This window comes from Rana temporaria, chromosome 1 (genome assembly GCF_905171775.1).
Source record: "Rana temporaria chromosome 1, aRanTem1.1, whole genome shotgun sequence".
NCBI lineage: Eukaryota > Metazoa > Chordata > Amphibia > Anura > Ranidae > Rana > Rana temporaria.
The window spans coordinates 661716242-662004599 of NC_053489.1; positions in this window are offsets into that span (position 1 = coordinate 661716242).

Sequence of the window (288358 nt, forward strand, 5' to 3'; positions counted from 1 at the left end):
GTGAAAGGTACCCCTTAAGGCTTCCAGCTACATGAACCAGTCACAGGTGCCTTGTCCGTAAAAAAGATTTGTCTCTTCTCAATGGCATATAATAAAGGGCTGAATTATAGAGGTCTATGTCCCTGCAGGAGACTGAGACTTGTCATAGGAGTAACTAGTACTAGCTATACTTTAATCTGGATAAAGCTTCAAATAAAATGAAGGACTGAAATACTTCCTGGAGAAAATGCTACTTTAGTTGCTGCTCAAACATTTAAGCAGTTGGCTCAAATGCAGAAGTGCTACCTCGGAAAGCGCTGGAAAGGGTATGGGAGAGGTCAGTCATCAAATGAAGCACCAATGGATGGATGAGATGTTCCTCATGGAAATTATGTTAGAAGCGTATCTTTAACCAAGTAAATATTTATTTTGAGGATCTTACACTATGCAAGTGCACACTCTTTTTCATTTACAGTTCTATAAAAATGTAAAAGCCTGGGGATTTGGTTGTGTAGCCTTTATTAAAAGGGAGCATCAGAGCTTCGACTGGTTGAGTCTCCTATTCAGTAGTGATCATGTGAATATGCCTAGACTGAGGTTGAATGTCTAAATTTTTTTGTCATGTGATCAGCAATGGGGAATCGGGCAGTGTTATTAAAAGTCAGCAGCTACAATGTTTGTAGCTGCTGACTTTTAATTTGTTTATTTTTTTAAGCCGGACCTCCGCTTTAAGAGCCGGTTCACACTGGGGCGACTTGCGATCCGACTTCATGTCGCCTCAAGTCGTCCCAAGTCGCGCTGTAGAGAAAAACAATGGAAGTGAATGGGAGCGGTGTTAATACACACGACTCAAGGCGATCCGACTTCAGAAAAGGTTCCTGTACTACTTCAATCCGACTTGTAGGCGATTTGTACCCATTGATTTCAATGGAAGTCGCCTCAGAAGTCGGATCACTGTCTTAACTGAAGCGACTTTCCAGGAAGATAACATGCATTTCTCAGGCAAACCTCTCCTGCCCCCTTCCCTCCCCCTCCCTCTCCCAGAGCTGATTGTTGTTTTATTGGCCACTGGAAAGTCTCCTGTACTGGAGACGACTTCAAGTTGTGTTGTAAATCGCCCCAGATCGCCCTGTGGTTCATGTTCAAGTCGTGTCGGAGTCGCCTCTGAAAGTCGCGCTGGAAGTCGTGTCGCCCCAGTGTGAACCGACTCTAACTCTGGCTATGTTTTGTCTATGTTTACTCTGTTTATCTTTTATTATTATTAAACAAGTGTGATTTAACTGGACTTCTGTCTCGGTCTGATTCATGGTTTCTGACACACTGCTTACAATTTGTTTGGACTTATTTGCAATGTGGAAGACGTTTCGCCACCTATCCAAGTGGCATTCGCTGATAAGTAATGAGCAATGAAACATTTTCAACAAGTCCAATTGATTATGACTAACTACCACTAGCATTTTCAGCCCTTCCCTCATTCTTTTTATGGATGTAAAGGAAACGAGGCGCCAAAGATGCAATGGCAAAATTGAGTAAATTATTATTTTCATGCCACTTCTTTCTAACTGGAGGACCACGAGTAGTAGCTGTGGATGTAACAATTGAGCTAGCTATAAATTCAAGACAAGGCTGACCAGGTTCATTGTTTACTCCTCAGATGTACAGGAAATTGTGTGATCCCTCTTCAAGAAAATTGTACATGTGCAAAATACATACAGGGAGTGCAGAATTATTAAGCAAATGAGTATTTTGACCACATCATCCTCTTTATGCATGTTGTCTTACTCCAAGCTGTATAGGCTCGAAAGTCTACTACCAATTAAGCATATTAGGTGATGTGCATCTCTGTAATGAGAAGGGGTGTGGTCTAATGACATCAACACCCTATATCAGGTGTGCATAATTATTAGTCAACTTCCTTTCCTTTGGCAAAATGGGTCAAAAGAAGGACTTGACAGGCTCAGAAAAGTCAAAAATAGTGAGATATCTTGCAGAGGGATGCAGCACTCTTAAAATTGCAAAGCTTCTGAAGCGTGATCATCGAACAATCAAGCGTTTCATTCAAAATAGTCAACAGGGTCGCAAGAAGCGTGTGGAAAAACATAGGCGCAAAATTACTGCCCATGAACTGAGAAAAGTCAAGCGTGCAGCTGCCAAGATGCCACTTGCCACCAGTTTGGCCATATTTCAGAGCTGCAACATCACTGGAGTGCCCAAAAGCACAAGGTGTGCAATACTCAGAGACATGGCCAAGGTAAGAAAGGCTGAAAGACGACCACCACTGAACAAGACACACAAGCTGAAACGTCAAGACTGGGTCAAGAAATATCTCAAGACTAATTTTTCTAAGGTTTTATGGACTGATGAAATGAGAGTGAGTCTTGATGGGCCAGATGGATGGGCCCGTGGCTGGATTGGTAAAGGGCAGAGAGCTCCAGTCCGACTCAGACGCCAGCAAGGTGGAGGTGGAGTACTGGTTTGGGCTGGTATCATCAAAGATGAGCTTGTGGGGCCTTTTCGGGTTGAGGATGGAGTCAAGCTCAACTCCCAGTCCTACTGCCAGTTTCTGGAAGACACCTTCTTCAAGCAGTGGTACAGGAAGAAGTCTGCATCCTTCAAGAAAAACATGATTTTCATGCAGGACAATGCTCCATCACACGCGTCCAAGTACTCCACAGCGTGGCTGGCAAGAAAGGGTATAAAAGAAGAAAAACTAATGACATGGCCTCCTTGTTCACCTGATCTGAACCCCATTGAGAACCTGTGGTCCATCATCAAATGTGAGATTTACAAGGAGGGAAAACAGTACACCTCTCTGAACAGTGTCTGGGAGGCTGTGGTTGCTGCTGCACGCAATGTTGATGGTGAACAGATCAAAACACTGACAGAATCCATGGATGGCAGGCTTTTGAGTGTCCTTGCAAAGAAAGGTGGCTATATTGGTCACTGATTTGTTTTTGTTTTGTTTTTGAATGTCAGAAATGTATATTTGTGAATGTTGAGATGTTATATTGGTTTCACTGGTAAAAATAAATAATTGAAATGGGTATATATTTTTTTTTTTGTTAAGTTGCCTAATAATTATGCACAGTAATAGTCACCTGCACACACAGATATCCCCCTAAAATAGCTAAAACTAAAAACAAACTAAAAACTACTTCCAAAAATATTCAGCTTTGATATTAATGAGTTTTTTGGGGTTCATTGAGAACATGGTTGTTGTTCAATAATAAAATTAATCCTCAAAATACAACTTGCCTAATAATTCTGCACTCCCTGTACGTATCAATGACAGACAATTTCTGAGTGGACACATAACAATGCTAGAAATGCACAGTTGTATTGTGTACTGAAGTTCAGTTATCTTCAAGCTGAACTCCAGACATATAAATTAGGAAACACCCCAAAAACATAATTTGAGTACCTAAATCTGTCTTTCCCCTCTACCCTTCCAGACTGTTACCAATCTACACTTTTCTAGTGCCTGCCCCTCTTTGTCTCCACCCGCCTCTGTGCTGGACCCTACCGGCACCTTCCGGGTATGTTCCCAGCTATCCTTTAGTATGGAGGGTCTTCTAAGTGCTGACAGTTGCTTCCCTAGATTTAGAACCTGGGCTTCCAGGGAAACAACATGCTTACATTTTGCACAGCAGTTTTCGCCCCTGATCAAGGAACGCATACATGCCGAAAGATGTACACCGAGTCGCCTCTCCACACCCCCGTTTCATCGTATGTACTAATTTAATGAGGATTGGGGATTAAACTGTGTCCAATTAACTAACCAATTAACTAACAACTAGCTTCCTTAGAATAAAGGCTTGTTCGTACACACGATCCAACTGGCTGAATTAACAACAACAAAAGTTGGCTCTTCATGCTCACCAATTGTTGGGCAATACATCTGTTACGTCGGATTATCCGATCGTGTGCACGCAAGTTGGTCCAACTAAAATCCGATGTACAAACACGCATGCTTAGAACCAGTGTTAAACATCAGCCAACAATAGCTGAAAAACCACATGTTTTGGTGAATGTTGACTGAAAATGTTGTGCTGTGTGTATGCAGAACAAGTTCACGGCCAATGCCCTTCGGACCAAAATCCACAGAAAAGTTGGTTGGAAGTCCGATCGTGTGTACGAGGCTTAATATTCAACAATTAAGCCCAACATACACTTGCAGCACTCGTGTACTCACAGTCCACGTGCACTCGGAGCACTCGTGTACTCACAGCCCACGTGCACTCTCAGCACTCGTGTGTGTTTATTAAAAGACTTTTAATAAACACAAAAATGACTGGAACTCTGCTTTAATGTCTCCAATATTCCTAAGCCATTGCTAACAAGATGGCTACCTCTTCGCCAAGCCCCACTCCCACTTTTTACCAGCAGCAACAGCTCCCAGGCTGCCTTTGTGGGATATTTTCTCATTGGCAAAGCTACATTTTTCCAATTATTTCTCTCACATCTAAAGTACTTGTTTCAGTTCACACCTTTTTTTCTGCTTCTTTTCATTTATTGCCTTTTCTAACAGAAGCTTCCAAGAAATAAGTAAATGGGCTGAAACTGTGGAAAAAGTATTAAGTCGCAATTGTGAACATGTCTGCTGGGATGTGTTTACAACCCATTTTGGTTTAAAATGATTTGTCTACTAAATATACATATAGGTGGATATATATGTACAGTGTTACTTGGTGAGTAGTAAAAAATAAAGTAAAAAATTAAATAAGTATATATAATGCTCTGGCTGCCTCCAGCAGCCTCTCTGAGTCCTGGAGACCTCCGGTCTCTCTTGGGTGGAGATGTCTCCAACTGGGAGCTCCATCCAGGAATACCAAAACCTCCACTCCACCTCTACGCTCTGTAGTCCTGCACTGAGCCAATGTGCCACCCTCTGTGCCTTTCAAATTAACAATTTCACAGTGACAGCGTCTCGTCCTGTCACACTATATATACTGTATATACACAGTATTGTGCAAAACCTTTAGGCATGTGTGCAGAGATGCTGTAAAGTAAGAGTTCTTTCAAAAATATATATTTTGATTGTTTATTTTCATCAATTCACAAAATGCAAAGTGAGCGCACAGAAGAAAAACCTAAATCAAATCAATATTTACATAGTTACATAGTGGGTAAGGCTGAAAAAAGACAATAGTCAATCCAGTTCAACCTGTGGTGTAGGTGTACGTGTGTCAGTTTCTATAATAGTTTCTCATATCCCTGTATGTTGTGTTTTTAAAGATGTACATCCAAGAGTCTTTTAAAAATATCCATACTCCCTGCTGCCACCACCAATTGTGGAAGAGAGTTCCACATGCTTATTTCCCTGACAGTGAAGAACCCCTTGGTTAAACCACTTCTCCTCCAATCTCGATGTGTGGTCCCGTGTCCTTATACACTCCCTGGGACTGAATCGTTTTTTTCCTATGCTGGGATACCCATTGAGGTATTTGTAGATCACTATCATGTCCCCTCTCAAGCGTCACTTCTCCAGCGGGAATACATTTAATGTTTGCAGATGGTCCCCATAATTGAGGTCCTCCAGCCTGCTTATTTTTTTTTATTCCGATAAGTTTTTATTGAGGAAAATAAAATCAGGTTACAATGTCATCATGTAAACCAGGGGTCTCCAAACTTTTCAAACAAAGGGCCAGTTTTCTGTCCTTCAGACTTTAAGGGGCCAGATTGTGGCCATTGGGGGTAGAAAATGTCCTTGGCCCAACATCAGTAAGGGTAAACGTGGCCTTGATATTAGTGATCAATAGGAGAAGGAGTAGTGCCCCATCAATAGTATCAGTGAAAGGAATAGTGCCCTATTGTTGGTGTCAGTGGGAAGAATAGTACCTCATATCATATGGCAGAATAGTGCCCCAAGGGCCTGATAAAGGCTAGCAAAGGGCCACATTTGGCCCTCGGGCTGCAGTTTGGAGACCTCTGATGTAAACAATACTTGTATATAAAACAGTATTTGGAGTAGAACTGTAGTATAGAATTTATGCATGTATAACAAAATCAAACACGCATTTTCAATATTAACCCCCCTGACGGTAAACCCGAGCGTGACTCGGGGTTGGTTTTCAATGCTAAAATCGGTATCCCCGAGTCACGCTCGGGGTGGACGTGCAGCGGCGCGGCTTACCTTTCGCTGGATCCACAGGCAAATTACTCACCTTGTCCCTGGATCCAGCGATGCCACCCCGCTGTGTGAGCGAGCGGGACTTCCTCGCTCGATTCAAAGTCCCCGTGTGCCGCCGATCTCCGTTCCCTGCGACGTTACGACGCACGGGGACGGAGAACGGCGCCAAATTCAAAAAAGTAAACAAACACTTTACATACAGTATACTGTAATCTTATAGATTACAGTACTGTATGTAAAAAATACACACCCCCCTTGTCCCTAGTGGTCTGCCCAGTGTCCTACATGTTCTTTTATAAAAATAAAAAATGTCATTTCTGCCTAAAAACTGTAGATTGTCCAAAAGTGTCCCTTTATGTCAAAAATGGTTTTAGATCAGCTAGAAAACAGCGATAATAAATTATAATCACTTGCAGAAATGTGCGATAGCGATTTGTGGGGAAATTCGTCATAAAAAAAAAAAAATAATGACAGCGACAATTCTGCAACTGAGCAAATTTCAGTGATTTTGAGTTAATTACAATATTGAATAATTTTTATTATAATTATATTATTATTTGTTATAATTATTTATAATTATTTATTATATTATAATTTATAATTTTGTTTTAAAAAAAAAATAATACCCGGGATGCCTACAAGACTCTTGCTTGGTCAGATTTAAGTGAGTTATTTCTAAAAATTACAGGCCTACAGTATAAAACGCCAAATTTCCTTGCAAAATAAATGTACCGCTTTTGGTACGTAATTCCAGACAGAATCATACCGCCAGGGAGGTTAAAATGAATCATGAAAGAAGCAAAAAAAAAAAAAGGAGGAAAAAAAAAGCTCCTCTACCATTGGGTTCCTAACAGGTGACACTTTATGTAGTTGGGGTCCCCTTTCCAATTATGGTGTCGATTAGAATGGAGATAGGTTCTTATGTTTGGTTAGTATAGGTGGTGTTAGATATTAGGACTTACTCTGGAGAATTAAGCTAAGGTATTGCATGGATGTGAGGGTCGGGGGGGATAAGGAAGGGGGAAGGACGGGCAAGGGATTTGACTCCTCGTACACCACCAAAAGCCGTATTGTATGTGGAGGGATGGAGGTGGCGCTCATGCTGTTTGTATGCTCGTGGTATGGGTCTTCCACTTATGTCCCCCCGTACTCGTCCCTTGGTTAGGGGTGGGGGGCTCTGTGTCTATTTGAGAGGTATGGCTTGGTTTCCAGTCCTCTTATTAATTTCATTGCTCTTCTTTGGACTCTCTCCAGCTCCAGAACATCCCTTCTGAGGACCGGTGATCAAAACTGGACATAATACTCCAGATGCACATTTGGTATGACTACACTTTGCCAAACTAGCATCCATTCTTACACTTGAACACTTTGTACACTTGCACAAATTTAGGAATTTTTGTAGGATTAGAGTCAGGTGTATGACTTGCCAATTATATCAGGCAGGTGTTAATGATCATCAAATTCATATGTAGGTTGAAAAACAGTCAATACCCAAAACAGAAAAAGCTGTGTAGGAGACTTAAAACTGTGCGCAGCAACAAGACACAAGGTATCGTATTTATCGGTGTATAACACACACCCTAACTTTAAAAGGGAAGTTTCAGGAAAACAACTTTCCACAACCCCTGCGTAAAGTGAGTAAATGAACGAGCGCCCCGTCTCATAACTTGCTTCTAAGTATGCACAGTTTTTTCAGTCGTTAAAGCCCACACACGACCATTTTTTACGACGTTAAAAACGATAACGTTAAAAATGACGTGAAAATTTAAAGCATGTTCTAAATTTTGAATGCCCATTTTTTACGTCGTGAAAAATGCTCTGGAGCCCACACACGATAGTTTTTAATGACATAAAAAATAAACATTTTTTACATCCCGGTCGTGTGTACGCGGCATTAGGCTGAAAGTGCAATTGACACAACATGGTGGAGTTGCTCCTAAAGGCAGGTAGATGTATATCCTATCCTGAGAAAGAAGCAGGACAGGACCTGGGTCAGCTTGGCTAGAACCGCTGTCCAATTGAGGTCCCTTAGTCCTGCCATAGCTGGATAGGAAGAAGAGGGACCCTGACTTTTTCCACGTGTAGTTCCCTGCTCCCAATGACCAGGCGCTATGTCAAATTTAAAGGGTGTCTGAGCTGTTAATTGGGGCTAAATCAACGCATGTCTGTGGTTATGGCTGTGCCTGGAGGGATTTCCCTTTATTTGCCTGTAGGTGGTGGTGCCGCCACAGGCCAATGTTGGAACTAAGGCATGGTGTATTGGGTTTCTTTCCTCGGGAACAGCCCAGTGGGAGTGGTCTCCCCGCTGGGCATGCTGGGGGAGGATTCTTAAGGGGCAGACGCCATTTTATGGGGCCCTTTTTCACCTCGTGGCCCTCCTGGCGCAAGGTATGTGTTGTGTGATTTTTCAGCCTCGGGATCATGCTGGCCCGAGGCTGCATTTTGGCCTGGTAGGCCAGGTTACCCTGACTGGGGCCTACGCCATGGATGTGAACCTTTGCTGTCTGTCCTGCGGGAGGAAGCCACTCAATGGAGGAAGCCAGGGGAGGACCTGTCCCTGAAAGGACCGAGAAGAAGGCTGGTACTTTGGGAGAGGCCTGGTAACTTATTGAAGGATGCACCGTAGCCTACAATACCTTACAGTGTGCCGGGTTGGCTTAAAAGCTCTAGAACTGTAAGGCTGGATCTCCGGGTATCAAATCTTGTGGCAGAGGATTCCGGAATCCCTCATCTGAACTTGCAACCAGTCTGTGGCAGAGACAAAGATTATCCTTGTCCGTGCATCATCCCGGCTGCTAGGCCAGGTGAGAGGGGCCTATCCGGGTGAGCAATACCCACTTATGAGATCCCCAGTGATCTGTTTTGTGCGCCTGAACCTTCCCCTGATCCTTCACCCCTCTACTTCTACAAGTTGTTTGAAAATAAAAGCAAAAGAAAAAGAACCATAACTTGTGGACATTGAACTTTTTGCTGACTCTCAACCCCTAGACTTCGAGGAACGAGGTAACGTGCAAGGCCCAAAACTAACCAGCAGCTCCTATGGGGGTAGTACTACACATGACTGCATTGAAGACATCAGGAATTAAGGTATGCTTGAAAACATTTTAAATGAAACCTGGAGTTGGGTTTTAGCAAACTGTAGAACTCTCTAATGAAATATCCAATATCTTTTTGTTTTATGGCTACAGAAGACTCTCTGGGTAAGTGGGCGGTGGAGAGACCCTCTATAATAATGCCACCATTACATGGACACCTTTTTTCCCTTGAATGTTTTCATTTTCGTGTCACCAGAGGGGGACTTGTGAAATGTAATTTATGATAATGCCACACTGAAAACAATGTCTGTTCGCGGTGTTCATTTAAGGGGCGAATGGCTGACTGAGGCCAGAAATCCAATAAGCCTCTCATAGAATTTCTCCATGAGGTCAGTGTGATGGAATTCTGTGGATTACTAAAATAGACATTATTATTTCATGAATCTGCTTCAACCTCTCTCAGTGCAGAAATGTAGAATTACTGCCTGGTGGAATTGCTGCCGAGTTTTATATAGACTATTATTTCGGTTAGCTAAATAAATGAGAAATTACATTTAGCCTCAATGATTTGAGCTGACAGGTTTGAGGGGGGGGAGGGGGGTGTTTCTATAATGGAAATATTTGGAGCTCCAAGGCAGTTCCAATGTTCATCGGTAGAGGCAGATTGACCATTCCCTGAAAAGGGATTTTTTTAAATGCAAAATATAATAAAATTACGAAGGAGAAACAATAATAAGCAATCTGATGGTACAAGTACCAATGGAACCGAAATAATATCAGATTTTGAAGATATTACTATGTTTAGTCTCAAAGCATGGAAGAATAATGTACTAAGGTAATGCACTCAGGGCCGATCTGCCCTATAGGCTCGCTATGCAAGCCGCTTAGGGCCCCGCAAAGCTGCGGAGGGCCCCCAAATTACTAGAGGCCCCGCCTGGTGAGAAGTCATTTTCGGCCCCTTACCCCGCTTCTCAACTCGCTGGCTGCATGAGAGAGAAGAGGAGGTAAGTAGTCAACCCCCCCGCTTCTCAGTATGTAAGATGTCATTTTCGACAACAGAAAACCCCCTCCCCCGCTTCTCAACTTTAATGTGACATGTCATTTTGCTTAGGGCCCCAGGGAGGTCAGGATCAGCACTGAATGCACTATAGTATTAGGATTGCTTTAGTAAGGCATTAAGGCTGCATTCACACCTGAGAGTAGGTCGTCCGGTCGTTTTTTCCGGCGTTTTTCTTCTGGCAATTTGTCGTGCGTATTCATGCTTATTTGCGCGTTTGACGTCCGACGTTTTTGTACTTCGACGTTTTTTATTTTAGCCAATAGGAAAAATGATCATCTTTTCATCACTTGTTGCTATGTTGGTAGATTTTTTTTTATCTTCTGCCTGGGTGAAATGTTCTATTGATTAAAGCGACAAAACGCCCGTAGCAAACGCTCGTTGTCGCGCTAGTCGCTTGAATCAAGCGTTTCCATTACTTTCTATGGGAAATAGAAATGCTCAAAAACGCCCAAACTGCCCGATTCGTGCGACAAAAAAGGGTCCGGAACTTGTTTGAGCTTCAGGCGTTCGGCATCAGGCATTTTGGAGCGGAGATGTAAAACCATCTCCATAGGGAATAATGTATTTTTTCTAGTGCTGTCAAACGATTAAAATTTTTAATCGCGATTAATCGCATTAATGTCATAGTTAACTCACGATTAATCTATCTAATTTATGACGAATTTCCCCACAAATATCGCACAATTCTGCAAGTGATTATAATTTATGATCGCTGTTTTCTAGCTGATCTAAAACCATTTTTGACATAAAGGGACACTTTTGGACAATCTACAGTTTTCAGGCAGAAAGAATAGTTTTTATTTTATAAAAGTACATGTAGGACACTGGGCAGACCACTAGGAACAAGGGGGGTGTGTATTTTTTACATACAGTACTGTAATCTATAAGATTACAGTATACTGTGTGTATTGTGTTTGTTTACTTTTTTGAATTTGGCGCCGTTCTCCGCTCCCGTGCGTCGTAACGTCGCAGGGAACGGAGATCGGCGGCACACAGACACTGTGAATCGAGCGAGGAGGACCCGCCGAGCGAGGAGGACCCGCCAAGCGAGGAGGACCCGCCAAGCAAGGAGGACCCGCTCGATCACACAGCTGGGTGGCATCGCCGATCACACAGCGGGGTGGCATCGCTGGATCCAGGGACAAGGTGAGTAACTTGCCTGTGAATCCAGCGAGAAGGTAAGCCGCGCCGCACCGCTGCACACTCTGCACGTCCACCCCGAGCCCCCCCGCGTTAATCACGCGACAAAAATATTGACGGCGTTAACATGGGTTTGCGTTAACGCCATTAATATCGCGTCTAACGCACAGCCCTAATTTTTTCCCCTCTAGCGTTTTTGAGCATCGCGCTTCAGGCGACAAAATGCTCAGGTGTGAATGCAGCCTTAAAGCAGGATGCCACACAAAAACAGTCTGTAACTTTATGTTATTAAATGTAATTGTTTCTAAATTAAAAGAGGGGGGGGGGAGAATATGTGAAGTTTCAATCTGTCCAAAGAGTTCATGAGGGTTGCTTTGTGTTGTGGTGCCAGTACCTCTACTGTAGGTAGGTGCTAGAGTAGGATTTTTGCTAGGGAAACTGTCAGTGCAGGTAAATTTAGTCAGGCCTATACTTTAGGCTAGGCCTGCTTGTTTTGATCTGGGGGCAAGGAGTGATTAGTGGGTGTGACCACCTGTGCTCTAGTTCTGGGGCGCCTCCCCTGCTTCCAGGGAGAAGGATATGGAAGAGGGGAATGACACAGGACTAGAGTGACAGGGAGCTCAGCTCATGTGAGGAGCCCTGACCAATCCCCAATTGGAATTGGCAGGGGCCAGGCCTCCCATATAAGCTCAGGTCTCAGCCCACTGGGGAGGAGTTGTCGGCTGGGAGACATGGAGAATGGAGCATTAGGCAGCAGCAGGAGACTGGGAGGGAGCTACATCCTTACACGGTCATGGATGGAGTATCCTGGAACAGAGGGGCTGGTGAAGCTGTCGGAACATGTATCCAGTTAAAGTTTTCCATCATGGACTTGGGGCAGGAAAAGGTTGGTGAGTGGATCACAGTGGATTTCTGGATGAGGTATGTGGGGAAAGTGTCAAATCAATGCAGCCTGGGGGCGCAAAATTTGCAGACCGGACTAGCTGGGAACAGTAGTCCACCAAGCTATACATTGCTACTAAATTGCTAGGCTGCCAGGGAGAGGTACTGCAGACCTCTGGCCTAGTAACAGCACATTTCATATCCAGCCATTGAGACTGTTCAGAGCGCCCTCTTTTGCTCATAGAGGAGAATGTGACACGAAAGATAAGGATCTACAGTAAAGTTTGTGCAGGAGGAGAGAAGTCCTGGGAGCAACAGTCTGCAGGAGATACGCAGAGGAGGAGAAATAGTCTTCATGGTGATGCAGGGGGAAGTGACTGTAGATATTATCTGTGCATCAGTACTTCAAGGCTCAATCAAATTTCAAGTTCTTTAATATGATAGCAAAGCAACATGTTCTATGGGCATCCCATAGCCCCTTTCCCCCAACCAAGTTATATACCCCCAATAAACAAAACAACGCAAATGACTGTTCATTGTCTCTGAGGTGATAGATGGAGGTCTGGCAGCAGGGTGATATGGTGGATGTTAGTTACTAGTAGCAACCAAGCGCTACAGCTCTATAAAAACGTTCCATCTTGTAAAGAAACGACTGGTTGGGTCAAAAGATTGGACTATCGTGTTTAACCTTTCGACATACAATAGAGCCTTTAGATCATTTGTGACTGTGGTCTTCGTTGGTGGAGTATATGACGTCCAGGTTTTTAGTATCGCTTTACAAGCTGCGAAAAGGCATAACAAAGCCCACTAGGGGATGTAGGAATTGCCAGATGTTTCGGATATGTCAGATTTTTCGATGTAGCCAAATAGGCAAGTTGTCGTGTTTTTGGGAATATATACTGATGTAATTCAAAAAATGTATCTCAGTATTTGGTTCCAAGAGATTGAGATTTTCGAACATTCCCAAAACCATTGTAGTAAGGTTGGATGGAATGAACAACACCAGGAACAGGTGGAGATAGACGGATCCGGTTTAATTATTAGGAATGGGATAAATGCCTGTGATTCTCTCTAGTTTTCACTAATGATTAGGGGCCAGATCCACATACATTTCGATTGGCGCAGCGTATCACAGATACACTACGCCGCCGTACCTTACCTGGCGTATATTCGAATCCTTAGCGAGTTTGCGCCGTAAGTTACGGCGGCGTAGTGTATTTCTGGCAGCGGATTTCAAATTGGGCGGGTTGGGGGCGGGTTTCATTTAAATGAAGCACGTCCCCGCGCCGAATGAACTGAGCATGCGTCGTCCCGAAATTTCACGCCGTGCATTGCGCTAAATGAAGTCGCTAGGACGTCATTTTTTTAACTTAGACGTGAGTTACGTCCATCCCTATTCACGGACGACTTACGCAAAAAAAAAAAAATCTAATTTCGACGCAGGAACGATGGCCATACTTAACATGGCAAGTCTATCTATACGCCGCAAAATACCAGCTTTAACTATACGCCGGAAAAAGCCGACTACAGACGACGTTAGAAAATGCGACGGCCGCACGTACATTCGTGGATCGTCGTAAATCGCTAATTTGCATACCCGACGCGGAAAACGGCGCAAACTCCACCCAGCGGGCGCCAAAGTTTTGCATCTACGATCCAAAGGCGTACGAAGCCGTACGCCTGTCGGATCGAACCCAGAAGCCGTCGTATCTTGGTTTGAGGATTCAAACTAAAGATACGACGCGGGTAATTTGAAAGTAAGCCGGCGTATCAGTAGATACGCCGGCGTACTACCTATGTGGATCTGGCCCTAGATGTCTAGTTTTGAGATACACCTCCAAAAAATTTTCCGATAACTCTTCCTCCATAGAACTCTTTTGCCAGTTTTTTAGAAGAGTATTTCTCTGTCAATGTAAAAAATTGAAGTTAAAGGGGAGTTCCAGCCTTTTTTAAAGTTTATTAAAAGTCAGCAGCTACAAAAAGTGTAGCTGCTGGCTTTTAATAAACAAACACTTACCTGCTCCACGGCTCCAGCGACGCGCCGGCCGGGGCTCCGCTCCTCGCCCCCCCTCGCCGGCCGACATCTTCATTCCTAGTGTGGGCACCCGGCAGTGACAGCTTTCGGCTTCACGGCCGGGCACCCACTGCGCATGCGCGAGCGGCGCCGTCCGATTGGACAGGCGCTCGCCTACAGGGAGGGGCTGCAAGAAGGCGATTAAGCTAATCGCCTTTCCAGCCCCTCGGTGGAAGGAGGAAGTGGGACAGGAAGTCCCCTTCTCCTGAAGCCCCCACTCCCCCCCCCAAAAAAATTACAAATGTGGCATGTAAGGGGGCGAGGAGTGGGTTAAGCGGAAGTTCCATTTTTAGGTGGAACTCCGCTTTAAGGGGTGAGTATAATTCTGATCTAGTATAAGAGCGACGCTCTTTTGCTTGGTCAATCAATGATTGTTGAAAATGTTTTTTTCTTGGGGTTGAAACACCTTTTAAGGTAGTTCACTAGACTTTTCATAGAGACTCGTGTGGTGGGGAGGCAGATGAAATTCCTGAAATAATTTGTCAAAAGATTTTAACTGAGTAGAGTTTGGCTTATAGAATATTCCATATGAAGACCATTGGAGCTCCAGATTGCAAATTCCTCATAAATTACATTGGTGAGTAACATGGGATTTCCTTGTAGAGGTGAACAGGGAAATTAATGCTGGAGTTTAATCTGCTCAAATTTTGTCTCCACTGGTTCCTCATTTTGCCCTTATCAACATTACAATGGCATTTTAAATTAAAAACCTTTCCGTTTTCATTACATACCTTTTGTCAATCATCGCCAGGTCTCTCTGTGCTTCTGTGTGCAGTACATATTATTGTTCTTATTGTGTCCTAAAAAATTGCAGCACCCTATCTCAATACTCCTCTCAATAACCCTTATACAAGAAGTGGACTCTGAGGCCTCGTACACACGACGGGACCTGTCCGATAAAAACGGTCCGCGGCCCGTTTTCATCGGACATGTCCGCTGGGATCATTTGGTCTGATGGCTGTACACACCATCAGACCAAATTCCCCGCGGACGATGACGCGGCGACGTGCGCGACCCTGGAAGGTCAATGCTTCCACGCATGCGTCGAATCACTTTGACACATGCGACGGCTTTCGGCCGAGCGGACATGTCCGGTGAGTCATACAGACGACCGAACATGTCCGACGGACAGGGTTCCAGCGGACATGTTTCTTAGCATGCTAAGAAACATTTGTCTGCTGGAAACCTGTCCACTCGGCCGGGAATCCGGTCCGGTCGGACCGTTTTCAGCGGACATGTCCGCTCGGAGATTTCTGTCTGATGGTTGTACACACCATCAAACAGAAATCCCCTCGGACAGGATACGCAGTGACGTGCCGCGCCGCGACGATGACGCGGCGACGTGCGCGGCACTGGAAGGTCAATGCTTCCACGCATGCGTCGAATCACTTCGACGCATGCGAGGGCTTTGGGCCGAGCGGACATGTCCGGTGAGTCTGTACAGACGACCGAACATGTCCGACGGACAGGCTTCCAGCGGACATGTTTCTTAGCATGCTAAGAAACATTTGTCCGCTGGAAACTGTCCAATCCGCCGGACAATTGTCTGGTCGGCCGTACACACGACCGAACATGTCTGCTGAAACTGGTCCGTCGGACCAGTTTCAGCAGACATGTTCGGTCGTGTGTACGGGGCCTTAAACAAATATCAAAATGCCTTGATGGTTGGCTGTCAGTATGTAGGAGTTGGCATTTCTAAGCAGGATGTATTTGGATGCAGACCACCCTAGGTAACACCTATAAGTAATGCTGCTATCTTGTCTAAGTCCATATTTGGTGACAAGAGTCACCAATGACAAGACGATGGTGTCTCCACCGTAAAAATTCTGTAGCCTTATGTGGATGTTGGACAGCCTGCACCCCTGCTTCATCAAGATCTCAATGAAAACACGTTGCTTCTGGAAGAAGAAGAAGAAGAAGAAGAAGAAGAAGAAGAAGAAGAAGAAGAAGAAGAAGAAGAAGAAGAAGAAGAAGAAGAAGAAGAAGAAGAAGAAGAAGAAGAAGAAGAAGAAGAAGAAGAAGAAGAAGAAGAAGAAGAAGAAGAAGAAGAAGAAGAAGAAGAAGAAGAAGAAGAAGAAGAAGAAGAAGAAGAAGAAGAAGAAGAAGAAGAAGAAGAAGAAGAAGAAGAAGAAGAAGAAGAAGAAGAAGAAGAAGAAGAAGAAGAAGAAGAAGAAGAAGAAGAAGAAGAAGAAGAAGAAGAAGAAGAAGAAGAAGAAGAAGTCACTATAGAGCAGTGGTCTCCAAACTGCAGCCCAGGGGCCAGATGTGGCCCTTTGCTTGCTGCTATCTGACCCTTGGGGTGCTATTTTATTCACTGACACCAATGAAGGCTACAATTCCTCCCAAAGACTCCAGCGATGGGACACAATTTCTCCCAATGACACTAACAATGGGTCCCAATGACACCAATGATGGGGCACAATTCCTCCCAATAGCACTAACAATGGGGCTCAGTTGTACCATGATGGGGCACAATTCCTCCCTTTGACACCAATGATGGGGGATTGTTTACTCCCGCTGACGCTGAGACATTTTGTATTCCCGATGGCCACAGCCTGGTCCCCCTAAGTCTGAAGGACAGTACTCCGGCACTTTATTTAGAAAGTTTGGAGACTCCGGCTATAGAGAAAGAGTTACTGTTAATACAAAAAGTTATGCCTACTTTTACAATAATTTTGCATTCATTTTGGTACAGTTCTCATATAGAGAATATGAAAAGATTAGTAGATCCAGAGATATTCAGTTGAAGTCGCAATATGTACACTTTGTAAAGCTTGTAAAGCTGACCATAGAATATGCAATTTTCTTTCCTACAGCCACAGATTTCAGGAAACAAAATCACTCGATTCCTCCATTGACACAGTCAATATTAATGGAGGGATCCTTCCCGTGGAACTATTATGTTCTCCCGATGGAGAGGCATTGAGGGGGGGGGGAAGTCATCCCTGTCAGGAGAACACAATTATTATTGCTAGCGGCTATAGATGCTGGGAAAAAACATAAAACATCCAACAGGCTGGTTGTACCCAAGCTGTACAACAGTCGAATTGGGTACAATCAACCTGCCCATAGATGGTTCAAATCTCAGCCCGTCCTTGCAGAAATGGATGGTTCGAATCTCTATGGTCGGCTTAAAAGCTGAGCTGAGCACCACCCGTCCTTACATTGACTAATGACATTGACTAAAAGGGCACATGTCCATAGAAGGGCACTGATGTCACCAGGATCCCCTAAGGGGCAGGGAAAGACCCGGCCTGCAGCTCATTGATTTAGAAAATAGTGCAAAGCCCAGGTTTGAGTTCCGATGTTCCGAGGATGCCCAAACTCATCTCTACTGACCAGGGATGCAGTAGAGAGTGACCAAGCTCAACTGGAATAGTAAATTTCACGTAATTTCAGCTGAAGAAAATTTGATAAACAGTTTTCACAGAATGTAAAGTCTGCCTATACAGCTTTTTCATCTACTAGGTTTATTTGGGCTTGATACATGTACATTTTTATAATCTTCAACGGGCCGTTTGCTGAAAGTTCAATCTTCAAAATAAAATTGGAAAAACAACTACATATCCTTCCATTGTTGAGTCTCCTCCCTACTATGGCATGACGTTCTCTCCCATTATAATGGGTAGATTGGATAATGCACCTAGGGAATCAAAATAACCAGAACTGCCTGTGATTTTTACTGCAAGAAATATTTCACCATTATTAGGGTCTATTAAACACAAAACACACACTTGGAACAGACGTACGCTGAAAATAATGATCAGAATCAGGCATATAAAAATTATTACACAGCCCAAAATATAGTTTATATACTTTGGCAGTCTCTATATCTTCTTCCTTTAGCAATTTTCTGCAGTATAGCTAGACTGCTCTCATCTTTCTTACAATGTACAAAACACTACAGGCTGAAGTGGTGTAACCATTAAGATCTATCGATTTTACGTGGAGTATCAATACCAAATATCAAGCTATATCATTATACCTCCTACTGTAACTGTGCCATCTCCATGGATGTCTTAGGCCTCCGCGGACCAGTTTCAGCAGACATGTTCGGTCGTGTGTACGGGGCCTTATAGATAAGAAGCAAAGAGTGCCTTGGTGATTATCTTTACTGAATACATTTTCTTGAAAAGGTTGCTAAGAGAGCTAGGAAAATGTAGTTCTTTTTTACTCCACTGTAACTAGTAGAGTACTATGTGATTTCTTTGGACTGTTCTGGGCTTTTCAGGCTACAGGTCTAATTGTTCTTACCTGTCTTCTGGAGGATTCCAGAATATAGGAGGATACAAACCAGCAGTCTGGATATTTAATGTGGTCTTCCTCTTCCTGTGGGAGGTTACCCAGTAGGTGGCTGCAAAGTACATAAATAGTCTAGGGCTGGAGGCATCCCTGTTCTTGTCCAGGAGGAGAAGTTTTCAACTTGAAGGGCTTCTGCCCTTCTGGGTGGTGAAAGGACAACAGCATGTAATGTAAAGTACTGTGAACTATATACTGTATGCATTATAGTTATCTATGCAGTAGATGGCACTGCAGTGTTATAATATGTATTCTATGGTATTGTAATAAGAGCAAGCGTTTGCTTCCCTTACTATGTACTTATTTGTATCCTATTCCTATTTCATGTTTCTCATGATGAAAAGGCATGTTCTGATACAGTATTTCTCGATAAAAGCAAAGCTATTGCTGCAACCAAGAAGCTTCCAGCGCATGATTTCAATACTCTGACAACAGATTTTGGGTCCCAGGCACCCCGGTTCACCCAATGCACTCAGAGGCATTGGGGAGGATACTACAAGCCCAGGCACTGCAAAGTATTTTACAATGAATCAGTGAGTACTGTATACAAGCTAAGGGTACAAGCTACTGAAAGATGGCAAGTGGTTCAGATGTGAAGTTTGCCATAGCAAAGCTGAACAATGCCAATTACCAGCTGTAGAAGTTCAAGCTAGAAATGTTACTTGGCAAGGATGACTTGTGGCAAGTGCTGAATGCAGACAATCCCACACATGGAGAAAGGGGGAGGAATCAGACAGGAAGGATAGACAGGCAAAAGCAACTATAAGCTTGTTAGTGGAAGATGACCAGCTTATCCATTACAAAAATTGCATGAGCGTTCAAGCCTCAAAAGGAGACAGTTTCTACTAAGAAAGTTGTATAAGATGAGACTAGAAGAAGGCCAGAAAATGTGTGACCACATAAAAGCTATCCGAGTGAATGGGTTGGCGAATGTTTTAACATATTTTTAGGATAAAGAAGCTTATAAATATTAAACAAGGTTCTATATTTTTTCAAGATGCAACAATTGTACAATGTGCTGAATCTTGTATAGATGAAACAAATTTTGTATAAGGAAAAAACGATCAATAAAGAGAAATTGAAAACACATAAAAGCTATCCTAGAGATCCTAGAGCAGTTGCACACCATCGGAGAGGACATCAAAGATAACCATATTGTTGCCCTGCTCCTCTGCAGCCTTCCAGAGGCATATACTGCTTGTATTAACGCTTTAGAAACGAGACCCAAAAAGGAACTGACACTGGAATATGTCAAAGGCAAATTAATCGATGAATATGATTAGAAAGAAAAAAAATATGCACCGTGATGACAAAGCTCTTAAAGATGTAAAAAGGCACAAAGCACAACAAAGAAAGCAGAGCCTGTGTTTGCTGTAAAAGGACCAGTCACTTAAAAAAGGACAGTTCTAACTTAAAAGCCGAGCAGCGAAAGCTATCCACAAAAGAAAGAGCCAAAGCAGCCACAAAGGAAACTGCAGACACATCATGGAGTGACACAGAGTGACAAGCCACGTGGCTGCTGCATAGTCTTAGGTGCGACAAGCCACATGAGTTTTCCTAGCAAACAGGAAAAGCAACACCTCAGAAGGTAAAGGCCAGGGCTTCCTGAACTGCATTACACCACAAGGCAAGCAGAGTATCCTTGTAAAGAAAGTGCTGTATGTTCCAGAACTAGAAGGCAGCCTTCTATCAGTGAAAAGTCTTGCAAACAACGGTCTCACGGTTAAGATTCAGGGTGATAAATGCACAATTCACAATAATAAGCATTTCCTCGCAAAAGGAAAACTGGATGATCACCTATACAGGCTCATCACCACAGACCAGCAAGCCAATGTGGTCTCTAATGACATACACAACAAATGTATTCACTTATGGCACATGCGGCTGGTGCACAAAAGTCCAGAAGCTATACAGGACATTATAAAGAGAGGGGTTATCATAGCCTTGCAAAGTTCTCATGAAATGCAAGTGCTGTATTGAAGCAAAAGTCACACGTGCTCCCCTTCCACAGGCATCTCAAAGAAAAGCCACCCACCCCCTACATACACAGGGACGTATGCGGTCAAATGAAAACTTCCACATCAGGCAGGAACAGATATCTACTGGCTTTCATTGATGAGTCTTCAAGGTGCACAACTACTTATCTGATGAAACACAAGAATGAAACATCAGAGAAACTTCAAGAGTTCGTTGTCATGTCTAGCAACACATTCCAACGGAAACCAGGAATAATACGCACCTACAATGGAGAAGAATGCATAGGCAAAGATGTGGCTTCATACCTGAAGAGACAAGGAAGCAGCCACCAGGGTTGGAGCAAGGAGACAACCCTGTGTGTAAACTTCAGAAGAGCATCTACCAGTACTTACCATAGAGGGATTCTCAAGAGGTAAACCAGACCCCTGTCTCTACTCCAGGAATCAAGAAGACAGATGGATATACATCCTTATCTATGTTAATGACCAGTGGTGGCTGGTGCTCAAAATTTTTGGGGGGGCGCAAACGGAAAAAATTGCAGCCTCACTGTGCCCATCAAATGCAGCCACTGTGCCATCAATTGTCACCACTGTGCCATGCCATCAAACGCAGCCACTGTGCCATTAATTGTCACCACTGTGCCATGCCAAACGCAGCCACTGTGCCATCAATTGTCACCACTGTGCTATGCCATCAAACGCAGCCACTGTGCCATCAATTGTCATCACTGTGCCATGCCATCAAACGCAGCCACTGTGCCATTAATTGTCACCACTGTGCCATGCCATCAAACGCAGCCACTGTGCCATCAATTGTCACCACTGTGCCATGCCATCAAACGCAGCCACTGTGCCATCAATTTGCACCACTGTGCCATGCCATTAAACGCAACCACTGTGCCATGCCATCAAAAACGCAGCCACTGAAACCAGTCTATCAAAAGAGCAATGAAGCAGAAAACTTGCTACCCAACAATGACATGTATCGCAGAGCAATCGGTAAGCTGCTTTATGTTGCCACTGTGACAAGACCAAACATACCTACAGCAGTGGGCATACTATGCAGGAAAGTTTCAGCACCCTTTCAGGGTGACTGGAACGCAGTAAAATAAGTGATGCAATACCTCAAAGGAACAATTCAGATGAAGTTACAGTTACCAGCAACATCCGATTCAAAACTGCTTGGGTATGTGGATGCTGATTGGGCAGGGGATTCCACAGACCGCAATTCCACAAGTGGATTCACCTTCCAGTACGGGGAACAAACCATAAGTTGGTCTAGTCGAAAGCAAGCAACTGTCACCGTATCTTCAACTGAAGCAGAGTACATTGCAGCAGCATATGCATGTCAAGAAGCGATATGGATTCGTCAACTTTTTGAGGACATTGGGGTAGACATGTCAAAACCAATTGCCATTTTTGAAGACAACCAGGGATGTATAAAGCTTACACAATCAGAAAGGGTCAACCCTAGGACCAAACACATCGATGTGAAGTATCACCCACTGAGGCCTCGTACACACGACAGAGTTTCTCGGCAGAATTCAGCGAGAAACTCGGTCAGAGACGGATTCTGCCGAGAAACTCTGTCGTCTGTACACTTTTGGCCCGATGGAGACGCCGAGGAACTCGTCGAGAAAATAGAGAACATGTTCTCTATTTTCTCGTTGTTCTATGGGAGAAGGCGGCCCGCCGAGCTCCTCGGCGGCTTCATCCCTGAACTCGACGAGGAACTTGATGTGTTTAGCACGTCGAGTTCCTCTGTCGTGTGTACGAGGCCTGAGGGACAATCAAGAGCAAGTTGTTATTGGCATTGAATACTGCCCGTCAAAGGAGATGAAAGAAGAAGCTGAATATAAATTTGACAAAGCACATGTTGTTGAGAAGGGGTGTTGAAAGGACAACAGAATGTAATGTGAAGTACTGTGAACTATATACTGTATGCATTATACTTATCTATACAGTAGGTGAAACTGCAGTGTTATAATATGTATTCTATGATAATTTAATGAGGGGAAGTGTTTGCTTTCCTTACTATGTACTTGTTTGTATCTTGTTCCATGTTTCTCATGATGAAAAAATACATGTTCTGATATTTCTCCATAAAAGCAAAGCTATTGCTGCACGCAAGAAGCTTCCAGTGCATTATTTCAATACTCTAACAACACTGGGCAGATTTTGACAAGTCTTATATTAAAAAATGTCCCCTGAAGGAAATCCACCAAACTGAAAAAACAATACAAAAGAAAAACATGTCCGCATGCGTCGCTTGTCTTCCAGTATCTGACATGCACCCCATATTCATTCACATGGGGGTTTTAGGATTCCGATAAACCCTCCTGCCCACAGACCCCCATTTCTATCACCCTGGGTTATGGGGAAGAGACCCTTGTCCCCATCAACATGGGAACAAGGTGCTTTGGGGAAGCCTCCTTGCCCCAAAGCACCCCCCATGATGAGGGAGTGTGGTTTGGTATGGTTAAGGGGGGCACTAGCTCTTCCCTTCTCCTTTCCTGAACTGCCAGGCCGCATGTCCAGATAAGGATCTAATATAGATTTTGGGGGCATTCCCCACGCCATTTAAAAATAAAGAAACATAGGGTTCCCCTCAAAATCCATAGCAGGCCCTTCAAGTCTGGTATGGATTGAAGGGGAACCCCCACGTTGCGACAGGGCACACTGCCCAGCGATTAGTGGAACCATTTTTTTTTAAAGAGGATGTATACAGGGAAACTAACTAATACCGTGAGCAGCGGGGACATACAATGGTTTCCCCCAGTACTAGACTAGAGGCACAACTGGGCCTGAAGATAGGGCCTTTCATCTCACTGCAACACAAACTGACTCATTCAACAAAGTGCCGTGTAAATTATTGACGCTATAAAAATACTTGCAATAAATAAAAAATGTATTGAATGCAAATCCTTAAACACATTAATCAACAGCAACTACCATATATACTCAAGTATAAGCCGACTCGAATATAAGCCAAGGCACCTAATTTTACCACAAAAAACTGGGAAAACGTATTGACTCTAGTATAATGTAAGCCTAGGATGGGAAATGTAGCAGCTACTGTAAGTGGAAAAGAGGGTCAACAATGCCCATCTATAGCCTCACTGTGCCTATTTGCAGCATCACTGTGCCCATTTGTAACCTCACTGTGCCCATCTGCAGCCTCACTGTGCCCATCTGCAGCCTCACTGTGCCTATTTGCAGCATCACTGTGTCCATTTGTAACCTCACTGTGCCCATTTGCAACCTCACTGTGCCCATCTGCAGCCTCACTGTGTCCATTTGCATGCCTCACTGTGCCCACCTGCAGCCTGATGTACCTGATCTCCCGCTGTGACATGCAGTCTTAACTGCAGTCAGCAGCCATCCATTGTAGCAAACTCCCGCCCCCTCCTCGTCCATAACGGAACACTGATTTAGTTTCCCAGCAGTCAGTCAGTGTTCCGTCTATCACAGATGAGGAAGAGATGAAAGGAGAGGAGAAGGAGGTGAGGCTGTGTTACAATGGACGGCCGCCGACTGCAGTTAAGACTGCATGTCACAGTGGGGGATCAGTTACATGAGGCTGCAGATGGGCACAGTGAGGCAGGGAGACTCGAGTATAAGCCGGGTGGGTTTTTTCAGCACAATAAAATTTGCTGAAAAACTTGAGTATATACAGTAACCAGAATTTACTATACTAAACTATACAAAGTCAAAGAAGCAAAGATTAGTTGCCTATTTAAGGTCCTGAAGTATGTTTTTGTTTTGTCGGTACATGCAAAATTAAAGCTTCACATGTTGTGTTTCCAGCAACCTCCGCTCTTATATTGTGTCATTTTTGTCATGTGCATTTTTTGTGTAATAAAGTTTTTTTTAATTTATATTTTACTTAAATTTTGCACCTGATAAATCATTGCACAAATATTTTGTGAGATAAAAAAAAATGGGAACTACCACTACTTTATATTCTAGTGTGTCCATTTTCAGAATATATACTGTAAAACGTTAGGGGGTTTGAACTAAACTTCAGGCCTCAAATGATTTTTTAAACGTGTGCAAAAAACACAAAAGCAGCTTTGGCAGTGAAAGGATTAAAGTGCTGAAAAACGAAATATGCCTGTCTGACCGTTTTACCCTTTGGCACTACCAAGTGTTCATTTTTTATTGCGACAAAGATTGGATGGCGGTGTAGACATAGGTGTACGCAGCCTATTGCATTTGGGTGTGCACCCCAAAGCTCAAACACACACTACTGATCACTCACCATGTTCATTCAGAAAGGCAAGGGGCTGATGAATACATATTTACTGGCCCCTTCCCTCGCTCATCCTAAAACATCTCTGCAGCAACAGCCGGCAGGCGAGGAGAGGAGAGGAGAAAAGGCAAGCCGGAGGTGCTAAAGAGGGAAGGAGTGGGGAGCCAGGGCAGTACGGGGAATCTGTGCTGCACAGGGTGATTAGGGTGCGCCTGGGCACATCCGACACACCCTTCTGCGCACGCCTTTGGGTGTAGAAGTTGGATGCCGCTCAAGCAGACCCAGTGCTCTAGAAATGTTTATGATGGTATGTGGTCTCAGGAAGCGCTGTGTAGGTTGCGCCTCCTGACGCTTTTCGTCCCACTCACCTGGGCTTGGTCACAGAGGAGCTCCACCTCTATGACCAAGCCTTGGTGGCTGGGGCAAAACATGTCAGGGATGCGTGGTCGGAACAGCACTGGATGAAGCCACATAACATCATAAACATTTCTAGAACACTGGGTCGGCTTAGTGGCATCTTACTTCTACAAGCCTTACACCTCATCAGCAACCTCTCCCTACACTGACAAAAAGCAGAATGTATCACACCATTTATAAAACTTTTTTCCAGTATCGTTTGCCACAGTGTGTAGAAAGAGGTAAATCAGCAAAACAAAAAAAATAATAAAAAATTCTGCAGTAACCAAATACACCAGTCACAATGCTGCACGGTGCACAATACAAATCCACTATAATATGCTTTCTATGTTAGAAAGTATATTATAAGTGTATTACACCCCTATATACTCCACACCAAACAATAGTACACCTACAGAGGCGGCTCTCTAATTAGGCAAATTAGGCGGCCGCCTAAAGCCTCACACTCCCAGGGGCCTCGTGGCTGCCTAATTTTCCTAACGTGTGTGTGTGGGTGTCCCCATCTTGCGCCTGGGGCCACAACTAGTTTTCCCCACCCAGGGGCGGTGTGTCGCTGACCACTGCCTGAGGTCCCAGAGTCAGTGGGTGGCACCATGTACTCCCCGTCTCCTCCCCTCCTGTCGTGCACCATGGATCTCCAGCCATGTGCAGAGCTTTTAGAGGCTGAGCAAGCTCCCTTATCTCCTCTGCAGGATGGACGATCTGTAATGGAGGACCTGCCACGTCTAAGATTTGCCTAAGGCCTCGCAAAGCCTAGAGCCGCCCCTGTACACCTATACCAGTCCTTAAAAGGACTTTTGTGGATCTGTTAGCTAACGATTTGTGTCACTAGTACTACAGCCTGTCCCTGCTCCACACAGCACAGCAACTTCTCCCTACACTGACAAAAAGCAGAATGTAAAATGGCCACCAGATCAGGTCTATTTATAAGGTAGGGGGTATGTCCATGTGCTGATATGTCTCAATTGGCTGTCCTGTACCACCTGATGGAAGTGTCATGGGTCAAAGTTCTTCTCAATGTAAAATGGCGGACCACTGCGAATATCGCCAGATGTCCGCCTGTTCGGCGAATCGCGAACGAGCAAAGTTTGCCGCGAAACGACCGCCGGGCGAACCGCCAGGCCATCTCTAACTTTCATCCACCAGCTTTGTGTGGTGCTACAAGCCCTATATAACCACGAAAAATTGGATAGGCCATTAGATAAGCAGAGTTAGTAGATGCTACTTACTCTGCCTTGGATGGAAATGAAAGGATAAGCATATATTGTGCCATCTGTCAGGGCTGGGCTCACCCCTTTATTCTCTGAGCTGGCCGCTCAGCTGTCAGCAAATTGCCAGCTCCTTTCTCTCCACAGTGACTCACCTGTTGATGATATCCTGCTCATTAGTCCTGCCTACTTAAGCTCAGATGATCTCTGCCTTCACCTTGGTCAACATCACAGAGACTCTCCCGCGTTCCTGTTAAAGACTTGCTTGACTGACTTTCCTTCTGGCTCCAGATCCTGCTTGCTGTTCTACTACGTTCATCTCTGGCTCCCTGATGTTTGGCTTGTCTGACTATTCGATCCGGTTCCTGAACTCTGGCTATGTTTTACTATGTTTATATTTTATTATTATTATTAAACAAGTGTGATTTAACTGTACTTCTGTCTTGGTCTGATTCATGGTTCCTGACACCATCAAAATAAAGAGATCCTTACACCAGGCTTCCAAAGAAATGTAAGAATATGTAAGGTGATTTCATGCTCCAGCATTCTCCCAAAATATAAATATCAGTTTTGGATGGACTGATCCTTTATCTAGCGATCCTCACCAACTCATCTGTTTTTGGGAACCATCTATGCCAACCTTACCCACTGGTATGACATTGCCTATTGCCAGCGAACCAGTTCAGAATTAGAGTATGTATGTTCAGATACACCCAGCAGCCAGGCCCTGACATCCAGTACGCTCCAGATTGGCCTGTTCTCCATCTCTGGTCCTTCATGTGGCTTTCTCGCCCGAGGTCGGGAGTTCAGGCAGAAAGCCTCAAGTAATGGTGAGAAGCTCCGTGGATGTAAAATTGTCATTGAAGCAGCTGTAGGTATGCCAGAACGAGTCTGGGGGTGTCATTAACTTTGCATCGCTGACCACACAGAGACAGAATTTTATATACCAGACGGCTTGGACGGGTCACAAAATCTGCGTTTCAGCTGGCAACCTTTGGGTTCTTGGCCTCCTGTGCTGTAAATTAAATATTATGGGATAATAATTATTTGGCCCGGCTACAACTCCCTGCATAGAAAATGTGTGGAAAGGAAACGGCGTAATTATTACAATGTTACTCACTAATAACTCATTGATTTTCTGAGTAATGGGCATTTTTCACCGGCTCTCTTCGGCATTTTCATTGGGCATTTCCCAGAGTAAGAATTAACGCAGCGTGTAAAATTTGCACACCAACATAGCTTTAAATTAAATAAACAGAGAGACATGTGTAGTGCACATATTTTACACAGGGTATGTATAGCCAAAACATTTATTCCCTGCCCCCTCCGCCCCCCCGGTTTTGGATAGAGCAAGGAAAAGATTAGGAGTTTGTATTGCTGTGTCCCCGCTAAGGAGCTTCACCCTATTTGTCCTGGTGACTCTTATCATTGGCACAGAAAGTAAAAGGAGATCTAAAATGTTGCCGTTGTCACCAGAACAAGAAGTGAGGGTAAATGCTCCAATGAGGACACCTGTTCTGATGACAAATAAAATCTAATAGGTAGATTCAGGTACGGCCGTGCAATGTTAAGACGGCGTAGCCTAGCGTGTTTACACTACGCCGCCTTAAGTTAGAGAGGCAAGTACATGATTCTCAAAGCATTTACCTTTTTACTTAGAGCGGCGTAGTGTAATCGCGGTGGGCGTAAGGGCGCCTAATTCAAATTGGTTGGAGGGGGGCGTGTTGTATGGTAATGAGGCTTGACCTCACGTTTTTTTAAGTCTTTTGCTACTGCGCATGCGCCGGGCGCCTACATTTCCCAGTGCGCATTGCGGCTAAGTACGCCGTACGGGCCTATTGATTTCAACGTGGACGTAAACGACGTAACTTACGCAAACGACGTAAAAAATTCGAACCTCACGGCGGGAACGGCGGCCATACTTTAACATTGTTATTCCACCTAATAGGTGGAATAACTTTAGGCCGCCTAAGGCCTTACGGAAACGACGTAATTCGACTGCGGCGGCCGGGCGTACGTTCGTGAATCGGCGTACAAGCTCATTTACATAATCTACGCCAGCCGCAATGGAAGCGCCACCTAGCGGCCATCCGAAAAATTGCAAACTAAGATAGGACGGCGCAAGCCGGCCTATCTTAGATATGTTTAAGCGTATCTCTGTTTGAGCATACACTTAAACATACGGCGGCGTAGATTCGGAGTTAGGTCGGCTTATCTACTGATAAGCCGGCCTAACTCTTTCTGAATCTACCTATAAAAGTGGAACCCTTCATACTTTTTTGGGGATTTCCTTTCAAATATAAACTGTCTGTGGTAAGCCTTCCTTATCCAATCCAAAACTAGTTTGTTTTACATAAAATTAGCTGGGCATTGTGAAGGTGAGCATAAGTTGGGTAGTGGACTTAAAATGATTGCAAAGGTTAAAAAAAAATTTAAAATAAAAAAACATGTCATACTTACCTGTTCTGTGCAATAGTTTTGCACAGAGAGGCCCCGATCCTCTTATTCTCAGGTCCCCCACCGCTCAGTGGCGGTGCATTCATAAAGGGCACATGGGACCCGGCCCCCTCTCTCCTGCCATCTGTCTAACACCACTGCATGCCGCTGTCACCCCCTTTTCAGGTGCCCGTCCTCTTTTTTGGGCACGGGCACCTGAATTACAGCGGCAGGGTATTTTTTGGAAGCACCTGAATGGATCCATAGGCTCTAATTGGTGTCCAATAAGGTGAACAGCGGGCACTCGCAGTTTACTCAGCGTTGTGTTAGGGAAGCAAATAAATATTCACTTTCCTAACACTGAACCGCCTCTCAGCCAGGTGTCTGTTACCTGTCACCTGATTGGCTGAAAAGACAGGCGCTGTGATTGGACACCTATCAGGCATCCAATCATAACAGAGGACGGGAAAAGATATCAAGGAGCATGGAGGACTTCGCCGCCTTGACCCACTGCCCCCCCAAAACACTGGCAGCATTTGATGGGCACAGTAGTGGCAAGTGATGGGCGCACTGGCAGAAATTGATGGTCACAGTATCGGCAATTGATGAGCACACGAGAAAGGAGTGCGGCAGCCGCGTCATTCGCTGCCTGACCACTCAGAAAGGCGTTGCATGCCCAGTGACATCATCACCCCTCGCCTACCAGTCCATCCGCGCCTCAAGTGCCTGACGAGATCCCTCCATCGCAGTCGGCTCTAACAACCAGCGGTGAGAAGACAACGATCTCCCCTCACTCCCCAGCAAGGACCAGGGATACGATGGACCGGATGACATCCACCTTCTCCCTTTTGGGATTTCGTTACATGCCTACATTACACCACTAAAATGTGAGTGTCTTTTTATCTATTGTGTTAAACTATTCTTTTTAATAAATTGTGTTAAACTATTGCACCCAGAAGCGCCTCTTCCTTTGTTGTTGACAGTGGCAGCAATTGATGGGCACAGTAGCGGCAATTGATGGGCACAGTGGCATCAATTGATGAGCACAGTAGCGGCAATTGATGGGCACAGTGGCAGAAATTGATGGGCACAGTGGCAGAAATTGATGGGCACAGTGGCAGCAATTATTGGGTACAGTGGTTGCATTTAATGGGCACGGTGGCTGCATTTGATGGGCATAGTGGCTTTGTTTGATGGGCACAGTGGCTGCGTTTGATGGGACAGTGGCTGCAATTAATGTTTTTTTTTTTCTGTTTGATTGCGCCCCCCCAAAAAAATTTGATGCACTTCTCTGTCTGCCTCCAAAGCAAACTGCTTGCTAAGGAGGCAGAAGTGCGAGCTTCATAGACACACATAGCATGGCTCAGCTCTGCCCCCCATTTTCTTAGAGGATTTGACTGACAGCAGCAGAAGCCAATGGCTCTCTACTGCTCTCAGCCAAGGTTGTGAGAGTGAAGAGAGGGGAGGAGAGCTGCTGCAGACAGGACAGTGCTGCATAGAGAATGGACTCAAGTGTTTAAGGGGGGATGGGGAGCTGCTTTTGAAAGGTTTTTCTTATCTTAATGCAAAGAATGCATTAAGCTAAAAAAAAAAATATATAAGCTTTTAGAACCACTTTAAAGGTGTTGTAAAACTTTGTGTTTTTCCACCTTAAAGCGGTGGTTCCCCCTAAAACACATTTCTAACAATAGATTCGTAAGACCCGTTACACTGCGGGTAGGCTGGCTTTTTTTTTTTTTTTTTCGTACATACCGAGATCTCGGCGTCTCGTCCCTTGGCGGTGGGCGTTCCTATTTGATTGACGTTCCTCGGACGGGCGAATACGTGACGTCGCGACTTTCCGACAGAAGCCGAACGTCATTGCGCATGCGCCGTATAGAGTCGGCTCTATACGGCGCATGCGCAGCGACGTTCGGCTTCTTTCGGAAAGTCGTGACGTCACATACGCGCCCGTCAGAGGAACGTCAATCAACTAGGAACGCCCACCGAAAAGGAACGAGACGGGGAGATCTCGGTATGTACGAAAAAAAAAAAAAAAAAAAGCCAGCCTACCCGCAGTGTAACGGGTCTTACGAATCTATTGTTAGCAATGTGTTTTAGGGGGAACCACCCCTTTAATGTCTTAAAAACTAAAAACTAAAAATAGCTTCCTTTACCTCAGTGCAGTCCTCCTTCACTTACCTCATCCTTCCATTTTGCTTTTAAATGTCCTTATTTCTTCTGAGAAATCCTCACTTCCTGTTCTTCTGTCTGTAACTCCACACAGTAATGCAATGCTTTCTCCCTGGTGTGGAGTGTCATGCTCACCCCTTCCCTTGGACTACAGGAGAGTCAGGACACTCTCTACAGATAGAGAAATGAGCTGTGTGCTAGTGGGTGTCCTGACTCTCCTGTTGTGCAAAACGAACTGCACGGTGGAGGTAAGTATGACATGTTTGTTATTTAATTGAACCTTTAGTGTTACTTTAAAGAGACCCTATCACTTTACCCGTCTGTTACCGGTCACCTGATTGTTTGAAACGTCAGGCGCTGTGATTGGATGCCTGAGAGAGGACAGAAGAAGACATGGAGGACGTGCAGGACACCGCCACTGAGCCGCTGCGAGGCAGGTAAGTGCCGGGCAGCATCTGATGGGGCACAGTAGCGGCAATTGATGGGCACATTGGCAGCATCTGATGGGGCACAGTAGCCGCAATTGATGGGCGCACTGGTAAACTTTGATGGGGCACAGTAGCGGCAATTGATGGGTACACTGGAAAACTTTGATGGGGCACAGTCACGCCAATTGATCGGCACACTGGCAGCATTTGATGGGGCACAGTAGCAACAATTGATGGGCACACTGGTAGCTTCTGATGGGGCACAGTAGCTGCAATTGATGGGCACACTGGCAACCTTTGATGGGGCACAGTAGCGGGAATTGAATGGCACACTGGCAGCATTTGATGGGGCACAGTAGCAACAATTGATGGGCACACTGGCAGCATCTGATGGGGCACATTAGCCACAATTGATCGGCACACTGGCTGCATCTGATGGGGCACAGTAGTGCCAATTGATGGGCACACTGGCAGCATCTGATGAGGCACAGTAGCGACAATTGATGGGCACACTGGCGGCATCTGATGGGGCACAGTAGCAACAATTGATGGGCACACTGGCAGCATCTGAGGGGGCACAGTAGCGACACTTGATGGACATACTGGCAGCATCTGATGGGGCACAGTAGCGACAGTTGATTGGCACACTGGCGGCATCTGATGGGGCACAGTAGCAGCAATTGATGGGCACACTGGCAGCATCTGATGGGGCACAGTAGCGGCAATTGATGGGCACACTGGCAGCATCTAATGGGGCACAGTAGCGGACATTGATGGGTACAGTGTCAGCAATTGATGGGTACAGTGGATGCTTTTGATGGCACAGTGTCAGCAATTGATATGTACAGTGGCTGCTTTTGATGGCACAGTGTCAGCAATTGATATGTACAGTGGCTGCTTTTGATGGCACAGTGGCAGAAATTTATAGGCACAGTGGCTGCATTTGATGGGGCACAGTAGTGACAATTGATGGGCACACTGGCAGCATCTGGTGGGGCACAGTAGTGGCAAATGATCGGCACAGTGTCAGCAATTGATGGGTACAGTGGCTGTGTTTGATGGCACAGTAGCTATGTTTGATGGGCACAGTGGCTGCAATTGATGTTTTTTTTTTTAGTTTGTTTCCGTCATTCTCCGAGGCTCCGTCTGGCCGCGCATGCACAGAACAGCAGATGGTCCGCGCAGAGCGGCAGAGGGTCCCCACAGCGGCCCGTTCGTAAGTAGGAGTAGTTCGTAAGTCGGGCGTTCTTAAGTCGGGAACCCCCTGTATGCATGCTTATGCCGCGTACACACGATCTGTCTTTTGCCCGGCCAAATCACATTGGAATTCCGACAGAATTCCATTGGAAAAATATAGAACATGTTCTATATCTAAAGTCCGATGAAATTCATCGGAATTTCCGATGAAAAAACTCAGATGGTGCTACACATGATAGGAATATCCGATGGAAAAAGTCCATCTGACTTTTCCATCGGAAATTCCGATCGTGTATACAGGGCATTACATTGGTTCCTAGCTGAAACAGTGTCCCGCTTGGCATGCAATTAATTCCATAAGCAACAGACAATAAAGTTCTGCTTTAAAACGTAAAAATCGTGCAGTTGGGCTTTAGATGACCACTTTAGATTAGGGTGACCAGACATCCCCAGTTTCAGGGGACAGTCCCCTGATTGAGGTCCCCGGACCAAGTCTGTCCCTGGTTTTGTCCCCGGATTGGATTTAATAAGGGGCAGGGGCAATTTCAAAGACAGTGGACTAGATTCACATAGATTAGCGGATCTTTAGATCCGCGTAATCTATGTGATTTACGATCCGCCGGTGCAATTTTGCGAGGCTAGTGCATGATTCACAAAGCACTTACCTCCAAACTTGTGCCGGCGGATAGTAACTCCCCCGGCGGAATTCAAATTCTGCGGCTAGGGGGAGTGTACAATTTAAATCAGGCGCGTTCCCGCGCCGATTTAACTGCGCATGCGCCGCCGGCGAAATTTCCCTGTGCGCATGCTCCAAATGACGTCGCTAGGACGTCATTGTTTTCGGCGGCAACGTAAATTCCGGCCATCCGTATTCCAGACCGACTTACGCAAACGACGTAAAAATTTGAAACTCGGCGCGAGAACGACGGCCATACTTAACATTAGCTACCCCTCATATAGCAGGGGTAACTATCCGCCGGAAAAAGCCGAACGCAAACGGCGTAAAAAAAAAGCGACGGGCGGGCATTCGTTTCTGAATTGGCGGAAATCGGAATTTGCATATTCCTCGCGTAAAAAACCGAAGCGACACTTAGCGGCCGGCGGGATATTGCAGCCTAAGATCCGACGGTGTAAGTCACTTACACCAGTCGGATCTAAGGGAGATCTATGCGTAACATTGATCCGACCGTCGGATCTCAGAGATACGACGGCGGATCAGGAGATACGCCGTCATATCTCTTGATGAATCTGGCCCAATCAGTGCAGAATTAAAATAAAAAAATTAGAATTACACCCCCCCCCCTCGCTCCGCCGTGCCTACTAGCATAGGGGTGTTGTATTTTTCCCCATTATCTGTGCCCCTTTCTGATGATCATGTGCTGGTCGGAGCGGAGGGAATATTTCTTCAGTTTTGGGCGCATGCCTAATCAGCTTTGCTCGCATGTTCTTCTGCCTTGGCTCAAATCCTGGCCAGCCACCTGCCTATCTCCTCGCCTTCCCTGGCGGAGTGATCTTCCTCCGCTCCCCATCCAGTAGTAGCCGGGGGCCGAAGAGTAAGTCTTGAGAGGCTGTGAGGCGGGCAGTGACGGGCAGAGAGTCGCTGATTGTTGCCATTACTAGTAAAGGAAAAAAATGTCCCCCGGATTTCATTTTAAATATCTGGTCACCTTACTTTAGATGCCATTTAGTATTTCCATTACAACTGTGATCTCCAAACTTTCTAAACAAAGGGCTTGTTTATTGTCCTTCAGACTTTAGGGGGGCCGGACTGTGGCCAGCAGGAGTGGAAATTTTCCTGGCATCAGCGGGAGTAAACATCGCCACATTTGGTATAGGGTAGAGGAATAGTGCCCCATCATTTGGAGGCCTAATGTTGGTGTCAATGAGAGAAATGGTGCCCCATTGTTGTCAGTTGGCAGAATAGTGTCTTGTATCAGTGGGAGAATAGTGCCTCAAGGGCCGAATAATGGCAAGCAAAGGGCCGCATTCGGGAATTGGGCCGCAGTTTGGAGACCACTGCATTACAACATTGAGTGTTGGAGAAACTGAAGTTAGAAGAGTAGTAGAACTACAACAACTGAGGACTAGACAAGTACAAACTCCATGGCCCGGATTCACGTAGCACTTACGCCGACGTATCTCGAGATACGCCGCGTAAGTGCACAGATGCGCCGTCGTATCTATGCGCCTGACTCTGAAAGCAAGATACGCCTGAAATTAGGCTTCATCCGACCGACGTAAGTTTCCTACGCCGTCGTATCGTGGGCGCATATTTACGCTGGCCGCAAGGGGCGCTCCCATTGATTTACGCTTCGAATATGCAAATGACTGAGATACGCCGATTCACGAACGTACTTGCGCCCGTCGCAGTATATCCGGCATAAAGTTATGCCTCATAAAGTAGGTGTAAGTCAGCAGCATCAATGCAAATGGCTGCACCAGGGAACAGCCGTCGTATTTTACGTCGTTTACGTAGTGCGTGAATAGGGCTGGGCGTAGGTTACGTTCACGTCATAGGCAGTGATTCGACGTATCTTAGGCGTTCGTTCCGACGTGATTCTGAGCATGCGCATTGGGAAGCGTCCACGGGACGGCGCATGCACCGTTCGTTCGGCCCATCATTTGCATGGGGTCACGCTTCATTTAAATGGATCACGCCCACTTTCACCTACTTTGAATTAGGCCGGCTTACGCCTACGAATTTACGTTACACCGGCACAACGTTGGGAGCATTTCCTTTGTGAATACTGTGCTCGCCGCTCTGCGCAGCGTCGGCATAGCGTATATTCGATACGCTACGTCCGCATAAAGTTGCGCCGGGTTATGTGAATCCGGGCCCATGTGTTTACCGGCTTCCCGCACTACGGAGGTATCTCATGTACACCAGGAACACATATGACTCCTTGGTTTATTTTGTTACCTTGCTCTACATATGGGGACAATTACACCTTCCAGGGATATCAATCTTTAATAATGTATCTCTCTCTCTCTTCCCTTCACCCTCATCATCTGCAAACTGTTTGCTAATGAATCAAGCCCTGATTAGGAAAGAATTTCAATTAATGTCAAGCAGTAAACAGTTTATATACAAGAGATGGCAAGCTTTTTCACAAATAAACAGTTTTTTTCATGTCTTGTTTTTTTTTTTTTCACAAGAAAATGTCTTGTTTTTAAAGTCGATTAGTAGAGTGTTCTGGTCACAGGTGGCCTTTAGAGAGATTTTCTTGTCTTCAGACTCCATAAAATGAAGCCAAATGATAATTGGAAAGGGTGGCTATAAAATCCTCCGGGACTCTGGGTGCAAACGCTGTGGGGGGGGGTCTCTGCAGCAACATCTGAATGCATGAGAGAGGGAAGTAGTTTTTCTAAACATGTCTATACTAACCTGCTAACCTCCTCTTCTCGGGTCCCCCATCGGTGCTCCTGGCCCCTCCTCTCTGTCCAGTCCCCCCATGGGGAAGCGGCTTGAGTTTGCTGGCCCCAGTGGTGTATTTAGGTTTTGTGCTGCCCTAGGCCTGACTAAACACGTGCAACCCCTAATTTAAATATAACCCTCCCCTTCCTGTTTAAGACCTGCCCTGAAATTTTCCAGTGAGGACACAAGTTCTGAGGTCCTTGGGGGTGAGGGATTCCCTTAACCACTTAACCACTTGAGCCCCGGGTCATTGTAAAATGACGGCTTCACGGTGACTCTGGAAATCCAACAGGACGTCATATGACATCCTGGATTCCTCCGGCCACTGGGCGGCGCGCGCGCGCCCGGCGTGTCCCCGAGATGCCGATGCGCGTGCCTGGCGGTCGCTATGTCCGCCAGGTACCCGCGATCGGTAATGACAGAGCAGGGACGTGGAGCTCTGTGTGTAAACACAGAGCTCCACGTCCTGTCAGGGAGAGAGGAGACCGATCTGTGTCCCTTTTACATAGGGACACAGATCGGTCACCTCCCCCAGTCACCCCCCTCCCTCCACCTACAGTTAGAACACAATGCAGGGAATACATTTAACCCCTTCCTCACCCCCTAGTGTTAACCCCTTCAATACCAGTCACATTTATACAGTAATTAGTGCATATTTATAGCACTGATCGCTGTATAAATGTGAATGGCGCCAAAAATGTGTCAAAAGTGTCAGATGTGTCCGCCATAATGTCACAGTCCCAATAAAAAAGATCGCCGCCATTACTAGTAAAAAATAAATAAAAAATAATAATAATAATTCTGTCCCATATTTTGTAAGCGCTTATTGCGTTTTTTTATTTTATTTATTTTTACCAAAAATATGTAGAAGAATACGTATCGATCTAAACTGAAAAAAAATTTTTTTGGAAAAAAAAATTGGGCTATTTATTATAGCAACAAGTAAAAAATATTGAATTTTTTTTCAAAATTGTTGAATTTTTTTGTTTATAGCGCAAAAAAATAAAAAACGCAGAGGTGATCAAATACCACAAAAAGAAAGCTCTATTTGTGGGGAAAAAAAGGGCGTAAATTTTGTTTGGGAGCCACGTCGCATGACCGCGCAATTGTCAGTTAAAGCGACGCAGTGCCGGAAGCTGAAATTTCACCTGGGCAGGAGGGGGGTATATGTGCCCGGTAAGCAAGTGGTTAAGGACAGAAGGTGTTTTTCAGATTTGGTGTTTACAAGACTAAAACTGTTTTTTTTGTTAGAAAATTACTTAAAACCCCCAAACACTATATATTTTTTTTCTAACACCCTAGAGAATAAAATGGCGGTCATTGCAATACTTTTTGTCACACCGTATTTGCGCAGCGGTCTTACAAGCGCACCTTTTTTTGGGAAAAAAAATCACTTTTTTTAATAAGAAAAAAAAAAACAAATTTGGCCCAATTTTTTTATATATTGTGAAAGATAATGTTACACCGAGTAAAATGATACCCAACATGTCACACTTAAAAATTGCGCCCGCTCGTGGAATGGTGTCAAACTTTTACCCTTAAAAATCTCCATAGGCGACGTTTAAAAAATTCTATAGGTTTCATTTTTTGAGCTACAGAGGAGGTCTAGGGCTAGAATTATTGCTCTCGCTCTAACGATCGTGGCGATACCTCGCTTGTGTGGTTTGAACACCGTTTTCATATGCGGGCGCTACTCGCGTATGCGTTCGCTTCTGTGCGCGAGCTCGTCGGGACGGGGCGCTTCAAAAAACATTTTTTGGTTTTCTTATTTATTTTTATTTATTTTATCATTTTTTACACTGAAAAAAAAAAATTATCACTTTTTATCCTATTACAAGGAATGTAAACAATAGAAAAAAGCATGACAGGTCCTCTTAAATATGAGATCTGGGGTCAAAAAGACCTCACATCTCATATTTAGACTTAAATGCAAAAAAAAAAAAAAAAAAATGGAAATTTTGTCATTTGAAAAAATGACAACAAAAAAATGTCTCTTTAAGACGCTGGGCGAGACTAACAGCAATGCTATGGGGACGGGTGGGGGCCATCTTGCCCTCACTCGCATCCCCACACAGCAGCGGAAAGGACCCGATCGCCTCCGCCGCTACCGACGGCTCCGGTAAGCGGCGGAGGGCGCAGGAGAGCGGCGGGAGGCCCCTCTCCCACCACCGATAACGGCGATCTCGCGGCGAATACGCCGCGGAGACCACCGTTATCGTTGACAGGACCGCCCATCTTTAAAAACAGGACGTACATATACAGTGGGCGGTTGTTTACCGGTTAATCTGCAGAGATTTCCTCTCACTTCCTGTTTGGCTATGGGGCAGGAAATGAACGGATGACAAAAAAATATATATTAACGGGCTAGAACCATCTCTTAAGGCCCGTACACACGGTCTGACTTTTTGCCAACAAACTTCAAAATCTGCAAGTTTTCAAATTTGTCCGATCGTGTGTACGCTCCATCGGACCAACTTTTTCGGGTTTCATCGGACAAAAAGTTTGGTCTGCAAACGGACAGACTTTACGTCAACAAAAGTCTGATGGTGCCTAGTCCGACCGTGTGTACAGCAAGCAATCGGACTTTTGTACAAAGTACAAATGCGCATGCTCAGAAGCAAAGACCAGCCGGAAGCGTTCTGTCTGGTAAAACTAGCGTTCGTATTTGAAAGAGCACATTCGTGACGTGGCAAGTTCTGAAATCAAGAAAAGCAGCGCACATTCTCTTCTTCTTTATAACGTGATAATACTAAAAGCTGCTTTGCTGGTGATACTGACAGTGTAAACAAATGTCTTTACTTTGGATTCGTGTATTTTGGTTATATGAATCAAACATATTTTTTTTTGGGGGGGGGGGGGGGTCAAGTTAGCACAACCTCATTGCGCAATATGTCTGCTTGATAAATGGACGCTCAGAAACGAACAAAATTGCACGAAACTGAAAATCGCGAATGCACACAGACGAAACCTCTACTAACTCTCAATTAACCACTTAAGCCCCGGACCATTTTGTTGCTAAATGCCCAGGCCAGGTGTTGCGATTCGGCACTGCGTAGCTTTAACAGACAATTGCGCGGTCGTGCGACGTGGCTCCCAAACAAAATTGGCGTCCTTTTTTCCCCACAAATAGAGCTTTCTTTTGGTGGTATTTGATCACCTTTGTGGTTTTTATTTTTTGCGCTATAAACAAAATCGCAATAAGCGCTTATCGATTGGTTTGCGCAAAATTTATAGCGTTTACAAAATAGGGGATAGTTTTATTGCATTTTTATTAATTTTTTTTTTTTACTACTAATGGCGGCGATCAGCGATTTTTTTCATGACTGCGACATTATGGCGGACACATCGGACAATTTTGACAAATTTTTGGGACCATTGTCATTTTCACAGCAAAAAATGCATTTAAATTGCATTGTTTATTGTGAAAATTGCAGTTTGGGAGTTAACCATAGGGGGCGCTGTAGGAGTTAGGGTTCACCTAGTGTGTGTTTACAACTGTAGGGGGGTGTGGCTGTAGGACTGACGTCATCGATCGAGTCTCCCTATAAAAGGGATCACTCGATCGATGCAGCCGCCACAGTGAAGCACGGGGAAGCCGTGTTTACATACGGCTCTCCCCGTTCTTCAGCTCCGGGGAGCGATCGCGACTGAGCGGCTATAAAAGAATAGCCGCGCCGTCGTCCCGGATCGCTCCCCGCGGGATCCGACCGCCGCATGTAGCGGGTGGGTGGGGGGCCGATCGGACCCCCGACCCACGGAAAGGCGGGGACGTACATGTACGCCCATATGCCTGTGCGTGCCATTCTGTGGACGTACATGTAAATGCGGCGGTCGGCAACCGGTTAAGCACACATTTCTGCTAAATTTATGGAGGACTAAGGTTGACTAAAGTCAATGGCTGCTGATGCCCCAGCAAGTGCCAGTGAGACCCGAACGTGAGGGGAGAGAGGAGCTGCAGACAATGCATTTTTAAAGCACTTTTCGCTGTGAAAATTACAATGGTCCCAAAAATATGTCAAAATTGTCCGAAGTGTCCGCCATAATGTTGCAGTCACGAAAAAAATTGCGGATCGCCGCCATTAGTAGTAAGAAAAAAAACTAATAAAAATACAATAAAACTATCCCCTATTTTGTAAACGCTATAAATTTTGCGCAAACCAATCGATAAGCGCTTATTGATTTTTTTTACCAAAAATAGGTAGAAGAATACGTATCGGCCTAAACTGAGGAAAAACATTTTTTTTAAAATATTTTTGCGGGATATTTATTATAGCGCAAAAAATAAAAACCGCAGCAGTGATCAAATACCAGCAAAATAAAGCTCTATTTGTGGGAAAAAAAGGACGCCAATTTTATTTGGAAGCCACGTCGCACGACCGCGCAATTGTCAGTTAAAGCGACGCAGTGCTGAATCGCAAAAAGGGGCCTGGTCCTTTACCTGCATTTTGGTCCGGGTCTTAAGTGGTTAAAGATGGCCCTGTAACTAAGGTAACCTCACATATATACCAATGCGTAATATGGCCTATTTAGCAAGGTAGCCAATCAACCTACCAGCGTGTCTTCGGAGTGTGGGAAGAAACAAGAAAACCCAGAGAAAACCCAAGTGAAGCACGAAGAGAACATGCAACCTCCATGCGGGTAGTTTTGGGATGTGAACTTATGACCCTAATGTTGCATGGCAGAAGTACTAACCACTAAGCCACTGTCTATACCACTTAATTGGTTTCTCTTTCATGTCTCAATTTTCTCCAGGCTTCTCAATAGTATTAATCTTGTTATTGTTGTTTGTGTTTTAGTATAATCACTTATAACTGGTAATATATTACGTTTCTATATTGCCCTTATGTGTGTCTTTTATGTTATACATTGCCACAAGAGATGATAGCGCTATATAAATCACACATGAAAAATAACGAAGCTTTTGGTCGGCTCGGCTCCACAATACCCCTCCTGTTTTAGCCACAAGTATTTCGAGTGGCTTTGAAACATATTGAACTGGTTTATATAAAGCCAGGCAGTGTTATATACACATCTTTCCCCACAAAGGTGCTACCCTTTCCCAAGCTGGCAGGCTTACATAAAAGCCAAGCCTTTATTGCAGTGACATGTTGTAGTAGTTGTACAAACAGACTTCCTCCCCAGCTAACCGTCTCTCCTTCCCTCCCTCAGCTGGATGATCGGCCGCGAGGAGCATAAACACAAAACAGATGTGCGTCGCAGGTCTACGGGTGGTGAAGGCAACTTCAACTGGAGGTTTGTCTTGCCCTTTGACTATCTCCCCGCCGAGGCAGGTCTGCTCTTTGTCCAAGAAGGTAAGAGCGGTCCGAAAGCACGATCGTTACAAAAGGCGCGCTTGTCTGAGAGCAGAACCCGGCTGAGCGTTGGCGGCCAACCCTGGCATCCGCTTCTGGTTGATAAATAAACCATTGCGGGGTCAGAGCCTCTTCTGTTTGTTTAATAGCCCGTTAAAAACGCAGCTCAACTGCGGATTTATTAGATGTCCCTTAGCAACTGCTGCGGAGTGATTTCATACTATTATTTGAAATAAAAAGGTTCAAATAAATAAAATGTGAAGCTAAACAAACGGAGCAGCCAACATGACTCAGCGTTTGCAAGCGACGGAACTAGTTGAAGCAACACTCAGAGCGGTTAGAGAGTCCAGTTCCAGGGGTCAGGTTGTCACACAGAATGGGCTAGATTCAGATAGGTTAGCGGATCTTTAGATCCGCGTAACCTATCTGATTTACGTTACGCCGCCGCAAGTTTTTGAGGCAAGTGCTTTATTCAGAAAGCACTTGCCTGTAAAGTTGCGGCGGCGTATCGTAAAACCCCCGGCGGAATTCAAATTCCGCAGCTAGGGGGCGTGTAAAATTTAAATCAGGCATGTCCCCGCGCCAAACGAACTGCGCATGCGCCGTCCGCAAAATTTCCCAGCGTGCATTGCTCCAAATGACGTCGCAAGGACGTCATTGGTTTCGACGTTAACGTAAATTACGTCCGGCCGTATTCGCGAACGACTTACGCAAACAACGTAAAAATTTCAAAACTCGGCGCGGGAACGACGCCCATTGTTAAGATAGGATACGCAGCACATACCCCTCATATAGCAGGGGTAACTTTCTGCCGGAAAAAGCCGAATGCAAACGACGTAAAAAAAATGCGCCGGGCGGTCGTTCGTTTCTGAATCAGCGTAAATGCTCATTTGCATATTCGACGCGTAAAAGATACGGAAGCTCCACCTAGCGGCTGGCCTGAAATTGCAGCCTAAGATCCGACGGTGTAAGTCACTTACACCTGGCGGATCTTAAGGAGATCTATGCGTAACTGATTCTATGAATCAGGCGTATAGATACGACGGCGTATCAGGAGATACGCCGGCGTATCTCTTTTCTGAATCCGGCCCAATATATTTTGGACAATGTACTGTAAATAATTTTCGTTTTTCCATAGGAACATCTATGGGGCAGCCAAGATTTGATAAAAGATGGTGGCAGCTGTCTCGTGGTGTACACAGATGCAAAGGCAGATCTGTTATGGAGCAGAATTCACATTCTCAAAATGCATGGTTTATGCTGGAAAGCCAATGTATTAGCTAGATTCAGATAGACTTAGGCTGGCGCATCAGTAGATACGCCAGCCTAAGTCTGAATTTGCGCCGGCGCTAATTTAAGCGTATTCTGGTAACCAGATACGCTTAAATTAGGCTCAGATACGAGCGGCGTAAGTGTCTTACACCGTCGTATCCTAAAGTGTAATTTTTAGGTTGACCGCTAGGTGGCGCTTCCATTGCGGTCGGCGTAGAATATGTAAATCACTAGATACGCCTATTCACGAACGTACGCCCGGCCGACGCAGTACAGATACGCCGGTTACGTAATGCATTATCAGGCCTATAGTTATTCCATCAAATAGCTGGAATAGTAATGTTAAGTATGGCCGCCGTTCCCGCGTCGAAATTCGAAAATCTTACGTCGTTTGCGTAAGTCGTCCGTGAATAGGGATTTACGTCATTTACGTCCACGTCGAAACCAATAGGACCGTGCGGCGTACTTTGCCGCAATGCACACTGGGATATGTACACGGACGGCGCATGCGCCGTACGTAAAATACATCAATCACGTCAGGTCAACCCCCATTAACATAAAACACGCCCCCTTAGCCGAATTTGAATTAGGCGCCCTTACGCCCGCCCGATTTACGCTACGCCGCCGTAACTTAGCAGGCAAGTACTTTGTGAATCATGTACTTGCCTCGCTAACTTACGGTGGCGTAGTGTATATGCTACGCCGCCGCGACTATGTGCTCGCCATCCTGAATCCAGCTATATGTGTTCATGTTATATATGTGTAGCGCCCTGCTCCTGTTGAACAGGCACTGCTTTAAATTTAGTAGGGTCTGAGCTGTTATTTGGCTCAGACCAGAGTAATTAAGGGCAATTAAGCCTCTGTCCCAGCCATGGCTGTGCTGAGAGTATCCACCATTGCTCGCCTGGGGGTGTCATTACCACCCCAGGCCAAGGGTGGCAGCAGCAAGGTCAAGGTGTATTGAGTGTCCCCCTCGGCAGCGAATTAGTGAGAGTGGTTGCCCGCTGTGCATGCTGGGGAAGGGGTACTTAAGGGGCGTACTTAATAGTGTATTGGGGTTGGCGGACGTTTATCCGCACCTCGTGGCCCTGGCCTGAGATGCGTGTTCTGAATCCTGGTTTTAGGACCACGTTGGCCCAGGGCTACGGCTTCGCCTGTGGGCCCAGTTGTCTGGCTGGGGCCTGTACTGCAAAGGTGATCCTGTGCTGTCCGTCCTGCGGGAGGAAGTCACTTGATGAAGGAAGCCAGGGGAGGACCTATCCTGGAGAGGACCATGCAAGAGGCTGGTATCTTGGGAGAAGGCCTGGAAACTTCATCGAAGGATGCACCGTACATCGAGAGGCTTGACGGTGTCACCTGTCGGATCTAAAGTTCTAAAGAAACAAAGCTAAAGAGATCCGGGTGCTGAATCCCACGTGGTACCTACCCACGTGGGTAGGTACCGGAGCATGATGGGACTGTGAAATCATAAGAGAGGCCTATATAAATCGGATGCAAACCGCGCACCCGTCATTGCAGCGAGAAGAGGCGTCGTGTCAACATCGGAAGAAGGGAGAAGAGAAGAGAAGAAGAAGACGTCACAGAAGAGCGGGCTGGCCGCCTGCTAGTAATTGAGCTAACACACGAAGATAGCGGCGGCCAGCCCTGAAGGAGAAGGCACCGGAGAGTGGGAGAAGAACCTGGGTTGCGCCGAGTCAACAGCGGAGAGCGGAGAAGATAGAAGAAGACCCCCCGGAGAGCGGAGAAGACCCCCCGGAGAGCGGAGATGACCCCCGGAGAGCAGAAGAGAACCAGACGGCGGTGAAGAAGAAGCCCCCCCTGCTAAAAGAGCTAAAGAAGACAGGGGGGGCCCCCGGAGCAGACTAATAAATTATTTTAAAAACCCTGTGTCGTGTGTATATTTACTTTTACACTTTGCCTCCAGGTGAATGGGTAGGGGTACGATGTACCCCATATTCATTCACTTAGGGTGGGGGGCCGGTATCTGGGGGCCCCCTTATTTGAGGGGGCTCCCAGATTCCGATAAGCCCCCCACCCGCAGACCCCGACAACCAACGGCCAGGGTTGTCGGGAAGAGGCCCTGTCCTTATCAACATGGGGACAGGGTGCTCTGGGGTGGGGGGGCCCCGCAGTGCTTCTATGAGGCGCAGCCAATGTTAAGTATGGCCGTCGTTCCCGCGTCAAATTTTTTTTTTTTACGTTGTTTGCGTACGTCGAATCACAAAACCGCTCGGCACAAATTACGCTCACGCCGAAACCAATGACGTTATAGCGACGTCATTGGGAACAATGCACGCCGGGAAAATTTGCGGACGGCGCATGCGCATTTAAATCGGCGCGGGTTTAAATACTACACTCCCCCTAGCCGCGGAATTTGAATTCAGCCGGGGGATTTACGATCCGCCGCCGCAAGTTTGGAGGTAAGTGTTTTGTGAATTACCCACTTGCCTCTAAAACTTGCGGCGGCGGATCTTAAATCAGATAGATTACGCGGATCTAAAGATCCGCTGATCTATCTAAATCTGGCCCTATAACTTTTGCACAAACCAATCAATATACGCTTATTGCAATTTTTTTTACCAAAAATATGTAGAAGAATACGTATCGGCCTAAACGGAGGAAAAAAATAGTTAAAAAAAAAATATATATAAATAAGAAGGCCAGTATGGTGGCCTGAGTTTATGGGAGGAGCCCGGAGGGTATTTAAGCAGCCCACTCACACATGCTCTTTGTCGGTTCAGTGTGCGGTACTACACGTCACTGGGCCGACTCTTCCCAGCTCACCTCATGTCCGTGAGTCTGCGCATTCGACACCCTCCCGCCCTTCCCTTTTTCAGGGCACTTCTCAGCATATCCTTCTTCAATTAACTACCCATTACTTACCTTGGGTATGCCCCCTTTTCTTGGCATACTGACCAGACCACCAAGGCACACTTCAGGTCTATTTATGTTGTAAGTCTTGTCGCGTGTTTATGTGATCCACATCTCTCTCTCAGAGGGTAACGACCATAAATATATTTATTAAATCAAAAAGTAAAAAATATTGTGTTTTTTTCAAAATTGACGCTCTATTTTTGTTTATAGCGCAAAAAATAATAACCGCAGAGGTGATCAAATACCACCAAAAGAAAGCTCTATTTGTGTGAAAAAAAGGACGCCAGTTTTGTTTGGGAGCCACGTCGCACGACCGCGCAATTGTCAGTTAAAGCGACGCAGTGCCGAATCGCAAAAAGGGGCCAGGTCCTTTACCTGCCTAATGGTCCGGGTCTTAAGTGGTTAAGCCCCATCAGCCAGATGCACATGCAGAACTGCTAGTATATAGTATATAGTATAGCACATATATAGCCTAATATTATATCGTCATTCATTCCAAACTGCATACAGCTGTTGCAGACTTTTTGGCCACACACAGAAAGTAATTCTTGGAAGATATTAAGATATTATCACCAAAAAAATCGTTGTTTGACTCAAAAAAACAAGAAAGTATAGCTTGGCTATTCCACATAATGAGTTCTAAAGTTATTATCAAATCGGTATATACAAATAAAATTTCTCTGATCCCTCGGGGGTAGACAACCGATAATCCTGAAGTGACTTTAAATACGGTTGTGGAGTACTGAATATTAGCAGCTCTTCAGTGGTAACAAAATGGGCCGATTGTTTATATGACATTATTTGCCAGTTTAAAGCAATTGGGTCGGATTTACTGGCTGGCACATATGCAAGCGCACTGATCGTATGTTGGTAGTCAAACCACCAAATCATATCCTTATGGCATTTATTATGTGCCCACAGGAATTGGGTAACAAATGTGGTTTTTAGCGGAATGTCCTCTCCTGCGTTTGAACCTAAAATACACTGGCCAGTCCATGGCGTGCCTAAAATAAAAATGATATTTTCTATAGCAGCAGCCCTGCCAATGTTGCAGGGAGACTAGTCCAAATTTAGTGGTTGGCTAGGCTGAGGCCAACCTGCACTCCTGATTGTGTTCAATTGTAGCCTTGAGTGTTGTTGTTGAGGAGTGTCCTCCAGCAGATAAAGCAAGTACTGTAGATACAGCGGCCCAGATTCAAGTAGCAATTGCGCCTGTGTAACCATAGGTTACACAGCGCAATTGCTTACTTGCCCCGGCGTTACGAATGCTCCTGATTCAGGAACATCGTAACGCCGACTGCAGCCTAAAATCTGCGTGGCATAAGGCTCTTATGCCACGCATATCTAGGCTGCATTCTTGTGATGACCGCTAGGGGGCGCTCCTATTGTGGTCAGCGTATAGTATGCAAATTGCATACTAACACCGATTCACAATGTTGCGCGAGCCCTGCGTACCCAATTTACGTCATTTCCGTACGGCGTGTTTAGCGTAAGGCTGCCCCTTCTAATAGCAGGGGCAGCCAATGCTAAAGTATACCCGTCGTTCCCGCGCCGCGACGTTCGAATTTTACGTAATTTGCGTAAGTGATACGTGAATGGCGATGGACGCCATTCACGTTCACTTTGAAGCAAATGACGTCCTTGCGACGTCATTTGCCGCAATGCACGTCAGGAAAGTTTCCCGACGGAGCATGCGCTCTACGCTCGGCGCGGGAGCGCGCCTAATTTAAATGATTCCCGCCCCCTACGGGATCATTTACATTAGGCTCCCTTACGCAGGGCAAGTTTACACAGCGCACACGAAATTTATGGAGCTACTGCTCCGTGAATCGCGGGTAGCGCACTAAATTTGCGGGGGCGCAGGGCAAAAACGCTGCCCTGCGCCTCCGTAAATAAGGGGCAAATCTACCTGAATCCGGGCCAATGCTATGTATAGGCAGGTGCAGTCTGCTTTCTCCACTGCAGGTGGTGCTCCAGAGGCAGGGACTGGCCATTGGGAGTTTCCCGGTGGGCAGATGGCTCAGTGGACCAGCTTCAGTGACAGCGGACCACCGCCCCCCTCCGCTCCTCTGTCTCTCCCTCCCCGCAGCACTCACCTCCTCTCCCTCCCTGCAGCGCTCACCTGGGGGGACAAAGAAGCAGGGGGAGGACCAGAGGAGCATGGGGGAGGGGACAGAGAGCTGACTCAACAGCTATGGCCTGGAAGTTTCTCACTTCTGCCTAATCTTGTCCCATAAGGGGGGGCACCGAACCGATTCTTTGCCCCGGGTGAAATAATGTCTATCTTCCTCACTGGTACTGCCTATAAGAGTACCAGTACCAGCCGTTCTACTCTAATAAAGTAGAACGGCTAGTGGCTAGTGAAGGGGGAGAGGGGTCCTGGGTGGCCGGGTGGCCGGGGGGTGCAGAAGGTGTCTGGCCGCCATGGGAGAGACCTGTCAAAGTGGGCCAGTCTGGATGAAGTCCAGGGCCAAATTTTTGTCCCAGTCCAGCCCTGTCCAGAGGTAGACAAGGTCAAGAGAAACTTAGCTACTCTATGGTTTCCTGGGTAAGAGGGGGCAGATATCCTATTGGCCATCTTGGTTCAGGCAGAGTCTATTTAAGACCCCGTGTAATGTACCAGGGTGGACTGCAAGAGAGAACCAAAACACATGTAAAGTGAATATAAATTTTTATTAAGGTTATTGATATTTAAGTACACACACACACACCTCCAATACCAAACAGTGACAATAAACGCAACAGTGACATACAAATAACAAATAACTATATACAATACCTGGGGAATACCGTAATCAAGAGTGTAAGTCAGGCCAGGGTCATACATAGAGGGTCAGCAGATAAACAAAGAGCAGTTCCAGAATCACAAACGTAAGCCAGGCCAGGGTCATACACAGGGAATCAGCAGATGGGGGAAGGTGAATGGGATCAGGCTACAGGGCAAGGATGAAAGGGAACAGGAACACAGGAGGGACAGGATCAGGACAGGCTCGGGATAGGAATCAGGTACAGGTTTGGTATCGGGATCAGGTATAGGTTCAGTACAGGTTACAGGCAAGCAGGTCAGGGCGCAAGGACGATACCAAGGCGATGAGAGCAATCAGCCGGGTATTTATATGCATGTCTGAAATTAGCCTCAAGTGACACCCGAACGCAGGAGGTGCTGTCTGCTCCACACTGCCGGGAGACACCCGCTGGTGGACACCTGTACTACAGCCCAATGATCTAACAGTGCCACCAGCAGGTGAATACCTCCACTACAGATTCTGAGTGTTGGAAGACACCCGCTGGTGGACACTGGTACTGCGATCCAAGAGACCGACAGCGTCACCAACGGGTGAACCCTTTCCTGACACCCTGGCTTCCAGGCTCGATGCGTATTACGCGCTCGGCTAGTGTAAATACAAGTAAGGGTTCCTGAGGAGTAAGGAAGGGACTCCTCTGGCTGGGGACATCTGATGTAAGGAGGATCTCCACTGGCTGGGGACACTGATGTAAGGAAGGACTCCGCTGGGAACACCTGATGTAAGGTGAGGCTCCGCTGGGGGCACCTGATGTAAGGTGAGGCTCCGCTGGGGGCACCTGATGTAAAGTCGAACTTTGCTGGGGACACCTGATATAAGGAGGGACTCTGCTGGTGGTACCTGATGTAAGATTTGGCCTCCGCGCCATTTCAAAAGACTCCTACTATGTACCCCATACCCATTCACATGGGGGGGCACCCCTTGTTAAAAGGGGGCTTCAAGCTTCCGATTTGATAAGCCCCTGCCCGCAGACCCACACAACCACAGCCCAAGGTTGTAGTGAAGAGGCCCTTGTCCCCATGAACATGGAAAGGTGCTTTGGGGTAGGGGCAACATGGGGCAAAGGTGCTTTGGGGTAAAGCATTCGCTATGCCCTGACTGGGGCTTAGAATGCACTGTACAGCATGCAGTGCAGTGTACAATAGCTGGGTGTTCGACCAATGGCCAGGTAGGCAGGGCTACCTGGTACCATATGCCTCTTTGTATTGCTCTTTGAGCTAGTCAAATCAATTTGTTTGTTTTTTTGGGGGGTTTTACACTCACAGCAAAGATAGAACTGCGCTCTACGCATTGAACAGCAGCGTACGTTCAACTACACAGATTAGGGACTTGGGATTGCTGTATGTGTGTACAGCATGCAAACCCCCGATCAGTGGCGGTGCGTTCATAAGGGGTGCATGGGCGCTGCCCGCTCTCTCCTGGCACTGCTCCTAGATAGATTCATGCATTGCATATGGTCGCTGACACCCCCTATTCAGGTGTCCGGCCCCTTTTCAGGGACCTGAATTGCAGCCGCGGGGGTGTTTTTTGGAAGCACCTAATTAGAGCTCTAATAGGCGCCCAAAAAGGTGAACAGCGGGCACCATGCTGGGCGTTGGCTGTTCACTTCAGCGTTGTGTTAGCAAAGCGAAGGAATTTGCTTTGCTAACACTGAACCGCCTCTCAGCCAATCAGGTGCTTGGGTCTGTTATCTGTCACCTGATTGGCTGAAATGTCAGGCGCTGTGATTGGACACCTGATAGAGAGGACAGAAGAAGACATGGAGGATGTGCAGGACACCGCCACTGACCTGCTGAAAAAAATGGTAGGTGCCGGGTGATGCACACTGGTAGCATTTGATGGGGCACAGTAGCGGCAATTGATGGGCACACTGGCAGCATTTGATGGGGCACAGTAGCGGCAATTGATGGGCACACTGGCAGCATTTGATGGGGCACAGTAGCGGCAATTGATGGGCACACTGGCTGCGTTTGATGGGCACAGTAGCTGCGTTTGATTGGACACAGTGGCTGCCCCTGATGGGCACATTGGCTGCGTTTGATGGGCACAGTAGCTGCATTTGATGGGCAAAGTGGCTGTGTTTAATGGGCACAGTGGCTGCAATTGATGGGCACAGTAGCAGTGTTTGATTGGGCACAGTGCTGCCCCTGATGGGCATAGTGGCTGCGTTTAATGGGCACAGTAGCTGCTTCTGATGGGCACAGTAGCTGCTTTTGATGGGCATAGTGGCTGCGTTTAATGGGCACAGTAGCTGCATTTGATGGGCACAGTAGCTGCTTTTGATGGGCACAGTAGCTGCTTTTGATGGGCACAGTAGCTGCTTTTGATGGGCACAGTGGCTGTGTATGATGGGCACAGTGGCTGCGTATGATGGGCACAGTGACTGCAATTGATGGGTTTTTTTTTCAGTTTGTGTGTGCCCCCCCCCAAACACTTTGAGCACCAGCCGCCACTGCCCCCGATGCTACTACTGCCCCATTGTCCTGATTATTTAGTAAATCCGAGTTCTCCTTTAGCAGGAATAGTCGGTTCAGGAATGCATCCATACCGTGTCCCCGTGTTTGTGGGCTGTCGGGGAAAAGGATGGGATTGTATTTCACACTCAAAGCTTTTTTTTTCGGGCGAGCGTTCCAGCATGACATCAGTTAGTTTATCCTAACAGTGGGCAGAAGAGAGCCGCGCGTTATTGAGAGAGGCACCAGAGCCGACTGCCGTGTGGCTTTGTTGACAAAAGGCCCCTTTAATGGCTCAGCCAACTTTCTCTACGCTTTGACCGCGGCCTACCGTGAAAAAGACAGGCGTTTTTTTTTTTATGGGGAGCCGAGCATCTGGAATATGTACAGCAGCTTCTGTGAAGTTGCTTTGAGCCGCTACCAAACAGCAATCAGTGGAGGAACAATACTGACGGTTCAATCCAAACCGGGGATGATTGTAATTGAGAGTTTTTGTAAATAATGGCATCACCACCCTCTTTCCTCGATCTTTATCATTTCAATATCCATGAGCTGGAGATGGAACAAAGAACCTGGGTGACAAATATCCACCCCAGGTGAACTGTGTACAATTTTTAGTAAATATACCTTAAATGCTAACCTGTTCCTGTGCTGGAGATCTCGATGTAGGACTTGCCAGCTGGCTATACATTATACAATTTTCCTTTAGATTTACCAAAATGATATAATATAATGTCAAAATTAAACACTTTTGGCCAGATTCACGTAGAGGCGCGTATCTTAATGCCGGCGTAGCGCATCCCATTTGCACTACGCCGACGTAACATAGTGGGGTAGATTCAGTAACATTTGGGCATTTTTTACGTAGGCGTTTTTGCCCTGCGCCCCCGCAAATTTTCTGCGCTACCCTCGATTCACGGAGCAGTAGCTCCGTAAATTGCGTGGGCGCTCCGGCAAAATGCCCGGCGTAAGCACGCGCAATTTAAATGATACCGTAGGGGGCGGGAATCATTTAAATTAGGCGCGTTCCCGCGCCGAGCGTAGGGCGCACGCTCCGTCGGGAAACTTTCCCGACGTGCATTGCGGTAAATGACGTCGCAAGGACGTCATTTGCTTCAAAGTGAACGTGAATGGCGTCCAGCGCCATTCACGATTCACTTACGCAAACAACGTAAATTTCAAATTTCGCGACGCGGGAACAACGGGTATACTTTAGCATTGGCTGCCCCTGCTTTTAGCATGGGCAGCCTTACGCAAAAACCGCCGTACGCAAACGACGTAAACTGCGTACGCAGGGCTCGCGTAACATTGTGAATCGGCGTTAGTATGCAATTTGCATACTATACGCTGACCACAACGGGAACGCCATCTAGCGGCCAACGTAAGAATGCAGCCTAAGATATGAGGGCATAAGAGCCTTATGCCACGCATATCTTAGGCTGCAGTCGGCGTAACAAGCTCTCTGAATCAGGAGAAGTCGTTACGCCGGGGCAAGTAAGAAATTGCGCTGCGTAACTATGGTTACGCAGGCACAAGTGTTTTCTGAATCCGGGCCAGTGAGGCAAGTACTGTATTCACAAAGCACTTGCCTCCTCAGTTACGTCGGCGTAGCGCAAATGGCCCGGCGTAACCCCGCCTAATTCAAAATAGGCAGGTAGGGGGCGTGCTCTATGTAAATTACCCGTGACCCCATGTAAATGAGGGCCGTTGGTACGGCGCATGCGCGCGCATGCTCAAAGTCACATCGCAAATACTCCTTGCTTTCGACGTGAACGTAACCTACGCCCAGCCCCATTCACGTACGCTGACGCAAACTACGTAAAATTCGATGGCACTTCCGACGTCCATACCTTGCATGGGCTGCGCCATCTTTTTGGTGGTTTATCTTTACGCCTGAAAAACGCCTTACGTAAACGGCGTAGCTTACTGCGACGGGCATGCGTACGTTCGTGAATAGGCGTATCTTGCTCATTTACATATTCTAGGCGTAAATCAACGCACACGCTGTGACGGACCCATCCGTATACTGGACATATTGTGTTTGTCTGCTTGCTATTCCCCAATAATGCCCTCAGTCCCCATGTCGTTCTGTTATTTCAGTCTCCCATCTGGTCCCCTAGGGGAGTGTCCACCAGGCGGGAGACCTGCATAAATATATAAAATGTTTGGCAGTTATAAAGTTAGAAACTGTGATGCATGCTGGGAAATGGTGGGGATGTATGTTTGAAATCTTGTTCTGTTATTTCAGTCTCCCATCTGGTCCCCTAGGGGAGTGTCCACCAGGTGGGAGACCTGCATAAATACGGGCGGGTAGCCCACAGTAAACAGTTCGTGTTTTACCCTCATAATGGAGCTTGGTCTCGTTACTGGAGGGGATTGGGTTACTGGCCACTAAGGACGGTGTACTTTGGAGCTCGGGAAGAGAGGTACCGCAACAACTGGTGGCAGCGGTGGGATGTGGGACCCAGCGACCAGAGCCAGCTAAGGTCGAGGCGGTAGCTAACTGGCCCACACCTATCACCAAGACCCAAGTGCTAGCCTTCCTGGGGACGGCAGGGTATTACCGACGTTTTGTCCCCGACTACAGTACGGTGGCCAAGCCCTTGACGGACCTGACTAAGAAAAACTTACCTAAGCAGGTCCTGTGGTCGCCAGCTTGTGAAGCCGCGTTTCGGGCCCTGAAGCAAGCTCTAGTGAATGCCCCTGTCCTGGCTGCCCCAGTGCCTAACAAACGTTTTCTCGTCCATACCGATGCTTCCATGTATGGACTGGGGGCTGTGCTAAGCCAGGTCGGGGAAGATGGAGGGGAGCACCCTGTCGCGTATCTCAGCAGAAAACTACTACCCAGGGAAGTGAGTTATGCGGCAGTGGAGAAGGAGTGTTTAGCCCTGGTCTGGGCACTAAAGAAATTGAGTCCTTATTTATACGGACAAGAATTTTCCCTCATTACGGACCACAACCCCCTAGTTTGGCTTAACCGGGTCTCAGGAGACAATGGCAGACTGCTGAGGTGGAGTCTGGCACTACAGCCTTACAATTTCACCATCAGCTACCGACCCGGTAAGCAGAATGGGAATGCGGATGGATTATCTCGGCAAACAGACGTCTCTACGCCTTCTCCGTCCGGTCATCCCCAAGTTGACCCGCCAAAGGGTCAAGCCGGGTCTGCCGGAGTGTTCCACAAGGAGGGGGCCATGTGACGGACCCATCCGTATACTGGACATATTGTGTTTGTCTGCTTGCTATTCCCCAATAATGCCCTCAGTCCCCATGTCGTTCTGTTATTTCAGTCTCCCATCTGGTCCCCTAGGGGAGTGTCCACCAGGCGGGAGACCTGCATAAATATATAAAATGTTTGGCAGTTATAAAGTTAGAAACTGTGATGCATGCTGGGAAATGGTGGGGATGTATGTTTGAAATGTTGTTCTGTTATTTCAGTCTCCCATCTGGTCCCCTAGGGGAGTGTCCACCAGGTGGGAGACCTGCATAAATACGGGCGGGTAGCCCACAGTAAACAGTTCGTGTTTTACCCTCATAATGGAGCTTGGTCTCGTTACTGGAGGGGATTGGGTTACTGGCCACTAAGGACGGTGTACTTTGGAGCTCGGGAAGAGAGGTACCGCAACACACGCCCCTAGCGGCCAGCGTAAATATGCAGCTAAGATATGACGGCGTAGGAGACTTATGCCGGTCGCATCTTAGCAACAGAGAAGCGTATCTCAGTTTGAGAATACGCTTAAAGATACGACGGCGCGCATTCGGACTTACGACGGCGTATCTACTGATACGCCGTCGTAAGTCTTTTTGAATCCGGCTATTTTTATTTGTATGCAATAGGACAGACTCTTGTAATACATAGTTGAAGGTAAATGTTAAAGAAATGGAATAAGAAAAATGTATAATGTATGACCTTAAAGCGGGGGTTCACCCTTAGAGGGCACTTTTTCCCCTTAGATTCCTGCTCGTTTTCTCTAGGGGAATCGGCTATTTGTTTTAAAATATGAGCTGTACTTACCGTTTACGAGATGCATCCTCTCCGTCGCTTCCGGGTATGGGCTGCGGGAATGGGCGTTCCTTCTTGATTGACAGTCTTCCGAGAGGCTTCCGACGGTCGCATCCATCGCGTCACGATTTTCCGAAAGAAGCCGAACGTCGGTGCGCAGGCGCAGTATAGAGCCGCACCGACGTTCGGCTTCTTTCGGCTACGAGTGACGCGATGGATGCGACCGTCGGAAGCCTCTCGGAAGACTGTCAATCAAGAAGGAACGCCCGCTCCCGAAGACCCATACCCGGAAGCGACGGAAGAAGATGCAGCTCGAAAACGGGTAAGTACTGCTCATATTTTAATACAAATAGCCGATTCCCCTAGACCGAACGAGCAGGAATCTAAGGGGAGAAAAAAAAAAATTTAACAAATGGGTGAACTCCCGCTTTAACCTAACCTTGACCTAATGTATGAGTTTAACCACTTAAGGCAAATCGCTGTAGCTGTACGCCAGTACTTTGACGTAGAATACTGGGGTTATGGCAGCAGATAGCTGGCATAACCCCAGTATTTTCTGTAACAACGGGTGGTCCTCTTTATGATAAAACTGGTCTCTACGGCGGATTCGCCGCAAGATCACTTTTATCGGCGGCGGGACAGTTACCCCCCCCTCCTTTCGCACTCCAGTCGCCTCCGCCGCTTACCGGACCCACCATCCTTTTCCTTCAGTAGCATGGAGCCGAGTGAGAGAAAAATAGCCCCTACTTGGCTCCATAACATTGGATGACGGAAGTGACGTCAAACCTCACTTCCACCCAATGGTCTTAACCACTTTCCGACCGCTATCAGTAAATACACATCGGCAGAATGGCTGGTGTGCGAAATTCGCCATGTCCGCGGGACCAGCTGACTCCATGTCTGCCGGTGTCCCGCGATCATGTCACGGAGCAGCAGAACGGGGGGGGGGTTACCATTGTAAACAAGGCATCTCCCTGTTCTGCCTAGTGACAGTACACTGATCATCTGCTCCCTGTCATCGGGAGCAGTGATCAGTGTCGTGTCACAGGTAGCCCAGCCCCCACACAGTTAGAATCACTCCCTAGGACACACTTAGCCCCTTCATCGCCCCTTAATGGTTATCCTGTTCCCTGCCAGTGTCATTTACACAGTAATCAGTGCATTTTTATAGCACTGGTCGCTTTTTTTTTTTTAAAAGACATTTAATTATTTATTTTTTCTTTTTTTATGGCATTTAAGTGTAAATGTGAGATGTGAGGTCTTTTTGGCCCCCAGATCTCACATTAAAGAGGACCTGTCATGCTTTTTTTCTATTACAAGGGATGTTTACATTCCTTGTAATAGGAATAAAAGTGACACAACTTTTTTTTTTTTAAAAAAGGACAGTGAACATAAAAAAAAAAAATAATAATAATAAAAAAAAAATGTCCCACCGAGCTCGTGCGCAGAAGAGAACACATATGTAAGTCGCTCCCGCAGATGAAAACGGTGTTCAAATCACACATGTGAGGTATCGCCGCGTTTGAGTGAGAGCAATAATTTCAGCACTAGATCCCTTCTGTAACTCAAAACTGGTAACCTGTAGAAAGTTTTCAACATCGCCAATGGAGATTTTAAGGTGCTAAAGTTTGTCGCCATTCCACGAGCGGGCGCAATTTTGAAGCAAGAATGACATGTTTGGTATCAATTTACTCGGCGTAACATTATCTTTCAAAATTGGGCTAACTTTACTGTTGTCTTATTTTTTCATTCAAAAAAATAATTTATTCCCCAAAAAATTGTGCTTGTAGGACCGCTGCGCAAATATGATGTGACATAAAGTATTGCAACGACCACCATTTTTTTCTCTAGTGTGTCTGAAAAAAAATATATAATGTTTGGGGGTTCTAAGCAATTTTCTAGCAAAAAAAAATATTTAAACTTGTAAACAACAAATCTCAAAACGAGGCTCGGTCCTTAACCACTTAAGACCCGGACCAAAATGCAGCTAAAGGACCTTGCCCCTTTTTGCGATTCGGCACTGCATCGCTTTAACTGACAATTGTGCGGTCGTGCGACGTGGCTCCCAAACAAAATTGGCGTTTTTATTTTATTTTATTTGCACTATAAACAAAAATAGAGCGACAATTTTAAAAAAAATGCAATATTTTTTACTTTTTGCTATAATAAATATCCCCCAAAAATATATATAAAAAAAAAAAATTTCCCTCAGTTTAGGCCGATACGTATTCTTCTACCTATTTTTGGTAAAAAAAAATCGCAATAAGCGTTTATCTGTTGGCTTGCGCAAAATTTATAGCGTTTAAAAAATAGGGGATAGTTTTATTGCATTTTTATTATTTTTTTTTTTTTTTACTACTAATGGCGGCGATCAGCGATTTTTTTTTATGACTGCGACATTATGGCGGACACTTCGGACAATTTTGACACATTTTTGGGACCATCGACATTTTCACAGCAAAAAATGCATTTAAAATGTATTGTTTATTGTGAAAATGACAGTTGCAGTTTGGGAGTTGACCACAGGGGGCGCTGATGGGGTTATGTGTTCCCTGAAGTGTGTTTACAACTGTAGGGGGGTGTGGCTGTAGGTGTGACGTCATTGATTGTGTCCCCCTATAAAAGGGATGACACGATCAATGCAGTCAACACAGTGAAGCACGGGGAAGCTGTGTTTACACACGGCTCTCCCCGTTTTTCAGCTCCGAAGAACGATCGCGGGTCTCCAACGGCGATCGGGTCCGCTGGTCCCGCGGTCCTGGTCACGGAGCTCCGGACCGGGTCGTGGGAGCGCGCCGCAGGCGCGCGCCCGCGACCCACGGCTGGGTACTAGTCAGGGCCGGACTTACCATTGGGCTTGACTGGGCTCAAGCCCAGGGGCCCCACCCAATAGGGGGCCCCCTAAAAAAAAAAAAAAAAAAAAAATTTTTTTTTTTTTTTTTTTTTTTTTTTTTAGGGGTCCAGAGGTCCCCAGGGGCCCGGAGCCCCCCAGGGCCCTGGACGGCAACCCCCCCTTTTTTATTTATTTTTTTTATTTATTTTTATTTAATTTATTTATTTTTTGTAAAAAAATGTTTTTTTTATATATTTTTTATTTTTATATATATAATAATATATATATATAAAAATAAAAAATATATATAAAAAAAACATTTTTTTACAAAAAATAAATAAAAAAAAGGGGGGTTGCCGTCCGGGGCCCTGGAGACCCCTGGGCCCTTTAATAATAATAATAATATATATATATATATATTATTATTATTATTATTATTATTATTAAAGGGCTCAGGGGTCTCCACGGCCCCCGGATGGCAACCCACCTTTTTTATTTTTTTATATACAGTGGGGATCGAAAGTTTGGGCACCCCAGGTAGAAATTTGTATTAATGTGCATAACGAGGCCAAGGAAAGATGGATAAATCTCCAAAAGGCATCAAATTACAGATTAGACATTCTTATAATATGTCAAAAAAAGTTATATTTTATTTCCATCATTTACACTTTCAAAATTACAGAAAACAAAAAAATGGCGTCTGCAAAAGTTTGGGCACCCTGCAGAATTTATAGCATGCACTGCACCCCCTTTGCAAAACTGAGATCTGCCAGTGTCATGGATTGTTCTCAATCATCGTCTGGGAAGACCAGGTGATGTCAATCTCAAAGGTTTTAAATGGCCAGACTCATCTGACCCTCCCCCAACAATCAGCACCATGGGTTCTTCTAAGCAGTTGTCTAGAAAATTGAAACTGAAAAAAGTTGACGCTCACAAAGCTGGAGAAGGCTATAAGAAGATAGCAAAGCGTTTTCAGATGTCAATATCCTCTGTTCGGAATGTAGTTAATAAATGGCAGTCATCAGGAACAGTGGAAGTTAAAGCAAGATCTGGAAGACCAAGACAAATAGACAGAACAGCTCGCAGGATTGTGAGAAAAGCAATTCAAAACCCACGTTTGACGGCACGATCCCTCCAGAAAGATCTGGCAGACACTGGAGTTGTGGTACACTATTCCACTATAAAGGGATACTTGTACAAATATGGTCTTCATGGAAGAGTCATCAGAAGAAAACCTCTTCTACGTCCTCACCACAAAAATCAGCGTTTGAACTTCGCAAATGAACATATAGACAGGCCTGATGCATTTTGGAAACAAGTTCTGTGGACCGATGAGGTTAAAATAGTATTTTTTGTCCGGAATGAGCAAAGGGACGTTTGGAGAAGAAAGAGCACAGAATTTAATGAAAAGAACCTCTGTCCAACTGTGAAGCATGGGGGTGGATCAATCATGCTTTGGGGTTGTATTGCAGCCAGTGGCACAGGGAAAATTTCACGAGTAGAAGGAAAAATGGATTCAATAAAATTTCAGCAAATTTTGGATGGTAACTTGATGCCATCTGTGAAAAAGCTGAAGTTAAAGAGAGGATGGCTTCTACAAATGGATAATGATCCTAAACACACCTGAAAATCCATGGGGGATTACATCAAGAGGCGTAAACTGAAGGTTTTGCCATGGCCTTCACAATCTCCTGACCTCAACATAATTGAAAATCTATGGATAGACCTTAAAAGAGCAGTGCGTGACAGACAGCCCAGAGATCTCAAAGAACTGAAAGACTTTTGTAAGGAAGAATGGGCAAAGATCCCTCAAACAAGAATTGAAAGACTCTTGGCTGGCTACAAAAAGCGTTTACGAGCTGTGATACTTGCCAAAGGGGGCAGTACAAGATATTAACTCTGCAGGGTGCCCAAACTTTTGCAGATGCCATTTTTTTGTTTTCTGTAATTTTGAAAGTGTAAATGATGGAAACAAAATCTAACTTTTTTTGACATATTATAAGAATGTCTAATCTGTAATTTGATGCCTTTTGGAGATTTTTCCATCTTTCCTTGGCTTCGTTATGCACATTAATACAAATTTTTACCTGGGGTGCCCAAACTTTCGATCCCCACTGTATATATATATATATATATATATATATATATATATATTTTTTTTTTATTATTAAAGGGCTCAGAGGTCCCCAGGGCCCCATGTGGCAACCCCTCTTTTTTTATTTTTTTTATAAATGTTTATTTTTTTATTTTTTATTAAAATGCCCAGAGGTTCCCAGGGGCCCGGATGGCAACCTCCCTTTTTTTATGTATTTTTTATAAATGTTTTTTTTTTATTATTAAAGGGCCCAGAGGTTTATTTTTTCTTTTTATTAAAAGGCCCAGAGGTCCCCAGGGCCCCGGATGGCTACCCCCCTTTTTTATATATATATATATATATATATATATATATATATATATTTGTTTTCTTCTTTATTTCTTCTTTTTTTTGTAAAGGCTTCTCAATTTGCGGCAGCCCCCACCCTTCTCAATTTCAGGCGACAGCACCCCCACCCCCCCTAGGTTCTCTGCTTCAGGGGGCCCATGCCTTAAGCTGTGCAAGGGGCCCCAAAATTCCTGATGGCGGCCCTGCGCATACCTCCCAACACGCACGGATTCTGTGGGACTTTCCCGCACAGACAGCTTCTTCCCGCATTCCCGCAAAAGGGTTAATTTTCCCGCACTGCAAGAGGAGGCAGCACGGAAGCAGGAGGAACCGGAGTGGTGTGTGGAGGACTGTGGCTGCTGAAGGGAAGAAAGCCGACAGCCGGGCTAATGACAGTCTGTGGCCCCGGTTGTTGGCACAGGTGAGAGGCACTCCCCCCCTCAACAACTGCAAAATCCCCCCCCGCTCAACAACTTTAATGCGCTCCCCCCCGCTCAACAACTTCAATTCGCCCCCCCCCCCGCTCAACAACTTCGATCCCCCCCAATTCTCGGCTCCAGGGGGCCCCTTCAACACTCAAGCCCAGGGGCCCCCACCACCCTAAGTCCTGCCCTGGTACTAGTACAGGACGCACCTGTACGTACATGTGCCCAGCCGTGCCATTCTGCTGACGTATATATGCAGGAGGCGGTCCTTAAGTGGTTAAAGGGGTTGTAAAGGTTTGTGTTTTTTCACCTTAATGTATCCTATGCATTAAGGTGAAAAAACACCTGGCAATGATGGGCCCCCCGTTTTACTTACCTGAGCCCGTTCACCTGCTGTGCACGTCCCCCGGCTTCCTCTTCTCCACAGTCTCAGCGTTGAATGTATAGATTGATAGCAGCGCAGCCATTGGCTCGCACTGCTGTCAATCAAATCCAATGATGTGGCCGCGGGGGGGCGGGACCGAGACATACACTCTGGGGCAGATCCACATACATCTGCGCCGGGCGCAGCGTATGTAAGATACGCTACGCCGCTGTAACTTACTTTGTTTTGGTTTGAATCCTGAAAGAATTTGCGGCATAAGTTACGGCGGCGTAGTGTATCTCTCGCGGCGTAAGGGCGCGGAATTCAAATTCGGCGAGTAGGGGGCGTGTTTCATTTAAATTAAGCGCGTCCCCACGCCGAACGAACTGCGCATTGCACCGTCCCTAAAATATCCCAGGGTGCATTGCTCCAAATGACGTCGCAAGGACGTCATTGTTTTCGACGTGAACGTAAATGGCATCCAGCCCCATTCACGGACGACTTACGCAAACGACGTAAAAAATTCAAAATGCAAGGCGGGAACAACGACCATACTTAACATTGAGTACGCCACCACATAGCAGCTTTAACTATACGCCGGAAAAAGCCGAACGGAAACGACGTAAAAAAATGCGACGGCCGCTCGTACGTTCGTGGATTGTCGGAAATAGCTAATTTGCATACTCAACGCGGATTACGATGGGAACGCCACCTAGCGGACGCAGAAAAATTGCATCTTAGATCCGACGGCGTAGGAAGACGTACGCCTGTCGGATCTAGCCGAGATGCCGTCGTATCTTGTTTTGAGGATTCAAAACAAAGATACGACGCAGGAATTTTGAAATTACGCCGGCGTATCAGTAGATACGCCGGCGTAATTTCTTTGTGGATCTACCCCTCTGTGTCTATGGACGCTGAGTGTATGAGACGGGAGCGCGCCCGCAAGGTAACCTCCTCGGGAGAGATCTTCCCGAGGGGGTTAGCTATTGCGGGGAGGAGCTCAGAGGGCCGCCATGGGACCCCAGAAGAGGACGATCGGGGGCCACTCTGTGCAAAACGAACTGCGCAGTGGAGGTAAGTAGGACATGTTTGTTATTTATAAAAAATAAAGCTTTACAACCCCTTTAAGTGATTAATAAGCAACATAGTCTGCTGTCGCTGTCACCAACTGATTAGGACAAATTCTGTAATAAAATGAAAAAAATCAACAGTTCTAGCATTTCTCTACATATGTAAGTTTATTAGAAGGAATCTTAAAGTGCATATAAAGATTTAGGTTAGGGTCTACTGTGCTACTATTTCAGAGCTGCCACCCAGTGCTCCAGCTATCCACCGATCATCCAGCAATGCTGTTAGGCCTCGTGCACACGACCGAACATGTCTGCTGAAACTGGTCCGTCGGACCAGTTTCCGCGGACATGTTCGGTCGTCTGTACGGACGACCGGACAATTTTCCGGCGGATCGGACAGGTTTCCAGCGGATAAATGTTTCTTAGCATGCTAAGAAACATGTCCGCTGGAAGCCTGTCCGTCGGACATGTTCGGTCGTCTGTACGACTCACCGGACATGTCCACTCGGCCGAAAGCCCTCGCATGCGTCAAAGTGATTCGACGCATGCGTGGAAGCATTGACCTTCCAGGGTCACGCACGTCGCCGCGTCATCGTCGCGGCGACGGCGCGGCCACATCACCGCGTTCGCTGTCCGCGGGAAATTTGGTCTGATGGTGTGTACAGCCATCAGACCAAAATACGCCAGCGGACATGTCCCGTCGTGTGTACGAGGCCTTACAGTAGCTGATGAAACAACTACTAGCTTCCATTGTCTTCAGATGTGACTCTTCTCCAGAGAGCGTGCCCCACATTTGGCAACCAGTATACCAGCGTCTGGTCAAAAGAAAAAGACCCCAACAGAGAAAGTGTTACAGTTGGAAGATGTTCTTTGTGGACCTGAGGAAAAGATGGACACTGGGGGGGAGGAGAAAAATACTTTTTGCAGTTACTAAAAGTTCACAACCTTTTGTTGTACTCCCTGCTCCGAGGACTGTGACCACCAGCTCTACCCACCTACAAAGTGGACATCACCAACCAGCTACTCGGCACTCGTGCCACTCCTTGCCTTTACACTTTCTGGGCCATATTCTCTTACATTTTCGGCGGCGTCGCGTAAGCTATTTACACTACGCCGCCCCAACTTACAGGAGCAAGTGCTGTATTCCCCAAACACTTGCTCCGTAATTTGTGGCGGCGTAGTGTAATTGGCCCGGCGTATCCCTGCGTAATTCCAAGGGGGCGGCTTGTATTTAAATTAAGCACGCCCCCGTGCCGTTGGAACTGCGCATGCGCCGGGCTTAAAATAGCCCAGTGCGCATGCTCCAGTTCTCGACGGAAAACGTCAATGACGCCGACGTGTGCGTCATTGACGTAAAGTCGTATTCAAGAACGACTTAGTAAAACAACGTACCCGACGGGAAAAGACGACGCGAACCCGACGCCATACTTAACATGGCATACGTGGGACTGGCGTAAGGTTACCCCTCATATAGCAGGGGTAACCTTAGGCTTACGCAAACGACGTTAGCGACGGTTACGCGACGCGATTTCGTTCGGGAATCGGCGTATCAGGCTCATTTGCATAAACAAATGAGACCTGAACGTAAACGCCACCTAGCGGCCGGCGGCGAATTACATTTAGGATCCCACAGTGTAAGTGACTTACACTAGTCGGATCCTAGCCTAAATCCGGCGTATCTTGTTTTGTGAATACAAAATAATGATACGCCGGCGGTAAATTCGATTTACGCCGGTGTATCAGTAGATACACCGGCGTAACTTGTTTGAGAATATGGCCCTAAAAGTTCACAACCTTTTGTTGTACTCACTGCTCTGAGGACTGTGACCACCAGCTCTACCCACCTACAAAGTGGACATCACCAACCAGCGACTCAGCACTCGTGCCACTCCTTGCCTTTACACTTTCTGTTTTCACCTTCAGGAGTTTAGGCGGGAGGAGCAAGGGAGGCCTCCATCACATTCCAGTCTCCACCAGGTACGTGATAGTATAGAGTAAAGAGCGAGGACCCTTTCTCTGGCCATTGAGGGACAGATAGAAATCCAGAGACAGGCTGTTGGTGAGAAGCCTCTCAACCACCATGTCAATTTGAGTGCTCCACCATAAGAACAGGCCACAAAATATTGGCAGGGCTGATTTACTGTAATTTAGTTCCATTGGTAGGGCCTTGTATCTAAATATAGGTCATTGTGCTAGCTTTGTTGAACTTGATTTCAGTGCTTATTATTAGACATGTGCATTCGTTTTCGTTAGAATGCATTTTCGTCCGAAAATCGGGTTTTTTCGTTATCGTTTTAAAAACGTACGCTTGCCCGCCGTAGTGTTTTAACGTCGTTTCCGTAAGCGATACGCGGCGTAAAGATAAAGATGCCCCCTAGGTGGCGTACTCAATGTTAAGTATGGCCGTCGATCCCGCGTCGAAATTTCAAAATTGAACGTCGTTTACGTAAGTCGTCCGTGAATGGCGCTGGACGCCATTTACGTTACAGTCAAAACAAATGACGTCCGTGAGACGTCATTTAGCGCAATGCAAGTCGGGTAATTTACCCGACGGAGCATGCGCATTACGATCGGCGCGGGAGCGCGCCTAATTTAAATGATCCACGCCCCCTGCCTGGATCATTTGAATTAGGATGGCTTACACGGGTGGACTTTACGCGATGCCGCCGCAAGTTCACAGGTAAGTGGTTTGGGAATCCGGCACTTGCCACTTAAACTTGCGGCGGCGTAACGTAAAGTACATACGTTCCGCCGCCTGAAATGTTTGAGAATATGGCCCAGAGTTCTTTGGTCTATCTGAGCGGTCACCCTTCTTCCCAGTATATCTAGTTGGTGTTGCATTGCATTTGTCTAATCCACTCTTTTCTTTACAGGGCTTTACCTTTTTATAAATAAAGCCAATTTAAAACTGTCAACTAGACATGTGCAGTTCGTTTCAATCCGAATCAAACTTCGGACAAATTTTAAGTGTTTCAGAAATTTGTATGTATCCGAATTCCGAATCACAATAGTAACGAATGTAAGTGAATTCTATGAAATAACAAAACTAAATTCGACTGAAAAATCGAAATTCGGTTCAAATTCAATTCGAATTTGGAAACAAATAGGAAATGTAAACATATATCTGTTCTTAGTATTGAAAAATTTGGCAGCCGTATTCAATTCGAAAAAAAAGACTGGATTCAAATTTTCCTGTATTCGGTCTCAACTAGACTACTTCCGAAAACGAATTTAACTAACTTGACTAAACGAAAATAGTTCATTAACAAATCACAGCTAAATGAATTTTTTCGTTGTGCAAAGGTCTACTGTTAAAAAGTGTGTCAGTGTTTTGGATGGCAAACAGAGGGATCCAATACATCTATAGCTGGATTCACGTAGGGCGGCGTATGTTTGAGCCGGCGTAGCCCATCGTATTTACGCTACGCCGCCGTAAGTCAGAGAAGCAAGTGCAGTATTCACAAAGCACTTGCCTCCTAAGTTACGGCGGCGTAGCGTAAATGGGCCGGTGTAAGTGCGCCTAATTCAAATTGTGAAGAGGTGGGCGTGTTTTATGTAAATAAACCATGACCCGACGTGATTGACGTTTTTAACGAACGGCGCATGCGCCGTCCGTGGACATATCCCAGTGTGCATTGCTCCAAAGTACGCCGCAAGGACTTATTGGTTTCGGCGTGAACGTAAATTACGTCCAGCTCATTCACGGACGACTTACGCAAACAACGTAAAATTTTAAAAATTTGACGCCGGAACGACGTCCATGCTTAACATTGGCTAGGCCAGCTTTTTGTTGGACTAACTTTATGCCTGAAAACGCCTTGGGTAAACGGCGTATCTTTACTGCGACGGGCAAGCGTACGTTCGTGAATAGGTGTATCTCGCTGATTTACGCATTCTAGGCGTAAATCAGCGTTCACGCCCCTAGCGGCCGGCGGAACTAGACAGCTAAGATACGACGGTGCAGGCTGTCGTATCTTAGCTACATTTAAGTGTATCTCAATTTGAGAATACACTCAAATGTACGACGGCTTAGATTCAGAGTTACGACAGCGTATCTACTGATACGCCGGCTTAACTCTTTCTAAATCTAGCTATTTGTGGCTCCTCCATGGGTAGTCCTATATAAGCAATGTGTAGCTAATACTGTACAACCATTTTAGAAGCACAGGCCACTAAAGACATTGGGCCAGATTCAGATACTCCGGCGTACTTTCAAATTTGCCGCGTTGTATCTTAATTTGTAATTCACAAACAAGATACGACGGCATTTGGCTAAGATCCGACAGGCGTATGGCTTCGTACGCCTTTGGATCTTAGGATGCAATACTTCGGCCGTCGCTGGGTGTAGATCGCGTCGTTTTCCGCGTCGGGTATGCTAATTAGGTGTTTACGGCGATCCATGAAGGTACGCGCGTTCGTTACGTCGTCGCTAGTCGGCTTTTCGTGTCGCAAAGTTACGGCTGCTATTGAGGTGGTGCAACAATAGACAGCCCATGTTAAAGTATGGCCGTCGTTCCCGCGTCGAATTTCAATTTTTTTTTTTGCGTAAGTCGTCCGGGAATATGAAAGTACGTTACGCACGTCGCCATTCAAAACATTACGTCGGGGCGACGTCATTTCGCGCAAAGCACGGCGGGAAATTTCAAAACGGAGCATGCGCAGTACGTGCCTAATTTAAATGGACCCTGCCCCATTTGAATTAGGCGGGCTTGCGCCGGGTGGCTTTACGTTACTCCGCCGCAAGTTTTCACGCAAGTGCTTTGTAAATCAAGCACTTACGAGGAAAACTTGCGGCGGAGTAACGTAAAGGACATACGTTACGCCGCCGCAATTCTTTATGAATCTGGCCCATTACATTTTATGATTAATCCCTACACTACTAGATTATCACAATGATGCTCCACTCCTTCCTGTCACGCTAGCGTGACGTTGGGGGCGTCTCCCTGGAGTGACATGGAGTCCCTCATGGCTCCCCTCGTGGTCTGAGCATTCCCACTGTCCGCTGTTTGCTAGTGCCTGGTTCCCCACCACATATCACCATTTTTAGTTTGGTTCTGACATCCATCAGGTAATTCTTTTTATTTTTATTTTAATTTACCTTTTAACATACATATTACATTTAGGTGCTCCCCACATAATATGATGCCTTCATTCTACACCTCAACAAACCCTCATTCATACTCTCAGAATTGTTTAATATAATATTATACTACATTTAGCTCACCTTACATTACAATGCTCATCATTTTGAGCTTATATAACTGCACACTTTTTTACTTTCCCCACATTTTGTTTTTCTTTCATTTTCCCAGACATTTCAAAGGTCACTTCCCAGCATCATCCACAGTGCCAGTGGGGGTGTTACCATCTCATTGGAGGTTCCATGTTGGGGTCCGGTTCCCTCTGGGCTTTTCAGGGTGATTTCCGCCGGTTTAGTGCCACCAGCACACTGTTGCTTCAATGTGTAAGTAGGAGGCAGGATTACCTCCTTCCTCCATATCCTTATTGTTTTTATCCCCCTATATTCTTTCTTTTTTACCCCAATTGGTGAGTTTCAAAAATAGTTTATTGGCCCTTATACATACATAATATTTCTTTCAGATTATTTGCATCGCTCCTGATGAGGCGATATTGTAACGAGACCCTTGCTCGCTCGCTTCCGCTCTCCCGACACTCCTCTGCTACTAGTGAGTCAGCTTGCAGATCGCAACGTCTGATGGTTCGGTCATCCAAGGCTCCGGGATCTGAACTACAGCTATGTGCCGTTCGGAATCCATTAGAACAAACACCAGGCAGGCTGTATGTAAGTTCAAACAGGAAGACCTTTATTGGAAGTACACAACACACTTTAATACAGAATTTGGAACATCCCGTCCCCAACATCCGCTTTCCTATTGGTCAATTGTAAAGTACATGTAGTCCTCCTTCAGGTCCTCCTTAGCCATGCAAATGAGGACTTGAAAATGAGTCAGCAGGGATTGGTCCGATAGCTTGAATAGAAGGGCTGTTATGTGTAGTGAGACAGAAGCCCCAGGGGGCAATCAATGTACACAACAGCCAGACACAGAACAATAATTAACATGAGCTAATTATCTAATTATTTAGCCAGACTAGGAGACCAGACACCCCGACTCCTCATTATCTGCTATACACTACACAATCTCTTAAGCGTAAACACAGAGCATCTTCACACACAATAGATTCAATTAGCACAAAGAATAGAAAGATGGCTGGTGGTGACGGCATTAGCATTTAGCAGTATGAAAGAGTCACAACTACAATTAACCCTTTGAGTTCAGAATCAGCAAACTTAAAACAGTCCTACAGATATCTCGGAATATAATGTGGATAATACATACATAATAATCCCATCTCAGGTAGTCCAAGATATCATTCTTCAGTTCATCCTATGCCCCTAGTGGTCATAGGATGATTTTAGACATAAGAGAGTCTGAGTCTGTCACAGATATAATCGCCAAAACGCGTCGAGCCAAAGCCATCCTAGATGCTATACGTTATCATATATGATGAGATCTAGCAAAAAATGTTTTATATTTGATGTTAACTTATGTCTTTATATGGAGCCTGCTGACCAAGATATTTGTATAACTTGTGTTCATTTTAATTGTATTAACCACTTCCATACAGGGCACTTACGCACCTTCCCGCCCAAGCCAATTTTCAGCTTTCAGCACTGTGGCACTTTGAATGGCAATTGCGCGGTCATGCTACACTGTACCCAAACAAAATTGGCGTCCTTTTTTCCCCACAAATAGAGCTTTCTTTTGGTGGTATTTGATCACCTCTGCGATTTTTTTTGCGCAACAACTAAAAAAAGCCTGAAAATTTTGAAAAAAAATTACGTTTTTATTTTTTTCTGTTAATTTTTTTGTAAATACGTTTTCTCTTTCAAGTACGGGCACTGATATGGCGGCACTGATGGGCACCAATGGGATGGCACTGATGGACATCGATGAGGTAGTACTGACGGGCACAGATGAGGTGGCACTGATTGGCGGCGCTGGTATGCGGCACTGGTGGGCACACATAGGCGGCACTGATGGGCACACATAGGCGGCACTGATGGGCACTCATGGGCGGCACTGATGGGCGGCACTGATGGGTACTGATGGGCGGCACTGATGGGCACTCATGGGCAGCACTGGGCACTCATAGGCGGCACAGATGGGCACTCATGGGCGGCACTTATAGGTGGCACTGATGGATACTTATGGGTGGCACAGATGGGCACTGATAGGTGGGCACTGGGCATGGATGGGCACTGTGGGGTGGCACTGATGGGCACTGTGGGGTGGCACTGATGGGCACTGTGGGGTGGCACTGATGGACACTGTGGGGTGGCACTGATGGACACTGTGGGGCGGCACTGATTTACCCATGGTGCCAATCAGTGCCCATTTGTGGGCACTGATTGGCATCTTTTTTTTTATGCTTTTTTTTTGCCCGCTTCCCTGGTGGTCCAGGGTGGGCTTCCCTGGTGGTCCATGTGGCAATCCGAGGGGGGGCTGCGCTGATAAACAATCAGCGCGAACCCCCCCCTGTCAGGAGAGCCGCCGATCGGCTCTCCTCTTCTCGCGTCTGTCAGACGCGAGTGAGGAAGAGCCATCAATGGCTCTTCCTGTTTACATCGTGATCAGCCGTGATTGGACACGGCTGATCACGTGGTAAAGATTCTCCATGAGAGACTCTTTACCGAGATCGGTGTTGCGGGGTGTCAGACTGACACCCTGCAACAACGATCGCCGCGATGCGCGCCCCCGGGGGCGCGCAGCGGCTCAGAATCCCGAGGACGTCATATGACGTCCAGTCAGGATTCTACAACCACGTTACCGCCGTCAATATGTCATTGGCGGGCGGCAAGTGGTTAAAATTGTTTTTTCAAACTGATCCATTGTTCCACTTATGTGCCTCATTCAAAGTCCCGAACCTGTTCCCCTTTTTGTAAAATGATACTCCAGTAGTTCTCACTGCTGGTAGTTTTTGACCGTTATTTTTAGCAGGTGAACTCTGCAGCAGTTCCTGTCTATGATAAATGATGCCGTTGAGTATTAAACTTCTGATAAGATGTACAAAGCTGCAGTCAGTTTACATGTTAAAGATCAACCAGCATAAACAAGTATATACTTCATTCCAGGAAGGACAATTTAGGAGGAAATTACAGTAGCGGAGTCTTGCCAGATAATTATACATAAACCGTTTTTCTTTGTTTAGGTGCAGTGCAGATGGATCTAAACCTCATGCCAAGACAACGGAAAAGTGCAGCCTGGACCTGCTGGGAGAGTTGAGACCCATGCTGCAAATCACCGGGTGGCACTGTTTGAGCAGAAGACAGTGGGTTGGTAGCCTTGTATGGACCAGGAGAATAACACTAAGGCCCCTTTCACACTGGGGCGTCGGTGGTAAAGCGGCGCTATTTTTAGCGGCGCTTTACCGTCCAATTTGTGGGGGGAATTCGGCCGCTAGCACTTTTAACCTCTGCTAGCGGCCGGAAAGTAAAACTACCCGCAAAGCGCCGCTTCAGCAGCGCTTTGCCAGCGGTAAAGCCGCGGTGCCCATTCATTTCAATGTTGCGGTATACACACCACTCTCCTTCACCGCTCCAAAGATTCTGCTAGTAGGACTTTTTTTACCGTCCTGCTAGCACACCGCCCCAGTGTGAAAGCCCTTGGGGCTTTCACATTGGAGAGACAGTTTTTTTCAGCGTTATAGCGCCTGCAAAGCACCCCAGTGTGAAAGGGGTCAAAGTGGCTGATTTACAAAAAAAGGAGAGTGCAAAAACTGGTGTGGCTGTGCATGGTAGTCAATCAGCTTCTAAATATAATAGGAAGTCTTGCGAGCAACTAAAATACGATCTGAGTAAGACCATTTTCACACTGAATGTGTTTTTTTAGGCATTTTAGCGCTAAAAATAGCGCCTGAAAAGTGCCACTCAAGCCTCCCCAGTGTAAAAGCCTGAGTGCCTTGACGCTGGGGCGGTGCGCTCACAGGACCGAAAAAAAAGTCCTGCAAGCAGGGTCTTTGGGGCAGTGTCTACAGCGCTCCTGTACCGCTCATGCCATTAAAATCAATGGGCAGAGCTGTCGAAGCTTCGGCAGCGGCGCTTTTGGGGTGTTTTTAACGCGGCCCGTGCCCCAGTGTGAAAGGGCTCTTATATATGCAAGCAGCAAGAAACGCACTCCCGATATAAATGTGCAAATAAACTCAAAACAAATAAAGTGATAATAAATGTATACAACCACTTAGTGTATCAATTCTCCTATGCAAATATGAGTGCCAATATAATAACAAGTGAATATGCAATAATATACAGTTGAACCTCGAATTACGAGTCCGTTCCAGGAGAATGCTCGTAATCCAAAGCACTCGCATAACAAAGCGAGTTTCCCCATAGAAGTCAATGGGGAAACGAAAATAAACTTACAGATGTAATGCCTGTACCCCCCTGATGGCGGCCCTGATGGCATGCAATACCGCATGTGGCCTGAGGTGAGGGGTTGCCGAAGAGCCTTCGAAAACACTCTGAAAAGCCCCAAGGACAGCTCGGCTGACCTTGGTAACCCTCGGAAACACCCGGGAATGGAGTATTTCTGAGTATTTTCGTGCATTTCCGAACGGCTCCGCTCTGGTGCCCCCCGCACCTCAGGCGAAATGCGGTACTGCACACCCCATTAGCTTGAATTCTGCTCATTTTGCAAGACAACACTCGCAAACCGAGTCAGAATTTTTTTTTTTAAAGTTGCTCATTAACCGAGGTTCCACCAGGGCCAGATTAAGAACATCATGGGCCTGGTGCTGAGGATTTTGGTGGGGCCTTTTAGGCTGCATTCACACCTCCGCGACAAGTAACGCCGCGTACGCGGCGTATTTTGCCGCGAATAGTGTAACTTTTTTTTAAAAATCCTTCCTATTGCTTTGTATGGCCGAACGCCAATGCCGCCTGAAAAAAAGGGTCCGGGACTTTTTTTCATGCCGCAGGTGTACGGCGGCTATGAGATGTGAACCATCTCATAGACAGCAATGGGAATTCTCCCCTCCAGCGGCACGAGCGGCCGGCGTCGGGTGTTTTGTCGCGGAGGTGTGAATGGGGTGTAATAAATAATAAATAAATGCGTGGGAATGACATGAACGCAGCCCAGCCAAGGCAAGTGACCAAAGGCACAGAACCCAGAAAGAAGACCGGGTGAAGATGGAAGTGTCCAGGCCCTGCCTGATTCATCGCAGCACTGGAGGGCTCAGTCTGAAAATTGAAGTGTACATTGTGGCATAACCTACCCCAGGGCCTCTAAAAAGTAGTAATGTCAGGAAAGTTTACTACCGCTTTATTATCACAGGATCCCAGGAGCCTCTCATGGGGCCCCCTACTGACCCGGTGGACGGTGGCCCTTGGGCAGTGCCTAAGTGCACAGTTGCCAACATTTAAAAAATATTTTCAGGGCCACTTTTTTATATAAGTGCTATATTTAGAGTAGCTGAGATCCCCGATGTTCCTCTATACATCATAGTAGTAATCACAAAATTAAATGAGTACTAATAATGGGGCTGAACAAATATGAGAACTGATATTTCCTTTAGTTGAACTAACAAAAGTGTGTCCATTCTAGAGCTGGTAACATTGAGGATATTCAGTATAATTTTAAAGAACTGTTTTTGTGGGTAAGCGACATAGGGGAGGAGTATGGATGGTATATAAGTGGGAAGTATGTGCAGGTGAGGGAGAGGAATGTGGAGGGTCTAACAGTGGGCACTATGTACAGGAGAGGAGTACAAAGGGTACGGAAAAAAGCACTATGTACAGGAGAGGAGTGTGAAGGGTATGACAATGGGCAGTATGTACAGGAGAGGAATGTAGATGGTATGATAGTGGGCTCTATGTATAGGAGAGGAGTGTGGAGGGTATGACAGTGAACACTATGTATAGAAGAGGAGTGTGGAGGGTATGACAGTGGGCACTATGTATAGGAGAGGAGTGTGGAGGGTATGACAGTGAGCAGTATGTACAGGAGAGGAGTGTGGAGGGTGCGACAGTGGGCACTAAGTACAGGAGAGAAGTGTATGACAGCAGGCACTATGTACAGGAGAGGAGTGTGAAGGGTATGACAGTGGGCGCTATGTATAGGAGAGGAGTGTGGAGGGTATGACAGTGAGCACTATGTACAGGAGAGGAGTGTGTAGGGTATGACAGTGGGTACTATGTATAGGAGAGAAGTGTGGAGAGTATGACAGTGGGCACTATGTACAGGAGAGGAGTATGGAGAGTATGACAGTGAGCACTATGTACAGGAGTGGAAGGATATTTAGGGACTGAGTAGTGGTTAAGCGGGTCATACATGGATTGAAATTACGCCAATTATGCAGAGACCAGCCATAGTCAATCTATGTATGGGCTAGCTGGTTTTACACAAGTCAATCTATTAATCAACTTGAGTACAACCAGCCTGTTTTTTTTTTCTTAAAACAATCAGTGCTGCCAGCTAAAGTTAGCAACACTGATCATTGTACGCACTGGCAGAACACAATAACACTGCAGGAGTGATTCCCCCATCCACAGGTCAGCAGGTGAGAGGGTGTGTGGGGACAGGCTGGGGAGAGATACTAGTCAGTGGCTGGGTAGGCACTGGTAGTATCAGAGCCAGATACACACAGGTTACATACGCCACGATCGTTAGAGCGAGAACAATAATTCTAGTACTAGACCTCCTCTGTAACTCTAAACATGTAACCTAAAAAAATGTAAAGCATCGCTTAGGATACCAAAAAAAATTGTGCTAACTTAACTAACTAACTGTTTTTTTAATGAATGAAACATTTTTTTCCAAAAAAACATGTTTGAAAAATTGCTGCGCAAATACCGTGCTAGAGCTGCACAATTAATCGTTAAAAAAATCGTGATCTCGATTCAACCCCCCTGACGATCTCCAATGCAGAGTTTGCTGATTCTTTCATATAACAAGTGGAGAGACTTTCAGCTGTCAAAAGAAAATATCTGGGCAGTCTGCCAAGTTTTTAACAGGAAACATTGTAACTAACACTTCCTTCTTAGATCAAAGGGATACACTTCTGTGTGTAAAGAACAAATCTGGGCAGTCTGCGAAGTTTGTAAACAAAATGAAACATTGTAACTAACTAACATTGTAACTAAATTTAACCACTTAAAGTCCAACACTTGTTTCTTAAGTTAAAAAGCAATATTATTTGCTAGAAAATTACTTGGAACTGCCAAACATTATATATATTTTAGCAGAGACTCTAGGGAATACAATGGCTATTGCTGCAATATTTTATGTCACACTGCATTTTCCCACTTCAATGAATAATAAAAACCATAAAAACAAAACAGTGAAGTTAGCCCATTTATTTTTTTTTTTATTTTTTTTTAATGTGAAAGATGATGTTACGCCGCAACAATCGTGAGAGAATCGTGATCTATCTTCTAAGCAAAAAAATTGCAATTCTCATTTTAGCCAGAATCGTGCAGCTCTGTACCCTGCAACATAAAAAGTGCAAAGACCACCACAGAGTAATTTTCTAGCAAAAAACAAATGATGATTTTTACATGTAGTAGAGAAGTGTCAGAATTGGCCTGGGTGGTAAGGGGTTAATTACCATGAGTAATATACAAATAATTATTATTATAAGCACTGTGATCCTATCAGTTTGCTGAAGTGTGTCAGCTTGTATTTATATTGGCCGCTCTGAATGTAGCTTCTGACAGGCTGTGCAAGCAGGCCCGTATCTCCGGAACCATAAATGATAGCCGTCCCATATTTTAACCAGTTGTGGGGTAGCTCTTCCCATGCCTACCCCCAAATGTGGGGTTTCTGTGACCTCTGGTCATCGAGCTACAACCCCCCAAATTCGATCTTAAAAAAATTTTTTTATTTTTTTTGGGCAAATGGGCCTATCTTGAGAAAGGGGCCTGGAGCTGCAGCTCCATCAGCCCCATTGTTAATCCGGCCCTGGGTTCCACTGTAATATAATACATTCATGTGTATTTCTTCTTGTAATAATATAAATCCCATGCTTGAGTGCAGTCAAATATTTAAATAATGAAAATGTCATTCAATCAGCTTCTAACATCAGCTAGAGCCAATCAGCTTCCATAATAGTGAATCAGCCTCCAAAAACTGGAGGCTGATTGGCTCCTATGCACGGCTGCACCATATTTTGCACTCTCCGATTTTAGTATATCAACCCCAAAAATTCTTGCAGTAAGGATCATTACTCTTAGAAATTTAATTTCTTTATCGTACATCACGGGACACAGAGTCTAGTAATTACTAAGTGGGTTATATTCCACCTTGAGGTGGAATATAATTAGATCAATTAGATCAATAGATCAATATCAATTAGAACAGGAAGTTCCCTCCCTATATAACCCCTCCCATACTGGGAGCACCTCAGTTTTTTCATCAGTGTCTAAGGTGTTGGTCACGAGTGAACATGTGCTCTGAGGAGCTCCACTGGAGGAATCCATGCTGGATTTAAAAAGCCTCCATAAAATCCGGATCCGTCCAAGGTGCTTCATAGCCAAATTGGACGGTACCCGGGCCTCGGTACGAAGAACAAGGTTTTGCCTATAATGCTTCTCTCTGAGAGCTGGACCCTGGGTTCCAGTACATTGGTCGATGCCAAAGACCAAATGTTTTTTCTGTTGCCAGGGTGCTATATAGGTCCAGGGGAGAGATGACCTGCTATGGACCCAGTCCCTAAAGGTCTGAGACGAAGCCCACGGTGAGGGGTGAAGGCTGGGCCTCTTGCTTTGCAATACCCTGCAGCGTGGAAAGGCAAGCGGAGGTACCTACAGGACTTGGTCCGACAGTAGATTCTAATGGGGGGCTTGATGTAGGCCCATGATGTAACCTTTTCATTTGTTATTTTGAAATAAAGGAAAAGTAGTGATGAAAATAGCACTCTTGGGTTAATCATTTTTTGCTCATTAACCCTTGTGATCTGCATTACTGGAGGGGAGTGCTTTGCCCACACACAGTACTTTTTGCTATACTGTGTCCCTCTCTCCCATCTCACAGAATTGGGAGGTATGGAATAATTACTGACAATTCACAACACTACATTGGCTCAATAACGAGCACTTTTTTCCTGTAACTAGGAGTCCTGCGTTTACAGAAAGCCAGTTGATATTGATATTATACAAGGATCTGATTATTCATTCCTTAGGGGGACCTTAGCAAGTCTCCATGAATACAATCCCAACATCTTACAAAATGGAGTAACAGTACTGTATATTTTCAAGAATATCTACTGTAACGACACCCCAAATGGGACAGGGGTTAACGCCGTTTAGGATATTCCCTTTCCGAACACAAGGCAGCTACCGACACTCCACAGTCAGGCGAACGAGACCCATAAGAATAATACGAGACACAGCTCTGTATGGAGTTCAAGCAGGTCTGACCCTTTTTTGAGAAATTAAGGCTCTTATATACAATTTAGGATACTGCAGTAACCAAATGAACAATGACCCAACAACATCACACAATGGTTACCTAACGACACCGTTGGGGAGATTCAGATAGAGATACGACAGCGTATCTCCTGATACGCCGTTGTATCTCTGAGATCCGACGGTCGGATCTATGCGCCTGATTCATAGAATCAGGTTCCGCATAGATCTCCCTTAGATCCGACAGGTGTAAGTGACTTACACCGTCGGATCTTAAGCTGCAATCTCCCGCCGGTCGCTAGGTGGCGCTTCCATTTGTATACGTGACTGATTTAAATACTACATTCCCCCTAGCCGCGTAATTTGAATTCCGCTGGGGGATTTACGATACGCCACCGCAAGTTTTGAGGTAAGTGCTTTCTGAATACAGCACTAGCCTCTCAAACTTGCGCCGGCGGATCGTAAATCAGATAGATTACGCGGAACTAAAGATCCGCTAATCTATCTGAATCTACCCCCCTGACTCCAGGACCTGGCCTAATTTACATGAGCTAATTAACTACAGCTGATGACTCAGACGCCTGACCTTTAGGCTTCCCAGTCTGGTTGTCTGTTAACTTACAATACACATTATCATCAATACACCTTCACACAATTACAGGGTCAATTATCACAAGCCACAATTAGATGCAGAGCAGCCACACTACAATGAGTCACTATTCTAATATGGCATATATCCTGGAATATATTGGGGATTACAGACCAATGTTAAAGCAATCCAAGACATATTCTGAATGTCCATTATTTTCTGGCTAATACTTTCTAAGAGCTTCTGGGTTCCACGGACCCTCCCGTTAAATCTACGATCTATGCTGTCCTTGAACTCCAGGTCCAGGCCGGCATGATAGCATTAGTTTGCTGCAGGCAGGAGTAAGCTTTTCCTCAATTTCCTTTTTTCCTCAGACTGCAACATTAGGTGAGAGGTGCTAGGAACGGGCTGAGTTTTGTCAGATATTTATGAACTAGATTTCCATGATTGTGTTACCTCTGAGCCCATGTCTAATGAAGTAGATGGTGACCCTGGAGAATGCCTGAACAAACATGGAGCCATCCTTCTAGGGAGATGAAGGCAATGTCAGGGTAAGTGCCAACTTTAGACCTTGGGGGGCCTGCAAAACCTTAAGTTCGGGGGGCCCCGCAACAGAGAAATTAAGAGTCGGTTCACACTAGGGCGACACGACTTCCAGCGGCGACTCCGACACGACTTGAGCATGAACCACAGGGCGATCTGGGGCGATTTACAACACGACTTAAAGTCGTCTCCAGGACAGGAGACTTTCCAGTGGCCAATCAAACAACAATCAGCTCTAGGGGAGGGAGAGGTTTGCCTGAGAAATGTATGTTATCTTCCTGGAAAGTTGCTTCAGTTAAGACAGTGATCAGACTTGGAGGCGACTTCCATTGAAATCAATGGGTACAAATCGCCTACAAGTCGGATTGAAGTAGTACAGGAACTTCTTCTGAAGTCGGAGCGACTTGAGTAGTGTGTATTAACACCGCTCCCATTCACTTACATTGTTTTTCTCTACAGCGCGACTTGGGACGACTTGAGGCGACCTCAAGTCGGATCCCAAGTCGCCCCAGTGTGAACCGACTCTAAGGGCTCAGACTAAGGAAAGAGAAAATAACATTTATTGTAAACAAATTCTAATGAGTAGAGTATGCAGAAATGTCAGAAACGTATTTGTGTGTCCGCAGAGAGAGTTAACAATATACAATATTTCCGAGACGAGAGAGCATCCTCGAGCATAGGGGCACAGGAGGTGGCGTGTACGGATCCACAGGCTAAAAGGTTCAGGAAACTTAAAATCACTTGGTTGAAGGATTCAGGACATGAAAAAACCCACTAGTTAGGAGTCGGCTACACTCATGCAAGACACATAAGGAAGATAGTTTCTCTACTCTCAACTGATTTAGTCCGACACTCTTTGTCAGTCTATATCACATCTGTCCCAAATTCGACCAATCTCATAATTTTGTGTACAACTTAATAACAAGGTTTCACACTATTTGAGATCGTGGAAATGTCAGATTCGCCCATTGACCCAATCAGGGTCAAGCGGGGGAGTAATCTTCTCTATTATGTCTCTCTCTGCAATAAATCTATGCTGGTCATTACCTTCTCTCCCACATGATGGGTTGGGGCTGTTGCCTGTCACTTTCCATCATTTTTCAAACTTTTACCTTGTGCCACGCAATTGTCTCGTTAACAAGGCAATTAATTTGACGACACAGTCATGTTAAAACAAACATCTTGGGCCAGATTCTCATACATTAACGTTGCTCCTGGGCAGCGTAATGTATGTGCTGTACGCTACACCGCCGCAGGTTTACAGGTTTACATCCTGATTCTCAGAACACTTACCTGTAAACTTGCGGCGGTGTATCGTTAATTCGCTCGGCGCAAGCCCGCCCAATTCAAATGGGGCGGGCACCATTTAAATTAGGCGCGCTCCCGCGCCGAGCGTACTGCGCATGCTCCGTCGGGTAAATTACCCGACGTGCATTGCGCTAAATGACGTCGCCCCGACGTCATTTGCTTAGACATTTACGTAAATGGCGTCCAGCGCCATTCACGGACGTCTTACGCAAACGACGTATTTTTTTTAAACTTCGACGCGGGAACGACGGCCATAGTTAACATTGGTTGCCCCTGCTAATAGCAGGGGCAACCTTACGCGTCACGTACGCTACGGAAACGACGTAAATTCTCAGCGTCGGACGCGCGTAGGTTTGGGAATCTCGCGTACTTACCTCATTTGCATAGACGACGGGGAAAACGACGATGCGACACCTAGCGGCGGGAAAAAAAATTACTTTTAAGATCTGACAGCGTAACAGCCTTACGCATGTCAGATCTAATGGTTATCTATGCGCAACTGATTCTAAGAATCAGTCGCATAGATACCCGGGGCCAGATGAGGAGTTACGACGGCGCTAATGGTGTTGCGCCGTCGTAACGCCTTTGAGAATCTGGCCCCTTGAATAGTAAAATAATACATGAAATGTAAAACATCTGCCAGAAGCCCTCACCACTTGGCTAGAGCACCCCAGATGTATACCTGATACGTAATTACCTTAAACCTCCCAAATAAAATCCTCTGAACAAATAACAAGTGACACCGATCTAGAGAAGATTTGGCCGGTTGGCAATTTATTAACAAATGAAACAATAAAAATGTTCTTAAACAAAATGAATACATAATCCAGTACCCGTAATATAAAAATGTTGCCGGTCTTGGGAGGCACCAAAGAACCAAATTCTGATTGTGTATCAGCGTTAATACTTAACGGAACCCCAGCCGCTCAACACCGGCTCGGAGACAAATACACTTCACCACCGATACATCCTTGTTACAACTTCCCCGCTATTCCACCATTAACTAGGGTCCCATAGAGGACACCATACCTTAGATGGATCACCCTATGAACTGTTCCAAAAATTGTTACCGCCTCGAATGACCCGGTTGTCGGAAATTTGAGAACCAGCTCTTAAATTTTTGTTTCAGGAATTCCGACAGCAAATGTCCGATGGAGCCTACACATGGTCGGAATTTCCGACAACAAGCTCCCATCGAACATTTGTTGTCGGAAATTCCGAGTGTGTGTACCCGGCGTAAGACACCCAGGTGGACAAGAGCAGAGTCTGGAACTTTTAGGCCTCTTACACACGACTGAACATGTCTGCTGAAACTGGTCCGTCGGACCAGTTTCCGCGGACATGTTCGGTCGTGTGTACGGCCGACCGGACAATTTTCCGGCGGATCGAACAGGTTTCCAGCGGACAAATGTTTCTTAGCATGCTAAGAAACATGTCCGCTGGAAGCCTGTCCGTCGGACATGTTCGGTCGTCTGTACGACTCACCGGACATGTCCGCTCGGCCGAAAGCCCTCGCATGAGTCGAAGTGATTCGACACATGCGTAGAAGCATTGAACTTCCAGGGTCGCGCACGTCGCCGCGTCATCGTCGCGGCGACAGGGGCGGCCACGTCACCGCGTTCGCTGTCTGCGGGAAATTTGGTCTGATGGTGTGTACAGCCATCAGACCAAAATCCGCCAGCGGACATGTCCGATGAAAACGGTCCGCGGACCGTTTTCATCGGACATGTCCCGTCGTGTGTACGAGGCCTTAGAGGAAGATCTCAACATTGGTGTATCCGAAACATATAACAAGCTAGGAGTTAACTAAACCCACCAGGTTCCACCTGAGTCTAAATATCACTGTAGGGTGGAGGGACCCTTTACTAAAGAGAATGCATTCACTATAGCATCACGTAAAGGTAGAGAACATGCATGGTGATGGGAACATGTGACATAGTGGAGCTGGAACACACAAAGGTGGTTGGGAAAATTCACAACTCCCCTGTCAACAGGAACAGGGTCTGGAACTATGGAAAGAAAATATGAATGTTGGCATATCCAGGGAACATGTGACGAAGTGGAACTGGGACACACAAAGGTGGTCAGGAGGACAACCCAAGACTCCTAGGTGGACAAGAGCAGAGTCTGGAATTTTAACAGGAGGATCTCAACGTTGGCGTATTGAAAACATATTAGAAGCCAGGAGCTAACTTAGCCCACCAGGTTCCACTTGAGTTTAGATATCGCCTTTGCGTATAAGGAATTTAATAAAAATGTTGTTTTTATAGAAGCATCACAGGAAGGTAGGGAACATGAATGGCGATGGGGAAAAAACCTGAGAATGTGAGTGAATAAAACCACTCAGAGAACAAACAGTGGGATTGCACCAGGGCAGCATGAATGTCTTGGCACTGATAGCAGAGTCGGTGTATAAAAGGACTTGGGTATATTTTCCCGGCTAGGAACACAAAGAAAGGATGGAAGGAGAATGACGCTGACAGAAGGCAGACATGGACCAGAAAGGTAAACAGTGATCAGAGTCATTTATGGAGTTACATTGAACAGGAGGCTCGTGCAGTCACGAACTGGAGCGGAACTTTATATTGTGCAGCCATCCAGGAAAACTTCCATCCGATAGAAAAGCCAAGGATGATAGACACAGGCTCATACACCCACAGTTCTTCGTTTGTCATTGCTAACTTAATATTTTCTTGTCTATATCTACAGTATACTAATCTCACATCATGTGCCCAGTTAAAGCCCAACTCTACACAAACATGTAAGGGGAACTACAATTGGCGCCAAACTGTACAAGTTCCTGTCCCCCTTATTCTTCAACAATTGTCGGTTGGTGCTATATTTTTGTGGGCGGCAAACAATTTAACCTGCCCCCCAGTTGGTCGGATCAGCCGCACCACCCCAAAGCCCCCCTCCCGATCTGTCAGATGGATCACCTGCACACCCCCCCTGTCGGTCACCAGCCCCACATTTACCTCATCTAAGTCGCGGGCATCGCTTCTTAAGGGCAACGGCTTCACCCGGCATCTCCTCCTCCTCGGCTTCATGGTGGCTTCCACTGTGTCTCCTCCTCCACCTCTTCTCTTCCAATACGAGCGCTTCTCCTCTTGGCCAATTTGGTCTCAGAAGAATCAGGAAGACAATAGTGAATAATAATGTCACACAAGTGGGTGGACTCGGGGCGTAGAGTTCTGCGCCCTGAACCCACCTTTTTTTCAAGTTAATTAAAGCCTCAGGCCCGGATTCAGATACAATAGTGTATCTGTCGGCGGGCGGAACGTATCTCAGAAAACATATACGCCGCCGTAAATTAGGGCGCAAGTTCCGTATTCAGAAAGAACTTGCGCCCTAAGTTGCGGCGGCGTAACGTATGTGGTCCGGCCTAAGCCCGCCTAATTCAAATGTGGATGATGTAGGCGTGTTTTATTTAAATTAATTGTGACCCCACGTATTTGACGTTTTTTACGAACGGTGCATCCCAGTGCGCATGCTCGAAATTCCGCCGCAAATCATCAATGCTTTTGACGTGAACGTAACTTACGCACAGCCCTATTCGCGAACGACTTACGCAAACAACAAATTTTTTTTTAAGCTAATTAAAGCCTCAGGCCCGGATTCAGATACAATAGTGTATCTTTCGGCGGGCGTAACGTATCTCAGATACGTTACGCCACCGTAAATTAGGGCGCAAGTTCCGTATTCAGAAAGAACTTGCGCCCTAAGTTACGGCGGCATAACGTATGTGGTCCGGCCTAAGCCCGCCTAATTCAAATGTGGATGATGTGGGCGTGTTTTATTTAAATTAATTGTGACCCCACGTTTTTGACATTGTTTTACGAACGGCGCATGCGCCGTTCGTAAAAGAATCCCAGTGCGCATGCTCGAAATTCCACCGCAAATCGTCAATGTTTTCGACGTGAACGTAACTTACGTACAGCCCTATTCGCGAACGACGCGGGAACGACATACATACTTAACATAGGATACGCCTCATATAGCAGGGGTAACTTTACGCCGGAAAAAGCCTAACGTAAACGACGTAAAAAAATCCCCCGGGTGGACGTACGTTTCTGAATCGGCGTATCTACCTAATTTGCATATTACTCGCGTAAATCTACGGAAGCGCCACCTAGCGGCCAGCGTAAATATGCAGCCTAAGATACGACGTGTAAGACACTTACGCCGGTCGGACCTTAGGGAAATCTATGCGTAACTGATTCTATGAATCAGTCGCATAGATACGACCCCGCAACTCAGAGTTACAACGGCGTATCCGGAGATACGCCGTCGTAACTCATCCCTGAATCCGGGCCTCAGGCTCTAATCATGTGCTTCTAAAAAAAAAAAAAAAAAACATTGGAATCCATGCGTCCAGCGCACTGCTTGTAGATTAGGGGATGGGCACATTGGGGGGGGGGCGGTGCCCCTGCTCCCTGTATGGATGGGCTGTCACTTACAACCACCCACCTGTTTTTGAGTTAAACTCTCCACCATCTTGTGTCATTCTACGGACCAGGGGCCTTAAAGGAATGTCCACACATGAATGCATTTTCCACATTTTAAAAGTTCTATTCAAAGTCAAAGAGCTTTCGAAAAGAGTGCAATCATAAAACTCTCACTCCGTTTCCCTTTAATATCGGAATGTTATACATAAACGTTCAACGTGCTCTTTCGCTCACCAATTCATTTATTAATTTATTACTTCTTTTGGCAATGTCCAGGCCACCCGGCAAATGTCCCATGCCACCCGCAATCGTGGTTAAATAATCTGGGTGTCACTCATAAGATAGACGTGTGAGACTCACATCTTCACCCTCCGCTCTCAGCGCTGAAATCATCTGTAGACCTTCCACTGCGTTATTAGAGACAAATTATACAGAATGACTTTGTGTTTTATTAATGAAATACATTTGCCGGCTTATAACTTGGCTGATTCGTGACAAGCTTTCCACCTCAGATTTTATTGAGGTTTAAAAATGAGAGCAGAAAATAAAAATTAATTAAACATTTTTTTACAAGTGCGAATAAATGGAGACAGTCCATTCTGCACCTAAACTGACCCTCAGGGTCCTAGACCGAGAAGCCTAGATCTAGAAACATAAGCTATATGGACAATACAGTAGTGAATGACCTCTATATTTTCTTTTTTTTTCTCTCTCCTCTTTTCTTATTGATATACACTTGTAAGAGAGGCTTGCTAATGGCTAGAATTGGGCGCCAAGAGCACAAATCCCTGCTAGAATAGTGACCTTCCTGCTTGAGGCTTTAATACTTGTCCATCTTGTGTCCACTCTATGATAGAGGTCACCTCCCAACATTCCCGACCCTTACCTTTATAACCCCAAAGGAAGGAATATCCACACAAAGATAAGGGCCCGGATTCACATACATCGGTGCATATTTATGACGCTGTAGCGTATCTAATATACGCTACACCAACGCACCGCAGAGCGGCAAGCCTGGAATTCACAAAGCCTCAGCTCCCAAAACTGTCCTGGGCTTCTAAGGTGTAAGCTGGCGTAGGTGGAAGTGGGCGTGAGCAATGCAAATGAGGCGTGACCCCATGCAAATGATGCCAGAAAAGTACTTAAAACGAACGGCGCATGCGCCATCCCGTGGACGTCTCCCAGTGCGCATGCTCACAATCACGTCGAAACAACTGGCTAAGATACGTCGAATCACTGCCTACGGTGTGAACGTAACCTACGCCCAGCCCTATTCACGTACAACGTAAACGACGTAAAATACGACGGCTTGTGTTCCCTGGTCCATACCTTTGCATGGGTCGCACCTCCTATATGGAGAATAACTTTATGCCGGACGTACGACTTACGCAAACCGCGTATATTATGTGCCGGGCGCAAGTACGTTCGTGAATCGACGTATCTCCCTCATTTCCATATTTAAATAGGAAATCAATGGGAGCGCCCCTTGCGGCCAGCGTAAATATGCGCCCACGATACGCTGGCGTAGGAAAGTTACGTCGGTCGGATGAAGCCTATTTTCAGGCGTATCTTGGTTTCAGAGTCCGGCGCATAGATACGACGGCGCATATTTACACTTACGCGGCGTATCTCGAGATACGTCGGCGTAAGTGCTTTGTGAATCCGGGCCAAGGTTACTGCACTTTACTGATGGAACTTGGAAGATGGCACAGTCACATCACATCAACATACTATCTGGAGTCCCTTTACAGTCTATTGTCAATCACATTTAGTGGGCAGCCGGCAGTAGTCATATACAGTATGAAAGCATCCTGCAGCACTATTGGTAGGCCATCCTGTCACGAATGTCATGTCTACCCCAACGCAGGTGGTCAGACGCTATAGCTGGCTACTGTGCGTTTCACCTATAGCAGCCCGCTTTCCCTTAAGGCAAGCAGGCTTACTGGTATTTGTTTGTTTCAAGGACTTAAACACAATGCTATAGGGCCAGATTCACAAAGGTTAGCGGATCTTTAGATCCGTGTAACCTATGTGTTTTAAGATCCGCCCTCGCAAGTTTGTGAGGAAAGTGTCAAATTCACAACACACTTACCTCCAAACTTGCGACGGCGGATCCTAACTCCCCCGGCGGAATTCTAATTCCGCGGCTGGGGGAGTGTACTATTTAAATCAGGCGCGCTCCCGCGCCGATTTAAATACGCATGCGCCGTCCGGGGAATTTCCCGGCGTGCATTGCTCCCACTGACGTCAATAGGACGTCAGTGGTTGCGACGTGAGCGGGACTTGCGACGCGCGTGTTCGTGAATCGGCGTACGCAAACGACGTAGGAAATTTCAAATTTGACGCGGGAACGACGGCCATACTTAACAATACTTACCCCTGCTTTTAGCAGGGGTAAGTATACGACGGGTACCGCGCTACGGAAACGACGTAAGAACACAGCGTCGGGTCCGCGTACGTTCGTGAATTTCGCGTATCTCGCTGATTTACATATTATTCAGTGTAAATCAGCGGGAACGCGGCGCCATTTTTAAATCCAAAAAAAGATTCGACAGTGTAACACAGTGTAACACTGTCGGATCTCAGCCCTATCTATGCGTAACTGGTTCTATGAATCAGGCGCATAGATAGGACCAATAAAAATCAGAGATACGATGGTGTATCTGTAGATACACCGTCGTATCTCTTTGTGAATCTGGCCCAGTGAGTCTGGCTAGCAGGGCAGATGCGAACTGAACAAAGCAAACAGATATTTGCAGTTTAACAGATAGCGTGGTTCTAAGACGGTCCAGGTAATAAGGCAGACGGAGTTCTGGGGTGGTCCGATATCCGATCCGGATCATACACAGGGAAATCTAACATCAAAGTAGCGCAGGCAATTGGAAGGCTTGATCAGAACAATGCAGGTCTCTGTCTCTATCACAAGCGAGGGATAGAGTGTTCAGTTTGCTTAGATCAGGTGACTGACCAGATCAATCAGTCAACAGGTGGACACAGACAGGGAGGAAAAGCAACAGCCAACACCCGTGTGCTGTAATGAGGAACAGGGGCACTAAGTGATCATGACACATCTTCCCGTAAACAGTCTCTGTCTACCCGGGGTACTCACTAAGATGGGATCTCTACAGACACTTCCTCCATGGGTACATCTCTCATGGGACCCTCCAGGGGGATAGTCTCACTCCATGGAACTCTTGGCCTGGCCTAAAATGCCTTTTTGCACCCACCCTAGGCCCCACCTCCATAAGAGTCAGGAAGTCTACAGGGTGCAGATCTACCTGTGGCCTCCAACCCTATCCAGGGCCTCCACTTGCTGGCTATATCTACCTGATGGTGGGGTCTCTTGCTCCCATGGACCAAGCGCACTGGGGCTCCTCCAAACCTGGCATATATGTGGGCACTGACTCACCCATAACATCACAACAGGAGGGCTAGTCTCTAACTAAAAGGGACCTAGCATCTGATTACACTGCTTTTGGTAACAAGTAACTACTCTGGAACAGAGCCAATTGGATTAGATGGGTGCACCTACTTACACACTGATCGACCATAACTTTATGACTACTCACCTAATATTAAGTAGGTCCCCTTTTTCTGCCTAAAAAGCCTTGACTCTTCGAGGCATGGGCACCAGTAGACCTAGTCTGAAGGCATGCCATAGTATTTGGCACCAAGTTGGCAGTGGTAGATCCTTTAAGTCCTGTAAGGCCTCGTACAAATGATCAGTCCATCCGATGAGAACGGTCCGAAGGACCGTTGTCATCGGTTAACCGATGAAGCTGACTGATAGTCTGATGTGCCTACACACCATAGGTTAAAAAAAACGATCGTGTCAGAACGCGGAGACGTAAAACACAACAACGTGCTGAAATAAACAAAATTCAATGCTTCCAAGCATGCGTCGACTTGATTCTGAGCATGCATGGATTTTTAACCGATGCTTTTGCATACTAACGATCGTTTTTGACCTATCGGTTAGGCTTCCATCGGTTCAATTTTAAAGCAAGTTCTAAATTTTTTGACCGAAGGATAACTGACCGATGGGGCCCACACACGATCGGTTTGGACCGATGAAAAGGTCCTTCAGTCCGTTTTCATCGGTTTTGACCGACCGTGTGTACGTTTTGAGGTGGGACCTCTGCGGATAGGACTTTTTTCTGCCACATCCCACAGATGCTTGATTGGATTGAGATATGGAGAATTTGGAGGCCAAATCAACACTTCAAACTCATTGTGTTCTTCAAACCATTCTGGAACCATTCTTGCAGTGTGCCAGGGTGTATTATCTTGCTGAAAGAGGCCATTGCCATGAGGGAATACCATTTCCATGAAAGGGCGTAACTTTGTCAGCAACAATGTGTAGGTCGGTGCTATGTGTCAAGTAATATCCACATGGATAGTAGGACCCAAGTTTTCCCAGCAGAACATTGCCCAAAGCATCATACTGTCTCCGCAGGCTTGTCTTCCTCCAATACTGGATCCTGGTGCCATTTCTTTCTTAGGTAAGTGACACACACACACCCGGCCATCCATATGATGTAAAAGAAAATGTGATTCATTAGACCAGGGCATCTTTTTCCATTGCTCCGTGGTCCAGTTCTGATGCTCATATGCCCATTGTAGGTTCTTTTGGCAGTGGACACGGGTTAGCATGGTCACCCTGACCTGCCTGCAGCTACACAGTCCCATACACAACAAACTGGGATGACTTTTTCTGCTTCCAGGACAACATGTTTACTTGTTGCCTAATATATCCCACCCACTTTGATGTCATTGTAACAAGATAATCAATGTTGTTCACTTTACCTGTCAGTGGTTATAAAGTTATGGCTGATTAGTATATACTGCTCGGTATATGATGACATAATATTGCGTTTATACTGTGGACCGGTCACTTCCTCTGTTACCCACAAGATGGAGCTTTGAAACTGGACATTGCTTGGAAAACATGAATTACTCACTATGAGATTGTAACTCTTCTAAACTTCTGTGATACATATCGATAGAAATCCTGCGTGTTTGTCAGATAAGAACCAGCTTTAAAAATGCAAAGTTAAGCCGCTTTTTTAGCATCCCCCAACTAGACGCTGGTCTAAACCTAGCCAGATGGCCAGATTCAGAGAGAGTTACGCCGGCGTATCAGTAGATACGCCAACGTAACTCTGAATCTGCGCCGTCGTAAGTTTAAGTGTATTCTCAAACTGAGATACACTTAAACCTAGCTAAAATACGACAGCCTGCGCCGTCGTATCTTAGGGTGCAATATTTAGGCTGGCCCCTAGGTGGCGCTTCCGTTGAGTTCGCCGTAGAATATGTAAATGACTAAATACGCCTATTCACGAACGTACGTGCGCCCGTCGCAGTAAAGATACGCCGTTTACGTAAGGCGTTTTCAGGCGTAAAGTTATTCCATCAAATAGCTGGACTAGTAATGTTAAGTATGGCCGTCGTTCCCGCGTCGAAATTTGAAAATTCTACGTCGTTTGTGTAAGTCGTCCGTGAATAGGGCTGGACGTAATTTACGTTCACGTCGAAACCAATACGTCCTTGCGGCGTACTTTGGAGCAATGCACACTGGGATATGTACATACGTTCGTAAAAAACGTCAATCACGTCGGGTCACCCCCCATTAACATAAAACACGCCCCCTCATCCTCATTTGAATTAGGCGCACTTAAGCCGGCTCCATTTATGCTACGCCGCCCGAAGTTAGGAGGCAAGTACTTTGTGAATCCCGCGGGCGGAGCGATCCGGGACGACGGCGCGGCTATTCGTTAATAGCCGCTCTGTCGCGATCGCTCTCCGGAGCTGAAGAACGGGGAGAGCCGTGTGTAAACACGGCTTCCCCGTGCTTCACTGTGGCGGCTGCATCGATCGAGTGATCCCTTATATAGGGAGACACGATCGATGACATTAGACCTACAGCCACACCCCCCTACAGTTGTAAACACACACTAGGTGAACCCTAACTCCTACAGCGCCCCCTGTGGTTAACTCCCAAACTGCAACTGTCATTTTCACAATAAACAATGCAATTGAAATGCATTTTTTGCTGTGAAAATGACAATGGTCCCAAAAATGTGTCAAAATTGTCCGAAGAGTCCGCCATAATGTCGCAGTCACGAAAAAAATCGCTGATCGCCGCCATTAGTAGTAAAAAAAAAAAAAATTTATAAAAATGCAATAAAACTATCCCCTATTTTGTAAACGCTATAAATTTTGCGCAAACCAATCGATAAACGCTTATTGCGATTTTTTTTACCAAAAATAGGTAGAAGAATACGTATCGGCCTAAACTGAGGAAATTTTTTTTTTATATATGTTTTTGGGGGATATTTATTATAGCAAAAAGTTAAAAATATTGCATTTTTTTCAAAATTGTCGCTCTATTTTTGTTTATAGCGCAAAAAATAAAGACCGCAGAGGTGATCAAATACCAGCAAAATAAAGCTCTATTTGTGGGGAAAAAAGGACGCCAATTTTGTTTGGGAGCCACGTCGCACGACCGCGCAATTGCCTGTTAAAATGACGCAGTCCCGAATTGTAGAAACCCCTTGGGTCATTTAGCAGCATATTGGTCCGGTCCTTAAGTGGTTAAGTTGGCCATACAAACAAATATAATAAAATCGTTCACTAGAATATTTATTCTTGCCATCATTCAGTCAACTAATTACCTCCAATGGCCCTTAGCAATTTTTCCAGACCTGCTGTTTTAATGGAATCCCAGACGTATTCAATTATATGTTACCCCAAAACTGAAGATTTCTGTTATGGGTTGGGATAAACCTTCAGTTCTCAAAAATACTGCCTAAAAAAGTTTTATTGACTTGTATATAGTGAGGGAAAAAAGTATTTGATCCCCTTCTGATTTTGTACATTTGCGCCACTGACAAAGAAATGATCAGTCTATAATTTTAATGGTATGTTTATTTTAACAATGAGAGACAAAATAACAACACAAATATCCAGAAAAACCCATTTCAAAAAAGTTATAAATTGATTTGCCTCCTTCACAAAACATGACTTAGTACTTGGTGGCAAAACCCTTGTTGGCAATCAGAGGTTTAGACGTTTCTTGTAGTTGGTCACCAGGTTTTCACACATCTCAGGAGGGATTTTGTCCTCTTTACAGATCCTCTCCAAGTCATTAAGGCTCCCTCCACGTATTTTCTATGGAATTAAGGTCTGGAGAATGGCTAGGCCACTCCAGGACCTTAGGCCCAGATACTCGTAGGAGTTACGCCGGCGTATCTCCGGATACGCCGTCGTAACTCTGAGTTTGAGGCGTCGTATCTATGCGCCTGATTCTTAAAAATCAGTTATGCATAGATTTGTCTTAGATCCGACCGGCGTAAGTCTCTTACTCCGTCGTATCTAAGTTGCATATTTATGCTGGCCGCTAGGTGGCGCTTCCGTCGATATACGCGTTGAATATGGTAATGAGCTAGATACGCCGATTCTCAAAACGTACGTGCGGCCGGCGCTTTTTTTTACGTCGTTTACGTTAGGCTTTTTTGGGCGTAAAGTTACCCCTGCTCTATGAGGCGTACCAATGTTAGGTATGGACGTCGGAACAGCATCAAATTTTTTACGTTTTACGTCGTTTGCGTAAGTCGTCCGTGAATGGGGCTGGGCGTAAGTTACGTTCACGTCGACTAGGCATTGAGCGGGCGCAATTTAATTTGAAAATTCAACGTGATACTGAGCATGCGCATGCATGCGCCTTTCTAAAAAAGCGTCAATTACGTGGGGTCACGATTAATTTCCATAAAACACGCCCACCACTTCCACATTTGAATTAGGCGGGCTTACGCCGGCCCAGTCACACTACGCCGGCGTAACTTAAAGCGCAAGTTCTTTGAGAATACGGGACATGCCGCTCTAAGTTACGGCGGCGTAGTGTATCTCAGATGCGCTACGCCCGCCTAAAGATAGGCAATTCTACGAGAATCTGGGCCTGAATGTGCATCTTCTTGAGCCACTCCCTTGTTGCCTTGGCCGTGTATTTTGGGTCATTGTCATGCTGGAATACCCATCTACGACCCATTTTCAATGCCCTGGCTGAGGGAAGGAGGTTCTCACCCAAGATTTGACAGTATATGGCCTCATCCATCGTCCATTCGATACGGTGAAGTTGTCCTGTCCCCTTAGCAGAAGAACACCCCCAAAGCATTACGTTTCCACCTCCATGGTTGACAGTGGGGATGGTGTTCTTAGAGTCATAGGCAGCAATCCTCCTCCTCCAATCATGGTGAGTTGAGTTGATGTCAAAGAGCTCGATTTTGGTCTCATCTGACCACAACACTTTCACCCAATCCGTCTCTGAATCATTCAGATATTCATTATCAAACTCTAGATGGGCCAAAAAGGTTGGTGTGGCCAAATTGTGTTAATAGATGGCAACAGGTTTGTGCGTGACTATTTCGGTTACCTGAACAATGTGTCTGGGTTTCAGGCAGATTAAAACCCAGTCACGAATCGAAACTCGGACTGTCCAGTTGAATCCTGGACAGGTGGCAACCCTAGGTGTCACCCCCCCCCTTTCACACTTATTTTCCCCACATTTGAATGAATAGAATCATAGGGGGGGGGCTGTGCTGCATTTTTTAAATTTTATGCTGTATCAGGCCCTGTACACACGACCGGATCTATCCGCTGGGATTGATCCGCGGATCAGTTCCAGCGGATCAATGAATTTATTTACTGATTTTCATTTTTTTTTCTTTAGATCAGATTCCCTTATATTAGCGACCCTCCTTAAAGACCAACCATTAGTCTCCAAGGGGAGTCCTGGTATAATGGGACTCTAATATAATGGATGTTGAGGGTGGATATAAGGAGACTCTGATCTAATAGGGGTCTCCAAGGGGTGCTGATATAAGGGGAGTTTCCCTGTTCTAACATAGGTCTCTAAGGGCGTCCCAGGGACTAGACATGTGCAATTCATTTTGTTTCTAATTAGTTTTTTTACGAAAATCCGGAAATTCGTTAATTACGAATTTTCGTATTTACGATTTTTTTATTTACGAATTTTCGGACTTCGGAAAATGTTGAATTTACGAATTTTCGCATTTCCGAAAATTCGAATTTACGAATTTTCGTATTTCCGATTTTTTTTTATTTCCGAATTTTCGTATTTCCGAATTTCGGAAATTCAAGAATTTTCAAATTTTTCAATTTTCGAATTTTCGCATTTTTCAGATTTCGAATTTTTCAAATTTAGAATTTTCGAAATTTCGAAATTTTCGAATTTTCGAATTTTTCAATTTTCAATTCGAAATTTCGAAAATTGAAAAATTCGAAATTCGAAAATTGAAAAATGTTTCAAATTTCGAATTTTTCAATTTTCGAAATTTTCGTATTTCCGAATTTTCGTATTTCCGAATTTTCGAATTTTCGTATTTACGAATTTTGAAAATTCGAAATTGAAAAATTTGAAAATTGAAAAATTAGAAATTCGAAATGTGAAAAATGCGAAATTCGAAATTTCGAAAATTCGTAAATTTTTGAATTTCCGAAAAATTCTTTTTTTTTTCGTTTCATTCGTTTTTTTCCGAAAATTCGGAAAATTCTTTTTTTCAGTTTTTAGCTTTTTCGGAAACCCTAAAATTTCTTGAATTTACGAAAAAGGCAAAAAAACGAATAAAACGAAAAAAAATTTTTTTTTCGAAATTTACGAATTTAAAAAAAGAAAAACGAATGAAACAACAAAAAAAAAACGAAATTTTCGAATTTCCCGAATTTACGAATAATAATAAAAAAAAAGAAAATAACGAAAAAAACGAATTTTTTGGCAGTGCACATGTCTACCAGGGACCCCCCGCATTAGCTCAGAGTCCCCTTATATCTGCACCTTTCCCGCTTGTTAGAGACCTCTATTAAATTATTAAATCCCCCAGTGGCGGCCCGTCCATAAGGGGCGCAGGGGCGCCGTCCCGCTAATCAATGCGCTCGGCCCCTAATCTACATCTAAACAGAGATTAGCTAATTAGCTAATGTTAATTATGTTTCTGGTTACAGTTTGTATTGTTTGAGTAATATGATCAGGAGGGGACTGTTCTCCTGCGGGGTATAAAGGGTGTGTCTGAGTTTCAATAAACTGTTCCAGTTTCATACAAGCTATTTTTCAGCTAGTTTTGTTTGCTATACGGCTATAATATCTGGTATCTATGCCCAGACTGAAGGAAGCGGTATACTGACAGAAGCGCCAAAGCTGGGTGCTGGGACAGTTCTGTCACATATGTAGGGTCACTTTTACTAGGTTTCAAGTCACTGAGCTGACTGCTTGCATGTGTGTAGCCAGTTCTACCGTCTGAGGCAGACCATCTTTGCCATGGTAAGGTGGTGCAAAAATGGCCAACCTGGGAGGCATTTGCACCCAACACAACCCTGCATGAACTGTACAGTCCAAATAGCTACTCTACCAAAGATGTTCCTATGTACATACTTTACTGGGAGGAGAGCTCTGTACTTGGAGCGGGTTCAGGGGAGGCAATTTCTGGTTGCACACTGGCCTGCTGTCACGGACTGGGATCAGACTCAAAGGCCAGTAGCTATAGCAGTAAAAAGGTTCACACAGAATCTAGCAGGACGATTGAACAAGAAGGTGTCTCTGACAGTTGATGCCAGCTCACCTGAGGCTCAGGGTCTAAGCAGTAATCTATCTCTGGTCACCGGGCGCCAGAATTACAGCAGCGAGGGGTGTTTTTTGGAAGCAAAAAAAAAAAATGTGAATAGCAGGCGCAACGCTTTCGCTATTCACTCAGCTGGCTGTGAGTTAGCAAAGCGAAGGAATTCGCTTTGCTAACACTGACCCACCTCTCAGCCAATCAGGTGCACTGGGTCTGTGTTACCTGTCACATGATTGGCTGAAAGGCCAGGTGCTGTGATTGGACGCCTATCAGGCATCCAATCATAGGAGAGGACGAGAGGAGGAGCGGGTGGGAGAAGAGAAGACATCAAGGAAGAAATGGAGGACACCGGACACCGCTCGCTGCCCACCTAAGACAAGGTAAGGGCTGGGCAGATGGCGGGCAGGCAGTGGGCACAGTGGCAGCACTTGGGGCACAGTGGCAGTACTTGGGGCATAGTGGCAGCATTTAATGGGCACAGTGGCAACATTTGGGGCACAGTGGCAGCGTTTGATGGGCAAAGTGGCTGCATTTAATGGGCACAGTGGCAGCATTTAATGGGCAGAGTGGCAGCATTTAATGGGCAGAGTGGCAGCGTTTGATGGGCAAAGTGGCTGCGTTTGATGGGCACAGTGGTAGCATTTAATGGGCACAGTGGCAGCATTTGATGGGCACAGTGGCAGCATTTGATGGGCACAGTGGCAGCATTTGGGGCACAGTGGCAATGTTTGATGGCATAATGGCTGCGTTTGATGGGCACAGTGGCTGCGTTTGGTACAATGGCTGCGTTTGGTACAATCAGGCCCGTCGCTACAAGGCAGACAAATCAAGCAATTGCTTGGGGCCCCGAGCTAGCCTGGGGCCCCAAGCAGGGCCCTTGCCGCCCTTCCTATATGCTGCAGCCGCCTGAGCACTCTATAGAGAGCCTGCAGCATTGTTGCCTCAAGTCGTCACTTTCCCTTCTCTGTAGCATGGCCAAGCTCCTCCTCCTTCCTCCTGTCAGTCCGGACTCCGCCCGGGAACTGCGCAGTACAGGAGATTCAGTTTCCTGTTCCCAGCCGGACTGACAGGATGTGAACACTGAGTGCTTACTTCCTTTCAGTCCGGCCGTGAACAGGAAACTGAATCTCCTGCCGTGCGGTACGGACCCAGTAGGGAGGGGGGTCGGGGGGGTGTAAAAAGAACATAGGGAGAGGGGGCCCAGGGGGAGTAAAAAAAACATGGGGGGATTTGCGTGCGGGGGGTTTGGGGGGCCTCCATTTTGCTTGGGGCCCCCAAATTCCTTCAAACGGCCCTGGGTACAATGGCTGCGTTTGATGGGCACAGTGGCTGCATTTGGTACAATGGCTGCATTTGATGGGCACAGTGGCTGCGTTTGGTACAATGGCTGTGTTTGGTACAATGGCTGCGTTTGATGGACACAGTGGCTGCGTTTGGTACAATGGCTGCGTTTGATGGGCACAGTGGCTGCGTTTGATAGGCACAGTGAGGCTGCAATTGATGGGTTTTTTTCAGAATTTTTCAGTTTGTTTGCACCCACCCAAAAAAAAATTGAGCACCAGCCGCCGCTGGTAAAACGATTGGCTGTAGAATAAAGGATAAAATTGCCACTCCAATTGGCAATCCTACAGTACCTTATCTCCAAGGAAAAACTAACATATTTTTGGAGGTTATGGAAGTCCCCCTTTTCATGGCTCAGAATGATCAAAAGTATGAAATCTAGACTGGACAATAATAGAAGTACAGAGAATATAAATCGAGTAGTCCATCAGGAGCTTTGGGCCAGATTCACAAATGAGATACGACGGCGTTTCTCCTGATACGCCGTTGTATCTCTGTTTCTATCTATGCGGCTGATTCATAGAATTAGTTACGCATAGATATCCCTAAGATCCGGCAGGTGTAATTGTTTTACACTGTCGGATCTTAGGATGCAGTACCGCGGCCGCCGCTGGGGGGAGTTTGCGTCGTAAACCAGCGTCGGGTATGCAAATTAGGAGTTACGGCGATCCACGATGGATTTTCGCGTTCCCTACGTCGCCGCTAGTCTAGTTTCCCGTCGCAAAGTTAGTCGTCGTTTTGGGTGCCCTAACTTTAGTCAGCAATCGTATTGCTGTCTAAAGTATGGGCGTCGTTCCCGCGTCGAAATTTAGAATTTAACGTTGTTTGCGTAACACGTCTGGGAATACGGAAGTACGCTACGCGCGTCGCCGTTCGAAAAAATGACGTCACGGCGCGCAAAGCACGACGGGAATTGCGAAACTGAGCATGCGCAGTAGGTCCGGCGTGGGAGTGCGCCTAATTTAAATGGCACACGCCCATTTGAATTGGCCCGCCTTGCGCCGGAGGCTGGCAGCGTAGTTTTCATCGCAAGTGCTTTGTGAATCAGGCACTTGCGATTAAAACTTGCGGCGGTGTAACGTATCTAAGATACGTTATGCCGCCGCTCACCTACGTGAATCTGGCCCTTTGTATTCTGCTTCAGTTCAGACAGCCAAAAATATTTTACATTTTTTTTGGTGGATGAAAGTGTCTTTTAAATGGTGTATAATATTCCAATAACATAGCATGTGCTGTAAATTCTGCTGATCTGTGTGTTATAACCTTTATCAAGCTGAAGTAATTTTCTATCAATTTCAAAATAATTTTCAATTGTAAAAATGAGAAAAAGCAGCGTAATAAAAACATGGCATGTGTTATGTTTTAGTGAGCCGCCCAAATAAAAAGACAAAAAACACTTGAAGAAGGTTTCAGTCCAAACGACAATCCAAGCAACAATTTCGCTTTCAATAATACAGAACAGTCCATTGTTTAATTCTCCAGGAGTCAACTGATTGGGGCAGAATAAAATAACAGGACCGGGCCAGGGGAGCAAAAAGTCCCGAAATAACGTTCAGACAGAAATATTGAGATGACAGTTTCATCTCTTTTGTATCCTCATAGCGAAGCCATTTCCTCATTAAACCTCCAGTTGGATGATAGTAATATGTTATTATGTTGTATTAAGCTTCCCTCAAGGCCGCAGTAAACGCTACAAGTCTCCAGCAAACAATAGAGGCAAATTTTAGAGGTTTCCCGCAGCAGCTGAACACTCAAAATTAAATGGATTCCAATGAACTGTGTCTGAGATTCAGGAATGTACAATAAAGTTTGGAGGGGCTTCTGTGTGAGGTTACATTCGCACAGCGTTCCAGTAATCCAGCAATGGCTCTGTAACTTGCTTGTGATACTGTCAGGAAAGGCATAGCCGTCCAGCAGGAATTGCACGCCAGACACGCGCGGTCACGTTGCGTCAGCGCGTGCGCCTGTCATCAACATTGGCCCAGATTCAAGTAGAATTGCGCGATATTTGCGGGGGAGCAGGGCAACGATTTTGCCCTGCGCCCCCGCAAATATTTTGCGCTGCCCTCGATTCACGGAGCAGTAGCTCCGTGAATTGCGAGGGCGCGCCGGCAAATTTGCCCGGCGTAAGCGCGCGCAAGTTAAATGATCCCGCCGGGGGCGGGAATCATTTAAATTAGGCGCGCTCCCGCGCCGAGTGTACAGCGCATGCTCCGTCGGGAAACTTTCCCGACGTGCATTGCGGCAAATGACGTCGCAAGGACGTCATTTGCTTCTAAGTGAACGTGAATGGCGTCCAGCGCCATTCACGTTTCACTTACGCAAACGCCGTGAAATTCAAATTTCACGGCGCGGGAAGGCCGGCTATACTTTAGCATTGGCTGCCCCTACTATTAGAAGGGGCAGCCTTGCGCTAAAAGTAGCCGTACGGAAACTCTGTACCTGGCTTGCGCGGGGCCCGCGCAAGCTTGTGAATCAGTGGTAGTATGCAATTTGCATACTACACGCTGATACACAATGGGAGCGCCCCCTAGCGGCCCCCGCAAGAATGCAGCCTAAAATCTGCGAGGCATAAGAGCCTTATGCCGCGCAGATTTTAGCCTGCAGTCGGTGTAACAAGGTTCCTGAATCAGGAGCACTCGTTACACCGGAGCAAGTAAGCACTTGCGCTGCGTAACCTATGGTTGCGCGGGCGCAAGTGCTTCTTGAATCTGGGCCATTGTCACCAAAATGGCTATTTAACCACTTGCCGCCCACCAATGACAAATTGACGTTGGCAAAGTGGTTGTAGAATCCTGAGTGGACGTCATATGACGTCCTCAGAATTTTGAGCCGCTGCGCGCCGATCGTTGATGCGGGGTGTCAGTCTGACACCCCGCAACACCGATCTAGGTAAAGAGTCTCTCACGGAGACTCTTTACCACGTGATCAGCCGTGTCCAATCAGGGCTGATCACGATGTAAACAGGAAAAGCCGGTAATCGGCTTTTCCTCACTCGCGTCTGTCAGACGCGAGTAGAGGAGAGCCGATCGGCGGCTCCTGTGACATGGCGGGGTTTGTGCTGATTGATTATCAGCACAGCCCCCCCGAGGATGCCCACTGGATCACCAGGGATGCAAAAAAAAAAAGGAATGCCACCCTAGACCACCAGGGATGACAATGACACAAAAAATGGATACCAATCAGTGCCGCAATGGATGCCAATCAGTGATGCCCACAATGGGCATCACTGATTGGCAGGCATTGTTTGGCACTGATTGGCATCCATTAGTACAACGCATACGATAGTGCCCATCTATGCCCATCCGTGCCACCTATCAGTGCCCATCTGTGCCGCTTATCAGTGCCCATCCATGCCGCCTATCCGTGCCCATCCATGCCGCCTATCCGTGCCCATCCATGCCGCCTATCCGTGCCCATCCATGCCGCCTATCCGTGCCCATCCGTGCCGCCTATCCAAGCCCATCCATGCCGCCTATCCGTGCCGCCTATCAGTGCCCATCCGTGCCGCATATTAGTGCCCATCAATGCCACATCAGTGCCACCTCATCGGTGTCCATCAGTGCCGCCTTATCAGTGCCCGTCAGTGCAGTACCATCAGTGCCCATCAGTGAAGGAGAAAACATACTTATTTACAATGTTTTATAACAGAAACAAAAAAACATTTTTTTTCTACATTTTCTGTATTTTTTTTATTTTATTTTTTCAGAAAATAAATATCCCAGAGGTGATCAAATACCACCAAAAGAAAGCTCTATTTGTGAGTACAAAATGATAAAAATTTAGTTTGGGTACAGTGTAGCATGACCGCGCAATTGTCATTCAAATTGCAACAGCGCTGAAAGCTAAAAATTGGTCTGGGCGGGAAGGTGTATAAGTGCCCGGTATGGAAGTGGTTAAAGTGAGTGCACCAAAGGCTCCTTGTTCTTTGGTCTGCAGCTTCTGTGTGTCTGAACCCTGTTACCTGTGCTGACGCCTGATCTTGAACCCGGCTTGCTCTCACTAACCTTGTCTGCTTGATACCCTGATGTTGGCTTGTTTTGGACTTCTCTTCTGCCTACTCCTCTGCCTGATCCACCTGAATGCTACCGACCCGGCCTGCCTGACTCTGCATCTGCTTCTCTGCCTGCTGCAGTTCTGCTCTGCAAATCGCATCAGTTCCTGTCTCTTCTGCGATCCAGCCTGCCACAGCTCTGGTCTACCAAGCCCTGCCGGTCTGCCTGTTGCCTCACCGGCCACGAACATCCAGCCATACCAAATACTCGACTGATCCTAGGCACTCCTACATCACCGTGCTTCTGTGGCTACTGTGTCAACCTCAGGGTCCCACAAGCCGGTGCGGCAAGAGAGGCTCTTCTCTACACGTCAGGCTCACGATCCAGGTACGTGACAGATACTGTCAATACACAATATGGACTAAAGCCTATGAACACCAGACCATCACACCTATATGTACTTGGTGGACGTTCCTTTTTTTTAAAACTATAGTCAATAATTAGGATATTGACCCCACCACCCCTCCGGTCTTCTGGAAAGATTTTCTACATGATTTAAGAGGGTGTCTGTGGTTTATGCTCATTTAGCCAAAAGATCCTTTGTGGGGTCAGGTACTGATGATGGACGAGATAAGCTGTCTTGTAATTTCCATTCAATGTCATCCCAGAGGTGCTCAGTAGGGTTGAGGGTCTGAAGAATACCCAAATTTCTCCACACCAAATTTTTTAAACCATATCTTTATGGAGTTTGCTTTGTTCCCAGGGCCAGAGCCCTACTAAAACTAAAGAGGGTTCCTCCTCATACTCTTACCACATACTTTTGTTATATTTTGTTTTGGAATTTAGTTTTCGTCCGAAAAATGTATTTTATTTAGTTACTCCCGAAATTAGTTTTTATTTTGTTTCGTTAGAAAATGTATTTGTCCGAAAATCCGAATAATTAAAGTCGAATTTGTCAATTGAAGGTTTATGGTGTCTGTCAAAAGGAGAATTGACGAAGCAGCTAAACTGTATGACGCCGCAATCGTACATTTCCGCTCAAATGCTCCGCCCACAAGCTATAGTAGAATTCTAATGTTGTACGACTAGTAATAATTATATTTATTAATTATTATTACTAGTCAACTAACATTAGAATTCTTCTATAGTCTATGGGCGGAGCATTTGACCATAAATGTCCTCTCGTGGCGACTGCTTCGCCGAATCTTCATGTCGAATCTTTTCTCTCTATGTCGAATCCTCATGTCTTTATAATGTTGAATAATCTTGGACTAATAGAGTTAGGTTAGGCACATTCAACTGTAAGTTCAATAGACACAGGGCCAGATTCTCGTAGAATCGGCGTTGGCGTAGTGTAAGCCATTTACACTACGCCACCGCAACTTACTGGAGCAAGTGCCGTATTCTCCAGTGTAAATGGCCCGGCGTATGGCCGCGTAATTCAAAGGGGGCCGATTGTATTCAAATTAAGCGCGCCCCCGCGCCGATTGAACTGCGCATGCGCTGGGCTGAAAATTAGCCCAGTGCGCATGCTCCAGCTCACGACGGAAAACGTCAATGACGCCGACGTGAGCGTCATTGACGTAAAGTCGTATTCAAGAACGACTTAGGAAAACGACGTAACCGACGGAAAAAGACGACGCTGAGCCGACGACATACTAAACATGACATACGGCGGACTGGCGTAAGGTTACCCCTCATATAGCAGGGGTAACCTTACGCTTACGGAAACGACGTAAACGACGCAAATGTGTTCGGGAATCGGCGTATCAGGCTCATTTGCATAGTCAAATGAGACCTGAACGTAAACGCCACCTAGCGGTCAGCGTTGTATTGCATTTAGGATCCGACGGTGTAAGTGACTTACACCAGTCGGATCCTAGCCTAATTCCGGCGTATCTTGTTTTGCGAATACAAAACAATGATACGCCGGCGGGAATTTCGAATTACGCCGGTGTATCAGTAGATACACCGGCATAACTCTTTTGAGAATCTGGCCCACAGATCGCTATTGTCACCGGGTTTGTCGAATCTTCTATCTGTATTAAACTGTTGTCGCAACAAAACCAAAATAAAGCATTTTTTATATTGGATCTTTCAGATTTTGGATTCTGTGCGTTCGTTATCGTTTGTTAAAACGAACGCGAAAATCCCAGAAATTCAGGGGAAAATGCATTTGGATGAAAACAAATGCACATGTCTAGTGTCCACATGCTTTCAGCTATATGTGAAGTTGTGATAGTCAGGTGTACATATACTTTGGCTCTTTGGTGTAGAAACCAGCATTTTGTATTTTCAGGGACAATCCACAGACAATTTGTTTATATACAGTGTATATATATATACTGAATTCTAGACATACCGGGGCAGATCCACAAAAAAATAAATTTTAAATTTCCCGCGTCGTATCTTTGTTTTGTATCTTCAAAACAAGATACAACGGCATCTCGGGTCGATCCGTCGGATCTAAGATGCAATTTTTCGGCGGCCGCTAGGTTGCGTTTCCATCGAATTCCGCATCGAGTATGCAAATTAGCTAGTTACGACGATCCACGAACGTATGTCCGGCCAGCGCATTTTTTTTACATTGTTCGCGTTCGGCTTTTTCCGGCGTATAGTTAAAGCTACTGTTATGAGGCGTACTCAATGTTAAGTATGGCCGTCGTTCCCGCGTAGAAATTAGAAATTTTTACGTCGTTTCCATAAGTCGTTCGCGAATAGGGATTTGCGTAGAATGACGTCACCGTCGTGAGCATTGGCTTGTTCCGGGTTAATTTCGAGCATGCGCACTGGGATACCCCCACGGACGGCGCATGCGCAGTTAAAAAAAAACGTTTACATCGGGTCACAACGTATTTACTTAAAACGCGCCCACATCACAGAGATTTGAATGCCGCGCCATTACGCCGCCAAAGATACACTACGCCGCTGTAACTTACGGCGCAAATTCTTTGAGGATTCGAAAAAAAAAGGGAAGTTATGGAGGCGTAGTGTATCTTAGATACGCTACGCCCGGCGCAATAATGCGCCGCTGTACGTGGATCTACCCCACCATATATAAAAACTGTAATATACAGTATATATTGGCAGTGGTAAACCACGGACGAGACAAGGACGCCCATAAACAGCCCAAGCAGGGTTGTGTTGCACTTTCATTCAGCAAGGCAGCAAACAAATATCGTTCTTTGCAGGAGGGCTTTGTACAGCAAGTCCATAGCCAACAACAATTAAAACATCTGCTAGTCCAAGCCACTAATTAAACTTATGTCAGTTCCTGATTAACAGGGTGCCCCTATGCGGACGATATCCTTCTTTTTCTAGGCAACTCTACAACCTCCCTCAAAACTGCAGTTCAAACAGTAGAAGCGTTCGGACGATTCTCGGGCCTAGTGATAAACTGGGAAAAGTCAACACTCTTGTTAGTGGACCCGGCAAGTAATAGGGATGGAATTGGAATAGGAATCCCTCAATTAAAAATTGGGGAGAAGATGGAGTATCTAGGCATTGTGGTAACACGTAACCCAGAACAATTTATAAATAATAACCTAGTGCCACTTCTGGGCAAATTTAAACGTAAAGCGGATATATGGGGACATTTGCCACTATCGGTGGCCGGCCGCAGTAATTTAATCAAAATGATATGGATGCCACAATTGCTCTATATACTCCACAACTCCCCAGCATGGATTGACAACCGATGGTTTAAAAAGATAGAGACCCTCTTTAGGACCCTAATTTGGAAGAAGGGTAAAGCAAGGATCAGTCTCCGAACGTTGCAATTACCAACAAACAGAGGAGGGTTGGCGGTTCCACATCCTTATAGTTATTTTTTGGCGGCACAGTTACAGCATTTGGGGGGGTGCAGTATAGAGGGGGGAGGAAACGCAAGCGGGAAAATGATACTAAGAGGATCTCCCCATAGATCTGTAATAGAGACCTTAGAAGCTAACTCCTTCTCGGTGAAAAATCCAACAGTAAAACTAGTGGTGAGAATATGGCAAGCAGTAAAATTAGCGTTGGGTTATAAAGGATTAACAGAATATTCCCCACTATGGGATAACAATAATTTAAAAGAAATTTTGGCTATGGGGAAACTAAAAGAATGGGAGAAACGGGGGATAACCAGAGTGGCACAATTGTATACAGGCTGCACATTAAAACTCTTTTCGGAGCTCAGTAGTGAATTTAGCATCCCAAACTCCATGTTTTTTACTTATTTACAGGTTAGACACGCACTACAAGCCCAATTTAAATTACAGCCGGTAAGCTGGCAAAAGCTCACGCACCTCCAAAGACTAATCAAGACGGGGGTTCTGAAAGGTCTTATCTCAGAATTATATGAACAGATTAGTGATCAGTTAATAGGAAAAGAGAAGTTGAGCAGGAACAAACAGAGATGGGAGGAGGATATTGGACCTTTAACGAATGACCAATGGGATAGGATACTGGAACTAGGGACAAGGGTCTCATTAGCCCCGTCACAACGGGTCTCCCATCTATTTCTCCTACACAGGGTCTATTATACCCCAAAGAAACTATATGGATTTGGATGGAAGCTGGATGACAGATGTCCCAGATGTCAAGATACAGGGGATCTCATCCACATGATGTGGAAATGCCCAAAGTTGCATAGATACTGGGTTGGAATTCTGGACACTATAAATGCAACTTTCGGTATTACTCTGGAGCTTGAAGCTAGGGTCTGCATATTAGGATGTATTGAGGAGAGAATGGGGCAGAGGGATACATTAGAAGCAGTCATAAGATGCCTGTTCCAGGCGAGGAAACTAATAGCACTAAAATGGCAAGCACAAAATCCACCCACAGTAGAGGAATGGTTTAATGTAATAAACAGCACAATTGGGAAGGAAAGAGGAACATGGATCAGAAGGGGTAACCTTAAAAAATTTAAAGCAATATGGGAACAATGGTTACGTAAAATAGGTCGCTCACTTTAAATCAAGGGAAGAGGGGTAATAATTTAAGGAAAAGAATAGAATCCAAAACGTGTATGCACTTTAAAGTAAGATAGGAGGGAGGGAGGGAGGGGATGGGGGGGGGGGGAATAGGATGAATGGACACTTTTAATGTTTGCAATTAATCTTCTGTATGCACATAAAATGCACTAAGAATGGAGAAAAAGGAAAGAAGAAACGGATTTGTAAATTTTTCTTTTTTACAAAAGTAAATAAAAAAAAAGAGTAAAAAAAAAAACAGGGTGCCCCCTAATGGGTTCACCAAAACAAGCATGAAACATGCAACACCTTTGTAGCATTCTGTCAGCAGTCAGCCTTTTCACCCAGCAACGGGAACTCATTCAGTTCACATGTAAAGAGGCCTATGGACAGCTGAGACTAAACAATGAGGTCTGGCTAACAGTTGAGATGTTGACCTAGGGATGGAGGCTTTAGCCCTATGGAAGTTCAACAGAACTTCAGGCTCCAAGACTTTTTAAGGTCTAGGGAAACAAAAAGTCTGTTTTCTTCACACCAGCCATAAATACTGAAGACCCTTACCACCATGTGTAGGTTAGACACCTATGTTATACACAGTACACAGCCCTGCCAACCCAGCCATATATATACATATAGGGCCAGATTCACGTACAGCGGCGTATCTTTGAGCGGGCGCATCTTTGAGCGGGCGTAGAGCATCTCATATGCGCTATGCCGACGTAACAAAGAGAGACAAGACCAGTATTCACAAAGCACTTGCTCCCTAAGTTACGGTGGCGTAGCGTAAATGGGCCGGCATAAGCCCGCCTAATTTAAATTAGGAAGGTAGAGGGCGTGTTGTAATAAAATTAACCGTGACCCCATGTAAATGAATGGCCAAACGAACGGCGCATGCTCAGAATCACGTCGCATATACTACCTTAAGATACGACGGCTCAATGCGTATGACGTGAACGTAACCTACGCCCAGCCCCATTCACGTACGACTTACGTAAACGACGTAAAATACGACGGCTGTTCCGACGTCCATACCCTAACATGACTTACCCCTGCTTTAGGTGGGATAACTTTACGCCGGCCGTACGCCTTACGTAAACGGCGTTGCTTACTGCGACGGGCGCAAGTACGTTTGTGAATCTGCGTATCTACATTTTGATTTTCGACGCGTAAATCAATGGAAGCGCCCCCAGCGACCAGCGTAAATATGCACCCAAGATACGACGGCGTAGGAGACTTATGTCGGTCGGATCAAGCCAAAATTCAGGCGTCACTTGTTTCAAGAATAAGGCGCATAGATACGACGGCGCATCCAAGAACTTACGCGGCATATCAGAAGATACGTCAGCGTAAGTCGTACGTGAATCTGGCCCATACAGTATATTCAAAATTATTCTCTTGAATAGGAGCCAATTACACCCTGTCCCAAATTATTATGCAAATTCTATTTCAGTGTCACAAAGATTAAATATTTTGTGTTTCAGTCTAACTCATGGATGGCATTGTGTCTCAGGGCTCTTTTGATCACTGAAAACAATCTCGGACACCTGTGATAATTAGATTGCCAGGTGAGCCCAATTAAAGGAAAACGTAAGCGTGACCATCGCACTATTAAGAGATTTGTGGCTGATTCAGAGCACAGACGGGTTTCGTGCAGATAAAGGCACATTGAGGAAGATTTCTGCCAGATCCATGCATCGGATCAAGAGAGCAGCTGCTAAAACACCATTACATATCAGCAAACAGATATTTGAAGCTGCTGGTGCCTCTGGAGTCCCACGGACATTAAGGTGTAGAGTAGGGTTGTCCCGATACCACTTTTTTAGGACTGAGTACAAGTACCGATACTTTTTTTCAAGTACTTGCCGATACTGAATACCGATACTTTTTTTTAAATGTGTCCCTAAATGCAGCCATGTCCCCCCACATATGCAGCCATGTCCCCCACATATGCAGCCATGTCCCCCACATATGCAGCCATGTCCCCCACATATGCAGCCATGTCCCCCACATATGCAGCCATGTCCCTCACATATGCAGCCATGTCCCCCACATATGCAGCCATGTCCCCCCCATATATGCAGCCATGTCCCCCACATATGCAGCCATGTCCCCCACATATGCAGCCATGTCCCCACATATGCAGCCATGTCCCCACATATGCAGCCATGTCCCCACATATGCAGCCATGTCCCGCGCAGATGCAGCCATGACCCCCACAGATGCAGCCATGTCCCCCACAGATGCAGCCATGTCTCCTACAGATGCAGCCATGTCCCCCACAGATGCAGCCATGTCCCCCACATATGCAGCCATGTCCCCCCACATATTCAGCCATGTCCCCCCACATATTCAGCCATGTCCCCCACATATGCAGCCATGTATCCCCATACCTAGATGCCGCCGCCATGGCCTAGTTAATCAGCGTGCGGGGAACATTACAGCTTTCATTTGAATTGCTGTGTGTTCCCCGACGCGCTGCGTATAGACACTCCCCCTTGCTCTGTATTGGATGGGTGATCTGCACTTTGATAGACAGATCACCCGTCCAATCCCGAGAAAGTGAGAGTGTCTATACACGGCTATACACTGGTATCGGTATCAGGACAACCCTAGTGTAGAGTCCTCCAGAGTCTTGCAACTGTGCATAAACCTTCCATTCGGCCACCACTAACCAATGCTCACAAGCAGAAAAAGCTGCATTGGGTAGAAAAAAAACCTGAAGACTCATTTTCAAACAGTCCTGTTCACTGATGAGTGCCGTGCAACACTGGATGGTCCAGATGGATGGAGTAGTGGATGGTTGGTGGACAGCCACCCTGTTCCAACAAGGCTGCAACATCAGCAAGGTGATGGTGGAGTCATGTTTTGGGCCGGAATCATGGGAAGAGAGCTGGTCATCCCCAAAGGTGTAAAGATGACCTCTGCAAAGTATGTGGAGTTCCTGACTGACCACTTCCTTCCCTGGTACAGAAGGAAGAACTATTCTTTCCATAATAAAATCATCTTCATGCATGTCAATGCACCATCTCATGCTGCAAAGAATACCTCTGCATCAATGGCTGCTATGAGGATAAAAGGGAGAGAAAGTAATGGTGTGGCCTCCATCCTCCCCGGACCTCAATCCTATTGAGAACCTTTGGAGCATCCTCAAGCAAAAGATCTATGAGGGTGGGAGGCAGTTTGCATCCAAACAGCAGCTCTAGGCGATTCTGACATCTTGCAAACAAAATAAAGCAGAAACTGTCCAAAAACTCACAAGTTCAATGGATGCAAGACTTGTGAAGCTGCTATCAAATAAGGGGTCCTATGTTAAAATGTAACGTGACCGTTAAAATGTTTAAAAAGTTAAAGGGCCAGATCCACAAAGAACTTATGCCGGCGTATCTATTGATACGCCGCGTAAGTTCTACGATGTGCCGTCGTATCTTTGTTTTGTATCCACAAAACAAAATACGCCTGAATGTGGGCTAGATCCGACTGACGTACGTCTTAGTACGCCGTCGGATCTTAGGTGCATATTTACGCTGGCCGCTAGGTAGCGATTCCGTTGATTTTCGCGTAGAGTATGCAACTTAAAAGATACGCCGATTCTCAAACGTACGTCCGCCCGGCGCATTTTTTTACGTTGTTTACGTAAGGCTTTTTTCGGCGTAACGTTACCCCTGCCTCTATGAGGTGTACGCAATGTTAGGTATGGATGTCGGGACAGCGTCAAATTTCGTCGTTTGCGTAAATCGTTCGCGAATAGGGCTTTGCGTAAGTTACGTTCACGTCGTCTAGGCATTGAGTGGGCGTTAATTAATTTGAAAATTCGACGTGATACTGAGCATGCGCGCACATGCGCCGGTCGAAAAAAAGCGCCATTTACGCGGGGTCATGCTTAGTTTACATAAAACACGCCCCCCTGTTCCTCATTTGATTTAGGCGCGCTTACGCCGGCACATTTACACTACGCCGCCGTAACTTACGGCGCAAATTGTTTCTGGATAAGGAAACTACGCTCTAAGTTACGGCGGCGTAGTGTATCTGAGGCCAGGTTCACACCTATGCGAATTGAGTGCGGCTTAAACCGCATCCAATTCGCAGAACATTTTAATATACATTGTTTTCAATGAGGCTGGTTCACATATGTGCGATGCATTCGCACTGCGCATTGCAGTAAAACTGTGTGCGTCTTTTAGGCATTGCGGTGCGGCTCAGGTGCGAATTCAAGCCCATTATCTTCTATGGGTACGCAGCTGATTCGCAGATGTGTTCAGTTCTCTTCAGGAATTTCTCTCATTCAGCTCAATACACTTCTCCCCCACTCTCCTCTCACCCGTAACTTCTCCCAGGTCTCCAAATTCGCATCTAAAACGTTGCTAATCTGCTGAACACTTCTCTTATCTCTCTGTAGAGATAAGAGAGCTGAAATTCGCACCGCACTAGTGTGATTCCGGCCTGAGATGCGCTACGCCCGCCTAAATATATGCCCGTTTTTGTGGATCTGGCCCAAAATGTTTAAAGTTCAAACCATCACAACGGGGTGTGAACTTTCAATGACGCCGCCCGTTGTGATGGGAACCAGTTCATTTACGGCGCTACCTGCCGTAAACACTGCGCAGGCGCGAGAAAGAGCGGTGAATGCTGGGAGATCAACATTCACCGCTTCCAGGAAGTGGTTGCTTGTGGGCTTCACAATGCCCACAAGCAAAATGTAAACTCACTGCAATGGATTTTATAAATAATTATTTGACCGGAAAACGGACAGCGTTTATGTGCAGAGACCGAACAAGTGAGTGTACCGTTATCTTTTGAAACACCATTGAATGCTCAAAAAAAAGAAAATCTATCCGTGTACAGTACTTAGCTGTTTTCCTGGAGTTCAGCTTTAAATTACACAGTGACATTAACCACTTAACGCCCGCCGCACGACTATTTACGTCCGCAAAATGGCACGGACAGGCAGATGGGCGTATATATACGTCCTTGCCTTTGCGCGGGTCCGATCGGGACCCCCCCGCTGCGTGCGGCGGGCGGATTCCCTCGGGGAGCGATCCGGGACGACGGCGCGGCTATACGTTTATAGCCGCTCCGTCGCGATCGCTCCCCGGAGCTGAAGAACGGGGAGAGCGTATGTAAACACGGCTTCCCCGTGCTTCACTGTGGCGGCGCATCGATCGTGTCATCCCCTTTATAGGGGAGACACAATCGATGACATCAGACCTACAGCCACACCCCCCTACTGTTGTAAACACACACTAGGTGAACACTAACTCCTACAGCGCCACCTGTGGTTAACTCCCAAACTGCAACTGTCATTTTCACAATAAAGAATGCAATTTAAATGCATTTTTTGCTGTGAAAATGACAATGGTCCCAAAAATGTGTCAAAATTGTCCGAAGTGTCCGCCATAATGTCGCAGTCACGAAAAAAATCGCTGATCGCCGCCATTAGTAGTAAAAAAAAAAAATTAATAAAAATGCAATAAAAATATCCCCTATTTTGTAAACGCTATAAATTTTGCGCAAACCAATCGATAAACGCTTATTGCGATTTTTTTTACCAAAAATAGGTAGAAGAATACGTATCGGCCTAAACTGAGGAAAATTGTTATATATGTTTTTGGGGGATATTTATTATAGCAAAAAGTAAAAAATATTGAATTTTTTCAAAATTGTTGCTCTATTTTTGTTTATAGCGCAAAAAAGAAAAACCGCAGAGGTGATCAAATACCACCAAAAGAAAGCTCTATTTGTGGGTAAAAAAGGACGCCAATGTTGTTCAGGAGCCACGTCGCACGACCGCGCAATTGTCTGTTAAAACGACGCAGTGCCGAATCGCAAAACCTGGCCTGGGCCTTTAGCTGCCTAAAGGTCCGGGGCTTAAGTGGTTATTAAAATGATACACATATTAATAACGGGTGAAGTAATCCTTGTTGAAGATTGGATACCTAGTGGAATGCTGAGTAGGGTGACGATGACAGTTATATGACCGTTGCATTAGGTTGCACTTCCCTCTGTAAATGCACACAGTATAAGCAGTGACTTGTGCCCGATTTACGGGTCGACAGCAATCCTGCTGTGTGGTCTCTCCGCCAGCCTATAACAAGGCATAATATTAAAGGTGATGGGTGATGGGACACTTTTCATCCAACCCTTCGAGCCAAAAGGACCTGTGTGTCACTGCTGGCTCAGACTCACTTTGAAAGCTGCTGAATATTGAATGTATGTTCCTCTACGCCCATTTTATCGCCTCCAAGTCTCAGCCAGGTTCATTTTGTCTACAGCTTTATTTATACTCAACACAGTGCAGCTGCATAAATGAAAACTTTTAAAGAGTCAATCCAACTTAATGTGGTATTCCCTTTTTTATGTAAATACTGAAGGGTCTGCACATGTGTTATGGGCTTCACGGTGGGGTTCCCAGGCTCCCTCGTGGATATTTTATATTAAGGAGACTAACAGGAAGAGATAATTTTCATCATCAGTAGGAACATTCTTTTCATATGTTGTCACAAAATTCTGAGCCAGGTGCCAAGTGCTACAGTTGTGCTCATAAGTTTACATACCCTGAGAGAATTTATGATGTCTTGGCCATTTGTCAGAGAATATGAATGATGACACAAAAACTTTTCTTGCACTCATGGTTAGTGTAACAGGATGACCCGTGACACCCAGAGACTTTGTGAGGATGGGGGATACTCCTGTGTCAGCGTCACTGATAACTCTTGGGTCTGAGTCCACCCTGTGCCCTTTGGGCATGGGGTGGCAAGTGAATCATAATTCATGTATTACATGAGATGGGACATTAATAATAGTTCATATTGCAGGATCGTGAGAGATTGCAAGTTGTTGGTTAATTGTGACCCAACCAGTCAATAGTGACTCATCTCTCTGGATAGCCTAGTGACATGTTAAATGAGGCTGGCTCTTGAAAGGCCTTCCATTGTGTGAGGCTGTTGAGATGCTAACTAAGACTGCTTCTGTGGATTGAAACTAAGAGTCAGGCTGGCTCCTAGACCCTCTCATTATGTATACTGTTTATGGGTGGAATGTACTTGTCGGAGACGCAACGTCTGGGGGATAATTAACTCTGAATATCATTATGTAAAAGAATGTGATTGAAGCCCCCCACGGTGTGATGTGTGGGTGCGGAGTTGATTGTTCCTTTCATGCCTTGTACTGCATAAAAAGCTGAGAATAAACCATTAAAAGTTAGTTCATATTTTGACACAGTAACAGAGCTTGTCAGTCTCGTTATTGAGGGAATTCTTATGGAATGGATCGGGTCTGCCTGTTGGTTGGAGTGTCGATAAGCTGTCGTGGATGTGATAGAAGGTCATAAACGGTGGTGACCATTACAAACGGTGTTTGGTTAAAGGCAGGTATTATCAATCAAATGTGTTTACTCTTTTTATATCATAATGGCAACAGAAACTACCCAAATGACCCTGATCAAAAGTTTACATACTCTGGTGATTTTGGCCTGATAACATTCACACAAGTTTCAATAGCTATTAAAGGTAACCATTCTCGTCTGTGATCTGTTGGCTTGTAATTAGAGTGTGTCTATAAAAGGTCAATGAGTTTCTGGACTCCTGACAGACCCTTGCATCTTTCATCCAGTGCTGCACTGACGCTTCTGGATTACGAGTCATGGGGAAAGCAAAAGATGTCAAAGGTTCTGCGGGAAAAGGTAGTTGAACTGTATAAAACAGGAAATGGATATAAAAAGATATCCAAGGAATTGAGAATGCCAATCAGCAGTGTTCAAACTCTAATCAAGAAGTGGAAAATTAGGTATTCTGTTGAAACCAAACCACGGTCAGGTAGACCAACTAAAATGTCAGCCACAACTGCCAGGAAAATTGGTTGGGATGCAAAGAAAAACCCCACAAATAACTTCAGGTGAAATAAAGGACTCTCTGAAAACATGAGGTGTAGCTGTTTCAAGATGTACAATAATGAGGCACTTGAAGAAAAATGGGCTGCATGGTCGAGTCGCCAGAAGAAAGCCATTATTACGCAAATGCCACAAAGTATCCGCTTACAATACACCAAACAGCACAGAGACATGCATCAAACCTTCTGGCACAAAGTCATTTGGAGTGATGAGACCAAAATAAAGCTTTTTGGCCAGAACCATAAACACTATGGGTTGGATTCACGTAGAATGGCGTTTCTTTGTGCGGGCGTAACGTATCCTATTTACGTTACGCCTCCGCAACTTTTACAGGCAAGTGCCGTATTCTTAAAAGAAAGTTGCGGCGGCGTAGCGTAAATAGGCCGGCGTAAGCCCGCCTAATTCAAATTGTGAAGAAGTGGGCGTGTGTTATGTAAATCAACCCTGACCCGACGTGATTATCGTTTTTCACGAACAGCGCATGCGCCGTCCGTGGAATTTCCCAGTGTGCATTGCTCCAAAGTACACCGCAAGGACGTCATTGGTTTCGACTTACGTAAACGACGTAACTTTTTCAAATTTTGTCGTGGGAACGACGGCCATACTTAACATTGGTACGCCGCATATACGCCTCATATAGCAGGGGTAACTTTACGCCGGGAAAAGCCTAACGTAAACGGCGTAACTGTACTGCGTCGGCTGGGCGTACGTTCGTGAATTTGCGTATCTAGCTGATTTACATATTATAGGCGTAAATCAGCGTACACGCCCCTAGCGGCCAGCGTAAATATGCAGTTAAGATCCGACGGCGTAAGAGACTTACGCCGGTCGGATCTAATAGAAATCTATGCGTAACTGATTCTATGAATCGGGGCCTAGCTGTTGATGAGCTTACTGTTAATTAGGGAATTGTTTAATTAGGTTACTGTTAGCTGATAGCTATTCATTAGATGTACTGTTAGATGTAATGATTAGTGTTGAGCAGAATATGCCATATTCGATTTCGCGATATATCTCGAATATATATTCGAATATTCGAGATATATTCGCTAAATTCGAATATTCGTGATATTTTATCGAAATTAATAGAATGCGATTTTTCGCTATTGCGAATGCGAAAATAATTGCGATTTTTTTAATAACTGCGGTAGGAGCGCTCTGATTGGCTTAGAATATTCGTGATATTTTATCGAAATATCGCAACATGCGAATGCGATATTTATTGCGCAATTTCGAGATATGCTGGAGGAGCGCTCTGATTGGCTCAGAATATTCGTGATATTTTATCGAAATATCGCAACATGCGAATGCGATATTTATTGCGCAATTTCGAGATATGCTGGAGGAGCGCTCTGATTGGCTCAGAATATTCGTGATATTTTATCGAAATATCGCAACATGCGAATGCGATATTTATTGCGCAATTTCGAGATATGCTGGAGGAGCGCTCTGATTGGCTCAGAATATTCCTGATATTTTATCGAAATATCGCAACATGCGAATGCGAAATTTATTGCAGATATTTCGAAAACTGCTGTAGCAGCACTCTGAAATCGAATATGTATGATATTTTAACCAAAATACATATTGCGATTGCGATTTTTCGATCGCGCATGCGCAATTGCGCGAACAACACGCGACCATTTCCTGGAGCCTTGCCAGTTTCCCAATATTACAGCAACATGGTGGGAAGCAATTTCTCAAAGTCTGAGGAAAAGTTGCTGATTTGTGTAAGTATTTTGACCACTGTTATTTCATCATCTTCAACTGCATTTAAGTCTAGTTTAAAAGTTAGTATATATGATCAGATATTAGTATTTAACCAAAAATGTGTCTCCTGCTTTTACAAAACTACAAGTCCCAGCATGCCTGGACAGCTGCAGACACCCTGGTTGGCAAATGTGTATTTAGGCACTTTTCCTTGTTATTTAGCATAATGAATTTAAAATTTTTTTGGACATAGGACGTATGCGAACGTCCTGACTTCAGTGTCCTCAAGGCCCAAGGACGTTCGAATACATATTGCCCTTTAGATGTTGCAGAACTACAACTTCCAGCATGCCTGGGAATGCTGGCACTTCTAGTATTGTAAGTTCTGCAGGCCCACATTTTTCAGGCCTTTATGCACGGGTCTCTAAACTGTGGCACCCTAGATGCAGCAAAAGTAAAATTCTTAGCATGCACTGAAAGACCGTGGCTGATGGGAGTAGTAGTTTTGCAACAGCTGGAGGTGGACTGGTCTTGAAACCCAGAGTTAGGTAACAAACCCGTAGTGTTTTGCAACCATTCTGCCTCCAGCTGGTTATTTTCTGTTGAAAAGCCTGTGGCGTGCAAAACACAACCCAAAAACTCCACCCGGTGCAAGGAAAAATTTGCACACACCTAAAGAGTGACATCACAAAAAACTGCGACGGTTGCATACGTCAGTGGTCCTCCGAAAAGGTCCCGTCTCTGACCCCCCGGGGCGTTAGGCTCCTAGGCTCCTGACAGGGAAAAGAGTTACTGTGGTCCATACAGCCGAAGCCATATGGACCCATCTCGGTCCAAGCAGCGCAATCAACACGCGAACAACACGCGACCATTTCCTGGAGCCTTGCCAGTTTCCAACTTATGATCGCAGCGCAATCACACAGCAACATGGTTGGAAGCAATTTCACTAAGTCTGAGGAAAAGTTGCTGATTTGTGTAAGTATTTTGACCACTGTTATTTCATCATCTTCAACTGCATTTAAGTCTAGTTTAAAAGTTAGTATATATGATCAGATATTAGTATTTAACCAAAAATGTGTCTCCTGCTTTTACAAAACTACAAGTCCCAGCCCAGCCCAGCATTTAAGTCTAGTTTAAAAGTTAGTATATATGATCATATATTAGTATTTCACAAAAAATGTGTCTCCTGCTTTTACAAAACTACAAGTCCCAGCATGCCTGGACAGCTGCAGACACCCTGGTTGGCAAATGTGTATTTAGGCACTTTTCCTTGTTATTTAGCATAATGAATTTAAAAATTTTTTGGACATAGGACGTATGCGAACGTCCTGACTTCAGTGTCCTCAAGGCCCAAGGACGTTCGAATACATATTGCCCTTTAGATGTTGCAGAACTACAACTTCCAGCATGCCTGGGAATGCTGGCACTTCTAGTATTGTAAGTTCTGCAGGCCCCCATTTTTCAGGCCTTTATGCACGGGTCTCTAAACTGTGGCACCCTAAATGCAGCAAAAGTAAAATTCTTAGCATGCACTGACAGACCGTGGCTGATGGGAGTAGTAGTTTTGCAACAGCTGGAGGTGGACTGGTCTTGAAACCCAGAGTTAAGTAACAAACACGTAGTGTTTTGCAACCATTCTGCCTCCAGCTGTTTTTTTTCCTGTTGAAAAGCCTGTGGCGTGCAAAACACAACCCAAAAACTCCACCCGGATGCAGTGAAAAATGTGCACACACCTAAAGAGTGACATCACAAAAAACTGCGACTGGTACATACGTCAGTGGTCCTCCGAAAAAGGTCCCGTCTCTGACCCCCCGGGGCGTTAGGCTCCTGACAGGGAAAAGAGTTAGCAACGCATATCTCCCCTATACGTGTATCCTGTGTTGTTAATAATATATTCATAATTATGCAAATGATAATGGCTGCTATATTTATGCAAAAAAGGTGGCGACCGAAATGGCAGGATATAAAATCTTTCATGTTACCCCTGTCATTGATTAATAAGGCGAGAATGCTTCCAATTGTTGAATAGCATACATTTACGTCATATATCCATAAGGCTGTCAACAGAAGTATTACAATATACTTTGTTCTTCATCTTGCAGAAGTTCCTGGAAACAGGATATGATGACCTGCGGCGGCAGCCACAGAAAAGGGCTGTGGTCAGCGCCCTAATCGCTGACTTTGGCGGCCAACATGACCACAAGGCCATTGTTAAGAAGTGGTCTGACCTCAAGAGGCGCCAAATGGGTAATGTCAGACGTCTTCGGGCTAAATATCATCCAGGTAAGTTATTGTTGACAGTTATGTTTTTTTTTAAAAAAGTGTATTTTGTGCGTGAACTCGAAAGAGAGAGGAGCCGGCCTGCAGGAGTTGGGAGGCCTCCCCCAGAGGCAATCTGCCACCTTTCTCCATGCCCCGGTTGGCAATGGCGGGTGTGAGGGGGTCCTCCCAACCCAACCTCGCATAGCACACCCACCAGTGGCGGGGCTGAGACCACCAAACTCAATTCACAGGTAGCCGAGAGCGGGATCCGAACCCCTAGCTGCAGAGGTGAATCAGTTGTCAGTGCAGTGGCAATCGCGTGGAGCCACCGCAGCTCCTTTGGTGACAGTTATGTAAGGTCATATGTAATTCATGTAAGGTCAGATGTTGTTAACCAAGATGCCATGTTGTGCTAACATATATCACCACCGGCCAAGGTATTCATAGTACTGTTGAAAAAAGACATGGGGCAGCAGACAGGAACACAGAAGTTATGTGGGAACATAATTTTCCCATTGCTTTGCATGGGACTTTAAAGAAAAACCCCGACCATGGCAAGTGGGGGTGGGTAAGGTTTAAACCACCTATCCTATGTTTGTGGCTGACATATAAGTAACCTGTGTGCCAAGTTTCATATAAATATCTTTAGCCGTTTGTACGTGATGCTGGAACATACATACATACATACATACATACATACATTTATGCACACACACACGTTGAGTTTTATATATATAGATTACCACTAAATTCCTGTGTTAGGAGTGGGGTTGTTATAGTAATCCCGTGTGCTCCATCAGGCCCTTTTTTTAACATGAGATGGTCTGAACAAAACAAAGGAGACAAAAACAGCTCATTTTAACATGGTTGCATCCCAGCTCACGCTCAGTCCCCTGTAGTGCCCACAAGACCCTTTAATATAACATTGTCCCATTGGTTAACTGTCTATATAAATCAATTTGTATTCATATACAATACAGCAGAGTACACAGAATTTGCATACGTCATTAGAAAACATTTTTATAATATATGAACATTGTGTTATTATAGGAGCTCCAATGCCAGTTATCCGCGCCAAGCGCAGAAGGCGCCAGGCCGATGAGGAGGAGGAGGAGGATGCGGCAGAGGAGGATGCGGCAGAGGAGGAGATGGATGAAGAGGAGCAGCCAGGGCCCTCCCACTCCCCAACCCCAGCTCCTGCTGAGGAGCAAGCTGAGGAGATTCCCCCCCCCACCACCCCAGCTTCTCAAGCGGAAGAGCAGGAGGAAGAGAGCGGTCCTGTGAGCCTCGCTCAGGAAGGTAAATATGTGCACAATGATTAATAACATTTCAACAACAAAATGTAGATATAAAAATGGACAACATATAAAGCGCACCTGTCAGATTGTAGAACCATAATATGGTATTGATGCTAGAAGTATACAGGTAGTGCATAATTATTAGGCAAGTTGTATTTTTTGAGGATTCATTTTATTATTGAACAACAACCATGTTCTCAATGAACCCCAAAAACTCATTAATATCAAAGCTGAATTTTTTTGGAAGTAGTTTTTAGTTTGTTTTTAGTGTTAGTTATTTTCGGGGGATATCTGTGTGTGCAGGTGACTACTATTACTGTGCAGAATTATTAGGCAACTTAACCAAAAAATAAATAGATACCCATTTCAATGATTTATTTTTAACAGTGAAACCAATATAACATCTCAACATTCACAAATACACATTTCTGACATTTAAAAACAAAACAAAAACAAATCAGTGACCAATATAGCCACCTTTATTTGCAAGGACACTCAAAAGCCTGACATCCATGGATTCTGTCAGTGTTTTGATCTGTTCACCATCAACATTGCGTGCAGCAGCAACCACAGCCTCCCAGACACTGTTCAGAGAGGTGTACTGTTTTCCCTCCTTGTAAATCCCACATTTGATGATGGACCACAGGTTCTCAATGGGGTTCAGATCAGGTGAACAAGGAGGCCATGTCATTACTTTTTTTTATTTAATACCCTTTCTTGCCAGCCACGCTGTGGAGTACTTTGACACGTGTGATGGAGCATTGTCCTGCATGAAAATCATTTTTTTCTTGAAGGATGGTGACTTCTTCCTGTACCACTGCTTAAAGAAGGTCTCTTCCATAATCTGGCAGTAGGACTGGGAGTTGAGCTTGACTCCATCCTCAATCCGAAAAGGCCCCACAAGCTCATCTTTGATGATACCAGCCCAAACCAGTACTCCACCACCACCTTGCTGGCGTCTGAGTCGGACTGGAGCTCCCTGCCCTTTACCAATCCAGCCACGGGCTCTTCCATCTGGCCCATCAAGACTCACTCTCATTTCAGTAGTCCATAAAACCTTAGAAAAATCTTTCTTGAGATATTTATTGGCACAGTCTTGACGTCGCAGCTTGTGTGTCTTGTTCAGTGGTCGTCGTCTTTCAGCCTTTCTTACCTTGGCCATGTCTCTGGGTATTGCACACCTTGTGCTTTTGGGCACCCCAGTGATGTTGCAGCTCTGAAATATGGCCAATCTGGTGGCAAGTGGCATCTTGGCAGCTGCACGCTTAACCTTTCTCAGGTCATGGGCAGTTAAGTTTGCGCCTTTGTTTTTCCACACGTTTCTTTTGTTTGATGATCACGCTTCAGAAGCTTTGCAATTTTAAGAGTGCTGCATCCCTCTGCTAGATATCTCTCTATTTTGGACTTTTCAGAGTCTGTCAAGTCCTTCTTTTGGGCCATTTTGCCAAAGGAAAGGAAATTGACTAATAATTATGCACACCTGATATAGAGTGTTGATGTCATTAGACCACACACCTTCTCATTACAGAGATGTACATTACCTAATATGCCTAATCGGTAGTAGGCTTTCGAGCCTATACTGCTTGGAGTAAGACAACATGCATAAAGAGGATGATGTGGTCCAAATACTCATTTGCCTAATAATTCTGCACTCCCGGGATGTGTTAGACACATAACAAGTGTATACACATGATAATGATTGATTAATAAGCAAAAAAAATATTTTATTTATTTGGTAACGTTCTTTGAAATCCAAATGTTTTTTTATTATATCCTAACAGTAGCAAGAAAGATGATGCAGCAGCACGCGCTGCTAAAGAAGACACATCAGAGGATAAAGGCAAATCATGAACAAATTAAATACCTGGTCCAGCAAAATACGCAGCTAGACCAGCAGCAATTAGAATATCTTGCTGAGCTGGAAAGGCTTCAGAAGCTCATGCTCAGCTATGTCTGAATTAATTTTTTGATTAAAAAATGTTATTTTTTGGAAATGTTTCATTTCTTTTTGAGATCGATTTTTAGGTTTTTCAACACATCTAACTTCACATCGAACAAATCAACATCAACACATCTAACTTCATAATAAGCAAAAACATTTTATACTATCATTTTATTTAACACAAACCTAGGACAAACTAAAGCACACGGACACAGACACGACGAACACAAAATAAACTGTTGAAAAATGAACATAACAAAAGCAACAATAAATATATATATATATATACAGAGAGAGAGAGAGAGAGCAAGAAAGAGAGAGAGAGTGCAGATTTGCTCTTGCAGACAGCCTAATGGTTGCAGTATAAAGGCCGCAAACCAGGGTTTAACATAAGGTTAATTGTTTTAGTTACACTTGCTGTTACGATCCGGTCTGGTAGCTTGAAGCGGAGGCTGTTGGTGAATCCGCTGTGCCAGAGAGGTCATGAAGCTTTACTCAGCATGGAGGCAGCAGCAGTAGTATTAAAATATAATGTAACTAGACAATGCATTTCCTGAGGAAAATGCGAGTGGGAATGCTGAATAGCTTAATTGCTGAGCCCCTTGCCAAAGACATTCACCATAACCACTACACTATCTTTAGGACACACAGCTTCTTTCTCTATCTGCAAAGTATAGAGTATGCTGACTTCCTGGTCGCCCCTCCCCCCTCAAGAGGTTTCCCCTCCCCCCCAGGTCAGTGAGGAGGAATATTGCACTGAGGTCAGGAAAGTTATTTATGGAAAGAAATAACATTACAAACGCTTTTAATTCACAGATCAAATACATGATTTAAGCCTCCAAACAAAGCTTAATAAATCCTCAACCGTACATGCGATCGATACAACGACTACACCGTTTGAAATACACGGCCCTTGTGAACGCATTGATATGAAATTTATGTTGATAAACTTAAAAATGTGGCCATGTCTGCGATTTAGAAAACAGCGTCTTTGTGAGTTTTGCAGCAACATTTTTTAGATAATTTAACATGAGAGTCTATGAGACATAATTTCTGGCTGTTGCTCCAATAACTAAAACTAAAATACGTATCGCAGAATTGATCACATTGCCAGAAACCAGACAAGCATAGCTACGTTTTGATATAAAAATTGTGTATGAAAAGTAGATCTTGTGGGCGTGAGACCATTTTGTTTCCCCTTTTTGTAAAGATATTTTTAATTACAAAGATCTCCAATGTTAAGGTCACATGACAGACTCTAAATCCCCTCCATAGGATTACATTATAACCTATCGCATTTTTGTGAAAAATTCGCAAAACGTAAATTGCGTTTTCAACAAAAAATTGTAAACGATGAAGATCTGAAAAGTCATAGCCGGATAGCTAAATATTTTGTGACCGCTTTACAGTTTTTTCAGTGTCTGTAAGTGAAAGTATGAAGTAGCTGAAACTTTTGGCAGGGCATGTGAATTCAAAGGGGAAAAGGATGTTCTCATTGACTTCAATGTTAAAAAAAGGGTCTAAAAGCTTAAAATTTATAAAAGTGTAAAAAGTAGAAAAAAACTTGAAGAAGTCCCATCATTAGCTGAAAGAGACGAACATTTTTACAGTTGAATGGTCTCAATAGCTGAAAGTATGCCGAAGTTACGCAGAACCAAAAAACGTAAGGAATAATAAGATTACTAAATTTACGTATATCAATACTGGAAATGTTTATTAAAGCATTCACACTAATTAAGATTAATACATTTACGGGTATCCATACTGGGAATGCTTATTAAAGCATTCCCACTAAGTATCACACAGGCATGATTTACAAGCAGTAGTGGTAATAGTAATACATAGCATAAAAACACTTGGGGAATACTGTACAGCATCAGTAGTGGTCATAGTAGTCAATAGTGTACCAAAAAATTGGGACACAGGTGTCTTGACTGAGCTGTAATAGTAGTAGTAGACATTGACAATACAGTGTCAAATCACTCGGGCAAGAGGTGCCATGATGAACAGCAGTCTTAATAAGAGTATATAGGGTGTGAAATAACTGCTGACATAGGTGTATTGACTGGGCAGCAGCAGCAGAAGCAGCAGTAGTATTAACAGTAGTAGTTGATACAGAGTCATATCACATGGGCAGGAGGTGCCATGATGAACAGCAGTAGGAATAGGAGTATATAGAGTGTCAAATAACTGCTGACATAGGTGTCTTGACTGGGCAGCAGCAGCAGAAGCAGCAGTAGTATTAACAGTAGTAGTTGATACAGAGTCATATCACATGGGCAGGAGGTGCCATGATGAACAGCAGTAGGAATAGGAGTATATAGAGTGTCAAATAACTGCTGACATAGGTGTATTGACTGGGCAGCAGCAGCAGAAGCAGCAGTAGTATTAACAGTAGTAGTTGATACAGAGTCATATCACATGGGCAGGAGGTGCCATGAAGAACAGCAGTAGGAATAGGAGTATATAGAGTGTCAAATAACTGCTGACATAGGTGTCTTGACTGGGCAGCAGCAGCAGAAGCAGCAGTAGTATTAACAGTAGTAGTTGATACAGAGTCATATCACATGGGCAGGAGGTGCCATCATGAACAGCAGTAGGAATAGGAGTATATAGAGTGTCAAATAACTGCTGACATAGGTGTATTGACTGGGCAGCAGCAGCAGAAGCAGCAGTAGTATTAACAGTAGTAGTTGATACAGAGTCATATCACATGGGCAGGAGGTGCCATCATGAACAGCAGTAGGAATAGGAGTATATAGAGTGTCAAATAACTGCTGACATAGGTGTCTTGACTGGGCAGCAGCAGCAGAAGCAGCAGTAGTATTAACAGTAGTAGTTGATACAGAGTCATATCACATGGGCAGGAGGTGCCATCATGAACAGCAGTAGGAATAGGAGTATATAGAGTGTCAAATAACTGCTGACATAGGTGTCTTGACTGGGCAGCAGCAGCAGCAGAAGCAGCAGTAGTATTAACAGTAGTAGTTGATACAGAGTCATATCACATGGGCAGGAGGTGCCATCATGAACAGCAGTAGGAATAGGAGTATATAGAGTGTCAAATAACTGCTGACATAGGTGTATTGACTGGGCAGCAGCAGCAGAAGCAGCAGTAGTATTAACAGTAGTAGTTGATACAGAGTCATATCACATGGGCAGGAGGTGCCATCATGAACAGCAGTAGGAATAGGAGTATATAGAGTGTCAAATAACTGCTGACATAGGTGTCTTGACTGGGCAGCAGCAGCAGAAGCAGCAGTAGTATTAACAGTAGTAGTTGATACAGAGTCATATCACATGGGCAGGAGGTGCCATCATGAACAGCAGTAGGAATAGGAGTATATAGAGTGTCAAATAACTGCTGACATAGGTGTCTTGACTGGGCAGCAGCAGCAGAAGCAGCAGTAGTATTAACAGTAGTAGTTGATACAGAGTCATATCACATGGGCAGGAGGTGCCATCATGAACAGCAGTAGGAATAGGAGTATATAGAGTGTCAAATAACTGCTGACATAGGTGTCTTGACTGGGCAGCAGCAGCAGCAGAAGCAGCAGCAGTAGTATTAACAGTAGTAGTTGATACAGAGTCATATCACATGGGCAGGAGGTGCCATGATGAACAGCAGTAGGAATAGGAGTATATAGAGTGTCAAATAACTGCTGACATAGGTGTCTTGACTGGGCAGCAGCAGCAGAAGCAGCAGTAGTATTAACAGTAGTAGTTGATACAGAGTCATATCACATGGGCAGGAGGTGCCATCATGAACAGCAGTAGGAATAGGAGTATATAGAGTGTCAAATAACTGCTGACATAGGTGTATTGACTGGGCAGCAGCAGCAGAAGCAGCAGTAGTATTAACAGTAGTAGTTGATACAGAGTCATATCACATGGGCAGGAGGTGCCATGATGAACAGCAGTAGGAATAGGAGTATATAGAGTGTCAAATAACTGCTGACATAGGTGTATTGACTGGGCAGCAGCAGCAGAAGCAGCAGTAGTATTAACAGTAGTAGTTGATACAGAGTCATATCACATGGGCAGGAGGTGCCATGATGAACAGCAGTAGGAATAGGAGTATATAGAGTGTCAAATAACTGCTGACATAGGTGTCTTGACTGGGCAGCAGCAGCAGAAGCAGCAGTAGTATTAACAGTAGTAGTTGATACAGAGTCATATCACATGGGCAGGAGGTGCCATGATGAACAGCAGTAGGAATAGGAGTATATAGAGTGTCAAATAACTGCTGACATAGGTGTCTTGACTGGGCAGCAGCAGCAGAAGCAGCAGTAGTATTAACAGTAGTAGTTGATACAGAGTCATATCACATGGGCAGGAGGTGCCATCATGAACAGCAGTAGGAATAGGAGTATATAGAGTGTCAAATAACTGCTGACATAGGTGTATTGACTGGGCAGCAGCAGCAGAAGCAGCAGTAGTATTAACAGTAGTAGTTGATACAGAGTCATATCACATGGGCAGGAGGTGCCATGATGAACAGCAGTAGGAATAGGAGTATATAGAGTGTCAAATAACTGCTGACATAGGTGTCTTGACTGGGCAGCAGCAGCAGCAGAAGCAGCAGCAGTAGTATTAACAGTAGTAGTTGATACAGAGTCATATCACATGGGCAGGAGGTGCCATCATGAACAGCAGTAGGAATAGGAGTATATAGAGTGTCAAATAACTGCTGACATAGGTGTCTTGACTGGGCAGCAGCAGCAGAAGCAGCAGTAGTATTAACAGTAGTAGTTGATACAGAGTCATATCACATGGGCAGGAGGTGCCATCATGAACAGCAGTAGGAATAGGAGTATATAGAGTGTCAAATAACTGCTGACATAGGTGTATTGACTGGGCAGCAGCAGCAGAAGCAGCAGTAGTATTAACAGTAGTAGTTGATACAGAGTCATATCACATGGGCAGGAGGTGCCATGATGAACAGCAGTAGGAATAGGAGTATATAGAGTGTCAAATAACTGCTGACATAGGTGTATTGACTGGGCAGCAGCAGCAGAAGCAGCAGTAGTATTAACAGTAGTAGTTGATACAGAGTCATATCACATGGGCAGGAGGTGCCATGATGAACAGCAGTAGGAATAGGAGTATATAGAGTGTCAAATAACTGCTGACATAGGTGTCTTGACTGGGCAGCAGCAGCAGAAGCAGCAGTAGTATTAACAGTAGTAGTTGATACAGAGTCATATCACATGGGCAGGAGGTGCCATGATGAACAGCAGTAGGAATAGGAGTATATAGAGTGTCAAATAACTGCTGACATAGGTGTCTTGACTGGGCAGCAGCAGCAGAAGCAGCAGTAGTATTAACAGTAGTAGTTGATACAGAGTCATATCACATGGGCAGGAGGTGCCATCATGAACAGCAGTAGGAATAGGAGTATATAGAGTGTCAAATAACTGCTGACATAGGTGTCTTGACTGGGCAGCAGCAGCAGCAGAAGCAGCAGTAGTAGTATTAACAGTAGTAGTTGATACAGAGTCATATCACATGGGCAGGAGTTGCCATGATGTACAGCAGTCTTAATAAGAGTATATAGGGTGTGAAATAACTGCTGACATAATTGTCTTGACTGATCCAAAGGAGTCATGGGAGAAAATCATGTGGTCAGATGAGACTATAATATAATTTTTTGATCATAATTTCACTAACCGTGTTCGGAGGAAGAATAATGATGAGTACCATGCCAAGAACGCCATCCCTAATGTGAAGCATGGGGGTGGTAGCATCATGCTTTGGTGGTGTTTTTCTGCACATGGGACAGGGTGACTGCACTGTATTAAGGAGAGGATGACCGGGGCCATGTATTGCAAGATTTTGGGCAACAACCTCCTTCCCTGAGTTAGAGCTTTGAAGATGGGTCGAGGCTGGGTCTTCCAACATGAGAATGACCCAAAGCACACAGCCAGGATAACCAAGGATTGGCTCTGTAAGGAGCATATCAAGGTTCTGGCGTGGCCTAGCCAGTCTCCAGACCTAAACCCAATAGAGAATCTTTGGAGGGAGCTCAAACTCCGTGTTTCTCAGCGATAGCCCAGAAACATGACTGATGTAGAGAAGATCTGTGTGGAGGAGTGGGCCAAAATCCCTCCTCCAGTGTGTGCAAAGCTGGTGTAAAACTACAAGAAATTTTTGACCGCTGTAATTGCAAAGAAAGCCTACTGTACCAAATATTAACATTGATTTTCTCTGATGTTGAAATAGTTATATTCAGCACTGTAAATACATCAGGTCCGGGGCTTCATCAGGGAATGCATGGCAAGGGACCCTTCAGCGCCCTGAACCGACGACGGGTGCCAGAAAGTCACCGCCGATCCAGGACTCATTCATCTTTATGAATGTGAGTCTGTCCACGGACTCTGTGGACAGACGGGTCCTCTTGTCCGTGACCACCCCACCTGCCGCGCTGAATGTCCGCTCAGATAGTACGCTGGAGGGGGGGCAAGACAATAACTCCAGCGCATACTGAGCGAGCTCGCGGCAGGTGTCCAATCTGGCAACCCAGTACTCCATGGGGTCGTCGGTGCTCATACTGTCAGAAGCACCGACGGACGCCATGTAGTCTGCCACCATGTGGGCCAGCCGCTGGTGGTGACTGCTGCTGCTGCTGCTGGTGGTGGTACTGGGTCGCTCGGTTTGGAAGAACATCCTCATCTCTTCCATTAGGTCCCCTGCTCGGCTGCAGCTGGGTGCAGCCACCTGCTGGGTGAGATGAGGGGGGACAACTGGAGGCCGGGGAGTTGCCTGCTCCAACCGTCTGACAATGGCTGCCTGCAGTTCCTCCATCCGGTGCTGCCTCCGGCTGGCTGGGATGAACTGCTCCAGTTTCCCCTTGCACCTGGGATCCAAAAGGGTGGCCATCCAGAAATCATCCCTCGTCTTGATGGTCTTAACCCGGGGGTCCCTCCTGAGGCATCTGAGCATGTGGGCAGCCATGGGGAAGAGCACAGCCCGCTGTGACTCCTCAATGCTGGCCAGGTGAATGAGGTGCGACTCTTCTTCCCTGAGGCGCTGCTGGTCAAACTCAGACATGCCCAACCCCCGGACTATCGGTGCCCCCAACACCGGCTCTCCCTCCTGACCAGGCCCTGACTCCGGGACGACACCAGCAACCACCTCCTCCTCCTCTTCATCATCATCCTCCTCCTCCTCCTCCTCCTCCTGGTCCTGGCCCTGGTCTCGGTGGAGCATTGCTGACTCCTCCTGCTCCACCAAGGCACTCTCCCCAGCCTCGAGCAGGCGATCTAGTGTCCTCTCCAGCATGAACAGTATTGGCAGCACGCTATTGAGGCCAATTTGCTCACTGCTGACCATCTTGGTCGCCTGCTCGAAGGAGGACAACACTTGGCAGACCTGGTTTATCTGCCCCCACTGCGCACAGGCGATGAAAGGGAGTTGTGGTGAAGCCCTCTGAGTGCCTAGTTCCATCAGGTACTCCCTCACCGCCCTTTGCTGCTCCCACAACCTCTTCAGCATGTGGAGGGTGGAGTTCCACCGCGTCACACTGTCCACAATCAGCCTGTGAAGGGGCAGATTGTACTTCCGCTGCAATTTGGACAGGGACGCGGTAGCGGTTGGGGAGCGCCTGAAGTGGCTGGCAATCCTACGCGCCTTTGCCACAATGTCACTCAACCCTGGATAAGTGCGCAGGAACTTCTGCACCACCAGGTTGAGGACATGTGCCAGACAGGGCACGTGCGTCAGACTGCCAGCATGGAGGGCGGCGAGTAGGTTGCTGCCGTTATCGCAGACAACCATACCTGGCTGGAGCCTTCGGGGTGTCAGCCACTTCTGGACCTGAGCTTGAAGTGCTTTCAGCACTTCTTCTGCAGTGTGTCTCCGGTCCCCTAAACTAACAAGCTGGAGCACGGCCTGACAGCGCACGTGCCCCACACTTGAGTAGCTACGGGGGCGCTTGCTGGGAGGCTCAGCAGCTGCGGAGACAGTGGCTTGAGGGAGACCAGCAGTTCTCCCCTGGACACCCCGGGGCGGCACCACAAGATCGGTTGCCGACGATCCCTCACCGACGCCTCGGAGGGAAACCCAATGGGCCGTGAAGCTGATGTAGCGTCCCTGCCCATGCCTGCTGGTCCAGCCATCCATTGTCAGATGAACCCTGTCGCTGACAGCGTGATCCAGCGACAGGGTTACATTCTGAACAATGTGCTGGTGTAGGGCAGGGACACCAGTCCTGGCAAAGAAATGGCGGCTGGGGACACGCCATTGGGGTTGGGCCTGCTCCAACATCTGCCTGAAGGGGTTGCTGTCAACTATGTTGAAGGGCAGCAGATGTTGGGCAATAACCCTTGCCAGGAGCCCATTGAGGGAACGCACACGTCGGTCTCCAGGGGGGAAGGGAGTGGTGCGGTCAAAGGCGTCTGAAATCGACGCCTGGCGCCGGACGGCAGTGCGGGACACAGACGTGGAGGGTGCTGTGGAAGTAGAGGTCTGGCTGCCGGTACCAGTACCTCTACTAGAGGGAGCGGGGGGGCATGACCTGCTGGAAACAGATGAAGATGTGGCAGGGGCTGCTGTACCCTGCTCACTTGTGGTGGTGGCGCTGCTACCACCACCACGCTTCATCTCCTCATACAACGCCCAGTGGTTTATCCTGAGGTGCTGGTTCAGGGCTGTGGTACCCACCCGAGCCAAACACTTCCCTCTCTTCACCCTCACTTTACAAATCCGGCAGATGGCCACGGTAGGGTTGTCTGCCACCAGGGTAAAGAAATTCCAGACAGGTGACTTCAGCACCGCCCTCCTGTCAGATGGGGTGACGCTTACTTGCACCTGCTGGGATTCGGTGCGCACAGGTGGAGCTGCCTGCTGCTGCTGCTGCTGCTGCTGCTCCTCCTCCTGACACCTCCTGCTGCCATCACCAGTGGAGACCCTGACGATGGTCTCCCTGGTGGTGACCTGGCGCACCGTTTCACCAGGGTGCCTACCTTCCCCGTCGTCACTGACGTAGTGAGCCGACGCGTCAGATGGCAACCATGATGGGTCACCCTCTTCGCCCCCAGAGATGTCAGACCAAGGGCTGAGATGTGTTGGTCTGAGGGAACCACGTGACATGGAGCCTCTAGCCTGGCTCCGCTGTCCCCTCACCCACGCCTGGGTCTGACTAGGTGCTGCTGTTTCCTGCACCAAAACAGCAGCACCAGTTTGAAGGGATGTCTCTGGGATACTGCCAGCAGGTATCCCATCCTCCTCATCCATCCCTTCAAAAAGGTCCTGACCATCAGGACAGAGCTGGAGGTCTGCCTGATGCATGGCCTCCCCCAAGAGATCCCTATCACTGTCGCTGTCGAACAGTAAGATGCTGGACTCTTGGGGGCTGGGGGGGGGTAGTACAGGCAACGGTGTAATGGTGGTACTACTGTGAGTCGGGACCGACGACTCAGTGGCACTGCTGTGCCCCATGTAGTCCACCACTACTTGAGCCTGAGATGGCAATATCGGGCGGCTGCCCGATGGGAAGAACTCCCGGATCAGGCGTACTCCCCTTGCACCCGATCCTCTACCACTAGTAGGGGCACGAGAGGTACCCCGTGCTGGCAGCGATCCAGCACTGGGAGTAACTCCCCTACCCCTACTGCCACGGCCACGGATGCCGCTCATAATTGCTGATATGTGTGTGGGGGGGTTAAACTTTATTGGGGGGGAAAATGTGAACAAAATGTGTTTTTGTGTTTTTTTTACAAGACAGGCACGCAGACAAAGACGTACACAGACAGCTACTAAACTATAAGAAAAGTAGTACACCAGACAAGGACTACAAAATTAAAGAAAAAAAAAAAAAGCACTAAACAAACACTAACTTTTTTTTTTTTTTTTTTTTTTTTAAACACAAAACACAGACACTAAACACACACTAAGCTAAGCTAGATGAAATAAATGTACACTAACAGTGTGTACACTTACTACACAAAATTTAACTAAACTGAACACAAAACTTAGCTTTTATAAAAGCTCTTTAGGGAAAACTAAACAAAATTTGAACTGAGATGCCTATCAAATATCACTGAACAGTGAACCTGCAAGATCTGACAGTAACACAAGATGAACAAAACTTAGCTTTTAGAAAAGCTCTTTTATAAAGCTCAGATCAATATGTGTTCTGAAATCTCTTGCAAATATAACTGAACAGGGAGGATTGCAGGATCAAACAGTAACACAAATGAAAAAAACAGCACAAAACAGCACAAAACGTAGCTTTGAAAAAAGCTCTTGGGTCTATTGCTTTGAAAAAAGCAGTTGATATACTGGAAAAGATCCACTGGAATCACTAAATAGCAATGCTGGTGATGATCTAAATCAATCAAGAACAAAGACACAGGAAACCAGGAAACCAGGAACACAGAAACAGCCTCCACACTCTATAGCAAGCTTCTGAATCTGCAATGAAATGGTGCTGGGAGTGAGCTTATATAATGTCCATGCAGGCAGGTTCCTATTGGTTGCTAACCTGTGACGAGTGTGGAAGGAGAACTCTGATTGGCTCTGATGCAAAAGGGCGGAGCAAATAATCGCGCAATATTCCTATTGCCGAATATTCGCATTGCGATTATTCGGCAATATAAAATGATCGCTTCAGCTACTCGGCCCAATGGCTCTAATCATACCAGCAATGCTTTCAGACGTCTATGGAGATCACTAGGATGTGATCTGTTTTAAAAATGAAACTGTAAAAATCGCTCTGATGCGGAAGATCGGGGCGAGGAAAATAATCGCGCGATATTGCGTTTGCCGAATAATCGCATTGCGATCTTTCTGGAAAATTCAATGAACGCTTCAGCTACTCGGCCCAGGGTCTCTAATGATACCAGCAATGCTTTTAGACGTCGATGGAGATATCTAGGATGTGATCTGATTCAAAAAAAAAATTGTAAAAAATCGAATATTCGGAATTGCGAATATTCACCGCGAATTTCGAAATATAGCGCGATTTCTCGAATATGCTATATTCGAGTCGAATATTCGCAATGCGAATATTCGTGAGCAACACTAGTAATGATGATATTACTGTTCAAAGCTTGCATTATTTAGGATAATGTGATCAAGCTCTTATCTGATTTTGTGTGCTATAAATTCTGTTCAAGTTTTTAATAAAGAGTTCCAGTTTGCACCTAAGTTAGTGTTATCTAGTTCTGGGGTGCAATATTCAGCTATAATACCTGGTTCTTGGTTCCAGAGTGGAAGAAGCTGTATCTTGGTGGAGGCACCCAGGTTGGGTTCCAGGCGGTCCATCACAGATTCCCTTTATTTTTTAAAGCGTTGTGGAAATTTTTAATGCTATATAAATCTTATTCGATAATAATAATTCTTTGCTATTTAGATATCAATCACTAAGGCCTCGTACACACGATAGGTTATCCAGAGGACAACGATCTGAAAGACCGTTTTCAAAGGTCCAAACCGATCGTGTGTGGGCCCCATAGGTTATTTAACCATAGGTTAAAAAAAAGCCAACTTGCTTTAAAATTAACCTATGGATTCCTAACCGATAGGTCAAAACCGATCGTTAGTAGGCACGACCATCGGTTAAAAATCCACGCATGCTCAGAATCAAGTCGACGCATGCTTGGAAGCATTAAACTTAGTTTTTTTCAGCACGTCGTTGTGTTTTACGTCACCGCGTTCTGACACGATTGGTTATTTAACCTATAGTGTGTAGGCGTGACGGACCATCAGTCAGCTTCATCGGTTAACCTATGACAACGGTCCTTCAAGACCGTTGTCCTCTGGTTAACCTATCATGTGTACGAGGCTTTACACATGGTCAATGACATATGTTGGAAGTTATATAGTTGCCTGATCCCTGTTTAGAGCTGGAGGAGGGGGGGGGGGCACAGTTTTAGTCTGTTAGAAAGTCTTCCATCACCAATGAGATATCTTGGGCCAGAATTCCAAGAACCACAAATAAACCAAAGCTGGAAGATTTCCGATAAACCATGACCTTTAGAAACATTTTTACCATGACCACCAATCAATGCACCACCATGGCACACTTTGCATTGTACACTTTCTTTAGCCTACAGAAGTCTGTGCCTACCATAAAAGGGCCATTTGGTTGTGTCTGTATCCCCTAGGCCAAAAGTTTCCATTCCTTCCCTAGTTAACCAACCACCAATCTATTTTGCAGTCCATTTATCCGGCTGTCTAGTAAAGCCATGAAACACACAAGTTCAAAAGTACAGCATTTCTAAAAATAAAATCAGCGCATTTCCACCACAAAAGCAAAACCGCCCATACCTTATGAGAATTTTCCATCCCCTAACAATTCTGCGGTCTCTTTCTGTGACACGAGCCACATGCCAGCACCGTCCAGAAGAGCTAACAACCTTGGCCTAGGCACCCAATAAAAGCCTCCCGTATGAAAAAAAAGGAATATTTTATTCATTAGCATTCCCCAAAATATTTACAACATAGCCACACAAGGCTCTCATTGATTAAATGATTTTTTGATGCAAGCTAAAGGGTCGCTGCTACAGTGCCAGAGCGTGACCGCAAGTGGACTAAAGGGCAGGGGGCAGAACACAGGGCCTCTGAACCTTTAGTCTGTGGCAGAGCCCGTGCTTGACTTGTTTTTTTAATCACTGGAATTGTCAGCTAGAGATGCCATTGTTTAAGCCTGGCACAAGATGCAGGAAATCTGGTTCGGGTTAGGTGATATAATACTCCGTTTGTGCCTGTTGTCTGTATTGTAATTCGTGTGTGGAGACTGCCCTCGGGAGACCCCACCTCCAGCAGACGCTAATGGAAATCCTGTGTATTGCAACTAATTTACACTAGAAAGACAGCACACAAGTCAGACGCCATGCCGCGGTATCTCGCCCATTGTACAGTCAAATGAGCAAAACGTCCATGATCTGATTAGCTGATGGGGCCATGACTTCACCCTGCTCTGCTTTTTCATTATAAAATAGTCTGAAATACAAGAGATATTTCCATTGCTAACTTGATGTCATATGCCAGAAGTATTAGAAACTTGCTCCAGGCCGATATAAAAAAAGTCTTCTCTTTATTACTGGTTATTACCAAATTGTATAATTTTTTTCAAAGCAATTGGCATTAACTGAAATCTATCTTTTTTTTAACATTCAAAGGTGCTTTGTTGATATCATTCAGGGTAGTAACAGTATGCAGATTGACATAAAACAAGGCAGAATGCTTTGATAATAGGCAAAGAAGCAAGTAAATATAGCGTGACAAGCAGTATACATAGTGACTCATAATGTACAGTTGAGAGGTGGCTATAAAGTAAAAAGAATGGGCAAAACAATCAGAAAACATTAGTCCAGAGGAATCCATAGTACCGTTTTTATCGCGGTATAAGGCGCTCCCGCGTATACCGCGCACCCCTAAAGTGGCCCCCAATCCTGTGGAAAAAAAGTTTTTTTGTTTTTTTTGTACTTACAGTTTTGGTGTCTTGCGCGGCGTCCATCGGCGGCCTCGTCGGGTCCGGCGTCCTTCTGCGGCTTCGGGTGTCCTCTTCGGCGGGTCCGGCGTCCGTCTTCGGCGGGTCGGGTGTCCTCTTCGGCGGGTCGTGTGTCCTCTTCGGCGGGTCGGGTGTCCTCTTCGGCTGGTCCGGCGTCCTCCCCGCTCGTTTCCCCGCGCCGAGTTTGAATACTGCGCCGACATATACAGAGCGCAGTACACTCGTGTATTGTCGGCAATGCTCGGCTACCCGCGCTGACGTCCTGTACATCCAGGACGTGAGCGCGGAAGGAGCCGAGACTGCCCGACTATACCCGAGTGTACTGCGCTCGGTATATGTCGGCGCAGTATTCAAAACTCGGCGTGGGAATGCGGGTATCGGCGTATACCGCGCACCCACGATTTTGCCCTGATTTTCAGGGCAAAAAAGTGCGCGGTATACGCCGATAAATATGGTTAGTTGAGAGCCTCATGTGGAGGTCCAAGGAGTCCTTATTTATCATATTTTCACTTACAACCTCTATTTATGTATGTGATCCTATACATGGGCAGGGCTGCATCTACCAGTGCTTCACAGGAGGAAAGGGCGGAGGGGGAATGAAATCCATTTCACGAGAATCCCCTTTTTGGCATAGAATAAGAGATAGGCGATCAATAATTTAGGTAATGGTAAGAGTGCTGGGCATCCTCATGATCCTTATGACTAAGGCCGCGTACACACGATCGGTCAAAGCCGATGAAAACGGACTAAAGGTCCGTTTTCATCGGTCCAAACCGATCGTGTGTGGGCCCCATCGGTCAATTATCCTTCGGTCAAAAAAATGAGAAATTCAGCACGTCGTTGTGTTTTACATCACCGCGTTCTGACACGATCGGTTCATTAACCGATGGTGTGTAGGCACATCAGACCATCAGTCAGCTTCATCCGTTAACCGATGACAACGGTCCTTCGGACCGTTCTCATCTGATGGACTGATCGTGTGTAGGCGGCCTTAGGCCTTATTGGCTGAAACGCGTCAACTGTTCTAATTTGCGTTTGTTCACTTTGGCTTGTCAATAAATACTAAGGGCCAGATTCAGAGAGAATCGCCCTGGCGTAGCGTATCAGAGATACGCTACGCCGCCGTATCTTACCTGGCGGAATTTCGAATCCAGGAAGATTTCGCGCCGTAAGTTACGGCGGCGTAGTGTATTTCTCGGTGCGTATTTCAAATTGGGCGGGTAGGGGGCGTGATTCATTTAAATGAAGCGCGTCCCCGCGCCGATTGAAATGCGCATGCTCCGATTCGAAATTTCCTGCCATGCTTTGCACGAAATGACGTTGCACCGACGTCATTTTTTGAATGTAGACGTGAGTTACGTCCTTTCCTATTCCCGGACTACTTACACCAAAAAAAAAAAAATTCAAAATTCAACGCGGGAACGACGGCCATACTTTAACATGGCAAGTCTATCTATACGCCACGAAACAGCAGCTTTAACTATACGCCGGGAAAAGCTGACTAGCGACGACGTAAGAGAATGCGACGGCCGGGCGTACCTTCGTGGATCGCCGGAAAAAGCTAATTAGCATACCCGACGCGGAAAACGACACAAACTCCACCCAGCGGGCGCCGAAGTATTGCACCTACGATCCGAAGGCGAACGAAGCCGTACACCTGTCGGATCAAAGCCAAAAGCCGTCGTATCTTGGTTTGAGGATTCAAACTAAAGATACGACGTGGCAAATTTGAAAGTACGCCGCTGTATCAGTAGATACGCCGGCGTACTTCTTCTGTGAATCTGGCCCTAAGATTTTTTAAAGAGTAACTACCGGAGTGCGGATCGTCTTTTCTTCATTACTCTACTCAGCCAACGACTGTGGATAGAGCACCCGGGAGCTCTGCTTTCTATGTGATGTATGGGTAGTAGCACTGACTTTTTTGTTTACATGAACTCCCAGCAAGGCCAACTCCGCCAATACTGAGGGACAACTGCAACCTAAGATTGATCTCATTGAACCCTGCTGACCAATAGGATGAAATGATTGGACAATCCCAAAACATATGGAAAAATGTTCCTACCTGCGTTCTGCATCTAGGGCAGAGAGGGTCTTTGTCTGGAAAGATACATTGTCATTTCTGGGATATGTAATAGATTATATGAAAGAACTTCACCTGAATGAGCTTATTCCTGGAAGAGATGGCTAGCTTTGCACCATGTTCAAGGCAGTCTTTCCAATCCTCCATGTCCAGGGATGGGATATCACTGTGCCACACCTCCCATAACCTGCCCACCTTTGGGGAATCAGTGCCCAAAAGTGCACCATATAATGTCAAAAGGGGTTTATTGAGATCTCCCGCTGCTAAAAAATCCTCGATAGGATCAGCTTGAAGGAGAGGTGTGCTGCCCAATGGGCATAGATTTGTTATATATAATACTGTTTCTCTTAACCATTTTCTATGGATGTTATGTTTTCTTTACATGCTGCCATCTAGTTGATTTCAGTTGGGTTTACTGAACTCACCTTGAACCAAACCCAGGTACATTTGGCTCATCACGAATATAAACCATTGTAAAATACATTCTTCCTGCTAATCACCAATGTAAGAAGCAATGCTCCCACTGACCCCCAGTGTAAGAGACATTTTCCCACTGACCACCAATATGAGAGACATTCTTTTCCAATGATCAACAATTTTAAAGACATTCTTTCCACTGATTTTCATTGTAAGGAGCATTCTTTCCATTGACCACCAATGTAAGTGTAGCACCCTCTAGTTAGGTAAGTGCTAGAGTGAGGATTTTCTAACAGAGTAGGAAAATTTAGGCAGGCCTAGCTGGTGACTAGGTCTGTTTGTTTTCATTCTGGGCTGGGAGTGGCCTAGGGCAGGGCTGGGTGACTCACAGGTAGCATCACTGTCATCTCCCTTTTCCTTTTAAAAAGTGCTGGAAGGAGAAGAGGGTAGGAGAGGTGGAGCTGCCTGGGGTATCTTGAAGAGGCTTGATCAATCCCCAACTTGGATTGTCAGGTGGCAGGCCTCTTCAAATACCTGGGGTCAGCCCAGTCAGGAGGAGTTTTCAGGTGGAAGAGCTGGCATGAAAGAGTGTGGAGGCTGTCAGGGCCCACGGGAAGCTCCCCAGCCTGGGGGGGGGGGGCGTGACCCTGGGCCGGGGCATCCAGGAGGAGTAGGGTGCCCACGTGTCCCGGATTGCCCGGGACTGTCCCGCAATTGACATGTCTGTCCTGGGTCCCGGGCACCTTCATTCTGGGACAATACAATGTCCCGGAATGAAACAGAGGACACAGCCACCCCTACTAACTAATAACTACATTTCCAGAACTGGTTGCTAGGGCCAGCGCTGCCTGGCATCTTGCAACCAGTGACAATTTACTCTCAGACTGTGAGACCGAGAGCGAGGCCTGCGCCTAGTGCTGTCTCCACCCACCTCGGCACCTCCCCCTTCTCCGGCACCCAGCGGCAAGCAGCAGGGACTGGTGTGATCTTTACTCTCCAGATAGTGACGCCACTCCTTTCCTTCTACACACGTGGGTCATGCAGAGGAAGTGACAGCAGCACTGCATCTGGTGGCAGGCTATGGGTGGAAAGCGGCACTGCATCTGGTGGCAAGTGGTACATTCACCTGACAAATAACTCGCCGCCAAATTCCCCATGAATCCCAAGACTACATTTCCCCCCTCCCCCCCCTTATCTTCTTTTGGGGAAGGTGAGAGAGGGGGTGTGTCCCTGAATGGCAGTTTTGAAATGTGGTCTCCCTAAGGAGGAGTGACTAGATCCTGGAAAGAGAGGAACATGAGAGAGCAGAGAGGGGACAACGGGAGAAAACACTGCTAAGAGTATCCAGGGAGGACAACTGGTTGCAGCCAGGAGAGCTGGTGAGTGGGCACAGTCAGGAGAACTGGGGAGGCATGCCTGAGGCCCCCGTACACACGTCCGAGGAACTCGACGTGCCAAACACATCGAGTTCCTTGTCGAGTTCAGTGTTGAAGCCGCCGAGGATCTTGGCGGGCCGACTTTCCTCATTGAACAACGAGGAAATAGAGAACATGTTCTCTATTCGGCCCGACGAGTTCCTCGTCGGCTTCCTTGCTGAAAAGTGTACACACGACCGAGTTTCTCGGCAGAATCCAGCTCCGATCGAGTTTCTGGCTGAATTCTGACGAGAAACTCGGTCGTGTGTACGGGGCCTGAGAGAACTTGGAGTTTGCAGTTTGAGATGGGTGCAGAACCAGAAGAAGTGTAAGGGACCACTAATAACCAATGTAAGGAGCATTCTTTTCACTGACCACTAACGAAAGCGACATTTATCCCACTGATCACCAATGTAAAAAATAATCTTGCAATGGGACCAGCATCGTAAGAAACATTCTTCCCATAGACCACCAACATAAGAGGCATTCTCCTCAATGACCACTATTGCAAGCGGCATTCTTCCCACTAACCAACAGTGTAAATGGGCTGTTCTCCCAGTGACCAGTAACTTAATGGGCATTCTTCCTACTGACCACAAATGTAAAAGGTCATTCATAGGTAACCTCTTCCACTGAGTATCAATGTAAGAGCTCCTTCTCCACTCACCATCAATGAAAGAAGTTGACCACCAAATAACAGAGGTAACAGAGATTCAGGTAGGGGCGCGCATAGTTACGGCGGTGCAGCGTATTGTATTTACGCGACGCCGATGCAACTTACAGGAGCATGTGCAGTATTCACAAAGCACTTGCTCCGTAAGTTGCGGCGGCGTATCGTAAATGGGGCCGGCGTAAGCGCGCGTAATTCAAATGTGGAAGGGGGGGCGTGTTTTATGTAAATATATGATGACCTGACGTGATTGACGTTTTGTACAGACAGCGCATGCGCCGTCCGTGTACATATCCCAGTGTGCATTGCTCCCGAGTACGCCGCAACGACGTATTTGTTTCAACGTGAACGTAATTTACGTCCAGCCCTATTCGCGAACGACTTACGCAAACGACGTAAAAAATTCAAATTCCGAAGCGGGAACGACGTCCATACTTAACATTGGCTGCGCCTCCTAATAGCAGGAACAACCTTACGCCGAAAAAAGCCTAACGTAAACAACGTAAATAAATTGCGCCGGGCGTACGTACGTTTGTAAATCGGCGTATTTAGGTAATTTACATATTCTACGCCGACAACAACGGAAGCGCCCCTAGCGGCCAGCGTGAGAATGCACCCTAAGATACGACGGCGTAAGAGACTTATGCCAGTCGTATCTTAGGCTAATGTCGGCGTATCTAGCTTTCTGAATACAGAAAGCAGATACGCCGGCGCAGCTTTGAAATTACGCGGCGTATCTATGGATACGCCGGCGTAATTCTTTACTGAATCTAACCCAGAGTATTCTTTTCACTGAGCAATGTAAGGGGGCATTTCTGACACTGACCACCAATGTCAGAGCACTACACTGACCACAAGAGGACAATACAATGGCCATCAATATTATGGTACTCTACAATTTCCACTGTATGCAATTATTTTCCGATCCTTGTTATTCGTTCCATTTCATGATTATTACTGAAAATATTTTTTATCATATAGTGCAAGGGGTGTTAAAATATGATCTGGATGTTAAATACTCTAAACATGCCAAATGAATTATTGGTTAAATTATGAATTAATCTCCAACTTCCTGATCATGTTAATATACCGCAAGCCGTAGATCTAATAACTTTTAGCAGGGGGTTCCCTGAGACCTGAGACTGATTTCAAGGGTTCTTCCATGGTAAAAAACATCAAGAAAGGCTGATCTAACATATTACAGCCAGTTAACGTTTAATTTTAATTAAAGGAAAAAAAGAGCAAAACGGTCTGTTGTACAATCTTTGGCGTTTTTCTCTTTCCTCCATTTGTTTAGGCACGGCGGCGTCTGGAAAAATCGACCCACCTTTCTTCTTATGTATTTTCTCCACCATATAAAATAACACAATCTTTAAGGCTCTAATTATTTCCATCCAATGTGTTAACGGTGTTGGCCGCCGATCGTGATAAAATTGTCCTAATTATGATTTTCCTGTTCTTGCACACGGTAGGGCTGGTGGTGTTGGAGGGTCCCAGTGGACAGTCATTTCACCGTAAAAACCTTTTAAAGACTTTAAAAAAGACAAAAAAGTAATTGTTACGCAAGTCTTTTTAATAACCCGGCGTTATTAAAATTCACCTTTCTGCTTCAATTAACAGCCAGCTTCGACTTTCTAAAACTGATGAATATTTCACATTTTTATTCGCTACAGCCAGGGCAACAGTATTCTGTTTATAGGACTTTGACGAGCCCCTCCCAGGTCTCCTTTAACCACTTAAGGACCGGACCAATATGCTGCTAAATGACCCAAGGGGTTTTTACAATTCGGCACTGCGTCGCTTTAACAGACAATTGCGCAATCGTGCGACGTGGCTCCCAAACAAAATTGGCGTCCTTTTTTCCCCACAAATAGAGCTTTATTTTGGTGGTATTTGATCACCTCTGCGGTTTTTATTTTTTGCGCTATAAACAAAAATAGAGCGACAATTCTGAAAAAAATGCAATATTTTCTACTTTTTTCTATAATAAATATCCCCCAAAAATATATATTTTTCCTCGATTTAGGCTGGTAAGCATTTATTGATTGGTTTTTCGCAAAAGTTATAGCCTCCACAAAATAGGGGGTAGATTTATGGAATTTGTATTAATATTTTTTTTATTTTTACTAGTAATGGCGGCGATCTGCGATTTGTATTGTGACTGCGACTTTATGGCGGACACATCAGACACTTTTGACACATTTTTGGGACCATTGTCATTTTTACAGCGATCCGTGCTATAAAAATGCACTGATAACTGTACAAAAATTACACTGGCAGTGAAGGGGTTAACCACTCAGGGCCGTCTTAATGGCATCATGGGCCCTGGGCAAAGTAATGCTCTGGGGCCCCTACAATGGAGACAGTGCAGGTAAACAGAAATCAAGTAGGTAGGAGGTAGGGGATATCTGGGGTGTAGAGGGGTCAGAGTGCTGGGGAGATATCTGGGGTGTAGAGGGGTCAGAGTGCTGGGGGGGGATATCTGGGGTGTAGAGGGGTCAGAGTGCTGGGGAGATATTTGGGATGTAGAGGGGTCAGAGTACTGGGGGATATCTGGGATGTAAAGGGGCAGCCCGGGCTCAATGACCAGCTGCTTTGGGGTAAGGGCAGGGGCCCCCCATGCAGCTGGGGCCGCCTGGGCAGTGCCTAGGTGTGCCCTCTCATTAAGACAGCCCTGTAATCACTAGGTGGCGCTGAAGGGGTTAAGTCAGTACTAGGGAGTGATTCTTACTGTTAGGTGGCGTGGCTCCATGTAACACATCACTGATTACGATCACGGGGAACAGCCATCAGTGACAGTGTCACTATACAGAATAGGGGAATGCCTTGTTTACAAAGGCATCCCCGTGTTCTGCCTTTGCCGTCCGGAATCGCCGACCGCCCGGGAACATCGAGCTCCCGGGACCCGCGGGCGCACTCACGAGGCACGCAGCGGCGGTGGCGGCTATAGATGTGATCAGAATGCCACCCTTACAGAAAGAAAAAAAAAAAATTGGGTCATTCTGTTGGTTTTGCCAAGTGAAGATGATGGAAAAGGACCTGCAAAATGCAAATGAAAGACCAATCAACCAAAGCTCAAGGAACCCCTAGCAACCTCTGGAGGAACCCTGGGGTTCTTATTGGCTGGATTGAGCCAATGCATGCATCAGGCCCATGTGATGTTGGCAAAAAAACACAAAAATTATTTAGCTCACCTTATCTTATGCTCCGAAAAAATAAAAAAATAAAATAGCCTCTTCAAACATAAATAGATAAACTATAATACAATTGGTCGTACCATCATCCAGAAAATTTAGTATAGAAGGATCGGAGGATTTGTCCCCAAATCAAAAACTCTGAAGAACAAGGGAAAAGCGGGCAATTGGACTATCATGGTAAAGATACATAAATAAAGTAAAGTATAAAGCACATATATAAAAAAATAATTCAGTTTTATTAATAAAAATCAATAAAAGACAATGACATTCATACATAATTAAAACCATTTAGTGGCAGACCACATGGATCACCATAAGAAGAGTCCCCACATGGGGGAGATATCCCAATGGGACATGGGTTTCCGGAGGGCAACTCTACTAGTTTCGCGTTGTGAACCGCTTCATCAGGAGAATGTCTGCAAACAGTTAATAAATTGATCAGAGAACTAACAATTCAAAAATACAGTCTCATATATATAAACAAGAACCAAAAAATATATTAAAGGGGAAAGGGTTAAGTCAAAGCTGCCTACCTAAAACCCTTGCCAGACCGGGGACATCAAAGTGCCACGAAAGGAGGTCCCATCACAGTGGACATGGGGGGGCGGGACGTGCCATGGGTGGGCTGACTGTCCAAGTGGGCAAGAAGATATATCAGTAGTAGTAAGAACAATTGGTATAAATAGCCAGGGATAGGGACAAGTGAAAGTGAATGGGGAGGGGTGATGGTGGGGGAATGTGCTAATAGTGAAAGCGTGTAGAAGTGGTACAGGTGAAGGTGAAGGTGAAGGTTGTATAAAAAATGTGGGGGGGGGGGGGGGCAAAGCCCAGGAGAAGAATGGTGAAGGTAGTGATGATGACCACATAAAAGTGGCGAGATGGGTGCATAAAGTGTGAATGCAAGGAATAAAGGGGAGGGGGGGGGGTGGAAATACCTGAAAAGGGAGGAAAGAGGAAAGATAGAGGGAGGGGGAAGGGGGGAAAGAACAGAGAAGGAAAGGGAAAAAGGAAGGAGAGGGGGGAAGGGAGAAAGAGGGGAAATGGATAAAATGTGTTATACCTGCATAGTATCAATATAGTGTAATGGATAGGACCCAGGGAGATATACCAAAGGTAAAAAGATAACCTGATAAAAAGGACACTGTGGGATCAGCACCGTATAGCAGGGCATGGGTGATGCACTGCAATAGACCCAGCACGGTATACATGGGGAGAGGAAAGAGGTAAATAGTGAATGGACATGGAGGAAGATGGTCCTGCCATGTCTGGGGATGGTTCAAGAAGACAAGAGAACTTACTGGGTCATCAGCGAAGTAGGTGACTCCAAGGGTCCACAGTACATGGCACCAGGGGCAGACAATGTCTGCCCTTAAATCCCCCAACACCAGCGGCATCTGGACAAGCCGGATGGGGGGGGGGGGGGGGCGCGTCACGCGGGAGACCCGACCCAGCGACTTCACTCGCCGATGACAGCCGGCTTGTCCAGATGGAGGAATAGTGTCCCATTATTGGTGTTAGTAGATGAATAGCGCCCCATCATTGGTGTTAATGGGAGGAATAGTGCCCCATCATTGATATCAGCAGATGGAAAAATGCTCTGTCAATGGCATCAATGGGAGGAATAGTGCCCCGTCTTTGGTTACAGGGGGAGGAGTATTGCCCTATCATTGGATGGAATGAAGCCTCAAGGGCTTGATAAAGGCAAGCAAAGTGCCGCATCCAGCCTGAGGCCGCAGTTTGGAGACCACTACTGTAAAGTTTATAAAAAAAAAAAAAAGACAGGGATTCCAACAATTTTCTTATGGTATCAAAAACCAGTTGTTGGCTGGACATACACTTTAACTATCTCTCCCTTGAGAAGACTTTGGTTGGGATTAACCCATGTTACTTATCTGTTGGCAAATGACTAATAAATTGAGACGTCCCGTAGCAATCTATCTGTGGTGTGAAAAGTCTCGAAGATAAATTGTTTGTACAAAGCATTACTATTGGTATGCGCCAGAGATTGAGAACTTAATGTTGCAAAAAAGTAGGTATCGTTTACCTTACTGAATGGCGTACAACTGTACGTAACCTGACTCTACATGCTAATTACACGACCGGGCTGCCAAGTCTCAGGTTGACTTGCCGGCTGTGTCACGGTGATGCGGAGCAGATTGCTACTGTAACTCTTGTGGGGTTTGATGGAATGCTGAGTTTAGCATCTAAAGTTACATCACGCCGTCAATTTCAACTTTCTTTTTTTCTTATACATTCAGTTACTTCAAAGAGCCTTAATTCATTATGCCGTTTCCTTTTCAGGGCAGTGTAGATGTCAGGATCGGGCAGAAAAAAAAAAAGGGGGTCACGCAGAGAGTCAGCTGGAGGAACAATGACAAAGAAACACAGGGGGTTCATGGGTTTTACTTTCCAGCCATTTCCTGAGAAAATTTGGTGGAAGTATTCTAATGGTCTGGCTGGTGTATTTTTATTTGTAATAGTGTTACAAAAAATGGGATGATGGTTTATGATAAGTGTTCTGTTTCAAATGCTGCCTTATGCATTGACATACCTCCTTAGGCCAAGGAGAGTGTAATGCCTAGTTCACACGACAGGATCGACGGATCGGATTTTGATCTCATGGTTGTACTAACCATGAGATCAAAATCCCTGCGGAATTCCCTCCGCGGTGACGTGTCGTGCCGTCGCCGCGATGATCATAATCGCGGCGACGTGCGCGACGCTGTAATATAAGGACTTCCACGCATGCATCGAATCTTTACGACGCATGCGAGGGATGGATTCGGACGGATTGATCCGGTAAGTCTGTACAGACCATCGGATCAATCCGCTGGACTGGATTCCAGCGGATCGATTTCTTAGCATGTTAAGAAATTTTGATCCACTGGAAATCCATCGCCGGGGAAAATATCCGCGGAAAAATATCCGCTGGATCGTACACACCAGGGGATCTATCCGCTGAAACCGGTCCGCGGATCAATTCCAGCGGATCGATCCTCTCGTTTGTACGGGGCCTAAGGCCCCGTACACACAAGGGGATCTCCGCTGGAAACGGTCCGCCGGACCGTTTCCAGCGGAGATTCCTCCTCCGGATTTGGATCACCATCGGATCACCATCGGATTTGAAACACCATCGGATCACCATTGTACTCACCATAGGATCAAAATCCGCGCGGAATTCATCCGCTGGGACGTGTCGCACCGTCGCCGCGATGAAGACGCGGCGGCGTGCGCGACGCTGGAATGCAAGTACTTCCACGCATGCGTCGAATCATTACGACGCATGCGAGGGAGGGGAGCGAACGGATTGATCCGGTGAGTCTGTACAGACCACCGGATCAATCCGCTGGACCCCATTCAAGCGGATAAATTTCTTAGCATGCTAAGAAATTTATATCCGCTTGAAATCGATCCGGCCGAGAAATCTCCGCGGATAAAAATCCGCTAGGCCGTACAGACGACCGGATTTGTCCGCTGGAACTGATCCGCGGATCAATTCCAGCGGATAGATCCGGTGGTGTGTACGAGGCCTTAAGCCATAACTCCAGAGCTCCTCCGTGGCACAACAAATAAGACCGCAACTGTGGGACCAAGAAAATCCCGGTACGAATGCACCCAGGTACATGACAGGTGCTTGGCACTCACTCCCATAGGAGCCACTGGACTTGTTGGGCCAGATTCACATACGTTAGCGGATCTTTAGATCCACGTAACCTATCTGATTTAAGATCCGCCGCCGCAAGTTTTTGAGGCAAGTGGGTAATTCACAAAGCACTTACCTCAAAACTTGCGGCGGCGTATCGTAAATCCCCCGGCGGAATTCAAATTCCGCAGCTAGGGGGAGTGTACTATTTAAATCAGGCGCGTTCCCGCGCTGATCGAACAGCGCATGCGCCGTCGGCAAATCTACCCAGCGTGCATTGCGCTAAATGACGTTGCAAGGACGTCATTGGTTTCGATGTGAACGTAAATGGCGTCCAGCCCCATTCACGGACGAGTTACGCAAACGACGTAAAATTTTCAAATCGCGACGTGGGAACGACGGCCATACTTAACATTGGCTGCGCCTCATAGACCCAGGGGTAACTATCCGCCGGAAAAAGCCGAACGCAAACGACGTTAAAAAAAAGCGCCGGGCGGTCATTCGTTTCTGAATCGGCATATCTCCTCATTTGCATATTCGTCGCGTAAATAAACCGAAACGCCACCTAGCGGCCGGCCTGGAATTGCAGCCTAAGATCCGACGGTGTAACACAATTACACCTGTCGGATCTTAGGAATATCTATGCGTAACTGATTCTATGAATCAGTCGCATAGATACGACCGACGGAAATCAGAGATATGACGGTGTATCAGGAGATACACCGTCGTATCTCTTTGTGAATCCGGCCCGTTGGGTATTTCCCTCAAACAGCCAGGGCCCAGTAATTTTCACACTTTCACAAAGGTTTAATACAGAGGTCTGTCTGAACAGCATGGTCTCCTGATGACGTGGCACCACCCGCAGGCAGCTTAACTCTTAAAGTGGATGTAAACCCCAAAATGTTTTATTTATTTTTTGACGTCACAATGTACAGTATAAGATTTCCTATCATTTGTGCCCAGTCTTGCCACACAGAGTTAATCCAGCTCTGAGCAATCCTCTTTTATTGTTCAGTGAAATAAAACAGACTTACAGAGAAAAACCTTGGTCCGTTCCGCCCCCTTGCTGTGAGTGACAGGTTATTTACATATCTCATGCACTAGCCTGGAGACAGGCTTTATTTTGTTAATTCCCACCCCCACTCCTTTTCTGAAGGCATGTGGTTACTTTTCTGGATTTTGACTGGATGTTAGTGATCATAGCAGAATTTAGTGTAGGGAATACACAGGAAAAAATTCATGTTGACAGGGGGAGTGTAAAGGTGGGCGGGGAGCCTACTGACATCACGACTCCACCCACAGAGCTCCAGACAACAGATCCACCCACAGAATCTGCAGTTTTTCAGTTCTTATAACAGACAGAGGGGAGACATTTGACAGGTAAGGATACATGCAGGAGGTGGGCGGGGAGCCTACTGACATCACGACTCCACCCACAGAGCTCCAGACAACAGATCCACCCACAGAATCTGCAGTTTTTCAGTTCTTATAACAGACAGAGGGGAGACATTTGACAGGTAAGGATACATGCAGGAGGCATCTATATCCTTAAAGATCAGCACTATGGCAGTAGTTTAGAAAGGATGAGAGCGGATTTACATCCACTTTAAATAAGACACAGAGGTGCTGTAAGGTACCTGTGGTAGGTAATGTGTGCTCAGGATTCAGGTGAAAACTCAGTCAGGCAGATCAGGTCGGCAGCAGATCAGGCAAAGCGGTACACGATCGATATCCAGAGAGTGGTCAGGCAGGCAAAGGTCATACACGAGCTGGCGGTGAAGTACAAAATCAGCAGGCTAGAGAGTAGTCAGGAATTAAGGCAGAAGTTCATATACGGTATTCAGAGTCACAAAGCAGTCACAACACGCAGGGAGCTAGTCCACACTGGGCACTGAGAGACAGGAAGTGCCACTATTTATGGGCCGCTTTGATTGTAGATTGTCCACAGCTGGCAGCAGGTGGGGCTAGTGAGTCCAAGGTAATGCATCAAACTGAGAGAACTATAGCCATAACTCCAGAGCTCCTCCGTGGCACAACAAGTAAGACTGCAGTTGTGGGACCAGGAAAATCCTGGTCCGAATACACCCAGGTACATGACAGGTGCATAGCCATAGGTGTAGCCTATTGCATTAGGGTGTGCACCCCAAAGCTCCAACACATATGCGTTTGACATAGTTACCAGCCTCTTCCCCGCTCTCCACCCTGAAACAATGGGAGAAAGGAGGAGCAAGGGAGCACATGGGGGACCCGGGCAACAGAATGAAGAGGAACGGGGAAAGGAGGGGTGGCATATATTAGTACCGATCCCTTATATTTTCCTCCTGTGGCAGCTGAATGTTGACAACAGGGGAAAGGAGGAGAAGCCTACTTTCAGCTGCAGCAGGAGGAAAATACAGATCAGTTCCACCAAATTCCACCCCTGCTGCCTCTCCTGTCCAGGTTATGAGGACCTGCCCTCCATATTGACAAGTTGCCAACCCCAGGATTAGGGTGTGCCCAGGCACACCTGGCACACCCCTTGCGCATGCCTATGTGCGTAGCACTCACTCCCATAGGAGCCACTGGACTTGTTTGCTCTTTTCCCCCGAAACAGCCAGGGCCCAGGAATTTTCACACTTTCACAAAGGTTTAATACAGGCAGTTCCTGGGCTACAAGTCTGTAGGTTTCTTCCCAAGTTGAATTTGTATGTACGTCGGAACATGTACATTTTTTAAGTGTAGCTCCAGCCGAAAAAATAATGTAAGCTTTCTGGATAACATAGGGAAGGGTTAACACTGTAAAGCCCGACACGCAGGGCTGGGAATCCCATCAGGAAAAAAACGCTGGTTTTCCTGACGGGATTCCTGGCAAGCTTGCCGTGCATACAGACGGCCATTCAAAAGAACCGCTGTTCTTTTGAATGGCAAGAATGCAGTGAAGTCATCGACTACGACGAGCCGACGCGCGTCGCCGCCATCTTGCTGCACCCCATACTAAACTTGTATGCTAACGCGCATGCGTCAAACTCTTATCGAGCATGTGCGGGTTTCCAATGGAACAGGTAAGCATACAGACGGCCGGTTTTCTCGGCAGGAAAATCTCTGGGCCAGATCCACGAAGCGCGGCGCTTCTTTAGGGCCGGCGTAGTGTATATCAGATACACTACGCCTCCGTAACTTACAGCGTATTTCCCGTAATTTCAAAGAATTTGCGCATGCGCCGTCCGTGGGGGTATCCCAGTGCGCATGCTCGAAATTAACCCACAACAAGCCAATGCTTACGAGCGTCATTCTATGCAAAGCCCTATTCGCGAACGACTTACGCAAACTACGTAAAATTTTTAAAATTTTACGCGGGAACGACGTCCATACTTAACATAGGATACGCCTCATATAGCAGGGGTAACTATACGCCGAAAAAAGCCTTACGGAAACGACGTAAAAAAATGCGCCAGGCGGACGTACGTTTGTGGATTGGCGTATCTAGCTAATTTGCATACTCGATGCGGAAATCGACGGAAACGCCACCTAGCGGCCAGCGTAAATATGCACCTTAGATCCGACGGCGTACTAAGACGTACGTCAGTCGGATCTAGCCCAGCTTCAGGCGTATCTTGTTTTGTGGATACAAAACAAAGATACGCCGGAGCAAACTAGAAGTTACGCGACGTATCAATAGATACGCCAGCGTAACTTCTTTGTGGATCTGGCCCTCTGCCGGGAATCCCGACAAGAAAATAGAGAGCAGGTTCTCTATTTTTCCCGGGCAGTTTTCCTGTCGGGAAAACTGCTAGGGAGCATACACACGCCCTGGATTCCCTGCCGGGAAAAATGGCCGTGCGTACGAGGCTTAACATTTGTTTTGCGTCCTTGTTCAGAAGATTTCACCTCACTTTCTGTTTCAATGAAAATTTTGGGTTGTTGTGGAAACAAGAATTGGTGATAAAGCTTCAGTGGAGACACCTTTTCTTCCAATGATAACTCTTATGCCGCGTACACACGATCTGATTTTCCATCAGAAAAATCTTGGATGTTTTTTCCGACGGAATTCCGCTCAAGCTTGGCTTACATACACACGGTCACACAAAAGTGCTCTGAACTTTCGTCCGTCAAGAATGCGGTGACGTACAACACTACGATGATGTGAGAAAATTAAGTTCAATGCTTTAGAGAATGCGTCAAATTGTTTCCGAGCATGCATCATAATTTTACTTGTCAGAATTGCTACAGACGATCGGATTTTCCGTTACGAATTTTTTCCGTCGGGAAATTTGAGAACCAGTTCTCAATCTTTTGTTGGCTGAAATTCCCGACAGCAAATGTCCGATGGAGCCTACACACGGTCGTAATTTCCGATCGGAAGCTCACATCGGACTTTTGCTGTCGGAATTTCTGATCGTGTGTACGGGGCATTACACGAGTGAATTTCCCTTCCGAGTGGTAGATTTCCTCTTACTTCCTGTTGTCTCCCTCCATTTGTAAGTCGGATGTTTGTAACCCGAGGACCGCCTGTAATCAGTCCAGGGGTTTTGTTTTTAGTTTATATTGGGTATAACTTGGATAAGGATTAGTGATGCATGGGAACAGAAGGACCTGAATAACTCTTGAGGCTTTGCAAATGTCTCTGGCTGCTAAGAACTGACCTCAACAGTGCTGCCCACCCTTGGAAATGATGATGCAGCTAAAATAACATCAAAAAGGTTCTAAATCTGGAGATGCAGGTTCTGATTCATGCAGGAATACCAAATCAACAGGCTACTGCTTTCCCAAGCTAGAGATATGGAGGTGCTTCTGGCTGCTTTGCACTGGCTCTTAGATATCATTCACACCTCCGCGACAAGATACGCCGCGTACGCGGCCTTCCCATTGCTTTGTATGGCCGAACGCCAATGACGCCTGAAAAAAAGGGTCCGGGACTTTTTTTCAGGCGACAGGCGTACGGCGTCTATGAGATGTGAACCATCTCCATAGACAGCAATGGGAATTCTCCCCTTCAGCGGCACGAGCGTCCGGCGTCTGGCGTTTTGTCGCGGAGGTGTGAATGGGCTCTCAAAGTGATACTAAAGCTCCTTTGTTTAAAAAAAAAAAAATAACAAACATGCCATAATTACCTCCACTGTGCAGCTCGTTTTGCACAGAGAGGCCCAGATCCACGTCTTCTGGGGGCCCTCGGCGGCTCTCGCGGCTCCTCCCTGCATTAGATAAAATCCTAGTAGAAGCGTTCTCCCAAGGGGGTTACCTTGCGGGCACGCTCCTGAGTTATACACTCGCCGTCCATAGACACAGGGCTGGATTCAGATACAATGGTGTATCTATCCGCCAGGCGTAATGTATCTCAGATACGTTACGCCGCTGTAACTTTGGGCGCAAGTTCTGTATTCAGAAAGAACTTGCGCCCTTAGTTACGGCGGCGTAACGTATGTGTTGCGGCGTAAGGCCGCCTAATTCAAATGTGGATGTTGGGGGCATGTTGTATTTAAATTTGACTTGACCCCGCGTTTTTACGTTTTTTTTTAACGGCACATGCGCCGTCCGTAAAATATCCCAGAGTGCATTGCGCCAAAGTACGCCGCAAGGACGTATTGAAATCGACGTAAACGTAAATGACGTCCAGCCCTATTCGCGAACGACTTACGCAAACAACGTAAAATTTTCAAAATTTGACGCAGGATGACGGCCATACTTAACATAGGATACGCCGCACATACCCCTCATATAGCAGGGGTAACTTTACGCCAGAAAATGCCTAGCGCAAACGACGTAAAAAAAAAAGCGCCGGGCTGTCGTTAGTTTCTGAATCGGCGTAAATACTAATTTGCATATTCCTCGCGTAACGATACGGAAGCGCCACCTAGCGGCCAGCGATAATATGCAGCCTAAGATACGACGGTGTAAGACACTTACACCTATCGGATCTTAGGGATATCTATGTGTAACTGATTCTCTGAATCAGGCGCATAGATACGACCTCCCGCACTCAGAGATACGACGGCGTATCAGGAGATACGCTGTCGTATCTTGTTTCTGAATCTGGCCCACAGAGTGTATGACTCGGCCCCAGGGCTGGACTGGTACAAAAATTTGGCCCTGGACTTCATCCAGACTGGCCCACTTTGATAGGTCTCTCCCACAGCTGCCGGACAACTCCCGCACCCCCCCGGCCACCCAAGCCCCCTCTCCCCCTTCACTAGCCACTAGCCGTTTTTCTTTATTAGAGTGGAACGGCTGGTACTGATATTCTTATAGGCAGTACCAGTGGGGAAGCTAGACATTATCTCTCCGGGGCAAAGAATCAGTTTGGTGCCCCCCCTTATGGGACAAGATTAGGCAGAAGTGAGAAACTCCCAGGCCGCTGTCACTGAAGCCAGCCCACTGAGCCATCGGCCCACCGGGAAACTCCCTGTAGTCCCAATGGCCAGTCCATCCCTGCTCGGCCCCGCCCCCGGCACCCACGTCATTGGATTTGATTGACAGCAGCGGGAGCCAATGGCTGCGCTGCTATCAATCTATCCATTCAAAGCCGAGACTCTGTGGAGAGAAGGACGGCAGGGACGCACCAACAGAAATTCGTGGCTCAGATAAGTAAAACGGGGGGGGGGCTGGAACACTGCAAGGTGTTTTTTCACCTTAATGAAAAGTGGTGGGCAAACCTGATGGGCGTACTAGATGGGCATACCTGTAAGTCCCTTTAAATCTGCTGCCCAGCAGGGGCGCGCACGTGCCTGCCGCGTGCCTCGTGAGTGTGCTCGCGGGTCCCAGGAACTCGATGTTTCCGGGCTGCCTGCGATTGTGGTCGGCAAAGGCAGAACAGGGGGATGCCTTTGTAAAGAAGGCATTCCCTTGTTCTGCCTAGTGACATGTCACTGATCTACTGTTCCCCGTGATCAGGAACAGTGATCAGTGACATGTCACTGGTAGCTCCTCCCCCTAACAGTTAGAATCACTCCCTAGGACACACTTAACCCCTTCAGCGCCACCTAGGAGTTAACCCCATTCACTGCCAGTGTCATTTTCACAGTGATCAGTGCATTTTTATAGCAGTGATCGCTGTAAAAATGGCAATGGTCCCAAAAATGTGTCAAAATTGTCCGATGTGTCCGCCATAAAGTTACAGTCACGATAAAAATCGCAGATTGCCCCATTACTAATAAAAAAAATAAAAAAAAATAAATGCCATAACTCTATTCCCTATTTTGTAGACGCTATAACTTTTGCGCAAACCAATCACTATACGTTTATTGCGATTTTTTATGTAGAAGAATTTGTATCGGCCTAAAACTGAGGAAATAATATTTATTTTTTATATATATTTTTGGGGGATATTTATTATAGCAAAAAGTCAAAAATATTGTTTTTTTTTTTCAAAATTGTTGCTCTTTTTGATGTTATACTAAATAGTAAATAGACATCCAACATGTCATCCTTTAAAGTTGCGTATGCATTCAAAGTGTCACAGCGCTGAAAGCTGAATATTGGCCGGGCAGGAAGGGGGTGGAAGTGCCGGCATTGAAGTGGTTAAAAAGCGAAACAAAAATGCATGAAAAATGTATCCATTTAAATCTTTGGGAACTCTTCACACCAATATGCCATGAGTGCAGTGTGTTTTTAAAAGTCCTGCACACTGTATTTTTAGTGCATGTTTGACCAATTCAATACTGGACACTTTCACCCCCTTCCTGCCCAGGCCAATTTTCAGCTTTCAGCGCTGTCATACAACACTGTACCCAAATGACATTTTTTATCATTTTTGTTCACACAAATTGAGCTTTCTTTTGGTGGTATTTAAAGCGGGGGTTCTCCCATAAATGTTTTTTTAACCTTTGATACCCTTAGATGCATGCTCATTTAGTCTAGGGGAATCGGCTAGTTGTTTTAAAATCCGAGCATTACTTACCGTTGTAGAGGGCGATCTTCTCCGCCACTTCCGGGTATGGGTCTTCGGGACTGGGCGTTCCTTCTTGATTGACAGTCTTCCGACAGGCTTCCGAAAGGCTTCCGACGGTCGCATCCATCGCGTCACGAGTAGCCGAAAGAAGCCGAACGTCGGTGCGGCTCTATACTGCGCCTGCGCACCGACGTTCGGCTACTTTCGGAAAATCGTGACGCGATGGATGCGACCGTCAGAAGCCTTTCGGAAGCCTGTCGGAAGACTGTCAATCAAGAAGGAACGCCCAGTCCCGAAGACCCATACCCGGAAGTGGCGGAGAAGATCGCCCTCTACAACGGTAAGTAATGCTCATATTTTAAAACAACTAGCCGATTCCCCTAGACTAAATGAGCATGCATCTAAGGGTAAAAAGAGCATATTACCGGTGAACCTCCGCTTTAATCACTACTGGAGTTTTTATTTTTTGCTAAATAGATAAAAAAGACTGAACATTTCAAGGAAGAATTTTTTTTCTGTTATACAATTGCAAATAAAAAAATCTTTCTTTATAAATGTAGGCTAAACTGTATTCTGCTACATTTCCTTGGTGAAAATAACCCAAATCAGTGTATATTATTTAGTCTGTAGGAAAGTTATTTAGTCCTCAAACTTTGGTATATATATATATCTGAAAACTGATCAATTCTGATGTACTAAAGACCTAAGGGCCAGATTCACGTAGAGCGGTGCATATTTAGTTAGTCGTAACGCATGTCATTTACGTTACGGCGGCTCAATTTTGTGACGTAAGTGCCGTATCCACCGAGTATTTGCGCCCAAATTTGCGCCAGCGTAACGTAAATTTCTAAGCGTAAGGCGGGGTAATTGAAAGTGGGAAGGAAGTCGGCGTGCTCCATTGAAATGAGCTGTGACCCCATGCAAATAAAGGGCCGGCCGTACTGCGCATGCGCGCATGAATATGCACCTCACTGGGCATGCTCAGAACTCAGCCCGGCGCAATCAGTGAGATAGGAAATAGGCCAAGCATACTTAGTGAGATACGCCCTGTGCTTAAATAGCCCCAGACAAACGCCCTTCCATTGCAAAAGTTCATCCATGTGTTCCCCTTCCTGAAGTAAGGTGCTTTTGTTCTGTTGTCTGTGGCTGTTTGTTGGTTAGTGTAGTAGTGTTAGAGTAAAGATTTATTGAAGTAGGAGATTGTAGTAGCTGTTTGTTTTCTCTGAGTGTTTTTTGTGTCTGTATTTTCTGTGTGGTTTTTTGATTTTGTATTAGCTGTGTGTTTGTGCTGTTTGATTTTGCTGTCTGTTTTTTGCTGTCTGATTTTTGTGTTTGTTTGTTCTGTGTCTTTTTGTGTTTGTTTGTTTGTTCTGTGTCTTTTTGTATCTGTTTGTTCTGTCTGATTTTTGTGTCTGTTTGGTGCTGAGTGCTGTGTGGTGATATGGCACCAAAGAGAAGAAAGCTCAACTTCTCGGTTCGGGAGAAGGAAATACTCACCCGATATGGCCGATATTTGCATGGCCCTGAGACCTAGGACATCACCCCGGCCAGGAAGAGGGCGATCATCAAGGAGATTACTGATGAGATCAATGCAGGGGGGGGGGGGTGAGACGAAGACCCCCAGTAGGATTGCAAAGAAGATCAATGATCTGAGGAGCCTGGTCCGTGACAAGCTGGCCAAGGTAACTGCCCATGCCAGGGGCACTGGCGGGGGCCCACCTTGCACCATCAGGTGGACTGAGGAGGAGCGTGCGGTGGCCCAGTGCTTTCACAGCCAGCAAGTGGTGGGCCTGCCTGGCTTTGACTCCGATGAGGTCGTGAGGACAGGTACGTTTTTTTTTTTTATATCTGGCGAGTAGCATGTGTGGGGGGGGAAGGGAATATGTGACAAGTGTGTGGATCCTCCAACCTGTGTATGTTTTGTGTCATCCACAGATGGCCAGGAGGTTGCTGGGCCATCAGGCCAGTCTGCACCAAACCCCGGACATCAGGCTGCTGAAGAGCCCCAAGAAAGGCAGGAGTCCCCAGGGCAGGGGCCACAACTCACCTCATGAGAAGGTTGAGGGGGAGGAGGATGAGGGGGGGGAGGTTGAGGATGATCGGTTGGACCTTGCCAGGGAAATGCTTGGGCTTTTGGATGTGGCTCCCCTTGTGGCTGACAGCAGTCAGGCCTCCATCAGGGGTAGCCCCTCCCACTCCTCCCCCAACAGGGCTCCCCCCAGGGTCTTTCTCTCCCCTCCTCCCAGGCCCCAAGCCTCATCAGCCACCCAGAAGACCAGGGGGTGGCCGAGTTTCTGCCTGCAAATCTGCGGAGGGACCAGGCCCGTCAGACCCAACATCTGGGTCAGGTCACCCGGACTTTGGCCCAGATGGAGGACAGCCTGTCCGCCATTAGGGACTCGGTCAATGATTTGAGCACAAACTCGTTGGCGGTCATAACTTGTTTTTGTGACCTGCAGGCCACCACAGCAGGCGTGGCCCTGGAGGTGTCTGCCCTGACCCAGGCTGTCCAGGCCAATACCCAGGCTTTCCAGGCCAATACGGCAGCCCTCACTGTGGGCCTGAACAGGATAGCCGTGGCCTTGGAGGGCAGGCCAGCAGGTGGGCAGAGCCCAGGGGAGGCTTCTCCTTCCCCTGCCCCCCCCATGAGTCTCCCCTGAGGGCCCGTGGCCGGCCCAGGCATAGCTCACGCCGTCGTTAGGGATGTGCTTTTGATTTTCTTTTTTTTCTTTTTGTTTTTGATTTGTACTGTGATTATGATTTGTTATATTTATGGTGAATGATGTATTAATGCGGGGGTGACATTCCTGCTGAAAAAAGGGTGTCACCCTCATTTTTGGTGGAGTAGGGATCCCCAGGACCAGGGAGAAGTGAATGGTGTACGAATGCACAGTGACATAATTGGAGCCTTGGCGGGGCGTGGCTGCTCCCTAGTACCATGCGGGGTACTTCGGTCTAATCCAATTCGATGAGGATGTGGGGTGTGTGTGCTAGGGACCACAGTGGTGTGCATGCATGCATTCTCATTGTGCCATGTTTAATGTGTGTGTTTACTGTGCAAAGATGACTTCTGCGAGGCGTCTCCTGATTGCTGCTCCCTCAGCAGACCGGGTAGAGTTGGTTAGGGGGGGAATGTCTGGTTGGGGGGTCAGGTCATCACGTAGGTCAATCTCCAGGCCCCTTCTCACTGCGAAGTTGTGCAGCATGCAACATGCACCGATGATCTGGCACACAAAGTTTGGGGAATATAACAGGGTACCCCCAAACTTATCCAGGCATCGGAAACGGGACTTCAGGAGGCCAAAGGTGCGTTCCACCACTGCACGGGTACGTATGTGTGCAGCATTGTAGTTTTCCTCTCCTGGGGTTTGGGGGTTCCGGAATGGAGTCATGAGATGGGGTCCAAGTGCATATGCAGAGTCACCTGGAAGGGAAAAGACAGGAGGATGTTAGTCATGCATGTGCCCCTCGTGATGTCTGCATCATGTGGGGGGACAGTCATACCTGACACCCATGTCACTCACCAACCAGCCAGCTGTCCCCATACACGTTCTGTTCAAATTCTCTTGGGATGTTGCTTTGACGGTATATGAAGCTGTCACGGCTGGATCATGGGTGTTTGGCACGGACGTGCCATATGAGGTATTGGACATCGACTATCACCTGTACATTGATTGAATGCCAATGCTTCCGATTGTGGTACATGTGCTCTGTCTCATGGGGGGGCTGTAGTGCCACATGTGTGCAATCAATGGCCCCCACGGTGCGTGGGAATCTGGCAATTTTGTAGAAATCTGTCATTGTCTTCATCCGCAGGTCCTCCTGGGTGGGTTTGATAATTTGGTTGGCCATGCGTCTCAGGATTGCGGGGACAACCTGGTGCACACATCTGCTAATGGAGGATTGTGACATCCCAGCCAACAATCCACTTGTGCGCTGAAAAGAGCCAGTGGCAAGGAAATGGAGTGTTGCCACTACCTTGACCAGTGGCTGCAGTGCATGTGAGCGGTGTGTTGGGCTGGTGATGTCATCCTGCAGGGTTGTGGTTAATTCCATGATGGCTTCAGGGGGGAATCTGAAGTTGCGATACACCTCAGAAACAGTCATGCCAAAGACATCTAGGCGTCTGCGGTATATCCTCTCCTGTGCCCTCCTCCTCCTCCGTTCCCTCCTCCTTCTGCGTTCCTCTAAAGTCACTAGTATAGCAATGAGCATGGATGCCCCTGGCATGTTGGCATACAGATTGTTGTCCTGCAAGTGTGTGTACTCAGCTCTTCCCTAACGGTGTTGCTTTAGCTGACCTGCACACGGCTGGTGCAAAGTTAAGGCACCTTTTATAAGGTGTAATTTTTTGCCGGGAAACTAGCAGATGCGCACAGAGCGTAGCCTACGCCGCACAAGCGTACTTTTGTGGATCGCCGTATCTCCCTTATTTGCATATTTAACTAGCAAATCAATGGTGTGTCTAGCGTATTTTGCGCTCCAAGATGTAATCATTTTACGTCGGACGGAAAAAAATGGTTTTCAGGCGTATCTCGTTTTGAGGATACGGCGCATAGATACGCGTGGCGCATTTTTGAATTACGCCGCGCATCTCTAGATACGTCGGCATAAGTGCTTTGTGAATCTGGCCCTTACAGTCCAGAAAAGGGTCTAATTAAAGTATGAAGTATACATACAGCTCAAGGTTTCTCACCAACTTGCAACTCGGTTTCTCACATCCTTATTACTTTTGGAAGTAGACATAAGGAGTATTTCTCATGGTATACAGTCTTGGCTACATTCTGCCTAACAAGAAAAAGATGGGTGAAGTCTACACCACAAGCATCCAATGCCCATACCCATCACTCAGTACGCTGGGCGCTTCTTAAAGGTGTCTGCGCAAAAATAGCAGCCAAGCAATGTGCAAACCATCTGGACTAGGGCGTGCGGTTTCAGGTTAAATAATTTGTCGGGATTGGAGAAATATTCGGTTAATTTTAAGAGACATCAAATCCTCCTCTGTGTTGAGATGCTTGATGTATGAGGTGCGTGGAGCCAAGCCGAGAACCGAAGAGCTTCTTGAAAGTGTCACGAGTTGATGAGAGTTGGCCTCCGACGCAAGGAAAATGTCAACAGGTCCGAGCGCTTTATACACACAGGAAGCCACGGATCTAGGCATAAAATAATACTAATAATTGTATACACTATTAGTAATACTCCCTTAAATTCTTCTAAGTTGAAAACACGGTAACACTTTTTAACGTTCCTCGACGTGCCCCATCGGTTTGAATTATTAGAGAATAATATGTTTGAGACAGGCTGGGGAAGGGAGTTGCCAGCAAATGTTGAAACAGTCATGTCGTATTGATGTTATACATAAACAGGGTAAGAATCGTGTTACTACGACCAGACAGAATAAAATTCCTCTACAGAAACTCAGAAATAAAGCAAATCAATTGCAACCGTTGCAAACCTAGGCTCACCTAAAGGACCACGGGAGAATCTTCAGGCCCTCCTGGTTCCCCTCTGCACAATTTGGTTCCTTCCAATTTTTTTATTTTTTTTTGTTTGCGCCCCCCCAAAAATTTTTAGCACCAGCCGCCACTGCCTGATACAATTAGCTAGATTCAGGTAGAGTTAGGTCGGCGTATCAGTAGATACGCCGACCTAACTCAGAATCTCCGCCGACGTATGTTTAAGTGTATTCTCAAACAGAGATACGCTTAAACATATCCAAGATACGACGGCTTGCGCCGTCCTATCTTAGGTTGCAATATTGAGACTGGCCGCTAGGTGGCGCTTCCATTGCGGTCAGCGTAGAATATGTAAATCAGTAGATACGCCTATTCACGAACGTACGCCCGGCAGCCGCAGTACATTTACGCCGTTTACGTAACGCATTACAGGCCTTAAGTTACTCCATCAAATAGATGGAATAGTAATGTTAAGTATGGCCGCCGTTCCCGCGTCGAAATTCAAAATTTTTACGTCGTTTGCGTAAGTCATCCGTGAATAGGGATTTACATCGTTTACGTCCACGTCGAAATCAATAGGCCCATGCGGCAGACGTAGCCGCAATGCACACTGGGAAATGTAGGCGCACGGAGCATACGCAGTTGGAAAAAAACGTCAATCATGTCGGGTCAAGCCTCATTATCATAAACCACGCCCCCTTTGACAAATTTGAATTAGGCGCCCTTACGCCCGCCCGCTTTAGGCTACGCCGCCGTAACTTAGCAGGCAAGTACATTGTGAATCATGTACTTGCCTCGCTAACTTACGGCGGCGTAGCTTAAATGCCTTAAGCTACGCCGCCTTAAAGTTGCGGCCATGTATGTGAATCTAGCTAAATGTCAATATCTACTCCATTTGGGTGACTGTGATATTTTCTGTGTCATGTTGATTATAATTCACAATATGTAGGCTGTTATTTTGTATTTCATATGCCAATGTGCTATTATGCATTTATATGGGTTGATCCATGTCCTATCTTTGGTTTAACATTAAATATAATTTTTTACAATCATATATGGAATTTTCTGGCTCTACCCCCACGCACCTCATTCAAAGTCCCACCCTCCCACCTTCTTTTTTTGCATAGCAATGAGGGATGGAGGCGCAAAATCCCCCGTTGCGTTCTCATTTAAAGTCCCACATATTCCCCTTTTTCTTTTCCCGCGCAGGGGAGCCATTCTGCTGCAGTATATCTCTGTAAACCGGTCTGGAACTGGTTAAAGTAAAAAAATACAAATTTATTGAAACATGTAGTATTTTTATACTTAAACCACTGTTTATGGTCCGTTTAAAGTCCCATACTTTGAGGAACTCCTTTAACGACATGCAAATTGGATGCAGGGAAACCCACATCCAATTCACAATAGTGTGAATCCAGCCTCAAGGAGGACTAGTCTACCTTCAGGAGTGCCTGCACTCAATTAATTTTTGCTATATATGTTCCAAGATGGGAGCTTTGTTAGACGAAAGTTGGGTGCCACATTTCAAAGAGAAGGCTTTGGTAAAGCAGTCAAACAGTGTATCATATATTTTTTTGTGGCCCAGGTGATCCTGGGAAATGTGTGTTCTGTACTGTTCTGGTAAATGCCCTTTTCATTATCATAAAAACCTTACCACCTTATCATAAAAACCTTACCACCTAATCATAAAAACCTTACCATGAAAACCTTACCACCTTATCATAAAAACCTTACCACCTTATCATAAAAACCTTACCATGAAAACCTTACCACCTTATCATAAAAAGTAAACCTTACCACCTTATCATAAAAACCTTACCACCTTATCATAAAAGCCTTACCACCTTACCATGAAAACCTTACCACCTTATCATAAAAAGTAAACCTTACCACCTTACCATGAAAACCTTACCACCTTATCATAAAAAGTAAACCTTACCACCTTATCATAAAAACCTTACCACCTTATCATAAAAGCCTTACCACCTTACCATGAAAACCTTACCACCTTATCATAAAAAGTAAACCTTACCACCTTATCATAAAAACCTTACCACCTTACCATGAAAACCTTACCACCTTATCATAAAAAAATAAACCACCTTATCATAAAAACCTTACCACCTTACTTTAAAAACCTTACCACCTTACTATAAAAACCTTACCACCTTATCATAAAAACCTTACCACCTTATCATAAAAACCTTACCACCTTACTATAAAAACCTTACCACCTTATCATAAAAACCTTACCACCTTACCATAAAAACCTTACCACCTTACCATAAAAACCTTACCACCTTACTATAAAAACCTTACCACCTTACTATAAAAACCTTACCACCTTATCATAAAAACCTTACCACCTTATCATAAAAACCTTACCACCTTATCATAAAAACCTTACCACCTTATCATAAAAACCTTACCACCTTACTATAAAAACCTTACCACCTTACTATAAAAACGTTACCACCTTACCATAAAAACCTTACCACCTTATCATAAAAACCTTACCACCTTACCATAAAAACCTTACCATAAAAACCTTACTACCTTACTATAAAAACATTACCACCTTACTATAAAAACCTTACCAACTTACTATAAAAACCTTACCACCTTACCATAAAAACCTTACCACCTTACTATAAAAACCTTACCACCTTACCATAAAAACCTTACCATAAAAACCTTACTACCTTATAACAACCTTACCACCTTACCATAAAAACCTTACCATAAAAACTTAACCACCTTACTATAAAAACCTTACCACCTTACCATAAAAACCTTACAATAAAAACCTTACTACCTTACCATAACAACCTTACCACCTTACCATAAAAACCTTACCACGTTACTATAAAAACCTTACCACCTTACCATAAAAACCTTACAATAAAAACCTTACTACCTTATCATAACAACCTTACCACCTTACCATAAAAACCTTACCACCTTACCATAAAAACCTTACCATAAAAACCTTACTACCTTACCATAACAACCTTACCATCTTACCATAAAAACCTTACCACCTTACTATAAAAACCTTACAACCTTACCATAAAAAGCCAGGAATCAATTGAGGTAAGGTGTTTTGGGTGATAGCTGCCAGGCAGGTAAATTTAGGCAGGTCTATGCTGCATGCAAGGCCCGCTTGTTTTGATCTGGGAGGCAGGGAGTGGTTAGCGTAGCAGTGGGTGTGACCACCCGTCTTTCAGTGAGTGATTGCCATTTTTTGGTTTGACAACAATGTTTTATATGTGTAAGTTACTATGATGACCCATTCCTACCTAGGTACCAATAAAGTCCCAAACAGGGCAATGGCTCTAAAACAGTGCTGGAAGAGCCTAGAGGGGCCCAGAGCCCCAGGAGAGCTCACCGATACATCTTATTTACTTGCACTTTCGACCTTTATAATTTGAGGTCAATTGCTTTGGTGGGTACATTTCATGTTCTGCTGCTAGGGGAGTCAGAGCCCTTGGTACTCCTTTGGCTGTTATTGCATCAAGAGCATTGAACACTTTATTTATGGAGCAACTCATAGAGGATAACTAAGGGGGTCAGCGGGATATCCTTTCTACAAATGTTATTTTTTAGTATACAGTATGTTAACTGACAATTGGTATTTGTATTTTTGCACACAATTCGCACAATTTTATTGTTACCTGACATAAAAAAAAAATTATTAGCATAAAGAAAAAGCATATATAAAAAAAGCCAATAGTTCCTTAACCACTCCAGCCCCGAAATTTTTTCCCCCTTATCGACCAGGCCATTTTTTGCAATACGGCACTGCGTCGCTTTAACCACTTAACCCCCGGACCATATTGCTGCCCAAAGACCAGAGCACTTTTTGCGATTCGGGACTGCGCCGCTTTAACTGACAATTGCGCGGTCGTGCGACGTGGCTCCCAAACAAAATTGGCGTCCTTTTTTTCCCACAAATAGAGCTTTCTTTTGATGGTATTTGATCACCTCTGCGGTTTTTATTTTTTGCGCTATAAATATAAAATAATAGAGCGACAATTTTGAAAAAAATGAATATTTTTTACTTTTTGCTGTAATAAATATCCCCCAAAAATATATAAAAAAACATTTTTTTTCCTCAGTTTAGGCCAATACGTATTCTTCTACATATTTTTTGTAAAAAAAAATCGCAATAAGCGTTTATTGATTGGTTTGCGGAAAAGTTATAGCGTTTACAAAATAGGGGGTATTTTTATGGCATTTTTATTAATATATTTTTTTACTAGTAATGGCGGATTTTTTTCGGTACTGCGACATTATGGCGGACACTTCGGACACTTTTGACACATTTTTGGGACCATTGGCATTTTTATAGCGATCAGTGCTATAAAAATGCATTGGATTACTATAAAAATGCCACTGGCAGTGAAGGGGTTAACACTAGGGGGCGGGGAAGGGGTTAAGTATGTCCCTGGGTGTGTTCTTACTGTGTGGGGGGGGGTGGCCTCACTAGGGGAAACACTGATCCTCTGTTCATACATTGTATGAACAGAAGATCAGCATTTCCCCTGCTGACAGGGCCGAGAGCTGTGTGTTTACACACAGCGATCGCGTGTGCCCGGCGGCGATTGAGCCCGCCGGGCACACGCACGGGAGTCGGGGGCGAGCGGGGGGCGCCGTATAGCTACGGGCTCTCGCCCAGGAGAGCCGACCTGCCGCCGTATAATGACGGTGCGCGGTCGGCTAGTGGTTAACTGACTTTGCCTGTGACGATCTACCCAAACAAAATTGGCGTCCTTTTTTCCCCACAAATAGAGCTTTCTTTTGGTGGTATTTGATCACCTCTGCGGTTTTTATTTGTTGTGCTATAAACAAAAAAGGAGCGACAATTTTGAAAAAAAAAACTATATTTTTTACTTTTTGCTATAATACATATCCCCCCCAAAAACTATTAAAAAACATTTTTTTTCCTCAGTTTAGGCCGATATGTATTCTTCTACATATTTTTGGTAAAAAAAATCGCAATACGTGTATATTGATTGATTTGCACAAAAGTTATAGCGTTTGCAAAATAGGGGATAGATTTATGGACTTATTATTATTATTTTTCTACTAGTAATGGCGGCGATCTGTGATTTTTAGCGGGACTGCGACATTGCGGCAGACAGATCGGACACTTTTGACACATTTTTGGGACAATTGACATTTATACAGCGATCAGTGCTATAAAAATGCACTGATTACTGTGTAAATGTCACGGGCAGGGAAGGGGTTAACACTAGGGGCAATCAAGGGGTTAACTGTGTTCCCTCATGTGTGTTTCTAACTGTGAGGGGATGTGACTGACTGGAGGAGGAGACTGATCACTGTTTCTAATTACTAGGAACAGCAGATCTGTCTCTCCTCCCCTGTTTACACACACAAATCCTCGTTCTGGCTCTCGTGACCACGATCACGGGTCGCCGGCGGACATCTCGGCCGCTGGCCACAAGGATCGGGTCCCCCGCCATGAAGTGGACGCACGCGCCTGCTATGGCTCTTAAGGGAGCCAACGTACATGTACGGCGATTCGCAGGAACAAGCCCACCTGCCGCCGTATAATGACGGTGGCTGGTCGGCAAGTGGTTAATAAGTCAGTTATATACAAGATCTGTACTAAATATAATGCAAACATAGGCATAACTTTTTAATAAATGACATAGGTCGTTCAAATTTTACATGTTGGTAGAAAAAACTCTTCCTCCATAGCAGGGGTTTCCAGACTTTCTAAACAAAGGGCTAGGCTACTTTTCTTTAGAAATTAGGGGGCCGGACTGTAAATAACACCTCAGGCTTGGTGGTCAGTGGGAGTAAAAAAATACATAGCCCCTGTGGGCAGTAGGAGGAGGAAAGTGCACTATCATTGGTGTCACTAGGTGGAATGGTGCCTCTGTCACTGGTGTAAGTGGAGGAATAGTGCTACTATTGTTGGTGTCGGTGGCAGGAATAGCGCCCCATTATTGGTGTCAGTGGTCCATGGTCAGTTCCAGTGAAAGGAATAGTGCCCCTATCATTGGCATCAGTGGAAGGAATAGCACCCCATTATTGGTGTCAGTGGAAGAAATAGTGCTCCATTATTGGTGTCAGTGAAAGTAATAGTTCCCCATCATTGGTGTCAGTAGAAGGAATAGTTCTCCATCATTGATGTCAGTAGAAGGAATAGTTCCCCATCATTGGTGTCAGTAGAAGGAATAGTTCTCCATCATTGATGTCAGTAGAAGGAATAGTTCCCCATCATTGGTGTCAGTAGAAGGAATAGTTCTTCGTCATTGGTGTCAGTGAAAGCAATAGTTCCCCATCATTGGTTTGAGTAGAATGAATAGTTCTCCATCATTCGCGGCAGTGGAAGTAATTGTTCCCCATCATTGGTGTCAGTTGAAGTAATAGTTCCCCATCATTGGTGTCAGTGGAAGGAATAGTTCTCCATCATTGGTGCCTGCGCACCGACTAGGAGCCGTGTAGAGCTGACTGCGCAGGTGCCGTATAGCGCCGTATAGAGCCGACTTGCAGTTCGGCTAGTTACGGAAACCCGTGACGCGCCTTATCCGCCGAGGGGAAGTTTTTCTCAAGACATCAATCATCTGGGCGAAGTCCCAGAGGACATTGCGCCACTGCATAGGAACGCCTACTCCCGCGGGAGCTAGTACCCGGAAGCCAGGTGAAAAATAGTGATAATACCGTATGTACACCCCCCCCAAAAAAAATTCCCAGCATACTGTACATGTTTGAGGTATACAGAATGTAATGTTACATACTTGTTTTTTGGGTGAACCTCCGCTTTAATACCGCCCGCAATACGCCTCTGCAGAGGCGCATTGCGGGCGGTATTGCCGCGGTTCAAATTGTTTAAAATGGGAAGGAGCGGTGAAGGAGCGGTATACATACCGCTCCCCTCACTTCTCCACAGATGCCGCTTGTAGGAGATTTTTTTCTCTCCTGCCAGCGCATCGCCTCAGTGTGAAAGCCCTTCGTCTTTCACACTGAGGTTGCAGGGCAGGAGTTTTTCAGGCGGTATAGCAGCGCTATTTTTAGCGCTGTACCGCCTGAAAAACTCCTCAGTGTGAAAGGGGTCTAAGACAGGTCACAGCCAATTTTTACAAGCTGCCATTAATTCTCTCTAAGATTCAGTCCCCTTTCTAAACGAGGACAGGGAGAGCCCAGGCGACTGAAATTCACCCCTTAACTTGTTTTCCTCAGCAGCCTTGTCTGTTCCATCAGAAGAGGTTTCCATGAAAACGGCCATCCAAAGTAAAGTTTAATGTGGAAAACCGTCTGTGACGGCAGAGCGGGTGTTACGGTGCCGAATAACCCAATTTTGGGCAACACTCCGTACGATGGAACCGTAAAAACCATCCAGATCTTGGCACCGGCCCTCTCTGGATTTTCTTCCCTCTCACATCATTTTTTCGTTAAAAATAGATTTTTTACAAGCCACTCCGAGGTACTTGTTGCTGGTGTCATAGAAGCTGGCAATTCTTTCTTTTTATTTAACCCTGAAAAACGGATTCATTGTGACTTTCCAGACGTGGAACAATACGGGACATGAAATATATCTGCTTGGATCTCGCAGGGGGGGGGGGGGGGAATAAAAAAATAAAACAATGACCCGGAGAAAGGCTTGTAAAATATAATACATTTTTAATGGACCTCAGAGCTCACTTATTTTTGTTCTTGGAGAATTCCTTTTTGTTCCCCCCGCGCTGTTTATGAAACGTCTTATTGATCGCACGCTAAGGGATTAGGCCTTCTATATATTTAGGGAGATTTAATGCGCGCTGTAAAATTAAAGTACAAATCCGGCCTCCGTTTTTATGTCTTATTTTTATATGATTGGAAAGCTAGGATCACGTCAGGTTTCAAAGCAAAATCATTTTTTTATTATTTTTTTTTTCAAGTTCAATAAAATATAAATATCTTCCAAGGTAGACGGGGAGGGAAAAACTGAGAAATATACAATGTTCATAAACCCAGCTTTATTGTTCGGCCTTCTGTGAAGGAGATCAGGTATTGCTGGATCATGCCTAGGAGACGTGAAAAAAAGGATTACGAAAACTGACAAAAGATCAGTGGCAGCTGGTGCTCAAAATTTTTGGGGGGGCGCAAACGAAAAAAAAAAAAATTGCAGCCTCACTGTGCCCATCAAATGCAGCCACTGTGCCATGCCACCAAATGCAGCCACTGTGCCCCTCAATTGTTGCCACTGTGCCAATTGTCACCACTGTGCCCTTTAATTGTCACCACTGTGCCCCATGATGCCACTGTGCCCATTGTCACCACTGTGCCCCATGATGCCACTGTGCCCATTGTCGCCCCTTTCCCTGTAAAAAGCACTTACCTGAAGCTTCCATGTCCTCCCTCGATGTTTTCTGCCGCCTTGGTGAAGCTTCAGCCAATCAGGTTCCTGATAACCAGAATCTGGGAACCTGATTGGCTGAAACGGCCGTCAGTCTTATGCAAGGAACGCAGATTGCCTGCGCTCCGAGTATAGACATCCGAGAGCCGGAGGGCGGTACTGGAAAAGCCTATCAGAGCCGTTGACTTTGATAGGCAGTTCCCCTCAGCCAACCAGCTGCCGCTATTCGGGTAACCGGCGAACCATGTCCGGTTATATGAATAGACCAGGCAGCTGGCAACCAACAATAACATACATTTGTGCATTTATACACAAATGTGTGTTATTTGCGAGAGGGGGTGGCGCTGCAGCGCCCTCTATAGACGGCCGCCAGAACTGCGGTTAAAATGTCAAAATGACATTTTAGCCGAATAAAAGTTCTTAAAGGGCCCGTTTTTTTTAATTTATTTTTTTATTTTTTATTTTTTGTGTGACTGCGGGAGGGGGGGGGGGCGGCACCCGTGCGTCCCTATGAATGGGCCGCCACTGCAAAAAGTCTGTCTGCCTGCTTGGCACCTGTCTGTGTTTTGGATGTTCTCCGTTACAGACCGAGGGGCAGGAAAATGGGTGTTTTTTTTATCTGGATACGGGCATAGATGGACTTAAAGCAGAGTTCCACCCAAAAATGGAACTTCCACTTTCCGTAACCCTCCCCCCCTCCGGTGTCACATTTTGCACCTTTCAGAGGGGAGGGGGGTGCAGATACCTGTCTATTTGCACCCACTTCCAGGCATAGACTCCCGTGGGAGTCACGCCCAGGCCCCCCATCAGGGAGGTACAGGCATTACACCTGTAAGGGGCCCGGGTGGCCCCCTCCTGTTTATTTTATTTTATTTTTTGCATTACACCTGTAAGGGGCCCGATGGTCTCCAAGCGCCCCCCCCCCCCTTATCTTATTTTCTCACATCAGGAGAGAAGAGATTACGCTTGTTTTTTCGTCAGCACCGCCTCCCCTGGTTCTCTGAGCCAGGGTGGTGGCCCTGCCTAAGGCCCCTTTCACACTGGGGTGGGTGGCGCGGTGGCAGTATAGCGCGCTAAAAATAGCGGCGCTATACCGTCGGAATTGCCGTGGGATTCGGCCGCTAGCGGTGCGGTATTAGCCCCCGCTAGCAGCCGATAAAGGATTAATACCACCCGCAATGCGCCTTTTGCGTCGCGGGCGGTATTAACGGGTTTCCCGCAGTTTCCTATTGTTTTAAATGGGAAGTAGCGGTGAAGGAGCGGTATACATGCCGCTCCTCTCACTGCTCCAAAGATGCTGCTTGCAGGAGATTTTTTTCTCTCCGCCAGCGCATCGCCTCAGTGTGAAAACCCTTTGGGCTTTCACATTGAGAAGGCTGGGCAGGAGTATTTCAGGCGGTATTTAGGAGCTATTTTTAGTGCTGTACCGCCATAAAAACTCCTCAGTGTGAAAGGGGCCTAAAGCTGTGTAAGGGGCCCCAAAATGTGTGATTTTGTGGCTGCCCTGGTCATGCCACTTCTAGAACGCCCCCCCCCCCCCGCTGTTTCCTGGGAAACACACTGTTCTCAGGAGACAACGGTGACCAGTGAGGATGGGCCGCTCCGCTCGTGCACGCGCAGTAGGGAACCGGGCAGTGAAGCCGCAGCGCTTCACTTCCTGATTCCCTCACCGAGGATGGCGGCGGGGGCAGCCGAGAGATGAGCGATTGCTCAGCCTCGGCTGCCGACATCGCGGGCACGCTGGACAGGTGAGTGTACATTTTGTATCTGCTGGCTTTTAAAAAAAAAAATTGGGTGGACCTCCACCTTAAGGTGATCCTGTATTTTGCCCATGAAGGGCAAAGCAACATATTCAGTTTAGTAACCACTTGGCGTATGCGCTGTAGCCGTCATTCCTGAATTTCCAGGAGGCCGTCAATAGACGTCCTCCCCCTTTTCTCGCTCCCTGCACGCCCCCTGCAGGGCGTGCATGGCACGCGTGTGGCGCGCTGTGATCGCCGAGTCACTGAGACTCGGGTGATCACAGATCTGAGGCCCCTTAATATGTGATTAGCCCTCAGCCAATGACAGTTGATCACGTAATGTAAACAAAAGCTCTGTAATCGGATTTTTTCTCCTCATACTGACAGCGTGAGGAGAACAAAAAAACAATCACAGGCTTATGTGCAAGGGACATCGGTCCCGAAGAGGAAGGAGGCACATCTGCCTCATCTGTGCCCACAATTACTGCCTGCCAGTGCCCACAGTGCCCACCAGTGCCACCTATCAATGCCCACCAGTGGTGCCAATCAGTGCCTCATTAGTACCACCTAGCAGTGCTGTCTATCTGTGAAACCTACCAGTGCTGATCAGTGCCCATCATTGCCACCCATCAGTGCCCATCACTGCCACCTATCAGTGCCCATCACTGCCAGCCAGGGTCATCTTAATAGCATCATGGGCCCCTGGGCAAAGTAAGGCTCTGGGGCCCCTACAATGATGACAGTGCATCAAGTAGGTAGGAGGCAGACTGCCTCCCCTGTGTATTTATCACTCTCAGTGCCATCACGGGGCCCCCAATTTCGGGGGAAGCCCTCGCTCAAGGACCAGCTTCTTTGGGGAAAGTGCAGGGGCCCCCATGCATCTAGGGCCCCTGGGCAGTGCCCAGGTGTGCCCTCTCATTAAGACAGCCCTGCTGCCAGCTATCAGTGCCACCTATTAGTGCCACTTCTCAGTGCACACCAGTCCCACCTATCAATGCCCTTCAGTGCCACCCATCAGTGCCATCTTCCAGTGCCACCTCTCAGTGCCTACCAGAGCCACCTATCAGTGCCCACCAGTGCCGCCTATCAGTGCCCACCAGTGCCACCTTATCAGTGCCCATCAGTGCAGGCTATCCGTGCCCATCAGTGAAGCCCATCAGTGGAGCTTCATCAGTGTACATCAAGGAAGGAGAAAAACTACCTGTTTGCAAAATTTCATAACAAAATATAAAAAATAAATAAAAAAATCAGATTTTTTTATTTATTTTTACAAAAAATAAAAACTGCAGAGGTGATCAAATACCACCAAAAGAACGCTCTATTTGTGGGAAAAAATGTATAAAAATTTCATTTGGGTACAGTGTTGTATGACGTGCAATTGTCATTCAAAGTGCATCAATCAGCGCTGAAAGCTCAAAATTGGTCTAGGCAGGAGGGGTGGCACCACCAGTGGCCTACACTTACTTGACTATTTTATCACAGATGATCCATACTTCCCACATACCTTGCCCGGCCAAACCCCAACTCCGCTACCCTAAGGCCGCGTACACACGATCGAACATGTCCGCTGAAACTGGTCCGTGGACCAGTTTCCGCGGACGTGTCCTACCGTGTGTACGGCCTAGCGGACAGGTTTCCAGCGGACAAAAGTTTCTTAGCAAGCTAAGAAACTTATCCGCTGGAAACATGTCCGTCGGACATGTCCCATGGTTAGTACACCTAATCGGACATGTCCGCTGGTTATGACGTGTAACCAGCGTCACAAAATCCAGCGTATGCGTCGAATTGATTCGACGCATGCGTGGAAGCATTGAACTTCCGTGCTTGAGAACGTCGGTGTCTTCTACGTCACCGCGTTCTCTGTCCGCGGGGATTTTGGTCTGATGGTGTTTACACACATCAGACCAACAGCTCCCAGGAGACATGTCCGATGAAAACGGTCCGCGGACCGTTTTCATTGGACATGTCTCCTCGTGTGTACGGGCCTTACCATTTCCCCATTAATGGAGACCACACCAATCTGGAGTAAAATATTGTCTGTAGTAGCCCCTTTATTAACAACTCACATCTAATTAAACATAACTGTATAAAAACATCTGTTAAACCAACAAATGCCAGTCAAATAGTGGCATTGTTCTTTTGCAGGAAATCCTCCAGAATTGGCATACGATCATAATAATGAACTGCGGTACCTTTATCTGAAATAGGCCTCCAGTTGACATACTGGCTCGGAGACAACCAAACCACTGACCGCAGTGGACCCAACCAAATTCCAGCTATACCAACGTTAGCTGGAATTCCACCATCGGGCCCATACCACTGATGGGCCCCGAACTCTTCCTTATCTGGGGTTTCTTCCTTCACCCGTAAAGACCAACACCCGACAACTGCCACGACATCCAAGGATCCAACCGATCTGTGAAAGAAAATGGTTAGGAGAGACAACCCCAATACCAACTCCAACCAGGGAGGGCGGGTGGGAAGCTCTCTCCTCCCGGTGACACTGACGCTGGGGAGGGAAGGTCCTTCTCCTAACCTACTGCTGACTCCTCCTCCTCCATTTACCACCAATCAGGAGCTTTCGAACAACCCCTGCTCCTGTCCACTGTTTTCCCAGTCACGTAAGCCTTTTGTTTCTGTTATTTACTCCGGGCCTTGCTTTCCTTTCTTGAAAAATTTGGCTGAATGAAAAAAAAAAGCTTTATTCACAAGCACATCAATAATTGAATAAATACAAATAATCAGCCCTAATTAAAGTAGGAGTTCACCCGAATTTTTTTTTTAACATTAGATTGATGCTCATTTTGTCAAGGGGAATCGGTAGTTTTTTTTAAATCGAAGCAGTATTTACCGTTTTAGAGAGCGATCTTCTCCGCCGCTTCCGGGTATGGGTCTTCGGGACTGGGCGTTCCTATTTGATTGACAGTCTTCCGACAGGCTTCGGACGGTCGCATACATTGCGTCACGAGTAGCCGAAAGAAGCCGAACGTCGGTGCGGCTCTATACGGCGCCTGCGCACCGACGTTCGGCTACTTTCGGAAAATTGTGACACGATGTATGCAACCGTCGGAAGCCTGTCAGAAGACTGTCAATCAAGTAGGAACGCCCAGTCCCACAGCCTATACCCAGAAGCGGCGAAGAAGATCGCTCTCTAAAGCGGTAAGTACGGCTTCGATGGTAAAAAAAACACCCGATTCCCCTTCACAAAATGAGCCTCAATCTAATGTTAAAAAAAAAGGTTTTTGGGTGAACCTCCACTTTAACTCCTTACACATGTTTTTCCTTGTTATTTCTCAGCTATTTTTTAATTTAATTTAACTTCCTTTTTTTTTTTAAGTCAATTTTAATTTATTTATTTTTTTTATTTGTACATTTTTGTTTTTTATATCTTTTTTTATTAATACTGTTAATGTTGCATTAAAAAGACAAATACAGTAGAACCTCGGTTTAAGAGTAACTTGTTTTGATTTGCGAGCAACTTTTTTTTTTTTAATTCTGACTCGGTTTGCGAGTGTTGAGCAGAATTCAAGCTAAATAGGCCTGCAGTACCTCATTTGGCATGAAGTACGGGGGCGCAGAAGCCGAGCAGAGCGGAAAATAGGCCTGCAGTACCTCATTTGGCCTGAGGTACAGGGGCGCAGTAGCTGAGAAAAGCCGAACATTGGCCTGCAGTACCTCATTTGGCCTGAGGTACGGGGGCACAGGAAATGAGCCAAAGTGTCCTCGGGCCTTTTCGGCGATCTCTGGTGCCCCCCACCTCTGCCCGCATTCGGTATTGCACCCCATTGGAGTCAATGCTGAACAAATTATTTTCGTCTCCATTGACTTCAATGGGAAAACTTGCTTTGATATGTGAGTACTTTGGATTACGAGCATTCTCCTGGCACGGACTATGCTCGTAATCCGAAGTTCAACTGTAAAAACAAAACACCTTAATTTATTTTGCAAATAACTTTGCCATAGCTTCTTCCCAGAAACATAATTTTAGTATTATTATAAACAGGACATTTTAGAAAAGAAAATATTCACATTTTATCTACTGTAACACATTATTTTGAAATGAACACAGGGCCAGATCCACAAAAGGGATACGACGGCGTATCTACTGTTACGCCGTCGTATCCCTGTTTCTATCTTTGGAACTGATCCACAGAATCAGTTTCCAATAGATAGGGAGAAGATCCGACATGTGTAAGGGACTTACACTGTCGGATCTTAGGATGCAGTACCTTGGCCGCCGCTGGGGGCATTTCTCGTCGAAATGCCGCCTCGGTTATGCAAATTAGCACTTACGGAGATCCACGAAGCTTTTACGCTTCGTTTTTTCTCCGTAAGTATTAGTTTGAAAACGCAATATTAGGGTTGCTTTTACAAGGCCTAAACTGTTTAGGCCTTGTAAAAGTAGACCCTTCTATCCCGCGTCGCCTTTTTTTTTTTTTAAAAAACAAATTTTTCCCGCCGCAACTCGTATTTTTTTTTTTACACCCGTCGTGATTCTGAAAACCCGGCGCAACGTAAAACCGCGCAAAGCACGTCGGGAAAATGACGTCGTGAGCATGCGCAGTACGTCCGGTGCGGGAGCGCGCCTAATTTAAATGGGACTCGCCCCATTTGAATAGGAACGCCTTGCGCCGGCCGGATTTAAGTTACACAGCCGAAAGATTCTAGGTAAGTGCTTTGTGGATCGGGCACTTAGGTAGAAATTTTGCGGCGGTGTAACTTAAATGGGAATATTTAAGTTACGGCGGCTGGCTGTGGATCTGGCCCACAATTATTAAAATTTATTTTTTGAATGTTTCCTAAAAAAACATTTTTTTCATAAAATTATTTCTGCAAGCCAATATTTCCAAAAGAATGTTACTTATATATATTCATTTTAATTTCCTTCTTCAAACCACCTCACAACTTCACATACAGTACTGTGAAAAACGTTTTACTGTAGGCAAGTGCTAAGAGATAGAAGAAGTAGAATAAGAATGCAAAAATATATATTTTAATTGTTTCTTTTTTTTTTCTTTACAAAATGCAAAGTGAGAGAATGGAAGAAAAAAACTTTATTTAGAATTAATATTTGGTGTCACTGCCCTTCAAACCAGCATCAATTCTTACACTTGCACACTTTGTACACTTGCACAAAGTCATGAACTTTGAAGGATTAGAGTATTATTCATTTACACAAATATTGATTTGATTTGGATTTCTCTTCTATTCATTTACTTTTTTTTTTTTTTTTTAACTTTGTTAAATGATAAAAATAAACAAACATGTCTATTTAAAAAAGTCTTCTTTTCATGCCTGCCTAAAACCTTTGCACAGTACTGTATATGCAAATTAAAAGAAGGAAATTATGATATTTGAAGAAAGCTAAAATAAAATTTTATTTCTATACAAAAATATATATATATTTTTTATAATACCAAACATCTACAAAAGTGTGCCAGCACTACGTTAATCTTGAATGCGGATCCCCCAAAAAATATGTAATTATATTATTTTTTCTAAAAAATAGGTTTGCATTGTTATAATTGTTGTGAATGATTTTATTTTTTATTTTTTTACCATTTTCCATTTTTTTTATAGCTGTTGCATCATGCAACAATTATAAATATAAACTGGAAAATGGTAAAAAAATAAAAATAAAATCATTCACATTAATTATAACAATGCAAACCTATTTCTCAGAAAAAAAATATATAATTACATATTTGTTTTGGATCCACGTAATTTTTTCTGAAAAATAGGTTTGCATTGTTATAATTGCTGTGAATGATTTTATTTTTTAATTTTTTTTACCATTTTTTTTTATAATTGTTGCATCATGTAACAATTATAAAAAAACTGGAAAATGGTAAAAACAAAAATCGAAATTAAATCATTCACAGTAATTATAACAATGCAAACCTATTTTTCAGAAAAAATAATAGAATTACATATTTTTTTGGGATCCACATTATTTTTTCTAAAAAAAAGGTTTAAATTGTTACTGTGAATGATTGTATTTTTATTTATTTTTTTACCATTTTCCAGTTTTTTTTTTATATAATTGTTGCATGATGCAACAATTATAGAAAAAACCCTGGAAAATGGTAAAAAATAAATAAAAAAATCATTCACTGTAATTATAAAATAATAAATATATTGCACAAAAAGAGTTTCGCTTGAATCACATTTTTTATCAATTTGCGTGTCCAAAAAGCGAAACTATAAAAAATAAAAAATATACTGCCTGTGCACATACATTGATTTGTTAAGGATCACATCCCAAACTATTTTTGATGGCACCGGCTAGATATCCCTGAGATATATTGTATCCAGCGGAGTCGTAAAGATTATTACAGTCATACTGTGCTGACTATATATAAATGGTTCGTATCATCGAGGAAAAATTTCCCCGATTCAACACATATAATGGGTTGCTGTTAATGACATTAACATCCAGTAATAGACACTGGAAATAAAAATACATATAGCTTTCAGTTCCCATTCCAGGCTGTATAATAAAACATATATCTTTCCACCTGTGCACATGGAATCTTCTGCAGGAACTAATGTTAATCCTTTAGCAGTATTTGGTGGAATGTTGCTAAATATCTATAGTTCTGTTAGCCGCACATATTTGCGCGATTTTTCACTCAAATGAAAACATTTCTAAAATAAAATAGTAATAATATATGAATAAATAAATGTAAAATAAATACACAAATAACAAAAACTCATCATAAATTAATAATAAATAAATAAAATAAATGAATAATATGTAATAATGCATAAATAATTATTAACCCCTAACCCTAAACAAATATCCAAGAAATTATTAATAATAATAATAATAATAATAATAATAATCACCCAAACAAAAAAAGTAATTACTATTACTATAATAATAATATAGTAAAACCTTGGTTTGAGAGTAACTTGGTTAGAGAGCGTTTTGAAAAACAAGCAAACTGTTTTAATAAATTTTGCCTTGATATACAAGCGATGTCTTGATATAAGAGTAGCGTCATGTCACAACGGAGTATAAAATGGAAGAGAGGAGCCTCTAAGTGTAGCAATATGATTACATTTAATGAAGGTACAACATTTAGTAACATATTGCTACACCTAGGGCCAGATCCACGTAGCGCTGCGCTTTTTTAAGTCCGGTGTAGTGTATCTCAGATACACTACGCCGCCGTAACTTACAGCGTATTTCCCGTATCCACAAAGAATTTGCGCCGTAAGCTACGGCGGCGTAGTGTAAATGTGTCGGCGTAAGGGCGCGCAATTCAAATCACTAAGTTGTGGGCGTGTTTTATGTTAATACGTCTTGACCCCACGTAAATAAAGTTTTTTTTAACGCGCATGCGCCGTCCGTGGGGGTATCCCAGTGCGCATGCTCCAAATTAACCCGCAACAAGCCAATGCTTTTGACGTGAACGTAATTCTACGCCAAGCCCTATTCGCGAACGTTTTACGCAAACCACGTAAACAAAGTAAAATTCGACGCTGGCCCGATGTCCATACTTAACATTGTGTACGCCTCATATAGCAGGGGTAACTTTACGCCGAAAAAAGCCTTACGGAAACTACGTAAAAAAATGCACCGGGCGGACGTACGTTTGTGGATTGGCGTATCTAGCTAATTTGCATCCTCGACGCGGAAATCGACGTAAGCGCCACCTAGCGGCCAGCGTAAATATGCACCTTAGATCCGACGGCGTACTAAGACGTACGCCAGTCGGATCTAGCCCAGCTTCAGGCGTATCTTGTTTTGTGGATACAAAACAAAGATACGCCGGAGCAACCTAGAAGTTACGCGGTGTATCAATAGATACGCCGACGTAACTTCTTTGTAGATCTGGCCCTTAGAGGTGCCTCTCTTCTCTTTTATATCCTGTAAAAAAAATACTTTGGATTACAATCATGTTTTTGGAACGAATTATGCCCGCAAACCAAGGTTTTACTGTAGTAATAATAATAATGCATTTATTTATTTTGTGTAAGGGTTAGGGTGTTTAGTTATTTATTATTTATAACTAAATAAATAAATAACATGTAATACATAAATAAATAATTGTTAACCCCCAAACCTTAAACAAATATTAAAGAATTGATTATTATTATTTATTTCTACTGTTAGTGTCGCATTTAAAAGACAAATAAATACAAATCTACACCCTTGCAAGACTAAAGGAAAAAACACCTATAATTTGTGAATGGGAAAAGAAGCTAACAGCGTATGGCCAGCTCTATTCACGAGCCCATCAATAATCGAATAACTAAAAGTCCTAGTTAGCTCCTTCTAATCCTTTTCCCCTTAGTTATTATTATTTTTCTGATGATTTTTATTTCATTTCAATCTTCTTTTTAACACACAAAATGTTTTTGTAACATTTTTGTCTGTTTTTGTTGTTTTTCTTCTTTTTTTTGTACTGTTAGTGTTGCATTTAAAAGACAAATAAAATCTACACCCTTGCAAGACTGAAGGAAAACTAGGGGCCAGATTCACGTAGATCAGCGGATCTATAGATCCGCTCGATCTACGTGATTTAAGATCCGCTCCCGCAAGTTTGAGAGGCAAGTGGCTAATTCACAAACCACTTACCTCCAAACTTGCGGCGGCGGATCCTAAATCCCCCGGCGGAATTCAAATTCCGCGGCTAGGGGGAGTGTACTATTTAAATCAGGCGCGTTCCCGCGCCGATTTAAATGCGCATGCGCCGTCCGGGGAATTTCCCGGCGTGCATTGCTGGTTTCGACGTAAGCGTGACTTGCGACGCGCATGTTTGTGAATCGGCGTACGCAAACTACGTTAGAAAATTCAAATTCGACGCGGGAACGCCGGCTATACTTAACATTGGCTGCGCCTGATAAAAGCAGGGGTAAGTATACGACGGGAAAGCCGCTACGGAAACGTCGTAAGAAGACTGCGTCGGGTCCGCGTACGTTCGTGAATTTGCGTATCTCGCTGATTTACATATTATTCAAGGTAAATCAGCGGGAACGCCCCTGGCGCCATTTTTAAATCGAAAAGAAGATCCGACAGTGTAACACAGTGTAACACTGTCGGATCTTAGCCATATCTATGCGTATCTGATTCTATGAATCAGGCGCATAGATAGGACCAGTGTAAGTCAGAGATACGATGGTGTATCTGTAGATACACCGTCGTATCTCTTTGTGAATCTGGCCCAACACCTTTATTTAATTTGTAAATGGTAAAAGAAGCTAACAGTGCACATCCAGCCCATTAATAATCGAATAACTAAAAGCCCTAGTTAACTCCTTCTAACCCTTTTCCCCTTAGCTATTATTATTTTTCTGCTGATTTTTATCTACTGTAATTCCATATTTTTTTTACACACAAAACTAACATTTTTGTCTGTTTTTTTTTTTTAATTTGTACTGTTAGTGTTGCATTTAAAAGACAAATAAAATCTACACCTTTGCAAGACTGAAGGAAAAAACACCTTTATTTAATTTGTAAATGGTAAAAGAAGCTAACAGTGTACACAGCCAGCTTTATTCATTGGCACATCAATAATCGAATAACTAAAAGCCCTAGTTAACTCCTCCTAATCCCTTTCCCCTTAGCTATTATTATTTTTCTGATGATTTTTATTTAATTCCATTTTTTTTTTTTTTACACACAAAAATTTGTTGTTACATTTTTGTCTGTTTTTGTTGTTTTTCCTTTCTTTCTTTTTTTTTATTTATTTGTACTGTTACCAGGGCCGCTGATAGAAATCATGGGGCCCCATATAGCCTACCCGACGGGGCCCCCTTCAGCCCCGCCCCTGGTCCCTCCCCAGACCCCGCCTTGAAACAAATTGCATGTTTGTCTACAAGTGATATTTATTTTTCTCCAGACAGTTATAAGTTTGATTATCCAAAAGAAATACTGGGCCAGATCCTCAGAGCGAGTACGCCGGCGTATCTACTGATCTAATGGTGGCACTGTCTCTGCAGGCAGCACATGTGTTATGGTCCATAACGCATGTGCTACCTGCAGACAGTACCACCCATGCTGCCAATGCCATATTGTGCTGCAGACAGTGCCACCCATGCCGCCAATGCCATATTGTGCTGCAGACAGTGCCATCCATGCCGCCAATGGCATAATTCCACTGGCAGCATGGGTGGCACTGTCTGCAGCACATTACGGCATGGGTGGCACTGTCTGCAGCATATTACGGCATGGGTGGCACTGTCTGCAGCACATTACGGCATTGGCATCATGGGTGGCACTGTCTCTGCAGGCAGCACATGCGTTATGGTCCATAATGCATGTGCTACCTGCAGACAGTGCAACCCATACCCATCCACCCATGTCGCCAATGCCATATTGTGTTGCAGACAGTGCCACCCATGACGTTAATGCCATAACGCATGTGCTACCTGCTGACAGTGCCACCCATGGTGGCATGGGTGGCACTGTCTCTGCAGGCAGCGCATGCGTTATGGCATTAACGTCATGGGGCACTGTCTGCAGCACATTACGGCACTGGCGATTTGGCGGCATAGGTGGCCATGCGGTGTTGGGGCACTATTGGTGCTGAATGATGTTAAGGGACCTTTTTCCTTTTTTTTTACACTTAACTGCTTATCTGTTCAGGTTACCGGGTCCCCCTGCTGACCGGGCCCAGTACAACTGGGCCAGTTGAACTGGCCTATCAGCGGCCCTGACTGTGAGGCCCCATACACACGAGAGGATTTATCCGCCGAAATCCTCTGGCGATGACGTGTCGCGCCGTCGCCGCGATTATGACGCGGCGACGGGCGCGACGCTGTCATATAAGGAATTCCACGCATGCGTCAAATCATTACGACGCGTGCGGGGAATCCCTTTGGACGGATGGATCCGGTGAGTCTGTACAGACGAGCGGATCCATCCGTTGGGATGGACTTCAGCAGATGGATTTGTTGAGCATGTCAGCAAATATTCATCTGCTGGAAATCCATCCCAGGGGAGATTTATCCGCGGATAAATATCCGCCGGAGTGTACACACCATAGAATCTATCCGCTGAAACCCATTCGATGGGATTTATCTGCGGATAGATTCTATGGTGTGTACGGGGCCTTACTGTTGTATTTAAAAGACACATAAAATCTACACCCTTGCAAGACTGAAGGAAAAAACACCTCTATTAAATTTGTAAATGGGAAATGAAGCTAACAGTGTACAGCCAGCTTTATTCATTAGCACATTAATAATCTAATAACTAAAACAAATAATCAGCCCTAATCAACTCCTTCCAGCCCTTTCTCCTTAGATATCATTTTTTTCTCTGTTGGTTTTTATTTAATTTATTATTATTATTATTATTATTTTTTTGTCGGATTGAAATTATTATTTTTTTTCTCTGTTGGTTATTTTGTTTCAGATTCTTTTTTTTGTCAGATTTAAATTATTATTATATTTTTTTGTCTTTTTTTTTTATTATTTTTTTCATTCATACTGTTAGTATTGCATTTAATAGACCAATAAAACCAAAACCCTTGCAAGACTGAAGGAAAAACACCTTTGCCGTGCTTTATACCAGAAATAATATTTTAAACAGGACAGTTTAGAATATAATAATGACATTAACATCCAGTAATAGACACTGGAAATAAAAATACATATAGCTTTCAGTTCCCATTCCAGGCTGTATAATAAAACATATATCTTTCCACCTGTGCACATGGAATCTTCTGCAGGAACTAATGTTAATCCTTTAGCAGTATTCGGTGGAATGTTGCCAAATGGATATCTATAATTCTGTTACCCACCACAGACACAAACACAGAAGAGTGATGGCAGAGTAGTCCATTGAGTCTGCTCAATTTTTTTTTTAGAGTATAGATCTATGTTTGTCCTAAGTATGTGTGAATCCACTTACTGTTGACCTCTGCTGGAAGTCTATTCCAAGTATCAACTACTCCTAATGCTTTCTAAGGTTATCTTTGAATGTTGCTCTCGCTAGTTTGAGGACCTGTTCTTGATTCTTCATCTCAACTTCATACTCTAAATCCTGCCCTGCTAAACCTTATTCCTTGAACCTTATTCCCCTGCCCCTTAACCCTGCACGGGTTAAGTGTTTTTGTCTAGGGCAGGGGAGTCACTCAATTTCACAAAGGATTGGTTGCAAATGGGGTGCACTACATACAGAGTACAGGGGTTCACGAGTGCATCACGTACAGAGTGCAGTGTTCAGGAGTACTTTATGTTCAGACTGCAAGGTTCAGGATTTTGCTACATACAGAGTGCAGAGTTCAGGAGTGCATTATGTACAAAGTGCAGGATCCAGGATTACGCTACATACAGAGTGCAGAGTTCAGCAATACGCTACAGTGGGGATTGAAAGTTTGGGCACCCCAGGTAAAAATTTGTATTAATGTGCATAACGAAGCCAAGGAAAGATGGAAAAATCTCCAAAAGGCATCAAATTACAGATTAGACATTCTTATAATATGTCGAGAAAAGTTAGATTTTATTTCCATCATTTACACTTTCAAAATTACAGAAAACAAAAAAATGGCGTCTGCAAAAGTTTGGGCACCCTGCAGAATTTATAGCATGCACTGCCCCTTTGCAAAGCTGAGGCCTGCCAGTGTCATAGATTTTTCTCAATCATCGTCTGGGAAGACCAGGTGATGTCAATCTCAAAGGTTTTAAATGCCCAGACTCATCTGACCTTGCCCCAACAATCAGCACCATGGGTTCTTCTAATCGGTTGTCTAGAAAACTGAAACTGAAAATAGTTGACGCTCACAAAGCTGGAGAAGGCTATAAGAAGATAGCAAAGCGTTTTCAGATGTCAGTATCCTCTGTTCGGAATGTAATTAAGAAATGGCAGTCATCAGGAACAGTGGAAGTTAAAGCAAGATCTGGAAGACCAAGAAAAATATCAGACAGAACAGCTCGCAGGATTGTGAGAAAAGCAATTCAAAACCCACGTTTGACTGCAAGATCCCTCCAGAAAGATCTGGCAGACACTGGAGTTGTGGTACACTATTCCACTATAAAGAGATACTTGTACAAATATGGTCTTCATGGAAGAGTCATCAGAAGAAAACCTCTTCTACGTCCTCACCACAAATCAGCGCTTGAACTTTGCAAATGAACATATAGACAAGCCTGATGCATTTTGGAAACAAGTTCTGTGGACCGATGAGGTTAAAATAGAACTTTTTGGCCGGAATAAGCAAAGGTACGTTTGGAGAAGAAAGGGCACAGAATTATATGAAAAGAACCTCTGTCCAACTGTGAAGCATGGGGGTGGATCAATCATGCTTGGGGGTTGTGCTGCAGCCAGTGGCACAGGGAACATTTCACAAGTAGAAGGAAAAATGGATTCAATCAAATTTCAGCAAATTTTGGATGGTAACTTGATGCCATCTGTGAAAAAGCTGAAGTTAAAGAGAGGATGGCTTCTACAAATGGATAATGATCCTAAACACATCTCAAAATCCACGGGGGATTACATCAAGAGGCGTAAACTGAAGGTTTTGCCATGGCCTTCACAATCTCCTGACCTCAACATAATTGAAAATCTATGGATAGACCTTAAAAGAGCAGTGCGTGACAGACAGCCCAGAAATCTCAAAGAATTGGAAGACTTTTGTAAGAAAGAATGGACAAAGATACCTCAAACAAGAATTGAAAGACTCTTGGCTGGCTACAAAAAGCGTTTACAAGCTGTGATACTTGCCAAAGGGGGCAGTACAAGATATTAACTCTGCAGGGTGCCCAAACCTTTACAGACGCCATTTTTTTGTTTTCTGTAATTTTGAAAGTGTAAATGATGGAAATAAAATCTACCTTTTTTTGACATATTATAAGAATGTATAATCTGTAATTTGATGTCTTTTGGAGATTTTCCATCTTTCCTTGGCTTCGTTATGCACATTAATACACATTTTTACCTGGGGTGCCCAAACTTTCGATCCCCCACTGTACATACAGAGTGCAGAGTTAAGGAGTGCGTTATATACAGAGTGCAGAGTTCAAGATTACGCTACATTCAGAGTGCAGGGTTCAGAATTACACTACATTCAGAGTGCAGAATTCAGGATTCTGCTACATACAGAGTGCAGTTTTCAGGATAACGCTACATACAGGGTGCATACTTCCAGATTACGCTACATACCGAGTGCAGCGTTCAGGCATACGCTACATACCGAGTGCCGAGTTCAGGATTACACTACATACAGAGTGCAGAATTCAGGATTATGCTACATACAGAGTGCAGAATTCAGGATTATGCTACATAAAGAGTGCAGGGTTTAGGGGTGCTCTCTGTACAGAATGCAGAGTTCAGGGGTACATTATGTACATAATGCAGTATTCAGGGGTTTGCTATGTACAGAGTGCAGGGTTTAGGAGTGTGTTATGTACAGAGTGCAGGGTTTAGGAGAGCGCTATGTACAGAGTGCACCATTCAGGAATTATGCTGTGTACAGAGTGCATAGATACACACAGCATGGTTCAGCCCCGCCCCCTCATAGGATTGACTGACAGCAGCAATGGCTCCCATCGCTCTCAATCTGTCCTGTGAGAAGAGGAAGAGAGACCAGTGCTATTGCAGGTTAAGTATTTTGGGGGTGGGGAGGGGGAAACAGCAAGTGGAAGGTTTTTTACTTTAATTCAGGTAATGCATTAAGTTAAAAAAATAAAACTTTTTGACTTCAGAACCACTTTAACCACTTCAGCCCCGGACCATTTTGTAGCTAAAGAACCTGGCCCCTTTTTGCAATTCGGCACTGCGTCGCTTTAACTGACAATTGCGCGGTCGTGTGACGTGGCTTTCAAACAAAATTGACGTATTTTTTCTCCCACAAATAGAGCTTTTTTTTATCGTGACAGCGACATTATGGCGGACACATCGGACACTTTTGACACTATTTTGGGGCCATTGTCATTTTTACAGCCAAGAGTGCTATAAAAATGCACTGGTTACTGTGAAAATGACACTGGCAGTGAAGGGGTTAGGCTGTAGGGGGCGCTGAAGGGGTTAAGTGTCTCCTAGGGAGTGATTACTACTGTGTGGGGGCGTGGCTTGGCGTGTGACATCACTGATCGTCGTTCCCTATGACGGAAGAGACGATCAGTGGCAGTCACACTAGGAAGAACGGGGAAAGGTTTTTTTACACTCACCTCTCCCCGTTCTTCAGCTCTGTGACCCGATTGCGGGTCCCGCGGACACGGATGACAGGACCAGGTCGCGAGCGTGCCGCCGGCAGTGCGCTCGTGACCCATGGCGGGGCTCTTAACCACTTAACCCCCGGACCATATTGCTGGTCAAAAACCAGAGTACTTTTTGCGATTCGGCACTGCGTCGATTTAACTGACAATTGCGCGGTCGTGCGACGTGGCTCCCAAACAAAATCGGCGTCCTTTTTTTCCCACAAATAGAGCTTTCTTTTGGTAGGATTCTTTTGGCGGTTTTTAGTTTTTGCGCTACAAACAAAAATAGAGCGTCAATTTTGAAAAAAATGAATATTTTTTACTTTTTGCTGTAATAAATATTCCCCAAAAATATATATATAAAAAAAAAAATTTCCCTCAGTTTAGGCTGATACGTATTCTTCTACATATTTTTCGTAAAGAAAAAAACGCAATAATCGTTTATTGATTGGTTTGCGCAAAAGTTATAGCGTTTACAAAATAGGGGGTCATTTTATGGCATTTTTATTAATAGTTTTTTTTTTACTAGTAATGGCGGCGATCAGCGATTTTGTTTTTTTTCGGTACTGCGACATTATGGCGGACACTTCGGACACTTTTGACACATTTTTGGGACCATTGGCATTTTTATAGCGATCAGTGCTATAAAAATGCATTGGATTACTATAAAAATGCCACTGGCAGTGAAGGGGTTAACACTAGGGGGCGGGGAAGGGGTTAAGTATGTTCCCTGGGTGTGTTCTAACTGTGGGGGGGGGTGGCCTCACTAGGGGAAATCACTGATCTTCTGTTCATACATTGTATGAACAGACGGTCAGGCATTTCCCCCCGTGACAGGACCAGGAGCTGTGTGTTTACACACACAGCTCCCGGTCCCCGCTCTGTAATGAGCGATCGCATGTGCCCGGCGGCAATCGCGCCCGGGGGCGAGCGGGGCGCGTGCGCGCCTAGTGGCCTGCGAAAGAGCCGACGTAGAGCTACGGGCTCTCGCGCAGGAGAGCCAACCTGCCGCCGTAGAATGACGGCGGCAGGTCGGCAAGTACCGTATTTATCGCGGTATAGCGCGCTCCCGCATATACCGCGCACCCCTAAAGTTGCCCCGAATCCTGTGGGAAAAAAGTTTTTTTTGTACTTACAGTTTTGGTGTCTTGCGCTGCGTCCATCGGCGGCCTCGTCGGGTCCGTCGTCCGTCTGCGGCTTCGGGTGTCCTCTTCGTCGGGTCCGGTTTCCTTCTGCGGCGTCCTCGCGTCCTCCCCGCTCGTTTCCCACGCCGAGTTTGAATACTGCGCCGACATATAGAGAGCGCAGTACACTCGTGTATTGTCAGGAATGCTCGGCTACTCTCGCCCTGACGTCCTGTACGTCCAGGACGTCAGCGCGGGAGGAGCCGAGACTGCCCGACAATACACGAGTGTACTGCGCTCGGTATATGTCGGCGCAGTATTCAAACTCGGCGCGGGAAAGCGTGTATCGGCGTATACCGCGCACCCACCATTTTGCTCTGATTTTCAGGGCAAAAAAGTGCGCGGTATACGGCGATAAATACGGTAGTTAAAGGCGACGTACATGTATGTGCTTGTGCCCTTCTGCCGACGTATATCGGCGTGAAGGGGTCCTTAAGTGGTTAAAGGTAAGTGATTATTTTTGTTTTCTTGTTTCACCTTTTTTTGTAAACCTCCAATCATTTACATACTAACACATGTTATCCCGTATTGTGTATTGGCAATAAAGTGAAATCCCAGACTGCGTACAGCTGTTTTGCAGCATTTAATGAGTTAATAGCGTTACGTCTAGCAGCAGCAGCAGAGCGTCTGTCCCGCGAGGCTGACTTTAATTGATAGCGCCCCCCCGCTCTGCATTGTTTGCAGGCCCCAGACTCGCCCTCATTAATTTCCCCATAAAACCATTTTGTCTAAACAGGTAGATCGGCCTCCTCACCTCCCGCACCGTCTGCCTGCCCGCTGCACTACCACTTTTTACGATCTTTCTTTGATTTTTTTTTTTTTTTCGGACTAATTTGCAAAGCACATTAATTACTTCCATGTCTGGATTTTATGGCCAATAATTTCCAACAAACAGCAACTTTTTTTTATATTTTCTGATGTTGAAGTGGGGGCCACAGACTGCCTTGTTAGGCCAATATTTCTGGTGGTGAAATAACTCTTAGCGGATTCCAAGCCTTGTTCAGCTTCCGCTGCCGTCTGACCTCTCGAGGTCTCCCAGTCTGCGAGACGGGTCACAGACATCCAGAGTCTGGGGGGGGGGGGGGGCTGACCTAAACGGAACCCCTAAAGCTGAACTCTAGGAAAGCGGATAATTACATAGATTGCATGTTATAAAGATAAAGCTTGCATTTTTAACCACTTCAGCGCCCAATGACCGGGCCATTTTTTGCGATTCGGCACTGCGTCGCTTTAACTGACAATTGCGCGGTCGTGCGACGTTGTAACTAAACAAAATTGACGTCCTGTTTTTACCACAAATGGAGCTTTCTTTTGGTGGTATTTGATCACCTCTGCGGTTTCAATTTTTTTTGCGCTATAAACAAAAATAGAGCGACAATTTTGGAAAAAAAAACAATATTTTTTACTTTTTGCTATAATAAATATCCCCCAAAAAATATACAATTTTTTTTATTTTTCTCAGTTTAGGCCAATATGTATTCTTCCACATATTTATGGTGAAAAAATCGCAACAAACGAATGTAGCCCTGTTGTGATTTTCAGCCATTTAAGAGGATGTAGATATATATATATATTGCAGCAGGTGGAGCCAGAGAGCACATATTTGGAGGCTGCAGTACAGAACAGACATAGAGATACATTTCTACAGCAAGGGGCTGGATAACTGCATTTCCCAGGAGGCTTTGAGACAGGAAGTTCCAGGAGAGAGGGGAGTCAGGAGGAAGTAGTGAGGAGAGGGAGTCTGGAACAAGGACCCAGGCAAGACAGATCTGCATCACAGAGTGATTTAAGACAGCTTGTGTCAGAGCTGTGTGTTTGCCACTGAGACACAGGCTCTATGCAATAGTTCTTGGAGAGACTGATGTTCGTCTACTGAAACAGAGAGAGACTGTGTTTTGAGCGATCGAACTGAGGCCTGGTCGCAGGGCCGATCCAGCCACCGGAGTAATCCAGCCTGCCCAACTGAGTGAGTACAGCTGACGGAGGTTATTGCCAGATTCCCCAGACGGCCCCTAGACGATCTGAGATGTCCTGCCGGAGGCTTTAAAAGACTGCATCCATTTCACAGACGTCGGTCTGAGGAAAGAGGGACACTCGCTTCCGCAGACAACCATCCTCCTTCCCCAAAGAGACATTGGAAGTGGTGAGCGGCCTTTGGCCATTGCAACAAATGTATTTCCTACATCTGTCATACATCCAGGGCCCCAACGTTGGCTAGCCTAGGACAGTACTACTGGCCAGTAGTTTAGGGTGGGGTCGATACTGCTAAGTATATAGATATATTACTGTTCATCGCATTCAATCTAAACGTATTATCTCATTCTGTTATTAGTTGTATTATATTAGAGTGGGGAGACATTAAGGGCTTTTGCTCTATCCCACAGTCATTAAATCTGTTATAAAACTTCACAAGGTATGCTGGTGTGCTGTGGATTCATTGTTTGTGGTGTGTCACAGAGGTGAGACAGAAGACCCGATAATTCAGCGGCTCCTTCGGGGGTGAGCGCTACACGTGGGGTGCTCGTCCGGGATTTCTTCTGATACCTCTCGCAAAGTGATAACCGCACAAACGAGCCAGCAATGGATCCAAACACCGCAGCAGAGTGGTGCAAAGAACAAAATGGCCAATTAGGGCTGAGTATAGTAATGGACATTCCTGCTGACAAATGGACAGAGGAACAGATCCGTCAAGCAGTAACTACACTAGCACCTGACCAGAAAGTGTTTGTAATAGACACGAAAATAGATCAAAAAGTCTCCCATACCTATGCCCTACTAGAATGGAAGAAAGGAGTCCCAACCTGCTTCCAGGGTGATAGCATCCAGCTAGCCGGAGAAGTTAAAGCACGGTTATTCCCTCTACTCACCTCAGCAAGTTGTCTGGAGGGACCAAGCCAGGCCATGTCAGACACAGTGGAAGTAACTACCACTTCTGTACCAACCACTAACTACCCCCCAGCTTCCTTCTTCATGGACATAGGAAAACTGGTAGAGAGCGTTAGAAAAATGTCCTCGCCATCTGTGAACTATGGCTACAGGAAGTTGAGAATTTTTTCTGGAGTGCAGCCTGTACCTCCTGGAGAAGAAGAGTATGAAACCTGGATGGAACAGGCTATGCAAGCACTGGAAGAATGGGATGTTCCAGAGGCTCAAAAGAAACAACGCATTACTGAAAGTCTGAAAGGCGTTGCAGCAGAAGCCATCCGAAATTTGAAATTCAGTCAGGAGTCTTGTACAGCATATGACTATCTTCGCATGCTACAAGATGAGTTTGGGCGCACAGAGAAAGCTACAGATCTAATCTTCCTATTTGAACACATGTTTCAACGGGAAAATGAGCAGCTTTCCGAGTATATTCGACGACTAAACAAAATGCTATACCAGATTGTACTAAAGAAAGGAATAGAAGCCAGGGATATGGATCAAGTTAGAATGAAACAGATCCTGAGAGGCGCTCTGAGTTCCGATCCCATCTGGATCCAGTTGAAGACCTTACAAGGGGGTACCTCTTTGCAATACTCTGATCTCATTAAGATGGTAAGGGAGGAAGAGGCTATCCTAGAGGAGAAAAAGAAGGGCTCAGGATTTTCATTTCCTGCTGAGGTTCGAATGCTCAATGTGTCGAATGGGAATTCAGAAGTGGAGCAATTAAAGGCTCAAGTTTCCCAGCTGATGCAAATGCTAACCCTATTGTCTGCAGGTGTCAAGTCGCCCCTTGAAAAAGTCACTTCAGAACCCGTTCCTGAATCTACTACTCAGGTGGTGCCTATCAAGAAACCGTCAAACATCTGCTATAATTGCGGAGGAGTGGGTCATTACCGAAATATCTGTCCGAGCCCATCGAATTCAAGAGGAAGTTATCGACCGGCGGGAAACTACAGAGGGAGCAAACTGGGTGCCCAACTACTGAAGACTGCTCTGATTCCCAGGATACCAATAAGAGGCCCAAGTCTTTACCCAGAGCCTCACCTGCTACGACAAAAAGATCCCCTCCCCTGGCGTCTGGTCCTGTGTCAGAGGGAGGCAAGGCACACCCACAACCTAAACACCCGAAAGGGGGAAGAAAACAACCACCACAAGCGAGGAAGAGGGCTAGAGTGCAGCCGACTGGGTCTATGCCTTCTACTACTCCGAAGAAGTTCCCTGACCAGTTGATAGGCCCTTCACCCATTATCCCAGTTCAAGTAGAAGGGGTTTACACAAAGGCTCTCCTCGATTCAGGTGCTCAAGTAACACTGATTTACCGGGACTTCTACCAGAAGCATTTGAAGCATCTACCCCTGATGGAGTTAGAGGATCTCGAAATCTGGGGTATTGGGACTCAGAAGCTTCCATATGATGGGTGTCTACAAGTGAAGCTGGAGTTCAGTTCGGCAACTGTTGGACAACCAGGGGTCTGTGACGCCTTAGCCATTGTATGTCCCCGCCCACCAGGAGCTAATCGAAGTTCTATGATTGTGGGAACAAATACTGACTTGGTGAGACGCCTTATAACTCCATTAGTGACGGAAGAGAGATCTACTTCAGAGGAGATGCACCCGATGTTGCGGCCAATCTACCAGCGGATTATTCAAGAACAGAGGGCCCCTGCAGAAGTGGGACGGCTTTGGAGATTAGAAAGAGCAGAGAAGGTCTTACAGCCAGGAGAAATGACTAGTTTCCGGGCCTCAGTCAAGTTGAATTGGTCACAACCAGGCCCCTATGTGGTCCTGGAAACTGATCCCAGAAATATGAAGAGATCTGGAGTGGAATTGGTGCCTGAGATAATATCCACCAGAGCTCTACAGCGGGCCCGTGGGAGAGTCTCTGTAAGTGTATGCAATGTGTCAGACTCCCCAGTGACCTTGAAGGCACGGATGCCGATTGGACAAGTGGCCACTGCCACACCCCTCTCACCCACTAAATTGATAGATGGAGTAGACAGAGAGATCCCAGCTGAACGATTCTATCCTAAAGATGCCCCTGTCTCGCCTGAGTGGAAGAAGCGAATTCAGTCTCAGCTCCTCAAGTGGCAAGATTTATTCTCCAAGGATGAGTTTGATGTGGGGTGTGCTAGGAGCACTCAGCACCGCGTTCGCCTCCAAGATGACAAGCCCTTTCGAGAAAGGTCACGGCGAGTCCCATTGGGAGATCTAGATGACCTAAGGGAACAGCTGGCTGAATTGAAAAGGACCAGGATAATCCAAGAATCCAGGAGTCCTTATGCCTCACCCATCGTGGTAGTTCGCAAGAAAAACGGTTCCATCCGTTTGTGCATAGACTACCGCACACTCAACCAAAGAACCATTCCCGACCAATACACTACTCCTCGAATAGAAGATGCCTTACAGTGTCTGTCAGGAGCAAAGTGGTTTAGTGTACTTGACCTGCGAAGTGGATATCACCAGATACCCATGCATCCTGAAGATAAAGAGAAGACTGCTTTCATCTGTCCACTGGGATTCTTTGAGTTTAATAGAATGCCCCAAGGCCTCACAGGAGCCCCAGCAACTTTCCAACGACTAATGGAAAAGACGGTGGGAGACATGCACCTGATCGAGGTACTAGTGTATCTAGATGACCTAATAGTCTTCGGAAGAACACTGGAAGAACATGAGCAGCGGTTGGAAAAGGTCTTGAAGCGGCTGCATGAAGAAGGATTGAAACTTTCCTTAGAGAAGTGTCAGTTCTGTCTGCCTTCAGTCACGTACCTGGGACATGTTGTTTCAGCAGAAGGCATATCAACTGATCCTAAGAAGTTGGAAGCTGTGGCTTCATGGCCGAGACCTCGTAATATTACTGAACTCCGGTCCTTCCTAGGATTCTGCTCATACTATAGGAGGTTCGTAGAGGGGTTTGCCAAGATAGCTCAGCCTCTGAACACGCTTCTAAGAATGGAAAGAGCAGAAGATGAATCAATGTCCTTTGAGCCGGGTTCATCAGCCCACGGAACTAGGAAGCCTCGTGAATCAATCCAGGAGGAATGGACCGACCAATGTGAAAAAGCTTTCCTCCAATTGAAAGGAAGTCTAACACAGGCTCCTGTCCTTGCCTACGCTGATCCTGCCAAGCCTTATGAACTACATGTGGATGCTAGCAGAGAAGGGCTAGGAGGAGTACTATACCAGGAATATGATGGCCTCCTGAGACCGGTGGCATATGTGAGTCGGGGTCTCACCCCTTCTGAAAAGAATTACCCCACTCACAAGTTGGAGTTCCTGGCCTTGAAGTGGACAGTGGTGGACAAACTAAAAGACTACCTGTACGGGGCCAATTTCGTGGTCAGAACTGACAACAACCCACTCACTTACATTCTCACTACGGCCAAACTGGATGCCACTGGGCACCGGTGGTTGGCTGCCCTGTCAGGATTCCGCTTCAGCCTCAAATATCGCCCTGGGGTCAATAACCAAGACGCGGATGCCTTATCCAGGAGACCCTATAGCACAGGGGTCCCAGAAACAGAGTGGACTCATTTGACTCCAGATGGAGTTCAAGCCCTATGCCAAGGGGTGGAGTGCCGAACCAAAGGAATGATTGGAGCAGAGGCCATAGGAGTCATGGCTGCCGGTGTCCCTAAAATGTATTGTAACCCTACACAGCTGAGGAGTGAGGGCCTGCCTACTTTCACGAAGAAGGACCTGAGAGTAGATCAGGCTGAAGATCCTTTGATCGGGTTAACTCTGAGAGCAATGAAAGCGGGTCAAAGAGGGCTCCTACTAACTGATTCACCAAAAGAGGCTCGTCTGGTCCACAAAGAGTGGGAACGGTTGAAACTGCTAGACGGGGTGGTCTACCGAAGGGGCCCCTCGGATGACTTAGAAGAAAAGCAGCAGTTGTTCCTCCCAGAGAAGCATAGAGAAAATGTGCTGAAAGCTTTGCATGATGACCATGGTCACTTAGGAGCAGAGAGAACTTTTAAACTGGTCCGAGACAGATTCTATTGGCCCTGCATGAGAACCGAAGTTGAAAGCTACTGCCATTCCTGTCTAAGATGTATCCAGAGGAAAACTTTACCTTCTAGGACTGCTCCAATGAGCCATCTACAGAGTCAAGGGCCTATGGACCTGGTGTGTATTGACTTCCTGTGCTTAGAGCCTGACACTAGTGGACAGGGAAATATCCTAGTGGTGACAGACCACTTTACCCGTTATGCTCAAGCTTTTCCAACCAAAGATCAACGTGCTCCTACTGTAGCCAAAGTCCTAGTAGAAAAGTTCTTTGTTCATTATGGTCTACCTCAGAGGATCCATTCTGATCAAGGCAGAGACTTTGAAAGTCGACTCATCAGGCAGCTCTTGGATCTATTGGGGATTCAGAAGTCAAGAACCTCCCCCTATCACCCCCAGGGTGATGCACAACCGGAGAGATTCAATCGGACTCTGCTCAATATGTTGGGAACACTGTCGATCAGGGAGAAACAGCACTGGAGTCGGCATATCTCTACCATTGTGCATGCTTACAATAGCACAGAAAGTGATGTTACAGGATACTCACCGTACCGCCTCATGTTTGGAAGAGAAGCCCGATTACCAGTAGATTTAGCTTTTGGCCTCTCCCTTGACCAGACGTCTATTGCCTCTCACCAGGGTTATGTGGATAGACTGAGGAGAAACCTGGCTTCTGCATTTGAGAAGGCCCGTTTGACATCCGGGAGTAGAGAACAAAGAAACAAACGGAACTATGACTTGAGGGTTCGGGTACAGGATTTACAGCCAGGTGATCGAGTTCTATTAAGAAATTTGGGTGCTTCGGCCAGACACAAACTAGCTGATAGATGAAGTTCTCAGATCTACATCGTCTGTAAACAATTGCCTGGCCTGCCAGTGTACCAGATTCGACCAGAGGGAAAGACCGGGCCACTGAAGAATTGGCATCGGAATCATCTCCTACCTCTGAATGAAGCTGTGCGGGTACCAGATAGAGATGAGTCTCCTTCACCCATTCCATCCACTTCCCGTCAAGCACCTGTTACTCGGTCCCAACAGCCACCTTCTACAAGAGAAAGTGAGGACGACAGCGATGAGGAAGATGTGTGTCCGAGTTGGATGTGGCCATCTGAACCTATGGATGTTCATCCAACTATTATGACTCTTGAGCCGGATTTGAGCAATCTGAGACCAGATGCCCCTGAATTTGTGCCTCAAGCAAACGAGGATAATTCTGTACCCTCTCAAGTGGAAAGTCTCTTGCCGGAAACCTCAGTGCTAGAAGATACCCCTGTTGAGCCAGTTGAAAAGGAAACTGAATTCCCTCAGTTAACACAGCAAGTAGAAGAGGACTCAGCAGATGAAGGCCCATCCGGGTTTCTAGAATCAAGGTCCAAACGACTGGTGCGACCTCCTCAGAGACTCACTTATGACTCACCAGGGAACAGCACAGAGGAAGCTATCACTACTGTATGCAGATCACCCAAAGTGTCCACCCTAACCACAGAGGTATCAAAGGACTTGTGTCCAATCCCGACCATCAGCACACCTTGGTGGAGTGTTCCTCTGCCCCCTCCACTTGCTAGACGTTGTCATAGACTGCATCTATCTATGCGCAGTAAAGGTATTCAGATGGTCTAGTATAAACTTTATATGTGCCTTTCATACTGTATATATTGTCTGTAGAACTTACAAATACAGTTTACCCTTTGGGGGGGACCCCAAAGACTTTAAGTAGGGGGAGAATGTAGCCCTGTTGTGATTTTCAGCCATTTAAGAGGATGTAGATATATATATATATTGCAGCAGGTGGAGCCAGAGAGCACATATTTGGAGGCTGCAGTACAGAACAGACATAGAGATACATTTCTACAGCAAGGGGCTGGATAACTGCATTTCCCAGGAGGCTTTGAGACAGGAAGTTCCAGGAGAGAGGGGAGTCAGGAGGAAGTAGTGAGGAGAGGGAGTCTGGAACAAGGACCCAGGCAAGACAGATCTGCATCACAGAGTGATTTAAGACAGCTTGTGTCAGAGCTGTGTGTTTGCCACTGAGACACAGGCTCTATGCAATAGTTCTTGGAGAGACTGATGTTCGTCTACTGAAACAGAGAGAGACTGTGTTTTGAGCGATCGAACTGAGGCCTGGTCGCAGGGCCGATCCAGCCACCGGAGTAATCCAGCCTGCCCAACTGAGTGAGTACAGCTGACGGAGGTTATTGCCAGATTCCCCAGACGGCCCCTAGACGATCTGAGATGTCCTGCCGGAGGCTTTAAAAGACTGCATCCATTTCACAGACGTCGGTCTGAGGAAAGAGGGACACTCGCTTCCGCAGACAACCATCCTCCTTCCCCAAAGAGACATTGGAAGTGGTGAGCGGCCTTTGGCCATTGCAACAAATGTATTTCCTACATCTGTCATACATCCAGGGCCCCAACGTTGGCTAGCCTAGGACAGTACTACTGGCCAGTAGTTTAGGGTGGGGTCGATACTGCTAAGTATATAGATATATTACTGTTCATCGCATTCAATCTAAACGTATTATCTCATTCTGTTATTAGTTGTATTATATTAGAGTGGGGAGACATTAAGGGCTTTTGCTCTATCCCACAGTCATTAAATCTGTTATAAAACTTCACAAGGTGTGCTGGTGTGCTGTGGATTCATTGTTTGTGGTGTGTCACAGAGGTGAGACAGAAGACCCGATAATTCAGCGGCTCCTTCGGGGGTGAGCGCTACACGTATAATAATTGGTTTGCGCAAAATGTATAGGGCTAGATTAAGAGGGCCATATTCTCAAAAGAGTTACGCCGGTGTATCTACTGATACACCGGCGTAATTCAAAATTCCCGCCGGCGTATCATTGTTTTGTATTCGCAAAACAAGATACGCCGGAATTAGGCTAGGATCCGACTGGTGTAAGTGACTTACACTGTCGAATCCTAAATGCAATACAACACTGACCGCTAGGTGGCGTTTACGTTCAGGTCTCATTTGACTATGCAAATGAGCCTGATACGCCGATTCACGTACGAATTTGCGTTGCGTACTCGTCGTTTACGTCGTTTGCGTAAGCGTAAGGTTACCCCTTAACCCCGCAACCTTACGTCAGTCCGCCGTATGCCATGTTAAGTATGTCGTCGGGTCCGCGTCGTCTTTTCCGTCGGTTACGTCATTTTCCTAAGTCGTTCTTGAATACGACTTTACGTCAATGACGCTCACGTCGGCGTCATTGACGTTTTCCGTCGTGAGCTGGAGCATGCGCACTGGGTTATTTTTCAGCCCGGCGCATGCGCAGTTCAATTGGCGCGGGGGCGCGCTTAATTTGAATACAAGCCGCCCCCTTTGAATTACGCGGCCATACGCCGGGCCATTTACACTACGCCGCCGCAAATTACAGAGCAAGTGCTTGGAGAATACGGCACTTGCTCCAGTAAGTTGCGGTGGCGTGGTGTAAATGGCTTACACTACGCCAACGCGGGATCTTGGAGAATCTGGCCCAGAGAGAGTTACTCTGAATCTACGCCGTCATAAATTTAAGCGTATTCTGGAAACCAGATACGCTTAAATTAGGCTAAGATCCGACTGGCGTAAGTCTCTCACGCCGTCGTATCTTTTTTTTTTACAGTAGAAGACGCCGTCGTATCTTAGTTGCATATTTACGCTGGCCGCTAGGTGGCGCTTCCGTAGATTTCAGCTTAGAATATGCAAATGAGCTGGATACGCCGATTCAGAAACGTACGTGCGCCCGGCGGAATTTTTTACATCGTTTGCGTAAGGCTTTTTCCGGCGTAACGTTACTCCTGCTATATGAGGAGCAACCAATGTTAAGTATGGACGTCGGGCCAGCGCCAAATTTTGCGTCGTTTGCGTAAGTCGTTTGCGAATAGGGCTTTGCGTAAATTACGCTCACGTCTAAAGCATTGACGATTTGCGGCGTAATTTCGAGCATGCGCACTGGGATTCTTTCACGAACGGCGCATGCGCCGTTCGTTAGAGACGTCATTTACGTGGGGTCATGTTTTATTTACATAAAAAACGCCCACCTCTTCTCAATCTGAATTCAGCGCGCTTACGCCGGCAGATGTACGCTACGCCGCCGTAACTTAGGACGCAGATTCTTTGTGAATCCAGCCCCAGCCTCACTAAGTTACGGCGGCGTAGCGTATCTCAGATACGCTACGCCTGCACAAACTTACAGCGGGCTTTCTGAATCTAGCCCATAGCGTCTACAAAATAGGGGATAGTTTTATGGCATTTTTTTTTTTTTTTTTACTAGTAATAGCGGCGATCTGCGATATTGCAGTGGACACATCGGGCACTTTTGACACTATTTTGGGACCATTGTCATTTTTACAGCGAACAGTGCTATAAAAATGCACTGATTACTGTGTAAAGGAAAACCGGCAGCGAAGGGGCTAATCACTAGGGGGCAAGGAAGGGGTTAAGTGTGTCCTAGGGAGTGATTCTAACTGTGGGGAGCTGGGCTACGAGTGACACGACATTGATCACTGCTCCCGATGAGAGGGAGCAGTAGATCCCTGTCATGTTACTAGGCAGAACAGGGAAATGCCTTGTTTACATAGGCATCTCCCCGTTCTGCCGCTCCGAGACACGAACGCGGCAGATTTAAAGCAACATGCCTGTACGTTGCTTTGCCTTCCCGTGCCATTCTGCCGACGTGTATATACGTTAGGCAGTCGGCAAGTGGTTAAAAACGTAACAACTAGCCAGTTCTTATACATGTAAAAATCTTTTTTTTCTTTTTTTGCTTTAGAATATTACTTAGAAACCCCAAACATTATACACTATGGGGCAGATCCACAGAGATCTGCACCCGCGCAGCGTATCTGAGATACGCTACGCCGCTGTAACTTACCCGGCTTTGGTTCGAATCCATAAAGATTTTGCGCCGTAAGTTACGGCGGCGTAGTCTATCTCTCGCGGCGTAACGACGCATAATTCAAATCGGCGAGTAGAGGGCGTGTTTCATTTAACCACTTGCCGCCCGCCAATGACATATTGACGTCGGCAAAGTGGTTGTAGAATCCTGACCGGACGTCATATGACGGGTTGATACGCCGGCGTACTCTCTCTGTGGATCTGCCCCCATATTGCCAAAAAAATCGTGAGGCCTGTCTTTACACACACATGAACTTTAATGGCATCCCAGTCTCTGCTCTAATCCCAAAGGTCTTCAATCGGATTGAGGTCAGGCCAGTCAAGTTCCTCCACCCCAAACTTGCTCATCCACAGTATATTGTCAAAAGTATTGGGCCACCCCTCCAAATCATTTGGTGGAGGGGGGATTATGGTGTGGGGTTCCTTGTCAGGGGTTGGGCTTGGCCCCTTAGTTTCAGTGAAGGGAACAATAAAGCACCAGCATACCAAGACATTTTGAACAATTTTATGTTCCCAACTTTGTGGGAACAGTTTGGGAACGGCCCCTTCCTGTTCCAACATAACTGCGCACCAGAGCACAAAGCAAGGTCCATAAAGACATGGATGAGCGAGTTTGGGGTGGAGGAACTTGACTGGCCTGTATAGAGTCCTGACCTCAACCCGATAGATCACCTTTGGGATGAATAAGGCCCCGTACACACGAGAGGATCCATCCGCTGGAATTGATCTGCGGATCAGTTCCAGCGGATAGATCCCCTGGTGTGTACAATCCAGCAGATCTGTTTCCGTGGATTTTTATCCCCTGGGATGGATTTCAAGCGGATAAAAATTTGAAGACATGCTTTAAAATCTATCCGCTAGAATCCATCCCAACGGATTGATCCGCTGGTCTGTACAGACTCACCGGATCAATCCGTCCGAATGAATCCCCCGCATGCGTCGTAATGATTCGACGCATGCGTGGAATTCCTTATATGACAGCGTCGCGCACGTTGCCGCGTCATCATCGCGGCGACGGCGCGACACGTCATCGCGATGGGATTTCGTCGCGGATTTCGATCCGATGGTGAGTACACCATCGGATCAAAATCCTCGCAAACACTCGAGAGGATTTATCCGCGGAAACGGTCCGGTGGACCGTATCCGCGGATAAATCCTCTCATGTGTACTAGGCCTTAGAGTGGAGACTACAAGCCAAGCCTTCTCGTTCACATCAGTGCCTGACCTCACAAATGTACTTCTGGAAGAATGGTCAAACATTCCCATAGACACATTCCTAAACCTTGTGGACGGCCTTCCCAGAAGAGTTGAAGCTGTTATAGCTACAAAGGGTGGGCCAACTCAATATTGAACCCTACGGACTAAGACCGGGATGCCATTAAAGTTCATGTGCACACGTAGCATCCCAATACTTTTCTAAATATAGTGTATATTTTTCAAGCAGAGGCCATGGCGAATAAAACTGGTTTTGCAATTTTTACGTGACATGATATTTGTGCAGCCAGTTTTAAAACGCAATTTAAAAAAAAAAAACACTTTAATGAATTTTAGTGCACACAAACAAAATACATATAGGGCCTGGTTACTTCCAAGTATCGGTGCTATTGAAATTTAGAGGGTGATCAGAGTACTAATGGCTCTGACCCAGATTACAATGTCTAAAGTAGGGTCTCTGTTTCAGCTTGGCTGTACTGTGGGCTCATTCTGTTGTTGCTGGGGTGTTGTCCCACCCCGGGACGACAGGTGGCAGCAGTGGAGTTAAGGCTTGGGTGTCCTTTGCCAGCGGTCAATCAGGAGGGAGTGTCCTCGCTGGGCATGCTGGATGCTGGGAGAGGGTACTTATGGGACAGACGCCATTGAGTCTGGGTCTTCTTCTTCTTCCAGTGTGGCACCCACCTTCAGGTTGGCCACATCACGGCACCCCGGCGTTATGGCCTACCTGGCCGGGGGGTGAGTGCCACGCAGTGTTCCTGGTTCCGGGACCCTGTTGGTCCGGAACATTTGAGCAACGGCGGGGACCCAGTGATCGACTGGGTTCCCACTTTTGAAGATCCCAAGCGGTATAGCCAGGGCCGCCATCAGGAATTATGGGGCCCCTTACTTACACAGCTTCAGGCATGGGCCCTCCTGGAGCAGAGAACCGGGAGGGGGGGGGTGCTGCCACCTGAAATTGAGAAGCGGGGGGGCTCCCGCGATTTGAGAAGCGGGGTGGGGGGGGTCCCTTTACAAAAAAAAGAAGAAATAAAGAAAAATATATATAAAAAAGGGGGGTAGCCATCCGGGGCCCTGGGGACCTCTGGGCCCTTTAATAAAAGTAAATAAAAAAAATATATAAAAAAAAAATATATATATATATATATTTTTTAAAAGGGGGGTTGCAATCTGGGGCCCTTTAATAAAAAAATAAAAATATAAAAAAAAATAAACATTTATAAATATATATATATATATATATATATATATATATAAAAATAAAAGAAATAAAAAAATATATATAAAAAAGATTGTTTTTATAAAAAAAAGGGGGTTGTCATCCAGGGCCCTGGAAATCTCTGGGCCCCTGGGGACCTCCGGACCTCTAAAAAATAAAACATTAAATTGTCCCTTTTAATAAAATTATTATTATTTTTTTAAAGAGGGCTGCCATCAGGGCCCCTGGGGACCTCCGGTCCCCTTACAGGTGTACTGCCTGTACCCCCCTGATGGCGGCCCTGGGTATAGCTGTTTGGTGGGGAGTGCGTCTGAGGAGCCCCAATGAGAGGCTGGCGGTCCAAAAGGATTTTGACAAACCACCGGGAATCAAGGTACCCGGACACTGAAGGATTGATCACCTGTCAGTCGGTACCTGGGTGACGATAAGAAGGAGATCCAGGCGTAATTCTTCCCAGGAGGATTGCCTCCATATTTTCAATCAGAGAGGGCCTGTGGCAGAGGTGTCTCCCTGAAGTCCATTCAAGGAGGGTCTGTGACAGAGACTTTGTCCTAAAAAGGTTCGAGTGATACTCCGGCTGCCAGGTCAGTGAGAGAGGCCTGTCCGGGTACGCAAAGCCCACTCGGGCAGGAGTGGTATGGAAAGTGTTACATATGGGAGCAGGACTGTTCCAAATACTACGCCTGAATCTGCTGTTCTCCTTCTTCTTTCAAACTCTATCCTTTCATCACCAGTTCATTGTTTTTACCCGGCTGGGTAATAAAGAGCACAGAAAAGACACTTGATGAGGACATTCCTTTACTACTGCTATATGCACCATTCACCCCTAGGAATTCGGAAGAGCCACGAGGTAAATGTGCCACCCAAAACAACCAGCAGCTCCTCCGGGGGTAGTGCTACATACAATAGATTTTTCTGGTAAAAGATGATGTTGTGCCAAGTGAATAGAAACCAAACATGCCCATGGAAAGGCGACAAACGTAGGCACTTAAAAATCTCTAACAACAAAGATTTACAGTGCCTTGAAAAAGTGTTCATTCCCCTTGAATTCTACCCGCTCCGATTACTTTTAATTTTGCTCCTCCCTAGGGGTAACTTCAGAAGATGTAGACTGAAGAAGAAAATGTGAACTTGCTATCGGTTTCACCCTTTCCCTGTCACACTCACCTTTTCTACACTCCAGGGCTGGGTCTTGCCCACCGTGTGCAACTTCCAGCTCCATGCTTCAGTCCAGTAGCCAATCACATGAATGGGTGCTTTCCTAAAGATTAGCATGTAGGCTGCTCAGCATTCGAGCAATGTGTCGTCATGACAACAGCTGGATCCCCTGTGTTTTCTCTTGACTTTTCCATTGATCCCCAGTGCCTCCTTTTATTGCCTTTGTGTTCTTAGCGTTCCCCGGTGTCGGTCTCTAGTTGTCCTCCTATATGCCAGCCTGTAACCAGCTCCTGTTTTTCCCAGGAATTTCTAGTGTTCCTAGCTCCTGTGTGCCTCCAGTGATTCCTAGTTTTCCTGTTCTCCTTCCTGCCTGCACCCTGCTCCACTGTCACCCCATGTACTCCAGCCTGTAACTTATCCCAGTGACCCGGTGCTTTCTTGCCTGTGTTCTGCTCCATTGACCCTATGCACTGAAGTTTTCACCTTACTTCAGCCCTTTTCCCCCAGGATCCTTGTGCTACAAGAGACTCATTCCTACATATTCATGGGTAGCTGCCTGCCCAAGTGAGTCAGAGGGCTGAAACCTGGGAACCATCAGTGGCCAACTCATCTCCACCATCAGGAGCTCTGGCGAAGACCCGGCAGCTCCTAAGAACCTTTGACATGGTCCTCTAGGGGCTCCTGTGATGGATCTGGATACAATTTCTATTATATTATATTAGAACCACTAAAATGTTTAATCTCTTTTATATTTTCATATTGTTTCTATATTGTTGTTTTTTTATATTTCTTTTTATATATGCATGTGTGAAAAGTATATGTCACTATAAGTGTCTATTTTCCTTGATAAGATTTGTCAGATATGAAATTAAGTTTTAAAAGTAATGAACTCAGCATTGAAATAATGAAGACTAAAGATGGGAGCAGATGTCTAATCCCCCCACTCTCCACTCTTCACTCTTCCACTCCCAAACCACCCCTTCCTCCTACATTCCTCAATTGTAACAGGAAAGCCTCTCCTCCCCCTCCTTCTCACTCGGACCGCTTGGAAGGAAACAAGCAGAGCTGAATGAACTTTTTTACACTGGATGATGTGGGCAGCATGCCCAAACATGGACTTCCATCTCCTTGCTCCTAGATAGCCCCCACCACTGTCTGAAATCAAGATGGCTCTCAAGGACTTTGGAATGTCTGCCATGTGCTACAGACGTCACAAGGGGGTGGGTGAGGGGAGGGTAACTGGGAGTGAGTTGTATAAAATTAACCAATCAGTGTGTTCACATGTATGATGTCATGTTGATAATAAAAAGAAGCCGTGTGGGCCATAGCCCCTCTTGCTGGTGAATGCTGAAAGAGGTGAGATGTGGTCTTTTTTGTTTATGGATTGCACAGTCTCACCATATTAACTTGAATCAAACGGCAGAATGGGTAATCCTGAGAGATTGTATCAGGGCCTCATCCTCATCACTTCCCCCTTCACTAATCGGGCATACTGAGCACCCTGCGGCTCCTCTGTGGCTTTAACCACTGTCTGCCCTAGCTACTACAACTAAATCCTGGCAAGCCATTCTGATTCCTAGCAGGGGTGGGCTCCCATCTGTGACAGGTCTAACATTCCCTCAGAATGACCTCCATTTTATTGTAAATACACAATTAGTTCAACAATTTGAGATGACACCATTGGCTCTAAAGATTCTTATGAAGATAAGGACATGCCTTCTTCTACTAACTTCCCATGGGATGTCAGTCCACATGGCCTGCTTTAAAACAGCATAAGACCTTTGGGGTCTCTTGCAATAAAAGATAAGCTTGGGATTCTTCCAAAGTCATCTTCAGCTGCACTCTTCTTTTTTTACTCCGATGAGTCATGGGCTTGGTCTTTCCCACCCTGAAACTCACCTTTTTGTTTACATGAACCCAGCCAAGAGATTATTGTAGTTAAAAAAAAAAAAAGTGTGCGTTCGGAGATTGACTACGGATGAGTTTGGAGGATGCCTGAGCTCATCTCTAGTTGAAATGTCTCTAGGTGTACAGTTTCGCCATCTGCCGACTGAATTAGAGGACTCTGCAGGTCAGGAAAGCTTTTAGTGACTTTTTAGTGCCACGGCCCACAAGGACAATTTCAGCTCAGGGCAAAAGCATCTGCTGAAGCTTACTAGAGTCTTATAGCTAGATTCAAAGACGCCGCCGCAACTTTAAGGCGGCGTAGCGTATCATATTTACGCTACGCCGCCTTAGGTCAGAGAGGCAAGTACTGTATTCACAAAGTACTTGCCTCCTAACTTACGGCGGCGTAGCATAAATGCGGCAGGCGTAAGCGCGCCTAATTCAAATGAGGATGGGGGGGGCGTGTTTTATTTTAATTACTCGTGACCCAACTTGATTGACGTTTTTTACGAACGGCGCATGCGCCGTCCGTGTACATATACCAGTGTGCATTGCTCCAAAGTACGCCGCAAGGATGTATTGGTTTCGACGTGAACGTAAATTACGTCCAGCCCCATTCACGGACGACTTACGCAAACAACGTAAAATTTTCAAATTTCGACACGGGAACGACAGCCATACTTAACATTGACTACGCCTCCTAGGGGCAGCTTTACCTTTACGCGGCGTATCTCTTACGAAAATGGCGTATCTTTACTGCGACGGGCAAGCGTACGTTCGTGAATCGGCATATCTAGTCATTTACATATTCTACACCGAACTCAACGGCAGCGCCACCTAGCAGCCAGCCTAAAAATTACACTTTAAGATACGATGGCGTAGGAGACTTACGCCGCTCGTATCTTAGCCTATTTTAAGCGTATCTGGTTTCCAGAATACGCTTAAATTAACGCTGGCGTAGATTCAGAGTTACGGCGGCGTATCTACTGATACGCCGGCGTAACTCGCTCTGAATCTACCTATTAGTATCCTGTTTTGTGAATTCTGAAGGTATGGTTTGTTATGAAGTTTGCTTTATTTTTTATAAACTTAAAATCCTTTATAATACATCTTGTCGAGAAAAAATATCAAATGTGACAAATGTGAAATGTGAAGTAGTTAAATGGGATGTGGGGAGCACAAATGGCAGCACTGATTTGTAAAGAGTCCTGTTCATTATGTCTTTGTTATGTAAAGGAACCTAAACAACCTTCCCTGTACTTATCCTGGACTGCAAAAAATTACCTTATATATCATGGAGATGAGGGGAGCAGGAAGGATCATGTAGATTAGAGGACACCAACTTGGCAGGGCTGCCACCATTTCTTTCCATTTAAGTCCAAAAAATGCAAAGTGGTGTGAGCCCATTCATTTTGAATGGGCTCAAATTGCACTACTTTTGGAAAAACACTGCAACTGGATTGCATAGTACATTTGTACCATGCAATGAAGACGTTGGTGTATGTTGATCTTGTGCTGCCTTAGGCAAGACTATAATCGGGCGCCCCCCATCTAAATTTGTCCCACACCGGCAACAATATACTGATCTTATCTCAGGAAGCTGCAGCCATTCACAGTGAACAGCTGTGGCTTCCTCATCAGATCCTGAGACATGATTAGTTCAAGTGCCACATATATAGTCAATTGAGCAGAGGATGGGGTCCATAGGCCATAGGATGAGGTCAGCAGGGCAGAGGATGGGGCAGCACTGATGTGGAGGCACTGATATGCACTACTGATGGAGCTGCAGTGATATGCAGCACTGATGGGTACTGATAGGTGGCACTGATGGGCACTAATAAGCAGCACTGATAGGCGTCACTGATAGCCACTGATTGGTGGCACTAGTGGGCACTAATAGGCAGCACTGAAGGGCACTAATAGACAGACAGCACTGATAGGCAGCACTGATAGGAGGCCTGGATTGGCAGCACTGATGGGCACTGATAGAGAGCACTGATGGGCACTAAGGTCGTCTATGGAAAAGTCAGTGGAAGCAGGTCCCCATGCAATCCATGCATACATAGAAACTTAAACAAATACGTTCAGAAATGAGGTTATGTGTAATAAAATAGACACAGCGAAAGGTGGGTATGAATACTTTTTTAGGGTACTGTATGTATATGCATAGAGGCTGGAGAGTCCATAGCCTGAAATAAATATTTTGGGAGCCCTTCTAGAAGGGTCCTTCCCTCCCTGGCCTTGCTTAGAGAGGGTGCCACTATGGGGGATCCAGCTATGGCCTTCCAGGTCTGCTATCTGGGGAGGGAACAGTGTCAGAGCTAATGATGTGAGTGGAGGAAGAAAATAAATAATTTGGAGAACCCTTGTAGAAGGGTCCTTCCCTCCCAGGCTTTGTCTGGAGTAGATGTCATAGTGAGGGATCCAGCCATGGACTCCCAGGCCTGCTGCTAGGAGAGGAAACAGCTACAGAGCCAAGTCCAAAAGGAGTTGGCCTATGCTAGGGCCTGAAAGACAGGCCATAGCATGGCTGTTAAGGAGAGCACCTTCAGGAAAGTCCACTCAGTCCATTGCAGGTCTTGACGTGAAAGCAAACCAGAAGATTGCCAGTCTCGGCCTAAAGACATACTGTATATACTCAAGTATAAGCCGAGTTTTTCAGCACATTTTTTTGTGCTGAAAATGCCCCCCTCGGCTTATACTTGAGTCACCTTTTGGCGCCTGATCTCCCGGAATTTGGGGACCCAGTAATCTTGGCAAAAATGTAGCCCCACTCTTCCTCTACAAGTGTGCAACGTTTGTTGTCCGGGGGACCTACGGCCGGGGAGTACCGATTTTTCAAAGCCGGGCACCCCTTCCATAGACTCCCATGTTAAACGGTAATTTCTCTGGTGACTTTGGGGACCCGGTTCTGACCAGTTGTAGGTCCCCTAGACCCAGAACGTGGCACACATGTAGCCCCATTTCTCCTCTACAAGTGTGCAACGTTTGTTGTCCGGGGGACCTACGGGCGGGGAGCACCGATTTTTTCAAAGCTGGGCGGCCCTTCCATAGACTCCCATATAAATGGTAATTTCTCTGGTGACTTTGGGGACCCGGTTCTGGCCAGTTGTAGGTCCCCTAGACCCAGAACTTGGCACACATGTAGCCCCATTTCTCCTCTACAAGTGTGCAACGTTTGTCGCCCGGGGGACCTACGGCCGGGGAGCACCGATTTTTCAAAGCCGGGCACCCCTTCCATAGACTCCCATGTTAAACGGTAATTTCTCTGGTGACTTTGGGGACCCGGTTCTGGCCAGTTGTAGGTCCCCTAGACCCAGAACTTGGCACACATGCAGCCCCATTACTCCTCTACAAGTGTGCAAAGTTTGTTGTCTGGGGGACCTACGACCGGGCAACCCTTCCATAGACTCCCATGTTAAACATCAGTCTAGTCATGGGCACAGTGAGGCATGGGAACAGTGAGGCATGCACATGGACACAGTGAGGCATGCAGATGGACACCCTAGGCTTATACTCGAGTCAATACGTTTTCCATTTTTTTTTGTGGTAAAATTAGGTGCCTCTGCGTATATTCGGGTCGGCTTATCCTCGAGTATTTACAGTACTTCTAGCCTGTGAGAGGGGCTGGATTCTTTTTGAGTAGAGGTAAAACTTGCTGCTGTTTTTGGGGTATCCCATAACCCCTAACCTATTTTTCCCTTGACACTGAACCAATAAAAACTGCAAGAAAAGGTTGACAAGAGTGGATGTTGGTCATTCAGTCACTGCTGGTGGGTTTGTAAGTACTTTGGGTCAACTTTAGGCCGGAACACCAGTTAAAAGCCTAGGAGGGTCTGTAAAATCCAGCAGATCCTTTGGAAGGTGAGCCCTACATATATAATTGGAGCTTTCTAAAAATTGGCTTGCATCGTTTTCTTTTTTTTTTTTAGCAAAAGCAGAGTTTTCCTTTTTTTTTTTGCCCCTATTTATCCTACCTGCACTTTCCAGAAAATGGGAGTTTGTAAAGATGGTTGATGAAGGCGCCAAGTGCGTATCCTCCCAAAAATAACTTGTGTTTCTCCATAACAGCCCAGGCTGTTGCAGATATTGCCAATGAAAATGAGAAACCGAGTTAAACATTACAAAGATTCTTAGAAACGCAAAGCGGTGGTTTCGGCCGCGGATGGGGATCTGTGCAGTGTACCTGGAAGCAAACCCCACCAGAGACCTCAAATCTCATTATATTGAAACAAGGCTTATGTAAAGTTTGACATCTGATAATTGGACAATTATACGCGGCTTTGTTTCCAGCTGACTTTCACCCAAAGTACATAACGCCGGTTATGGCCTTCTTACCTGCTGCTAGCCCAGATAGCATCTCTGTAGTACTCTGGAGTCCATTGATCTGTGGAAGGTTTTCGGTTACCGATGAGTCTTCAGGCTGAGTTTTTATTAAACTTTAATATTCTGTTTGCTGGCCCCTTATTTCGTCCCGATGTTACGGATGGAGAAAAGTAAAATGTTTCCCTGCAGCGGCAAAATGTTTTTATAATAAAGCTACTATTTTTATTGAAACTCTGTTTAATATGATTACAATATAATGAGCCATTTTGTATCCTTGACCACTTCAGCCCCGGACCATTTGGCTGCCAAATGACCTGAACACTTTTTGCGATTCGGCACTGCGTCGCTTTAACTGACAATTGCGCGGTCATGTGACAAGGTTCCCAAACAAAATTGACGTCCTTTTTTTTCCACAAATAGAGCTTTCTTTTGGTGGTATTTGATCACCTCTGCGGTTTTTATTTTTTGTGCTATAAACAAAAATAGAGCAACAATTTTGAAAAAAAAAGCTATTTTTTTTACTTTTTGCTAAAATAAATATCCCCCAAAAAATATATACATTTTTTTCCTCAGTTTAGGTCGATATGTATTCTTCTACATATTTTTGGTAAAAACAAATCGCAATAAGCGTTTATTGATTGGTTTGCACAAAAGTTATAGGCCCAGATTCATGGCGTAGCATATCGTATTTACACTACACCGCCGCAACTTAGAGAGGCAAGTGCTGTATTCACAAAGCACTTGCGTCCTAAGTTACGGCGGCGTAGGGTAAATGGGCCGGGGTAAGCGCACGTAATTAAAAGTAGGCTGTAGGGGGCGTGTTGTATTTAAATGAGGCTTGACCGCATGTAGATCCATGGCCGAACGAACGGCGCATGCGTGCGCATGCTCAGTATCACGTCGTATTTACGCCCAAAGATACGTCGGCTCAATGCCTGTGACGTGAACGTACCCTACGCACAACTATATTCGCGTACGACTTACGCAAACGACGTAAAAAGATAGGCCTGTTCCGACGTCCATAACTTGCATGGGATGCGCCACCTATGGAGCGACTTTATCTTAACGCCGACGTATCTCTAACGTAAACGGCGTAACTAATTGCGACGGGCACACGTATGCCCAGTCCCCACACAGTTAGAATGCATACTCAACGCGGATTACGACGGGAACGCCACCTAGCGGCAGCCGAAAAATTGCATCTTAGATCCGACGGTGTACGAAGACGTACGCCTGTCGGATCTAGCCGAGATGCCGTTGTATCTTGTTTTGAGGATTCAAAACAAAGATACGACGCGGGAAATTTGAAAGTACGCCGGCGTACTTGCTTTGTGGATCTACCCCATAGAGTCCACAAACTATGATATATATTTTAGAATCAATCCTGATCTACTGACACCTCATTTCTTGAGGTCCAAAAATACCAGGACAGTACAAATATCCCCTAAGTGACCCTTTTTTGGATAGTAGACAATCCAAGGTCTTTAGTAAGAGGCATGGCGAGAATTTTGTTGTAATTTTTTGTCACAATTTTTGGAAAATTAAAAAAAGTATTATTTTGTTTACATACTGTCACCAGTGCAGTACATAATATGACTGATGTGGCGGTGATCAGGAACACTGACTGGTGATAGTATGTAAAAAATAATATATATATATTTTCAATTTTAAAAATATTTTTCTTCTTTTTTATTACATTTGTTTACTTTTTTTATGATTTTTTTTGCCTACAGTGACCAGAGTAATACAGTGTTACCATGGTAACACTGTGCTACTCTGGGGAGGTTATCGGTTTTTTTTTTGCACACTATGATTGCTTAGAAGAGTGAATATCACTATTATAAACAACCATTTTTATTGAATGAAATCGATCATTCAGTGTTTACTATTGTGATTAGCCACAGCTAATCGTATGGTACAGATGGGCTGTGATTGGCCTTGCCTGTACCATGTGACCAATCACAGAGATCAACATAATAGTACACAATAAATTACATTAAAGTTGTTGTAATACCACTTTTACCTACAGGTACAGTGGGGATCGAAAGTTTGGGCACCCCAGGTAAAAATTTGTATTAATGTGCATAACAAAGCCAAGGAAAGATGGAAAAATCTCCAAAAGACATCAAATTACAGATTAGACATTCTTATAATATGTCAAAAAAAGTTAGATTTTATTTCCATCATTTACACTTTTAAAATGACAGAAAACAAAAAAATGGCGTCTGCAAAAGTTTGGGCACCCTGTAGAGTTAATATCTTGTACTGCTCCCTTTGGCAAGTATCACAGCTTGTAAACACTTTTTGTAGCCAGCCAAGAGTCTTTCAATTCTTGTTTGAGGTATCTTTGCCCATTCTTCCTTACAAAAGTCTTCCAATTCTTTGAGACTTCTGGGCGGTCTGTCACGCACTGCTCTTTTAAGGTCTATCCATAGATTTTCAATTATGTTGAGGTCAGGAGATTGTGAAGGCCATGGCAAAACCTTCAGTTTACGCCTCTTGATGTAATCCCCGGTGGATTTTGAGGTGTGTTTAGGATCATTATCCATTTGTAGAAGCCATCCTCTCTTTAACTTCAACTTTTTCACAGATGGCATTAAGTTACCATCCAAAATTTGCTGAAATTTTATTGAATCCATTTGTCCTTCTACTCGTGAAATGTTCCCTGTGCCACTGGCTGCAATACAACCCCAAAGCATGATTGATCCACCCCCATGCTTCACAGTTGGACAGAGTTTCTTTTCATTAAATTCTGTGCCCTTTCTTCTCCAAACGTACCTTTGCTCATTCCGGCCAAAAAGTTCTATTTTAACCTCATCGGTCCACAGAACTTGTTTCCAAAATGCATCAGGCTTGTCTATATGTTCATTTTCAAAGTCCAAATGCTGATTTTTGTGGTGAGGACATAGAAGAGGTTTTCTTCTGATGACTCTTCCATGAAGACCATATTTGTACAAGTATCTCTTTATAGTGGAATAGTGTACCACAACTCCAGTGTCTGCCAGATCTTTCTGGAGGGATCGTGCCGTCAAACGTGGGTTTTGAATTGCTTTTCTCACAATCCTGCGAGCTGTTCTTTCTGATATTTTTCTTGGTCTTCCAGATCTTGCTTTAACTTCCACTGTTCCTGATGACTGCCATTTCCTAATTACATTCCGAACAGAGGATGTTGACATCTGAAAACGCTTTGCTATCTTCTTATAGCCTTCTCCAGCTTTGTGAGCGTCAACTATTTTCACTTTCAGTTTTCTAGACAACTGCTTAGAAGAACCCATGGTGCTGATTGTTGGGGCAAGGTCAGATGAGTCTGGGCATTTAAAACCTTTGAAATTGACATCACCTGGTCTTCCCAGACGATGACTGAGAACAATCCATGACACTGGCAGGTCTCAGCTTTGCAAAGGGGGCAGTGCATGCTATAAATTCTGCAGGGTGCCCAAACTTTTGCAGACGCCATTTTTTTGTTTTCTGTCATTTTGTAAATGATGGAAATAAAATCTAACTTTTTTTGACATATTATAAGAATGTCTAATCTGTAATTTGATGCCTTTTGGAGATTTTTCCATCTTTCCTTGGCTTCGTTATGCACATTAATACACATTTTTACCTGGGGTGCCCAAACTTTCAATCCCCACTGTAAGCTTATAATAAAGCTTAGCCTGTAGATACCGTGAATATGCTATACTTGCACCGCTTAGGAGATATTCACTGTATCTGCATGTGCCAATGTCATTGGCACATGCGCACCGAAGAAACGATTTGCTCATGCCATTTCTTCAGTAGCTGTGCTGTGACCGGCGGCTCCCGTGCACATGCATGGGAGTGACGTCATCGTGGCTCCGGCCAATCACAGCACCGGGGCCTTCAAACTCGGAAATGACTCCGGGAGACATGTCGCAGTGACAGCGCTGTATGAGGACCCCTGCTACAGCTTCGATCTAAGTGAAGGAATGATACCGCTCTGAAAGCTACTGACCCCTCGGATTGCTTCCACAGGTGCATGGAATTGGAAAAAATCCTGGACTGACGCACTCTGTTAAACTACGTCTTTATTGGATAAAATCAGATCAAAACATAATCCAAAATGGTGCAGTCAAGAGGAAAAAGTGGACAACAGGACAACATTTTTTTATCCAGTAAAGACGTCGTTTAACAGAGTGCGGCAGTCCAGGATTTTTTCCAATTCCAAGCTTCGATCTAAGGTAAGTATTTCAATTTTTTTGGAGAGTTTACAGCCACTTTAATAGAAGCCATCCATTGTGTACAATTGTCATGTGATCTTCTGGGATTGGTCACAGCGATCACATGGTACTGGCAACAAGGCAGTACACTGATCTGTCATCTGCTGTGTCCAGTGGATACAGTGGGTGACAGATTGCACCGAAGAGGTGGCCGTAAAGCGTACGCTGAAAAAGATTGTATATGTACTTGTTGGAATGTGAAGTAATAATGTATTCGCTACCACCCTCTTGGATAAATAAAGAAATTTAAATAAAAATAAATAAATAGGAGACCTGCCCCCTGCAAATCCTAGTTGGGGATTGATCAAAGCTCCTCACATGTACCCCATGTCACTCCAGCTCTCTACCCTGCCCCTTTTCCAGAACCTTCTCCCTGGAAACAGAGGAGGCGCCCAAGAGCTGAAGTACATGTCAGTCACCTACTGCTCTACTAAACCACTCCCCTGCCCCCAGATCAAAACAAACAGGCCTAGCTCACAGCATAGGCCTGCCTAATTTACCTGCGCTGGCAGTTTACACAAAACCTACACCTAGCACCTACCTACCTAAGGTAGAGGGTGTTACACAAGGATTATAACAACCTTTGTTGCATATTCCTACCTTTTGTTCTTCTGAAGTAATCCATGTGTGTTTGCCTGTGCACAGAGTGGGCCTAATGGGAGTGGTTTCATAATTATCAGTCAGTTGTGGCAGCTGCAGGGCACTGCACATGAGGAAAGCTGCTGGGTCTGCATCCTTTTAGACGTGTTTTAGACGTGTTCCTATTGGAAATATCTCACCAAAAATTACATTTTTGTTGCAGGGGATGCCTGAAATCTGACTTGTATTTTAGTGCAGACTTCCGGGAAGTTGGTGAGCCAAATCACACAAGCAGGAAATTATGTTTCTGGAGAGCGGTCAGTACACATTCTGGGCCAGATTCACAGTGGAGATACGACGTCGTATCTCAGATACTCCATCGTATCTCTCAGAGTATCTATGCGACTGATTCATAGAACCAGTTACGCATAGATATCCCTAAGATCCGACAGGTGTAATTGTTTTACACTGTCGGATCTTAGGATGCAGTACCGCGGCCGTCGCTGGGGGGAGTTCGCGTCGTACACCAGCGTCGGGTATGCAAATTAGGAGTTACGGCGATCCACGACGGTTTTTCGCGTTCGCTACGTCGCCGCTAGTCTAGTTTCCCATCTCAAAGTTAGTCATCTTTTTTGGTGCCCTAACTTTAGTCAGCAAACGTATTGCTGTCTAAAGTATGGCCGTCGTTCCCGCGTCGAAATTTAAAAATCAACGTCGTTTGCGTAAGACGTCCGGGAATACGGAAGTACGCTACGCATGTCGCCGTTCGAAAAAATGACGTCTCTTCGCTCAAAGCACGGCGGGAGTTAGGAAACTGAGCATGCGCAGTAGGTCCGGCGCGGGAGCGCGCCTAATTTAAATGGCACACGCCCATTTAAATTACGCGGGCTTACACCGGAGGCTGCCAGCGTAGGTTTTCATTGCAAGTGCTCTGTGAATCAGGCACTTGCGATGAAAACTTGCGGCGGTGTAACGTATCTACGATACGTTACGCCGCCGCTAGTCTACGTGAAACTGGCCCTCTGTGTACAGAACACCTCCAGGTTGCCATATTGATTTATAGAAAATTACAGTGGCTGCAGTTAGAAATGAAAGGTTATTTTTAGTAACATTCAATTACAATATGACTTGTATCGCAATTGTACACGCTATATTATTTTTTCGTTATTTTTTTCCCCCCATGAAAATTGAGTTACCCTTTAATCAACCATTTTCTTGTTCAAGGGTTATTTTCCTGAATTTATGTTGTGGATGATGCTGTGGTACACCACATTCCCAAAGTGCAACCTACTGAAAGTATCATTATTAGCCCTGAGTTTTGTAAAATGAAGCAATTCTGGTGGTGCCCCAATTTTAATTGCACAGCTTAGTTTTATTTCTAAGGAATGGTGACAGGTTTGCTTTAACACAGAGGTGGGGAGCTTCACCAGCCACGGTAGTGTTCACCATAACCTCATTCCTTCCATGGCAGGGAACTGCTCTTTCTCCGGCTGTATGAAAATAATCAGGTTGCATTGCGATGAACTTTCTTCCACTTGAACAGCTGCCAAAGATTATACTCCAGTCTTAAATCTGATCATGAATCAATTGTAGCCAGCCCACTAATTTGCCGTAACTTTATAACATAATTGCTTTACTGTTCACTGGGGGTATAACACTATGGTGCCTTTTTAATATTTTAAAAGGTTAAATGATCTTAGAGTTACAAAACAAGTAAGCGTGGTAGGAAAAGATGTATGCAACGGACTGGGACTGAACTTCGTACGGCAAGGTCACCAAAATACTTTCACAAAGGGACATTGGTTAGGGAGATCCAGAATCAAATTTAAAGGGGACACAGCTGAATATGATTTTGTGATTGATCTCATAATATGGGGGCTGTACCAAAGATAATGCAAACGCATTGCTCCCAACTGTCCCTGATTTTGAGGAACTGTCCCTGATTTGGAACCCTCTGTCCTTCCTTTTCTCCTCATTATTCCCCTCATTTTGGTCTAATCTTTATAATTGTATGTAAAATGCACTATTTATCTATCAAAAGATGTTTTTCAGTGCTAAACCTTTCATTCAATTTGTAAATTGCGGCATTTGTAAATGCCAAAAGCCAATATATAGTGGAAGTTGTAAAAAAGCACTTGTGCGTTTAACCAATAATTTTCGTACAATTCCCCTTCAAGTGGTGGGAGTGACAGGGGGTGTGTCCTATGCCTATATACTTTTGCTATTAGGTGTCCCTCGTTCCCATCTCAGATAGTTGGGAGGTATGCAAAAGTGTGCATAGCTTTTTATTAACTTACATAGGTTGTTCAAATTTAACATGTACCTGTTATGGAGAGTAAAGCTTCGTACACACGATCCAATTGTTTGCAGGGAGTTGTCTGTTGACAGACTGTTGTCCTAAAATCTGACCGTTAGTGCGCTTCTTTTGACAATTGTTGTCCAACTTTCGTGCCAACAAATGTTGGATTACATGCTAGTAATTTTTTGGCAGACAGCAGTTATGCCCTGTACACATGATTGGACCTTTGTGCGACCAAATCACATCAGAATTCCGACGGAACTCCATCGGAGGAAAAGAGAACATAGGGCCAGATTCACAACCAGCGGGCGCAACTTAACTTTTCCGATTTAAGTTACACCGCCGCAAATTTTCTGCCTAAGTGCCCGATCCACAATTTGCAGCGGTGTAACTTAAATCCGTCCGGCGCAAGGCGTGCCCAATCGAATGGGGCGAGTCCCATTTAAATTAAGCGCGCTCCCGCGTCGGACGTACTGCGCATGCTCCGTCGGGTAAATTACCCAACATGCATTGCGCTAACTGACGTCGCACCGACGTCATTTGCTTAGATGTTAACGTAAATGGCGTCCAGCGCCATTCACGGACGTCTTACGCAAACAACGTTGATGTTTAAATTTCGACGCGGGAACGACGGCCATACTTACCATGGCTTAAGACAACTAGGGCTCAGCCCTAGTTTTACGCGGCGTAACTACGACGTAGATTTAGATCGACGGGGGATCGCCGTAAGTCTTTATTTGCATATTCTACGCCGGCCGCAATGGCCTCGCCACCTAGCAGCCGGCCTAGAATTACATCCTTAAGATCCGACAGTGTAATTCAATTACACCTGTCGGATCTTAGGGCTAGCTATGCGTAACTGATTCTATGAATCAGTCGCATAGTTAGAAACAGAGATACGACGGCGTATCAGTAGATACGCCGTCGTATCTCGTTTGTGAATTTGGCCCATGTTCTCTATGTAAACTCTGTTGAAATTCATCAGAATTTTTGATGGAATTACTCCGATGGAGCATACACACGGTCGGAATTTTTGAAGGAAAAAGTCCGTCTGACTTTTTCCATCGGAAATTCCGATCATGTGTACGAGTCTTTAGTTGTCTGATTTATGTATGGTGAGTACGCAAGTCTGTCAAACAAAAGTTGAAAGTGCAAACACGCATGTTCGGAATCAATGCTCATCAAAGACAAAATTAGCAAAAGGGGCCCAAAGGGTGGTGCTCAAGAGTTGAAATACCTCGTAGTACATCACTAAGTTCGTGTGTGTTGGCCGACAATTGTGTACCGTTAGTATGCAAGACAAGGTCCAGGCACATGCCCTGAAGACAAAAATCTGACGCTTGGTTGGCCAACAATTGGATCGTGTGTACGAGGCTTAACTCTTTCTCTGTAATATCTCTTCTTTATTTTCAATGCAGGTAAATAATGAATTCCAAGCAGAAGCAACACGCCATCATTGAGTTCCTGATAAGGAAGGGTGAAGACTGCGCAACATTATGAACGGTAGTTTTACCAGAACGAGCGCTCCCGTCTCATAACTTGCTTCTGAGCATGTGCGGGTTTTTTACGTGATTTTAGCCCACACACGATCATTTTTTACAACCCGAAAAACGACATAGTTAAAAACTACATTAAAAAATGCAGCATGTTCGAATTTTTTTTTTTGTCGTTTTTCAGAACCTGAAAAATGATGTGAAGCCCACACACGATAATTTTAAATGACGTTTTTTAAAAACTACGTTTTTTTCATGCCGAAAAATGATCGTGTGTACGCGGCATAACTCTCCATAACAGGTACATGTGACATTTTTTAAATGGAAAGTTAAAGGGGTTGTAAAGGTACATGTTTTTTCACCTTAATACATTCTATGCGCCCCCCAGCCCCCCGTTTACTTACCTGAGCCCTCGAAAGTCCCGCATTGTGAACGCGCTGGCTTCTCGGCTTTTCTCGGCTCTTCATTGGATGATTGATAGTGAGTGAGTGAGTGAGAAACTTATATAGCGCAAACAAATGCGAACTTAATCGCCTCAAGGCGCTGGCTTCCAGAGTTGTACAGGTCTTTCAGAAGAGGTGGGTCTTCAGTTTTTTCCATTGTCTCCCACTGCTGTCAATCTTATCAATGATGCGGTGCGCTGGGGGGTGGGGCCGAGTGATACAAGCTAACCCCCTTGGGAGAGCGCTTCCCAGAAGGGGGTTAGCTCTTGCGGGGAGGAGCCAAGACAGCCGCTGAGGGACCCCAGAAGACGAGGATCTAATAAAAAAATAAAAAAAAAGGGAACCTGTACAACCCCTTTAATAAAAAGCTACCCCTTCTATTTTATAGAAAGAACTGTAGCAACCGTAGCTCTGCTTTAAACAGAAGAAGGGGAGAGTGTAGGATTGAATGAATTAACAAATTAATCAATTTATTACATTGTTCAGCTTCAGTGAGGAAGGAGCCATTGAAGGCGTTGGAGGATTTAAACGGTCATTAACTACCGATGTTGTGGGGGTTGTTTTGGAGGGGGGATTTAAAATGCAACTGACCACAAATGATAGTGGGACTGTTTGGTAGTGGTGGTTGTGGGGGTCAAAGTGCCACCAATAATTGTGGGATTGTTAGAGAAAGTTTAAAATGCCACTGACCACCTTTGATTGTGGGATTGTTTCGAGGAGGGGAGGGTTTGGGTTTATTTATTAAGTCCAGCCACTGTACATAAAGGCCCGGATTCACGTAGAAGCGCGCATCTTTGTGCGGGCGTAACGTATCCTATTTACGTTACGCCTCCGCAACTTTGACAGGCAAGTGCAGTATTCTCAAACCAAAGTTGCGGCTGCGTAGCGTAAATAGGCCGGCGTAAGCCCGCCTAATTCAAATGTGGGAGATGTGGGCGTGTGTTATGTAAATTTAATGTGACCCCACGTAAATTACACTTTTTACGAACGGCGCATGCGCCGTCCGTGAGAGTATCCCAGTGCGCATGCTCCAAATTAACCGGCAAGAAGCCAATGCTTTCGACGTGAACGTAAATGACGCACAGCCCTATTCGCGAACGACTTACGCAAACGACGTAACACGTGAAAAATTTGACGCTGTTCCGACGTCCATACTTAACATTGGTACGCCTCATCTATGCCTCATATAGCAGGGGTAACTTTAGCCTAACGTAAACGGCGTATCTGTACTGCGTCGGCCGGGCGTACGTTCGTGAATTGGCGTATCTAGCTGATTTACATATTTCTAGGCGTAAATCAGCGTACACGCCCCTAGCGGCCAGCGTAAATATGCAGTTAAGATACGACAGCGTAAGAGACTTACGCTGGTCGTATCTTAGTGAAATTTTGGCGTATCTGATTCTTTGAATCAGGCGCCAAGATACGACGGCTCAGACTCAGAGATACGACGGCGTATGTGGAGATACGCCGTCGCATCTCCTACGAGAATCTGGGCCAAAGTATTTTCAGTGCAATGTAATTTCATCCTCTGGGGAACCTTTTTCCACTAATAATGGAAAACTTGCATTTCGCTTCAGTGAGCAACTTTTAAAACTTAAGCAAGTTTCTTTATTTCCAAAAAACAAATGTGGCCAAAATATCAAATCACATTGGGATGTCCTTAAAACAACTTAATTCACATATGGGCACACAATTCAGATCCATCTTTAATAATTACTCCTCCAGAAGACATCTTCCACAACTCACAATCATGGGAATGGCATGAAACGGAAAGGAAGACTAATAGTGCTTTCCGTATACAATTTATTTCAATAAAAAAAAGAACACACTCACTAAAAATCCCATATCACTCAAAGATACTGCAGCTCACCGCCGGTTCCCATATATACAGCGTGATGGCAGCATCGGCAGGTTCCATAATTGTACGTGTTACTCCCCAAACAGGCCCCCCCATGTTTTACACTAGAAAGTAACTGGGGCTATTTTTAAATATTGTTTTTCTATAGTAAAAAAAAAAAATCTACCACCACCAAAATAAAGCTTTATCTGTCTCAAGCATGGGGGACTCCATGGCTTAAACAGCATCTTTAGTAAGAAGAGATATATGGGATTTTTTTATCAGAATCATTGTAATGGAATGACCCGGGACACCCAGAGACTTTGTGAGGATGGGGGATACTCCTGTGTCAGCGTCACTGATAACTCTTGGGTCTGAGTCCACCCTGTGCCTTTTGGGCATGGGGTGGCAAGTGAATCATAATTCATGTATTACATGAGATAGGACATCACTGATAGTTCGTATTGCAGGATTTTGAGATACTGCAAGATGTTGGCCCAACTAGTCAATAGTGACTCATTCTATGATTAGCCCTGACTACTGACATGCTAATTGAGTCAGGGCCTGGAAGACATTCCATTGTCCTTGTGTAAAGGTGTTAACCCAGGTCTGCTCCCAGAACTCTAATTATGCATGCTAAATACTGTTTATGTGTGATAACACTGTCTACAGCCTATTGATGCTCAGAGGTGTGAATAGGTGTCAAGCTGTATGCGGAGACGGAACGTCTGCCTAGGGAACTCCGTGTGTGATGGGGTTTGTTTGTTATGCTGTTAATTAAGGAATGTTTAGTAATTAGCCTTAGGCCCCATACACACGATAGAATCCATCCGCTGAAAAATCCCAGCGAATGGGTTTCAGCGGATAGATCCTTTGGTGTGTACACTCCAGCGGATCTGTTTCCGCGGATATTTATCCCCTGGGATGGATTTCCAGCGGATAAATATTTGATGACATGCTATCAAATCTATCCGCTGGAATCCATCCCAACGGATGGATCCGCTGGTCTGTACAGACTCACCGGATCCATCCGTCCGAAGGGATCCCCCACATGCGTCGTAATGATTCGACGCATGCGTGAAATTCCTTATATGACAGCGTCGCGCACGTCGCCGCGTCATAATCGCGGCGACGGCGCGACACGTCATCGCCAGAGGATTTCGGCGCGGATTTCGATTCGATGGTGAGTACACTCCATCGCATGGAAATCCGCGCAAATCCTCGAGAGGATTTATCCGCGGATACGGTCCGCTGGACCGTATCCGCGGATAAATCCTCTCGTGTGTATGGGGCCTTAGTGTGTGATTAGGGGGGTGGAGATCTCATTGTTGCTTTAATGCCTTGTACTGTATAAAAAGCTGAGAAGAAACCATTAAAGTATCTTTACATTTGAAACCAGAAGCACAGAGCTGTGTGTCTCGTGTCTGGGGGGAATTCTTATGGATCGGGTCCTGTTGGTTGGAGTGTCGATAAGCTGTCGTGACTGGGATGGAAGGTCGTAAACGGTGGTGACCGTTACAATCATATATACCTAGGTGGATGCAGCATCGGTTTGATGCTGAGTCTGTCCCCCGCCAGCTCTAACACTGAGAACTGAGCTCCCTGAGCAGATAGCTGGTGACTGTCAGTCACAGCTGTCTGCTCTGCCCCCCCCCACTCACTGGAGTGCTGGGCTGTGGAGGGGGCAGGAGCACCTGGCTCAGACTTTCAGCCAGGTACCGGTCTAGGCATGTGGGTGGATCCTGACCATGTGGTCGTGATCTTACCCGAGCTTGAACTGACTTTGTGATGTCAGCCGACAGCGGGCTTCAGCCCGCTGTCTGTTGAAAACGGGTCACAGGAGTGCAGAACAAACTGCACTCTTGTGGTCCATGGGAGAAGTACAGCTAAAACAAGCTTTGGCCATACTTCTCCTTTCATCCTATGTGAATGTCATTGTAAACTGACTATATGGACAAGCCAGTCCACTAATCTCTTTGCAGGAATGGGCTATCTTCCGTAGAAGGTCATTTTGCTTGCAAGGGGAGTTGGCTGGGGGGGTTGGCCATTCCTTGCAGTCCTATATACTACAGTTATACATTGGAACATTCAATCTCGTGCCAGAGCCTGCACAATGCAAGCATCTGTGATCATCTGCCATGCCGCATAAGCGGGTGGGACTCCATGGCGGAAACAGCATCTTTACTTAAGCATTCTTGTTGTATTTTCTAATATTATTGTCTGTCATTACTTTTATTAAACGTGATACTTATAACTATTTGTGTGACCTTTCCTTGCACATATTGAATACAACCCCAAAAATGTAAACTATCACTTATCCGTCATAAAATATTTTGGCACAGGGTTGCTTGACTATCATGTACCTAGGTATTAATGTTGTGGAGACCTCTCTTGCACCTCCTGCCCAACACTGCTGAGGGTGAAGACAGAGGCCCGGATTCAGATAGGAGATACGATGGCGTATCTCCTGATACGCCGTCGTATCTCTAAGGCCGGCCGGTCGTATCTATGCGACTGATTCATAGAATCAGTTACGCATAGATCTCCCTAAGATCCGCCAGGTGTAAGTGACTTACACCGTCGGATCTTAGGCTGCAATTCCAGGCCGACCGCTAGGTAGCGCTTCCGTGTGTTTTACGCGTCGAATATACAAATGAGCATTTACGCCGATTCAGAAACGAACGACCGCCCGGCGCTTTTTTTTTTATGTCGTTTGCGTTCGCCTTTTTCCAGCGGAAAGTTACCCCTGCTATAGTAGGGGTAAGTGCGGCGTATCCTATGTTAAGTATGGCCGCCATTCCCGCGCCGAGTTTTGAATTTTTTACGTCGTTTGCGTAAGTCGTTCGCGAATGCGGCCGGACGTAATTTATGTAAATGTCAAAACCAATGACGTCCTTGCGACATCATTTGGAGCAATGCACGCTGCTAAAATTTCCGGACGGTGCATGCGCTGTTCGATCTGCGCGGGGACGCGCCTGATTTGAATAGTACACGCCCCCTAGCTGCGGAATTTGAATTCCGCCGGGGGGATTTACGATACGCGGCCGCAAATTTAGAGGCAAGTGCTTTGTGAATAAAGCACTTGCCTGAAAAACTTGCGGCGGCGTAACGTAAATGAGATACGTTACGCCCGCACATCTACGAGAATCTGGGCCAGAGAGTGTAAGGGAAAGAAGTGCCGTAGTAGCTGGCTGGTGATGTCCACTCAGTTGGTGGGTAGAGCTGGTAGTTGCAGTCCTTGGAACAGGATACAGGAGCAACTTGGTATCAGAGCGAGTGACAGAAGCAGAGCGAGGAGACGAGCAGCCATCGGTAGCAGGCCAAGGTCAGTAACAGCCAAGCAAAGCGGGACAGAGTCAGCAGGCAGATCGGGTCCTACAAACAGGTAGAGGTCAGTGTAGTTGGCTAATAGAGCTAGAGCGAGAGCAGCCGTGAAGTCCAAAGGCAAGCTGGGTCATACACGGGTAAGCAGATACAGCAGATCAGGTCTCAGGAACAAGCTGAAGATCATTCAGCAACTGCTCATAGTGATAGACCAGTTTAAAGTGGCAAAAAAAATAAACAAAAAAAACCTGCAAGACAAAGGCATAATGAGCTAGTATTTTATGTAAATGTACTGTGACCCGTTGTGATTGACGTTTTTCCCTGAACGGCGCATTCGCCGTCCGTGGAATTTCCCAGTGTGCATTGCTCCAAAGTACGCCGCAAGGACGTCGTTGGTTTCAACGTGAACATAAATGACGTCCAGCCCCATTCACGGACGACTTACTCAAACGACGTAACTTTTTCAAATTTCGACGTGGGAACGACGGCCATATTACCATTCGTACACCGCACTTACGCCACCATATAGCAGGGGTAACTATACGCTGGGAAAAGCCTAATGTAAACGGCGTAACTTTACTGCGTCGGCCGGGCGTACGTTCGTGAATTCACGTATCTAGCTGATTTACATATTTCTAGGTGTAAATCAGCGTACATGCCCATATCGGCCAGCGTAAAATTGCAGTTACGATACGACGGCGTAAGAGACTTACGCCTGTCATATCTAATAGATATCTATGCGTAACTGATTCTAAGAATCAGGCGCATTAGATACGACCGGCCGGACGCAGAGATACGACGGCGTATCTGGAGATACGCCGTCGTATCGCCTCTAAGAATCTGGCCCAATATTTTTTTATTTTTTGCTATAATAAATATCCCCAAAAATGATATAAAAAAACACATTTGTTTCTCAGTTTAGGCCGATACGTATTCTTCTACCTATTTTTTGGTAAAAAAAAATGCAATAAGCGTTTATTGATTGGTTTGCGCAAAAATTATAGCGTCTACAAAACAGGGGATAGTTTTATGGCATTTTTATTGTTTTTTTTCCTAGTAATGGCGGCAATCAGCGATTTTTAACGGGACTGCGACATTATAGCGGATACATTGGACACTTTTGACACATTTTTGGGACCATTGTCATTTAAACAGCGATCAGTGCTCTAAAAATGCTGTGTAAATAACACACACTGGCAGGGAAGGCTAACCAGTAAGGGGCTAGGAAGGGGTTAAGTGCATCCTAGGGAGTGATTCTAACTGTGGGGGGATGGGCTACATGTGACACAACATTGATTGCTGCTTCCGATGAGAGGGAGCAGACGATCAGTGTCCTGTCACTAGGCAGAACAGGGAGATGCCTTGTGTCATGGACCTTGGAATGCAGAAGTGTTCCTCCTTGAAATCTGTTAAACAGTGGGGGGTCTTCTGCCCTGTCTTAAGGCTCCAGACGGCTCCATTGTTCTTTGTCTGGCTATTGTGTACATTGATTGCCCCCTGGGGCTTCTGTCTCATTTAACATAACAGTCCCTCTATTCAAGCTATCGGACTAATCCCTTCTGAACCCATTTTCAAGTCCTCATTTGCATGGCTAGGAGGAACTGAAGGAAAACTACATGTACTTTACAACTGACCAATAGGAAAGCGGTTGTTGGGGGTGGGATGTTCCAAATTCTGTATAAAAGTGTGTTGTGTGCTTTCAATAAAAGTCTTCCTGTTTGAACTTACATACAGCCTGCCTGGTGTTTGTTCTAATGGATTCCGAACGGCACATAGCTGTAGTTCGGATCCCGGAGCCTTGGATGACCGAACCATCAGACGTTGCGATGTGCAAGCTGACTCAATTGTAGCAGAGGAGTGTCGGGAGAGCAAAGGCGAGCGAGCAAGGGTCTCGATACATTGGTTGGCGGCGGTGGGATTTGATCTCCAGTTACTGGGGCACTCCAAGCCACCACAGTCAATGACCAGCTATGCAGCATGAGAGCGGAGTTCGGGAGGAGGCAACAAGGCATCCCCTCCCATTCTGCCGCTCCGTGACACGGTCGCGGGCACCCGGCAGACATCAAGTCCGCGGGACCCACGGTCTCACCCACAGAGCTTGCGGCGCGCGCGCCTGCAATGCCAAGTCCTAAGGGGGATGTACAGGTATGTCTATATGCGCAGTCGAGGAGCCATTCGCCGACGTATATAGTTGTGCAGCGGTCAGCAAGAATGTTAAAATGAAAAATGTGCACGAGCATGAGCCCAAATCCAAACTGGCTGATGCTAGCCCAAAATCGAGCTTGTGGGATTAAATAGCTTTCTTTACCTTAGTGCGGTCCTCCTTCACTTACCTCATCCTTCCATTTTGCTTTCAAATGTCCTTATTTCTTCTGAGAAATCCTCACTTCCTGTTCTTCTGTCTGTAACTCCACACAGTAATGCAAGGCTTTCTCCCTGGTGTGGAGTGTCGTGCTCGCCCCCTCCCTTGGACTACGGGAGAGTCAGGACGCTCTTTACGTTGCAGTTAGAGAAAGGAGCTGTGTGTTAGTGGGCGTCCTGACTCTCCTGTAGTCCAAGGGAGGGGGCGAGCACGACACTCCACACCAGGGAGAAAGCCTTGCATTACTGTGTGGAGTTACAGACAGAAGAACAGGAAGTGAGGATTTCTCAGAAGAAATGAGGACATTTAAAAGCAAAATGGAAGGATGAGGTAAGTGAAGGAGGACTGCACTAAGGTAAAGGAAGCTTAGGGAAAAAAAATTGTACCTTTACAACCCCTTAAGGGTGGGAATTTAACAGGCATTGCGTGCCCTGTTTAGACCTGCGTGATATATATATATATACCGTATTTATTGAGGTATTGCGCGCTTCGGCGTATAGCGCGCACCCCTAAAGTGGACCCGCATTCCTGTAAAAAAAAAGATTTTAGTACTTACAGTTTTGGTGTCTTGCGCGGCGTCCATTGGCGGCCTCGTCGGGTCCGGCATCCGTCTGCGGCTTCGGTGGTGTCCTCCTCGTTGGGTCCGGCGTCCGTCTGCGGCTTCGGTGTTGTCCTCCTTGTTGGGTCCGGCGTCTTTCTGAGGTGTCCTCCCCACTCGATCCCCTCTTCCCGCGCTGAGTTTGAACTACTGCGCCGGCATATACCGAGCGCAGTACACTTGTGTATAGTCGGGCAGGCTCGGCTCCTCTCACGGTCACGTCCTGTGCGTCCTGTACGTCCAGGATGTGACTGCGAGAGGAGCCGAGCCTGCCCGACTATACACGAGTGTACTGCGCTCGGTATATGCCGGCGCAGTAGTTCAAACTCGGCGTGGGAAGCGGGTATCGGCGTATATCGCACACCCACGATTTTGCCCTGAATTTCAGGGCCAAAAAGTGAGCGGTATACGCCGATAAATACGGTATATATGAGTTGGCACTTTTTATTAGAAGCTATTACGTGGTGATCTTTATGGTATTCTATACATTCTATATAATCGTCCTAATCTGGGGAATATTCAGCTTTTGGAAAAGGCGAATCATCCATCCTGACTTGGCGGTCGCAGCGCTCGGCTCGGATCTAGCAAAAGGCCTCTCGGAACAAGAATGTGACAAGGATGATGATGTTCCTGGAGCTGAAAACGGAGGGAGACAAACTCCCTTTTCTGCTTGCTCAGCATGTTTCCTGCTTTGTTGACCTCAAGAAGAGAAATTCTGGGATTGGGGATGCTGGGGGTGGCTGGAAGGCTCGACTGAGATTTCACGCTGATAGGCAGAGCCTTCGTATTGCTGGGAGTTGGTTATGTTTTGCTTTGCTTAAAACTGGAGATTATCCTTTGGATGAAGGAACTGCAATATATCCAGCGCGAGGTGAGAGAGGGCAGGAAGAACTGTCCCGGACCTCACCAGACCCCTAATATTGATGTTTTTACTGAGTATAACATTTCTCTATTATTTGGAATATTCGTCTCTAAAAATTCCTTGGTAATTGCTACATAACTGAAATCACATTGGTAGAGTTACGGGGGGACAAAAGTTTAAGGGGAATTCCATCACATGTACTTTTGGTGATAGCTCCCAACTGTCCCTGATTTCGAGGGACTGTCCCTGATTTGGAGCAATGTCCGTCCGTCCTAGGGTGACCACGAGTCCCGCATTTTGCAGGTCTGTCCCGGGCACATTCATTCCAGGCAGTGGCGGCTGGTGCTCAACATTTTTGGGGGGGTGCAAACGAAAAAAAAAAAATTGCAGCCTCACTGTGCCCATCAAATGCAGCCACTGTGCCATCAATTGTCACCACTGTGCCATGCCATCAATTTTCACCACTGTGCCATCAATTGTCACCACTGTGCCATGCCATCAAACGCAGCCACTGTGCCATCAATTGTCACCACTGTACCATGCCATCAAACGCAGCCACTGTGCCATCAATTGTCACCACTGTACCATGCCATCAAACGCAGCCACTGTGCCATGCCATCAAATGCAGTCACTATGCCATCAATTGTCACCACTGTGCCATGCCATCAAACGCAGCCACTGTGGCATGCCATCAAATGCAGTCACTATGCCATCAATTGTCACCACTGTGCCATGCCATCAAACGCAGCCACTGTGCCATCAATTGTCACCACTCTACCATGCCATCAAACGCAGCCACTGTGCCATGCCATCAAATGCAGTCACTATGCCATCAATTGTCACCACTATGCCATGCCATCAAACGCAGCCACTGTGCCATCAATTGTCACCACTGTACCATACCATCAAACGCAGCCACTGTGCCATCAATTGTTACCACTGTACCATGCCATCAAACACAGCCACTGTGCCATCAATTGTCACCACTGTGCCATGCCATCAAACGCAGCCACTGTGCCATCAATTGTCACCACTGTATCATGCCATCAAACGCAGCCACTGTGCCATCAATTGTCACCACTGTGCCATGCCATCAAACGCAGCCACTGTGCCATCAATTGTCACCACTGTATCATGCCATCAAACGCAGCCACTATGCCATCAATTTGCACCACCGTGCCATGCCATCAAACGCAGTCACTGTGCCATGCCATCAAACGCAGTCACTGTGCCATGCCATCAAACGCAGCCACTGTGCCATGCCGCTGGCTCTGATAGGCACTTTCGCACAGCCAACCAGCTGCCGTTATTCAGGTGGCCGGCGCTCAAGTTCCGGCCATCTGAATAGACCAGCGGCAGCTGGCAACAATAATATACATTCATGCAATGCATGAATGTATGTTATTTGCAAGAGCCAGAGGGGGCAGCACATTTTAAGAAATAAAAAATCTTAAAGGGCCCGTTACAGAAGGGGAGGGCGGCACCCCCTATGGATGGGCCGCCACTGATTCCAGGACAATACAGTGTCCCGGAATGAAACTTCCGCCCCCCCCCCACGGCCAATCTGATGCCCCCAAAAAAGGCCGCCACATCACCGCTTTACTCACTGACAGTACTTGTCCTGACTGGAAATGCCTGGAGGAGCACAATCCCCGCCCCCTGCTTGTGATTGGAGAAATCATAAATCCTGCCTCTTGTGTCCAATCACTGTGCTGTGATTCGTTACACCACAAGCTGATTTTTGGGAAGGGAGGGTGTCCCTGAATGGTAGTTTGGAAATGTGGTCACCCTACTCTGTCCCTCATTCCTCCTCATTTGTCCCACATTTTGGTCTGATCTATATAGTTGTATATAAAATACACTTTTTATCTATCAAAAAGTATTTCCATCAAACCTTTCATCTGATTTCTAAATTGCTGCATTTGTAAATTCCAAAAGCCAGTATAAAGGAATATTAGTGGAATAAAAAGCACTTGTGGGTTTAACCAATCTTGTTGTTTGTACAATTCTCCTTTAAGGGGGTGTGACAAGGGGTGTGTCTTATGCCTGCATACTTTTGCTGATAGGTGTCCCTCATTCCCATCTCAAAAAGTTGGTAGGTATGCTTTTGGTGTCAGATAATACATTGTTGCCTGCCCTTTACTTTGCTGTTAGGTAAATGGAGACATAAAGAATAAAAAGTAATGAAGTGGAAGCTCGCAATCTATGTATGCTGTTTATAGCAGCTTTTGTAAAGGGAAAGTCATTAAAGCTATTCACTTCACAGGGTATATGTATAACCCTTACATATACCCTGTGAAGTGAATAGCCTCAGGTAATATCCAGAGATGAACCAAATCTGCCTACATAAGTTTTTACCTGCTTATCTGCAGTCACCTCTTCTCTACATCCATTCAAAGCCCAGAATGTATAAGGCTTGCCTGATGTCCCGTACACACGGCTGGGATTTCTGATGGGAAAACTGCAATGAGAGTTTTGGCCGGGAATCCCGACCGTGTGTATACTCCATCGCAGTTTTTCCAACGGGAAAACGGCTGTCAAAAAAAAAAGGAGAACTGGCTCTCTTTTTTCCCGCTGGGATTCTCGACAGGGAAGGGTACCGAGAAGTCAAGAGTGCAAAGATAGTCAAGGGAGCAGCAGAGATAGGAGGTCCAAATTTTCATAGAGAGGAATTGGTGATGTGCTGTCCAGTGGGGGACCACGATTAGAAATGGTAAGGAGCATGGGCGTCCACTCCATAGGGCAAGGGGGGTCGTTTGCCCCCCCTGGAATCACCAGGGAGAGCCAGGAGCAGGGCCGAACTGGCCCTGGGCCGCTTTAAGCGGCGACTGCAGCGCTCCCCTCCTTCTGTCCTCTGGCGCTCGTATCGTATGTCATGGAGCTGGGTCTGTGTGCAAGGTCTCGCCCCCCAAGTTCGGCTCCTCTGATAGTCTTCTAGTGTTCCGCCTATCACACGAGCCGAATTAGGGGGGCAGGACCTTGCACACAGACCCAGCTCCGTGACATACGATACGAGCGCCAGAGGACAGAGGAGGGGAGCGCCGTTTTATATAATTTACCAGGCCTGTGCTTTGTTTTTTCCAACATCTGTTGCCACAGGTAACACTAGACTATTTTCTGATGTGTTTTTAGCAAGTCTGGAAACGCAGAGCAAACACAACACAGAGTTGTAGCCTACGGCATAGTTTCTAGTTGTCCCTTATTTAGAGTGCCTGTCCCTCTTCTGGAATCAAATCCATTTGTCCCTCATTCCGAAAGGTTCCTCTTTTAGACCTGAAATAAATATACTGTCAATATAGTGTAGTGTTTCAGTCAAGGGAAAGGGGTGCTGTGTAATGTAAAGTGGTCCAGTGATGCAGGGTGCTGTGTAATGTAAAGGGGTCCAGTGATGCAGGGTGCTGTGTAATGTAAAGGGGTCCAGTGATGCAGGGTGCTGTGTAATGTAAAGGGGGCCAGAGCTGTGGGGTGCTGTGTAATGTAAAGGGGTCCAGAGCTGTGGGGTGCTGTGTAATGTAAAGGGGTTCAGAGGTGCAGTTGTGGAGAGGGGGTACACAGTAGTGACAGAGATATTGAAAGATGCAGGGAGCACAGTGGGGTGTTTTTAAATTTTAATGTGGGGGGGGGGGGCGCTTTTAACCCCCACTAGCGGTCGAAGAAAGGGTAAAATGCGACTCTGTATCGCTGCTGCCGAAGCGCCCCCCCCCCTGTAAAAATGTCAGCGGACGCCCATGGTAAGGAGGGCTGCATGATAAGAGGATAAGAGAAGAATAACATAGCTTCGGCCACAAAAAAAAAAAGGGGCAGCCGAAATGGTACGAGACCCGTCTGAGGAGCAGCATTAAGAGGTTCTTGTGGAGAAGCATCTGGAAATCGAATTCCCTACTGCTGTAAAATGGCTTACCCTCTACTATATGCCCCACCCGATTAACCAAAGGTATTTTATCTATTGTTATCAAGTAAAGCATTTAGAAAAGCACATTTTCTTACAATGTATGTTCCTGTGGCCCTCTGGGTGAAAGACGAGGTGGATTCTGCTGCTGTTTTTTTTTTTTTTTTTTTTAGTGTATTTTTTTTTTTTGCGTGTACTCGAGAGAGGAGCCGGACTTGGGAGTAGGCAGGCCTCCCCCAGAGGCAATCTGCCACCTTTCTCCATGCCCCGGGTGGCAATGGTGGGTGTGTGAGGGGGTCCTCCCACACAGCCCGCTCTACCTGCTCCGCTTTGAAGCCCTATAGGGAGTGAGAGGATCTAGCCCGCTCAACCAGCCCCGTTAGTCCTTTGCCTCTCTTTTTAGAGACCGCGTGGTCAAAGTGCATGCATGTTAACCCAATTTCGAGTGCGTGTAAGTGTGGTGGTTTTTGTGGGAGGGGGTTGGGCGTACTAAGCGCAAGCTTACCTTGCATAGCACACCCACCGGGAGCCGGGCTGAGACCACCAAACTCAATTCACATGTAGCCGAGACCGGGATCCGAACCCTTAGCTGCTGAGGTGAATGGCTTGTCAGCGCAGTGCCAATCGCGTTGAGCCACCGCAGCTCGTTTCTGCTGCTGTTTTGAGATGTAGGTGAGGGGGATTGGTTCAGGAATATGCCCTTCGCGTCTCTGTGTTATTACAGTTGGAGTTTGAGGTTGCATTCACTATGGGCCATAGGGGCATGACAGCCTGGTAAGCACCATGCAGTGCAAGAATTGTGGGAGACCAACTACAACTGGTGTGGGAACTGGGTTATCAACTGCCGCTAGGGGGGCACTACACTTTGATGGTCCTTGTGAGCTCTTCCGCAATTTATTAGAATAATTCTGAATGCTTTTGCATTAAATGTTCCATCTGTTTTCTGAGTTCAGTTCTTCTTTTTGTCACCTGATTATCTTCTGTGTTAAGGCATTGCCTGGACACCACTTGCCCTGATTCCTCCATGAAGATTTGGTACTTGCGTTGGGTATCTGTTGGCTCATCAAAATTCAAAGGTTTTGGGATGACTTGTTGTGTTCTGTATGGTCAATACTTATACAACAGTGGCAGTGCCGGCCCAAGACATTGTGCTGCCTGGTACCAAGGATGAAATGCTCCCCCCCCCCCCAAAAAAAATTACACCCACCAAAATGCCCCCACATCCATTATTTTATATCACGATAACTAAAGTGGACCTATCATGGCTCTATACATGTATATAGGAGTATAAAGAGGACCTGTTATGGCTCTATTCATGCAATTAGCCCCACAGTGGAGCGGAGAGCAGAACGGGAGGAGCGGCCGGGCGGCAATTAGCCCCACAGTGGAGTGGAGTGGAGTGGAGAGCGGAGCTGGTGGAATGGGATGGCGGGTGGGCGGCAATTTGCTGCCCCCTTAAAGTGCTGCCTGGTACAATGGTACCATCGGGTCCCATGGTAGGGCCGGCCTTGAACAGTGGCATCGCCACCCTACGCTACTCTGGATGACCCTCCAGGCTCCAGCATGACACAATCCATGACAGCAAGGTCATGCAGGATACTGATTTCATAGGAGCATAAGCATGCCAACCCCCAGTTAAAACCCAGCAAACAGGACTTGACCAATAATGACACAATAAACCTCAGTATGAGATAGCAAGATCACAGCTTTATTGAATTACTGCAAACTTAATTCTTGCAGCATAATTTACACCAAACCTTTTTATAGGTAAAGGTATGCCCCTCCAATGCTGTTTGGAACCTGTGTTGGGGCCAAGAGAGATGCTTATAGCTATACAAATAGAGGCTTAGATAAAATCATTACATGCAAATCCACTTTGAAATAGCGTCAGCAGCACTGAAGAGACAAGACCATAAAGAAAGGTAGCTGCTGACAGCTTATGGCCCTAATGCCCAGCCTGTTACTAATGGGCCAGATGCCCAACGTGCTATATATGGCACTAAAGCCCAACGTGCTACATATGGCCCTGATACCCAACCTGCTACTCATGGCCTTGAGACCCAAAATGCAGAAATTGGCCCTGATGCCCAATCTGCTACATTTGGAATGATGCTCAACCTGCTACATATGGTCCTGCTGCCAAGCCTGCTACATATGGCTATGACACCCAACCTGTTTCAAATGGCCCTGATACCCAACCTGCTACATATGGCCCTGATGCCCAACCTGCTACACATGGCCCTGATATCCAACCTGCTACATATGGCCCTGATGCCCAACCTGCTACACATGGCCCTGATATCCAACCTGCTACATATGGCCCTGATGCTCAACCTGCTACATATGGCCCTGATGCTCAACCTGCTACATATGGCCCTGATACCCAACCTGCTACATATGGCCCTGATGCTCAACATGCTACATATGGCCCTGATATCCAACCTGCTACATATGGCCCTGATGCTCAACCTGCTACATATGGCCCTGATACCCAACCTGCTACATATGTCCCTTATACCCAACCTGCTACATATGTCCCTTATACCCAACCTGCTACATATCTTCCTGATACCCAACCTGCTACACATGGCCCTAATGCCCAACCTGCTACATATGGCCCTGATGCTCAACCTGCTACATATGGCCCTGATACCCAACCTGCTACATATGGCCCTGATGCTCAACCTGCTACATATGGCCCTGATACCCAACCTGCTACATATGGCCCTGATGCTCAACCTGCTACATATGGCCCTGATATCCAAACATCTACATATGGCCCTGATGCCCAACCTGCGACATATGGCTCTGATGCCCAGTCTGCTACATATGGCCTTGATACCCAACCTGCTACATATGTTCCTGATACCCAACCTGCTACATATGGCCCTAATGCCCAACCTGCTACATTTGACCATGATGCCAACCTGCTACATATGGCCCTGCTGGCCAACCTGCTACATATGGCCCTGATGCTAAACCTGATACATATGGCCATGACGCCCAGCCTGCTACATATGGCCTTGATACCCAACCTGATACATATGTCCCTGATACCCAACCTGATACATATGTCCCTGATACCCAACCTGATACATATGTCCCTGATACCCAACCTGCTACATTTGGCCCTGCTGGCCAACCTGCTACATATGGCCCTGATGCTAAACCTGCTACATATGGCCATGACGCCCAGCCTGCTACATATGGCCCTGATGCCAAACCTGCTACATATGGCCCTGATGCCCAACCTGCTACATATGGCCTTGGTGCCCAACCTGCTGCATATGGCCCTGATGCCCAACCTGCTGCATATGGCCCTGATGCCCAACCTACTACATATGGCCCCGATGCCCAACCTGCTACTAATGGTCTTGATGCCCTCCCTGCTACATATGGCCCTGATGTCCAACCTTTTGCCACTTATTTGCAATCCTTACTGGGGTTTTGTTCAGATATTTATATAGTACTGTTAATTTCTGCATCACTTTTACATACTCTTACATAGTCCCTGTCCTGAAGGAGCTTACAATCTAAGGTCCCTATCTCACATGAGTACATACGCATTGTAGGGCCAATTAACCTACCAGAAGTAGTTTAGTAGTATAAAGGGATTTATAGGTTCCCTTTAACGAAAGTAGCCTGCGCATATTACCAAATTCTTCTATTTCTATCTCTAAGGAAATGTATGCTGCAATTATGGGAATTGAATAAAAATGGAAAATGCTAAACCTGAGTGCATTTTCTTTGCAGTCATTTGTATAAGGAAGCTATAGAGGAAAGCTGAAATATGCAGAAGTACAAAATTCTGACATATGAACAGAAGGTGGCGCTCTTGCCTTAACACTGTGTTATTGATTTCCCCTACGGGGTTTACATAAGAAACCAACTGTCCTATGCAATACATATCTGCAATCCATGATCCAGCATAGAATGGATAAGGGAGTCCACACTTCTGTATAGTTACCATATCAACTTTGAAAAATATTTTGCTGTAATTGTAATCGTTGAGCACTGTATTTATTTATTATAGGCATTTATATAGAGCAAACAATTTACACAGTATTTTACATACTATACAGTTTCATCACCTCCTGCCCTCAAAGAGCTTACAATCAAAGGATCCTACCTGACATGCATACACACTAATAGGTAGATTCAGGTAGGGGCGCGCAATTTTAAGACGGCGTAGCCTAGCGTGTTTACGCTACGCCGCCTTAAGTAAGAGAGGCAAGTACTGTATTCTCAAAGTACTTGCCTCCTTACTTAGGGCGGCGTAGCGTAAATGCGGGGGGCGTAAGGGCTCCTAATTCAAATGGGTTGGAGGGGGGCGTGTTTAATGGTAATGAGGCTTGACCTCACGTTTTTGACGTTTTTTTGTTACTGCGCATGCGCCGGGCGCCTACATTTCCCAGTGCGCATTGCGGCTAAGTACGCCGTACGGGCCTATTGATTTCGACTTGGACGTAAACGACGTAAATCCCGATTCACGGACGACTTACGTGTACCTGGCGGCCGCCATGTCCGCCGGGTACACGCGATTGTCGGTAACACAGCAGGGACGTGGAGCTCTGTGTGTAAACACAGAGCTCCACGTGCTGTCAGGGAGAGAGGAGACCGATCTGTGTCCCTTGTACATAGAGACACAGCATCGGTCACCTCCCCCAGTCACCCCCCTTCCCCCACACAGTTAGAACACACCCAGGATACACATTTAACCCCTTCCTCACCCCCTAGTGTTAACCCCTTCCCTGCCAGTCACATTTATACAGTAATTAGTGCATTTTTATAGCACTGATCGCTGTATAAATGTGAATGGTCCCAAATTTGTGTCAAAAGTGTCCGATACGTCCGCCGCAATATTACAGTCCCAATAAAAATCGCAGATCGCCGCCATTACTAGTAAAAAAAAAATAATAAAAAAAAATCATAATTCTGTCCCCTATTTTGTAGGCGCTATAACTTTTGCGCAAACCAGTCGCTTATTGCGTTTTTTTTTTTTTTTTTTTTACAAAAATACGTCGAAAAATACGTATCGGCCTTAACTGAGAATTTTTTTTTTTTTTTTTTTTTTTTTAAATTGGGATATTTATTATAGCAACAAGTAAAAAATATATATATATTTTTTTTTAATTGTCGCTCTCTTTTTGTTTATAGCGCAAAAAATAAAAACCGCAGAGGTGATCAAATACCACCAAAATAAAGCTCTATTTGTGGGGAAAAAAGTACGTCAATTTTGTTTGGGAGCCACGTCGCACGACCGCGCAAATGTCAGTTAAAGCGACGCAGTGCCGGAAGCTGAAATTTCGCCTGGGCACGAAGGGGGTTTATGTGCCCAGTAAGCAAGTGGTTAACATCAGTGGCCTCAGTCCCCCTTCACATCACAGCCCCCCTTTAACATCAGTGGCCTCAGTCCCCCTTCACATCACAGCCCCCCTTTAACATCAGTGGCCTCAGCCCCCTTCACATCACAGACCACCTTTAACATCAGTGGCCTCAGTCCCCCTTCAAATCACAGTCCCCCTTCACATCACAGTCCACCAATTACATCAGTGTCCTCAGTCACCTCTTCACATCACAGTCTCCCCTTTACAGCAGTGTTCTCAGTTCCCCTTTCACACCACAGCCCCCCCTTACATTAGTGGCCTCATCTCCTCTTCACATCACAGTCCAGCTTTTAAATCAGTGTCCTCAGTCCCCCCTCTTCACATCACAGTCCCCCTTTACATAACAACACCCCATTCACAACCAAAGCCCTACCTTTACAGCGGTGTCCTCAGTCCCCCTTCACATCACAGTCGTTCGGAAATACTCTGAATCACTCTGTTCCAGAGTGTTTCCGAACCTTTCCGAGATCAGCCGAGCTGTCCCCGAGTATTTCCGAGGCTCTCTGGCGCCCCCCCCACCTCTGGCCACATGCGGTATTGCATGAAATAGAAGTCAATGCGGAACAAATTATCTATGTTTCCATTAACTTCAATGGGGAAACTCGCTTTGATCTGCGAGTGCTTTGGATTACAAGCATTCTCCTGGAACGGATTATGCTCATAATCCAAGGTTCCACTGTAGTTCAAGAAAAAACAAATGGGAGGCGATGGACTCAAAACTTTGTATTTGTCAATCTTGGGGTAATGGTTGGACTTGATTACCGAACTTTGGCAGCTCTACCCCCAACGCAGAGGTTCATCCCAAGGGACATATCATTTATTGTTGATAGAAATTGGACAACCGAAAGATAAAAGGTAGCAAATGCATTTCTGTTACAAACAAGTGGCCACTACCCCCACCTATAATTGATCTATTGCAGCAAGGAGCACTGGAAGGGTGACGTATGTCAAACAAATACAAAGATTTCCAAGCCCAAGCTTACCAACCAGCCAGTCAGTGGCATCACTAGGGTTGGTGTCACCCGGTGCGGTAAAACATGGTGTCACCCCCCCTCTGTCTAGGCTGCCCAGCACCAAGCAGGCAGCGCACGGGCACGGGGCGCACCCCAAACCAGCCCCTGTAAATGATAGTATAGGGCAGTATAGTGGCAGGTTAGGGTAGTATAGAGTGGTATAGTGGCAGGTTGGTGTAGTGGGTGGTATAGGACAGGTTAAGGTGGTATAGGGCATGTTGGGGTGATATAGGGTAGTTTGGGGTGATATAGGGTAGTTTGGGGTGGTATAGGGCAAGTTAGGGTTGCATAGGGCAGGTTGGGGTGGTATAGGGCAAGTTAGGGTGGTACAGGGCAGGTTGGGGTGGTATAGTGCAAGTTAGGGTGGCAAATGGCAAGTTGGGATGGCATGGGAAAGGTTGGGGTGGTACAGGGCAAGTTAGGGTGGCATTGGGCAGGTTGGGGTGGTATAGGGCAAGTTATGGTGGCATAGGGCAGATTGGGGTGGTACAGGGCAAGTTAGGGTGGCACAGGGCAAGTTGGGGTGGCATGGGAAAGTTTGGGGTGGTACAGGGCAGGCTGGGGTGGTACAGGGCAGGCTGTGGTGGCACAGGGCAGGCTGGGGTGGTACAGGGCTGTTTGAGGGGGTACAGGGCAGGCTGGGGTGGTATAGGGCTGTTTGGGGTGGTACAGGGCAGGCTGGGGTGGTACAGGGCAGTCTGGGGTGGTACAGGGCAGGCTGGGTGATACAGGGCAGGCTGGGGTGGTACAGGGCAGGCTGGGGTGGCACAGAGCAGGCTGGGGTGGTACAGGGCAGGCTGGCATTGCACAGGGCAGGCTGGGCATGTCAGCTAAAAAAAAAAATGGGATGGTGTCACCCCTCTAGCGGGTGTCACCCGGTGCGGACCGCACCCCCCGCACCCCCCTAGCAACGCCTCTGCAGCCAGTGACCTGTCTAACAATAACATGCATTAAGAACATGGGTTTAATCTGCACACATTTGCAAATGCATGCGTAAGCTACCGGCCCCGTCAAGGGTTTGCCCTTCCAGGGCTCCTTGCTGCAATAGACCAGTTATAGGTGGGGGCAGTGGCCAGGCCACTTGTTTGTATTTTGATTATATTGGTCAGGCAACGCACTGACATCTTTGCTGCCATAGTGCTATGTGCTGGGTGTTCAGCGTGCCCCTGTAGCTTTAAGGAGGGATGGGCTCCTTCCAGGCCACCTGTCCTCACTTATCCATTAAAATGCATGTGCTCCCATTGTGGAGACCCAGAAGTCAGGGTTAGGGACTACACAAAACAGGGTGCCTTGACGGGCCTGTAGCTTCCGCATGTATTTGCAAATGTGTGCAGAGGAAACCCCTGTTCTTAACCACTTGCCGACCGCCACCTGTACATTTACGTCGGCAGAATAGCACGACTGCGCAAAGGGACGTACCCGTCACGTGCTCGGTGTCATCTCAAGGAGAGGCAGAACGGGGAGATGTAAACAAGGCGGTTCTGCCTAGTGACAGGACAGTGATCTACTGCTCCCTTTGATCGGGAGCAGTGATCACTGTTCTGTCACTCGTAACCCAGCCCCCCACAGTTAGAATCACTCCCTAGGACACACTTAACCCCTTCCTCGCTCCCTAGTGGTTAACCCCTTTCCCTGCCAGGGTCATTTACACTGTATCCAGTGCATTTTTTAAGTAATAGAGTGGAAATCTTGCAATAGGGACCCCTGAACTAGTGAGAACCAGAGATTCCCTTATATTGGAGGGATTTGCTCTTACTTCCTGTTTTGGTTATGGGACAGGAAGTAAAGGGAAATCTACCCTGTGGGATACAAATGTCAAAACAAACCTAACAGAGGCATTATCCCTCCAGTACTCCATGCAAAATGAGTTTTACCTTTATTTCTACTTTAACCACTTAAGCCCCAGACCTTTAGGCAGCTAAATGCCCAGGCCAGGTTTTGCGATTCGGCACTGCGTTGCTTTAACAGACAATTGCGCGGTCGTGCGACGTGGCTCCCAAACAAAATTGGCGTCCTTTTTTCCCCACAAATAGAGCTTTCTTTTGGTGGTATTTGATCACCTCTGCGGTTTTATTTTTTGCGCTATAAACAAAAATAGAGCGACAATTTTGAAAAAAATTCTATATTTTTTACTTTTTGCTGTAATAAATATCCCCCAAAAACATATCTAAAAAAATGTTTTCCCTCAGTTTAGGCCGATACGTATTCTTCTACCTATTTTTGGTAAAAAAAATCGCAATAAGGGTTTATCGATTGGTTTGCGCAAAATTTATAGCGTTTACAAAATAGGGGAATAGTTTTATTGCATTTTTATTAATTTTTTTTTTTTTACTACGAATGGCGGTGATCAGCGATTTTTTTCGTGACTGCGACATTATGGCGGACACTTCGGACAATTTTGACACATTTTTGGGACCATTGTCATTTTCACAGCAAAAAATGCATTTAAATTGCATTGTTTATTGTGAAAATGACAGTTGCAGTTTGGGAGTTAACCACAGGGGGCGCTGTAGGAGTTAGGGTTCACTTAGTGTGTGTTTCAACTGTAGGGGGGTGTGGCTGTAGGACTGACGTCATCGATCGAGTCTCCCTATATAAGGGATCACTCGATCGATGCAGCGCCATAGTGAAGCACGGGGAAGCTGTGTTTACATACGGCTCTCCCCGTTCTTCAGCTCCGGGGGGAAAGATCGCGACGGAGTGGCTATAAACATATAGCAGCGCCGTCGTCCCGGATCGCTCCCCGCCAACCGCCGCATGTCCCGGATCGGACCCCCCACCCGCTAGAAGGCAAGGACGTACATGTACGCCCATTTGCCTGTACGTGCCATTCTGTGGACGTACATATACATGCGGCGGTCGGGAAGTGGTTAAAGTGGTTGTAAAGGTTCCCATTTAAAAAAATAAAATAAATAACAAACATGTCATACTTACCTCCACTGTACAGTTAGTTTTGCACAGAGTGACCCGATCCTCCTGTTCTGGGGTCCCACGGCAGCTTTCTAGGCTCCCCCGTGCAAGAGCTAACCCCCTCTGGGGGGTTACCTTGGGTGCACGCTCCCATGTCATACACTCAGCGTCCATAGCCACCCGCCTCTCAGATCATTGAATTTGATTGACAACAGTGGGAGCCAATGGCTGTGCTGCAATCAATCTATCCAACGAAGAGCCGAGAAGCCGTGGAGAGAGCGACGCGGGATCACGCCCATGGAAATTTGGGGCTCAGGTAAGTAAAACGGGGGGGGGGGGGGGGCTGGGGGCCGGACACTGCAAGGTGTTTTTTCACCTTAATGCATCCTACACAAAACTTTACAACCCCTTTAAGACCATTGGATTGGTCACATGACTGGGCACTGTCAAATGGTTTCAAGAAGAAGGAATGCTCTTTTGCTAATATGATACTACTGAATGTTGAAAATAAGGTCTTTTTTTTAAACACTACAGGTTGGTTATAAATAAAGCCCTGTAGCCCTGCTAGCAACGTACACTTGTCAACCCAGAAAATAGGACCCCGGATGCAAGAGCATGGGCAATAAATGCAATATTTATCACTCTTCTCTGCTATCCCCGTGAGCCTGGCCTCATACGACGAAAGGGAACCTTCCATCTCCAGGTAACAGGAAGGTCAGGAGCTCCCACAGGGAGCCAAGACTTGTAATTATTTAGGAATATTCCTTGCCTTAGACCTTTACTGGAATCTGAAAAGTCCTGAAGCTATACTCATCTTCTCCAGTGTTACTGGATCAGAAAAAAATTCCAATGACTCTTTCCTAGAGCCAGAGAGGAAATAACTCAACTGTAGGAATCTAAAGTAGAGTCAGGAACGGTTCACTGAAGTACATTGGCTCTATGAGGATGTACAGCGGCTCTGAGGATAAATATAAACCATATATGAGGTTCTCGCATCTGTTAGGTAAAAGAACTTGTGTGGTTGAAGCCCATGGGCCGGATTCAGATACCTGAGCGTATCTGTCCGGCCCGCGTAACGTATCTCCGATACGTTACGCTGCTCTAACTTTGGGCGCAAGTTCTGTATTCATAAAGAACTTGCGCCCTTAGTTACGGCGGCGTAACGTATGTGTTGCGGCGTAAGGCCGCGTAATTCAAATGGGGATGTAGGGGGCGTGTTTTATTTAAATATGTGTTGATCCCGCGTTTTTTACGTTTTATTTGAACGGCGCATGCGCCGTTCGTAAAATATCCCAGTGTGCATTGCTCTAAATGACGTCGCAAGGATGTCATTGGTTTCGACGTGAACGTAAATTACGTCCAGCTGTATTCGCGAACGACTTACGCAAACGATGTAAAAAATTCAAAACTCGGCGCGGGAACGACGGTCATACTTAACATTAGCTACCCCTCATATAGCAGGGGTAAATATACGCCGGAAAAAGCCGAACGCAAACGACGTAAAAAAAAAACGCCGGGCGGTTGTTCGTTTCTGAATCGGCGTAAATCCTCATTTGCATATTCCTCGCGTAAAAATACGGAAACGCCACCTAGCGGCCAGCCTGGAATTGCAGCCTAAGATCCGACGGTGTAAGACACTTACACCTGTCGGATCTTAGGGATATCTATGCGTAACTGATTCTCTGAATCAGGCGCATAGATACGACCGGCGGAACTCAGAGATACGACGGCGTATCAGGAGATACACCGTCGTATCTCTTTCTGAATCCGGCCCCATGTGTGTATGTTATAAGATTTAAGTCAATGGGAAAATAACTGTTGCATTGTGGAACACTCAGTTCTTGTAAATAGAAACACAGCTTGAGACTGACAAGCTCAAAGTTCCCAGAGGAATCAGATCTTTCTTCCATAATGAGAAGCTATACTAATGACAGCGCTACGCTTCCTATGTAATAAACCGCAAATCCTTACTGTCACATAATTTGGTTGTTGGCCGAGTTGATGAGAGGGCTTCCATTGTGGCTCTGGTCTGAGAACCTCTGGATGTGGTGACAGAGGTACAAGGCTCAAAAAAGCACGGGTGCAGCAGTGTAGACAGGAAGCATGCAGAACAAGGTCCAGTAGCAGGCTGAGGTCAGGACCGGGAAGTAGGCAGAGCAAGGCTAAGGAGCAGGCTGAGGTCAGTACCAGAGAAGCAAGCAGAGCAAGGTACAGGAGCAGGTTGAGGTCAGTAGCAGGGAAGCAGGCAGAGCAAGGTCTAGGAGCAGGCTGAGGTCAGTACCAGAGAAGCAGGCAAAGCAAGGTCCAGTGGCAGGCTGAGGTTAGTACCAGGGAAGCAGACAGAGCAAGGTCAAGGAGCAGGCCAGGGTAAGTACCAGGGTAGCAGGCAGAGCAAGGTCCAGGAGCATGCCAAGATCAGTACCAGGGAGTCAAGCAGAGCAAGGTCCAGGAACAGGCTGAGGTCAGTACCAGAGAAACAGGCAGAGCAAGGTCCAGTGGCAGGCTGAGGTTAGTACCAGGAAAGCAGGCAGAGCAAGGTCCAGGAGCAGGCTGAGGTCAGTACCAGGGAAGCAGGCAGAGCAAGGTCCAGAAGAAGGCAGAGGTCAGTACCAGAAATGCAGGCAGAGCAAAGTCCAGGAGCACGCTGAGGTCAGTACCAGGGAAGCATGCAGAGCAAGGTCCAGGGGCAGGCTGAGGTCAATATCAGAGAAGCAGGCAGAGCAAGGTCCAGAGTAAACAACAGAATATCAGTAAGCAAAAGCAGGAACACGAGTCACGGGAAACATGAAGAACATCCAGCAATTAGCACACACCACAGGATCGCTTTTAAATAGGCAGCTTGGCACAAATGCTCCTACATGTTGCTGGATATTGGCCTGAGCTTGTCTGTGTATGTACTGATGCATGTGAGAAACGCACATTATCGTGCGGAGTCCCTCAAGGATCCCCCCTGTCGCGGGTGTTATTCAACATCTATCTTCGCCCTCTTTTTGAGATTATTAGCAGTCAAAAACTGCTCTACCACTCATATGCAGACGACACGCAACTATATTTCCGCATTTGCAATAAAAAGGATCATCACCTCAATCTAGAGACATGCCTCTCTTTGATAGAGGACTGGATGACAAAGAGTTATCTTAAACTCAACGGAGAGAAAACAGAACTTCTCCTGTTTCACGCCAAGCGTATGAATCAACCTACAACAACTTGGACTCCCCCGCCCATTCTGGGCAAAATCATCACCCCTAGCGCCAAAGTCAAAAGTCTCGGGGTCATCTTTGACTCTCACATGACATTGGACGCACAAATAGGGTCTGTAGTCAGCGGATCTCACTATCTGCTGCGCCTACTACGCAGACTTACTCCTTTTATTCCCAAGGAAGACATATCGGTCGTGGTGGGAGCTATTGTAAACTCAAGATTGGACTATGCAAATGCCCTTTACCTCGGACTCCCCAAGTACCAAATCGCTCGTCTACAAGTCGTTCAAAATACGGCCGCTAGACTTGTGACTGGGAAAAAACCTTGGCAATCAATCTCACCTTCACTGAGAACCCTTCACGGGTTACCAGTAAAAGACAGAATCACTTTTCAAGCACTCTGTTTAACGCATAGATGTATCTATGGGAATGCCCCCCAATATCTATGCGAAAAAATAAAAGTTCATAATCCCAATCGCGTTCTGCGATCCACCAATCAAAATCTTCTCCAGATACCGAAAGCCAACTACAAGTCCAAAGGAGAAAGGAAATTCGCGGTCCAAGGGCCTAGACTATGGAACGCTTTACCAACCAGCATTCGGTTGGAGGAGAACCACTTGACGTTCAGGAGAAAGATCAAGACTCATCTCTTTTGATACCAAAGAAGAAAGGAACAACAAGTGCCCAGAGGCGATTAAGTTCGCATGTGCTGCACTATATACGTTTTCATTCATTCATTCATTCATTCATTCATTCATTCATTCATGTGCACAAGCCCTAGCTGCACGGGAATGAGCATTAGCTGTATTCATTTCCTGACAATTACCTTCCTAATAAAATAAAGTAAAAACCACGGTTTCACCAATAAATATGTGTCATAAATAAATGATGTCAAGTCATCTCTATTACAGTATTAAGTTGCCTATTGGATGTGACGTCACCGCGCACCGCTGCTGCCGGGCTCGCAGCCTGTGTATTGTGGCACGGCTTAAAGTCACAGATGAGTTCTTTATTTCTTAAGTGTTGGGATTAAAATATTTATAATGAAAATGCAATATTTCAATGCTAATATAGAATAGGAAAATACTGCGCTAACCTAATAAATTGACAACCAAATTATAAAAATAAAAAACACAGCAGCACTTGAGGGTGGGATAACACATCAAGGAATGCAAATATTGTAAATGAGCTGCTCTCATAAATAAAAAAAACAGTGACAGTGATAAATTATTACATACACCACTCAGAAAAATGTGAATGATTAGATGATCTCTAGGAAATAATCCAAAAGTCCATATACAGTAGATGAATATGAAGCCTCAGTGCAAGCCACCACTAATCAATATAGATGGTAGATGATAGAAGGGTTGAACGCTCATTAATGAGACCACCAGCAAAACGTGCACCACCACCTTATAAATTTCCTGCTTACCAGAGGCAAGCTATATGATGCCTGTATCTCATTCCGGATCTGCGTCCAGCACCAACCATTGTATACCCAAAAATGAAAAAACCCTCGATAGTGTAATTCAAACTAGGTAAAGGGTTTATTACATTTAAAGATTGCACTTACAAGAAACGAAGGATAAAAACGTCCATAAAATTGTTAGGCTGGCCGGCATGCAGACACCCATCCATTCACGATGACGTCAGCGTGTCAACTTCCCGAAGTACGTTTCGTCACAGAATGACGTCGTCTAGTGGTACGGGCGATGCACTGACTCATCGCATCAAATACTAAAACACAGAACCACACCCCGATATGAATCCTAGGCAGCAGGTAGAGCTAAAATAACTGCCTCACATGATGTGTGAATTTAACCCAAGAAGCTAGAAACCTAAAAATAAGGAACAGGAACATATTATAAACTAAAAAAATATTTTTCTTTTCTATATATAACGCAAAAACTCTGTGCCACTTAGTGGAACAGGGAAAACGGACATGTTATAATTCAACTGTGCCTCCAGTGGCCAAGAAAGGGCACAACATCTAATAAGACATGGAGTGTAATATATATATATATATATATATATATATATATATATATATATATTGTAAGGGTTAGCTCGGTAGCGGGGTGTGTGACCCCTTGGATGGGTTCACTACACACTGAATTTATACAGACAGGCAGTCGAAGACGGTTGAAAACAAAGATTTTGGTTTATTCTTCCATCTTACTGGAAACAAGTGCAAGCATCCAAACAGCATAAACAAAATCAAACATAAAATAAACCCTGGCCACTTGGGTCGTCTATCTTCACCACACAGGAACCTATCTATGGAGTCTGGCACAGCCTAGTGCTGGGCAGACACTGCTGGTCATACAGCAGAAAAACAATAGTCTTTTGATTTTTGTCACACAGAAAAATCAGTCACCTCCTCACCTCCTCAGAAGACTTTCAGCTACTGCTCTCTTTCACTCAGAGAGCCTCAGGATGCAGCAATTTGTGGTAATCCTCTGGATTACTTATAGAGGCCTTAATTGCCTCATTAAGAACAGCTGAAGTTTTCCAACGCCCTTAGACCTTTTCTGGCTACTTTTGCAGCCGACGCCTAATAACAATTGGCGTATTGTCTAAACAAGGCATAAATGTATGTCCCGTCTGTGACAATACCCACAGATTTACCTGACTTCCTGTCACAATATATATATATATATATATATATATATATATATATATATATATATATATATATATATATATATATATATCACATAATCCCCTGTATCATATGGTGGAACAAGGAAAAACACAAACCATGGCTGGTGGGAGGGGCTGGCAAGGGCTGTGCAAAGCTTCCAAACTTATGAAGCAATGGTAATGTCCACATGTGATGCTGAGCCACCATGAATAAAATAATTCCAATCCAGTGAATAAAAGGGGAGGGCCAGGAACAGTTATGATGCAAGGCCAGGAAATGGGGTGGACTCTGTATGACTTGCTGCTGCTTCTAATGCACTTTGTGAAAAGCTCACCGTGTGCGGTGAAATCAACGTAAGCTATTTCGGGGTAGGAGAGGTGCCTGTACAACTGTGCAAGATTGAATGGGGGGGTTAGGGTTCAGCGAAAAACTTACAATAGACTTATTTCTACAAGACTGAAATAAGTGTAACACACCCCTGAAGGAGCCACTAAGTGAATAAGCCCTCTGGCACTAATCTGGTATATAGACTGGTGGTATTACCACTTTTTAACACCTTAGCACACCCCCACCCAATGAGTTAGATAGCACCATGTAGAGTAGAAGCTGCAATTCTATTTACAGCCGCTGAACAAGAATATGTAATGACCCCTAACACTATACAGCTGTCTGATAAGCGCTTACTCAACTTTCCTTGGGGGTAGGACTATTGCTTATATTCTGTTTTAATAACATTTTTTAGTGGTAATGCACTAGGTCAGTGTGCCCTCCTTTCTTTTTCTCTTTGTTTTGAGACATCTATGGTACCTGTCTTATCCAGAGGGTGAAGACAAGGATAAAACTTGCCTTTGAGGAGGGCGTTTGTTTTTGTTTTTTTGCTGTACTATTTTCAAAGCCCTGAGTGGCCCTGATACTTGAGTGCCACTTTTCGTTATTGGCTTGGGATAATATCACGAATGTCACGTCTACCCAAACGCACCTGTATGACAGGGACAGTGTTTAGCGCCAGGGAGTAGGGAGTAGGGTAAGAAAAGGGACACGCCATGTTTCCTGGGTTGAAAGTGTAAACCAGCTTTACCCCTCAGTTCTCCTAAAGCAGGGGTCTCCAAACTGCGGCCCGAGGGCCAGATGTGGCCCTTTTCTAGCCTTTATGCGGCCCTTGGGGCACAATTCCTTCCACTGATCTGAGGCATTATTTCTCCCACTGACACCAACAATGGGGCACTATATCTTTTACCGATACCAATGCTGGAATACTACTCCTACTAATAGGGGGAATACTCTTCCTATTGACCACCAACCCTGAGGCAATATTTATTCTCACTGATGCAGAGCCGTGACATTTTCTGCCCCAGCTGGCCACAATCTGTCCCTCCTAAAGTCTGAAGGACAATAAAGTGGCCCTTTGTTTGAAACGTTTGGAGACCCCTGTCTTAAAGCATTGTTTTTGCCTAATCCCTTATTGTAACTGGGAAATTCTAACTCAAGTCTTCTTACTAAGAGTCTATGGGCCAGATTCACAAAAGAGATACGACGGTGTATCTCCTGATACGCCGTCGTATCTCTGTGATCCGCCTGTCCTAACTATGCGGCTGATTCATAGAATCAGTTACGCATAGCTAGCCCGAAGATCCGACAGGTGTAATTGACTTACACTGTCGGATCTTAAGGATGCAATTCTATGCCGGCCGCTAGGTGGCGAGGCCATTGCGATCGGCGTAGAATATGCAAATGACTAGTTACGGCGATCCACGAAGATCCGCGCGTTCGTCGCAATCCCGTACGTCGTCGCTAGTCGTTTTTACCCGTCGCAAAGTTACACCTGCTTTAACATGGCTTATCTTTAGATCAGCCATGTTAAAGTATGGCCGTCGTTCCCGCGTCGAATTTCGTTTTTTTTTTTTTTGCATAAGACGTCCGGGAATACGAAACGCCGTAACGCACGTCACATTTCAAAAAAAACTTCGGGGCGCCGTAATTTCGCGCAATGCACGTCGGGAAATTTGAACACGGAGCATGCGCACAACGTTCGGCGCGGGAACGCGCCTAATTAAAATGGTGCCCGCCCCATTTGAATTAGGCGGGCTTGCGCCAAGCGCATTTACGTTACACCGCCGCAAGTTTACAGGTAAGAGCTTTGTGAATCAGGCACTTACGCTGTAAACCTGTGGCGGTGTAACGTAAATCAGATACGTTACGCCACGGGGGAGCAACTTAAATGTCTGTGAATCTGGCCCTATGTTCCTGGGACACCGATATATAAAGTTTGTCAACAATTAATAAGCGCTCTGTACTATTCGCTTATTTATCTGTAACATGCTCTCATTATGAGTTCAATATACACAAATTTGTACGACTTGGTACTGTACCTGGAGATGCATTTGTCTTCATCGTCTTCTACTGTGTTACTCTCTTTTTCTTATTATGTGACTTCCTTCTCTTTGGAAAAAAAATATTTGTTTCTTCTATAGTAAATATTATGAAACTAAAACTTGCACTTAGCTAATGGCTGTAAGATGGACATTGGTAAATGTAAGGCTCCATTCACACCTAGGCGTAGGGCGTACAGGCGTTTTTACAGGCGATTTTTATGACGTTTTTGTCGCGCGTATATGCGCGTTTGTGCGCGTTTTCGCACAGTGGCGTTCGACGTTTTTGTACTTTGTCTTTTTCCATATTAGCCAATAAGAAAAATGATCATCCCTGACATCACTTGTTGCTCTCCTAGGAATTTTTTATTCCTCTTCCTGGGATTTCAGCAACACAGGCGTCAAAACGCTTGTACAAGCGCGTGTTTACGCGCAATACGCGCGTATCAGGCGTTTTACATTGACTTCAATGTAAAAAAAAACGCTCAAATACGCGCATATCGCGCGCTAGGAGCGACAAAAAAGGGTCCGGAACTTTTTTGAGCTACAGGCTACAGGCTACAGGCGTTTAGGCGTTCAGATGTGAACCATCCCCATTGCCTTTCATTACTTTTCGTCCCTCTGGCGTTTGTGCGCGTCGCGCTACAGGCGTAAAAACGCCTAGGTGTGAATGGAGCCTAAGGAGCCCTAGTTTCTCACATCAGTAGACAGCTACTTCTGCAGTTTTGATTACATTTCGGGACGTCTTCTGACTCACAGAGGTTGATTTACTAAAGGCAAATATGCTGTTTACTTTACAAGCATAGATCTAGCAGTAATCCACACTGGTCTGGAAACTTTCTCTCTTCCTCGATCCTTTGGTTTCTATAGGGTGCCCACCTGAGAATGCGTCCCAGCTCTGCAGGCTAGTGTCAAGTGGAGTAAATGGGCTAAACGCCAATGATGGCACAAATGTTAACACTGTTTAATCTGATAAAATAAGCTTTCCGCGTGACTTCCTACCTGTCATCCACCCGCCCAAACACGTTTCGTCCAAGAAAAGGGCTTTATTATGGAGATGCATTAGAGCAGCAGGATAACAGGTGGAAAGTCATGCTGTGAACCTTATCAGAATAAACTGTTTTACCATTTATGACGTCATTGGTGTGCAGCCCACAAGGGTAGTTGCACTTTGTAAGGGAATTTGACCCAGAAAGTAGTAAATGTGGTGAAATTTCACGCTGCAAAGAATATCCAAGTATGTCCAAAGAAAATATCACAAAAAAGGGGCGCTGATCACTGTCTTCTACCGGCGGGGATGACTTCCCCCGCCCGCTCCCTCCCCCCTGCCAGGGAATTTGACCCAGAAAGTAGTAAATGTGGTGAAATTTCACGCTGCAAAGAATATCCAAGTATATCCAAAGAAAATATCACAAAAAAGGGGCGCTGATCACTGTCTTCTACCGGCGGGGATGACTTCCCCCGCCCGGTCCCTCCCCCCTGCCAGGAGAAGACAATGGATCGGCAGGAGGGATTCTCCTGTCAATTGTGTACCCCCATTGAAAGAAAGTCCTGGATTGACCTCCTAAGTTCTTTTAAACTGAAGTGGTCTTTTGATTTTAGCTCCAGTGTTTCATGGCTACCATTAACAGCTGATGGATTGATTTTACTTGTTGCTTGTTTTTTTTTCTTCTTTCCTTTAATATTCATGATTCATGACTCCTGATTGGTGATGATAATGTAGCTTGTAACTCATATGTGCCCCTCATCTGTTCCAGATTTCCTCAAGATGGGCACCATGGCGCAGTGTTGATATTACCGTGCCCTGCATCGCCCCACGTCCTCCCTGACCCACCCATGACATCTGGTCACCCTTTTTTCTCTTTCTGTGACAGGCCCAGTTTAATCACTGGCGGTTCTGTGCAAAGCTGTTTTTCCTTTACCCCCCGATGCCTCGCAATGAGTCTACAGGCTTTTATGACCCTCACAAGTTTCATTTTTATAGGCCTCTCTCTCTCTCTTTTTTTTCTTTCTTTTTTTAGGCCACTTGTAAACTCATTATAAAAGTGCCCCCTGGGCTGTTTGCAATAAAAAAAAAAGAACTTTTTTTCCCACATCGATGTCTGGGAGCTCACAGTGTACTAACTTTTTCTGCATGCTTTATGTGAAAACTCAGGGTGGGCTTTGTAGGTGTTTTTTTTTTCTTTCCTTATTTAATACGAATGGATGGAAAACGTCTAGAGAAGTTCAAAGTAATGCAGAAGCACCTTCTGACCTCAAAGGTATCGCGGCATTAAAAGCCCTGGTATTGACATCTGTGCAAAATAAAATAAAAAAAAAGTTTTTTTCCAAAGTTATTGGAGAAAAAGTTTATATAGGGGTATGTTTTTATATAGCAATTGCTAACAATTTATAAGTATATACCTAATCACTAACGATGTTTTAGTATATCCCTAATCACTAACAATTTATAAATCTTCCCCTAATAAATTACAATTTATATACATTTATACCCCCTAATCAAAACAATGTATAATTCTACCCGTAATAAATAATAAATTGTGTGTATATATATATATATATATATATATATATATATATATATATATATACACACACCTGATCACTAACAATTTATAAATCTTCCCCTAATAAATTAAAATTTATATATAAACCACTAATCACTGTACTAAAGTACAGTGTTTACATAATCACTAACAGTTTATAAATATTCCCCTAATCATTATTCACTAATGCTTTATAAACATACCTCTAATCATTACTAATTTATAAATATACTCCAATTGCTAACAATTTATAAATATGCCCTAATATCCCTAATCACTAACTGTATATACAATATATTTTATTTTATTTATTACAGGTACATTTTACAGGTACAGGTAATTAAGGCAGTCACAATTGTAAAATATACCATGATCTCTAACAATTTATAATAATATACCCCAATCACTTGCTATTTATAAATATATCCCTAAGCACTAAGGGGCAGATCCACAAAGAGAGTACGCCGGTGTATCTAGTGATACGCCGGTGTACTTTCAAATTTCCCGCGTCGTATCTTTGTTTTGAATCCTCAAAACAAGTTACGACGGCATCTGGGTTAGATCCGACAGGCTTACGTCTTCGGATCTTAGATGCAATTCTTCGGCGTCCGCTGGGTGGCGTTCCCGTCGTATTCCGCGTCGCGTATGCAAATTAGCTATTTCCGATGATCCACGAACGTACGAGCGGCCGTCGCATTCTTTTACGTTGTTTCCGTTCGGCTTTTTTCGGCGTATAGTTAAAGCTGCTATTTGGTGGCGTACGCAATGTTAAGTATGGCCGTCGTTCCCGCGCCGAATTTGAAAATATTTTATTTTGTTTGCGTAAGTCGTCTGTGAATGGGGATGGACGTAATTTACGTCCGCGTCAAAACAATGATGTCCTTGCGACGTCATTTAGCGCAATGCACGGCAGGAAATTTAGGGATGGCGCATGCGCAGTTCGTTCGGCGCGGGGACGCGCTTCATTTAAATGAAACACGCCCCCTACTCGCCGATTTGAATTACACGCCGCTACACCGTGAGAGATACACTACGCCGCCGTAACTTATGGCGCAAATTCTTTGTGGGTTCAAAGATTTAAAAAGTAAGTTACAGCGGCGCAGCGTATCTCACATACGCTGAGCCCATGCAATTCTACGAGGATCTACCCCTAATTATTTATAAATGTACCCTAATCATATTCAATTTAAAAACTATTTTAGGTATATTCCAAATCATTAACATTTTATAAATATATCCCTAATCACTAACAATTTATAAATCTTACCCTAATAAATTACAATTTATATACATTTATACCCCTAATCAAAATAATGTATAATTCTACCCGTAATAAATTATAATTTGTGTATATATATATATATACAGTACAGACCAAAAGTTTGGACACACCTTCTCATTCAAAGAGTTTTCTTTATTTTCATGACTATGAAAATTGTAGATTCACACTGAAGGCATGAAAACTATGAAGTAACACATGTGGAATTATACATAACAAAAAAGTGTGAAACAACTGAAAATATATTTCATATTCTAGGTTCTTCAAAGTAGCCACCTTTTGCTTTGATTACTGCTTGGCACACTCTTGGCATTCTCTCGATGAGCTTCAAGAGGTAGTCACCTGGCGCAGCACCCCATCACTCTCCTTCTTGGTCACATAGCCCTTCCCCCGCCTGGAGGTGTGTTTGGGGTCATTGTCCTGTTGAAAAATAAATGATGGTCCAACTAAACGCAAACCAGATGGAATAGCATGCCGCTGCAAGATGCTGTGGTAGCCATGCTGGTTCAGTATGCCTTCAATTTTGATTAAATCCCCCAACAGTGTCACCAGCAAAGCACCCCCACACCATCACACCTCCTCCTCCATGCTTCACAGTGGGAACCAGGCATGTAGAGTCCATCCGTTCACCTTTTCTGCGTCACACAAAGACACGGGGGTTGGAACCAAAGATCTCAAGTTTGGACTCATCAGACCAAAGCACAGATTTCCACTGGTCTAATGTCCATTCCTTGTGTTCTTTACCCAAACAAGTCTCTTCTGCTTGTTGCCTTTCTTTAGCAGTGGTTTCCTAGCAGATATTCTACCATGAAGGCCTGATTCACACCGTCTCCTCTTACCAGTTCTAGAGATGTGTCTGCTGCAAAAGGTGGAAGAACCTAGAATATGAAATATATTTTCAGTTGTTTCACACTTTTTTGTTATGTATAATTCCACATGTGTTCATTCATAGTTTTGATGCCTTCAGTGTGAATCTACAATTTTCATAGTCGTGACAATAAAGAAAACTCTTTGAATGAGAAGGTGTGTCCAAACTTTTGGTCTGTATTATATATATATACACCTGATCGCTAACAATTTATAAATCTAGTCCTAATAAATTACAATTTATATATAAACCCCCAATCACTAACAATTTGTAAGTACAGTGTTTACATAATCCCTAACAGTTTATAAATATTCCCCTAATCATTATTCACTAATGCTTTATAAACATACCCCTAATCATTACTAGATTATAAATATACTCCAATTGCTAACAATTTATAAATATTCCCTAATATCCCATATCACTAACTGTATATACAATATATTTTATTTTATTTATTTTATTTATTAAAGGCACAGGTAATTAAGGCAGTCACAATTGTAAAGTATACCCCGATCTCTAACAATTTATAAATATATGCCCCAATCACTTGCTTTTTATAAATATACCCCTAAGCATTAATTATTTATAAATGTACCCTAATCAAATACAATTTATTTTATTTTGGTATATCCCAAAATATTAACATTTTATAAATATATCCCTATTCTCTAACAATTTACAAGTACAGTATATACATAATCACTAAAAGTTTATAAATGTTCTACTAATTATTATAACAAATTCCTTATAAATATACCCCAATTACTAATAATTTCCAAATAAATGCCAAGCTTTCATTTTCATGCCTAAGCCTATTTCTGACATTTGGTGTTTACAAGTTAAAATCCATGGGCCAGATTCACGTACTTGCGCTTTGGCGTAACGTATCCCCTTTACGTTGCTCCGCCGCAAGTTTTCATCGTAAGTGCTTGATTCACAAAGCACTTGCGTGTAAACTTGCGGCGGCGTAGCGTAAAGCCGTCCGGCGCAAGCCCGCCTAATTCAAATGGGGCGGGGACCATTTAAATTAGGCGCGTTCCCGCGCCGAACGCACTGCGCATGCTCCGTTTTGAAATTTCCCGCCGTGCTTTGCTCGAAATGACGTCGCCCCGACGTAATGTTTTGAATGGCGACGTGCGTAACGTACTTTCGTATTCCGGGACGACTTACGCAAAAAAAAAAAAATTGAAATTCGACGCGGGAACGACAGCCATACTTTAACATGGGCTGTCTAATTTTACACCACCTAAATAGCAGCCGTAACTTTGCGACGCGAAAAGCCGACTAGCGACGACGTAAGAGAATGCGACGAACGCGCGTACCTTCGTGGATCACCGTAAACAGCTAATCAGCATACCCGACGCGGAAAACGACGCGATCTCCACCCAGCGGCGGCCGAAGTATTGCATCCTAAGATCCGAAGGCGTACGAAGCCGTACACCTGTCAGATCTTAGCCAAATGCCGTCGTATCTTGTTTGTGAATTACAAATTAAGATACGACGCGGCAAATTTGAAAGTACGCCGGAGTATCAGCAGATACTCCGGCGTACTTATTCTGGGAATCTGGCCCCATATTTTTTGCTAGAAAATGACTTAGAACCCCCAAACATTATATATATATATATATATATATATATATATATATATATATATATTTTTAGCAGAGAATAAAATGCGTTTGTGTAAGTCGTCCGTGAATAGGGATTTACGTCATTTACGTCCACGTCGAAATCAATAGGCCCGTGCGGCATACTTAGCCACAATGCACACTGGGAAATGTAGGCGCCCGGCGCATGCGCAGTTAGGAAAACCCGTCAAAAACGTAAGGTCAAGCCCCATTAACATAAAACACGCCCCCTTACACACATTTGAATTAGGCGCCCTTACACCCGCCTGATTTAGGCTACGCCGCCGTAACTTAACAGGCAAGTACTTTGAGAATCAAGTACTTGCCTAGCTAACTTACGGTGGCGTAGCCTAAACACGCTAAGCTACGCCGCCGCAAGTATACACCACTCTACCTGAATCTACCTATAAGTATTTTTTTATACGCTTCAGCCAATCAGGTTACTGATAACCAGAATCAGTGAACCTGATTGGCTGAGACGGCCGTCAGTCTTATCCAAGGGACGTAGCCCACCTACGTTCACTGGATAAGACATCCGGGAGCTGAAGGGCTGTACTCGGATAGCCTACCAGAGCCAGTGGCTCTGATAGGCACTTCCGCACAGCCAACCAGCTGCCGATATTCAGATAGCCGGCGCCCAATGTCCGGTTATCTGAATAGGCTGGCCACAATAACATACACTCATGCAATGCATGAGTGTATGTTATTTGCACAGCGCTGCAAATTTTTTTTTAAAAGCCTTAAAGGGCCCGTTATGACTACAGGGGGGGGGGGGGGGTGGCGCCCGGGCGCCCCCTATGGACGGGCCGCAACTGGAGCCCAGAGTTTGGTTTTAACATGGAAATTCAGCCAAGTTTACACTTTAGAAGGAGATGCTTTATTCAAATTGAATGTCTGAAGTTTACAACCACTTTAATCACTAGAAAATGTATAAATATATCCCTAAGTGTATATTCCAACTCATATCTTCATGCACAAATCCCCCCTCCCCCCAACCTAATAAATAACTGTCCCCTAGGCAGTTTCAAAGAAAAGGTAATATTCACCTTCAGTCAGGAGCTCACCCTCCCAGTACCTGTTCTACACCACAAGACATCTTCAGCCTAAGTAAGTAAGTAAGTAAGGCGCAAAGATTGGAGCAATCCTTGAGGAGAAGGGAGCCCGGAGTTTGGGTTTAACATGGAGATCCAGCCAAACGTAATGCTTGGGAATGGGTGAAAGGGCAAGTGTTAGGGCAGTCATTGAGGGGGAAAGTGGAGCATGAAGTTGGGTTTTGACATAGAAATGCAGTCAAAATGTATTTTAAATTTTGGAGCAAGTCGGCACACTTTGAGGCCCCGTACACACGTCCGAGAAACTCGACGAGCAAAACACACCGTTTTGCTCGTTGAGTTCCTTGTGAAGCCGCCGAGGATCTTGGCGAGCCAAGTTTCCTCATTGACTAACGAGGAAATAGAGAACATGTTCTCTATTTGGCCCGACGAGATCCTTGTTGGTTTCCTCGGCCAAAAGTGTACACACGACCGGGTTTCACGGCAGAATACGGCTCCGATCGAGTTTCTGGCTGAATTCTGCCGAGAAACTCGGTCGTGTGTACGGGGCCTGACACCCTTGTCAAGTTCTTAATGTCTTCTCCTCACTTCCTAACCAGTGCTAGTATTCTGGGAACATCTATCCCTACCCTTATAAATAGCATATGAGGCATTCTTAACTCCGCCTGCTGTATGTTCCCAGAGAAAGAGAAAGAAATTGTACATCCCAGGATCACAAGACAAGAGTCTTCAGCCCTGCCAAAAAAGCAGACATAAGAAACTTGGATGAACTTTCTGACATGGATGATTGTAATGGTTCCTGGATCCCATTTGGGCTTCATTCATTGATTTCACTTGTTGGCTGCAGGAGCTTTTGAAAAATTAATAGAGGGTAATATAACATCTATGGATTAAGTTACTGGCCAATCAAAAACCACATAATCCTTAATCTGTGCGATTCACTGCCATATTTAGAACAAATAGCTAGTGAGAGCACATAAAACAGTATCCATGTTTGTAGAGATTTATCACTTAATTGCTCTTCCTCCACAATCCCGCTAAAACAAGATTGTCTACAGCCATCCCCGCAGTCCACAGGACAAACGGATAAACGTTATGTCTGATGCAATATAACCTACTGTCTAATCCTCTTTGCAGACCCCAGAGACGGTCCCTGGCTGCCTTCCGTCCCAATACATGACTGTAAGATGGAAGATCTGCAAAATTAAGGAACGACGATGAAGGGAATGATTTCAGCCAAAAATAAAAAAAAGGCCAAAAAAAAAACTTGCAGTCAAAAAATATTATCTCTTCGATAGAAGCTTCTCAGTTTCCACTTTTACGGTAATGGCATTAGGTTGGTGCCAAACCAAAATCATCTTTGTATCCCATGAATCGCAGTTGTCACATTAATGTAATGGGAGTCTGCTTGGAAGGGGGAGACAATCCAAGCCAATGAATATTCTTTTCAGACACTGAATGAGCATATTGTTATTTTTATGGCACTTATATGAATAACATAAAATAATATGGACGCCATCTGGTTTCAGTTCTGAGTAGTTATACCGCGCCGATTTACTTGGAAAGGTAAAGTGCTCCTGACATGTCAGGTGTGCACATTTTAAGATAGATTGTCTGGTTGTCAAAGTTGAACTCCAGTCCGGAAATTATTATTTTTTGTTTGGTTAGATCCTCTGTAAGGTTTCTATTGCTGTCTATGTTCCTGTTGGGGAGATAGAGGGCCAGATTCTCAGAAGAGATACGACGGTGTATCTCAGGAAACACCGTCGTATCTCTGTTTTTGGCCCCGGGTATCTATGCGTATGATTCCTAGAATAATTTTCCCATAGATACGGCGTAGATCCGACAGGTGTAAGTCACTTACACCGTCGGATCTTAGATGTAATTTGACGCTGGCCGCTAGGTGGCGTTTACGTTCAGTTCTCATTTGACTATGCAAATGAGCCTGATACGCCGATTCCCGAACAAATTTGTGCCGTGTCGTCATTTACATAGTTTCCGTAAGCGTAAGGTTACCCCTGCTATATGAGGGGTAACCTTACGCCAGTCCGCCGTATGCCATGTTAAGTATGGCGTAGGGTCAGCGTCGTCTTTTTCCGTCGGTTACGTCGTTTTACTAAGTCGTTCGCGAATACGAATTTACGTCAATGACGCTCACGTCGGCATCATTGACGTTTTCCGTTGTGAGCTGGAGCATGCGCACTGGGCTATTTTTCCGCCCGGCGCATTCGCAGTTCGATCAGCGCGGGGGCGTGCTTAATTTGAATACAAGTCGCCCCCTTTGAATTACGCGGCCATACGCCGGGCCATTTACACTACGCCGCCGCAAATTACGGAGCAAGTGCTTGGAGAATACGGCACTTGCTCCAGTAAGTTGCGGTGGCGTGGTGTAAATGGCTTACACTACGCCGCCGCCGATTCTATGAGAATCTGGCCCTCTGTATTACTAGTTACCCGGTCCACTCCTGTCTATGAATTAGAGAGTGGAAAAACCAAAGTGTTACAGCTGTCACTAAGGCAGGAGGTAGCGTTACATTTCTAATGAGGTCGTCTGGGTGACAAATGCCATCATTTGGCTATTTGTACCAATTTTTCAGCAGCATCCTGTTTTGTCTTATTGTCAGGAAGTGAAGAGAAATATCTTAAATAGAGACACCGACAACATTAGGAAACTGACAGGGGTACTAACTTGTGGCCACTCTTTCCAAATTCCCAAATTTATTAGGGCTCCACCGAATATCGGCAGCTGATATTTACTTTTTTTGAAGAATCGCTATCGGTAACAAGCTCACCGATATTACTTGTAACGGGGTGATGCTTGCAGCTGCACGCATCACCCAGGTACCGTTCTTTAGAGCGGACGGTCGGCTTTCTTGTAATAACAACTGATGTGGCTAAGCAGCCACTCAGCCATTATCACAAGCATCAGGAGGGGATGCCCTCCCTCTCCCACCGCCGCTCTGCCCGAGTCTCCTGTCCCACCGGGAGACCCGAGCAACCAGACGGTATGTCAACCAGCTGGCTGGAGACCTAAACAAAGCTGATTGCTTTGTTCGGGTCTCAGATCTAGTAACCTGGAAGAGATGTCATCATGACATCACTTCTAAATTACTGGCATCCTAAAGGCACCAATTTAAAAAAAAATTAAAGTATTCAAAAACACAGATCTTGGGATTTTTCAAGTGCACCCTTGAAATAACCCTTGACCCCCCCCCCCCCATGCATGTTCCATTTTCCAAACCAACCATGTGAAGCACAGGGTCCTCTTCAGTCTTTGTCACTTCACTATGAGTGCAAAGCATCATAGTGACACCCCCTTATAATCCAGTATGTACTTCTTGGGGTTGAATGATGTTGAGGTTGAGGTTGATGATTCAACCTGGAAAGCTGGATTTCAATGTCAAAACCCATCTCCAGGTTCTCTTCTTCTTCTCAATTGCTGCCCTAACCCTTGCCCCCTCCCCTCTCCAGCATCACTTTTGGCTGGATTTACATGTTAAAACCCAACTCTGAGCTCTTTCTCAAGCACCACCCTAACCCTTGACCCCCCCAAGCATGTTCCATTTTCCAAACCAATCATGTGAAGCACAGGGTCCTCTTCAGTCTTTGCCACTACACTATGGGCCAGATTCTCAGAGGAGATACGACGGTGTATCTCCAGATACGCCGTCGTATCTCTGAGTCTGACCGGTCGTATCTATGCGCCTGATTCATAGAATCAGTTACGCATAGATTTCTATTAGATCCGACCAGCGTAAGTCTCTTACGCCGTCGGATCTTAACTGAATATTTACGCTGGCCGCTAGGGGCGTGTACGCTGATTTACGACTAGAAATATGTAAATAAGCTAGATACGCGAATTCACGAACGTACGCCCGGCCGACGCAGTACAGTTAACCCGTTTACGTTAGGCTTTTCCCGGCGTAAAGTTACCCCTGCTATATGAGGCGTATATGCGGCGTACCATTGTTAAGTATGGCCGTCGTTCCCGCGTCGAAATTTGAAAAAGTTACGTTGTTTGCGTAAGTCGTCCGTGAATGGGGCTGGACGTCATTTACGTTCACGTCGAAACCAATGATGTTCTTGCGGCGTACTTTGGAGCAATGCACACTGGGAAATTCCACGTCAATCAAGTCGGGTCAGGGTTGATTTACATAACACACGCCCACCCCCTCACAATTTGAATTAGGCGGGCTTACGCCGGCCTATTTACGATACGTCGTCGCAACTTTCTTTTAAGAATACGGCACTTGCCTGTAAAAGTTGCGGAGGCGTAACGTAAATAGGATACGTTACGCCCGCACAAAGAAACGCCATTCTACGTGAATCTACCCAAAGAGTGCAAAGTACCATAGTGACACCCCCCTTATAATCACAGAATGTACAAAAAGTCCAGTACGTATATATAACGTTTTTTAGTGGTGGGATCACCGGTTTTGGCAATTTGGACAATGGATTTTTGAATAATGACCATTTTATGTTATTTTGTTTTGTTCTATTTTGTGTCATCCTATGGTATATTCTGATACTGCCTCTGCATTATGTTCTGGTAACTGGTTCTCCTACAGTGTTAGTGGGTAGCCCTTCCCAATTAACCACTTTTGAAGGGGAGGTGACTCCTACATATACAGGGGCATTACCTGATTCACATTGGCTATGATTAAGCTCCCACTTGTGGCATGATACACGTTGGCTACTTGTCCTGTACCTCTGTGACCGTATGTGACTATCTGGATTTTATTTGACTACAATAAAGGTGTTGCATTGGAGTGTCACCGTCCAGTTTTTTTCTTGATTTCTATACAAAGTCAGAAGGTGGGGTACCCCCTGGACTACACCAGATCCTCCCTAATGGCCAACCCTAGCTACCTACTAACACCTGTCAGGTGTATTCCCGGTGGGGATGGGGGGTCCATCTATTTGTAGCCATATAGAGTTCCATTTTTCTATTGATATATACATGTATTCGTTCTGGTATTTCTACCTTGGGGTAGATTCAGGAACGATTTACGCCGGCGTATCCATAGATACGCCGCGTAAATTCAAAGCTATGCCGGCGTATCTATTTTCTGTATTTAGAAAGCTAGATACGCCGACATTAGCCTAAGATACGACTGGCATAAGTCTCTTACGCCGTCGTATCTTAGGGTGCATTCTCACGCTGGCCGCTAGGTGGCGCTTCCGTAGTTGTCAGTGTAGAGTATGCAAATTACATACTTACGCCGATTCACAAACGTACGTGCGCCCGGCGGTAGTTTTTTACGTCGTTTGCGTAACTCGTTTTCGGCGTAAGGCTGCTCCTGCTATTAGGAGGCGCAGCCAATGTTAAGTATGGACGTCGTTCCCGCGTCGCTATTTGAAAATTTTACGTCGTTTGCGTAAGTCATCCGTGAATGGCACTGGACGCAATTTACTTTCAGGTCAAAACCAATGACGTCCTTGCGACGTCATTTACCGCAATGCACGTCGGGAAATTTTAGGGACGGCACATGCGCAGTACGTTCGGCGCGGGAACGCGCCTGATTTAAATGATACACGCCCCCTACTGGATCATTTGAATTACGCGCGCTTATGCCGCCCCCTTTTACACTACGCCGCCGCAAATTACGGAGCAAGTGCTTCGTGAATACAGCGCTTGCTCCTGTAATTTACGGCGGTGTAGCGTAAAGACGATACGCTGCGCCGTATCAGTGCGCCCCCCTACCTGAATCTACCCCATTGTCTTTAACACAACAGGGATCATTAATATAATTATAGAACTGAAAAGGTGAAACTCTTCTCTTTTTTAATGAATCCAATGTGGCATGAAATGACCTCCCCCTTCAATAGCAACCCCTCACTCTGCTCCTCCTTTTAACTGAGAAATTGAGTACACTATGCTGATTGGCTTACAGTGCTGCCCCCCCCCCCTCTCCTAGACTCCTCCCATGCAGGGCTTAGCAGAAATAAATATGAAGACCGATCTAGATACTTAACCTACCCGTATTTAAAAAAAAATGAAACAAATAGGCCCGGATTCACAAAGCACTTACGCCGACGCATAACAAGATACGCCCATGTAAGTGCAAATGTGCGCCGTCGTATCTGTGCGCCGGACCCACAAACTAAGATGTGCCTAAAAACAGGCTTCATCCCGCCGACATAACTTGCCTACGCCGGCATAGGGTGGGCGCACATTTAGGCAGGACGCATGGTGGCGCTCCCATTGATTAGACATTCAAATATGCAAATGAGTGAAATACGGCGATTCACGAACATACGTGCGCCCGACGCAGTTCGCGTAAGTTGTACATCCGGCGTAAAGTAATTCCCCATAAAGGAGGTGTAACTCAGCAGCAGACATGCAAAGGTCTGCACCAGGGAACACAAGCCGGCGTATTTTACTTTGGACGTGTCTGGCTGAGCGTAGGTTACGTTCACGCCGTACGCAGTGATCTGGCGTATTTTAGGCAGTTGTTCCGACGTGGTTGTGAGCATGCGCAGGGGGATGCGTCCATGTCTCGGCGAATGCGCAGTTCGTGATACGTGTCTGTCTGGCGCTCGGCCCATCATTTGCATGGGGTCACGCCTCATTTGCATGGCTCACGCCAACTTCCACCTACGCCGGCGTACGCCTTCGAAACCCAGCGCAGCGTAGGGAGCACTGGCTTGGTGAATTCCATGCTTGCCTCTCTGGCGTAGCGTACATTGTTTGCGTTACGGCGGCGTAATGTGCGCCCGCTCTCTGTGAATCTGGGCCATAGTTTTTAATGAATATGTAACTAGATCTATCTCCCAGGAATTCAGCTTTAAAGTTGGTGGAAATGCTTAATTGACTGGTCATCTATATTATTATGTATGTTGCCTATGGAAATCATTCTGTCAGTGAAATGGAAGGCCTCCATAGAACGGAGAAGTGATTTGACCCTTATTGTCTCCAGACGCAAAGAGGAAATTGTAGTCAAAACATTTTCACAGTGCAGTGCCTGGTGAGAGAGTCACCTCTGAAGTAATAATTACTTTCTGTGGATGGCTGGAAAATCATAAATCTCTCTGGCCATTACTCTATCTGTTCTCTGTCCAATTATAAGCAGACCCAGACTGATAATCCAGGGTGTCTCTGCCTAAGCTTTCCAAGATTTCCATCAGCAAGTTCCTTCCATGGCGTTACACGAGCAACAGCACGATTCTGACTCCGCTTATACCACTAGATTACAGCTGCGGGACACATTCGAGGAATGTGGTTCCTTGGTGTAATAATAGGTATATGGCTGCAGATTATTGGTCAGTGATGTGACTTATCAAGAAAGATTTATTTCAGATTATGTGCCATTATTAATAACCTTTTAGTACAAAGATTTTTTAAAGTCAAAGTTTGTGGCTCCAGAATTGGCATTCTCTGTTGTTCTACTGCTATGGGGCATTGGGGGGTCTAAAAAGGGTTACACGAAGTAACACATCAATTATAGTATGGCACTTGGAAATCTAAAACAACAGTACACTGACACATAGGGTCTCGGAACAATCAGACACAAGCTCTTTGAGCAATAACAAACTGCAATATGGCAAAATCATCAGCAACCAGGACCTGTTCTACCACTCCTACGCTGATGACACCCAACTTTACCTATGCATCACCAACATAAAAGACCAATAAAAAAACTGCCTCTCATTGATCGACAATTGGATGACGGAGAACTCCCTCAAACTTAATGTATCCAAAACAGAACTCCTCTTCCTTCATGCAAACCGAAACAAAAACCTTAGCACGATGTTCACACCACCCACTATCCTTGGACAAACCATCACCCCCAGCACTAAAGCCAAAAGCCTCTGAGTCATCTTTGACTCAGACATGACAATGGATGCACAAATAGGATCAGTAGTCAGTGGATCTCACTCACCACCTTCTTCGCCTGTTGCGTAGAGTCCCCCCTTCCCCCCGGATGGAGATATAGCAGCAGTAGTTGGAACAATCATCAATTCCTGACTCGACTACGCAAACTCCCTCTGCCTAGGACTTCCCAAATACCAAATTTCACATCTACAAGTTGTCCAGAACACGGCAGCCAGACTGGTAACTGGAAAAAAAAAACTGGGAATCAATCACCCGTCCCTGAGGATCCTCCATTGGCTAGCCGTGAAGGATCGGGTTACATTTAGGACCCTTTGCCTCACTCACAAATGTACACAAGGAAAACCCCCGCAATACCTCTGCGACAAAATAAAGCACTACACCCCAAGTCGCCCCTTCTGGTCAACTAACCAGAACCTCCTCCACATTCCCAAGACCCGCTACAAATCAAAAGGCGAACAAAGATTTGCAGTCCAAGGACCCCGGCTATGGAACGCTCTACCCGCGGACATCCGCTTGGAAGAAAACCATCTGACCTTCAGGAAGAAGCTTAAGACCATCTCTTCTGAAGATACAGGCGGACACTGGCGATTTAGTTTGCGTTTATATCGCTATACAAGTTACTCATTCATTCATTCCAGAACTATGGCGCATTGGGACTTGCTTGGTGTCCCAGAACCCAGGCACACCAATGTTTGCTTGGTGTCTTAGAACAATGACAAAAAAAACTGTTGTTTGATGTACTACAATTATGGTACACTCGCACTTGTCCTAGAGCTATGGCACACTGGCACTTGCTTGGTGTCCCAGAACTATGATACACTAATGCATGCTTGGTGCCCTTGGACTATGCCACATAGACTCTAGCTTGGTGTCCTAGGGCTATGGCCTGCTGACACTTGCTCGGTGCCCTAGGACTATGACACATTGATGTATGCTTGGTGTCCTAAGACTATGGCAAACTGACAATTGTTTAGTGTCTTAGAACAATGACACGGTAACCGTTGTTCAGTGTCCTAGAGCTTTGGTGCACTGATACATGCTTGGGGTCCCAGAACTATAGCACATTGAATTTAGCTTGGTATCCTAGGACTATGCCACACTGACTATTGTTTGGCGTTCTAGGACCTTGGCACACTGGTGCATGCTTGATGTGACTATGGTGACTATGGCATAATGACACTTGCTTGGTTTCTTAGAACAATGACCCTTGAATTGTATCATTCCTTGTGTCCCTTCTACACCCTTGCTCAGCAAGGCATCCTACCAGACTAAAAGACTCATTCCTATACTACTCACATATGAGGATTCTGTCCAGGCCACCAAGGTTTTATGCATCCTGCTACAGGACTCACAGAAGAAGGCAAGTGTAAGCAGGGTGACTACAGCTTTTCATTACACAATCTGTTCCACCATGCCCAGGACTTGAGCCCTGCACAGAGCCCATTAGATCAACACAGTACAAGATTATATCTTTGCAGCTTTGGGGTGTCCTGTTCCCATACCCCGTCTACACTGGGTCCCACTAACTCCACTCGCTACATCACTAGAGGAGAGATTTCGCTAAAAGGGGAGCTAACACCTGCTTACAACTTTCCCCTTACAATACCATACTGGCAACAGAGCCATCTAGTAGCACGCAAGCTAGCTGCATCCGTTTACACTTGTATGCCCAGAACAATGACACAGTGGGCCAGATTCAGGAACATCAGCGGATCTTTGGTCCGGCGCAGTGCATCTTTTTTACACTGCGCCGGAGCAGCGCAGAGAGGCATGCTAGTGATTCAGGAAACTTTTTTCCTGTCTCTTGCCCCGGCGTGGCGGATTTTACACGGCGTAAGGCGGCGTAGCGCGGCGTAAGGCGGGGTAGAATAAAATGGGTGGCTCCCTATGCTAATGAAGCGGGGAGCGTGGCGCAGGGGTCACGGCGGGGCGCAGAGTCGGCCGCACATGCGCAGTGTGCTCCCTGGGGCAAATGCCCCAATCTGCCCATGCTCAGAACTGCCCCCCGGCGTGACACCTGCGCTACGCCGGCCCACTGCCTACGCCCAGGCCATAAATCAGACCAGAGTTCCGCCCTACAGGTGCAAATGTTCCCAAGCAATTTTATCAACTGCTAGGTAATTTGCTATTGCTCTTGCTATTGTCTGTGCATTATTATGTCTGCTGAAGAAGCAACAGGTGGCCGGATGACCAACTTTAGCCCTGAGGAGAGGGCAGTAATTATTGAGGGGCTCTCCCAACATGGGGACCGCCTCTATGGGCCACAGAGTGGGCACACTGGCAAATCTGATAAAGAGCGAATTTTTGCCATCATTACTAACCAGGTCAATGCTTTGGGGGTTGCGGAGAGGCAGCCCAAACATATCAGAAAAAAAATTAATGATTTGCGCAAACTGGTTAAAGACAAGTTGGTGGCAATGCGTAAACATGCCAGGGGAACAGGTGGTGGGCCAGCAAAAAAAATTACATTGACATCAGAGGACCTTGTGGTGGCCAGGTTCCTAGATCGTTCGGTGGTGGAGGGCCTGGATGGGTTTGATTCTGGAGAGCAGCCCTTGAGGACAGGTAAGTGTGTTTTCTCTTCTTTTTGGTGTGTTGCATGTGTGTGTGGGGGGGAGGGAACAAGTGACAATTGTGTGGGTCCACCAACATCTGAATGTTTTGTGTCCTCCACAGATGTGCAGGATGGAGCTGGGCCATCATCGGCTGCCGACCGACCCACCACATCCAGGGTGGAGACTGCCCCTACCTCTGTGGTGGAGGAAGTGGTGGAGGAGCAGCCCGTAGAAGAGGAGGAGGAAACGTTTATTTTATTTTTGGAGACCCCCATTCCTGACCCCTCCCCCACCTCCCCCCTCATGACATTTACCCCCTCAGGGCTCTCTAGCCCTATCAGGGATTCCCCACCTAGGGACCCAAGCCCCTCCCAGGCCGGGCCCTCACAGGACCCAAGCCCCTCCCAGGCCGGGCCCTCACAGGACCCAAGCCCCTCCAGCCGTCCTCAATCTACTCCTGCCCCAAGGATGGCTCGTCAAAAAAGGAGGAGAGTCCATGACGAGCTGGAGGTGTCTCTGGCAAGGGACCAAACTAAACAGACCCGCTATATGGGGTCTCTTGCGGGGGATCTCTCACGGGTGGCTGCTAGCCTGGAGTCCTCTGCAGAGAGCCAGGCTGCCTGCACTCTGGCAATGAAGGAGGCCATTACTCAGCAGGCTGGCCAGAGTTTACTAATAAATGACAGCCTCCAGGACGTGGTGGGTAACGGGGCAGCCCTTCTCACGTCTCTGGGTGAGCTTCAGGCCACCACAAGTGAGCTGGTGGCAGAGGTCCGCAGCCTGGCAGGTGCAGTAAGAGAGGAGGGGAGGCTGACACGGCGCCAGCAGCGCAGCAATGTGACCCGCCGGCTGCGGATGCAGGCTGCAACTAATATCTACCTTAATAGGTTAGCCGTGGCAATGGAGGGCAGGGATGCAGCTAGGGAGAGACTGGGGGAGGTACCACCACCACCACCCCCTGCCCCACCAGCCCCGGCCCCACCAGCCCCGGCTCCACCACCCCCTGCCCCACCAGCCCCGGCCCCACCACCCCCTGCCCCACCACCCCCGGCCCCACCAGCCCCGGCCCCACCAGCCCCGGCCCCACCAGCCCCGGCTCGCCGCAGGCAACTGCGCCCCAGGAGCCGAGGGCCAAGAAAGAGCCCACGACAGGGCCGTTGATTTTGGTTAAATTCAATTATACTCAGGGTTTTTTTTTTTTTTTTTTTTTTATTGTCTGTTATTTAAAAAAAATTATTTTTCTACTCAGGTTATGAGAATATTTTTTCCATTTTACTCATGTATTGCAAAATTTTTTTTTTATTTTCTCAAGTTATGAGAATTATTTATTATTTTATATGCACACGGGAGTTAGTGCATGATTTATTCATAAAGATGTATGAATGGACAGCAACATAATTGGAGCCTTGGCGCGGCGTTGCTGCTCCCTAGTACCATGGGTGGTACTTCGGTCTAATCCAATTCTGTGTGAATGTGGGGTGTATGTGTTAGGGACCACAGTGATGTGCATGCATCCATTAACATTAATTTAATCGTGAAAAATAACGTTCGACGAGGCGACTCCTGACTGCTCTTCCTTCAGCAGACGGGTTAGCCTCTGGCAGGGGGGGATTATGTGGTTGGGGGGTCAGGTCCTCACGTAGCTCAATCTCCAGGCCCCTTCTCACTGCAAAGTTATGGAGAATGCAACAAGCCCCGATAATTTTGCAAACAAATTCAGGGGAATATAACAGGGTCCCCCCAGACTTATCCAGGCAGCGAAAACGAGATTTCAGCAGACCAAATGTTCGCTCCACAACTCCACGGGTCCGTGCATGGGCTAGGTTGTATCTCTTCTCTCCTGGGGTTTGGGGGTTCCGGAATGGGGTCATCATATGTGGTCCAAGTGCATATGCTGCATCACCTGTAAGGGAAAAGACAGGAGGATGTTACTCATGCATGTGCCCCTCGTGATGTCTATATCATGGGGGGGGACAGTCATACCTGACACCCATGACACTCACCAACCAGCCAGCTGTCCCCGTAGACGTTCTGGTCAAATTCATCTGGGATGTTGCTATGACGATAAATAAAGCTATCATGGCACGAGCCGGGGTGTTTGGCACGGACGTGCCATATTAGTCCTTGGGCATCTACTATAATCTGCACATTAATCGAATGCCAGTGCTTTCGATTACAATAAATGTGCTCAATGTCACGGGGGGGCTGAAGTGCCACATGTGTACAATCAATTGCACCCACTGTGCCAGGAAATCTATCAATTGCATAAAAATCTTGCATTGTCTTCATCCGCTGGACCTCCTGGGAGGGTTTTATGAAGAGGTGGGACATGTGTCTCAATATTGCTGGTATCACCTGGTGAACACACCTGCTCACGGTGGGTTGTGACATCCCAGCCGACAGTGCACTTGTCCTTTGAAAAGAACCAGTGGCCAAGAAATGAAGTGTGGCTAATACCTTCACCAGTGGCTGCACTGCATGTGTGCGGAGTGTGGGGCTTGTGAGGTCATCCTGCAGGAATCTGGTGATTTCCAGTATGGCTTCACGGCTGAACCTGTAGGTGCGATACACCTCTGCGTCCCCCATGCCAAAAACATTAATGCGTGTGCGGAAGATTATCTCCTGTTCCCTCCTACGTGCCCGTCGACGCAGAAGTGCAAGGACCACGGCTGCCCCTGGCATGATGGCACACAGGTGTTGTCCAGCAAGTGTACTTGCAGCTCAGTTCGTCTGTAGCGATGTGGTTTTATCTGCTCTCCAAATGACCTGTGCAAGTGTGGTGTAAAGTTACCCCTGCTTTATAAAGGGTAACTTTCCGCTGCAAACCAGAGTTACACGCACCGGTAGTAGCCTGCGCCGGCAATTCGTAATTTGCTGAATCGGACCAACTCCCTCATTTGCATATTTAAAATAGAAAAACCAGGGCCGCGCTAGTTCAGACCAGCGTAAATGGGCGCCCACGCCGCACCGGCGTGGAAAGGTCCAAACAAAAAAAAAAATCTACGTTACAGCGTAATATTGTTTGCTGAATACGGCGCGGAGATACGCCGGCGCAAATTGGCATTTACGCCGCGCATCTCAGTCTACACCGGCGGAAATTGTTCCTGAATCTACCCCAGTGACACTTGGATGGCCAGAAAAATTATGCACTGTAATTTGGGAATCCCAGAGCACTTATACTTTGGAACTCAGAACTACTGCACAATGACATTCGTCTTGTGTCCTAGGACTATGGCACACTGACAGTTGCTTGGGGCCCTGGTACTATGGATCAATAACAATAACTGTTTCAGTTATTGGTGTTCTAGAACCATGGGACAGTGACACTTGATTTGTGTTCCAGAACTATGGCAGAGTGACAGTTGTTTGGTACCCTAGAACTATCATACAGTGACACTTAAAAAAGGGGGACAAGCTGCGCCAAGTTAACAAAAAATTAAATTCGGTTTGGTAATAGAAGATTGAGCAAGTTGATAGTCCATATGAAGAACTAGTTTTCCTCTAAATGGCACCACAGTGACTTCACATAAAGAAAAAGTACCCAACCACCGTAATGTAGACCTGTTTACCGAATGGCAAGCATAAAGGACATTTGGCTATAACCCAGTCACGGCCTTTATCTTGCAATTGCTGACCACTCAAACACACAGGCAGCAGACTGGATGGCTAGAAATCTCCCCTAGGCGTCTCATAGAATCTGTGTCCGTAATTCAGTTATAAGCTCAAAGGGAAACAAAGCTGACCATAGCGTAATACAGTCTCATAAATTTTACTCAAAAAATGTATTGCTCTTACATAATATTGGAAGAAAGATCGCATATAAAAACAATGCCGACCGGCAAATTCAGGAGCCCGTCCTCCTCGTAAAACGATGTGGTGACGTCAGTACGTGTCCTCCCAGACGTGTTTTGTCACAGGTGACGTTATCAAGTAACACTTGTTTGGTTTGCTAGAACTATGGCACAGTGACACTTGATTAGGTATTCTAAAAATTTGGCACCACCATTTGTTTAATTGGACTATGCCACAGTGATAATTGGTATCCTAGCACTAAGGCACGTTGACACTTGTTTGGTGTCCTAGAACTAGTGTCTTTTTTAACTTTCAGTGAGCTGTACTAAAAGCAGATACAATGTTATCTTTCTTCAGTAAACTGCTACTTCTTCCAACCCCCATTTTAACTATCTAGTATTTGTCCAGTGTTAGAAGCCTTATTTCTTTGGGATGTCTACTATGTTTTCCATGGCAAGGCTATCTCCCTGGTTGATCTACAGACAGCTGGGTATTTGATGACCAGCCTGACAAATAGAAGTACATCTGTGGTCACATAGTAATTCTCCTTATACGTTTTTAAAGGGCTGCTTCAATCAGAGTCCTCCATCTCATTTTTTTATTATTCATGTTCCTCTTTCATTGCTTTATCCAACAAGGAAATACCAGACTGGCTACTGCAGCAGTAACAATCATTATAGAAGATGGATTATGGCACCAGTGTAAGCAGGTCACTTTAGACAGAGGGGCCCACAAGCACAGAAGAACACTACAAGATGTTTATACAACGTCTGTGGAGTTACTTTATCCCTCCAGGGAAAGACATTTTATAGAGATGAGAAAATCTGTAATGTGGGCTAAGGTGTTGCTAAGTTTGTGGTATCCATAGTGAATATGTTTAATATTCAGGGAAATCAGCCATGCTTGAGAGCAATGTCTGAAAATTAAGAAAGAAAGTATTGTCTCATATATCCTACACCATATGGACTTTCTATAGCTCCGATGGACAATCATCAAGGTTCTCTTGTTCTGGAACCCTGAGTAATATTGAATTATTTTTTTTTTAGATCTTCACATATCAGTGGGCAATTTTCCTGGGATCTCTAAATTACATTTATCTATTTACCATTCTATACCGTATTGAGACCCTCTACATTTTCTAATAGCCAATAGCCATATATATATTAGGGCTGTTACTGATCAGAATTTTTGTGTTCGATTAATCGATTATTTTTTTAATCGATTAATCAACTAATTTCGATTAATTATAACGCACATACAGATCCAACTACTTTTAGCTGATCTCCTTGCAGGCTGATTCCCAGTGCAGCTACCAACCACTGGAAAAATGGATAGCAGGATACAAAAAACACACAGCAGGCAGCACTCGATGGGAATAGCATTAAAATTTTTATAGTCATAAAGTAGGTAACAAAATAAATATTGCACTGGAGATAAAATCGATGTAGCTACATAAACTGTAAAAATGGTGTGAGTAATACCAAACGGTAACAAAAGCAGTCATAAAAACATGTAGCCAAGTATGATACTGGTATAAAAATGTGTACAACGATGCCACTGCTGAATCCATATGAGTAGAAGATAACATCAGTCCGTCGGCATGTAGATGTCCCGTGAAGGGAACTATCACAACTCCCAGTGGATGGTTGTAGAATCCCAGGTTGATAGAGGGAAGTGTAACAGCCCTTGCGTGCGGCAGATAATAAGGTCCCGCCGACATGCAGATATGAGGGCACAGCAAAGGAGCCCTTCAGATGGACATGGCAAGCCCCACGAGTGGCCGTGACGTCACCAGATCTCCGATGGAACTCCCTGAAGCCAGCGGAGAGGTGAGTACAATTTAAGATTAATCGATTAATTAAAAGTTAATTTCCACAGCCTTAATATATATATATATGTATGTGAGTATGATTAACATTCCTGCTGGAGGACTGCATATACAGGTGCATCTAAAAAAAATTGAATATCATCAAAAAAGTTAATTTATTTCAGTAATTCAATTCAAAAAGTGAAACTCATATATTATATAGATTCATTACACACAGAGTGATATATTTCAAGCATTTCTTTCTTTTAATTTTGATAATTACGGTTTACAGCTAGTGAAAACCCAAAATTCAGTAACTCAGAAAATTAGGGCCAGATTCACAAAAGAGATACGACGGCGTATCTCTGTTTCTAAGACCCGACAGGTGTAATGGACTTACACTGTCGGATCTTAGGATGCAGTACCGCGGCCGCCGCTGGGGGGAGTTCGCGTCGTAAACCTGCGTCGGGTATGCAAATTAGGAGTTACAGCGATCCACAAAGCTTTTTCCCGTCGTTACGTCGTCGCGAGTGTTAGATTTCCGTCGCAAAGATAGTGCACCTTTAACATGGTGTAAAAGTACTCCACCATGTTAAAGTATGCCTGTCTTTCCCGTGTCGCTTTTGAATTATTTTTAAATTTTTTTATTTTCCCGGCGCAACTCTTTTTTCACGTCGCGATTCACAAAACGTCGGCGCGTCGTAATTTCGCACAAAGCACATCGGAAAAATTTGCCACGGGAGCATGCGCAGTACGTCCGGCGCGGGAGCGTGCCTAATTTAAATGGTACCCGCCCCATTTGAATTGGCCCGCCTTGCTCCGGACCTGTTTACGATACACTGCCTGTTTACGATACACTTAATTTCCAGGTAAGTGCTTTGTGGATCGGGCACTAAATCGGAAAAATTGCGGCGGTGTAACGTAAACCGGTTACGTAAAATTGCGCCCGCTCTACGTGAATCTGGTCCTTAGAATATTGTAAAAAAGTTAAATACTGAAAAGATAAAAAAAAAAATTGCGCTCATTTGGATAAATGAATAAATATATCCTTGACAGATATCCTGCCACTAAACACCACAACCTTGATATGAGGCACAACAAATATATACAATAAAAGTGTAGCGCTGGATGATGAACCATATGCAACCATATAGTTCAATGTGTGAATATACAGTGAAAAAAGTATAAAACCTAAAAAATATTGTTAAATAAGTAGTGAGCAGTGAATCACTAAAGTTCATAAATGAATATCCCCTGATGGAGAAAAATAAAAGTTACATTTGTGTAGACCTCCAGTGATAGAAGATAAATGAACGGAATCCAAATGCGTAAAGAGACCCGCCACCAGGAAAAAAAATGAAGGCTTACAGACTAGCCAGTGACCTCCCTTCTCAGGGGGGTCAAAACAGGCTCAGCAGAGTGATGGTCCTCACTGGAGCATTAGGGAGTCCTCCCATATATGACCGGTTCACAACCGCAATTCCCAGATGCGTGATCCGGATACAATTCACGAACAGTTTCCGGGGTTAGGGTAAGTAAACAACCGGTGGTGTGGGATCAATGATACCCAATATGAAAAAAAGGCGAAACTTCCAATATTGTAGAGGTTCTTCTAGTTGTTTATTTAAAAAAGGTACATGGTACAAAATAATAAAATCAAGTCCTCTAAAAATAGAGGATAATAAAATCGATATTTCCTTGCAAGGATAAAAAGCTACGTGGTTTGTCAGTCAAAAATCCAGTTCGCGCATGCGCAGTACGTCTGCGTGAAGCGGGCGTCACACCACCAAATGTTTACTTACCCTAACCCCGAAACCTGTTCGTGAATTGTATCCGGATCACCCATCTGGGAATTGCGGATGTGAACCGGTCATATTTGGGAGGACTCCCTAATGCTCCAGTGAGGACCATCACTCTGCTGAGCTTGTTTTGACCCCCCTGAGAAGGGCAGTCACTGGCTAGTCGGTAGGCCTTCATTTTTTCTCCTGGTGGTGGGTCTCTTCACGCATTTGGATTCCGTTCATTTATCTTCTATCACTGGAGGTCTACACAAATTGATTGAACTTTTATTTTTCTCCATCAGGGGATATTCATTTATAAACTTTAGTGATTCACTGCTCACTACTTATTTAACGATATTTTGGTTTTATACATTTTTTTCACTGTATATTCACACATTGAATTATATGGTTACCTATGTTTCATCATCCAGCGCTACACTTTTATTGTATAATATTGTAGACTCATGGATAAGGATGAGCTGAACACCCCCCTGTTCGGTTTGCATCAGAACTTGCGAACACACCAAATGTTTGTGTGAACTTTAGAACCCCGTTAAAGTCTATGGGACTCGAGCATTTGAAATCTAAAGTGTTAATTTTAAAGGCTAATATGCAAGTTATTGTCCTAAAAAGTGTTTGGGGACCTGGGTCCTGTCCCAGGAAACATGTATCAATGCAAAAAAAGTTTTAAAAATGGCCGTTTTTTCAGGAGCAGTGAACTTAATAATGCTAAAAGTGAAACAATAAAAGTGTAATATTACTTTAAATTTCGTACCTAGGGGGGGTGTAAAGTCAGCATGTGAAAAAGCGCATGTTTCCCGTACATAGAACTGTCCCTGCACAAAGTGTAATTTCTGAAAGAAAAAAAGGCATTTAAAACCAGCTTTGCGGCTCTAATGAATTGTCGGCTCTGGCAATTACAGAGATGATTCATTCATAAAAAATAAAAATAAAAAAGCTGGGGGTCCCCCCAAATTCCATTAACAGACCCTTCAGGTCTGGTGTGGATTTTAAGGGGAACTCCACCCCAAATTTAAAAAAAAAATGGCGTGGAGTTCCCCCAAAAATCCACACCAGACCCTTATCCGAGCATGTTAACCTGGCCGGCCGCAGAAAAGAGGGGGGACAGAGTGCGCCCCCCCCCTCTCCTGAACCGCACCAGGCCACATGCCCTCAACATGGGGAGGATGTCCCCATGTTGATGGGGACAAGGGCCTCATCCCCACAACCCTTGCCCAGTGGTTGTGGGGGTCTGCGGGCGGGGGGCTTATCAGAATCTGGAAGACCCTTTTAACAAAGGGGACCCCCAGATCCTGGCCCCCCCCATGTGAATTGGTAATGGGGTACACTGTACCTCTACCATTTCACGAAGGAAGTGTAAATAGTTAAAAAAAAACACACACAGACACCGTAGAAAAAAATCCTTTATTAATAAAAAAAAAAATAATCCAGCCATGTGAATCCACTCTCGGCCCGGGCCCCGCTCCAACGTTGTCTTCTATCCTGCGACGGATGATCTCTCCAGCGACGGACGGGTGATCAGCGGTCCGGTCCAGCGATGAGAAGATCCATCCAATACCTGATTTAATGATTATGGTATCACTGTGCTTGATTGGCCAGTAAATTTGCCTGACCTAAACCCCATAGAGAATCTGTGGGGTATTGTCAAGAGGAGGAGGAGAGACGCCAGACCCAACAATACAGATGAGCTGAAGGCCGTAATCAAAGCAACCTGGACTTCCATAACCTCCATGCCACGCCACATTGATGCAGTAATTTATGCAAAAGGAGCCCTGACTAAGTATTGAGCGCATACTATACTGTACATTAGGGATGAGCCGAACACTCCCCCGTTCGGTTTGCACCAGAACCTTCGATCGGACCTAATGTTCGCGCAAACATTTAGAACCCCATTGACGTCTATGGAACTCGAAAGTTCAAATTTAAAAGTGCTCTTTTTAAAGCCTAATATGCAAGTTATTGTTGGAAAACGGGTTTGAGAACCTGGGTCTTGCCCCAGGGAACATGTTTCAATGGAAAAAAAAGTTTTAAAAACTGTCGTTTTTTCTGGAGCAGTGATTTTAATGATGCTTGAAGTGAAAAAAAAAAGAAACATTCCTTTAAATATCGTACCTGCTGGGTGTCTATAGTATGCCTTTGAAGTGGCACGTGTTTAGAACTGTCCCTGCACAAAATGAGCTTACTATAAGAAAAAAGTAATTTAAAACTGCTTGCGGCTTAAATGTAATGTCTGGTCCCTGCAATATGGATGAAAATCATTGAGAAAGATAGCATGGGTTTCCCCCAACTCCCCCCAGGTCATTACAAGCCCCTTTGGCTCTATATACTGTACTTTGAACAGCAGTATATAGGCGGTGCAAACAAGACAGGGACTGTAGGTTTGTTGTTAAGTAGAATCTGTTTGTAATTGTGAACTGGTACTTTTTTAAAGTGTAGCTCCAGCCATAAAATCTATTTTTAAGCTTTTCTGAAAACATAGAGAAGGGTTATCACCCCTGTAACATTTGTTTTGCTGTCTGTGTGCATCTGTTCAGAAGATTGCAATTCACTTTCTGTCCCAATGACAAATTATTTTTTGAAAATTTGGGTTTTTTAGTGAAACAAGGATTGGTGATTCGACGAACGATCAAACATACGATGTTCGAGTCGAACATCGGTTTGACTCGAACACGAAGCTCATCCCTACTGTACATGGACATACTTTTCAGTAAGTCAAAATTTCTGTATTAAAAATGCTTTTTTTAATTGGTCTTATGTAATATTCTAAAATTCTGAGATACTGAATTTTGGGTTTTCACTAGCTGTAAGCCATGAATCCGGTGTGTCTTGAACCCCCCAATTTAGACACCCAAGAATTTTGCAATGAATTATCAGATTATTTCATCAACAAAATCGAGGGAATCCGGGAAAGCATTCAGCAAAACAGTACCCCCCCCCCAACTCCCTCCCCAATCTTTCGCCCAATAACCACTCAAATTCACTGCAATCAACAAAGTTCACTCTTGGACCCATCTCCATCAATGCCACTAAAAATATCAGCGGTACTCTGTGAAATAGCACAGCGCCTAATGATATCATTCCCACTAAACTGCTGAAGGACTGTGCCGATATCCTGGCACCGCCTATCACGCAGCTTATAAACTTGTCCTTCAAAGAGGGCATAGTGCCCTCCCAGCTGAAACAAGGCATAATCAAACCCATCTTAAAGAAACCCACCCTCGACCCCAAAGATCCAATTCACCGCCGACCCATAACAGGCCTAAACGTCCTCTCCAAGGTAATGGAGAAAGTAGTGGTACAACAGCTGCAACAGCATCTGGATACCTATAATCTACTCGATCCATTGCAATCGGGGTTTCCGTCCCGGACACGGGACAGAAACTGCATTACGCAAAATATGGGACGATGCTCTCGAGGCCGCAGACGAAGGAGAATCTTGTCTCCAAGTTATGTTGGACCTAAGTGCAGCTTTCGACACGGTAGACCACAAACTATTATTGACTCGGCTAGCAGAAGTAGCCAGAGTCGCAGAAGGTGATCTATCATGGTTCTCCTCTTTTTTGTAAAACCGATCACAAACAGTAAAACTGGGACCTTTCACTTCTGAAAAACGCACGGTGTCATGCGGAGTCCCTCAAGGATCCCCCCTGTCACCGGTGCTGTTCAACATCTATCTTCGCCCTCTATTTGAAATCATTAGCATTCAAAAACTACTATATCACTTTTATGCAGATGACACACAACTGTATTTTCTTATCTGCAACAAAAAGGATCTTCATCTCAGTCTAGAGAAATGCCTCTCTTTGATTGAAAACTGGATGACAAAGAGTTATCTTAAACTCAACAGTTCCAAAACAGAACTTCTTCTGTTTCACGCCAATCGCAAGAACCAACTTGCAACAACTTGGACATCCCAGCCCATTCTGGGCCAAACAATCGCCCCTAGCGCCAAAGTCAAAAGTCTCGGGGTCACCTTTGACACCTACATGACAATGGACGCACAAATAGGGTCAGTAGTCAGCGGATCTCACCATCTGCTGCGCCTACTACGCAGACTGATTCCTTTTATTCCTAAAGAAGACATAGCAGTCGTGGTGGGAACAATCGTCAACTCCAGACTGGACTATGCCAATGCCCTCTATCTCGGACTCCCAAAGTACCAAATCTCTCGTCTGCAAGTCGTTCAAAACACGGCCGCCAGACTTGTGACTGGGAAAAAACCCTGGGAATCAATCTCACCTTCTCTGAGAACCCTTCATTGGTTGCCAGTAAAAGACAGAATTGCTTTTAAAGCTCTCTGTCTGAAACATAAGTGCATCCATGGGAAGGCCCCCCAATATCTATGCGAAAAAATAAAAGCTCACAACCCTAATCGCGTTCTGCGATCCACCAACCAAAATCTGCTCCAGATACCCAAAGCCAGATACAAGTCCAAAGGAGAAAGAAGGTTTGCATTCCAGGGTCCCAGACTATGGAACGCTTTACCAACCAGCATTCGGTTGGAGGAGAACCACTTGGCCTTCAGAAGAAAGATCAAAACTCATCTCTTTTGATGTCAAAGGAGAAAGGAACAACGAGCGCCCAGAGGCGATTTAGTTCGCATGTGCTGCGCTATATAAGTTCTTCACTCACTCACTCATAATCATCAAAATTAAAAGAAAGCCATTTTTGAAAATATCACTGTTTATGTAATGAATCTATATAATATACAAGTTTCACTTTTTGAATTGAATTGCTGAAATAAATTAACTTTCTGATGACATTCTACTTTTTTGAGAAGCACCTGTATAATATCAATTAGCATCATAAAGCATTTGTTATCCAGTAACCTAACCATCTTTGTCTTTAAACAATTAATCAATAAAAAGTAATCACAGTGCAGCACTACTAAACATAAAAAATAGCCTGCACCTTATTTACGGTCATAATTGATGGGGAAACCCAAAACTTAAAGGGGTTTCAGTAACTTTAAACTGCTGAAGCCAAATTAAAAACGTGAAGACATTGGCCCGGATTCACAGACAGCGGCGCACATTTATGTCACCGTAGAAACTGCACTGGGTTTCTCAGGCGTAAGCCGGCGTAGGTGGAAGTGGGTGTGAGCCATGCAAATCAGGCGTGACCCCATGCAAATTATGGGCCAAACGCCAGAAAAGTACTTAAAACAAACTGAGCATGCGCTGGGCCGTGGACGCATCCCCATGCGCATGCTCACAACCACGTCGGAACAAATGCCTATGCTACGCCGGATCACTGTGTACGCCGTTAGCGTAACCTACGCCCAGCCAGACCCACGTCCAACGTAAATTGCGCCGGCTTGGGTTCCCTGGTCCAGCCCTTTGCATGGATGCTGCTGAGTGACACCTTCTTTATGGGGCATAACTTTACGCCGGACGTATGACTTTACGCGCACTGCGTCGGGCGCACGTACGTTTGTGAATCGCTGTATACTCTAAGGCCGAGTATACACGATCAGTCCATCCGTCGAGAACGGTCCGAAGGTTAACCGATGAAGCTGACTGATGGTCTGATGTGCCTACACACCATCAGTTAAAAAAACGATCGAGTCCAACGCGGTGACGTAAAACACAACGACGTGTAGAGAAAAATGAAGTTCAATGCTTCCAAGAATGCGTCGACTTGATTCTGAGCATGTGCGGGTTTTTTTTTTTTGCGGGTTTTTAACCGATGCTTTTGCGTACTAACCATCAGTTTTGACCTATCGGTTAGGCATCCATCAGTTCAATTTTAAAGCAAGTTCTAAATTTTTTGGACCGAAGGAAAACTGACCGATGGGGTCCACACACGGTCGGTTTGGACCGATGAAACGGACCCTCAGTCCGTTTCCATCGGTTTGGACCGACCGTGTGTACGCGGCCTAACAGGTTTTCTTCTAAAATTGCCCTGTATTTGACTCCATCCATCTTCCCATCAACTCTGACCAGCTTCCCTGTCCCTGCTGAAGAAAAGCATCTCCACAACATGATGCTGCCACCACCATGTTTCACAGTGGGGATGGTGTGTTCAGGGTGATGTGCAGTGTTAGTTTTCCCCCACACATATGGCCAGATTCACGTAGAGGCGCGTATCTTTAATGCCGGCGTAGCGCATCCCATTTGCACTACGCCAACGTAACATAGTACTGTATTCACAAAGCACTTGCCTCCTAAGTTACGTCGGCGTAGCGCAAATGGCCCGGCGTAACCCTGCCTAATTCAAAATAGGCAGGTAGGGGGTGTGCTCCATGTAAATTACCCATGACCCCATGTAAATGAGGGCCGTTGGTACGGCGCATGCGCGCGCATGCTCAGAATCACGTCGCAAATACTCCTTGCTTTCGGCGTGAACGTAACCTACACCCAGCCCCATTCACGTACGCTTACGCAAACGACGTAAAAATTCGACGGCACTTCCGACGTCCATACCTTGCATGGGCCGCGCCATCTTTTTGGTGGCTTATCTTTACGCCCGAAAAACGCCTTACGTAAACAGCGTATCGGGCGCAAGTACGTTCGTGAATAGGCGTATCTTGCTCATTTACATATTCTAGGCGTAAATCAACGTACACGCCCCTAGCGGCCAGCATAAATATGCAGCTAAGATACGACGGCGTAGGAGACTTACGCCGGTCGTATCTTAGCAACAGAGAAGCGTATCTCAGTTTGAGAATATGCTTAAAGATACGACGGCGCGCATTCTGACTTACGACGGCGTATCTACTGATATGCCATCGTAAGTCTTTCTGAATCTGGCTAATAGAATTGCTTTTAGGCCAAAAAGTAAAATGTTTGTCTCATCTGACCAGAGCACCTTCTTCCACATGTTTGCTGTGTCCCCCACATGGTTTCTTCCAAACTGCAAATGGGACTTCTTATGGCTTTCTTTCAGCAATGTCTTTCTTCTTGCCACACTTCCATAAAGGTCAGATTTGTGGAGTAATAGTTGTCCTGTGGACAGATTCTCCCACCTGAGCTGTGGATCTCTGCAGGTCCTCCAGAGTTACCATGGGCCTCTTGGCTGCTTCTCTGATGAACGCTCTCCTTGCCCGGCTGGTCAGTTTAGGTGGGCGGCCATGTCTTGGTAGGTTTGCCGTTGTGCCATACTCTCTCCATTTTCGAATGATGGATTGAACAGAGCTCTGTGAGATGTTCAAAGCTTGGGAGATTTTTTTATAACCTAACCCTGATTTACACTTCTCCACAACTTTATCCCTGACCTGTCTGGTGTGTTCCTTGGCCTTCTTGATGCTGTTTGTTCACTAAGGTTCTCTAACCAGCCTAAATATCTGAAAAGTGTGGCGTGCATTTGTATTCAGCCCCCTTTACTCTAATACCCCTAGCTAAAATCTAGTGGAACCAATTGCCTTCAGACGTCACCTAATTAGGAGCTGATGGGCAATGTTTAATAAAATGATCAATTGGAAGGGATTCTAAATCAGCTCCCTTATTTAGATCATTTAGAGCTTTATTTTGGTGGTATTTGATCACCTCTGCAGTTTTTATTTTTTGCGCTATAAACAAAAAAAGAGCGACAATTTAAAATATATATATATATATATATATATTTTTTACTTGTTGCTATAATAAATATCCCAATTTTTTTTTAAAAAAAACTATTTTTTTTTCTCAGTTAAGGCCGATACGTATTTTTCGACGTATTTTTGTAGAAAAAAAAATCGCAATAATCGACTGGTTTTTACTAGTAATGGCGGCGATCTGCGATTTTTATTGGGACTGCGATATTGCGACGGACGTATCGGACACCTTTGACACAAATTTGGGACCATTCACATTTATACAGCGATCAGTGCTATAAAAATGCACTAATTACTGTATAAATGTGACTGGCAGTGAAGGGGTTAACACTAGGGGGTGAGGAAGGGGTTAAATGTGTATCCTGGGTGTGTTCTAACTGTGTGGGGGGAGGGGGGTGACCGATGCTGTGTCCCTATGTACAAGGGACACAGATCGGTCTCCTCTCTCCCTGACAGCACGTCCCTGCTGTGTTCCCGACGATCGCGTGTACCCGGCGGACATCGCGGCCGCCAGGTACACGCATCGGCTTCCCAGCGATGCGCCGGGACAGTGTTTACCCGCTGCGTGCCCCCCAGAGGCGCGCACGGGTAATGCACTTTAAATGACGTCCAAAGACGTCCAGTTGCCACCTGAGAGCCGCGCTGTTGACGTCTTTTGTCAATAGCGCGGGTCTCAAGTGGTTAAAAAGAAGAAGTGGCAAGTTTGAGCTACGAAACGCATCATTGGTGAAATAAAGAAATGTTAAGTTTGCTCAACATGATGACCCTGATCCGTTTGTAGTCACACCACACCATATATTCGATCTACAGACACCTCTGCTGTTCGATGTATCAATGAGTTTATGTTCCTTCTCAAACAACAAGCCGACTATCCCCCCGATAGAACCTTTGAGGACTTAGGACTAGGACCCAGGGTCCAGAGACATTACGTGAGCATCTCTATTATGTGTGGAGAGACGAATATTCTCTTGCGTAGTAGGAAGGCTGTGTGTCTTACCCGACAGGGTCACCACAACCTCACCAAATGTGAATTATGATTTTGACTGCTTCTAAATCACTAATATTGCAACTATTAGCTCTACATACCTACTATACTAAAAGGGCTCTCCCACATCTCCCCTTATTTTTATTTTTTTTAACCACTTGCCGACCGCCGCATGTACATGTACGGCGGCAGAATGGCACGTACAGGCATATGGGTGTACATGTACGTCCCTGCCTTTCCGCGGGTCGAGGGTCCGATCGGGACCCCCCCGCTACATGCGGCGGTCGGATTCCCGCGGGGAGCGATCCGGGACGACGGCGCGGCTATTCGTTTATAGCCGCTCCGTCGCGATCGCTTCCCTGGGCTGAAGAACGGGGAGAGCCGTATGTAAACACGGCTTCCCCGTGCTTCACTGTGGCGGCGGCATCGATCGAGTGATCCCTTTTATAGGGAGACTCGATCGATGACATCAGTCCTACAGCCACACCCCCCTACAGTTGTAAACACACACTAGGTGAACCCTAACTCCTACAGCGCCCCCTGTGGTTAACTCCCAAACTGCAACTGTAATTTTCACAATAAAGAATGCAATTTAAATGCATTTTTTGCTGTGAAAATGACAATGGTCCCAAAAATGTGTCAAAATTGTCCGAAGTGTCCGCCATAATGTCGCAGTCACGAAAAAAATCGCTGATCGCCGCCATTAGTAGTAAAAAAAAAATAATTACTAAAAATGCAATAAAACTATCCCCTATTTTGTAAACGCTATAAATTTTGCGCAAACCAATCGATAAACATATTGCGATTTTTTTTTTACCAAAAATAGGTAGAAGAATACGTATCGGCCTAAACTGAGCAAAAAAAATATTTTTATATATGTTTTTGGGAGATATTTATTATAGCAAAAAGTGAAAAATATAGCATTTTTTTCAAAATTGTAGCTCTATTTTTGTTTATAGAGCAAAAAATAAAAAACGCAGAGGTGATCAAATACCACCAAAAGAAAGCTCTATTTGTGGGGAAAAAGGGTGCCAATTTTGTTTGGGTGCCACGTCGCACGACCGCGCAATTGTCTGCAAAACCTGGCCTGGGCATTTAGCAACAAAATGGCCCGGGGCTTAAGTGGTTAAATAATTATATTTTATTAAGTATTTTACATCGACATAAGTTTCACTCACAGCACATATAGATCATACATACATCTTTATATCCTTATTGTTAATTTACAACTCTGATTCTTCATTTATAGCTACTCATATAAGCACAAAATAAAAATAAAAATCCATATATATATTTTCTTTGTGCTATCAAGTGGTCCTCGTATGCCAATATCTGCCCCATAATAAGTCAAAGACGAGCAAGCAGAAAAAATGAGTACAGAGAGAAAAGGAAGAGAAGTATAAAAATAAAAACCCATTCGTACATACACTCATAGATATAGACATACACTCAAGTACATTTACCATCTTTTATTATGTTTTATTACCATAAATACTCGAGTATATGCTGACCCGAGTATAAGCCGAGGTACAGTACCTAAGTTTACAAAAAAAAACTGGGAAAACGTATTGACTTAAGTATACGCCTAGGGTGAGAATGCAGCAGCTACTGTAAGCGGAAAAGAGGGTCAACATTGCCCATTTGCATGCCTCACTGTGCCCATTGCAACCTAACTGTGCCCAACCTCACTGTGCCCATTGCAACCTCCCTGTGCCCAACCTCACTGTGCCCATTGCAACCTCACTGTGTCCAACCTGACTGTGCCCATTGCAACCTCACTGTGCCAAACTCACTGTGCCCATCCTCACTGTGCCCACTGCAGCCTCACTGTGCCCGAGTGTACCCAAAATTATTGACAGGATGCGGACGTCCTTTCATTGTTTAAAAATTGCAGTCTCCTCCTGGTCCCTTCCGTGATAGGCATTTCTATCACACAGTTCTCTCATCCTCGGACTCAGTTTCCCAGCAGACACTGTGTTCAGTGTTCCACCAATCACAGATGTCCTCTTATCCGAGGATGAAAGGACGTCTGTGATTGGTGGAACACGGAACACAGTGTCTGCTGGGAAACTGAGTCCAAGGATGAGAGAGCGTCCGTGATAGGCAAAACTGTGTCTGCTGAGAAACGCCTATCACGGAAGTGACCAGGAGGAGACCGCGACTTTTAAACAATGAATGGACGCCCGCAGCCTGTCAATAATTTCAGGTACACTGACTCGAGTATAAGCAGAGGGGGGGTATTTTCAGCCTTACAAAAAGGGCTGAAAAACTCGACTTATACTCAAGTATATACAGTATGTTATGTTTCTGGGAAGCCCCCTCTCCCAACCCTCAAGCTAGTCAACCAGGCCATATCTAGGTCCTTCTCATCAAAGATAGGATCTCAATGTTTCCGATCTCAAAAATTCAAACCAAGATGACCACAGGTCCACAAACTTATGATGGAATCCCTGAATATTAGCAGTTATTTCCTCCATTTTATTTAGTTGGTTAAAGCGGAGGTTCACCCTAAAACAATTATATACCATTACATCCAGCATACTTCCGACATCTACAGTATGCTTTTTTTTTGCCGTACATACCGTTTTATTGTTATTTCCCCCCGGCTTCCGGGTTCTGGCTCCCGCGGGACTGGGCGTTCCTATTCAGAGGTTAGATGATTGACGTCTAGTGAAAAACTTCCCCTGGTGCATAAGGCGCGTCACCAGTTTTCCGTAACTAGCCGACCTGCGAGTCGGCTCTATATGGCGCCTGCGCAGTCAGGTCTACATGGCGGGCGCAGGCGCCGTATAGAGCCGACTCGCAAGTCGGCTAGTTACGGAAAACTGGTGACGCGCCTTATGCACCAGGGGAAGTTTTTCACTAGACGTCAATCATCTAACCTCTGAATAGGAACGCCCAGTCCCGCGGGAGCCAGAACCCGGAAGCCGGGGGGAAATAACAATAAAACGGTATGTACGGCAAAAGAAAAAAAAGCCTACTGTAGATGTCGGAAGTATGCTGGATGTAATGGTATATAGATGTTTTTTAGGGTGAACCTCCACTTTAAGTTCAGCTACCCTCTCCTTAACAGAGGGTGTATCACTTGTATTCCAGTGTCTGGGAATAATTATTCACGCAGCAGAAATTAGATAGGGAAGCAATCTTCTTTGAACCTCTCGCGTAGAGCCCGGGTATATGGATAGTAAAGCTATTTCTGTTGATTTCGGTTATTTTTTTTTATTGGATACCACGAGTTGTTTCCTGGGCCTTTATTCATCTCCCTCAAGTATACCCCACTCAAACGTGCCCCCCCTAACCACTAAACAACCGATAATCACCTCTCCAGCAATCCCCTGAACCCTTTTCTCCGCGCTAAATGACGGAATGACATTTGGGAGAAGGTTAATTACCTATAAGCAGAATATTATCTCCACAAAGCCTTTCAAACCAGAACCGCAGCAGTATATCACAATCATTCATAATATCGTGATCTGGAGCCGAGCAAGGCTTAATTGTGTGTATTACAACACTACAGTCCTACAAGTCCTCCGACACCCAATAAGAAGCACAGAAATCTGAAAGAATGTCATATTTCCTCGAGCAGCAGGTTAGACGTTACACGATGCGGCTTGGGTTTGGATTGGCAAGGATATTTGGGGTTTGTAAACAGCTCCAGATTAATATTTTTCACATGAAGTTTTTTCCTGTGCGCAGAACACAATGCTATTTGCAGTGTCAGGTTTATAAAGGCAGAAGTCAAATATGAGACCCAGTTGCCAAGTACTTGTCATAGTTTATGCAATGTAGCAGGAATCAGTCAGTATGAATACGTTTTCATTTCCAACTTCTGCAGAGTTTAACATTTCATTCCTGAGAGTTCTTCTGTCCTAAAAAATGTTAGTAGAGATCATTAAAGAAGTTCTCTGTTGGAATTAAAAAAAATAACATGGAAAGGTGTAGATTGGACACTAATGAAAACCCAAAGATAATCCTGCGCTAATAAAAAGATTGATAAAATTCTAAATACTGAAAAGAAGCTGCAACACAATATACATGTAATAATCATGAAAAAACTGTGGAAAAAAGACTATATAGTTGCGCTAAATAAATGGGAAAAAATGGCAGGTAATACTCATGAATGGTGTTAACGCCAAAATATATCCATAAAGTGACACAAAAATGAAAAGTGCATATCAGAAGGTGAATATGTGATAGAAATAAAATTAAACAATAATAACATGCGAATAAAGAGCTGAAAAAAACTTGTTGAATAGCATCAGCAAATATCTATAATAAGTAATAAAGTTATGTTCACAATCCAAAAAAACCTTTATACATAAAAATAAAAATAAGTATAAAAATTCTGGTATACAGCATCCAACCAGGACCAAGGAACCATAAAACAATGTCCCGAAAATTGAGGAAAATGATTCCCAAAGATTGAGGAAATGATATGACCACAGAGTCCAAATGAACACACAAAACTGTAGATGCAGGGAAGAATGTCCAGTATCCGCACAGACAGATGGGTAGATGAAGGAGATAAATGGCAAGACTGCCGTGCACCACCACCACTCTTAAGCTTGTTCCAGTGCAATACAGACTAATAGGGTACTCTTACCAGATGGATGAGACCTTGAGGGTCAACAGCGCGTCTGCAGAAACAAACCTCTGCAAGGGTTATCATCAGGCAAGCTGGAAAATCCGACCACTGGCGTCTCCTATCTCTGAAGTCAGCAGCGGGGGAGTACCTTCCTCCATCCAAATAGGTAAATCGGTGGGCCGAAAAGAAGTAAGGCAACATTGTGTATTACCTTTAAAACAGCTGGGTACTTTATTGTAAAGCTCTAGGCATTACAAACAAAAATCGATAAAACATTTAAAAAAGCCGGCATAGTGTAGAAGCCCGTGCAATCGGGTCACATGGGAGCGTGGTGACGACGTCAATGCGTAGCACCGCCCTGACCAGTTTCGTCACAAATGACGTTTTCAAAGGGCACGGGCGACGCATAGAGGTCACCGCTATAAATACAGGAAGTCTGAGGTCCTAAAAAATGTTAGTAGAGATCATTAAAGAACATGGAAAGGTGTAGATTGGACACTGCCTATGATGACTGATTTTTTTTAATTCTAGGGTCACTTGAATATGCCAACTGTGTCCGATCTGCTGGTTGTCTTTAGGAAAACCCAACACTGGCCACTAGGTCCCACCACTGCCCATTGGAGCCTTACTGCTCTCCATTTTTTTATCATCCCTGATCCCTCAGAAAGACGTTGTCAACACTTCCACTCCATCACAATTTCAAGCCACTGGCAGAGCCAGATTAACATAATTGGACGCTGCAGGCACAATCCGATTGGTGCCCTAAGCATTCCCCTACCTCAACTTAGTATATTGAGATAATACAATACGCAATTAGGTTATATAGAGGTATAGCACCCTCCTAGATAGGTGCTAGGTTTAGTTACATTTAGTTCTGGCTCATTGTATCCAGTGGAGCTGCTTTTTTGTTGTAAGGCAAATTTAGTGTTGCTCACTGTACTCCGTGTAGCTGTGTTGATTATTCTGGTCTGTTCAATGTTTAACTTGCTGCAGGTTTGATTGCTCTCTCTGCTTTCTAGAAATCTGTGGATCTCTCTGGAACATAGGTGTGGAGCCCTTGCCTATCCCTGGGAGTGTGGCCCAGATGGGTGCTGGGAGTCTGCATAAATACTCTAAAACACAGAGCTTCCAGGTATATTCCTGTAGGAGAGGAACATAGTCTAAGGGAGGCTGCTCACCCCTTTAGGTTATTCTGCCATGTGCTTACAAGGTGCTGAGGAGCTGGGTGAGCTGAGGACCTGCTATGCTAAAGTTACAGAGGGCTTACAGATAGGGTTGCCACCTTTTCTTCAAGTCAAACCCGAGCACTTTAGCGACGCATAGCAATTTCTATAGTATAAACTATACATATATTTTGCTATTAAATAACATTTCTAATCATATGAAGTTAACAACAAGAGTCCCCCTTTACATCTCAATTCACAGAGTTCCCCTTTTACATCTGAACTCGCAGAGTTCCATTTCACTGTAAGGGGGGACTCTGCAGACTCTGATATAAGGGAGAACTTCGGGGCCTCCAACATAAGGGATGTTCTGGGAACCCTGATTTAATGGGGAACACTGAGAACTCTGATGTACGAAGAAGACTCTGATGTAAGGGGAAACACTGTGGACTCTGGTGTAAAGGGAAACTCTGATGTAAGGGGTGCTCCGAGAACCATGATTTGCCTTAGTGTACTTACTCAGAGGCAGGAGAGATAAGGGAGAGAATGTAGTCACATACAGGGAAGGATGGTGAGCTCACTCACCGCTTGGCAGTCAGCGCCTCTCTTTCAGATCTATCTGAGGCTGATGGACTTCAGATTTCCAGCCCCAACTTTCCTTTTCTGAGGCATAGCGCTGAGCAGATTGAGCCCTCTTTCCTCTGCCGTCTGTGTGTGTGTTTGGAGGCGGGTTTGTTAGTGCTGGCTTTGGGCACTGTGAAAGAGTAAGGCCCCGTACACACGACCGAACATGTTTGCTGAAACTGGTCCGCGGACCAGTTTCAGCAGACATGTTCGGTCGTCTGTACAGCCGAGCGTACATTTGCCCGCCAGACCGTTTTCGAGCGGGCAAATGTTTCTAAACTTGCTTAGAAACATGCCCGCTGGAATCCTGTCCGTCGGACATGTTTCGGTCGTCTGTACAGACTTACCATACATGTCCGAGCGGCCGCCATCCCTCGCATGCGTCGAATGACTTCGACGCATGCGTGGAAGCATTGAACTGCCAGGGCCGCGCACGTCGCCGCGTCATCGTCGCGGCGACGGCACAGCCTCGTCGCCGCGTATCGTGTACGCACGGATTTCTGTATGATGGTGTGTACAGCCATCATACAGAAATCTCCGGGCGGGCATGTACGCTGAAAACGGTCCGGACCGTTTTCATCGTTTGCCCGTCTGTACGAGGCATTACAGACACTCTCAGCTTAGACAACTGCAGCCAGCAACCCTCCTGGGAAGCCATAGTCCAGTCTAAATAATGTGTCCATGTTTCAGGCAGTCTGAAACCCGGACACATGATTCCAAACCCGAACTGTCCGGGTGAATTCTGGACAGGTGGCAACCCTACTTACAGAGGGGCTGTTGTCTTCAACTTTCCAAGGACACTTTGAGAGAACAGACTGCTGTGGGAGATCTCAGTGACTGTGGGCTGCTGCCATCCCTCTGGTGCTAGAGAGTCAGATGTGCGTGTTAAAAGGGGACATCAGCTAGTGTGAAGTCTATCTAATTCTTTGTGAAGGACTCTGCTCTAATTGCTCAAAAGAGGAGGCTTCTCTGTCTTTTTTTACTAATGTGACAAAGCCAAGTCCACAGTCTGATTTAACAAGGACTTTACTTAGAGTTCTACAGAGGGAAGTTTACTGTCCTCATTGTGTACACAGGGCCAGATCCACGTACAGCGGGCGCAACTTATATATTCGGATTTAAGTTACACCGCCGAAAAATTTCTACCTAAGTGCCCGATCCACAAAGCACTTACCTAGAAATTTGCAGCTGTGTAACTTAAATCTGTCCGGCGCAAGGCGTGCCCAATCTAATGGGGCGAGTCCCATTTAAATTAGGCGCGCTCCCGCGCTGGATGTACTGCGCATGCTCCGACGCGTTTTTCCCGACGTGCTTTGCGCGAAGTTACGTTGCGCCGAGTTTTGAGAATCGCGACGGGTGTAAAAGAAACAAAAAGAGTTGCGGCGGGAAAAAATGTTTTTAAAAAAAAAATTGACAGCGACGCGGGAAAGAAGGGTATACTTTTACATGATGTACTAAGTTTACACTTTGTAAAAGCAGCCCTAATTTTGCGACGACAAACTAACACTTATGGAAAAAAAACGAAGGGATCTCCGTAAGTGCTAATTTGCATACCCGACGCGGAATTTCGACGAGAAATGCCCCCAGTGGCGGCCGAGGTACTGCATCCTAAGATCCGACAGTGTAAAACTATTACACCTGCCGGATCTTAGGAATATCTATGCGTAACTGATTCTATGAATTAGCCGCATAGATAGAAACAGGGATACGACGGCGTATCAGTAGATCTGGCCCATAATTCTTATCTAGGTTACCCCAAAAATAAAAACACCAAAAATAAAACCCTGGACTTCTTATTGAGCCGAAGAGTGACTGTTATCATGTTCCTTGCTGTGGCGCAGTTTCTGGGAAAAAGAACCTGGGCAAATTTCTAGTGGCTCCTACTGGGAGTAGCGCTACAGAGGGAGGACCTGCATCTTTGCCTCTACCTTTGGGTAAGGTCTTACTTTTAGTAAGTCTGGCCTTGCCTATTGGAAGCACTGCTAAGATGCTGCAGTCCTACCTGCTTGGCTTAGAAAAAAACTCTGCTTCATCCTCACTTCCCTGCCTAGTAAGGCAATTGTCTTCCCAAAAACCATGAGTAGGGAAAACTGTCGCTTGTGTGTACCACTGGAACCCACTACTCTTCCTCATGTGACTCACCTGAATTATTAAAAATGTTCACATACCCTTGACACTTTACTTCCTTACCTCTGTTCAGTGAAAAGAGGGAAACACTGATCAGACAGCACTGAAACTTACCAGCAAGGCAGAAGCAATGACCTGCCTTAACCTTCACAGCAATTACAAATTTTGCTCCTTCTTAAAGCGTGGTTCCACCCAGAAATTGCACTTCCACTTTTTGGAATCCCCCCTTCCCCCCGGTGTCACATTTGGCACCTTTCAGGGGGAGGTGTAATACAGGTTATAACGGGAGTCCTTTTTGGGCATAGGATGACTGAGGCCCCGTACACCAGACAGAGAAACTCGACGTGCCAAGCACGTCGAGTTCCTCGTCGAGTTCTGGGATGAAGCCGCCGAGGAGCTCGGCGGGCCGCCTTCTCCCATAGAACAACGAGAAAATAGAGAACATGTTCTCTATTTTCTCGTCGAGCTCCTCGGCGGCTCCATCGAGCCAAAACTGTACAGACGACAGACTTTCTCGGCAGAATCCGGGTTTTGACCGAGTTTCTCGGTGAATTCTGCCGAGAAACTCTGTCGTGTGTACGGGGCCTCAGAACTGATATCTCGGATTTCATGAGATGGGACATTAATGATAATTCAGGTATTGCAGGATATCTTGGAATATTACAGGTTGTTTTTTCTGACCACAACAGGTCAATAGAGTGTCTCATTCAATGTGTAACGTAGACTGTTGAGATGCTAATTAAGTCCACCTGGCTGTAGTGATGAAATCTGTGATTGCATTCTGTTGTCCAGTGTGCTAATTAGGTCTGCTCCTAAGATATTTCATTGTGTATGCTAATGACACTGTTTTGTGTGAAAATGCCATTGGTAATAGATGTAGAATGTGACTTGTCAGCTGTAGTAATTAACTCCTCTAGATACGGTGCCAGAATGTCTGTCTGGGATGTGGATTGAAGGGGAACTCGTTAAGCACCCATTGTGTGATGTTTTGGGTGGAGAGTTTCATTGTCCCTGTGATTACTGTAGCATGCTTGTAACTGTATATAACAAGGCTGAGTGTACCATTAAAGTATTTATTTATTTTTGAACCAGAAACAGAGCTGTGTGTCTCGTCCTTCTGGGAAATGGAATGGGTCCTGTCTGCTGGATTGCGGAGTGTCGGATAAGCTGTCTTGGGTTGGTGGAATGGAAGATCGTAAACGGTGCTA